Source organism: Thermobia domestica, chromosome 10 (genome assembly GCF_964235325.1).
Source record: "Thermobia domestica chromosome 10, izTheDome1.hap1.1, whole genome shotgun sequence".
Lineage (NCBI taxonomy): Eukaryota > Metazoa > Arthropoda > Insecta > Zygentoma > Lepismatidae > Thermobia > Thermobia domestica.
In genome coordinates, this window is record NC_137463.1 from 135480298 (window position 1) to 135768655 (window position 288358).

At 37.2% G+C, this 288358-nt stretch overlaps 2 protein-coding genes across 2 annotated transcripts in view; one reads left to right on the forward strand and one right to left on the reverse strand.

Moving 5' to 3' along the window:
* Positions 1 to 21952: 21952 nt before the first annotated feature.
* On the forward strand, positions 21953 to 163355 carry LOC145661616 (chitin deacetylase 7-like). Its single transcript, XM_081726938.1, has 6 exons — positions 21953 to 22120; positions 46560 to 46756; positions 62189 to 62444; positions 142233 to 142348; positions 148268 to 148408; positions 162811 to 163355. The coding sequence occupies exons 1-6, from the start codon at positions 21953 to 21955 to the stop codon at positions 163115 to 163117; spliced, it is 1185 nt and encodes a 394-aa protein (XP_081583064.1). The 3' UTR covers positions 163118 to 163355.
* A 27954-nt stretch (positions 163356 to 191309) lies between these two features.
* LOC145662726 (chitin deacetylase 8-like) overlaps positions 191310 to 288358 on the reverse strand; it is a 142147-nt gene continuing 45098 nt past the window's right edge. The window contains exons 2-6 of the mRNA XM_081728590.1: positions 269198 to 269394; positions 255054 to 255321; positions 226525 to 226643; positions 202645 to 202782; positions 191310 to 193697 (exon numbers count right to left, since the gene is read on the reverse strand). Coding sequence (XP_081584716.1) covers positions 193415 to 193697; positions 202645 to 202782; positions 226525 to 226643; positions 255054 to 255321; positions 269198 to 269394 — 1005 coding nt within the window. The 3' untranslated portion in view covers positions 191310 to 193414. The remainder of the gene's footprint in view (positions 193698 to 202644; positions 202783 to 226524; positions 226644 to 255053; positions 255322 to 269197; positions 269395 to 288358) is intronic.

The window sequence follows — 288358 nt, forward strand, 5'->3', positions numbered from 1 at the left end:
ATCGATATTTAACCTAAGACATACCTGGAAGATCAAAAATAGTCTCCTTCTGCCAACGTTTTGGAAGGCCATGTATTCCATCGCGGTAGAACTTGGTGGGCCGTGAATCGAAAAAGGTATCAAGTGCATTTTGCACCTCTACTAGGGATTTCAACTAGTGTCCTCTAAGCTGATTGTCCAAGGAATGGAACAGGTGGTAATAGGACGGTGCAATGTCCGGGGAGTATGGCGGATGCAATAGTGTTTCCCATCCAAAGTGTAGAATGGTGTCCCGGGTTATCCTAGCCACGTGGGGCTTAGCTTTGTCCTGTAAGAGGAGGACCCCTTTGCGATTCAGAAGTGCTGGCTCCAGAGTCTTTTTTTTTTTTTTTTTTTGAACACGGCTCAACTGTTGACAGTACAGAGTTGCATTGATGCTCTGACTAGCCTGTAGCAGTATTTTTTCTCAAAATACTGTTCAGAAAATTTGGACTTGAACTTAGTTAAATGAATAAATTTCATTAAAACGCGTTAATCTCATCCGATATTGGCCAAAGTTGATATGGTCATAGACTTTAACAAGTCTAGTACGTGTGCGAGCTCAGCATGAAATATTGTGATCCACAGACCCTTGGTTCTCGGTTCTTGAGGGATATAAATTAGAAATAATAATTCACAAAGGTAAACAGTAACAGGTAACAGGTAGGTTTACTATACGGATCCATAGTATAAGTAGGAGTAGCAGTAGTAGTAGGAGGAGGAGTAGGAGTAGGGGTAGTGATAGTAGTAGGAACGGATTAGAAGCCCCACAGGGGTTTGTTGGTTTCTGTTCTCGACATGAAATGGGAAAATTAAAGATTTGCTCAAATTTATCTATACATTTTACAATCTATGGATTCGTATAGTAAAACAAGTGTACCTCTCCGCGAAATAGTCCATCCGTCTCCACATACAGTGCCGCTTACAACATCAAAAACAACCAGCAAATGCAATCACTATCTGAGCTTTTGCTATTCCCCTTACCTGACTTTCAATCACTCTTCCTCATAAACTTAAATAAATTCTCCAATTGACCCGGTAAATTTCCTAAAATTAGTCCGGCGATACAGCAATTAGCCCGACATTATATTTTATAATGTAAAAAAAGACTAATAAATTACCAAATAGAAGGATGCTGTATAAACTGATCGTGATAGTATCAGGCAACTCTGTAATAAATTGACTTTTAACAATTGATTTTAACAAAATATGAAACATGAAGTGATTATATGTACTAATACTAAAGACTTCTCACTAAGATCCCCCATTCATTTATCTTATTTTCTATAACTAATTAAGTCAGTATCAAAAACAATTTGATTGCTTTCAAAAATAGGCAATTTAATACTAACAAAATACTATTGAATGGTTTATTTGTTCTAAAGATGTTTTATATACGGTAAGACAAAGAACTAAGTATCTGACTATAATAATCTCATCAAACGAGAATTCAAATTTTAAATAGGTGGGTCTTCGTTTTCGTATTAGTTTTTACTCCTACTAACTTCAGTAGAAGAATACTACTAAGATGAAATATTTTTTATTTGGTTGTTTGTTGAAGTTCAGCGTCCCTTTTCAGTATCGAGCAAGACTATACAATACGTGGACCTACATTATAAAGTGGAATCCGAACCACCATAACACGTTCAATGTTTTCCCACTCGGGACCCTGTGCATCAAAGGAGTACGCGCTAGCCACTCGACCAGTTGCAGGGTTTGAAATCTTTTCTTGGAATTATAAAATTATATATTGAAAAGAAACGTTTGTCGCTTCCTAGTACTTCTCTCGTTCTATGAGAAAGAAAGATTGTAACCAGAGATATAGTAAGTATTTATCACTTTCGGTTGCATTAAACTTAGAGATGGAAATTACCATTGTGGCATAGAATCCATATCAAAAACTGCTTCCGGTTATCGCCTTTTCTTTACTATGAAATCGGAAATGGTAGTTTCTCACTATTTTCGGTTTACATAGAGGGATAGCGATCGATATGACAATCTTCGAATCCTGGATTCATATATATAAACATATCTCATTATCTCTTATTAGTTTTGCTCTATGGTGATCACTATTGAAATTAGAAGTAGTAGTAAATCTCTACCACAGGATAAAACTTGGACATAGTCTATTGCGAAGGTACTGAATTCATGCTTCTCGCTTGCTCTATGATGATCAATACTGAAACCGGGAGTTGTGATCAGGGGCGGATCCAGGACGGACTTCTGGGGGGGGGGTTGTAATACTGCTACTTAGAGCTATTTTTACGAGCTCCAACTCTGGGATGGGTTTTATTTATATATAAAATAGGAGTGTTCTCTTCTGGGGGGCGATCGACCCCTGGACCCCCCCTGATTGTGATACATTTTTTCCTGTTTTTGTAGAGAAACAAATGAGATTCGTTTCACAGTGTAAAACTGAGGCAGACTTGCAATCCATGCGAATTGAATATTCAAAACTTCAGTACAACAAGTAGCACAACTAAAACTCTTGGTTGGAATAGGTTAATAAAATCAAAGATAGAATCTGTTCCTCGGATGCTGAATCCATATCAAAAAGCCATTATTAGCTATCACTTATCGTTTTTGTTCTATGGCGATAAAGATTGAAAGCAGGAATGGCTAATTTGAACCACTTCCGGCTTGAATAGAGGGTTAAGGGAGGAGACGGAATCTATTTTTAAAACGCTGAATCGATTTCAGAGAACTTCTCGATATCTTTTATAGTTATTGTTCTATGCATATAAGTATTGGAACCGAAAGTAGTAGTAAATATCAAGCATTTCCGTTTCAGAAGAGTGGTGCAGGTTATGAAGATATGTTCTCTTAAAACCCTGAATTGATTCCAGAAAATTGCTTGTCGCTATCTATTACAATTTTGTTTTATCGCGACAAGTGTTAACACCGGAAATGGTTAATTTGAACACTTTCGGTTCAAATAAAGTGTTAACGAAGAAGGTGGAATCTATTCTTGGGATGCTGGATTAATTTTAAAAAATGCATCTCGATATCTCTGACCGATTTTGCTCTATGGAAATTAGTATTACCTATAAAATCAAAAATAGTAATAACCTTCAACCATTTCTGCCTTTGTGGAGTGTTGTGGATTGTAATTGTATTTCCTCTTGAGAACCTGAATCGATTGTAGATGAACCACTTGTCGCTATTTATTACCAATTTTCTTCTGTGGCGATTAATGTTGAAACTTGTAATCGTTAATTTGAACCACTTCTGGTGTGAATAGAGATCAAGGGAGAAGGTAGAGTCTATTCTTAGAACGCTTAGTCGATCGCGAAAAACCGCATCACTATTTCTTCAATATTTTGCTTTATAAAAATCCGTATTGAATCCCTATTGAATATACTAGTAAATTCAGCCACTTTCAATTTCGATAGTATTGTGCGTTGAGATGATATATAGCTTATATACTCTTGAGACGCTGTATAGATTCGTTTTTTTAAAAAAAAAAAAAAAAACACTTGTGGCTATCTATTACCATTTTTGTTCTATATCGATCAATGTTAAACCGAAAATGATTATTTTAAACAACTTCCGATCTGAATAGAGGATTAATGGAAAAGGTACAGCTATTTCTAGGTAGTTGAATCGATTGCCAAAATCTACATCTCGATATCTCGTAATTCAGTATTAAAACCGGAAATAATAGTAAATATAAACAATTTCTGGTTTTGATTAAATGTTGTGGATAGTTGTATGTTGTCTAAGACGCTAAATTGTTTGCAACAAATCGCTTCTCGCTATCTATTACGATTTTCGTTCTATAGCGATACAAATTGAAACCAAAAATGGTATTAGAACCACTTACGGTTTTAAATGGAGGGTTAATTTAGGAGATCGAACCTATTTTAGGGGCTCTAAATCGACCGCAAGAAACGACTTCTCAATATTTGTTACTGTTTTGCTCTGACACCTCTCGACAGACAGACGGACAAAGCCATTCTCAAGATTTTCGACACTTATGCATAGCTTAAGCTGCAAGTGTAATAAGGGCGAACATTGAATATATTCTTGGGACACTGAATTGGTTCTGGAAAATCGCGTCTTTCTATATGTTACCGTTTGTGTTCTGTGTTGATCAACAATGTAGCAGAAAGCGATAGATCTCTACCACTTCTGGATTATTAAATAAAAGTCAAATGCATTAGATGAATCTATTCGTGTTGCAAACTTACATGTATGCTTCTCGCTATTTCTTGCCGCTCTTGCTCTGATACCAGCTGACAGACGAACGGATGGATAGGCAGACAGATGAACATAGCCCTTCTATAAGACCTCCTATACGTATGCATAGTATACTATAGTTTGGAAGTACTAACAAATGAAATAAACTCAGTTTGTTTTACAAAAACTATCCGTTTTCCGTTTTTCGGAAAAATTTCGTTTTCGTTTTTTCGAAAAAAAAAATCGTTTTTCGTTTCTCGAAAAAAATTTCGTATTTTCGAAAAAATTTTCGTTTTTGAAAAATTCATTTTTCGAAAAAGTATTTTTCGAAAAAATGTGGCCATCCCTAGTATTCATAGCCGAAAGCTCAACTAAAAAAAGATGAAGTGAAAGTGCTAAGCAAGCTACAAGAAGGATGTTGAGTTGAGTTGATTTTGAGTTTAACGTCCCGTTCAGCAACGAGGCTATATGAGACGTGGACCTACTGATTAACGTGGAATCCGAACCACATGAGCTCCCGCAAGAAGGATGTTGAAACAACGCTTCCACGCTAATAGAAAAAGGAAAACAAAAGTAGCTACAGGCTTTTGCCTTTTGAGTACTCATATGTTTTTGGGAATATATACTTGACACAGCATGCCTTTTAAATGTACGCCAGACGTGATCTGTACACATGAAGGTGAAAAATATTCGTGAAAAGTAAACAGATGAGACTAGTTATATGCTTCTGTTTTCTAACAGTCAACTTCGTGTTCAACTGCAGGAACTGACCTTGATACTACCTGACTCAACACCTTGTAACAAGAGGGCAACTATAGTTACCCATAGGTCTCTTGCAGGTACACACCGAGCTGTGTGTTCTGTGTGTGTCTCTCTCTCTGCCCCTGGCTGTGTTTGCTTTTCATGCTTTGGGGGAAGGGGTAAGACACCCATGCACACCTTCGAACATAAAATGATCGAAAGACGACCTATGTTAATGTAGACTTCATAGTTTCAAACAGTGGCGTATACTGGTTTGAAGGCATGGGCTACCACTGACCTTGCATATTATTATTAATAAAAATGGTAATAATAATAAAAGTAATATAATAATAATAATAATAATAATAATAATAATAATAATAATAATAATAATAATAATAATCACAATATGCATAACAATGAACAAAAAGTGATTGATGTGTTTTGTTTAGTGATGAGCAAATGCAAGGTCTTGATCTGAGCTCCTCCGTGGCTAAGCGGTTAGCGTACGCGCCTTTGGCGTGGGAGACCCGGGTTCGATTCCCGGCGGGAGCTCATGTGGTTCGGATTCCACGTTAATCAGTAGGTCCACGTCTCATATAGCCTCGCTGCTGAAAGGGACGCTAAACTAAAATCAACTCAACTCAACGCAAGGTCTTGGTCTTGGTCTTGCACATCGAGTCTTGGTCTTGCACTGGAACCCTTGGTCTTGGTCTTGGTCTTGCATGCAAGAGTCTTGCAAGTCTTGCATTTAAGAGTTGAGTTGAGTTGATTTTAGTTTAGCGTCCCTTTTAGCAGCGAGGCTATATGAGACGTGGACCTACTGATTAACGTGGAATCCGAACCGCATGAGCTCCCGCCGGGAATCGAACCCGGGCCTCCCACGCCAAAGGCGCGTACGCTAACCGCTTAGCCACGGAGGAGCTCTTTGCATTTAAGAAATCTCAAGCTTTTCATAGGTAAATTTTACTATGGATATAAGGGATAATAAACTCTACAAAGCACCAGTAGTAACGGAAATACAATGTATGTTTCTAAATGTAATATAATTTAACGTCGTGTAAGTATGATAGCGTACAACATAGGTTATGACCTTTATTTTTTTTAATGGGTGCCCATGCTTCACTACTTATAAGATATGCCTAAATCACAGGGTTTCGTAATCTGTTTATATATATATATTTTTTAACAGATCCAACATTCCACTGGTTCCCAAACTGAGGAGGCTACCCCTGTTTCGCATGAAAGAAAATCAGACGGCACAGATTATTGAAATACCATGAATTGCAAAATTATTTTTACACTCTAAAGGCGTCAGATTTTTCTTTCCAACCACGATTAGCTAATTCTTGTATTAAACAAACTTCCAATTAAATATTGAATTTTTGTTTTACTGATTCCAATATGTACTCCATGGGGCAGAGGGGGCCGCGGTGGCTCAGTGGTAGAGCGTTCACCTCTGGTGCTTGAGGTGCCGGGTTCGATCCCAGCCCCCGCCAAGTGAACTTTGTGGTGGACAAACACCATGTGCGTGGGTTTTCTCGGGGTTCTCCCGTTTCCTCCCACTTTCTTCATTCCACCATTTCATTCATCACTCATTATCACCGTCTCCTTTAGTCTAACCGGCATAACCGTGGGACGTAAAACTCAAAGATTTCATTTCATTTCCATGGGGCAGAGACATTCACATTACGCAAAAGCGATGAAAAAATTGCAGACTTTCGAAACATGGGCATGGAGAAAAAAGGAGAGAATTAGGCGTGTTGAACGAAAACGAATGTGTTAGAAATATAAGCAGTAGGAGAAAAAAAGAAGAATTTTAGATATTGTTAAGAGGGGGAAAGGGAACTGTTTAATATATTGGCTGACGAGGAACTGTATTACAAGGGACGTGCTAGAGAGTATTTTGGAAGGAAAAAGAGGGAGGGAGCGAAGCAGACTAGTTGAAGGAAGGTATTGAAACAGAAAATTGCCACGTCAAGACGAAGAGACCAGCTGAGGACCACCGAACGTCAAACCTTGTCTGTTGAAGCAAATAACCTGCCAATAATAGCAGAATAGCTATTATGATGATGATATGTTTAGCAATATTGACAAAAAAAAAAAAAGAGGGAAAGAAAATTAAAATAATAATTATTATAATCAAACCTCTTAATATTTTAGAATAATTTGAGGGAAAACTGAAAACAACTCAACTGTCTATGTCTTTTGTGTAGACTCAATTTATATAAATACTGTTGACCTGTATTAGAAATACAAAATAAGGGCATCAAACTCCAAGTTATTTGAAGTCTCACTTGTGAATATGGATTACTAGTATCAAGTATCTACTTTGTTGGGTTAAACTAAAATAATAATAATAATAATGATTATATATATATATATATATATATATATATATATATATATATATATATATATATATATATATCGTTAGTCAATCACTTTTTTTACTATTAGTAAAGCGCTCTCTAATATCGGTCATCTTCGATTATTTTTATGTTTCCCTCTCTTCCTCCTCCCCAAGTTGCCGGGCTGAATTTGGATTTAAACGGCATCACAAGTGTCACTGTTCGTGTCAGAGACCACGAAACTATGGATTCGGCACTAATATTTGGTCATTTTTAATCATTATTATGCATCTCCCTCTTCCTTAGGGAGATATACCTATATATACCCTTTATATACCCTATATATATATACCCTTTCGCTCTTCTCCCCCTAGGTTCTACCACCAAAGTGAACTGACATATAACATTCCAGGCTTGAACCTCCTCTATGTTAAAAATTTGATCGAGATTACTCGTTTGGTTGAAGTTGTTAAGTTTTATTTATTATTCTATAACTCCCCCTTCTCCCCTTTCCTAAGCTTACCGTCAAAGTGAAATGATGAAAACACTCCCAGGCTCAAACTCCATCTGTGTTGAAAATTTGATCGAGATCGGTTGGGTGGTTCAAGAGATTAGGAGTCACAAAAATAGTCACTTTCAATTTTATGACATAGATTGATTGTTGTAGGATAATGTTATATCGCTCAACCCTCGATGTGTTGTATACCTAAGGATGCTAAAAGTTATATTGATAAACAATTATTCAACGTATAAGCATCCGCCCATGAAATCAAACTTGCGGTTACATGTATTAAGTTTTTTCAATGTCATGAAAATGTTATTTCGATATTAATTTTATGAGCACACATTAAAAATTCCCAACGGATGCTTGAGTCTGGGAGCCAAGGCCATACCCATGTAGTCGACACCTATGGTGTACGGTATCACCAATGTTCAATACTACATTTCACTTTAGTTTTGGAAGAAAAACACCACTAATATGTTTTAAAACGAAACGAAATATCTAGTTTAACGTCCCACGATTATGCATTGGGGCTAAGGGAGACGGTATTCATGAGAAATGAATGAAATATTGGATTGAAGAAAGTAGGAGGGAACATCAAAACACCGAGAAATAGAGACCTGCACGGGCCGAAGTTTTTGGCCCGAGCCCAATCCAGCCCGAATGTATGTAGGCGCGGCCCAGCCCGGACCCGAAACGTTTTGGAGATTTTCGGCCCGAGCCCGGCCCGGCCCTATAAGTTTTTTAAAATTCTTGGCCCAAGCCCGGCCCGGGCCCGATAAATTTTCGAAGTTTCATTTTATAACATTTTTCACGGGCACACTTCTTCAACGTTTGCCTTTATTCTAATTATCGTTTAACGAATGTCAATAATTATTAACCCTCGAGTAGTCGCGCCGCGGTCAAAAGCACCACAGGGAATTTTTTTTTGATCGTGTGTCCATTCTGTTTGTCCGACAGACTTCTCCGTCTAGCTAATCTTGCCCCTCACCTTCCCGAACATTCCTGCTCAATCACTCCGTTATCCGTTGTTTAGTTTAAGTACTAGTGATTGTTTAGTGAATCTGCGGTGCTTTCCACCGCGCGCGACTAACCGTGTAATGTTTTTTCTCAGTGTTTCGCTCTGCACGTGACCTTTGCTTTGGAGGTGTTTAAGCTTTATAAACATAAATATTATTTTAATGGACGGAAGAGAGGTCGACAGAGTTAACAAACTGATACCAAGTATGAGAAAAGAGAAAATTAGAACTGAACAGCTTAAAACAACGGAGGGAAATGTTAGGGATTGACTATTTGGATAAATCAGCCGACATGATCTCGTGGAAGCTTTGTCTGAGGAAGATCATAACGAATATTTATATATGAGTGAACACGAAAGGTCAAGTGAGGAGTCTGCGAGCGAATCTGAAGACCTTAAACCCAGAAATGACCAGCGATTCCCCGAATGTAGTCAGAGCAAGAGGGGACGAAATAAGCGACGACGAAGTGTAGAACAGTGTAAATTTGAAGATAACTTAAAATAATTCAATGTAGTGCTGTATAGGTGAAGTTTCAAAATAACAGGACCTTAAAATAATTCAATGTAAATTTGATTTGATTTCAATTTAGCGCCCTTTTCAGCATCAAGGCTATGTAAGACGTGGACCTACTGCTTAACGAAGGATCCGAACCACATGAGGTCCCACCGGGAATCGAGCCGGCAGTCCCACGCCAAAGGCGTGTATGCTAACCGCTAAGCTACGACTGAGCTTTAATTCAATGTAAAATGCGCTGTGAAGCTTTGTTTTATTGTTATGTTTATATAGTATATTTTTAACTAATTTACTATTGCATTTCTAATTTTAGACGAACCAAAGTTGACAAAAACAAAAGATCATCATCAGGTTTAGAATTTTCAATAAAACCAGTGCGTAGCTATCTATCTAAAGAAATATGTAACGACAAAAACATTTTATTCCAAATGAGAAATAAAAAAATAACATGTCTAGTTGTAGGTTTCTCTAATAGTTATTACTGTAAAACTTATCATAATAATAAAAATGTTATTCCCTCTTAATCAGAAAATATACAAAATTACGTTTCTAATACAAGAAAACTGTTTAAAACGATTTTTGCAACACATTATGTTCGTTCGGTCCATTTGACCGCGCGCGACTACTCGCGTTACTTTTTCAGCGCGACTTCTCGAGGGTTAAAGAATTGCAATTAATCGGCCCAAACCCGGCCCGACTCAAAGAAATAATAGAATCGGCCCGCCCAAGCCCGGCCCGCGGGTAGGGCCGGGCTTCGGGTCTCGAGCAAGGCCCGGCCCATGCAGGTCTCTACCGAGAAAACCCACGCACACGGTGTTTGCCCACTAAAAAGTTTCCATGGCGCATGCTAGAATCCAACCAGGGACCCGTATAACCACATGTGACTGCTCTACCACCGAAACGGTACTTGTGCAAGACTCTTGCGCAAGAGTCTTGGTCTTGGTCTTGGTCTTGGTCTTGCAGGTGTGGTCTTGGTCTTGGTCTTGCACCCCTTGGTCTTGGTCTTGGTCTTGCATCGGGATTCCTGGTCTTGGTCTTGCATGCAAGACTCTTGCAAAAACTGCAAGACCAAGACTCTTGCGCTCATCACTAGTTTTGTTTGATCTTTTGTTTTGAGACCGTTAATGTTTTCCACCGTAAATGAAATTCCATCATACATTTGTGCAGTTAACTTCTTGTGGATTGCGTTCGTAAAATGTTAATTTTCACCAATGTCACTTCCCTCAAGAGTCGCCTCTGTTACTGACGTTGGTTGTCATTCCGTACCAGTATACACAAAAATTCTGCAGACATCATTATAATTGTTATGTTTATTATCGCTATCTAAATCTCAAATTTTTGCGTTGTGTTAACAAACGATTCTCAGGCCCTTTTGTTGCGGAGACATTCCGACCCGGGCCCTTTTGATGAGGGGCGTTTTGATTCGGGCCATCTGTCTCGGGCCCGTTTGTTGAGGAAATATTTCGACCGGGCCCTTTCGACGCGGGCCCGTTTGACTCCGGCTTTATTTGACCCGGGTCCATTTGACGCAGGGCCTTTTGACTCGGGTCCCTTTGTCGTGGAACACTTTTGACTTGGGTTTTTTTAATGAGGGGCGTTTTGAGTCGGCTCCTTTTGACTCCAGCCCTTTAAACCAGCACCCTTTTGACGCACGGCCGTTTGACTCGGCCACTTTAGTAGGGGGACCCCTTTGGACTCGGCTTCTTTTTATGAGGGGCATTATGATTCGGGCCCTTATGTTGTGGAGACCTTTTGAACAGGTCCCTTTTGATGTGCGGCAGATTTCACTCGGGCCCTTTTGTAGCGGGGCCCATTTCGACGCAAGCGCGTTTAATGCAGGTCCTTTTGACTCGGGTCTTTTGTCGGGAGACTCTTTTGACTATGGCCCTTTTGATGAGGGGCGTTTTGATTCGGGCCTTCTGGCTCGGGCCCTTTTGTTGAGGAGACCTTTCGACCCGGGCCCTTTAGACGCGGGGCCGTTTGACTCCGGCTTTATTTGACCCGGGTCCGTTTGACGCAGGGTCTTTTGACTCAGGTAACTTTGTCGTGGAACCCTTTTGACCCGGGCTCTTTTTGAGGTGCATTTTGATTTGGCCCCTTTTGACTAGGGACTTTTTAATGCGCGACCTTTTGACTTACGGCCGTTTGACTCGGGCCCTTTCGTAGCGGGGCCCCTTTTTATGACGGGCGTTTTGATTCGGGCCCTTTTGACTCGGGACTTATGTTGTGGAGACCTGTTGACCCGGGACCTTTTGATGTGGGGTCGTTTTCACACGGACCCTTTTGTGGCAGAGCCCCTTTTGACCCGGGCTCATTTGACGCAGGGCATTTGACTCGGATCCTTTTCTCGTGGGCTCCTTTTGACTATGACTCTTTTTATGAGGGGCGTTTTGATTCGGCCACTTTTGACTCGGTCCCTTTTGACGCAGGGTCGTTTGACTCTGGCTCTTTTGTAGCGGAGTCCCTTTTGACTCGGGCTTTTTTATGAGGGTCGTTTTGATTCGGGGCCTTTTGACTCGGGCCCTTTTGTTGCGGAGACCTTTCGACCCGGGTCCTTTTTATGAGGGGCGTTTTGATTCGGGTCCTTTTGATCCGAGCCCGTTTGACGCAGGGTCTTTTGACTCGTGCCCTGTTGTTGCGGAGATCTTTTGACTCGGGCCCTTTTGTAGCGAGGGGGCCATCTCGACCCGGGCCCATTTGACGCAGGGCTCTTTTGACTCGGGTCTTTCTGTCTTTGCCCTTTTGTTTGGCCCTTCTAACATGGAACCATATATATAACGCAGCAGCTGAAATACCTGTGGCAGAGGGCCTGGGGGAGTATGAGTAAATCGATGATTGATCGATCCAGGGCGCAGTAAAATTAGTTACACCACTGTTCATATCTATTTCTTTCTATTCTCTCGACATCATGTCTGGAGATGAATGTTCTGACTAATAAGCTACAGTGGCGAAAGACGATATACGCTATCAATGATAAATGTTATGACTGTTAATATATATAGGGAATAAAACGAAACATTCTATATCGGACTTCCTCTCCACCCGTTGAAAAAAATCCTGCGGGCGTTAGTGATTATGATGTTGCTTAGTTACTGTATTATATTGTTCTATACACGGAATAAATACTTATGTGTTTTATATAGTAATGAGAACCTTATTTACATTTATTACGGCCCTTGCATTACGAGAAACATTTTCACGTTCAGCGTAATCAGTTTCCATTCTAAAATAATTACAGTGAGGCGAACGAAATAATTCACGCACAGATTTAGGACTTAGAATAATGTTTTGCGAACATGTAGTAAATCCCTGAAGATTAAAAAGCGCTAGTAGCAGTAATTAGCTTAGTCGTTTCCTATAGTCCCTTAGTGAATTACATAAATCTTACAGATGTTGTATCTCTTTCTTTCTCCTCTCTATACATCATGTCTGGAGATTAATGTATGGACAAATAGGCTACAGAGGCAATTTTAAAAAGTAAGATGATCTACGCTATCAGTGACAGATGTTGTGTTTAACTTAACATATAAGGCAATAATACGAATCTTTTCAGAGATGACAGTGCACTGATGCTTCAAATCTGTGTCTTTACTCCCTATACCTACTTTATTTTCCTAGTCAAAATAAAAACTCTTCAAAATTAATCACAAACTCTTATGCAACCATCCCTTCTTTAATGTACTGCGCTGTCACATACCCGTCACGGCGATGTAAAGGCACTTTTGGCGACGAGGATACAAAGCAACACACGTATATCCACAGACAGATAGCAGTGACTCTCTAAATACTAATTTTGGTATCATGAGTTTACAACAAAGAACAACTCTACTTGATATGATATTCCTTTATAAAATATTTAATGGTAAAGTTGACTGTAACGAACTTATTTCATCTTTTCAAATTCATATTTCGCCTCGAAACACACAACCAGATAGCTTTGATACATTTTATTTCGGAAAACCAAGGACTAATATACTTCAGAAGTCGCCAACATGGAGAATGAGTGCAACCTATAATATTATAAGTAAAAAAGCTAAAGATATTGATTTATGACAAAAATAGAAACTTATAAGAAACATATAGTAAAAGGAATTTACAAAAACATATGATACATGTAAAAATAGTTTAAAGAATGTACGAATACTGTAAATGGCTTCTAATCTGATATGTTTCACCCTTTAAGCACTTGTTCAGGTTTGTATTCGCCTTCAGAATTTAACTTCAAACATTCATTTGGATATGCTACTGCTGTGGTGTCTCCAGATGCAGCTTCCCCAGCAATTTATTGTAGTATAATGACTATCACATTTGAATTTGTTAAACCAACCTTCTGATGTTTGAATCATAGAGTCGGATCTTGAGTGGCATGCTCTTTGAAATGTCTGTAAAAATGATTGATTTTCTCATGGAATTATACCCCTGAATGGCACAGACTTTTGATCTATCAATACCTAGTGTCAATGCGGCTTCTACCTTTTCCAATTGCTGGACCACGCACAGTTCTTGCTGATAGCGAAGTAGAAACTGTAGAATTCCTGATTTCCTATTTAGACTTCTTTCGATATCTCGCACAGTTAATTAGTTGTATTAAAAGTGCGTGATACGGATGAAAACGTCTCAACAATGCATAAAGGATCAAGAATTCCCATTTTAATCTTAAGCGGTAACGCTTTTTTCTTTCTTTTCTGGGTGTCCGTTACATATTTAGCTTGAAATATTCGGACCATTAAACTAGCTATTTTGAAAAGTTGAATAGTTTGAAATTGAAGGTACGACGTAGATAGTACATATGACTTTATTTAAGATGTTAACTGGTAAAAAAGGAGAATATCTAAGGTCACGTTTTCAATATCAGTACGAATCTCATCAACGTAACACAAGCAGTAACGAAACGTCACTACTTTCTCTGCCGAGGAATAAAACTTTTACTGTGTCAAACTCATTCACTGTCACAGTGAAATTGTGGAATGACCTTCCAGAAGACATTCGAAAGTCATCCTCGATAGTCATGTTTAAAAATCAGTTCAAAAATTACTTCTTCTCTCGGACTTAACAGCACGACTAACTAAATCAATATTTATTTCGGTGTGTATTCTATCTAGCACAAAGTCATTACTCTTATTTTTATTTTATATTTTAAATTGTATTTTCAACTGTTTTTAAATGTGTTTTTTTTTAATGTTCTTTCCATATTCGGTAAATTCCTTTTTTTTTCTTTTTGAACTCCCTCGTGGCTAAGGGGTTAGCTTACGCGCCTTTGGCGTGGGAGACCCCCGGTTCGATTCCAAACGGGAGCTCATGTGACTTGGATTCCACGTTAATCAGTAGTTCCACGTCTCATATAGCCTCGCTGCTGAACGGGACGTTAAACTCAAAATCAATTCAACTCTTTTTTTTCTTTTCTATTTTATTTTTTATTTGCTATTGATAACAATGTAATTTATTTGACGGAGTGTAAGATAAGGCACAAGCCTTAACTCAGTTTTTAATAAATTGAAATATTTCCTTAAGCTTTACTCGGTTCACTGTACTAAATCGTGGGGAAAAGAGCTGAGAAAGTAGATGCCAATCCTTTGAAAGTATTGTAACACCTGAATAATTTCCCGAAACTCAGATCTAAGTTTGCTCTTATCAAAAAATAAATAAATAAAATAAAATAAAATAAATAAAGAGGTGCATTAATCGCCGACAAACGTAACATCAACGGGAGGCTTTACTTTAAAGGATAATTGTGTTCTAATAACGTAGTGCATAGTAAGTAGATCATAAGCAATTGCTTTGTTTTTGTAAAATACGTACCTACGAGTTGATAACAATGCATAATTTGAAATAATTTTGACACGCGAATAATGAAATTCTTATCTGTGAGAGCAGAAATTGCTCGCAATATTTCCCGCGATTGCTGAAGCCGAAAATCCCAAAACCGTGAATAAGGATTGTCTATATCTACAACGTGGTATATGAAATTAAATAGTTTGTCATCACATCTTCTCGTTACCATGGTGATCATGATCACCATTTTATTTTCTAAACAATTCAGAATAAGAACTTAAATACAAAGAGAAAATAGTGACGTGTTAATTTTTGTAAACAAATACAAAGGACGTTCAGTAAGTTTTACACAATAGGCCATAACTTTTTTAATAGTAGCACTAGAACCAGGAAATTTTGTGTGCATGTACGTGTGTTCTTTATGCTGAAATTTTGTAGCATTTTCCCCTCTATTTACAGATACCCCCACAATGGAGAAGGCAGTAAACAGCCGCACCCGCCAACGGTTGGTCATTGAATTCATGTACAAGATCGACAATTACTTAGCAACATCCATTCAACACAAACTGCTTCATGTATATGGCGATTAGACATTGGACCGCAGGGTACAAAGGTTCCACAGTGGTTATTTCAGTCTGCTGGACCAATACGATACGGCAAACCATCAACTGCAGTGAAAAACGTTAACAAAGACCACATTGACAAATGTGTAACCATAAAACAGTTTGTTAAAGCAACTGGGTTATCTGTGGGTATTATTCTAGCATTAATACAGTCTTTAGAGTACAGAAAACTTCGTGCCCGTTGGGAGCTACGTTTGCTCAAAAGTGAACAGAAACAAATCCACTCTGTCAAGTACACCTAGCAGAAAATCAATTTATGGGATGGGAAGTGGTTTTTCAATTCCCTTAAGCCCCCGACTTGGTCCCATCCGATTTCTTTCTTTCTGTTTGGTCGTTTAAAAATCCAGTTTCATAGTAGGCAGTAAGCTAGTGACCAAGAACTCATAATGTGTGTGAAACATGGTGTAATAGTCAGCGTCTGGGGTTTACCAAAGTGCATTTACGGCATCGAAAGAACAGTGGGCTTAATGTGCCACAGCGGATGGAGGATACATTTAATAACACGTGTATGTACACAAAGGTCACAAGAACACGCACACAAAATTTCATGATCCTACTGCTACTAGGAATTGTTGATCATATCTGATCAAGTGATGATCAGGCGATTGAAACGAAAATAATTTTGAGTTTAGCATGAAAGGGAGTTAACTATACACTAGGGTGGAGCGAAAAAATCAAAGTTTCGAGTATCGACTTCTAATACGGCTCAAAAGCTGCGTATTCTGATGTTAATCAATGGAAAAATAACGAAAAAAGTCACACTTTGAATCTTTAGTTCGCTCAAACGGCCTAAAGTTTGAAAAAAAAAAATGACGAAAACACCAAAATTTACCTTTATGCAAGAAATATACAAATTACTTTTTTTTCATTTCTATAGCGTCAAAGTACTTTATTTTAGTTGTGTGAGGTCACTTTGTTAATTAAGTGATTTTATACATTTTATTTTCATAACGATTTTGCAGCTCTTCGCCCATTTCTCAACGTTTTTCCCCCTTGAAATGGCCCAGAATTCATCACAAGGAGGTGGCTTCAATTCGAGTTCTACCCACACCCTATCCAACCATCCTATTAATTAGGATGTGCTAAATTATGTTGATTTAGTCAAGGACGTTGTCTTGGATACAGATTGTTTTTTTAATCAAATTTTGGCATTGTGTCTTGAGAGCAAAGTTGCTCCTCGAACGTAGCCACTTCTGTTTCTTTGTCCGCACACTTTTCCTCCAGATTATGTAACAAGTTTGACACATCTTTCTACTTCCTGCGTATGGTATGGAAAATTTAAGAACTCAACTTAGGAGCAGATTTGTCATGCATTGGTGCTTTCGAGCACTGGAGGGGGACGACAGCTTACATTTTCTCCAAACTATCAGCTCACTGTAGTCCGTGGCATTAAAATTTATTGAAGGTGCATAAAAGTTCTAACAGAGCAATTCAGACAGGGCAGTACTCCAGATCTGGCTATAAGAGATCCTGGACCTCTCAGTTACTTTCGATGGCTGACATGTGCAAACCGGAAAGAAATGAAATGAAATGAAATTTTTGAGTTTTACGTCCCATGTTTATGCCGGGTAGACTAAAGGAGACGGTGATGATGAGCAATGAATGAAATGGTGGAATGAAGAAAGTGGGACAATTCCGAGAAAACCCACGCACACGGAGTTGGTAAACAGCAAAGTTCACTTAGCGGAAGCAGGGTTTGAGCCCAGAACCCCATGCACCAGAGGTGAACGCTCTACCACTGAGAAACGCAGCCATATGTGCAAACCGCGTCTTCGGTTGTACGTTTCTCAAAGAAATCTTACAAACGAACTCAAAGTGCTTATAAACTACATTATAAATACATAGGCTCCTATCTAGTTAGATATAAAGAGATGTTAGTCAGTGAAATATGGACCTAAACGTATTTTGAAGCTACTTCAAACAACGAGACATTTTCCAAACAACATTAAAAGAATAATTGACCCTGTGATTGAGAGAAATGAGTTCTTCTGTCGTCCAGAGAACATATTGTTGCTTATTACAGTGGATGAGAGTTGGGTTACAGAAGAGCGCTAGAGGCCAGAAATGAAGATCCAAAGGGGAAATCTGTTAAAACTTTAATATAGCACCTTCAATAAATTTTGATGCCACGGACTACAGTGAGCTGATAGATTGGAGAAAATGTAAGCTGTCGCCCCCTCCCCAGTGCTCAAATGCTTGACAACAGAAACTATCTTATCACTTATGTATGACAAATCTGCTTATAAGTTTGACTTCTTGAATTTTCCATGCCATACTAAGGAAGTTGAAAGATGTGTCGAACTTGTCATAGAATCTGCAGGAAAAGTGTGCGTACATGGAAACAGAATTGACTACACTAGAGCGAGCAACTTTGCTTTCAATAGTGACAATGCCAAAATTTGATTTTAAAAAATTGAATTTAAGACAACATCCTTGACTAAGTCAACATAATTTAAAAGACTCTAATTGATAGGACAGTTGGGTAGGGTGTGGGTGGAACTCGAATTGCAGCCACCTCCTCGTGGTGAGTTTTGGACCGTTTCATAAAAAAAAAAAAAAAAAAAAAAAAAAAAGTTGAGAAGTGGGCGAAGAGCTGCAAAATCATTATGAACATAAAATGTATAAGATCACTCACATTAATGAATTAATAACAAACATGACCTCACACAATTAAAATAAAGCACATAGACGGTATAGAAATGAAAAAAAGTAATCCGTATGTTTCTTGCGTAAAGGTAAATTTTGTTTTTTTGCCTTTTTGTTTTCAAACTTTAAGCCGTTTGCGCGAACTGAAGATCCAAAGTGTGATTATTTTCGTTATTTTTCACTGATTAGCATGCGAATACCCAACTTTTGAGCCCTATTAGAATTCGGTACTCAAAAATCTGATTCTTTTTTTTTTTTTTTTTTTTTTGCATAAAGGTAAATTTTTGTGTCTTGTCTTTTTTTTAAGCTTTAGGCCGTTTGCGTGAACTGAAAATCCAAAGTATGATTTTTGTCGTTATTTGTCCATTGATTAGCATGCGAATACGCAACTTTTGAGCCCTATTAGAATTCGATACTCGAAAATCTGACTTTTTCGCTCCACCCTACTGTTCACAGGACTAATTTTGCTAAAATTTTGAAATGTTGAGTCCTTTAAAAAAGCGAAAACTATTATCGTACAAATCCCATAACCCAAATGCAGATTTAATGAGTTAACAGTTCGGTTACTCTTCGAGCATTTTTTAATCTACCCTATGAATAGTCTCTACTTTGTTCTATGTCGCTTATTCTAATGTGTTCACCAAGCAAAAAGAAAATGAGTAATCTGGAAACTGAGATTTTTGTGCTGTTGTTTGAATATGACACTGACAAAGAATAACTCTTTTCCCATTTGTAACGAAAATTAAGCATAAGATTCCATCAATAGAGCGAATAAACTTTATTGTGATCAATATTTATTTATTTATTTATTTTAAATTTTAATAGTTTTCAGATTTTTGCTTAAACTGTACTTATTTCTTTTACTGGTTTCCATCATGACGGCAGGGAAATATTAGCATTCCACTGGAAAAGTGATTAGATTTTCTTCTTTCCCTTCGTTTTCTATACATCTCGATGGGAATGATACATCTCGAAGTCTGCACAGACCACAGCATTCCACGATTAAAAATAGTAAAATGCAGTCTTTGAAAATGAAGAAAAGAGAATGAAATAAATTGTGTTTTTCCTTTGGAGACTCTTCCGAATACCCCCAAGAAATGAAATGAAGAAATTAAATGTCGACTATAAGTAGGGAATTCGTGTTACTATTCAGTTCAAAATTTCTTGTCGTCGCGAATGCTGTCGAGGAATTTGAAGCTTAAAATATATAAAAAGATAATCATGTCTGTTCTGTATGGTTGCGAAACATAGTCGCTTACTCTGAGGGAAGAACATAGACTGAAAGTATTTGAGAACAAGATCCTGAGATGAATATTCGGACCCAAGAGGAACGGGAATGGGGAATGGCGGAAACTTCATAACGAGGAACTACATAATTTATACGGTTTACCCAACATTGTTAGGGTCGTCAAGTCTAGGAGGCTTAGGTGGGAAGGCCATGTAGCTAGAATGGAAGAAAGTAGAAAGGCTTTCAAAGTCTTAACTGGAAGACCAATCAGAAAACGACCATTAGGGAGACCTAAGTGCAGATGGGAAGACAATATTAAGATGGATCTCGCAGAAATAGGAATACAAAGTAGAAACTGGATTTAGTTGGCTAAGGATATATATCAGTGGAAAGCTTTTGGCGAACGCAGCGTTGATCCTCCGGGTGTCATAAGCCATATAGTTACTTAGTTGGTTAGTTAGAATACCCCCAAAGGAGAGGAAAGAGGTAAATTTGGGAAGAAAACGGGTATATAATTGGACTGAAATGACTTAATGTATGAGATGCTGACATAGCAGTATACTATAAACTAACGCAACACTGTGTTTATATCGGTTTACAACAGTTGATCGAAAATTAATTACATCTTGCTATCGCTTTTTCCATTTGGCTTTATGATGGTTTGTAAACGGTACATTTAGCTATAATTCTAATTCACCCAGCAACTAAGTCATTCTTGTCGAAACAACTTAAGGAGAAAGTTCTTCAATACAAATTAATGAGAATGAAGTCATTTATAAATGACAAGGGCAAAAGAAACAAACACTTTTGATAATTTTATTTGAAAGTATTTAGCATTTCTTTTTAGTACCTAGTGTTTATACTTGAACACAAACAAACTATTTGCTAAGCAAAACAATATATTCACATTTAAAAACTACATACGTGTTACAGTTTGGCCAACTAACACTTTGGCTTCATCAGACACTATCTATGATACAGTGTCTATGATAGTGTCTGATGAAGCCAAAGTATTAGTTGGCCAAACTGTAACACGTATGTAGCTTTTTAATGTGAATATATTGTTTTGCTTAGCAAATAGATTGTATTCAAGTATATACCAAGCAAAGCTTCTACTTATGGAAAATATTACAGCTAGTGTTTATGAAATATTTACTGTAATTCAATAACTTATCAAAGTAAGGAGTAGTTTCAACAGCCAAACTAGAATTCTTGAAATGAAAATACACAAATATTGTCAAATCAAATTTTAATATTGCTCTTGTATATAATTTTTCGAAATATCTGTGAGTATTATCCAGCAAATGGTTCATCTCGAACCTGAAATTTAACTGAAGATGCGAAATCTATTTGTAGTGTGGTGGAATACATGCATACAGGCGTGGACTCGAGGTTCTGTCACAACGATCAAGCGCTAGAAGCATTATTTTATCTGGTATAACTTCGGAGCTTAAAGAGACGATAGCCCCAGAAGTCCCTAGGTAGAGACAGTCCTTTACTAGAAATGAAATATCCCTTAAGCTATTTATTAGTCTCGGAACAAGTACAGTTTTGTTTGTGTGTGTGTGTGTGTTTTTCTAACAACATGGAGATTTATTTTCTACCTGGCATTATCAATGGAGGTTTAGGATAAATAGTATCAAAACATAAGGCTTAGTCATTTAGCCATAAATGCGAATACACGAAGTCGTCCACATCCTTCCCGTTATCTGGCGACTAGCGAGTGCCTTTAATAGCTACCCACCACTTTTATCGATAATGTATTCTTGTTTATTGTATGTAAATATATGTAAAAAAAAAGTACAGTTTGTTTATTTTATTTGTTTCTTACATCACACTTTTACGTGATAAGATGTAAGAACTGACTGGTATAAAACTCTTCTTAGTCTATTCACTTTTCATTTCATAGACATTAAAACACAAATTTCTTACGCAAATGCAAGTCTTTTAAGATATTTTTTATGAAAAAAAAGCTTGCTAATACTTACTAATCTTACTTAATTCTGAATTTCTCAACAGGAGTAAGATATAACCATAGACTTAATGAAATGTAAATTTTAGACCTGATTGATTATGGATTAAGTAATGGACTTCTGTACATTGTATCTGCAGAATTGCGTAAATCTTTAGAAGTTTACAACACAGAGATAAGGCACATTTCATTCCGTTTTTATTTTAAAATTTTACTGGCCGAAGATAATACGAACATTAATCCTCCTTTTTTGTAGTATAATATATCACGTCTATGTCTAATCTTAGAGCACTATATATATGAAAAATATATTAGGAAATATTAAAGCTTCACATTGGTTCATTGGAGTTAATTTTCGTGTAAAATTTAGTTAACGTTCTGTCTGAAAATGGTCCGAGTAAATTATTCTTTATTCATAGAATTTTGTGTAATATGTTTTGTGCAATTTGGATTCCTTACAGCTGAACAATGCAATCCTGAGTTATGTCAACTTCCAAATTGTAGGTGTTCCGGTACTGATATACCAGGAGGATTTCAACCGAGTGAAATACCACAGGTATTAATTAAGCCAATCATTCTATACTAACTATAGAGTTTTAAACTATTATAACATAAAAATTGTCTTACCCTCCTATACATCTATTTCTAGTAACTTCTATTACGGAAAAGATTTAATATCCATTCTTGGATGATAATCAGAAGATTGGAGTATTTTCCTGGTAATATTCTTTTGTAATGTATTCTATTCTATGGGATGCTGATTTGAAATTTCATTTCATTTCTCTTTTGTCTTCAAGTGGCCGAACAGTTAAAATACTTCTTTTGATGTCTGGTTACGCAATCAATTTTCCACACAATTTATTTATGTTGCCCTAGGGCACAATTCCTGGACTTTGAAACAATTACATACTGTATTTTTTTTATATGATTTAAATTAGCTTCGGTTTGTGCTAACGTATTACACCATCTAAAGATTTAGAGTCCCAAATAATCTTTATCTCTCATCCTATCTCTATTATCATCCTCTGTCAAAACGAGTGCTCATGCATATTAGCAACAAATTACCGTATCTTCCCACTTGATAAATTTAATTTCATTATTAGTATTGTAAGTAACAACATACTCTATTTTTCTCAGATACTAATGGAGGAATTTACAGAACCTCTCCACACAATACACAGTAAAAAATGGCCAAGCTAACTCAACTCAATGACACTGTGTCACCCAGGAGTTGTGTTATATGTTGACATAGAGGCCTATGTCTGGTGCTACTTCAACCCCATCGCACTTTGGAGTAAAGTGTTAAAATACTAGTCGTTAAATCAATCATCTGACATGATGATGAGTCATTTTAAACTAGCAATAAACACCATCGGTGTTATTTCAGAAGTTGTTGCTAAACTGTTACTTTCACAAAAACTTTTTTTTTTTCTTACTAAATAGGCATGACCCTTATGAGGGATAGTAAACTATGGTATAAAGTATTTGTAAGTGCTTACGAGGAACGAAATACAATCAGTGACGTGGAGGAACATAGTGAACATAGAGATAAAAAATAACAGCACCCAGTGTCGTAGCCAAGGGGACATCCAGTCACGTGTCCCCTCCTTGCGACGCAGGCTATATTTTTATTTGTCGAACACATGGCATCTTTTTAAAGCATTCATTACTTTTTCGAAACAATCATATATTAACATGTGGATAACTTTTATCTATAGGGTATTTCTATTGATTATTAATAAAATACTCTCTCCTCTTTATGGGGTCCCTGATTCGATCCCAGCTCGCGCCACGTGAACTTTATGGTGGACAAACACCGTGTGCGTGGGTTTCCTCGGGGTTCTCCCGTTTTCTCCCAATTTCCTCATTTTAACATTTCATTCATTTTTCACCATTACGGTCTCCTTACATGTAGTCGGTATAATCGTGGGACGTAAAACTCAAAGATTTCATTTCATTTTTCTATCGTCTTTAATTCTTAACTTTACGTAATTAAATCCTTTCTTTAGACTAAGCTGTAGGCAGTTGGGATTTGTTCTAGAATTGTCGTGTCCGAAGCTATTACTAGGTTCCACACTTGTCAAGAAAAGAAAAATAACATAGACATTAAATCATCACAGAAAGAGCTTATCGGACACTCATTGAATACTTTAGATTTGAACTTTTATGCTGTCATCTTCAAATTCATATTTTAACTTCTTTACTGCATTACCTTCAGCTTTGATTTTTTTTTTCTGGACGCATGTTCTCGGAACGACAGGTGCTATGACGGCGGAAAAAGAAACTCTGTCAAAGTTCGTGCATTAGATTATTAGGGTAGCAAAATTTGTTGCTCAATCTACATCTTTTTTCGTACCAACGCTTCTCCATTCCCCTGTCAATCTTTAGACATGTCTTCAGCACAATCCAAACGCGTAAGTGCAAGAATGCAAGAGACAGGAAGAAAAAACAAACCGCGGCACCGTAGCTATTCAATAACTGAGTTCACCTAACAGTCTACACTGGCATTATTGTTCTAATTTTAGTACAAGTCGCCAATAAGGGCAGACGAAAAATATCACAGTTGCTACATAAAATTTCTTCTGTAATTGTTATGGAAAATAGCTCTGGAAGTTGTGGTGAATGTGATCCTTTATGTTTCCCTAAATCCTAGGAACTGTGAAAAACTAAAATTTATTATTATTATTATTATTATTATTATTATTATTATTATTATTATTATTATTATTATTATTATTATTATTATTATTATTATTATTATTATTATTATTATTAAAATAACAAGTTTCTAAGCAGTTACTTTCTATCATTCTGGATTAGAATTCTTTAATTCTTTTTGTAAGTAGCTCTTAAATTGCCTAAGCACCGAAGATCTTGATTCTCTAACGAAAATCAAACTCGGAACCATGCGTACCAAATGACAAAAGCGTGTCAAGAAAATGGTTAAGAAGGGTCATATATATTTAAAACAGATAGAGAAAGAATTTATCTGTATCCCCCCTTAACAAAATACTGGCTAGGGCCTGACAGCACTTCTAGTTTTGTAAACGTTGTCAAAAAGTTCATACACTGACAAAACTATTTTTATCAAATATTACAGGAATTGTTCGTTGCTTGGTGTAAATGTCAAAATTATGGTGTAAAGCTTTCCTCATATCAAATTATAACACTAATATAAATTTTTAACATCAGCTCCTAAATATTTACTATATTCTTGGAAGACAACGTACACGCTTAAAACTACAGTGTACGTGCATCGGGTAAAATCTGTCTGTGTGGGACGCATTACTATCTCTATCATCTCCAAATACACTCTAAACAATTAATCAGATTTCTCGCTCAGGGAGTCACTATCGCACTTCACATCTCTCCTCAACTGGTGATTTACAGTTCAATGAGTTTTATCTGTTTCTTCACATCAGCATTGCAACCTTCTGTCTTAAGATTAAAAATATTATCCCACAGATTCGACGTTTGCAAGTATATTATGATTAAATGCAGTTATTTATTTCTAGTTTAGTTCCTGACTATAATTTCCATAAAAATTGTCAAGAAAACAATAATATTTAATAGCAAAATTTGTATTACATTATCGATAGGATACTATATTATCAAGAGTATTAACGTGAAATTATTGCTTAGTGGTATAAAGAAATATATTGTTTTAATCGGCAATAAAATAAATAATTTACACGTCTGGTGTGTATGAAGCAAACCAGGAACTAGAATTTAAAAAAGGAAAAATCACAACTACATAATTACTTGCAGAAACCTCAATTTCTCCAAGTAAACAGACTATAGTATACATTATACTTCTTCTCATATTATCTTTTTCTTTTTTCGTTTATATATTGTATTATAACGAGCAAAGGAGCGTCCACATTTCCAACTTTTAACATCTAACAATATTAGACCACCAAATATACTGTTAAAGTTCGTTAGTTGAGAACCAAATAAGGCGTTCTACAAATGCTCCAATTTCTTCGAAAGATGTCAATCTAGGAAACGCCAAGAAAAAAAAAAAAAAGAAAAATATCCATTACTCTCAACGAATAAGAATTCGGGTACAAGTTGCTGTTCAGTATCTACGAGTGATTGGCATCATGAGAAAGTTACAAAGAGATCAAAGAGGTCTTATTTAACCTTAGATATACAAAGGGAAATTCATTGATGGTCAAACATTCATTTTATTTCACAGGTTACAGTATTTTGTAAAATCTCTGAATATTTTACATTATTCGTTTCAACGTTGCCTTTACCTTTAGTTAGTTTTCAGTTTTAATATATCTACTGAAGCTTTATGAAGAAAAAATAGCATGTTGTGCGCAATGCTTTAACTCTCACTTTTGTTTTGTAAGAATTTCCTTTATCAGCAAAACCATTATATTTCTTTTTTTTTTAATATTAGTATTATGTCACACACATTAAAGCTAACAAGAATATTTTCTGGTTTTATATTGTTAGTTTCGAGTGTGATTAAAAAATGCAATCCAAAAAGAAACAAAAGAACATTCTAAGAAAGTAAAAACAGGATGTCCACTGTGTCATGTTTAATTTGTAAAAAGTATTGAATGAATAGAACACATGTCATATATTTTTGTAATGTGACAATTAGTAAAGTTGTATATCTTTGACATCCGTTGTTACTGTAAGTAATCGAGAACTGTAATTTCGTAAAGAACAATAAAAAATTAAGTAAGACAAAGATGAATATGAATGAATGTTCCTGATAATATTTCAATAAGATCTATTTCTCTCTCTCGGTTAATAAGCGCATGATTCTTGCATTTCATCTCTAGATTTAAGAAAAGTAATTTATCATTCAGCTTCTAAGAATAAATTCAACTTAAAGCTATTATTTTTAAGTAAAGTGCATTCGAACTGAAGATTTTAAGATTACTAGACCAGTGCCTGTAACACCTCGACTATTCTTCCATTACTGGGTCCTAACGCGATATTTGTCTTCATGAAATGAAGGCTAGACAGAGAAAGAACGGAGAAAAATTTAATTAAAAACACAGTAACTTCTGGGTTGCCGAAAGGAAGCTCAAGTAGCCAAGTCTCGGTTAGGAAAACCATTTTGAGAAAATCTTGTCGGGTACTAGTATCCGAGTAGTAGTCACTTAAATTATACTTTGCTCTTTTCTACTAATTGTTGGATAATAGTTACTAAGAAAATTTGCAAAAATGTTTTCACCAATTTACTTGGTTACTTTAGTAAAGAAGAATGAGACGTTAATTCATTTTTAAATGCACGGTTGAAATGTATTTTGTCATTATCCACACAGTGAAATTAGCAAAGTGAAAGTTCACTTTTTAAAAAGAAGATGATTTAAGATATAAGAAGGTAACTTATGGTAAGATATGCATCACTTACTGTAAAATGAAGAATTGTACTACTATCTTTGTGAAGAATTTCCATATCTTTCCACTTTTAGTGAATAGTCGTCTGATATGAATTTTTAAAATGTTTGGTAATTTGCTAATGAAAAGGGCTACCAAATTTCCACCAGTAAGATTAAATAGATCTCTGCTGTGGAGTAACATGTGAATGAAAAGTTTCACACAAACTTATCATCCGACATTTAGTCAGTAATTATTAGCTGCTGTCTTCTTGAAAAGAACAGCTGGGAGAAAAAAATCCAAGTCTTTTATGTTGAGATTCTCAACTTTCACTAACTTTTTGTTGAAGAGAGATAATGGAAATTGAAGAACTTAATAAAATTAAATGGGGTATATGTATTATTAAAACATTCTAATAAGCAACCTCACGGAATCGAAATGTTACTTTTCTGGGTTGGTTGTTGGTTATGTGTTAACAAATGGGGCAATAAATTTCACTTTTTCGTAAGTTGTAAATTTTGTAAGATATACTAGCCAGGCCATTCCGTTTTGAAATAGCTTGTTTTAGGGCAGGGTGAGAACTAATAGGGAAAATACATCCCACACAAAACGTGTCCTTTTGTTATTGTAAATGTAATTATCATCATTAATGAAATAGAAGATAAGTATTCACGCAAAAGTTATCACAACATATGTAATAAATACTAACTCCGGAAAAATGGCTATAAGAACGGGCTGAGTCTTCCATCCAGTGTTATAATGTAAAGCTGGACAGTCATACTTACATTAGTGTATTTTCACACTAATTTTTACTACAATTATAATTATATCTATTATAATAAGGTTCGAGGCGTAGATACGGAGAAGGATGGAAAAATCAGCTCGAAAGAGGAAATACGAAATAAAGAAGTTTTGAAAAGAGTAAATAAGGAAAGAAGAATACTGAAGTTGATAGCAAAAAAGAAAAGAAATTGTTAAGATACTGTCTAAGGATGAATTCGTTATAAGAGATACTTTGGAAGAAGTAGGAGGGGAACAGAAAGATGTCAGCTTCTGGAGAATATGAAGATCGAAAATTCTGATTCCTTAACAATGGAGAAAGGTTGATTTCCTGTAAAGACCTGTCAATGTGGCAGAACACTGATGATGATAATAGATATACTGATGACGATATCGTCATCCTCATAATAAAATACATAGGATTCGTTGTCTTCATCACGATACATAGTAAGGTCCTTCGGTTGAGTAAAAGAATTAGAATTATTTATTCATTATATTGATATTTTAACAAACTATGCATACGAATATAGTACAGAGTTGTTCGTATTTAGAAATTTTGGTTGAACGGATACATGAAACGTATTGACTATGACGAACGAAAATATTGATATATTTCTAGCAGTAGTAGTAGAAGTAGAAGAAGTAGAAAGTTAGGAACAAAGAATTGGTAGGAAACAATAACATTTGTTCTTGATCAGTCACATTTTTTACCCATACTAAGGATGTGCGTTATGTATTCATCAATTGTTTGTTAAACACGTTACGTCCCCAGACAATAAGAATCAAGCTTGATACCGCTGACGTGATTTTATAGACATGTTGGTATTTCCCCTGTGAAGAAAGTCATTTTAACTCTAAGACCGAGGGAAATTGAATATTTTTCATGTTATTATATATCAGAAGTATTAATATTATAAATGATAAAAAAAAATCCATAATTATCTCAGCGTGAATTGAACCCAGGACCTCAAACTTTTGAAACCAACTCTTAAGGCACTATAATAAAACATTTCGCTTGAGTAAGACGAAAAAAGATTTGATGTGCTTTGTATTAGTAAATTTCATACTTTTACGGTTCGAGTTTTGTAATAATGCCGAAGCACTCTGATTTCAGTCATGATAAAGTAGTAAAATATTATGCAGCGGAAAGATATGGAAATTCTTATGAAGCTGGGAGCACAACTCTTCGTTCTACAGAAAGTGATGGATATCTTTATTCGTGGTCATAAAGAAAACAAACTTATCTTTATTGCAGAGAGTGGTTTATCTAATGTGTATAAATAAATTTATGAATATTGTATGATACATTGGTTATCAAAAATGTTTGTTGTAGAAATATCTTTTATCATATATAAAAAAAGACTGGAGTATAAATTTTTAATTATATGCTTATTTGCGTTCATTTCAGTCTAACTTCACGCACATCCAACTATCACTGATTATTGTAGAGATCTTAAACTGAAAAGTTTTATAGGAATTTGTTTTGGAACTGATAGTTAAGAAAATGTGATATAGGCAATGAGCACCAATTTTAACACCAAGGCATGAAATTTGAAATCTACATGTTTAACAAATTTTACATTTTTAATTATTTCACCATATCTTCACGTTTAAAAAATAAATAAAAAGTCCGAAACAGTTTCTAACCCTCGGTCTTCACGTTTAACAATTCTTGTATGAAGATTCAGTGTCTCACCATGCTCGGCTACTTTAGCACAATTACTTCTTGCAGCTAGTGTCTATATCGGGGGGTGGGGGATGGGAGTGGAATGTAATTTCCTGTGTACAGATCTGTGGGAATTCTGGATCTTGGATTGCATTTTTGGATTAAGTCTCTAAAAGAGTTTCCAGCTTTTTCTGAACAGAAGTGTATTCCTTGTTCATCAATATCTTCTTATTACTAAATTTTAACCTTTTCCCTCTTCTTCAAAATGTCGTATCCGCAAATTTACAGTGTATCGTGAGACTCCCATCTTACTAGATATTTCCGATATAGTTTTACTACTTTTTTAGGCCTATTATCCTTGTAGCTACACCAATACTCCTTCTCTCAGCTATGGCGCGAACGATATGCTATAATAACAAACAAACACTACGTGCCAAAATTTAATTTGCTAATTTCACTGTGTGGATAATGACAAAATACCTTTCAACCGTGCTTTTAAAAGTGAATTAACGTCTCATTCTTCTTTACTAAAGTAACCAAGTAAATTGGTGAAACCATTTTTGCAAATTTTCCCAGTAACTCTTATCCCACAATTAGTTTAAAAGAGCAAAGTATGATTTCAGTGACTACTACTCTTATACTAGTACCCGACAAGATTTTCTCAAAATGGTTTTCCTAACTTATACTTGGTTACTTTAGCGTCCTTTCGACAATCCGGAAGTTTCTGTGTTTGTTTCTATTTTTTAATTTAATTTTTCCTCGTTCTTTCTCTTTCTAGCCTTCATTTCATGAAGACAAATATCATGTTAGGAGCCAGTAATGGAAAAATAGTCGAGGTGTTATAAGCGCTGGTCTAGTAATCTTAAGGTCTTCAGTTCGAATGCACTTTATTTAAAAATAATAGTTTTAAGTTGAATTTATCCTTAGAAGCTGAATGATAAATTAGTTTTCTTAAATCTAGAGATGAAATGCAAGAATCATGCGCTTATTAACCGAGAGAGGGAAATAATCTTATTGAAATATTATCGGAACACTCATTCATATCTTTGTTTATGTCTTACTTAATTTTTTTATTGTTCTTTACGAAATGACACTTCTCGATTACTTACAGTTTAACAAGAGATGTCAAAGATATACGATTTTAGTAATTGTCACATTTCAAACATACGACATGTTTTCTATTGATGCAGTATTTTTTACAAATTAAACTTCACACACTTCACACCAAGTATTACTTTCTTAGATTGTCTTTCCGTTTCTTTTTGGATTGCATTTTCCAAACACACTGGAAACCAATAATTTAACGCCAGAAAATATTCTTGTTAGCTTTAATATGTGTGACATAATACTAATATTTTTTTAAAAAAAATGGAAATATAATTAATGCTTTTGTTGATAAAGAAAATTCTTGCAAAACAAAGGCGAGAGTTAAAGCATTGCGCACAACATGTTATTTTTTCTTCATAGAGCTTCAGTAGATATATTAAAACTGAAAACTAATAAAAGGTAAGGGCAACGTTGAAACGAATATGTAAAACGTTCAGAGCTTTACAAAATACTATAAACTGTAAATGAAATTAATGTCTGACCATCATTGATTTTCCTTGGTATATCTAAAGTTAAATAAGATCTCTGTAACTTTCTCATGATATCAGTCTCTCTCTAGATACTAAAAGATGTCTTCTCTCCGATTTTTTTTCGTTGCAGTGTCATATATATATATATATATATATATATATATATATATATATATATATATAGATAGATAGATAGATAGATAGATAGATAGATAGATAGATAGATAGATACAGATATAGAGATAGATAGATAAACAGATATATAGATAGATATTGCCGTTTCCTATATTGACATCTTTCAACGAATTGGAGCATTTGTAGAACGCCTTTAACTGCATTGTCGGTTGTCTAACGTTGCAATATGTGAGTAATTTTAAGCGTGAATACTCGCTTTTGCTCGTGGTAATACAGGTGGGTCTATAAACTGAAAATTTTATTAAATTTCAAATATGTTTAACACTTATAACATAAAATGACTAAAACTTCGTTTTGAGACATGTTAACTATAAGAGTAGAACACTGCTTATATAAATCTTAGTAATTGAAAGCAAAATGTTAAAAGTGAATAATGGTACATGATGACAAATTCAATTTCTAACCAAGCAATGTCGATATCCAATGTCATTGAATTTTCAAATGTAAGTGCTTTATAACTGGTGAATGAATATATATATACAGTGAAATGGTTGATTCTCGGTGCCTGGTGGATTATTTGGTGTTAGACTTAAAATTGTAATGTAATTATGTAGTTATTATAACCGACTTACTATGCTGACCACGCATTACGCATTTATTTATTAAGTTCTTTTAATTTATTTATGCTAATTGAATTTTATTTAATTCAGCTAACAAATCTCCGGACTTTGATTTGTTATTTTACTTTGGAAGATTTTATTATATGTTAAAATAATAAGTTCGTGACATAGCTATGTCTAATACTTACTGTGTAACTGACACTTGATTCCGAAAAACTTGCTTGCTCTTCTAGAATTTTATTTATTGACCTTGAGAAACTTCAGTACAACGATATATAGCAAAGCATGTAGTGTTGTATTTATTGAAGGGAAGCAAGCGTTAATGATGTTTTAATCATTCGAGTGAATCGGCATTTGAGTAGATTGTGTTTTTCTAACTGCCCGTTCATCTATGACATGATAACTCTCATAAAATTTCTCTGATTTTAATGAAACCTGTAATGTGAATTCCTTTAATTAGCAGAAATAGCTTATTGTTTGGGAATTCAATCTACCGAGTTTAAGAGGTAAAAATCACCCCATGTTACACGTTGGAGCATATTCATACAATAACCCAACGAATAAATTATGTCATTTTGATAAGCAGAGACGCAAGAAGGGAGTTTATCTTGGAGTCCAGATCTCCCAACTTTTCTGTAAATTTGGTCTAATTGTAGGCATGATTTTACAAATCCTAATATGCTTTACATTACGTAAAGGTGACGAAAATCGACTGGAAGCCTTCGAAATGTGGATGTGGAGAAGAATGGAAAGAATTAGTTGGGTCGAGCGGAAAACGAATGAGAGAGTGTTAGAAATGGTGGGTGAGAAAAGAACACTTTTAGATATTATTAGGAAGAGGAAGAGAAACTGGTTGGGACATTGCCTAAGAAGAGATTGTATCATGAGGGACGTCCTAGAGGGTATGGTGGCGGGAAAGAGAGGGAGGGTGCGAAGGAGACTACAATTAATGGATGATATTAAAACAGAAAGATCATACGCGAAGATGAAAACGTTAGCGGAGGACCGTGGAGCATGGAAGCTTCTCAGCTGCGGCAAGTGACCTGTCAATAAAGGCAGAATACCTATGATGATGATGAATATGCTTTATTCTCATACTGAATTTAAAACCCCCTGAAAGCTTTAGCTCTTCCCGAAATAAATTCCTGCATACGTAACTCTTGATAAACATGATGCTTATATTCTCTACTTTAGTCGTATTCTGCCCATCCCCATTTGTTGCGGTAAAAATTGGTAGAGTATTAGGGGATAAAAAGAGGTGAGTACCCCTAAACTTTAGAGTTTCCATATTTAAAATAATTTTCTTGAACGAAGTTCACCAACATGATTCGATTTTGATACAGTATGGTCAGTGACGTAACTTTCACTATCAGAATTCGCGATGCGTGGGGTCACTGAAAATGTTTGGGGGTTACTGAAACTTCAGAAGCATTTCCAGTATATGCATTTAATTCAAGAACGAGAGGTTGACTTACCCTCCCTCCCACGATATTTATGAAAATAATTCTATGATAACTTTTGTGAAATTATTCGATTTTATTCAATGTGAAGTATCTTTTGACATTTTTCTGCTTGCGATTAAAATCAGTCAAAAATTGAGTGAATTACACCGTGTAACAAAAAAATACGTTCTCTGGTAAGTTTCGTAAAAATTATACATTTTGGTTAAGTATGTGTGAGTCGAATATTATTTATGAGGCTTCATAGTCATTACAATGGCTGGCACTTATAATCAATCAAAGATCAGAGAAGAACTATGCGATATCTTTCGTAGAAAATGTTAGAATTTTTGTAGTACGGTGTTGTGGCATTTTCGTTTCTACTTTATTGTTGTGCTTCAAATTAGTCAAAAGTAGGGATGAATTTGATCGAACGAAAACATATATCACCCGGTTTAAAAATAACTATTACGATTTTCTTTCGTAAAAATCAGTGGTCGAAGTGAAACGGTATGCGGTGGTATGGCATACCGCTTCTGGTTTTTCAGTGATCAAGACAAACCGTCACTGAAGAGTAGATACCTTTAATAAATCATTTTATACACAGTAATTGACGAATAGCTTTGCACGTAAAAATATTTTATTCTTATGTAGAAATAATTTCTAAGTTGCCAACACCGACATTTTTGTTTTTTTTCCTACTTTTTGTTTTTAAAATGAGGTGCCTTCAAAGACGTTCATCTAGTTTATATTTTGATGTCACTTATTGAAGTATTTCTTTCTTATATATGTGTATGTCTTCTTGCCTTAATGCATACAAATGTCTCGTTTTGAGCATGGTCGGATTTAGGGATTGTCTGCTAGGTGGGTGAATCTTCCAGGAGCATGAAATATCCCTCAGTTGAGTGGGGTTTCTGGGAGTTTTCCCGCAGGAAATTGTTAATATAAAAACTTGGTTTTTGAGCATTTTCATGTATAATTCTCTATATTACAACATAAGGGGATATTTTGGCCCCGCGTGGCGTAGTCGCTAACGCTCTCGCCTTAGGTGCGAGTGGTCCTGGATTCGATTTCCGCTAGGGGCACTCGGTTGAAAAAGTGTAAAAAGCTTTTTGAGGCCAGCCATCTTGAATAAGGTTTTCCTGTGTTTTTCTCATTCCCACCAAGCAAATGCCAGGATGTACCAGGGAGCTTCCTTCCTTTGCCAATCCTTTCTTCCTTTCGTTTCCTCGGATAGTGTGATCGCCGAGGGACGTCATCCCTCGTACGTGACGGGCTAACATGGCCATAGTTACCGAAAGCCCAAAAATCTAAATCCTAAACTCTAATAAGGAGGTATTTTATACTTTTTTCAGAAAGTTGTTACCAGGGGATCAAAGTCTCTCCATGCCCCTCCCTCCCGTAACTACAGAGAAGCTCTCCAGTGGTTTTCAGTCATTATATAAATAGAAACTCAATTTTTTAGGCAACATGCCCTCACTATATTTCAACAATTAGATAGTCGGTATGTCGAGTCAAAATCGTAATAAAACACATCGTCTCTGCTTTTTTTCAACTTCGAATACTGGTAAAAATTATTCGATTCAGACAATACGTTGTTTTTCTGAAGATGTCTCGGAGAATGCTCAATCGTCTGTACTCCTTGGAGTCGAAATGGGTCAATGATGAAGAAGTGAATCCTTCCTGATTTAAATAAAATATTTTTCACATAAATTAAAATCATCCAAATTTTTATAGGATATACTCCTGGATTCAACAATGCACAACAGCACTACTAGTTATACTATGATTTTGGAAATGGATAAGCACCATGTGAATGGGTCCTCACGATTGCCCCGTTTCTTCCATTTTCTTCTTTTCACCATAATCACCCATCTGATCATCACCTTTCCCTGTGCTCGAAACATAATCATAGGACTTCAAACTTGAAACACCGTTCCAGAATAAAATCAGTTATTATTATTATTATTATTATTATTATTATTATTATTATTATTATTATTATTATTATTATTATTATTATAATATTAGTAGTAATAGTACGAAAAGCACTTTCTGCCATCTACTAGATTACTTTTCGTGTATAATTTATCCCTTTAAGTGATAGTGGTTATATTTCTAACCATCCGGTTTTTCATAATTTCACGCAAAATTTACCACTCAGAGTTATTTTTTTTTTATTTATTATTTAAGTATTTATTTTTAAAAAATACGCAGGGTGCTGTTGTGACTATACCAGTCATCATGAATCGATTGCAGGTTTCAGTCAGTAACGTGGTGATGTTTTTTCATAGTGGTTATTAAAGTGACAACTATCCTATTGGCGTTCCCTCCCTTGTAAGTTTTCCCGCGCGCGGTTCAGGTATTTGCTATTTAAAGCGCAGGGAAATGGTATATTAGAAACATGTCACTGTAAAAAAGATTGTCAAGATACTGCGACAATAAGTTGAACATACTATTCTTCCGCTTGCAGAAAGAGAGCAATAAAGTGAAGTAAGGATTTTATATAATTTCTGGGACCTATGTTCTAATATTTACAATGGTGAACGTATGCTTGTCAAGATGTGTGATAGATGTGTTACCGCCAAGTAAGCGTTTTCGAAATATTTCAAAGGAAAACAGTTGAGTGAGACAGTAAAAGTTGTTTCATTGTTGAGATACAGTGGAAATGCAAGGAAATGATTTGCTTTCTCCCATATACTGAGTGTTATATGTAATATAATGCAATAATGTTTGGATTCCAAATGTCTTATAAAATTCATACTGTATTTACTGAATATGTTATTCGAATTGATGGTGACTCGTAGCCATTGGTAGGTAAAGGGAGAAACTTTCTTAGCCGCAAAGAAAATTTCAATTTCTTGAATGTTACTTGAATACAGGGCCGTCGCGTGGGTTGTAAGCGCCCGGGGCGAAAATTTCCCGGTGCCCCCTTCCCCAATGTGCTATGAAAAACAACCAGAGTTTATTCTGGTTGTTTTCAAGATTAAAATATGGAATGCAAGGGACATCCATTGGTATTATGACATTCTTTTAAAAGTTAATGACTGTTGAATTTAACTAGGGATGCACGCGAGACGAGACGAGACGAGAAATGGAAAAGTCTCGTCTCGTCTCGCAGCCTCAAATGTTGGTCTCGTCTCGCGTCTAGTCTCGTCTCGCAAATGTGAAGTCTCGTCTTGCGTCTCGCATAAAATTTTGAGTCTCGTCTCGCGTCTCGCGTGCATTCCTGAGACATCCCTAATTACCCTTGAGTCATGTTTCGCCCATCATTCTCTTCAGCTTAGAACTGCCTTTCAGGCGGTATGACTCACATGTCTCCATTATGTATCTAAGGCGGAAAAATCCCAAAAAAAGGGATTTTTTGGGTCTAAATATCCTTTTTTTCAACTTTTAGCCCCTCTGGACCCCCCTGTTTTAACGCAGAGATATGCACAATTCCAATTTTCCAGGTGCAAAAGTAAGCCCGCCAATATATATATACCGACAATGTCCCATATTCCCGTATACAGAGGGAAATTTTTAAATATTCCCTGAGACATTCCTAATTACCCTAGGATCATTGTTTGCACATCATTCTCTTCAGAATAGAACTGCCTTTCAGGCGGTACCATTCACTTGTCTCCATCATGTATCTAAGGCGAGAAAATCCTGTGAAAGGGATTTTTTGGTAAAAATTTCCCTTTTCAACGTTTAGCCCCTTTGTACCCCCATGTTTTAACACAGAAGTACTAAAAGGAATCTCGTAAATACTCCTCGGTGGACTGAATGTTTGTGCACAATTTCAATCTTCTAGGTGCAAAAATAAGCCCGCAAAAAATAATACCGAAAATGTCCAAAATTCCGTTATACAGAAGTATATTTTCATAAAAATTCCCTGACACTTCCCTAATTACCCTAGGGTCATGTGTCGCACATCATTCTCTTCAGAATAGAACTGCCTTTCAGGCGGTACCATTCACTTGTCTCCATCATGTATCTAAGGTGGGAAAATCGCGAAGAAATTGATTTTTTGGTAAAATATCCCTTTTTTCAACTTTTCGCCCCTTTGGATCCCCCCCCTGTTTTAACGCAGAAATCTGAAAAAATAATCTGGTAAATACTACTCGGTGGACTGAATGTTTGTGCAAAATTTCAATCTTGTAAAAATAAGCCCGCCAAAAAATAATGAACATAGACCGGCCCCGCAATATTAAAAGAAAATATATATTTTAGAATTATGACGTCATCACCTCCTATGTCTCGACGCAGGAAGGTGTGAAACCATACGTAAGGTCTTCTAGAATGCCTCTGGACATGAAAAAAAAAAACGGACGAAAAAGCTCAAATAGGAGAGTTATAACGCAATGTACCATGAAACATCCCGTATGGTACAGATTGTACCATGGGATCCCCAAAGGGTTAATAGCATAATTTACAGCAAAACCAGCATAAATTGTTGCTGGATCCAACATTGTTTTCCAGCTTAGTGGTCTCCAGCAATATTTGGCTCTTCTAAAATATCGTCGCCACTATCAACATTTACACGTTTTGGTCGTTTCCTTGAAGGGTGATTTTCCATTATAAAGATGTTTTTATACCGCCAAAAGCGCTTGTAGACAACAAAAGAACTCCTCACAACACAATACGACCCAATTCTTTTGGTTCGTTCGCGCTTGTAGCAATGTTGCATTATCGCATTTTATCAACTTTCGCTTTCAACTTATATAGTGTTGCCAGATCTAGAAAATAAAATTACTGACAGATATAGGGCCATTCCTACCATGTCGCATCAAACCTATAGGGCCATCCTACCAAACCAGTGTTTGAATTAAACTTCCAAACTAGAGGGGGATGTTTTTGATAAATATATAGAAAGAAAATACTTATTCCATGTAAAAAATATCATGTTATTTCTGCGAGACGGACCCGGGATAAATTTTGACGAGAGGGAATTTCCCCACCATCCCCTAACATAAATCGCTAGTAGTAATGTGAAAAAGACAGAAACAACAGAAATATCACATTTTGCAGCAATAGGGAGTCCTATTCGCTTTCCAGACCAAAAAACAGAAGTTCATGTATTCGTGCGCGCCCGCGTGTATGTGTTTGTGTCGCAAAATAAAGTCCTAAATCGATGTTGTAATAAATTTCCAATTTACAAAGCTTTTCTTTTTTAATGATGTTTAGAAACTAAAGAAGGCTTTAATTCTGAAAATGAACCTTGAATAATAATAAATCTCATAAAATGTCTATTGCCCCAATCACTTTTTTGTTCCTGGAGGCATTAACACTCAACTTAGAAAATTCAATAAATGTAAAATCACTAAATATATAAATACATGTAATTCATAAATGTTGCGAGACTGCGAGAAGTCTCGCGAGACTTCTCGTGCGAGTCTTAACTGAGTCTCGTCTCGCGTCTCGTCTCGCATGGTTTAGTCTCGTCTCGCGTCTCGCATAAAATTTTCAGTCTCGTCTCGTGTCTCGTCTCGCAAATGCGAGACGAGACGAGACTTCTCGCGTCTCGCGTGCATCCCTAAATTTAACACAAAAATTAATGAAAACATGATTTTAAATTAGTGAAATCAAGTGCTATTCTTCTTTATTTTGAACACATCAACGTAGTAATAGCATAGAATACACAAATAACGATACAAATGTTAAAGCCCAATGTGTAAGCGATAAAAGAAAAGAAACCAATCTTTTGACTTTCGCTAAAAACCAATGAATAAACTTTTCTTTCTTTGCGATTAATACATAAATTTTTCAGTAAATGTATCATAGTGTTGGAATACTAAAATATTTTTTTTTCAGGTGACATTTGTAATTATTTGTGTAAGTATTTGCTTCAGTTCAATCCTACAATTATAATTTATGTTCAAAATTGAAATGTACAGTTCATTAACGTTTGCTCTGCAGGACAATCTTAATGATATGTTCAGGGGCGAATTTCCCAATAGGCCCGGTAGGCCCGGGCCTATGGGCGCAAGCTCCCAGGGGGCGCACGGCCGAGAGAAAAAATAAAAAATAACTAGAAATAAAAATAAATAGCCATAACTTAACATATTTTTTGAATTGATTTTTAAAAATCAGGCTAATAAAACATTCTGATTTTGAAATTCATTGGAACAAATAATTGTTGGTAAAGTTCACCAATCTTTTGTTAATACATTAACAGTATTTTGTTAAGCCCAGAACCAAGTAAATTCTTCAAAAAACTTGCAATGATAAAATTGCATCGTGGAGTGGTGTTTAAGCAATTAACATATAGACCTGATATAATTTTTTAATAAAGGTTTTTAGGAAAGTAACTTTAAGCAGACTAGGGGGCGGAAAAATTATTGGGCCTAGGGGCGCCAAAATGCTAAATCCGGCCCTGGATATGTTATTCCAAAACATTTAGTGTAAAGATCATAACTTGAATTTTGTTGATTTGTCGTCCCGGCGCCTCCTTTGTTGCGGGGCCCGGTCGCCCCGCCCACCCGACGGCCCTGATAGAATAACACATCATGACCCATAATAATTCCTGGAAATCTTTTAAGCTCTTGGCGTAAGCATACGGGAGCTTATAGGTTCATACCAGGTGTATGTGTGCGTGTGTATCTGTTTCTCTATATATGGCGTTTTATTTCTCGGTAACTCCTGGTTGGATATGAAGGAAATTTGGTAAGCAAGTAGCCTATTGTCCACAAATATCACTTTATTTATCCCCCTAGGAATGATGCAGTCTGGCATGTGTATATGATACTCTATTTCTCGGTAACTACTGGTTGGATCTAAACCAAATTTGCTGTGCTAGTTTTACTAATATCTAAAAAATAAAGATCGTTTTATTTTATGCTTTCCTTCCTCTGATCGCCCTTAGGGTGGGGAGTTACAAGTAAACATTATCGGAAACTACTGATATTAGTGTCGAATTCATAGTTTTCGGGGTCTCTGGAGATTCCCATGCCATTTGAATTCAATTTTAGCTCCAAACGTCATGGAGGAGCAGACGCCAGGAGTTTGAGTTTGGTTCATCGACTGTCCCTCAGCTTGTTATTTACTGAATATTTTTCTTATTGATGCAGGGGTGTAGCAAGGGTGGGCTAAGAATGAAGGAACGTAAAAGTTCGTAGCCTCTATTAAAAATTGTTCTATGAATGTAAGTAGGGGCTAAAATACCATATTATGACCCGATAACCTATATTATAAAATATGTTTATTGAATTTATTACTTATGTTCAACAAGTCCGTAAAAAGAGATGGCCTAGAGGGCCAAATCATCCTAAACTTTCCTAAAATTTACGTTTAAATAGAAGATAAATCTTTTAACCTTCGTCTCTCTAAATTATCTTCTCTTTCTTCTTCTTGTTCTTATTTTCCTCTCACTTCATAATTATTCAACCTCTCATTTCTTACATAGTTAATAACTTGCACTTTGAAGAGGCTGCTTTTATTCACAACTAACTGAAGGAATGCTTATGTAGATTGAAAGATCATCGTATACCGAGTTAAAAGAATTTTAAAGAATGTCAATTTCTGTATTAAATTATATCCATGTTACTTGATAGAAAGAAGTACAACCGATTTAGATGAAGTGATTAGTTAAGTAACGCTACTGAATTATGAACAATATAATATAAAATGTATGTTTAAATGAATAGTGGTTTCTCAACCATCCGATTTTTTCTCACAGCCTTTTACTTATTACCCTGACAAAGTAACATGTTATAACATTTTGTTATGACACTAACAAACTAAATACAATGAGATACTTGTGTTGGAACTTAACAGGGAATTTTGTCACTTAAAGGGTTAATATTTGAAAGAATATAGAGATCATATTTTCTATTTTGCCTTTTGAGGTATAGACATCTTAAGTATAGAGTTTTCTTCAAGAGATAATTCAGCGTCTCTTGATATATATAAGATCATTGCGTCGAATATGCGCCCCTGAGGATAATGTGCACTTCATAAGAAAATGGACAGTATGTGGCAGAAGATGATATGTTAAGTTGTTGTTCTTAACTGGCAGGAGGATGTTCATACCGCTGCTATGTGTTGATGCACAGAAAGGACACTTTCGCTCACAACTACAGCTATGTTGCACACAATTTATTGAATGAATGTGTATGTGTGGCATCAATACTCGTGCAGGATACACGCCCTTATGACACTCTGTGGAGGTCCCATGTTCACTCTGTCCTTAGGCAAGTTCTCGATGTAACTAACTGCCACAACCAGGCAATATATTATATATACCCACACCAACAACGACCTTCGCATTATCTCCATTCGCATTCAACTCACAGTGTTAGGGCCAATTGAACACATACCTCCACAAAAAGACAACAGAACTTTCTTCGTTACGTTTATATCTCGAAAAGATAAACAAATTTGTAATGTCTTTAATGCATCATTTAGTCTTCTTCATCACTGTTCATTAACTGATTAAATTTTTATACTAACTCGGACAACTGCACATTGGAGTGCACAAGAAACCACGACTCTAACGTTTGCATTTCAAACTTACACACTCAAGTTTCTGACTAATACACATGGTGATCTCTAAAGAAGCCTTGGAAATATCTTCGAGTGTTTTCGAAACTGGCTTCAGAATTTGGTCCTCCAAATACCATCCGGAGTCTTCTGGCCTTGTTTGATCAATCTTACAGTTATCAGCATTCCCCAAATTGCTGTTTGTTAATGGAATCTCTTTATAAGTTGTTTCAGAGCATCACTAGTTCGAGGTAATTTCTCCAGGCTAAATTTTCCTCAAAGTAGGAGCCTAGCTTCATCACAGATCTTCGCAATATCCTTGAGGAGTTTTGTAAAAAACAGCTCTGCAGATTCAATAGCGCTTCCTGATAAAGAACTCTGTCCTAAGGAAAGTAAAAGGTCACAGTTTTCTGATACAAGTAAGAAGACAGTTCTTGATCTTTGATGACGTTCTGTCGCATCCAAGTGGAGCGTGATAAACCATTACCTCTCTTCCCATTCTCAGATAACTGGTGATAAAGGTGGTGAACTGGAATAAACCTTGTCTTTGAAACCCCACCATCATGTACAGTTCTTTACAAGAAATTCTGTCATAATGGTGTATCAACAGCAGGAATACATCGGTGTCTCTACCCATCTCAACAATTCTTCCGGAATTGTGATTCACTGTATGAAGTATCATTCTAGAATCCGCTTCTTCATGATTCCCTTCAAGATTTTGAACATTGATCTCGAAGTTTTCCGATCTTTAAAACTACCGGAAACAACAACAAAGAGTTCTGAAGGTTAACGGCACAGACTTTAGAAATTTATGTGGGTGCACGTCAACGGCGGGACGTGTTAGCCTATATGTTTCCAGGAAAGTTTCGATATTTGATTATTTTATTTTTAGTTAAAATATTTTATGAACACTATGGAGAGGGCTCTGCTGTGATAAAGTAAAATATGCCGGAACCATAAGGATAAATTGGGGCTACCCTAGCTCAATCGGTAACATGGCTGATTTAAATGCAAGAGGAATGGGTTCAAATCTGGGTTCAAACTAAAAATCTTGTAGCTGCGCCGCACCCAAAAGATTATTTGTGTGGGTGCCGGAACTCTGGAGTACCCACGTAGTCGGTGCGCATACTGAAGGTGATACTTCCAGCAATGCAGTATCTACTTATGGTCTACCTTCTCAGTGAACTGTGACACTTTATTTTTCCTAGGACAGATTTCTTTTTCAGTGAACACTACTGAATCTGCAGAACTGTTTTTCACAAACTCCTCAAGGTAATGTGAAGATCTGTGACAGAGCTAGGCTCCTACTTTCTGGAAAATTCAGCTAGGAGAGGTTACCTCCAACTGTGATGCTCTGAAACAACATATAAAGAGATCATATTACCAATTAGCAATTTGGGAACACTGATAAGTGTGAGTGTAAAAATTCAATATCAGGTTATGAACAGAGTGAAGAAGAAGACTGAATGATGCATTAAAGATATCACAAATTTCTTTATCTTTTTAGGATATAGGAGTGACATAACATTATTGAGAACTAATTCTAGAAATCAAATAACTTGTTCACTTGTGTAGAGATTTCGTAAGCATATGATTTCCTTCTATTACGTTTCTTATTATAGATTTATTGTATTACAGCAACTATACACAATCTCAATCATAGGCAAGTGCTCCTTCTGTAAATAAGATTTAACAGTTTAAAAACTGATCATTTATAAAATATGTTAGGCATATCTTATTTTATGCTTTTTTCATACCGTTATATTAAGTATTAAGAAGAAAAGGTGTTAATATATAAAAAGACGTGGATGGCAAATTGCTCATGATTCGCTCTTGAAGGTAATTTTGAAATATGGTTCCTGCTCTATTTAGCTAAGTACCACTGTAGTATATAAATCGAAAGATCTGTAACAAAAACAACCCATGTCGAAGCCCATTCAGAAAAATGAATGAAGGTATCGGAGATAAGGCGAAGGTCGTTGTTGGTGTGGGTATATCATATATATTTCCTGGTTGTGGCAGTTAGTTACACCTAGAACTGCCTAAGGACAGAGTGAACATGGGACCTCCACAGAGCGTCATAAGGGGCGTGTATCCTCCATGAGTTCAAACTGGGATCAAACGCTGCTGCAGCGGGGTGGAATATACGCCAGGCCTTTGGTGAGGGTGTCGTGACTACGTGGACAGTGCAGTAGTTTAACAAGTTCAAGGACGGTGACGAAACACTCGAAGCCGCACTACTTGTTGGAAGACAAACACATGTACAGAATCAAGATCTTTAGGCAGCAATTGAAATGTATTCACTGTATTCATTTGGTATTTTCAGTGTTACCTACCGCCTCGCATCTCTTATGTATCAGTCTTTGCATCAACAGTAAATCCCATGCATTTGCTTTTCATATTTCCTGAATTTGCCCAGCTGGGGGCTTCGGCCTCGCATCTCTTAAACCCACAATTCTACCGAATTTCAAATTTCTTTTTCTATTTCAATTATCTAAAAGATAAGATTTTGTATCCCAAGGAAACTCCTTTTTTTAAAAAAACATGGAAATTTCTTCATCATCCTTTAGATCCGTTAATAATTAAAAATATTCACTTCTGACAATTTTCCTCTCTGTTAGTCTCGGAAGGCTACAATCATGCCAAATTTGATCATTCTAATCTTGCCGGAAGTGCCTAAACATTTTGGGGTGTAGATGACGTCCTATATAAATAACATGGGAAGGATTTTTCCATAAAACTACTCTAAAGTTGGAAATTTTTGTTTTTACTGATTTACTTAGGTAACGATAACGATAACGTATAAGTATACCGAGTTTCAAGTTTCTATTCGATTTCCAAGTACCTAAATTATGAGATTATAGGTCCAAAAAAGGTCCATTTAAATAACATGGGGAATTTCTTCATCTCCGCTTTGAACCCCCTAAAAATTTAAAATATTCACTTCTGGCAATTTTTCTGTCTGTTAGTCCGAAAAGCTACAATTATGTCAAATGTAATAACAGTAGCCCTCCCTACAGGAAGTGACCAATAATTTTGGGGTGTAAAAGGTGTCCCATATAAATAACATGGGAAAGATTTTTCAGTTCACATGAAACCATTCTAAAGTTAGAAATTTTATTTTTACTGACTTAGTTACGTAATGCTAACGAAAACGTACAAGCATACCGAATTCCAAGTTTTTATTCTAATTCCAAGTGCCAAAAACATGAGATTATGAGTTCAAAAAAAATAACATGGGACCCATTTAAATAACATGAAGAAATTCTTCCTTTCCTCTTTAGATACACTAAAAATGAAAAATATTCACTTTTGCCAATTTTCCTGTCGGTTAGTCCCGGAAAGCTGCAATCATGCCAAATTTGAACTTTCCACGTCAACCGGAAGTACCCCTGATTATGTCAGTTCATGTAGTTTCATACATAGTTAGGATAGTTGCATTTTATAGATTAGTTTTTTGGTATTTGTTCCTTGTTTACATTTAGTTAATCTTCCCTTGTCTGCTCGAAGTTGTTCTACATTCTATTCCAGTTGGTTCTATCATTGCGGTTTATTTTGTATCTGCTACTTCCTTCATTTCGTAGAGTTTTTACTTTGAGATTCAATATTTTCTTTGTAAATCAATGTGATTGATGTCGCAGCACAGTATGTTATTGAATTTATTTCCTAGAGTTTTATAGTGCTCTTTAGCATTCATCTAACTGCTTTGTTGATTTCAGATAGTAGACCTATTCTTCATCTGTAGCTATTTTAGTTTTCGTAGCTGAAGTCCATGTGATAGATTCTGTTATTCATCTTATTTATTTAATTCGACATGTGTCAAACAAGATTACCCATAAGACCTCAATCCCATCTACCTCCTAAATGATCGATGCTACATAACTAGAAAATCTTATAGTCTAGGCATCAACTTGACAAAAGTGCTCTCCTTTTCGACTTTAAGAGTAAATCATGTAACAATTTATCATCCGATATTTTTTGAATATATATCCATCACTGATCATAAAAATGCCGGATGCCAGAAGAAACACCTCACGGGAGGGGAGGAAGAGGGGAAAGCCGAAATTTTAGCCGTTTCTATTATTCACTATATCTCCATAATCATTTCCGCTAGAACATGCAAATTCTTTGTATTGTGTTTGCTTAATTATTTTCTACAATTTAATTCTCGTGCATTTTTGAGCTAAATATAATGGTTTTCGTGTTATTTTCATTTTTTACGCAGTATTGGTTGCGCGTGAAGTCAGTTTTTTAGCCATAGATTCTTTACAAGATCGACTAATGTTTCTTCTTAAAGTTTTTCATCATTTTATGCTCTTTAAAAAATGTATACTTATATTAGTGTAGGACTAATAGTGCCTGAGTTATAAGCGACTTTATTCTGTCGTGTGCGATACTGATCACTGTGCGCCCCAAACGTTACCTTTCCACAAACGGTACATATTAGCTGCTCATCGTGATTAATATATATATGATCTTGTCTACCTGCAAGTACATAATCCAGATGATTATGTCTGTCTATAATCTAATTTAAAATATCCATTTTTAATATCAATTGAGGTTCTTTTCGGAAAATAACCCTTATCAAAACATAAAATTTCTCTGAAGAATGAAAAGTGAGCTTTCTCTAGTACACACTATGACAAACACTATAAATCTCATACGTGTTTCTTTATACGTGTCACTGATACAATCTAAAACATGCACAAACATGCAGCTTTGTATTCACTTTTCTGAAAAAAAATCTTGTTTTGACAAGGGCTGTTCTTGCTACAAGTCTTTCATTTTATGTACTAGAATGGTACTGAACAAAATAGAGCAGGAACCAGATATCAAAACGTCTTCAAGAGAGAAAGTTTTATGAGTCTGATCAATCGGGCTTTTGAAATAAATTTCTTTTGTATAGGTAAAGATAATGATTTTTTTTAAATAAAAGGATTAAGAATAGTTTCTTTTGTTTTGCTTCACACAGGTTGTGTTGCTGACGTACGATGATGCAGTCACAGCTCTTCTATATAATGATTACTACGAACCTGTTTTGACTGGGAGAAAGAATCCTAACGGCTGTCCTATCAGCGCTACATTCTTTACTTCTCATGACTATGCTGACTACTCAAAAATCCATGAGCTTCATCGTCTAGGCCACGAAATCGCTCTTCACTCAATCACGTAAGTGGTAGCACCACTTAAGTTTTTTTTTCTTTCAAATTGTGTGAGGTTGTGGTGGCAATGAACTCGGCGCCCTTGATGACCACTGTAAATACATTCGATATTATCGTCATACAGTAGCCATTTCCGCTCCTAGTACCTATCGTAGACTTTTACTAAAAATGTTACTTGAAAGATGCATTTACGAAAGGCTTCAACGAGACATTTTAATAGTAGCTTGATTGGTTGGTTGGCTTGTTGGATTTGTTTAACATTCCTTACGAGGCTATATGAAGTGTAGATTTACAGTTCACAAGATCCACCGTAATGTGTTCAAATTTCAAGGGTTTCCTCCTTGAAATCAACCTGAGACACAGCGATAGCTACTAGACTAGAGTGAGGGCTACTTGTAACTCTAAGGTAACAAGTTTACACTTCAAACTTTTGTAGAAAACAGTTTCGTTTACAGAACTTCTTCTAAGAGAATGGCATAAATATTTTGTGACTTCCAATTGTAATTACAACATTGTTCAGAAAAACTTGGTCACCCATCTCCTCTTTAAAACTAATAATAATAGTTAGGGTTGCCATAATTTTTTGATCCAAAATACAGACAAGCCTTAAAATGATGACCCATCAAAGGAACACAGAATAAATATGTTGAAATTTCTTACCTAAAACTCACCTTTTTAGGTTATCACACAACTGTCTACTGTAATTCTTAAAACACTATTGGAAACTGACGTGTTTTATAATTTTCTTTCATTAACACAAACATAATAAATCATGCCATTAAATTACGTATATTAAATCTAACCAAAAGAACCCTGGAATGAAAAAATGAGATATTTATTCAAAACATAATTTTCTTTATTAATAGTAACTAAAATATAAGGTATATAATGAAAATATTATTTTCACCCGAGATTTTAGTGATTCCCGACTCGGAAATTGTCGAGCAGCTCCAAAAGCTGTCAAATACGGACATTTCCCTATTTCATGCTTTGTACGATACGGACACAGACACCGCCCAAAAAATATAAACAGTCCGTACAAAATACGGACATATGGCAATTCTAATAATTAAGTTGAAACTTAGAAAAAATGAATGAATGAATGAATGAATAGGGGGTTTAATGGGGACGTCAGCATCAAGGCTATATGTCCCCGTCACGATTTACATGGTTGCTCTGGACTAAAACATGTAAAGAAAAAGGTTAAAATACTAGAGTGCAATAAACGAAAGTGCTGCTAAATAAAAACATAAAATGAAAAAGAAAATAAAAGAATAAATAGTCTAAAACAGATAACAAAAACAATATATAGAAAACAATAAAAGATAACAGAAATTAAAAGTTTAGCAGCAATAAAAATCGACAACACATTAAAAACGCTCAGAGAACGTGAGCAACCCCACAAGCTTTAACAAAGTCCAGTACCCGGCTAACTATATCATGTGAATCCCCCAAAGCGCGGGTAAGAACAGAAGGCAATCCGAAACGTTCTCTGAGAGCTGAGTATTCAGGACATTCAACAAGAATGTGCTGAATACTCAGCGGGACTATACACTCCTCACAGTACGGACGGTTCAATCTTTGCAGCAAGTAGCCATGCGTCAGATGAGAGTGTCCGATACGCAGACGCGCCAGGAGCACTTCATCTCGACGACGATGGCACGACGACGTACGCCATTCTCCTAGAAGTGGCTTCACTACATGTAACTTATTCTCAAGAGCCTGGTCCCAATCTGCTTGCCAGTGAGAGCGCAACAAAGAATAGAAATGACACTGAAGATCGGAGCAGGGAAGGCTATGCTCCAGTGCAACCCCGGCCAAGGCGGCGTTCTTGGCAGCTGTGTCAGCACGTTCATTTCCCCGGATGCCGACATGACCCGGCACCCAGCAGACAACGACGCCACAACCCTGTTGCTGCAATTCATGGCATCTCACAAGAATGTCCTGCACGACAGAGTGCATACTAAAGACATTCTGTAAACTCAAAATCACACTCTGAGAATCGGTGCAAATAAGCACACCACGGAGGGAAAGCGTGAGAGCGTGGTCTAAGGCAAGCTTAACTGCAGTCAATTCAGCAGTGAACACTGAACACAGGCGATGTAAAAGAAATTCGGAGCTGGCCCCGTCGGTGACAAAGGCACAGCCTACAGAATCCTCATTCTTAGAACCGTCCGTAAAGAACACACTAAAATCGGGGTACTGATCTAACAGTGCGGCAAACTCTTGCTGGTACACCTGGGGACTAGTATGCTGTTTCGAATGCATAGATAAACGTAAATCATGGCGAGGGAGACGAAGCAGCCATGGGGGAACAGCGCAAAAGTGAACCAATGAAAGAGAGGGCCACACGAAATCGTCGCCAAGGAAACTCTCACACGCACGGATGTACCATGGACGTGTAGAGCGAGGACGTGCAGCATAGCGCTCGTATATCCGACCACCACGGAGACATGGTCTACACGGGAGGTCTGGAATACAACGCACATGCGCAGAATAATTAAGAAGTAGTCTGCTGCGACGATATGATAACGAAGGTTCATTGGCCTCAGCATACAAGCTGGCGACGGGACTAGTTCGGTAGGCGCCAGTAGCAAGACGAATACCCAGGTGATGCACTGTGTCAAGTTGTCGTAACAGAGAAGCACGAGCAGAACCATAGACAATACAGCCATAGTCTAACTTGGACCGAATTAGACTACGGTATAAACGAAGTAGAACAGTACGATCAGCACCCCACGTGCGGTGGGAAAGGACACGAAGGAGATTCAGAGCTCGAAGACAAGAATATTTAAGAGTCCGTACATGTGGTTCCCACGACAAGCAACGGTCAAACACCAGACCCAAGAAACGGACTGTATCAACGAATGACAAACGGGTGCCATCGAGGTACAAGTCCGGGTCAACAACGCACGTACGCTGCCGGCAGAAGTGAACACATTGGGATTTCTCGGTGGAAAAGCGAAATCCAGTCTCATTCGACCAGCGAACGAGACGATTGAGAGTCAGTTGAAGCTGTCGAGTAATGCCGCGAAGGTGGCGGGAGCGACAGAAAATTACAAGATCGTCAACATAAAGCAGACCAGACACAGGAGCCTGGATCTGCGAAAAACGCTGTTGACTGCGACAGCAAACAACGTGACACTAAGGACACTGCCTTGTGGAACACCATTTTCTTGTATAAACCGCTCTGAAAGACTAGATCCCACACGCACTCGAAAGTGTCGCTCGTGAAGAAAATTCGTTATAAATTGGGCCATATGCCCACGAAGACCCCAGTCATATAATTGTTTTAAGATACCGTAACGCCAGGTGGTGTCATACGCCTTCTCTAAATCAAAAAATATAGCCACCAGATGTTCTCCGTTAAGGAAGGCGTCTTGAATTTGACCCTCAAGATAAGCAAGGTTGTCAATAGTTGAACGGAAGCGACGAAAGCCACTTTGATACTTGCTCAAAAGGGAATGCGATTCCAAATACCACACCAGGCGCTTATTGACCATTCGCTCCAGAAGCTTACAGACACAGCTCGTGAGAGCAATGGGTCTGTAGCTCGCGGGGCTAGTTGCGGCTTTCCCTGGCTTTAAGATAGGGAGAACCAGGGCCTCACACCAAGCAGGTGGAAAAAACTCCTCAACCCAGAGGCGATTATACAGCTGCAATAATGCAAGCTGAGTGTCGTGGGAGAGGTTGCGCAACATATCATACGAAATACGGTCAAGCCCGGGAGCGGTGTTGGACGATTCGCGGAGAGCAGATTCGAACTCAACGGTCGTAAAAGGAGCGTTATAATCCTCACTGTTGGCGGTACGGAAATTTAACGGGTTTCGCTCTAGCTGAGGACGTGAACGAGCAAAGGCTGGTGGGTAGTGATTCGACTCAGAGATACTGGCAAAGTGGTTTCCCAATATATTAGCGATCTCTGAGGAATTGGTTTCGAGAACACCAGTCACGTTTAAAGCTCGTACATTCAGTGAAGGAGAATAGCCGTTTAGGGAGCGAACCCGATGCCACACATTAGACATAGGCGTGCGATTACTGAATGACGAAACGTAATTCTTCCAGCTTTGGCGCTTTGAGAGCTTTACCAGACGTCGAGCACGAGCACGCAGAATGCGGAACTGCTGAAGATTTTCGTCTGTTGGATGACGATTAAAAGTGGCAAGAGCAAGCCGACGAGCCTGGATAGCCTCACGGAGTTCCGCAGACCACCAAGGAACACGCCGGCGGGAAACGTTGTCACCGCATTCTGGAATGGAACCATGAGCAGCATCAAGAACAGTCTGCTCAAAAGCCTCAGCCACAACAGCGACAGGGAGATCATTACGACAATGAAACTCACTGCGCTCACGGAACTTACGCCAGTCAGCACGCTTCAAATTGAAGCGGCGGAGAGGAAAAGGAGGGGTAACAGGGAGACCATCAACAAATAAGGGGAAGTGATCACTGCCACAAAGATCGGGATGCACTCTCCATGTCAATGAAGTCAAGAGACCAGCACTGCACATGGAGAGGTCGATACAAGAATATGTGCCATGGGCAGTGGAGAAATGAGTAGGACTGCCATCATTAAGGATAAGCAAGCCACTCTCCTCAAGAAATGCAGTGACCTCGCGGCCACGACCGTCAGTACGAACAGAACCCCACACACGGTGATAGGCATTAAGGTCTCCTACAAGCAAGACTGGCGGCTCAAGTTGATGGAAGAGCTGAAGCAGATCGGCGGTGGTAAAGGCTTCTGAGTGAGGAACGTACAAGGAACAAACTGTAAGCGGGCGGGAAAAGTGTACTCGCACCGCAACGGCTTGCAGTCGGGATACAATGTGAATTTGCTGAGAATGAACAGAATCGGAGGCACAGACTGCCACGCCGCCAGCAGCGTGGGCAGCATCTGGCTTATCACATCTGTACATAGTGTACCCAGAAAGAAGGAAGGACTGGGTAGGCTTAAAATGGGTTTCTTGCAAGCAGACAACAACTGGCGAGTGGTCGGAGACCAGTTGTAGCAATTCCTCACGGTGACTACTAAAGCCATTCAGGTTCCACTGAAGAAGCGCCATACTAGAATAAATCAACGTTTAAGGCGAACTTTACCACGCGGTCCAATCACAGCCCACTCTGTATCCATGAGTTCGTCCTCCACCATGTCAGACTTCAGAGAAGCTGCAGGTGGCTTACGAACTGGAGTGGATTTCGGTCTCTTCGGAGAGAGAACCGTGTCGTTCAACCTGCGGATATGCTGGCTAAGTTTCAGGCCAGCCATGTAAGGTGATCGGCGATGGGCTGGAGTACGCCGAAGACCACCACTAACAGTGACACGAGGAGTGTTCGGACGTTCGCGAGGCGTTACAACTGGAGACTTGGGATGTTCGCTCGTTGTTGCAACGGGAGACTTAAGAAGTTCGCTCATCTTTGTAACTGGGATCTTCGAGTCAGAACTCTGCTTTGGGGTCAAGTCCGTTTGGGTGGAAACGTCAACGGTTTGTGTAGCTACCGATTTCCGAGAACTAGCAGCGACAGTAGCGAAGGGAACAGAAAGCGAGGAAGGAAGGCTTTCTTTCAATCGGCGCTTCGCATCTGTAGCAGAAATCTTCTCGACAACCATGAGTTCTCGGATACGCTTCTCACGTTGAAAGGCTGGACAATCCCGAGACCAAGCAGAATGCTCTCCCTTACAGTTGACACAGAAGGGCTTGGTCGATGTACAGGGATCCGCACCATGACTAGCCTGGCCACAGTTGGCACAAAGAGCAGCACTCGCATTGCACGACGTGCTGGTGTGCCCAAAATGTTGACATTTATAGCAGCGCAAGGGACTAGGTATATAAGGCCGAACTTTAAGACGATAGAAACCAGCCTTGACATACTCAGGAAGCGTGGGCAAACTAAAAGTAAGAATCAGTGACTGAGTAGCAACAAGTTCACCTGTCTTCTTACTTTTGATGCGAGCTACATCTACAACGTGTTGGTCCGCCAACTCAGATTTAATTTCCTCCTCGGTGGCATTGAGGAGATCCCAACACGATATCACCCCGCGGGAAACGTTCAGTACACGATGCGGTTCTACGGACACGTGCACTGTGCCAATAGTAGATAACTTCATGAGCTTCGCTGTTTGCCGCTCGTCGATTGTTTCCACCAGTAAGGTGCCATTCCGCAATTTCTTAATATCCTTAACCTGTCCGGCGTTATATGTTATAACTTTATTAATAACAAAAGGGGACAAGCCCTTTAGAGCACTTGGACGGTTAGCTGTAGCATCGGCACCATCATTTTCCTTATCTTTAATTACAAGATATCGGACCACAGGTGTCGCGATACTTGTCTTTTCCACATTCTCTACAACAGAACGGTCAGTCTCGTTCTCAGTAAGTTTGGGCTTTTTACTAGAGGGCGAGCCCGGGCCCGTTTTTAATGTTTTTGTACCCATAAGAAAAGGAGTTTTTTGAACATTTAGAAAAGAAAAAAGGGTGTGAGGTCACACCGGGGCGTTAATAGGGGAACTAACGCTACCCCCTGGCCATCCTTTCAGCACGCCCGACACCTTAGGATCAGCGTGGGGCCGACGCGGTCAAAGGGAATGGAAGTGCAAAAACCATTCCCGTCGACAAAAACGCGTGGCCCCGGAAAAAGAAGGAGTAGAACTAAACAAAAGAGACCTGACCAACAAAAAGATAGACCCCCACCAGCCCAAAAGGAACAAAACAAAATAGGTGCGGATTTTTTTGTATTTTTATTTTTTATACTTTTTTTTGGCTTTTTTGTTTTTGGGATTTTTATTATTTTTTTTAATTTTCTCAAGGACTCAACACGCCGGACAACACAAACACTGGACAGACAACAGCAGGCCGGGTGGGTGCACGTCCTCCCCAAGTGGAGGAAGACGTCCACTAGACCTTCCTCTTCAAGACTCCCACCAACCACCCGCGAGTCCGGTAGCGGTATTCGCGGCTGAGAGGGCAGGCAATAAGATGAAGATGAGGGGTGATAAATGAATGACTTATGGAGCCGCCCTCTCAGCTCCACCCCCTCCCCGACGATGACGGTCCGCTACATGGAGGGGGAAACTTAGAAAAAAATCCAAAGTAGTAAGTAAGACTGCGTTACCTCTTGAGCAATAATTTCTTCAGTTCATAAATTACATAAATTTGTTAAAATAATCTTACTGCATATAATCTTCGTTATGTATGCAATATAAGCAAGCATAATGAATAAACAGCATATTGTTAACATGAATTTTTATCAGAATAAGTTAACGGATAAACGAGGGTTAAGTTTCTGTGTAAAAGGCATACGGAAACTCTTTTTCAAAGATTTTTCAAACTTTGTTCCATCTGCCTCAGGAGTGATAAAGCATTATTTATTATCAGGAGTAATGAAGTATATGTTCTTTAAAATATACTGCTGAACATTAAAATAAAACACCAAGGAGGAAATATCGGTTTGTTTGTTAGTTGAAGTTTAACCTTTCTTTCCAGCGCTGGTGCTACATGAGATGGTTTAAGTGGAATCTGAAGCATCGTAATACGTTCAGATTTTAATGCTCTACCGCCGGGAACTGAACCCGGAACCACGTGCATTAAAGGTACAAAGACTTGCCAATAGACCGCCAAGTCGAGTTAAGGCGATATCGGATGATAATACATTTTCAGAATGTGTAGAGGATAAGATGACAATAAAAGAATTAGCTATGTAGCCAGGGGCGTCATTTGAGGAGTTCGAAGGAAGCAATTGCTCCTGGAGTTTGAGAAAACACATCTTTGTAATCAATTGTATAATAATATATTAACAAAAAAACGTCAAGTTCTTATTTGAGTTAAGAATATTGCACCCTCTAGCAAAATCTGAAATGTCGCTGCTCAATGTAGCTCCACAATATATCACCTGCGCCGGTCCTGTGTTCTAGAAATGCACAGTAGTAACGTAAAGGAGGCTACGTAAACACGGTTTAGTAGGGGAAGAACATTGGTATGATATAAATATTTTTATATAGTCGAACAAGACTTTGTCGCCGAATACGTTAGCAATTCCAATAGAATTTTGCCTTTACTCACGAAGAATGTGGAGCATTGGTGCCCCTGTTGGACACAGTGCTGCCACAGTAATTCAAATACTGAATCAATGACACCGCGGAGGCACTACACAACGACATCCAGAAAACCAACGACCGCGTCATAATAGTGTAATTATCACATAGGGTCAGTATAATATATCACTGGCAGAATGAAAAAAAGACACTCTGTGCCATAAATTATCAGAATTGGCCAAAGTACTATTGTTTGGAAGAGGAATGTAATGATCACATAGAATCAGTAAATATATCACTGGCAGAATGAACAAATTATACGTAAAAACTTTAATTCCAAAATTAAACAACCTACAAGAAAACAATAAACTGTTGGAAAAGTTTCCGTATTAAGACACGGAACACAAGCTAAAAACAAACGTTCCAAGTAAAATTTAGTCACAGAAAGTAGCTCGTAACCTGAAAATCAAGAACAGCAAACAGTATTTAAAGTTTGAATTTTGAGGTCACAAGGGTCGTTCTCGAATGGTAGGCCAAGGTGCTGCAGGTTCTCCGACTAGTTCTTGGTTAACAGGCTCCGCAAATTGATTATTCATTCCAAGCCTTGAGATTTCGGAAGAGAGAGGTCCTGAGTTCAATCTTGTTCCATCCAGTTCCTTATAGCCACGCAAAGAGGTTTGCTGTGGGTCGTGACTGTTGCCTACCTCAGAGGTCCTGAGATCCATCCAGTTCTATATAGCCACGCAAAGAGGTTTGCTGTGGGCTACCACTGATGCTATCCTTAGAAGTCCTAAGTTCGGCTCTGTCTCCATAGCCACGTAAAGAGGTTTGCTGTGGGCTGCAACCTAATTCCTGTTCTCCCTATCAAGAGAAGTCTAGGCTTGGAAGTGGAAAACGTGATGTATCCAGTGAATTAATGCGCTATTAAAATCGTTATCGTGTGACATGAAAATGGGACGAGAAGCTGACTTCCCAGAAGAGGCCGAAACATATAAGTAGCCAGTAATGGAATTTAGTGCATAAAATAATAGATTCACTCTTAAGGCAGTTCTAAGCGATATAGCCCAAGGTTTATCGTATGCCTGGCGTATTATTTCAGATCACCTTGCTAATAGGATGACTTTCTTTGTAAGTCAGACAAAATCTTTATTATTTAATTAAACTCTGTTAAATTTACTTTTATGACACACAGAGTAGATTCACTGGTATTGACTCTCGTTCAACATTAAGGGTTTGACCCTGGTCTAGCACACTTACTAAATATGAAAATAAGCAGTAGTGACCAATAGATTTCCTTTTGTTGTGTGTATAGCTTATGCAAATAAAAAATCATCATCATTACATATTTTGTTTCTTATTCCATATTGCAATTCTTGAATAAGGTTAATGAAAGGTTGTAAGAACTAGTAGTGTTATTGTAACGAAAGTTTACCAAGTAATTTGTAAAATAATTATTTCCTTATTTATGAGTTGCAATGGCTTATCGCTCAGCCTTATTAAGAAGAAGAAGTATATACTGTTTATTGCATTGCAGAACTACAGGGGAACAAACCATAGGTCACACTCTATCCACTGTACTACCATGTTAGTATTCAAAACTTCATCCACTAACTCTATAATATAATAATATATTTTACTGTACTTAACACCCAAAGGCAATTACAAGTAAAATATATATATACAATTATCAAAGGATGTGCAACACCAAACATACATATAGTTAGTGTTTAATATGAAATTACAATAAATATACCATTTTTCCTTCTTCAGGTTATAACACAAAAAAACAACCTTCAATTTATCAATTAACATCTTAAAACACTTTCGCTCAAAAGTTTTAAATATATACTGAAATATATCTAAACCTATAGTTCCAATTCTATTATCCGCAGCACATAATTTATACAGTGGAGAATTTTATTAGTATTTATTCTATTATGAGGCATATAAAAAGTATGTCTTCCACTTAGATTTTGTCGAGGACAATAAAAAGGTAATCTGCCTAATAAAAGCATATTATCTTGCCTATTATTAATCATTTTTTTAAACAATATAACATTATTTGTATAACCCACCTATTTTGAAAAGAGAAAAAACGGGAAGTGGATGGATGTCGCTATACTTTTGAATTAAAATTGAAATCCCTTGTAATTTTGATAATTTAACGAAATATAAATTAAATAAATGAATTTTTAGAATTCTAAATTCAGATGCTTGTGTTATGGTTGACTAATTCATATCGGACTTCCGAAGAAACATTAAAACAATTTAATGATACAGTAGATCATCAATCATTATCAGAAAAAGTAAAAGATCTAAATTTGATCTTTGAGGTACACCTGAATATACTGAATATGGCTTAGATTTGGTATTATTAAAGATAACATATTGCATTCTTTCAGTTAAATATGAGTAAACCAATTTAATTAAATCTCCCGATATACCAAAGATTCTCAGCTTTCTAAGAAGTACACCATGGTCAACCAAGTTGAAAGCTCGTTTAAAGTCTATATATATTACATCTACTTGTGTCCCTTTATTAAAAGAGTCATTAATTACTTGATTCATAATCAATAAATTTGAAGTAATTGATCGATTGCATCTAAAACCATATTGAGAGTTAGACAAATATGTAGAAACATGATTGAATAGATGTTTATAAATAACTGCTTCAAATATTTTTGCAGGTGAAGGTATCAGATTAATTGGTCTATTATCTTTTATCAATCTTACTGGATTTACTTTAGGAACTGGGCATACCGCTGAAATTTTAAATTTTGCTGGAAATTTTTCTTGATGCAAAGACAAATTGAACAAATAAGTCAATGGTTTGAGGAAGAATTCTTTACAACCCTTTCAAATATTAAGAATAGTATACTATCATGACCAAATGAACTTTTATTTTTATTTTATTTATTACTTATTCAAATTCAAATTCATAAATCTTATCCAAAACCGTTATATCTGCAGATGAAGGTATTTTAATTGAGTATATTTCAGATAATTTATATTATGTCGTTCTGAACTATAAACGGATTGAAAATTTGTGGCAAAAGCTTCACATTTTAATTTATTATCGATAATTTTATTGTTGTTGTACTCAAGAACAGAATGTTTCTTAATTAAATTCGGACATCTACTATTTACATATTTCCAGAATACTTTAGGTTGTTTAATGATGTTCTCTTCTATTTTCTGATTATAATTTCTATAAGCCAGTTCAATACTAGGATTAATTTGTTTCTTAAAATCAATAAAACGTATATAATCAGAATAGCATTTAGATTTATTAAATGCACGTTTAAGACATCTTTCTTCTTTAAGTTTTTAATTATATCAACAGTAAACCAAGGCGGGTATAAATGTTTACTTTTTTACTTTTTTGTTGCACTTTCATAAAGTATTTTATATAATTCAGAACAAAAGTAATTAACACCTTCATCTACATCTTTAATTACATACAACGAATCCCATATTTTAATCTTCAAAAGCTGATATAACTTTAGAAAATCACATTTGTTAAAATCATAAACCTCATCACCAAGTTCCTTATAAATTTTGCAATGTTTTAAAAATTGAATACTAATATTTAAACACGGGTTATGTCTATCATGTTGAAAAAAATAAACGTCAGATTCAAACGCTTCAACGTTGGGTAAATTACTCAACAAAACATCCAGAATTGTGTCGTTTACGTTTCTAACAGTATTTAACTCTGAAAAATTTAAGAAGTTTAATTTATACAACACATTAATTTCTAAGGTACTTAATGTTACAGAATAATTTCCATTCATATATTCTGTTAGCAGTCAAGATTGAAATCCCCTGTTATCAAAACATTTTGGGATAGTGATAATTCTTTGAATCTTTCAAAATTCTTAAGAAATTCCAAATAATGTTTCTCTTTACTGTAGGGAGAAAAATATATTACACAAATGTATATAGTTTGATCCTGACAATTCAATCCTAACTCACAAATCTTTAGTCTGGTAACTCAAATTTACTTATTCTCTATGAAGTACACTTACTTTTAAGGGCTAAGAGCACACCGCCCCCATCACGCATTCCACAACGTTCAAAATTTCTATCCTTTATGAAAATTTGATATCCGTCATCAAATAATTCAGAACTAAATATTTCATTTTTCAGTCAGGACTCAGTAATAACCACACTGTCAAAATCATACGTAATTGAGCTCAAATAAAATTCATTAACTTTGGTTTTTAAACCGTTAACATTTTGATAAAAAATATGAAATGCGTATTAACTATTGACAATATTCTGAAACAATTTGTAACATAAATAATAAATATTACTAAAGCTATTTTCAAACTAGTTACTGAACTCAGTGTACCATTTTTTGATGATACAATTATATTTATCCTTTGAATACAAATGCGGCTGTCTTCATAGTTACATGTAAGTTATTTAATATCAATAATAACATTTAAATTATGAACCTATTTCTTATTCTGTACATGTAATTTTCCAATACATCCCACATCAAATATATAACGAAATATGTAGATGTAATATATATTTCAACAATTTTTCAGCAATATCCAAATTTACCAATTAATTAATAAGTAAGTCGGTGTTTCCATCATTGACAGAATTACGAAAATCTGGTATGTACTCCGCAGATTTTATAACCATTACCGGACTATTTTCATTTTTTCTAATTAAACTTTAACTCAGCAATACTTGTGATGAGTATTTCTCGCCGCATTTCGCGTTTCCCGGAAGAGTTGCCTATTTCTAGGGGATAAGTTAACATTTATAAAAATCTTTTGATTGTCACTTCCAGAAACCACGTTGTTACTAACTAATCCTGAATTTCTTTTAGCTAGAAAACTATCCCTCACAGATCGTGTCTTGAACTGTACAATTATTGCTTTTCTCTTATCTTTACCACTACTATTTGATATTTGATGTACAACATCAATATCTTGTTCCGCACAATTTAGTCGTAATTTCTCTGCCAAATCAATTACTATATCCTTTAAGTTCTCACCAACGCGTTCTTGAATTCCATGAATTTCAATGTTTCTGTTGCGCATGTATTGGTTAACATCATTCAACTCTATGGCCTGTTGTTCTATTTGATTTTTCAACATTACATTTTCCGCTTTTAGGTTTGTGATTTCTTTGTCCCGTTTAATATTTTCTGTCATCTCTACTTCAATTTTTTAAGTAATTCGTTTATTTATTGGACATGAACTGAACACTTGTCGTGCAATCTGATCACACAATTCATCAAGTTTTATTGTTATGTCTAATTTTATTAGGATTACTAGTTGATTGTGAAATAGAAGAAACTTTACCTTCAATTAAGGCTGCATTAATGACAGATGTAGCCTCAGTATTTTCGGTTACAGCATAATCTTTGCACTCATTACAAAGCCATTCTTTAATGATACCTGATTGTTTCAGGTCAGTATACATTTCCACCGATATATTATAGCAGTTTATTACAGTTTATTACAGTTTTTTTTTTTTGAGTGGTGTAGTACATCATCATAACGATTTATTTTCAAATTGCAGTTCGAATAGGATGACTGTAATTGTATACAAAGTAAATCTCAGGATTCAAAATGGCAGTTAATAACAGCACTAGCCAACTAAACCTCCAGGAACTGGCAAACTGCTCACCGGAACAAAACAGTCACAATATAATGTAAACAAAGCACTGATTCAAATAAGTTTTCTTAATTATCACGATATTATCGATATTCCTTTCAATGTTACGTGGTATTGTTACTAACTTGTTGATTATTTAGTACAATAGTATAGTTTGTTTATACGAATCTTATTCTTTACTTACGTATATACTCCACTTGCTTTACCACCCTTCTAGCACCAAGCAACCAGCCTCAATATTATGTTTGTTTACAGTCAGAAGTCACCAAATTTTCAGTTCTTGGTATTAATCTCACCTCTATACTATAATCATATACTATTGTTATAATCAGCAACACTTCATGTACACCTCACTGTCTTTACTAGTAAAAAAACAGGGTAATTCACTGAAACACAAAATAACACGGAGCTCACACTCTACACATCCTCTTACCAACCTCATCTCACCACAAACGCAATAGAGACAGGTAGGACAAAATTGTGAATATGGATGGCTATGGTAGATCGAACATCCACATTCTTAACATCTGTCCACGAATTTAAGATTGTTGCTCAGCAGCAGGAGCCCTCATGAAACACTCGATGTCTTTTGGTTGGACGAGGCAAACTTTACGGTACCCATTAATAAGGCTTATTTTGACTGCCAATTGTTTATCTCAGCCATCTTACCAACAAACCATTTAGCTCATTCATTTAGTAGCATGCCCTATTATTCGAAGAGCAAAAACTGAAAGTCACTGGAAGCCATGTGATTACGTGGATGGATGACCACTAATATAATCAAGATTTTTAAAAAATAATATCATCTGCCTTTAAGTAAGAAGCTAGGGACCTTCCATATATGAGTGTGTACTGGTATTTTTGTATCGAAATGAAATCTTTAAGTTTTACGTCCCACGATTATATTTCTGTATCGACTCCTGTATGGAGTGCTAAAATTTCTAAGTATTAAAGGAAGCAAATACAGTTCCATATTTACGAGTAGACTCGACCCTGAAATACACGGGAAGAACAAATTTATCTACATGAAAGAACTACAAAATTATGTACAGATACGGTAGTCACTGAATGGTAATCGTAACTACATGAAAAAATAACCTAAGATACGAGGGAAGTCAAAAAGTAAAGGGACAGAAAAGGTACATTTATTCTAGTAATAGAAAACTGAAACATACATTATTTTTCTACATAATCTCCCTGCACTTCAACGCACTTTTCCCAACGTTTCACAAGCTTTTTGATTCCATCAAAAAAAAAAAGGATTTTCGGTTGCATCTGTAAGCAATTTTGCACCGCATCAATGACTATCTGATGGTTGACGTTTAAATTTCTTAACTTCTGATGATGATGGGTATTTCCAAATCATCCTACAAACCATCCAAACCATCCTTGCATTCTACGAATAATTTCCACAGGTTTAACACCTTCCGCAAACAAAAAGCGAATCACTACCGTCATTTCCTCCTTGGCGCAGATCGATAATGGAGTTGTCATGTTCACAGTCTGCTATACTACAACGATAACGCGAGAATAACACGTTACATAGAAGAGTTGCAGACAATACTAATTCAGCGCTGGATACTAGCAGTGTTGCCTAACCTTAGTGCGAGAAATAGCAAAGATCCCTTTACTTTTTGACTTCTCCTCGTACATAGATGTAAAATAAAATTTTAAAGATTTACGGTTAGCTTTAAAAGACTGAGTACTTACTACTTTTAAATTCTCACATATTTGTTATATTGTATTGCATATTGGATTTTATTATGCTTTCAGCCATGAGTCAAGCACCGATGCGTGGAAGACTGCGTCTTATGACTTCCTAGTGAGTGAATTTGTTGACCAGAGAAAGATGCTATCTCATTTTGCACAAATTCCTATAGAAGACATTCGAGGCCTTCGTCTTCCGTTTCTCCAACTCTCTGGAAACAGTTCTTTCTCTGTCATGCATGACTACGGAATAACTTATGATTGCTCTTGGCCAACGCGAAGTGATCTCTGGCCGTATACTTTGGACTATGATAGTACACAGGTAATATCATTATTATATGTATGTTAGCGTTTATTCGAAAACTGTATAACTTCCGGATGTCCAAAGTAGAAAACTTGATTTTACTTAAGAACATTTCCATAGGATGATCCACAGTTGTACCTTTTAGGATAAGGAGACCGATGATTAATGGGAGTGATAATTATGAAAGAAAAATCAGTGGCATCAGATTGTAAGAGAAACAAGATAATCTCGAGGAAACTCACAAATACAATGTTATTAACCCCAATTCATACTATCTTGGATTGAATCGGGGACACATAGCACAGAAATTAGCTTAGTCACTGAGCCATCATACTCTCTACCTTTGCATAGGCTTTATTCGTTTCCAGCAAGTAGCGTTTAAGGTAAAGGGGCCTTCGACATGGGAGGTACCCAATTTCAAGATCCTATTCTACGTTTACGAACACAATGAAATGATTGTGCTTTCTTTTAATTCGTTATTATGATTACTAATAATTAGTGGAACATCGTGGCGATTAGTGTTAAAACCACTGAAAACCTATTCTGTTATGATTACGGAGCAATTTGTGCCAAAGATGTGTCTCCATTAAGTGTACCTTTTGGCCAAATTCTATCTTACAGTTATTACAGTTATTTTCATGAAAAAGTTTGGCATATGGGACTTAGAAAATCTCAAACAAGATATAGTAAGTATATTCGTACTGCCATAAAACAACTACTGAAAGTCAAATATTTTCTGACTAGAAGAACGTCGAAAATCGAATTTTCTCGCTTATGCTCAGCGATTTTTCCAGCAAAGAAGCACTATATATCAAGTTGTATCATCATTAACTATGACCAAGTACGTCTGATAGATTATAGGTATTATGAAAATTCTAGTATACAGAAATGCTATGAACCTTTGATTCACCCTCGTGTGTCACATTTAGATGCAGTAATATTTTTCAAATAATATAACAACTATGACTAGTATTGAACGACCTGTTCTATGATAAGAATTGAATAACTAGTTCTATAATTAGTATTTTACAGCCGGCTCTATAATCAGTATAATAAGTTGACTTATTAGTGTTGATATTATTATTACATTGTATGATTATATTATTATGTATTCCAATTATACCAATAGTAACAACTAGGATTAATTATTTTGTTTATTTATTATTCATCCATAACAGAACTATAACAGAGCTGTTCATCTATAATACCTTTTACAATAAGCATTAGAATAATTGCAATAAATATCAATACTTCTTACGAAAGTGAAAAGAAATAAGAGACAAAATTATACTACAATCAATCAATAAAGATTGATGGAGCAAAATGTATATGTTCACACGCATATATTCACATGTACTTACGTATATATATATATATATATATATATATATATATATATATATATATATATATATATATATATATATATATATATATGTATAATTGAAATTTTTAATATATTTTTAATTTAGATACAATCATATGTGACATCGAAAAACCTACATTTTTACCATCTCAAATGTTACTTAAGGTGTTGTGTCTCCTGTAACTTTCACCAGTGGTGAGTTTTGATGTACAATCGAACTTGATTTTTCAGGATAGAACATTTGTCGAATTCGTAACTTTGTCTTCCTAATATTAAATCTGAGCTGTTGTAAACATTTTTCGTTATCAAATATTCCATTTACCGCTTTGAACAATAAAATCTCGGCCTGCAGTTTGCCTTTCAACAGTTAAGTCATCATATTTAAATTCATTTATCAGACATTTATATGAAATATTTTCTGTATACGAGGATTTTATAGTACAGATGTCATAAGAACGTGTTTTGGTCTCTCTCGGTTTTCTGGCATAACATTGGTAAAAGGGATTCCACAAGTGACCTAACTACGTTCTATGGGCCCTCCCCCAAGAAAATACCCATGGTCTCCCGCCTGAATAACATTTTTGTGACATGATAGATAAGATAATAAATAACCATACTTCCCTATTATGTGAATAGTGAGTTAAATGCATGAAACTACTAGACCTAAAGATTAATAAATGAAAACCAGTTTGTTATACATATAATTTATTCAATAAGCTTCACAATGGAAGATTGACTTACTTCTTTGCAGTCAGTGACGTCAGTCTGCATGAAGAATAGCAGAAATTAATTGAATTGTTTACTTTTTACTTTCCTGTCAGCAAAATCCTTTACTATCTCCCGTACACCCATTTTTTCAGCTTCGTCTGCATTTATTGAGAGCAGTGCCATATTACTTAAGCTATTTTGACCCATTGTGCTTCTCACATAGTATTATACTAATTTCAAGTTTGAGAACGATCTCTCCGCAGCACTAACAGAGACAGGGAGCGTCAAAAACAACAAATACTCGGTACTAAGTTCTGAAAACCTAGACGCCAATGACTTATATTTCATAATTAAAAGCCTTGTAGGTCAAGCACAAAACACTGAACACTTATTTCAGATTTCAACAGTTTCACAAACCAAATTACTTCCATCAGAAACGAAGAACTAATATGACAGCTCTAAATTGTTTGTAGTATCTGTGCCCTTCTTAGAATATCATCATCAGTGAGATGAATTAAATTGGCAGGAAACAAAAAGGAAAATTTGGATACTGCATCAGATCCAAAGATGTAAAACGACAATGTAACTGTGAATTTAGTTTGTCAAATAGTTTAATATAGATGTTAGTAGGGAGGGGGCACGTTGGACTGTATTTTTTCCAACTGCGTATGCGCAAACAAGCCACACCCCCTTCACGCTGATTGGCAGGCGCCGGTCACGTGACCCCGCCCCGGCCACGCCTAATTGGCCCCGCCCCTGGAACCGCCCACTTGGCACCGGCCACGTGTGACCACGCCCCCTGGCCACGCCCACTGGACTCACGTATTCGTTCGCTTTTATCACCTACTCACGTACTCGGGTCTTATATATGACACTTAAAACCCATTCACTCAAAAACGGAGCCACGTATTGACGTTGTGTTTCCACACACCAACAACTACATGTTTCAAAAATACCGACAATCGAGGTCAAAGGTCAAACCTAATAACTCGAAAACGGAGCCACATATTGAGGTGCTGTAACTATCACATGTCCCAAAGGTGTTGACCATCGAGGCCAAAGGTCAAAATACTTAAAACCTAATATGTATCCGTGCGCGAACAATTGTCGATTATTTGAAATTTTGGCAAAAAAAATGGTCCACTCATGGTCGTAGAATGTCAACTTTGAAAACCATGTACCCAAGCGTTCTCGAGAAATTGGAGCAAAGAATGGTCCAACCCTGTCGTGGCAATGTTAAATTTGGCAACATTGAAATCCAGGGTGATGTTGTCTTATGTTGGCCACTTGCACAAGAGTTCCGATGCTATTAGCGCTGTTGGTAATTATAAATCAGCCCACCAGATGACAGTAAAATACAGACAGAAAATAATGATTGATAGTTTTGCTAATAAATGGCATCTCAATATGTGGCAGGCAGAAAAGAATGATTAATAATTCTGCTAATAGCTCTACTTAAATATCTTTCTATTCAGAGATTTTTTGCCTTTCCAATTGTGGTGAAATTGCTAAAGGCAGCAATCTAAAGAACGGAGATTTGGCCGATAATGTAGGTTCAAATCCTGTTCGGAGCCGTAATAATTTATAACTTTGGTCGGGTTATAAAGGATTACATCTCCATAGATTGTTGAATAAGAAAAACTCTATCTAACAATTGGGAGATGAAGAGCTCCAATGCCGTGCCATGGCAGGGGGTTTCAGTGCCATAATTGCAACCTGGCCCCAAGGCAATCATCTCCCAGTTATTAGAGATAGCGTTTCTCCGAGAGGAGTTTTGCAAAAATTTACAATAATTAATTATTATTATTATTATAAGTTATTAGGAAAAGAGATATTTTATTATAGTATAGTTAGAAATTCCATTAACAAAAAAGATAAGGAACAGAGAGAGCGGCTTTGATCCAGTAGAAATTCTATAAGCATTGCTTTCAATATAGCGTAAACGTTATTACAGAAGACACTATTTGGATTTCTTAGTGATCTACAGTGAATGATTGTTGATGGTTTAAAATAGTGAGCGTTAAGAATAATAGGTTATTAGAAAAAAACACTAATTGGCGTTCTATAGTTGGAAGACCCCAATTAAGATAAAAGAGCAAACCTTAACGCTAATACAATATTACAAAAAACATTACTTGGTGATCTACAGCGAATGATTGTTGATCGTTCTAAAACAGCGGGCGTTATTACGAAAACATTACTTGGTAATCTATAGTTGGAAGAGACCCCATTATAGTAAAAAAAACCGCAAACATTAACGATTTTACAATATTCTAAAAAAATTACTTGGTATTATATAGTTACAAAAACAGCAAATATTAACGATTTTACAAAAAAATGGAGAGATTTAGTATAGTGTCTGAACCACGTCCATATTATAGACAATTTAAGGATAATGGAAATTTACTGAACATTGAATTAACTTCTCCCCCAGAGGGACAAAACCCCCTTGAATGGGTAGAAAATGGTATACATGATTCGGTACAGTATGTAATGAGAGGTGTGCTCCATCATCATCATGTAGGGTTGACTCATAAATCAAAAGCATCTCGATAAACCATTTTATCTGTCTTTTCGGACTGCTAATAATATGACTGCTGAAAATGTGTGGGGGGCGTTAGAAAAAGTAATTCAATCAAATACATCATTTTTATATCAAGATAGTTTTATTCATTATTTTCACCTCGTCGAACTACCTATTGGTATGTGACGGGTGAAACAGAATTTCTCTGATATAAATGACTATATAAAACATAACAGAATTATTGTGGATATTAAAAACCCTGATTACTATTGTCTGGGTCAAGCTCTGGTAGTTGCTATAGGTCTTATTGAGCAGAAAGATAAAAAAAGAAAGAGATACATATCGCCATCAATACTCAACAAATATGTTTAAAAAGGTATCTGAATTAAGTGAAAAGGCTGGTGTTAGCTTAGAGAATGGCGGAGGAATACCGGAATAAAAAAATTTCAGGCGTATTTATCGGCATATACAATCACGGTGTATGACGGGTTATCGGGCGAAAAAATATTTTTTGAGGGTCACGATCATGGTAAACGAATTAATTTACTATATATTAACAATCATTATAACGCCATCACTAATCTAACAGCTGTATTTTCATGCGGTTACTATTGTGAAGAATGTCATAAAAAAATTCCAAACTAAAGAGAGGCATGCGGAGAAGTGTAAAGCTTTGTATAATAATGCCGGAATAGACCACCATGCGCCATTACAGAAAGTGTAATATATTGCAAGGAATGCAATAGATACTTTTATGGGGCTCAGTGCTACAAAAACCATAAGGCTTCATTATGTGATATTCTGAAAGTGTGTCCTCAATGTCGTAAAGCATACGCGGTGAAAAAAGGCGGAATCCACAAGTCTGTGGGGAAGTATTCTGCACGGGGTGTAATAATAGGATGCCGTCAGGTCATTTATGTTACATTTAACCGTGCCGAACGCGTACTCCACAGAAATGGTTATTGGTGTTTTACGATTTTGAGTGCCGCCAGGATAAAGAAGTAGCCGGTGGTATTTTTAAACATGAGCCCAACCTGTTAGTTAGCCAACAGATATGTTATTATTGTAGAAACAGTGCGAGTGAACGGTGTGGTGTATGCGGTATTAGAGAACGTGTATTTTATGAGGACAAATGCATTGTAGAGTTTCTAGATTATTTAGCACAAAGGAGTTCTGGAATAAACAATACAGTCGCTGTAGCTCATAACGCAAAGGCGTATGACGCCCATTTTGTTTTACGCGCGATGATGATTGATAAAGAGTGGACGCCGCGAATAATTATGCGTGGGTGCAAAATTTGAGCGATGGAATATTTATATTTAAAATTTATCGATAGTCTAAATTTCCTACCAATGCCTTTGTCCAAATTAAGCGACGCGTTCGATTTGCCCGTCTCGAAGGGTAATTTACCTCATTTATTCAACACAAAGGCTAATCAGGAGTATAAGGGTGCTTTACCCAGCTTTGAGTATTAGGATGTGGGGGGCTTAAAAAAGAAACAGAAAGAGAAGTTTTTGGGTTGGTATAATGAGGAAAAAGAAATACTTGGAGAGACGGGTTTCATTTTAAAAGAACAGCTCATTAAATACTGTGTAAACGATGTGAACGTGATGCGCAATACGTGCATAAAATTTATGAACGAATTTGAAGTTATATCGGGTGTCAACCCGTTCCTAGAAAGTATAAGCATTGCCAGCGCGTTCAATATAATGTATAGAAAAAAGCTCTTGCGAACAGATACCATTGGTATTATTCCACATAGTGGGTACAGGTAGCGTGATAACCAATCTGTCGGTGTCGTTCATGGCTCGTGTACGAGGCCGACCGATTAAAAACAAATTCTGGTAACGGCCGAGAGGTTGTGGTGTGTGGTGGGTATAAAGTGGATGGTTATGCGAACTATAATAACGCAGAGCATGTTTGCGAGTATCAGGGTTGTCTATTCCACGGGTGTCAGGCGTGTTACCCCACAGGTCATGATAACACCATATATAACGATGCATACACTATTTTTAATGTGCGTTATGAGAATACTGTAAACAAAATTAATAGATTAAAAGAACTGGGGTATATAGTGCATGAAATGTGGGAATGCCAGTGGCGCGAGTTTCTGAAAGATCACCCGACAGTGAATATATTTGCAAGAAACCATCGCATGGCTAAGAAATGCCCAATTCATCCGCGGGATGCTCTGTATGGTGACAGGGTCGACGCCATGAAACTCTACAAAAAGGTGAAAGAGGGAGAACGAATTATGTATACCGATATAATCTCCCTTTATCCTTATTGTTGTAAGGTGAAAAAATATCCTGTGGGTCATCCGAAAATTTATGTGGGAGATGACGAGTGTCCTTATATTTCTGAATTTGAGAGAATAATAAAGTGCACGGCATTAGCCCCGGACAATCTCTACCACCCAGTGCTGCCCGATCGGAATGGTGAAAAGTTATTATTCCCCTTATGCCGAACATGCGCGGACACTCTTAATGAAGAAGAATGCACGCATTCTGATGAGCAGAGAGCTTTGACTGGAGTATGGGTTGTAGACGAAGTGCGGGTAGCTGTTGAGAAAGGATACAGAGTGCTCAAAAAACATGAGATATGGAGCTATGTGGTTGTAATGTATGACGCTGAAAAGAAAGAGAGCGGTCTTTTCACGGACTACATTAACCTGTTTATGAAGATCAGGACTGAATGTAACGGTTGCCCTGCAGGATACGTCACTGAACAACTAAAAGACCAGTTCATACACGAGTATTATGAGAAAGAGGGTATCCAATTAGAGCGAGAAAAGGTTATGCGCAACAAACCTAAGAAACGAATTTCAAAGCTAGGGATAAACAGCCTGTGGGGTAAGTTCGCACAAAGAGGGAACATGGAGCAAATCGCTATCATTAAAACTTCCGAGGAGTATTTCGAGAATTTAACAAATCCGAATATTGAAGTTAAATCATGTATTTCAATCGGCGACAAAATCCGTGTGCTCAACTGGAGTGTTAATGAGAGCGTTATTGCTCCTGCTAAAAATATTAACGTGATAATCGCCGCATACCCACGACACACGCACGCCTCGAATTATTTCGTTATTTGGGTTTACTTAGCGAGCGTGTGATATATTATGATACCGACAGTATTATTTACACTCAATCACCTGGTGAGCCACAGTTAAAAATAGGAGTGAATTTAAGGGAATGGAAGAATGAGTTAGCAGAATATGGTCCGGATGCATATATCGAAGAATTTTGTGTTGGTGATCCCAGATGTTACAGCTATACCGTAGTAAATACTCTTAATGGTAAAACAAAGACAATATGTAAAATCAAGGGAATCACACTGAATAATAAAACATTAAAATATGTTAACTTTGAACAGACGAAAGATATGATTTTAAATAATTCACCATCTATTAGCGTTCCTCTCGGTCGACAAATTGTACGTACTAAAGATAAATTGATTACTAAGCAGGAGGCGCATAAAATCTATCAGGTTACTGCTAGTAAAAGAAAACAAATAGAAAATTTTGACACACTTCCATACGGGTATAAAAGAAAACAAAGAGAGTAAATACAGTATTAGGAGAAACGAAAGTTTTTAATTAAGTAGAATTAAGGAAAGAGTGGTGTGTAAAAAAATGGTTAATCAAATTTTAAATCAATATTATTATTTTAATGAAATCGAGGTATGTGTTGGTCTAGCATACGATGATGGGGGAGAATTTTCTGTTATTATCATTTTACATAATTACTATGATCGTATTCGTTTTTCACCTGATGAGTGGTATACTATTCTATCATAGTATTTATATATTGAAAACTACTTTAATGCTGTTACAAATTCCTCATTGCCTACACAATTTTCCGTTAGTGAAAATTATGAAATATTGTCAGATACTCTTAAAGGTATTCGTCAGTGTTTTATTCTCTCGTCAGATGACGATAGTAATGGTCAGGTAAATTTTTGTGTTTATACATGGAGAAAACTCCAGCTTTATTTGCCATGCATTCAACAATCCATAATTACTTCTTGTGAATTATGTACAGATGTAACAAAGTATGCTCAAACATGTCTGAAAGAGAGTACTAGTACTACTACTACTACCATTCCAGAATTTACTACTACTACTACCAATCTACCGTCTGAACGTATTGAACTAGAAGTATTCACATTTTTCAATCGTAATAATAATAATATGTTATTATATTCATAATTATTTAGTGGAGTATTAGAATATGGAGTTTCAACATCCATTTACTTGTATTATAGCTGGTCCCACTGGGTGTGGTAAATCATATTTTGTAAAAGAGTTTTTAAAACATTATGCCGAAAAATGGAAAAAATAGTATGGTGTTATGGTGATTCCCAACCTCTGTATGAAACTCTATCCTCAGGTTGTACATTTAAAGAAGGGGTCCCCAAAATAGATGATTTTTCAGCACAAGCTGGCCCACATCTTGTAATTACAGATGATTTAATGCGAGAGTGTGCACAATTTAATGCGAGAGTAACGTATTACAAGGAAATGTTCCGTTAAATAAAAAAGAGAAAAAAATTAAAAAGATATAAAAAGGAATTGAGGTATTTAGTGAAAAAGGTCCGTCATTAAAACAAAAGAAAAAACGAATAATTGTACAAAAAGGTGGGTTTCTTACTGCTTTGCTTCCACCTATTATTGGAGGTATACTATGTATTTTAATTAAATAATAATAATGCAGCATGTACAAAAACTTGTTTTAATTTCGCCGGAAAAATTGCACCAATATCAAACTATATTTAATTTAGATGATGAGATGAAAAATATTTTAAATAATAAAAATATGTGTTGAAGAAAAATGGATACGATATAAAGAGGTGTTACAAAAATATTTACACATTGTGCAAAAACCTACTGCAACAACATCAACTAGTGTTGGTACTAAGGAGGAGGAGGACGATAAAATACTATCTACTCTCCCCGAAAATTGTCTGCGTAAAGCAAGACCTTTATTACGTAAATTAAAACAAAATTCCAACATTCATTGGGATGACAATGGTAATGTTAATATTTATAATAAATTAATTCCTGGTGCTAATATATTAGATCTAATATCAGATTTTGTTAGGTGTCGCAAGAAAAATATTCCCCTTGCAGGTTGGGAACCCTTTGCTGTACTGTTAGCAAAATGCAATATACCTTTAGAGTATATAAGTAACCCACAGCGTATAGAATATATTCGTAAGCTGACATCATCTGCTGCTGCTGCTGCTGATCCAAAACAGGAAGAAGAAGAAGAAAAGGAGCAGCCACCACGTAAACGTAAAGTTATTAACAGATGGCGTGATTATAAAATATGAAGAAGCTGACCAATATTTATTATAACCCTTCATACACTGCCTCGTTTTCAACTGCTACGACATTATGGAGAGCTGTGAAAAAATCAATTCCTTTACACAAGATGCAACAATGGGTAAAAGAACAGCCGACTTATACACTGCATAAGCCAGTACGTAAAAAGTTTCCACGTAATCCCTATTTAGTGTTGAATATTGACGATTAGTGGCAAGCTGATTTAGACTATATGCAAAGTCTGCAGAAGTATAATGATGGTTACAGGTATATTTTAACAGTGATTGATTTGTTTAGTCGTTATGCATGGGCTGTGCCTGTACGTACAAAAACTGGTGAAAACATTATAAAAGCATTTAAGCAAATATTTGCATCTACCCTTACCCTTAGACCCTACCCTACCGTAGACCCTTACGTCTGCAAACAGATAAAGGTACAGAGTTTGTTAATAAACCATTTCAGTTATACTTTAAAAAGCAAAATATTAAATTCTTCACAACACAAAACTCCGATAATACGGCAAGTGTAGTGGAATGTTTTGATCGCACTCTTAAAGAACGAATGTGGAAATATTTTACAGCAAAGAAGACTTTCCGATACATAGATGTGCTATCGAAACTTGTTCAGGCATATAATTCTAGACCACATAGAGCTCATCAATTAACACCCGCCAGTGTGAACCAAGACACTTTTCAACAAGTATGGAATAAATTAATAAAACCGATGCCTCATACTAACATTGCAAAATATAAAAATGGTGATACTGTACGCATTACTAAAGCAAAACGGCATTTTGAAAAATTAATAAAACCGATGCCTCATACTAACATTGCAAAATATAAAAATGGTGATACTGTACGCATTACTAAAGCAAAACGGCATTTTGAAAAAGGACACAAAGAAAAGTGGACTGTAGAAATATTTAAAATAAAACAGGTGATACATAAGGAAAAGAAAGTGGTTTATGTGGAGGATTTAAATGGTGAAGTAATTGATGGTACATTTTACGAAGAGGAACTACAGGGAGTGCCTCTGTCTAAAATTTATGAAATATACGAACTTTCAGAAGTTAAGGGTAACCGTGTACTTGTTTGTTGGCGGGGATACCCCCTCCCTTTAATTCATGGATTCCTGTGTCACATTTAAAAAACATTTAGCCACAATACAATATTATAAATTAATGTTATATTTGTGTATATAGGAAAAAAATAATGAATGATCCATACTTTAAATACTATACGCATCAAGCAGGAGATGGTTATAACGTGTATAGGGGTGCGCCATACCAAGAAGACTATGGTGTTGGAAGTTTTTTGGGTCGTTTATTTCGAAGTGTGTTTCCATTAATTAAACAAGGTGCAAAAACTGTTGGTAAAGAATTGTTACATACAGGAATTAATGTAGCTGGAGATGTATTAGGTGATAATAGACCTATTGACGAAGCTTTAACATCACGTTGGCAAGAAACTAAAAATAATTTAAAAACTAAAGCTCAAAATAAATCAAGTATTGGAAGGATCAGGCAGGACAAGAAAAGTTCATTTTGCACAGACTGGTGGTAAAAATAATAAGATGAAGAAAAGGAAAAGGGAGAGTGATATTTGTGATTAATATGGAACAGAGTACTAGTTTTTATCTTACATTACCAAGTAACGGTTCTATGGAGTATTTTCCACAAAATACTTCGTCATGTTATACTACCAAACTATATCATCCACTTGTGCTAGAGAAAGGTGAGTGGGAGACAGCAGTTGTTGAAGTACATTATACAAATTCATTTCAGAATGTTTCCAAATATACTAATAATATTTATTACCGTCTCATGAATACAAAAAGCTGGAACATAAGTAAAATCTTACAGGACACTATTATAATGTTGATGATATTCTATCTCAAATTAACCATAAAAGTGATATATTAAATTTACAATTAAAAGTTAAAGTATCAGTAAAAGGAATTGAAGTCAGTAGAGTAAGAAAAGATCAGGAGAAGCTTATAGAAGTACGTCTATCTTCTGAACTAGCCAGAATACTAGGTTTTGATCATATACAACAAGAAGATATTGCAGTTGTGCATCATGCTCTTATCCACCTGATTTACAAAAATCACTACCTACGCTTATATATATTTATAGTGATATTGTAGAACCACAAATGGTAGGCGATACTATAGCTCCATTGTTACGTATTATAAATACAAATATTACAGAGTATGGTATTAATAATGTACATATTTTTGACAATCCTCATTATGTCACCGTGCAATGTAAACAATTTGATCAAATTATTATTGATTTAAGAGATAGTACAGGTAATCCACTTCCTTTCCAATATGGCAGTGTATGGGTAAAATTACATTTTCGCAAACGTAATACGGTATTGTAAATTTTAACTTGTGTGAATATTAATAGTAAGAAAAAGAGAAAAATGCAGTGTGAGTGTGTAAAATCAGAATTAGATTTATTTGCTGGTTTACCCACTTAAACTAGTATTATAGGTAATAAAATAGTTCCATATAAGCCTGTGGCTTCAATATCTGATAATGCACCAATAGAATTTGTCGTCCCCGGTCATGGGGATGAATATATAGACTTACCGCACACAATGTTATATATTAAAGGTAAAATTACTAAATCAGATGGTTCTATGTAACTTCTGTCGATAAGAAAATTGGTCCTGTAAATAATTTTCTCAATGCAATGTTCAGTGAATTGCAATTATATTTGAATAATCAACTTATTTCCTACTCTTCACATACATATCCATATCGATCGTATATTGAAAAACTACTAAATTATAATGTTAATGCTAAATCAACGCACCTTCAGACATCAATGTGGTTTAAACATACTGCAGGGCATATGGACAGTGTGTCCGATGGTAATGTAGGATTTAAACAACGTTTTCTTCTCACTACTTTAAGTCAGTCATTTGAATTATTGGGTTATATTCATGCTGATATATTTAATGGGAGACACAGATGCTGATGGAAAAGTTGTAATGACAGATGCAACATTGCTTGTGAAAAAGGTTGATGTATCACCAGCAGTTAAAATAGCACAAAATAAAGTATTACAAAATCCTAAATTTTGTGAAGACAGAAACTCTGCCACAAGGAATTATGGATAGTACACTTCCAGATCTGTTTTCCGGCATAGTGCCTAAACGTATTATTATTGAGTTTGTTACTAATACTGCTTTCAATGGTACTTATCACACAAATCCGTTCAAATTTCAACATTTTAGTATGTCATTTTTCACATTGTATGTTGATGGAACGCCTATACCATCCAAACCACTATAACCTGATTTTGATAATAAGCTATATATACAGGCATATTCCACGTTATTTACAGTTTCAGGTATTTATTATTCTAATCAAGGTAATAATATTTCACTTGCCGAATATCCTAATGGTTATACTCTACTGGTTTTTGATTTAACCCCCGATTCTAGTGCTAGTGCTGCATTTCATACTAGTCCAAAACGGCAAGGAAGTGTACGTTTAGAGGTTCATTTTAAAGAAGCACTGCCATCTCCTGTAACAGCAATTATTTATGGTGAATTCTCCTCAGAATTAGAAATTGATTTCCAGAGAAAAATATATATTAATTAATTAAAAAATGTTAAATACAATTGCACTTTATGAGGTACTACAACAAAATCTGCCTAAAAATCATTTTATTGGTGTATATGCTGCAGATGAGTTACCTCTGTTTATTCACACATTTTCAGCAGCCATAATTATAAATACACATTCTAGTGATAAGTCTGGTGAACATTGGGTTGCTGTTTATATATCTAATGTGCGTGTGGGAGAGTATTTCGATAGCTATGGTATACCTCTCTATATACAACATCATATAAGGTTTTTGAAACGAAACTGTCTGTATTATACATGGAATAATAGACGTATTCAAGGTGATTTATCTCAATTTTGTGGACATTATTGTTTTCTATATCTAGCATGTCGTGCGTCTGGTTGTTCACTACACGATTTCTTAAACAAATTCTCACTACACGATTTCTCACTCACCACTATTGATGCTAACGATATTATGCTTTATTCATTTATGAGAGTATGACGATGATGATGGTCACTGGCGCGAGATTAAGTTCTCCGTAAACCATGTATGTGTCTGTGGGTGTGAATAACCAGACTTGTTAAATGGTGTTATTTTTTAAAACTCTGCTAAAAAGGCTAATATTTAACTCCGCCATTGCCGAACCCAAGAGTGTTGGGGTAGCTACCACCGTCAAAAGAAAATAATCTCTATTGTCTGTGTATGTGTATTCTATGCTATGTTAAAATAGGAGTTGAAAAAGAGAACGACTCTTATGTAATCTGTGCTATGGTAAATAGTCCATACTATTTACTGAATGTGGAAACACCACCTCAATATGTGGCTCCGTTTGCGAGTGATTGGGTTTTAAGTATTTGTGTGGAAACAGCATCTCAATATGTTGCTTCATTTACGAGTGATTGGGTTTTAAGTATCATATATAAGACCCAGGTAAAATAAGTGTGGCATGTTCGAAAACCCCCATATCCCGAGTTTGACATAGGATGTAGATTTTCTTTGCGCAGTAGGTCATAAAAGGGAACGAGTACGTGATTCCAGTGGGCGTGGCCACACGTGGGCGGGGCCGGGGGCGGGGTCACGTGACCGGCGCCAGCCAATCATCGTGAAGGGGGCATGGCTTGTTTGCGCATGCGCAGTAGAAAAAAAGCCCAAGGTGTCCCCTTCCTACTGATGTTAATTATGAAGTTTGATTCAATATTTCCCGCCGAAGAAAAATATATAGCCTATAAAAGCCGACCGAGCCGACTTTCCTTCTTTTTTGTTTGCGGTGCTTGACCTATATGTCAAGCCTCCCAAAGATAGCCGAAAAAGGGAGGCTGGAACAACATTGCCGACTAATACAAAACTGGAAAGCATGTTATTCGACGTATTAGGAGGCTAGGATGAAAGACCCCCATGGAAGTGTCGGTTTCCCCTCCCCGCTCATTACGGTGTTTCGCCCTATAGTAGTTACGCCACTGGATTCCACACTACAGAAGAATACTCCCGCTTACTTCTAATAATATTGAATAATGTTATTAAAATTTTGTAGTATGTTACATCTTTTGAATTCTTCGGTAAAAAAAGACCACCACTGTTCTGAATGATTCATGAACATTTTTTCTATGTTTTGCAATTGAGTTCACTATCTATTAAAATACCTAAGTCTTCTATACCAGGTTTTCTGTTAACGAATGGATTATTAATTGTATATTCGAAATGTGATTACCAAACATTTGAATATATTTAAGTGTAGCTTATTTGTTAGAGACCATTCGTGACATTTATTTAAATCACCCTGTAACTTTAAACAATCAATATAACTCGTTATTTTCTTATACACAGTAAAAAATGAGGTGTTGAAAGAACACAAAATGACTACCACTTTAGCGTGTTGTGTGTCAATTCAACACCAAGCACATCGCCTTCAGAAGATTTCTGAAATACCACGTTACTAGCTGTGACTATTTGCATTGCTTTTTATTGTTTGGTATTAGCAAAGCTTTATTAAATATATTTCGCATTTATGGCAAGTAGCTAATAACATTTTATGTTTTCTGTAATCGGTCACAATAATATTGTTGTAAACTTGTGAATCATCAGACAACAGCTACACTGATAGCAGTGCTTCAATTTATTTTCTTTATCTGTTATTCTTATGTCTTAGCATGTATGAACAGAAGATGGCTGAACTGTTGCCTATGTAACTGTTGTCAGACGATTCACAGATTTACAACAATATTATTGTGACCGGTTACAGAAAACATAGAACATCATTCGTTACTTGGCATAAGTGCCAAATATATTTCGCAAAGCTTTGCTCATATTAAACTATAAATACCAATGCAAATTCTCTGAGGTAGTAACTAGTTATTTCTCATGTGCTCGGAAGGCGATGTGCTTGGTGCTGTATTAACACACAAGTAACACGCTAAAGTGGTGGTCATTTTGTTTGTTTGAACACCTCATTTTTTACAGTGTATAGTCGGGAGGCAGAACACGTGGTTATTAAGTTTCGTTCAATCCGAAAGAGAAAAAGCAACCGGTGGTCCTAAATCATCAATCCCACTCTGCTGATCGTTTCTAGACCACCAGTCGCTTGATGCGAGAGGAAGGTCCCCCTGCACATCCCCTCCCCCTCTACTGAAGCTAAAAAAAGAGCGTTTCAGAAAAATCCGTATCTCCGAAAGATGTTAAAGAATTTGCTTTTATGGTTTTATCTTTCCGGTGTGCTTTACGAGTTTGTCTATTCATGCTTTGGATAGACCCAACGCGGTTTCGGGAAATTTAACTTAAACATTAAGACATATTTTGTCCTTAGTATTAATATTTTTTTCTGTATCTCTCCAATGAGTTGAGATATGGAAAGAACATCCCTAATTAAATTTGTACAGCATTAAATTATCTTTCCAACGGTACCAATATTGTTAAGTTTACTTTCAAAAATAGCCGTACAGCGAGGTAAGTTTGAAGGAAGTGCACTTTGATTCGAATGCTGATGCTCCGAATGGCACCACTCAATTTCAGCTACTAAAGGTTTAGTTTCCTTTAGTCATTAAAGATAAAAGCTGATTTTCCCCCCAATATTTGAGGAACAGTTCTCACCCTTCTCCCTTGAGCCTTCCTGCACTGACATGATCATTTCTAGATCTCCGGTCACTTGATACGACCATGCGTTAAGGATCACAAAATTTTGAGACAAATAGAGATGTCTTTTATACTATTAAAATCCATTTATAGTTGATATTCAGGTTGATTCAGATTTTTCAACTCTATTTGTATGCAGTATTTCCATCGATTGTTGAAAATAATTCCTTATATCTTTAACAAAAATGTTTATCTTACGATAATGAAAAAAGCAGAAAATATAAATAAGGTAAGTACATATGTAAAGATGTCTTAAGTGAAGGCAAACAGTATTTACAAGTGATATATAGGGTGATTGATAACATCGTTGTACACCTGAAGGATATTTTTAAAATCAAGAATGGTCTGTATTTTCTTAATAATCACTTTAAAAAATGTTTATGCAGAAACCTCAATAACTCTGTATGTAATTTATGAGAACATTACATCGAAATTCATTAAATACTTACGAATTACTGGAAACAAGCAAAACTATAATAATATTTTACATTATTATACAAACATGAACATATTTCTTTAGACTTTTGAATCCTCATCAGATGAATCATTTTCTGGTATACACGACTCCAAAAGTGCATTACCACCTGCAATTTTCCTTTTCTTTCAATAGTAAGCAACCCAAAAATCTCGGACGTTGTGTTGGTTGAGAATTCGAAATGCGTTGGACCTAACCTCAATTATGTTACAAATATATCAGTGTGACAAACTGCAGAAAAAGAGAATAAAATAAAGTGTTAAGAATGACGGTTTTATTATTGTGAGGAAAATGGATGACAAAAAGTTTCAAAATGATCATACCTAAACAGTCGAAACAAGATGAATGGGAAGAAATAGATATAAGAGGAAAACAGTTTCTTTCCTTTCTGAAAAAAACAAAAAAATTAGAAAATGGGTTACATAATGTAAAGATTTAATATAAACGTTTAACACCACTGGAAACGGAAACAGAGACAAACACAGACTAAGGGACACCATTAGCGTAATAGATTTGAGGGCCTCCCATGCAAGATAAACAGACGGAACCCTACTTGTAAACTCAATTGCTATATTATTATTATTATTTTTATTATTATTATTATTATTATTATTATTATTATTATTATTATTATTATTATTATTATTATTATTATTATTATTATTATTATTATTATTGAAAACTCGTTTCCTTTCCCAATCTCTGAGTCTACCGAACAGTATGTCTGCATATGACGATCATGTGTGCAGTTTTTGTCACTGAGCGGACCCAAAGGCCAAATTTGATGGAGGTCTCCCATAGAAAGAAACAAAAACACTTCCTTATGATAAATTCTAGGTCAAAGTTCGAAGCACTTGTTTTTGACAGGTGCATTTTTCTTTCTTTCTTTTTCGGGAAAAGTTTTGGCGCCTAAGAAATTACAGTATATAATATTGCAAATCTGCAAGTGGGTTTATTTGCATTGCTGTTTGTGGTAATGAAATTATGATTATTGTAAAAATTAAGTTTTGTTTCGTCACCCATCGCAAGTTTTAGGGGTCCCCTATGCCTTGCTCTCCCAAAATCGAAATCGAAAATGGATATGGATATATCGATGTTGATATATTTGTGATATCGAATAATATGTGTCAATATCAATATCGATATATCGACATATCGCACAGGCCTAGATCCCAAAAATGATGCTTCAAATATACTGGAATCAATAATCAAAATCTAAATATGTTCTTGCATTCCGTATCCAACGTTGAGCGGGAAGGGGATGAACCCGAACAAACATTTTAAGCAAAAAAAAAAAATTAAAATAAAAGTAGATATATTTCCCCCTTAACAGAAAGTTATTACTGTAATTTTTATTTTAACCTCTGTTTCTGATTGTCTTCAGAAATCAGGAACGGTACACATACTTTACATAGTATAGCAATATACTCTATAATTTTTCACAAGTAAGCAAACCGGAAGATGAAATTCTTGTGATAATAAAATGGAATATTCTACTAAGTAATCATAATTCATTTTCCTTATTTCTGTCAGTAATTTTGACACAGACTGGGAAATACAAGATTAATAGAACTAGAAACGACAGATTTAATTCCTTTTTGCTCTTATACTAAAGGAAGTCTGCATTTCCTAAGATTGTAATTTTTTAATTACATAAGTCCCCTATCCGGGGTTAATTATATCTACCGGGATTTCGAGGTAATCGTTTCCGAAAAGTGTAAAGTTTGTTGACTCTCAGCTCTCGACAGTTTGTTAAAAGAGATTTGACAATTCATGTTGTTATTTCTTCGTTACAAAACACTTCTGATTGACTCTATTCATGGTGAATCGGTGAACTGATACACTCCGCATAAAAAAGCGACAGCTAACACCTTGCAGCAAGGCCACCCAATATATACCTTCTTATCCCGCAATCGTGTCTGGTAGAGAGACCCCCTCTCTCTCCTCCGTTTCTCTCTCCCATATTAAAATCAGCATCAACATGAGCACATTTCTAATTTCAAAATATACATGTATTAGTGTCAATAAAATGAAAGAATAAAAATTAGACGAAACGAGATTCATAAGTTGATGTAGAGAGAAACTTAAACATATCTCAAAGAAAAATTGAAACCAACAAATATTTGTTAGAATACGGAAGTGAGACAGAGAGAGAAAAGGAGATAGAAGAAGAAAACCAAAAGAAAAAATTAAATGAAATCTTTGAGTTTTACGTCCCACGTTATGCCGGTTTGGCTAAAGGAAACGGTGATGATGAGTTATGAATGAAATGGTGGAACGAAGAAAATGGGATGAAACGGGAGAACCCGAGAAAACCGACGCACACGGTGTTTGTCCAACACAAAGTTCACTTGGAATCGGGATCGAACCCGGGACTCCAACAACCACAGGTGAACACTCTACCACTGAAGAGAAAGAAAAGAGAGCACAGATAGAACGTAGTAAGAAAATAACCTAAGATTAGAAAGTTCCGTTTCCAGGAATCCAAGAGTAATATACAAATAATGTTTTTTTAGAAATTTTTGTCAGAACTATTCAAATAAATACGTAGAGGATGGTTGAAAAACTCATTAGGTCACTTTCAGAAAAAATACCAAATTGGTGATCAATTTATGTACTCAATTTCCATTGAAACTGAAAAGTTCCGAGACACATCTAGGACCATGTGAAAAGTTTAACACAAATCTTGTTCTTCCCCGTGTTTCGGTTGTAAATTCGGTAGTGTTCATTAAACGTACAGATCTGAAATACAACATACTTAGTAGGTAGCGTATGTCATATCTTCCATTCCAGACTATTAATTCAAACTGAACAAAAAAGAAAAAGAAAATATAGAAAAAAGACAAAAAGAAAATTGAATTTGTCCTATTTACTGCTACATTTCTATAAGCAAGAGCCTATATTAAAAGTCGAAATTGTATCATAATAAAAAAGTTACAAATGTTTAAAAAGAAAATTGTATGTTGGTTCGTTATAAACGTAGCAAATCATGTATATTTCACATTCATAATTGGAGAAAGCAAATTGAAGAATTATAGGATGGAAACGAATTTTGTGTGAAATTAATATAAAAGTCTCTCAAGAAATAACCCCATAGGGGCCATTTTCTAGTCATTTCTGAACATTTGTCTGTTACGAATATCCACTCTCGATTTCACCTATTTTTGATATAAGGTTGTAATTCGGATTGATAGAACGAATACGGCACAGCTGAGACAGGTCATTGCAGTGACACGCTGATTCGTTTGAGACTCGCGTTTAGCTTGATAGTTTCAGGTTCGATTCCTGGCTAAGGTGACTCGAATTCCACGTTTATCAGTAAGTCCACGTATTATATAGCCTCGCTGCTGAACGGGACCTTAGACTCAAAATACACTCAACAATTTATCTCGATTCGGACTCGGTAACCGACAGGAAAAAAGAGAGGCTTTATTTATTTTCTTGTCATATAGTGTGTATTTGTGTGTCAGAGAGAGAGAAGAGAAAGATGCAAGACATGATAAGGAAACGTCAAGAAAGATGGATAGAGAGAGGGAAAGAGAGACGAACCTAAATGTGAAAACTACTTATCATTACACTGTATGATGAAGACTGCGCACACTATTATTCGGATTCTCCTCTGCTAACTTCTCCAACCAACGTTGGTAGCGAAGATTTTTATGAGAAAAAATATAGTACTTTATGGGGACACGAGCCAAGATTTTCCGTTTGGAAGTCTAGGACGGTACCAATACACAAACGGTTACTCTACCCGACACATATTTAACAAAATGTATAGTGTTTCTTTCTAAGAACAATAACATGAAAAGTGTGTACTAGAGACCAATTAAGTGTTTCGGATTGTCCATAAAGCCCCCTAGTTATTTTTTGCCCTTTCCCAACCAACATTTTAAATCGTCGCTGTCGTGATACAGGTGTTTGCCTCCACATTTTTAAGGATTGCTACTTTAGTATTAGAAGTCACTTTTGATTCTTCACGATCACTTTGATCACTTTCTGAAATAAGTACCTTTGTCTTGATCAGGATTCGAACCTACGCTTTGAACCTATATTACTTGTGAGTCTAGGATGTTACTCCTACCTTACGCTTCCACCTGAAACTATAACTCAAATCATACTAAGTTCAGGTCTGCTCTTTGGAACGAACCAGCTTCTTTCTGTAAGTTTATTTACACCAAAGTGCACACCGAAATTCATTTATGCAGGGTCTGGAAAGAAATTAGTGCCAACTAATAAACGAAATAACATAAAATCTAGGAAAAATTACAGAAATAATAACATACTATGCAGTAATTACACCGGGAAGTTCAAACCCCATGCCGTAAACGTCGCCACAATCATTGGCCCACTTGCTAGTAAATGTCGATCGTCGCTATAGCGACGCGTCGAAGGATTGCCGCTAGTATGCCACTGGCGACAAGGTCAAAAGAGACATTTAGAGTCGGGTCAAAAGAGATATTTAGAGTCGGGATATTGAAGTTATCACCACGTAGCAGCAAAGACTTCATTTAGGTACGCGTTCCTACGATTCGTTTCGGAAAATCGCGAAGGGACCAACACGAACTATTGCCAGTCATGTGCATGTGGTTATTATTTTATATTACCTGAATATACCCATTCTTCGCATGGGGGCAGTATTTGGAAGTCAACGCCTGTGGGAGTGTCACCATTGATCTCAGCAAACGCGAAAATTATGGATTTTACACTTTCATATCGGTAATTTTGGATTACTTTTACGTGACTCGGTATCACCTCCCGTTGCCTCCGACCGGCATATAATAATAGGTGAATTTGCAAGTCATCGCAAATGGAAGTTTCTCCATTGATCTCAGCGAACGCGGAAATAATGGATTGAACATTTAATATCGGTCATTTTCTACTACTTTTCATGTCCCGTTAAACTTCTCCTCTCAGACCCCCTGGTTCGAATTTTAAGAAAAGTGCTTCGTCTTGATCTGGGGCCTGGACCAAGGTACCTGTGACCAAATTTTGGTAACTGTCTGTCCTCTGGTGTGGTTCAAAGGCCGCACACAGAAAAACACACAAACAAACTCTTTATTTTATTTATATTAGGTTATTTTTTTCTGACGAATTGTTCCTAAACTTAGCACCAGGGGTCAAGACTAACCTCTGCCTCTACATCATGAAGTGAAAAATCGTGAGATGAGTGCGTATAATTGAATTTAGATGGCAAGCGTCACCGATCACTTGAAAATGAATATGGGAGAACCATGAAATAAAGTAAATAGGCGCGCGTCATTTTGTTGTAAAATTAACGAGCACATTTTACCTGATTCAAAATGGTTATACACAGTTAAAGAAGCACTCTGATTAGCCAAATTGAAAAGCCCTCAACGATTTGTCCCTCTACAAGTGACGTTTTTTCATCGCCTCGGTGGCCAAGTCGACAGAGCGCTCGTCCAGCAATCAAAGGTTTTGTGGTTCCTTCCCACATCAGGATTCTTTTATTTATTAAAAGTGTTTTTTAAGACTTACCTTAATGTAAACAAATTACGCATTTAGGCGATTTAACATATTTTGGGAAGTAATTTTTGCCGTTCTTTGGCGTTTCGTCGCATTTCTGCATCCGGAGATATAATTTTCAAAACGCAAGTGGGTCCACCGCGGATTGTCCCTGCGGGGCCGCGAATTTTTGGCGAGATGTCGCTAGTTGCCCATCGGTGGTTTACCGACGCATTCGGCACGGCGTAATTACTGCATAGTATGTTATTATTTCTGTAATTTTTTGGATTGTATGTTATTTCGTTTGTTAGTGGGCACTAATTTTGTAACATTCGCTCCCACGAGCAATTATTCTTATGTATTTTTAACATATAACAATGCAAATTATTTTATGTTAGAACATTTATTTCTGGCAGAGGCAAAGCTTCTTTTTTTTTAAAGTAAACACCCCTTCTCCTAACCTCCGAGAACCGTTTGCCCTGCATCGACCACCCACTTTTACTGAAGAAGTGCCAGAAACGTTCCCTTCTACTTTGGCTATGGGGAAGCACACCACCCAAGTGGAAACACGTATTTTAAAAAAGAGGAGAAAACTGGACTATGGTCTCCAGAAACAATATGTAATCTAGTCTAAACTACACCAGCCTTCACAACGGATTTTCTTTTAAAGTAAACCAGCCACTAACACAGAATGGTTGTAATTTTTAAAATTTCAAAAAAAAATCATTTTGTTTGGAGCTAGTGGGAAAGCAACCGGAGAAGTGAGTTAGTGGAAGTTCGGTACTCACAGAGGACACAACACACATACGCACACAAACATTACTTTGACTTATATATATTCACACTATAAGTTGTGAGACGAGCACGATTATATTAGTGCCCTACAAAGAAACTCAGTGAAGGTGTGCGATGAAATTTAATTAAATAAAAAAGAAGGAAGACTAGATGATCAGACTAGATGGCCAGTAGGAGATTCAAATATTTCAAAACTTTCCAAGAAACCAAGTCTCGAGAGGAGGTAGTTGGACGATCGGAAGAGACCAGAGATGCAGCCGGCGGAATACGAAGGAAGGACTTCCATGATCCACGATGAAGTGAATTATAGGAACATCCCGTGCAGTGTAGTGCGATGTATTCGCATCAATGAGAACGTAAATACATCTATAACGGACGATCAACGATGCAAGGCAACAGCGAAAAAGTAGGAGAAGTTTCAAAAAATTTTCTCCCCTTTTTCAATCCAAATTCAATCCCAACCACTTATCTATAAACTGTTTATCATCAGGTCGGAACAATCATCATCATTTAAATTTTCTGTCGTTGGACGGAATGAACAACTTATGAACTTTATTTTCTCTTAACTTACGTATGATAGCCACCAATAGCCAGAATGAGTTTTCTTCTCATTTTTTATTATCATGACCATGCAGGATGTAAATGCAGTATGTGCTATTATTTATTAACGTAACATCATATATTTGGCAATGGAATTATCTGGTTAGCGTAAAGAAGTTACCAAATAACAAAGGTTTCATATCTCAGGTGAGCTTCGTTTTAATCATTCAGTGTTGCAAAAATATTAAATGTAAACTATTGAATGCGCATTTGTTGCAAACAGAAAAGTTCTCGCTTTTTCCGGAAGTGTGTAATTGTAGGCAAGATATTAAGCATCTTCAGGTTATATAAGCAATGAATAAGAGTAGTGTTGGATGCCTAACTCATGTTGTAATGACAAGAATATATAGTTTGAAGTTGCTATGGTCAACCGTAGTTTATATAGACCAAGTGATAAAGCATAAATAGGCAGAATAAAATATTAAGGCATCAAATTATTAATTACTATATGACACAAATTAATTTAGTTTAGATTAAGATTAGGCATACCCCTCTAGATAGAAATATTTAGAAACAAAAAGTTATCCAGCTTAATTATATTACTTCGAAAATGAATAATATATTTTTAAACGTATCTAAAAATTTAAATGTCGACATTCCATTTAGTATTTGGCCAAATACTCATTTAACTTCCCTAATTAGCAGCATGAATCTCTCTCTCTCTCTCTCTCTCTCTCTCTCTCTCTCTCTATATATATATATATATATATATATATATATATATATATATATATATATATATATATATATATATATATATATATATAGTGTAAATAACCTTACAGAAAGAAGCTGGTTCGTTCCAAAGAGCAGAACTGAACTTGGTAAGATTTGAGTTATAGTATCAGGTGGAAGCATAGAGCAGGGTAACGTCCTGGACTCACGAGTAATATCGGTTCAAACCTAGTCAAGGCAAAAGTATCTTTTTTCAAAAAGTGATAGTGAAGAATCGAATAGTGACTTCTGATACTAAACGAGCAATCCGTAAGAATGTGGAGGCAAACACCTGTATCATGATATAAACAATTTAAAAATTATGGTTGAGAAAGGGCAAATAATAACTAGCGAGCCTATTTGGACAATCGAAAACACTTAATTGATCTGTAATATACACTTTTCATGTTATTGTTCTTAGAAAGAAACACTATACCTTTTATTAAATATGTGTCGAGTAGAGTAACCTTTGGTATATTGGCAATGTCCTAGACTTTCAAACGGAAAATCTTGGTTCGAGTCCCCATGAGGTACTATATTTTTCTAATGAAACCTTTGCTACCAACGTTGGTTGGAGAAGTTAGCAGAGGAGAATCTAAATAATAGTGTGTGCAGTCTTCATCATACAGAGTAATGATAAATAGTTTTCACATTTAGGTTCGTCTTGACGTTTCCTTATTATATCTTGCTTCTCTATCTTTCCTCTCTCACACACACATAAATTACTTTTCTGTATATTTTCTTTTTTGTTTCCGTTTGTTAATATTCTGGAATGGGAAGTATGACACACGCTACCTATTAGGTTGATTAAAATGTATTTCAGATCTATACGTTTAATGAACACTACCGAATTTGCAACCGAACCACACGGAAGAAGAGGGTGTGTATTAAACTTTTCACATGGTCCTAGATGTGTCTTGGAATTTTTCAGTTTCAATGGAAATTGAGTATTTAATTTGATCACCAAGTTTGGTGTTCATTTTGTAAGTGACTAAATAAATTTTTCAAGCGTCCTCTACGTATTTATTTGAAGACTTCTGATAAAAATTAAAAAAAACGTTATTTCTATATTACTGGTGGATGTCTGGAAGCGGAACATTATAATGTTAGGTTTTTTTCTTACTACGTTTAAATCCCATATTTTTATCTGTGTTCTCTTTTCTTTTTCCCCTTCTGTCTCCTTTTCTCTCTCTCTCTGTCACATTTCTGTATCTCTAACAAATATTTGTTGGTTTCAATTTTTCTTTGAGATATGTTTAAGTTTCTCTCTACATCAACTTATGAATCTCGTTTCGTCAAATTTGTATTCTTTCACTTTATTGACACTAATACATGTATATTTTGAAATTAGAAATGTGCTCATGTTGATGCTGATTTTAATATGGGAGAGAGAAACGGAGGAGAGAGAGGGGGTCTCTCTACCAGACACGATTGCGGGATAAGAAGGTATATATTGGATGGCCTTGCTGCAAGGTGTTAGCTGTCGCTTTTGTATGCGGAGTGTATCAGTTCACCGATTCACCATGAATAGAGTCAATCAGAAGTGTTTTGTAACAATGAAATAACAACATGATTAGTTAAATCTCTTTTAACAAACTGTCGAGAGCTGAGAGTCAACAAACTTTACACTTTTCGGAACCGATTACCTCGAAATCCCGGTAGATAGAATTAACCCGGGATAGGGGACTTATATAATTAAAAAATGACAATCTCAGGAAATGCAGACTTCCTTTAGTGTGAGAGAAAAAAGGAATTAAATCTGTCGTTTCTAGTTCTATTAATCTTGTAGTTCTCAGTTTGTGTCAAAATTACTGACAGAAATAAGGAAAATGAATTATGATTACTTAGTAGAATATTCCATTTTATTATCACAAGAATTTCATCTTCCGGTTTGCTTACTTGTGAAAAATTATAGAGTATATTGCTATACTATGTAAAGTATATGTACCGTCCCTGATTTCTGATGACAAACAGAAAAAGAGGTAAAAAAGAAATTACAGTAATAACTTTCTATTAAGGGGGAAGAATAATGACTTTTAACATTTTTTGGCTTTGGTTTGTTCGGGTTCACCCTATTCCCTCTCAACGTTGGATACGGAATGCAAGAACATATTAAGATTTTGATTATTGATTCCAATATCTTTCAAGCATCATTTCTCAGATCTAAGCCTGTGAGATATGTCGATATATCGATATCGATATTGACACATATCATCATTCGATATCACAAATACATCAACATCGATATATCCATATAATATATTTTCGATAGCAATCTTGGATGGGGGAGCACAATGGCCCTCTAAAACTTGCGATGGGTGACGTAGCAAAACTTATTTTTTACAATAATGTCTTCCAATCATAATTTCTTTCTTACCGCATATTGTAATGTAAATAAATCCACTTGCAAATTTGCAATATTATATACTGTAATTTCTTAGGCGCCAGAAATTTTCCCGACAAAGAAAGAAAGAAAAAAGTACCTGTCAAAAACAAGTGCTTCGAACTTGGACCTAAAATTTATCATAAAGAAGTGCTTTTGTTGCCCTCTCTCGGGTATTTCCAATCCATTTGGCCTTTGAGACCGCTCATTGACCGCTACATGCAGACATGCCCTTAGTCAGAATCAGAGGTTGAGAATTAAACGAGTTTCGATAATAATAATAATAATAATAATAATAATAATAATAATAATAATAATAATAATATAACAATTGAGTTTACAAGTAGAGTTCCGTCTGTATATCTTGCCTGGTAGTCCCGCAAATCTACAGTATTACGCTAATGATGCCCCTCAGTCTGTGTTTGTGTCTGTTTCCGTTCCCTGTGGTGTGAGGCGTTTATATTAAACCTTTGCATTATGTAACCTATTTTCTTATTTCCGATTTTTTTTGAAAAGAAAATAAATTACTTTCCTCTGGTATCTATTTCTTACCATTCATTTTGTATCGACTGCTTAAGTAGGATCATTTTGTAATTTTTGTGTCATCCATTTCCCTCACAATAATAAAGCCACCATTCTTAACAATTTACTTTATTCTCTTTTTTGCAGCTTGCCACATTGATATATTTGTAACATAATTGAGGTTTGGTCCAACGTCTTTCAAATTCCCAACCAACACAACATCTGAGGTTTATGGGTTGCCTACTATTGCAGGAAAAGGAAAATTGCAGGTGGTAATGCACTTTTGGAATCGTGTAGTTTTCCGGAAACAGCGGATTCTTTTCAGGTTCAGGTATGGTGATGATACGAGCTTCCATCCACATCTTTAGACATTAGCATAATTGAAAAATGGCATTAAATAAATATGTTAAGAAGACCAATAATTTTCGAGTTGGATGTGTCACTAGCTCAGGTACAATCCCATCATGCCCAGATTCTGTGTTTGTCGGTAGACATTTAATGCGTTTTTCTATTTCCCGAGGTGTAAATAGGTTGGTGGCATGTGTAGGGTTTTGAGTTCGTATACTACATATTCTCTCTCTCTCTCTCTCTGGCTTATAGAACCAAGAGGTTCAATGCCGGTTCACAAAAGCTCTCCAATGACTTCTATGCTTAGTCAAATGGATCCAGTTACTACTTTGTATCGCTATTTCTGCGAGATCTATCTTATGATTGTCCTCCCATCTGCACCTAATGTATATGGTAGTTCTAATGTGCTGCTGGAGATAAAGTTCGAGTCGGTGTCTATTGGGCTAGAACTGTGCTTGCAGAGAGTCGGCGAAAACGCCACTTGCGACTGAGGGTTTTGAGTCAATCTTGTGGTCCTTGGAGGACTCTTGCTCTGGAAGCATTAGTAGCCCGTAGGAAGGATTTGAAGTACGACCAAATTTAGTGATCATTTACTGTAAGATTATGAAAAGTATCTTCCGAGTATTGTTGATTTTGTCGCTGTCAGCATCTTGAGTTTTGCACTCAGTTTATTTCACAATGTCTTGTATACTAGATGAAGTGTGTGCTGCCAGCGACGTCTAGCCTAACGTTTTAAATGAAGATAAGGTAATTTTTTCCAAGAATTTCATTCCCATCCGGGGATGGGCGGGCCATAGAAGGCAACACGTTCTCTGTGGCCAGAAATATTTAGTACTTTCATGCAGTGTTTAATTTGTTAGTATGGAAGCAGGCTTTGTAATACTATGGACTAGATGGAGGTTGCAGGTAAGCATTCAGGTTATGTACAATGGATATGAGGATTACGGTGGTAGATTTTGCGGTCTGGATTACAATGATCGTTGTCTGCAGTGCGTTCGTAGATGGTCCAATGATGGATACGCATAGCGTGGTAATGGCAGAATTTGATCTAGGAGCTCATGGATAATTGAATGCGCAAAATCGATGCGTGTCCGGATATAGCGTTAAACCAGCTGGTAAATATGATTGGAAAGCGCACATTACGATATATTGCAGCAGTTGGTGTATCGACAGCAACAGAGTAGGCCAGACGAAAGGCGTGTCTTCCAAGAACTTTAAGGCGTTCATAGAAGGTCGGGGGTGCTGACAACCAGGCGAGTTGTCCGTATGTGATTGCTGGGCGTACAAAAACTTTATACGTTAGTAAGAGAAGTTTCGTATTAGGACCCCATGTGGTGCCTTTTAAGCTGCGTAATAAGTTGAAGCGCCGGCGGATATTTGTTTCCAGTTGTTTGAAATGGGGCTTCCAAGTGAGATGTTTATCAAAGGTTACACCTAGATATTTTAAGCTGTTCTGAAGTGGAATTGGAGAGTCCAAGGAAGTTAAATGTAAAAGTTTTGGATTTCGACTGTTACAGTATTTATGACGCTTGAGCCCAAAGAGAGTTATTTGAGTCTTGGTTGGGTTTAGTTTGAGTTTCCATTTTAGACACCATGTAATAAGTTTGTCCAGTGCAGGTTGTAGGAGTAGATTAATGCGGCCAACAGAAGATCCCAATGCTAAGAAAGCAGTATCGTCAGCAAATTGAAGTGCGTACAGTGGAGGCTGTGGTACTGGCATACCAGCTACATGTAGAATATATAGTAGAGGAGAAAGAACTGGTCTTTGTGGCATACCGGCGTTGAGCTGAAAGGTGCGTGACTTGGCCATGTTGATTTGAACGAAAGCCTGGCGCTGATGGAGAAAATTGGCTATTAATCGGACATAGCAGTGAGGAAGCATATGTTTTAGTTTATAGACTAGGCACTCATACCAGAGAGTATCGAATGCTCGTTCAATATCAAAGGAAATCAGAACGGAAGGTAAACGCTTATTGAAATGATTAACCAAAAGTGTAGCAAGTTTGAGTAACTGATCAGCAGTGCTACAGGATGGGCGGAATCCAGCTTGAATAGTTGACAGTGAGTTCATCACTTGGAGGTAGGGATGAAGCCGTTTTACTAAAAGAAGTTCTAGAGTCTTGCTAAACACGTTAATAATGATGGTAATAGGTCAATAAGATGTCACATCGGTTGGATCTTTACGAGGTTTTAGAAATACCGCAATGTTAGCAAGCTTCCATTCAGTTGGAAAATAGCCTGTAGATAGAATTATAGTGTACAAGTAAGCAAGTAACGCGAGAAATGCATCAGGAGTCTTGAGAAGTTGACGATATGTAATAGAGTATGCTCCCGGTGCGGTGTTGCGATGGTGTTAAAGAACAGCTGTAATATCGTCTGATTGTGGGATCAAGCTGGTGGGTAAAATCTGGTTTAAATTATGGCTGTGCAAGAGAACCAATGTTTAAGATATGATTGTCTGTGGGGCAAGTGAACAACGGTGTAGTGTGTGGAGTGAACACTCCTTCAAGATAGGTAGCGAAAGCAGTTGCCTTTTCTGCATCCGAAGTTGGTACTTGGCCAGCACATACGTTGGGATATTGTGGGCTCTGTTTTGAAAAGTGACACGATTAAAGACATTCCAGAATTTAGTTGAATTTATTTCTTGGTGCAAAGCATTACCAGAAATACGCCAGTCAAGGCGCTTACGGACTACTACTTCTGAACCATACGCTTGAATTGGCGATGCAAAAGAAGAAATCGATGGTCATTTGTATTACGAAATTCGGTTAAGTACTCGTGTGAGCGTCGGAGAAGAACGAGAGCGCGTGCCGGTAAACCAGGTCTGGACAGTTGATTGACATATTTGGGAACTGCATAGTCGGTAGCTTGAGATACTATGTCAGTCAGAGTATGTGCGAGGTTTTAAATAGATGCAACTGTTGTAAGAATAGGAGGTGTAGCCGGTAGATGTTCGGTAATGTATGTGCTGTACTGATCTCAACGAGCTTTACTAAAATTATATCGTGGTGTGCCTGGTAATGAGTATACGTTGGATTTCCGGAGTGGAGTGATAGACAGTAGTGTCGGAAGATGGTCACTACCTATGGAGCCAAGGATATCTAGAATAGTAATTGGTAACAGATTGTTGGAGACAATTGCTACGTCAGAGCTAGTGTCGCTTTCCGGACGAGTAGGATGTGGTAACTGCACTAAGGAACTATGAGTAGTTTGAAGAAAATCTTGGAAGCGTTGTGCTGCTGTACGAGAATAGTAGTTGAAGAGTAATGTCATTTTTTAATGTTTACCCGTTTAAAGGGTTGCGCCCTTTCTTCGAAAAGAGTTAAAATAACACAGGAAGTCCAAGTTAAATCATTAGAGGGTCTAGGTGCTATTTTATTGATCAATTTATTTCAATCTTTATTCATTTACATGGGGAGGGTCTTCAATTAAGTGAGGACGAACCTCTGTTGCAGTGGGTACTGGTCCAGACTAGCTGACTGGCTGGCATACAATTTATGGTTTTGCTAGAGCTGCGGTGCCTGAAATGAGTAGAAACATCAAACATATGGTTAGTTGGATGCATGATGAGCTATGAAGGCATAATGTTTAAACAGCTGAATATACGGCTATCAATGAGGCGGAAATGATGGATGGTGTAAGGATGAAGTGCTACAACGCCACAACACGTGGGTGATATTAGTAAGGCAAATGCTGTTATCTTCTGTTCCTGGGGCGACGCAGGAACTGCTGGAGACGAAGGCAGCCCTGTTAGCAGGTGATTTACTGTGCATGAGAGGGATAGATCAGTGATGAAACTGTACCAGGACGATAAATAACAAAACCTTCTACATAAATGTTGGCATGGCCGAAGTTGAGATGATATAGGGTCATCAGATGCTGAAGAGTTGTAGGGTAATATACAGCGGGGGTGTCAAAGTCTCGGTCATTGCGAAGAATGCTCAGGAATACGGGATGAGTAGTTTTAATACGTTTCTGAATATATCTTGAGCGGAGGGCCTCAAGATGAGATAATAGTGGAGGAAAATTGATGCGCTCATAAAGAAGGCGTGTCGGATGCGGGAGGCGGATGCGAAAGGCTAAACGGAACGCATGACGTTCGAGGTTTGCTAACTTAAGATAATATTTAGGGGGAGCTGATAACCAGGATGTGTGGCCATAAGTGAGAACTGAGTGCATTAAAACCTTGTAAGTATCGAGAAGGAGATTATAATTTAGACCCAGGTACCCGTTAGGCGCTTTAGTAAATTGAGTCTGTGTTTGACTTTCTCGATGACTGTAAGAAGTTGTTGCATCCAAGTGAGCTTGGAGTCAAATACAACGCCAAGATATATAAGAGTTCTATGGATTGTAAACCGACTTTGGTCAACATGGATTCTTTGCAAGTGGGGATTTCATGGACCCGTGATCATAGTCCAGATGGTAAGAAACGATTGCTTGCGTTTTCGTAGCATTGATAGCCAATCCCCAGATGTTGCACAAGTCGACAAAAGCATCAATGGCCAGTTGAAGGCGATATTGAATAGAATTAATGGTTCGACCGACAGCCAGAAATGCTGTATCATCAGCAAATTGGAAAAGTTGTACGTTAGGAGTAGTGGATAATTCAGGTACGTATAGTAGATATAATAGGGGTGAGAGAGAAGATCCCTGTGGAACGCCAGAATTCAGAAAGACTGGAAAGGACAGGAGACGGAGATGGAGATGTAGGCAAGTCGGGCTGTAAGAAAGGAATGTATAGCTCTGATGTAGGAAGCGGGGAAGTTGAAATGAGTATAACTTGTATATAAGGCCCTGATGCCAAACCTTATCGAACGCCTTTTCTAGATCGAACGTAACCAGACTAGATGGATTGCCTCCATTGAATTGGTTACATATAGAAGTACTGAGGCTCAACAATGGATCTTCAATGCTAAAGTTAGGGCGAAACCCAGCCTGGTGGAGTGGAAGTAACTCGTTATTCTGCAAATGGTCTTGAAGTCAGCGAATTAATATACGTTCAATGATTTTGCTTAGTGTGGATGTTAGTTGTATCGGCCGATAAGACGTAACGTCAGAGGGAGGCTTATTAGGCTTTGGAAAAAGTAAGACTTTTGAGTACTTACAGATTATGGGGGGAAAACCAGTACGAAGTATGAATGTGTAAATGATACTTAATATTGCAAACACAACAGAAGGGACAGTCTTAATCAGAGTATAGGTAAGAGCGTCAAAGCCTGCAGCAGAGTTTCATTTGTTCAGAAGTGTAGCCCGGATGTCTATACGTTGAATCGGTACTGCAAGTGGACGGTCTAAATCCAGAACATGATTGTGATTGGGTTGTAAGTGTGTTAAGTTGGGGTCTGATCGTCTATCGACAGCTGCGTTTAGATGTAAGAGAGTATACCAGCCAGGTAGAGGAGTGAAGATAGTTCGAAAGTCTTCGGAAAATGTGTTCGCTCTGTCTTGATCAGAAGATTGTGCTTGCTGATTAACAACTAGTGGATAGGGCGTCCGTTGAAATTTTGCAATGAGCTGATTGAACTGTCGCCAATATTTGATAGGATGTGTATTTTCGTTGAGTTTGTTACAAGTTCTGGTCCATAGAAGGCGTTTGTATGCAACGAGATAATTATGAGTGATGCGCAGATACTGTCTGCGGAGGCGAAGTGCATCTAAGTTACGACTGCGTGTGTATTCTCTATAAGCACGCCGAGCTGCAGTAATGAGAGGTAGGCATCGTGGAGTAAGTTTAGTTTTATGCGGAGTAATATAGTAGTTGTAATATGCTGCTGTGCTGCTGCTTCTAAGTTTGAATGAGGCGAGTAACGGCGCTGTCAAGATCATCTTTTGATGTTAAGGCGAAACTAGCAGAGAGAGATTCTGTGATGGTCTCATGGTAGGCTGATGATAGAGATACATTTTCTTCTTGGGTATGATATTGTGCGGAGAAATATTGGTAGTTAATGACAGCTTGATTAACCAATTAATCTAAAACATCAATAGTTATGTGGGTGTTGATTGTTGTGAGTAATGTTTTTTTGTTTTGAAAGTTAGCTAGCTATGGTGTAGCTAGCAGCCATTGCGAGGGCCACACCCTCTATTAGGGAAAGAGATTTTACATTATTATGGGGGAATGGGAACTTATGTTGGGCAAAGAGACATTTATTAACTTTATTAAACATCCATTTTTTTCTTTTATTTTTTATACGTGAGAAGGACCTGTTAGTAACAAGTGGGTTTACTATGCATGATATGAAGGTGAGATATTGACCGGGACTTGTGACGTGCTGAGGATACTGATGATGTTATAGTGCGGATGATTTGGTGGTACGGTATATTTATATAATGCGAAAAGCAGTGAGAGAGGTGTAGGCGTGTGGCGATGGCTTGAGTGTAGGGAGCGTCGCTGTAAACGGTTTCAAAAAAGAGAGCGTGTTCGCTGTCATAGCGTTGAGTGATATATTTAATACGAAGAGCTTCGATATGATAAAGAAGGTGAGGACATGTGATGTGGTCGTACAGTTTACGGGTTGGACTCGGTAATTTAATGCTGTAGGCTAGGCGGAGAGAATGTCATTCCATTGTCGGCTTGGAAGAATTGTAATGATTAGTGATCATGTTCGTGAGACGAAGTAACTTATCGTTAATGCTATATCCTGGTCGGAAACCAGCATGATGTAAAGGTAGCAAATTTTTCGCTGTTGAGTGAGTGTGAAGTCTTTTGACATGGATGCGTTCCAATATTTCGCTGAATGTCGGAATTAATTGTATGGGCCTGTAAGATGATACGATATTCAGTGGTTTGTGTGTCTTAGCAAACATGAGTATTATGGAAGTGTTCCACTGTGGGGAAGATAGCCTGTGCGGAGAATAAACGTAAATATAGTTGACATAGGTGTAGTAAGACGTAAGGCGCTTCTTTGACATGCCAATAAGTGATTGAATCCAGATCAGGGGCAGTATTGCGTTTGCGAGCCGTAACGGAGTTGATATCTGTTACCGTGATAGCCGCAGCAAGAGGGTGGTGGGTAAAATATGAGACGTGCTGGGTTGAAGTTCTGATGAATTTATGTTAAAAGTATGGGAGGGATGCCTGCGAGGAATGGCAGGCGTCTGCTTTCTCTTTCTCCATCTGAAGATGATTTTCATTTTCTATGAGAGGAGTGTGGGTCTTGCGACCTGTAAGCATGTGAAAACGGTGCCAGTATCTGGATAGGTGTGCAGTGTCTGTCAAATTATTGCAAGGCTTTATCCATTGACGGAGTTTATATGCTTTAACATAATTGTGAACTGTGTGTTGAAATTGATTATGTAAGTGCAATGACTCCGGATTTGCTGTACGTTTGTAATCTCTCTAGAGTGCTCGTGAACGTCTGATAAATGGCAAAGAATGGAGTGGGAGTGTTATCTCCCAACGCTGGGGTGATAACTATAGGACGTACTAGTCGGTATAAAACGGCTGTTTGCGTCATGGAGTGCTGTAGTTATTCTATCCAAAGAATTATAAAGATCTTCCTCCGTTTCTGGTAAAGTTGACTTAGTAAAGGTGCTACTGAGGTAATTTCGATATCCTGACCAGCCAGCTTTATTGAAGCGCTGGTACGAGTGACAGGAGGTAAGTGTGATGCTGGACGGTGTAAAGACGTGAGTGATTATTTAACGGGGACATGATCACTGCCAAGAGGATCGAGTACTTTGAGACTACAGCGTGAAGAGAGAGTGGCTGAGGTAATGACAACGTCTGGAATGGTATCCGAGATCGGTCGGGTAGGATGAGGCAGGGTATTGAATATGCCGGATGTTTCGGTTGCAATGAAATCTAGAAATTATTCCTTTTGGGGGGGGGGGGTCGTTCGACTGTGAAAATTTGTATCTATCATGATGATGTAGGTGCGGAACCTGTCTGAGATATATTAAAAGAATTGGAGAGGTATTGCATGACCAGGGCGGATGTAAATGGTAGCCAAAGTGACATATATATATATATTTGTAGTATAGAGTGGTAATGATGTATTCCGGGATGTTTGGTATTGGCAGAAAATGTTTGCGATAGGCGATTGTAGGAGAAAACCCAAGGCCGACTCCGCCATTTGCACGGCACATAGGTATGGTTGTCATGTGTGAGCAATATGTATCGTGAAAGTTTGTAGCTTTGTTTAGCTTTCATATGAGTTTCGTTAAGGGGAAATGCATTGACTTGTTCTTCTAGTAGTAGTTGTTCAAACAGTGGTTTATGATATTGAAGAGACCGGATATTAAGAAACAGAAATATTAAAGCCATAATGATAGGTGTGCAGTGAGTATGGTTTTTAAGAGGTAAGTGGAACCGCAGTAGCATGGAAATATGCATATGGACCTGAATATGTAGCATTTAATGTGACGTTTAGAGGCGCCTGAGCTGCAAGTTGGATTTGTTAGAGTACATATTGTCTTTGAAATGGATGAATATTTTGCAGAGCTAGTGTGAAAAATGCAGAAGTTATTCGATCGTGATAGGTTGATACACAGAGGTGATAGGCGGAGATTCAGATTTAGTTTCAAGCGATCTGATAGGCACCACACGTTCAGGTTTAGTCTCCTCCACTGGTGGCCTGGCTTTGCATTTATAACTGAACTAGGATGTTGTTCAGGACATGTAGTGCATTTAGGCGGTTGGTGTGTATTTGGACAGACCTTAGTGAAGTGAGACCCGGAGCAAAAGCCACACGTTGGTTGATTTGGACATTTTGATGTTGGATGCGAATTATATTTTTGACACTTTTCACTTCGTAGCGGGAGAGGTTGTTGAGTGCGAGGTGCCTCGACCCGGTGTCGACGTTTGAAGAAGAATGCCCCTGAAGTTAGAAGTTCATCGATGATTTCTTGATGCTTGGAAAGAACATGCATCATATAAGTCGGGCCCTTATTATTCATAATGCGGATGCATTTCGTAATGACATGGCCTTCCTGTTTGAGCTCTTCTGCAACCTCTTCATCTGTGATCGACGGGTCCACACCACGTATAACTACAGACAAGGTAGATGATTTTCGTGGTGATGGTTGCTGCTTAGCTCTTTTGTCGGTTAATCGTGTCATAATAGCTGTTTTGCCAAAGACTTGATAGCTACAGTGGTTCAGAGTTTTATAGGCCAGCTTTCCATCTGTTGATTTGAAGATGATGCCATTGCAAGTAGGTATTAGCTCAAAAATTGATGTACGAGGTACGTACCTACAGAATCGCTGGAGCAGAATTTTGAGATTGGCAAATTTAGGAACAAACTATTGAAGTAGAAAGCTGTATAACGGTGGACGTTGTGGTGTTTGTAATGGGGGAAATTGCCGGTCGTCTTGTAGATCTATCTGAAGTTCAGATTCAGAATCGCTAATGGTGTGTGCTTTCTTTAATGGCAGAGACAGAGTTGATTGTGAAACAGCTGGTTTAGTCCTTGAGCCAGACCCCGAAAAATGGGGTGTCTGGTTTCATTTAGAGGGAGTAAATGCCACCTGCATTTCTGAGTAGCTAATATTCTGAACTTTCAGATTTGGCATGATACTTCTCTGAAAGCGGTAGCTTTCAGGGGGTAAACCCCCCCAATTTAGAATCTTACAGACATTTTTTACTTAGCTCAGTGGTCTTTTGAAATACCTATATATCTGTCCATTTTAGTCATAGAACAATGAGTTATGCCTCTTTTGATTTGGAATTAAATAGGCTTTAAAGTGATGTAACGCACTTACCTATAGTACTGACGAAAGGGAAGTAATGAGGGAAAAATTAAGAAAAATTCCCTAAGAATTCCCTTTTTACCATTTTCTTCTCTTATTACGTGGCAACACTGCATGAGGAGTAAAGGACACCTATATTTCAGAGTAGCGAATACTATAAGCTTTCATATATGGTATGATACTTCACTGTGGGTGGTAGCTTTCAGTTGCTAAAACCCCCTTTTTAGATTTCTAATGAAAATGGCAACGAAATCCCGTGGTCTTTCGAAATTCCTCTAACTATGTTCATTATGATCATAGAAGTAAAAATTACGTCTCTTTAGTTTTAGAATTATATAGGCTTTTAGATGATTAATACAGTTTTCAATGCTACTGACGAAAGGGAAGTAATAAGGGAAAATGTAAGAAAAATTCCCTAAAATTCCCTTTTTACAATTTTCTTCTCTTATTACGTGGCAACACTGCATGACGAGTGAAAAACTCCTATATTTCAGAGTAGCCAATACTGTAAGCTTTCAGATATGGTATGATACTTGCCTGTGGGCGGTAGCTTTCAAGGGATAAAACCCCCTTTTCAGATTCTTTAGTCCTTGAGAGGCAGAAAATTTAGTAATGATTTCGAGAAAAGTTGATGTAAAAAAAACTGTAATAAGTTTTCTTATCCTTGTTTTATATAATTGAATAACTGACCATGAAAGATCAGAAAATTCTAAAGTTTCTATAGGGAAAGAGAAGCGGAGGCATGAAGGGGAGGTATGTCTTTCAGTTTCAGTTTTTTTTTTACAGACCGTTCGTAAATTGCTTGATGTTTGAAGTGAACTGAATGGTGCAAGAGAGTAGATCTATATGCTTTATAAACATTTCGAAAACATAATATTTTAACTTTGAAAATATTTTGATTATAAAATATCATGGCGGTATGTAAGTTAAAGAGAAGTTCGTAACTCAGTATGGTAATGTTCACAGCATCATTAGAAATATTCTTCACATATCAAGATCTAAATAACATTTTATTTACATTACATTAGTTATGTTGATCATCATTCAAATATGCCATGTAAATAATAATCACATGGAAAAATAGGCGTGTCTTATGATATAGTTTGTAGCCAATTGCATATTCACAGTATTTGTTGAATACTTATATCCTTTATTTTGATTCATTCATCTTCATCTGAGTCTACAACTTCGTCTAACAATTCAGATATTTCTTCATCTTGATAATTGGCACATGTTTGGATTTTGCACATGTCAGGACACTTTAATTCATGTTTCATGCACTCACAATCGGATGGCACACAGTTCTTAGCACACGTACACGACCACAGCTCCATCACTTCTTCTGGTGCAGGCCGACAATCCATCCAATCGATATCAAGCTCACCCGATGCGTTAGTCCTCCAGCCATGAAGATTGGGACTTGGTATGTCAGGATTCGCTTCCAGTGCTTTCTTCCAAATTGTTGCTTGGTAGTTAGCTCTCTGGATATGTTTCTCAAGAGCCTTCTTGCATGGTGGTAGCAGATGGGATTCAACTAAACCTTTCTTTGCAGAGAACAGCGAGTATCTTAATTCATTTACAGAGTTCACATTGTGGCCATACAACCTACAAACGAACTTTTCTACTATATCCAACGTCTCTTTCTTGGGTTCAAAACTTTCTGACAGTTCCTTCAGTACCTGTACAAACTCTCCCTTTTTAAAAAGTGTAAAATCTTTACACTTTCCCTTACCAGCAAAAGCACTCACCGTATCACAGCCTGTGATAGCATGAAATCCTGCTAAAGCTGCACAAATGTTTTCCCCATTTGCGTGATATATCTTGTTCATATCGTGGTAACAAAGACGGTTAGATGTTCCACTCTTCAGGAAAATATGTCCTCCATGCTTTGTTAGTTCGTCAAAGGTGCTCAGTACTTTGACTGCAACATCTGTATCTTCACTGTTGATTATAATGGTAGAGCAGCCTGATCTAAGAGCATGAAACGCATGGAGCACAAGTCTTGTGTCTGCTTCCTCCTGTGAAGACCATAATTCTGGAATGTTTGTCACTGGTAATGTTGAAGACAGTTGACAGCACTCCTCACTCCTTCTCGCATGTTAAAAACACAATTTTGTTACCCAGTTTTTGAGTATACTTTGAAAGCTGCCATTCTTTCCACAGAAAGTGAATGAGCTCACTTCTGTTATTAGTGTTGCTCAAGAATTTTCTCCAGTTTCTGACTGGATGTCCAACCATGATGTTTTGAATATACATACTGTCCTCAGAAACCCTCCGCATTTTTTCTGCATTTTTTATAGACCTACTTTTATAGGTATCAAATATGATATCAACACGAGGGCAACGACCAGAATCAAGTAATATTTTTGAAAGTAACTTTTCTGCTAGGAGGCCAAATGTTTTAGGTACTTCCATTAATTTGTGGACCTGGCTCATTGCGTCAACAATGTATGCTGAAGTCTCTTCCGGTATTGTTTCTGACTCGCAGTTTCTACTTAACATATGCATCAGCTTTGACTTGACGGTTTTCCTAATGGTTCCCTCTGGCGTTGCCAGAGACCAAGGTAATGGTCCAAGAGGATAAATAAGCACTTCCCTCATGTTCAGATTCCTTTTTTGAGCTATTATAGCCATCTGGCCAAACATACCTCTGTCTGCTTTCAGAATAACGTCTCTCTCTTTAACTTTAATAGTTTTACTTTTCTTTGAATGGGCAAACGTCTTTAATCCTTGCTTACGCATTGGAGCGTGGAATGCCCCTGGCTGCACACCTTTCTGGAGGTGTTGCTCTTTAAAGTTCTTATATGCTTTCTCACCTTTCTCATAAGCATTAAGTAAGTCGTTTGTGATGTCTACAGAAGCTACCATGCCAGAAGATATATTTAGCAGATTGGATTCCTTGAAAGGATTTGTCCATTCCTTCGTCAATATCTCAACCATCGACGAAACATTTTTTTCGCCCTTCTTGATTCTCGATGGTGAAAGGTCATGATGAGTGATTTTACTTTTTAGCGAAGAATTTGTGGCTTCTCTAAGGATACGTAGAAATTCTGCCCTTACATCTGAAACTAAATAGTACCTTTCAACAGCAGCCTGCTGAGTGCTAAATTTGATTGTTCCAGCAGGCCCTTGGGTATCTTTGTTGACAGTCTCTTCAATTAGTTGGTCTGCAGGAATTTTCCCAAATGGATTGACTGTCCCCATTTGGACGGAGAACTCGCCTCTCTGAAATGCTTCATACACAGTTGGATGATTTATCTCAAGACAAAACATTTCATTGTAATATACCGAAAGATAGCGTGCATAATTTAGATGGTCATATGCAAAACACCACGGGATCATCTTTCGAATACTTGCCAGATAAAGCGGCCAGTTACCTTCTCTTGTTGCGCGAACTGTCATTAAAAGAACATCTACCATATCGACGTAGGATATCCAAAAGGAAGATAGGTCACCATTTTCGTGCCTTAGATGGTCCAGATACGCTTCAAACATTTTCCAAATTGTTACAAAAGACTGTTCTGACAAAATTTGAGATAACTGCTCAGTAGTGGCGTCTCCTATTTCCTCGAACAATTGAGATATGTTAGACTCAACTTCTTGCAGCACAGGAAAGATATCTATGTACTTGGACTGTAACCATAACCGGAATTCATTGAGGATTATTCTCATCAGTGACTCAAATGCTAGCTTGTGCATACGAATAGCACGGTTATAGTGCTTCCCTTGTAAACTTCGAATTATGGATCCCTTAGCAATAGTTCCTGATTCGGATAAGAGCTCCGGCAAACCAGAATCTTGAAATCGTCTACCGATGATGCCCATGAAGTTACAAATAGTATGGAATCCTCCAAGATTTAAAACTATTGTCCGGTACTTTTCAGGATTCTTCCATACAATTTCATTTGCTTTTGAGTAAATAGCTTGTTCTGCAGTTAGAACTAAAGACTGAAGTTGTAGTTGCTTCTTTATGATGAGTGATTAACATATTATGTTTTAGAAATGTTTATAAAACATATAGATCTACTCTCTTGCACCATTCAGTTCACTTCAAACATCAAGCAATTTACGAACGGTCTCTGGGAAAAAAAAAAAAAACTGAAAGACATAACCCCCCTTCCTGCCTCCGTTTCTCTTTCCCTACAGAAACTTTAGAATTTTCTGATCTTTCATGGTCAGTTATTCAATTATTTAAAACCAGGATCAGAAAACTTATTACAGTTTTTTTTACATCAACTTTTCTCGAAATCATTACTAAATTTTCTGCCTCTCAAGGACTAAAGAATCTGAAAAGGGGGTTTTATCCCTTGAAAGCTACCGCCCACAGGCAAGTATCATACCATATCTGAAAGCTTACAGTATTGGCTACTCTGAAATATAGGAGTTTTTCACTCGTCATGCAGTGTTGCCACGTAATAAGAGAAGAAAATTGTAAAAAGGGAATTTTAGGGAATTTTTCTTACATTTTCCCTTATTACTTCCCTTTCGTCAGTAGCATTGAAAACTGTATTAATCATCTAAAAGCCTATATAATTCTAAAACTAAAGAGACGTAATTTTTACTTCTATGATCATAATGAACATAGTTAGAGGAATTTCGAAAGACCACGGGATTTCGTTGCCATTTTCATTAGAAATCTAAAAAGGGGGTTTTAGCAACTGAAAGCTACCACCCACAGTGAAGTATCATACCATATATGAAAGCTTATAGTATTCGCTACTCTGAAATATAGGTGTCCTTTACTCCTCATGCAGTGTTGCCACGTAATAAGAGAAGAAAATGGTAAAAAGGGAATTCTTAGGGAATTTTTCTTAATTTTTCCCTCATTACTTCCCTTTCGTCAGTACTATAGGTAAGTGCGTTACATCACTTTAAAGCCTATTTAATTCCAAATCAAAAGAGGTATAACTCATTGTTCTATGACTAAAATGGACAGATATATAGGTATTTCAAAAGACCACTGAGCTAAGTAAAAAATGTCTGTAAGATTGTAAATTGGGGGGGTTTACCCCCTGAAAGCTACCGCTTTCAGAGAAGTATCATGCCAAATCTGAAAGTTCAGAATATTAGCTACTCAGAAATGCAGGTGGCATTTACTCCCTCGAGATGAAACCACACACCCCCTCTGGCTCAAGGACTAGTTAACGTGAGCGAGATCGATATCCAGATGGAGAGCGACTAGTGCCTTGAACACGTTTATGGCTCTCCCTGCGTTGCCTGTCAAGAGCAGCAGCGTCAGGTGGGCCTGGCATGATTTCCGGTAATTCACAATGCTGATATGAGGGTTTTGCCGAAGAAGCCATGGCCCTGTGTTATGAGTAAGCCCAGAAGGTATTCGTTAGCCGGTAGAGATGCCAAGGTCGTCAACTCATTTCGGGTATCACTGCCTCCGAAGAGGAGAATATCAAATAAATCGGGAAAGCAAAGAAATACGAAGAAGAATCGAGAAGCCAAGGTCGTCAACTGCTAGAATCAATAACGTCTGTCAGCTTCCGTGGAGGCTTATAATCAATCCGACCGTTGTTTCCTTGAACCTCAGGCAAAGGAGATTTTATTCACTTTATTATATCTTAACTTCAGTATCATTAGAGGACATTATGGCCTTTAACCATAATCATCAGGTCTGGAAAAGAGAAATGTACACTGGCGAACAATTCAACAGAAGGGGAGAGAGCAGAGCATCGGTGAAAATGAAAATGAAACTATGAGGTGCACTTGACATCACAACACAATACAGAGAAGAGGGTTAGAGAGACGAATGAGTGTTATCTTCTGTCCAGGGGTTGCTCTGGATGCGATGGAGACAAGGGGAGCCCTGTTAGTACGGTGAGGTCACTGTGCAACATGAGATGGAGTGATAAATGGTGGGGGATTGCAATGAGGAAGTCATTAAGAAGTTGAAAGTCGGGACTAGTTGGTGGGAGAACGTAGTGGTACAGAGTAAACAGCAGAGAGAGTGGAGAATGCTGGAGAATAATTGAAGGTTTGCGGAGAATGGTGCATAGCATCAAAGAGCAATGGATGGTGAGTCTGGAATCGCTTTGTAACGTACCTGAGTCTGAGGTCTTCTAGGTGATGAATATGTGGGAAAGATGTTCTGTCATATAAGTCCCGTGTAGGGCTTGGTAGTTTAATTCGGAAGGCAAGGCGCAGGGCGTGGCGCTCAAGAATTTGGAGTCGGCGATAGTATGCCTCGGGTGCGGAAAGCCAGGCTGTAAAGCCATAAGTGAAAACAGGGCGTAAAAATGCCTTGTAGGTATTAAGTAACATTTTAGGTTTCAGTCCCCAGGTAGTCCCAGTGAGGCGTCGAAATAAGTTCAGTCGGTTGGTCGCGTTTAGAGCAAGACTTTTCAGATGAGCAGACCATTTCAGATGTGAGTCGAAGATGATGCCCAGGTAGGTAACTAGCAGCAAGTGGTGTACCTGCAATCTCAATACTAAGGTTGGATGGATTGCGATGGACCCGACTGCATTTGCCTGATGGTAGAAAGATAATGGCTTGAGTTTTATTGCTGTTAAGCTTTAGTCGCCACGTACCACACCACTGAAGGAAAGCATCGATGGCAGTTTGAAGAATGTGGTTGATGTGTTGAATAGTATTTGCCGTTGCCAGAACAGCCATATCATCCGCATATTGAAAAAGACTGACATTTGGATGGAGAGTAGGGAAGTCAGTTACATATAGTAAGTAAAGAAGCGGGGACAGAGCAAAGCCTTGAGGTACACCAGAATGGATAAATACAGGGTGAGAGAGAATATTATTAATAGAAACATAGGTCAGGCGACTTGAAAGAAAATGGTAAATGAAGGGAATATAATAGATTGACAGTCGCAAAGAAAATACTTTATATAGAAGGATAAGATGCCAAACTTTATGGAAAACCTTTTCTAAATCGAAATGGACGAGACAGAAAGGCTTGGATTGATTAAACTATGCAGTAATGTAAGTGGTCAGGCGGAGTATTTGATTATTCATACTGTAACTCGGACGAAAACCAGCCTGATGAAAGGGAATTACGTTGTGATCAGCGAGATGTGTGTGTAGGCGAGAGACAAGTATCCGTTCGAGTATCTTGCTGGAAACAAGGGTGAGTTGAATTGGGCGATAGGAAGACACAGATGAAGCTGGTTAGTTCGGTTTCAGGAACATTAAACTTTTAGATGCTTTCCAATCGTTAGGTATGAAACCAGTACAGAGGGTGAACGTGAACATATTAAAGATAATGGAGAATGTATGGCCCATCTTTAATATGACGATACGTAATAGAATCAAGCCCTGGAGCGGTGGTGTATCTACGAGTGACGGTGGTAGTAATTTCAGTGACGGTAACAGGAGCTGTCAATGGTGAATTGTCGGGTAGAAGATGATCAACATGAGGTTGGAGTGATGGTGAGTTGAGATTGAGCCGGTCAGTAGGATGAGTGCGAGCTCAGAGGACAGATCCAAGAGGCGTGAAGACACCTTGAAGTTGGTCGGCGAAGGCATTGGCTTTGTCCACGTCAGTGTGTAATGGCGTATCATTGAGAATGAGTGGATATGAAGTGCGAGAGGTTTTACCAGTGAGCTGATGAAAGCGTTTCCAGCACTTAGTTGGATGTGCTGTATCAGAGAGGGTATTACAAGTTTTTATCCAGCTTCTGGTCTTGTATGCCACGAGATAATTTTGCACTGCCCGTTGGTATTAACGATGTTGCCGAAGCGATTCCAGATTGCCCGTGCGAGTGAAATCTCGATAAAGCTGACTTAAATAACGTATTAAAGGTAAGTATTCTGGCGACAATTTTGGTCTATAGGGATCAATTGTAGTCTCAGGGATATACTGCAAGGATGCCTGATGAATACTGGCAGTGATTGTATGGATAGTGTCGTATAGTTCAGGCTCTGTGGTTGGTGCTGATAAAGGTGTTAGCCTGTTAGAAAGATACTCCCTATAGGAGGCCATCGCGCAAGGTCGAAACGAGCCACTTGCGCGCCACTAAATTTATAACTAAATATTTTTCCTCATACCTACATCAGCTGCATAATTGCTTACAGACGCACTGCTGCTATCTAGGGAGTGCTTGATGAACTACAGATCAAACAGATACTATTAGGTTCGAGCGTAATTAATGAATTGCTAGTAATTCTAGAATGATAGGAAAAAACTAATGCCAGATTCTGAATGAGTGACTTCAAAAACATGAATCAATGTGAAATTTTCAAAACAATACCTATGCGGACCAGAGAAATGAAACTTTAATTAATTAACTTCTAGCACTCTGCAGCTCGATCCCGAATCAACAGATGTAATGTGATTCAGACACTTTCAATGTTTTCCATAAGTTTCCAACATTGCCTGTCTATTTGTTTACATTTGTTATTACTACATGCATCAGTGAATTTGCAATTAACTGGAGTAATTCTCTATATATATGTATGCATATAAATTAAACCATCATGATCCAGAGTACTTACAATTTATTATATATCAGTGAAACTCCGCCAACAACATAAGGGTCCAGTAAAGTGGTTGAATTGAGAGATACGTAATACCACACTATACTAGATACATGGTTGATCACTTGGTAAGTCATATAAAATCTGTATATTGCAGATTTTTTTGTCCGTCGTCCCGTTTAAAGGGTTTTGCACTTTCTTCGGGTAAGTGCTTCATATATAAAAAGTTGATTGCACTTTAATGTGGTTGGTCTAAGAGGTGTACATATTTAATATTTATTCATTTATTCATTTATTAAGTACACATACATACAGAGAGGTGATTGAAGGGTGAAACATATAATGAGAATCAAACATAATATGATGGGAGGCCAAGTTTGCCACAATAATATTGTAGAAAATAATACATTTATTAGTATGCCGTGCTGAATTATGGTGAAGCAAAACTGAATGATTGTAGTGAAGGATGCAGTGGGCAGAGAAGTAGATTAAGATGGAATGCAGTGCTCTGGACACCACATCACAGGGTTTTGTTAGTACTGACGAATGCAAGTTATCTTCTGTTCCTGGGGCGATTCATTAACTGATGAAGACAGAGGAAGCTCATGTTAATAGATAGTTACGGTGCATATGATGGGTAGATGAATGATGAAAGCTCACGTGGTTCATAGATGTGAAATATTTCGGGATCCACTGCAGCATCATCTAGTTGTAAATGATAGGTCATGAAAGGCTGGAGAGGAGTATCGACGTCAGTTGGAGGTGTATCGTGATCCCGATCATACCGTAGGATATCAAGTAACATGGGATGCTGCTGGTCAATTCGCTTGCAAACGTACCGAGTACGAAGCTGTTCGAGATGATGCAATTAAGGTGGAAAATCAATCAGCTCGTAAAGTAACCGTGTCGGATGCGCTAAGCTGATGTGATGTGCTAAGCGTAGAGCATGACGCTCTAGGATAGCCAATTTCTGATAGAATTTTGGCTGTGCGGATGTCCAGGCAGTGTGTCCATATGTTAATGTGCTGCTCATAAAGGCCCTGTAAGTATTAAGTACTGTTAATGTTTTTAGACCCCAGGTTGTACCGACTAAGCGCTTGAGTAGGTTGAGCCGATTTTGTGCGTGGCGTACGATCTTGGTGAGGTGTGGAGTCCAGATAAGTTTGAAGTCAAATATGACACCGAGATAAGTCAAAGTATTTGACGCCAGTACAGATGTATGGTCTACTTGAAGGTTTAATCGACTTGGATTTCTGTATATTCGTGAACGGCGTCTACGTGACAGGAAAACAATAGCCTGAGATTTCGTAGAATTAATATTTAACCGCCATGTATTACACCAGTGAACGAATGCGTCAATTGCCGTTTGTATGTTTTTACTGATTGATTGGAGCAGTGTGCGGTCCGCCGTGAAGAAGGCGGTGTCGTCACCGAACTGAAATATGCTTATGTTGGGTGGGACAACAAGGTCGGCAACATACAATAAGTATAATAGAGGAAGCAGTGACGAACCTTGAGGAACGCCAGATTGTAGGAAGATCGGATGATAGAGTGTTCAGTTAATAGAGATATACGGTAGCCTCCCTAATAAGAACGAATGTATGAACCTGATATGTGAAGATGGTAGTAGATAGTTATGGAGTTTGTAAAGTAAACCAGGGTGCCAGGCATTGTCGAAAGCTTTCTCTAGATCAAAGGCTACGAGTCAAGAAGTAAAACCTGTGTTATATTGATTATAAATAGTCGTGGATAGTCGTAATAGTTGATCCAGCATACTAAAATGAGGTCGAAAACCGGCTTGGTGAATAGGAAGTAGGTTATGAGTTGCAAGGTGATCGTGCATGTGGCGGACTAGAATTCGTTCCAAAATTTTACAGAGGCAACTAATGAGGTGAATAAGGCTATAAGACTGAACGTGAGACGGAGGTTTCTTAGGTTTCGGGAAGAGAATATCTTTTGAGTATTTCCAGTCGATTGAAAAAATCCAGTTCGGAGGATGAAAGGAAGTATATATGGTGCTGAGAAAAAGAAGAAAAGAAGGAGGAGCTTGCCTGATGAGAACATACGTAACAGAATCAAATCCTGGGGCAGTGTTGCGTTTACGGATAATGTTTGGTGAATATCGTCTGGTTGGATTGGAGTAGTAAGTTGATTATTGGGTTCCAAAGAGCGGTTGATAAATGGGCGCAGAAAAGCAGAGAGGGATCTGTAAGTCGGTTTATTGACTTTTGTAGGCGTTGCGGTATATGCCAACCTGGGAGAGGTGTAAAAATATCTTGAAAAATGAAGCAAACGTATTAGCTTTATCCAAATCAGTGATGACTGCCTGATTATTTTGAACAATGGGGTATGGTGTGCGCAAAACTGTCCCTGGAAGTTGATGGAATTTGCGCCAATATTTACTGGGGTGTGATTCACTTGCAAGTGTGTTACAAGTTTGAATCCAATGGCGTTTCTTGTATGCAACAATATAATTATGCGTAATCCTAAGGTATTGACGATGAAGCCGAAGCGCTTCAAGATTGCCTGTAGCGAGATACTCGCGATGTGCTCTACGAGAAGCGGATATGAAAGGTAAATAATGAGGAGGCAATTCTGGTTTATGCAATTGTATTTCTGTTGTTGGAATGGAACGTTGTGCTGCTTCTTGAATAGATTCAGTAAGATTACCAATTGTGTGATCAAGATCGTATTGTGTAGTAGGCATGAGCAATTTATTAACAGCAGTGTCCAGATCGGGGCGATATTCTTCCCAATTGGCTAGTTTGTAGCAGAATACTTTCTGAGGAGGTAGTTTAGGTTGAGAGCGTGGAGAACAGTGAACTGTAAGTTTGATAGGCACATGATCACGGCCAATTGAATCAAGCACATTGATATGAATACTCTGTGAGAGAGATGTTGATGTGATGACAACATCAGGAGTAGTATTGCTGAAGGGGCGTGTAGATTTCGGTAGAACATGGAACTCAGCAACTGTTTCAGTGTGCAGAAAGTCGAGAAAGTTATTTTTGTCACGCTGTGACCGGCTATGAATGTTTAGATCTGCCATAATAATATAGTGCCTAAAGGTAGAATCGATGTATCGAAAGAAGTTGTAGTTGAGTGCCTTACCTGGACGAAAATATATGGTGACAAAGATGACAGTTTGCCTCGAAAATAAATAGTCGTGGCATTATGCTCAGGTAGGTGGAGTGTGAGCGTTAATGAGACCGTGACTGCTCGATAAGGAAGGCGTTGGCTAGCACCTATAGATGTTCTTCCATAGAGCATTATGACGGAGCATTATGACGGAGTAAGTGATATTTCGGGAAGTAACAGTGGAGATGTGGTGCGAGGTACGTTTCCTTAAGTGCAAAGGCTGAAATTTCTTCTTGAAGAAGCTATGTAAAGAGCACGTGGTGTGTTAAGACTGATCGAATGTTAAGAAAAAGTAAGCTATAAGCAATAATTATATGCAGTATACAAGTGTATGTAGAAGTATCCATGTTAGATTTCTATTGGCTGAATTTGAAAGTGAACTGTAGGTTCGGAATAGGTAGCATGAAGTTGTGAGTTAAACAGTAATTTGGCTGCATATATGATCTGATTCAGGATGTGGTTGCGATCAAAAGGGTGAATGTTTTGTAAAGAAATAGTAAGGAGGCGTAATAGGTCTTAAAGGTTATTGGATGGCGTAACGAATTTGCTGGCGAGGTTGGAGTGTCAACGGAACGGATCGGTACAACAAGCTCTGACTTAGCTGGGTTGGGTTTAGGTTTAGCTTTACACGTATAGGATGTCTTTGAGGACATCGGTCACAATGTGCTGGTTCCTTAAGATTTGGACAGGTTTTTGTAGAATGTTCAAGTGAACAGTAGCCACATTTGATGGTATTTTGTAATGTACCATTACAGTTGAGAGTAATGGTAACTTTTTTACTCACCCTGTACCTAGTAATTTTTTTTTAAAATTCGATTTCGGTTTAATTACGCGATGTATTTATTCTCTTTCCTTCAAATTAAATGTAATGAATTGAAAGGTCTCATTATGAATCATATTTTCACTGAATAACATTTATTTCTATTTTGATTAATTGTAAATCTCATTTTCGCATATACAAGTTGAATAGGAAAAAGGTTTACCTTTCTGACGTCATACCGAAACATAGTTCCGCCATTGGATATAAATTTCTTGATTTCAGACCAATGTAGAATTTGACCAGGTAACTAAATCTTCCCTCACCCCCTCTCACTAGTCCATAGTCACTTTCAGATCCGGTTATATCTGGATTTCACCAATTTCTATTTGCTTTGTAATTTCCGCGGCTGAAAGATTTCGCCCTGATTGGAGGAACCCTCCTATCCCTGTCGTTTTCGGCGCAATGTTATCATTCCCAACACAGACGATTCTACAAGTACAGCCGGGGACATCAACTGCTCCATATATTTGCTGTAAAAGGACGGAAATTCTAACGATCTTAAGGTAATATCCAGTTAATTTCATTGATAAACGCTATATGATTATATAGGAGCCTGTAAACCTACATCCTCGTTGAGTGAACGGTAAAACCAAGGAGAAATAGGAACCAGTTCATCAGACGCCATATTGCTCGTCATCCGATCAAATTTGTAGATAGTTTAGTTTCAATACGAAATCGTTGAGAAGGCCAGTTCTGTAGTTATAAATTGGTTTGGTGACAGTAACAGCGAATTCAGTTTTAGTGGCAGTTAGGGATTAGGTGAAATACGACCTGGTTGAGTACATATACTATAGTGTATACTATGATGCGATTTTTTTCAGTAATTGCATGCATTAATACTGTAATACTAATCAGCAGAATGGCAGCTTAATCTAACTAAAAGGGCTCCTATTCCTTTTCCGAATTGAACCATTTCTAGTGGGGGGTATGGGTTAACATGTGTCTGTCTTTGATCACCTTAATATCAAATATTCACCCAACAGCTATTGGAAATAATCCCAATTCGATAATAATCCACTTTCCTTTACTATATTTCTCAAAAGTATCTAGTAACAGTTTCCCTATTTCCTCATCTCCTTACTTTCCCTTTTTTCTTTTCTTCTTCCTATCCCATCTTCCTCTTCTTTCCTTTACTTCTTCTTCTATTTTTAATAAAACTGAAAAGGGGGTCGTGACTGGTTATTCTATATATAATAGACACGGTCATGTATTTATTTTATTTTTCTTGAGAAGTCCGATATAAAAGTTTTCTCATTTCTGTTGAACCTTGTATGTTCAAAAGTAAGAAATGGATTATATATTCCTATTAAATTAGATATAAGCTGATAGCTTCATAAATATTTCCCCACCAGAGGTGAAGGGTTCCCACTCACGACTTACTCCATGCATCTCATTTGTACAATACAGGGTTTCCCCCTCTTTTGTCGTTTCTCTTTTGTTTGTTGGTCTCTCTTTTCCTCTTTTCTTTTCCCTTTTCAGTTTTAGATTGGCGACACGTGACAAGGATTGTTGCCATGGTAACGTTTGTTTCCATGGCAACGGACTTCAGTTTTAGAATGGCGACCATAAACAGGATTGGTTACCATGGCAAGCATGTTTGCTGTGGTAACGGATCTGAAAATGCTTATTGAACAATACAAGCTAACAAGCCCAACAGTTTTAAATTGGCGTACCACGATAAGGACGGTTGTCATGGCAACGTTTGTTCCCATGGCAATGGATCTCAGTTTAAATGGTGACCGGTAGATCTGAATTTTTTTTAAGAATGTCAAAGAGTGAGGTTGAAGGCATGTTGAATTGATTAGAACATTGAAATTAATAAGAGAAATTTTATAGTCAAGTGGGATAACTAGAGTCGTTGGCTACTCTGTCATTTTTGTTTCCTTTCCTAAGGGGAAAAATGGAAGGAGTGTCAACATTTTTTCTAAATTAGAACTAAACGCTAGAAGGGTATCAAGTAAGGAAAGAGAATGGAAGTCCTTTAATTCATGAATAATACCTGTCTTGATAGTGAATAAGTATTTCATAGTATATGTGTATTTGTGATATATATATCTTGTCTTTGTATAGTGTTTCAAAGATATGACAACAAATAAAAAGTTATTGTGTCACAGGACGAATATGAAGTCACGTGCACTCAATGCACGTTAGATGATAACGCTAAAAAATCTCGCGCCCCGCAGAGATTAATAAAATGCACCGGTTGTGGACTAAAATGGATCCACTTTGCTTGCACCAATCTGGATGATACTACTGAAAATGCAGAAAAAGTCCAAACCGGCGAAATAGTAAAATGCTGTGATGATTGTGAAAAGGACCGAGCCAAATATCTCCAGTGGAGATATCTGACCTCGATGATGAGGAAAAGAATGGAGATCACAGTGATTCTCGGGATCAGACGGTAAATCCGAAGGAAGGAATGTCATCTGGAGGGTCTGACACGTCTGCATTAATTCGCCAGATGATGCAAATGATGAACGAAAAATTTTCTAATATGGAAGAAAAATTTACTAATATGGATAAAAAGTTCGCTAACATGGAATAAAATAATATGGAAATGAGGCGTGAGATAAATGAAAAGTTTGACACCTCGAAGCGAGAAACCGAAGCTCGTCTCCAGGTACTAATCAACAAATTTGATCAGATCTGTTTAGACTTTCCTTCTTCAATTAGCAAATTGAAGGAGCAAACGTCCACTGAACTAGACTAGGTTAGATACCAGGCTCAACATTCTACCGAGCAGCTCTTAGAGGAAAAAATGGAAAATTACATGAAGTAGATGTAAGGTTTGAGAACACAAATACAAGATTCTGTGACATAGAACAAAAGGTTGAACAGCAACAGGCTGAAATAGATAAATTAAACGTTACAATATCCAACGTATCAATAGAAACCAAGCTAGAATCGGTTGATCAAAGAACTAGTCAAATTCAAACCGAAGTAGACAGTCTTAAGGGGAATATTACTAAATTGGAACTAGTCAAGTCTGATATCTCCTATACTTTTCCTGGTAGCAATTCCGCAGGGAAAATTTTCCCAGAAACGAGTAACATTCAACAGGTAAAGGGTAAAGTATTGCCTGATGCACGGGACACAGCAGTGTATTGTCCCCCGCACCAGCCAACCTCGAAATCATGGTTGAGCAATTTCAATGTACCGATGCAGTCAAGTGTTGTGACCACAACAGTGACTAGCGTAAATGCTCACTCTACCTTTGGAATGGTACAATCTTACAGCGTGCTGACAGGAAAGGGAGAGAGATGTGCCGGACCGTCGGTTACTGCCGTGGTGGGTCCTAAGTTCGAACCTCAGATGGTCGACACTAATTATAAAACCTCCTTTGGTCATATGGGAGCGTTCAGTTCGGTGACCACTCCGTCGGTGGCAAATCCGGTGACAGCCCCAACCGCTCAGGATAACGCGTTGATTCCAATAGATTCTTTTCCTGCCCCGTATAGTATGAGCTCTAAAGTTTCCCTCCGGGATATTGAACGTTTTCCCACTTTTGATGGGAATATTTCTAACGGGTTACCCCGAATTTTCCTGCGAAGATGGCAGCAATATCTTGACATGTATAAACTCACTGATGGGGAACGTTTACAAATAATCGAAAAGTGTTTAATCACCGCTTCAGGTGCATGGTTTGCCTCCGTCAAATATCAAATCCGAACATTTGGTGATTTTTTGATCCTTTTCAAAGAAGAGTATTGTAATGAGCACATCGAGCGGCTCCAAAAGAGAAACTTACAATCACTCCGATATGATCGCTCCAAGTATGGGCACCTCTTGGACTATGCTTGGAAGATAATTGAATTATACTATCAGATAGCTGAACACCCCTCTCATTCCGAACTGGTAGACATTATAGTTAACGCTCTTCCACCCGATGAGTCCCGGGCCATAGCGTCAAATTTGTGCCAAACGGTGCGAGAAGTCACCTCACGTTTGGCTGCCTTGTGCGGAAAGGAAGTTGGTGATCCACCAAAACGGTACTTCGCCCGACAGGCAAAGATTCTAAAAACCAACTAACACGAGGGTAACGGCAAGTGCCAGACAGATTTTCTGAGTTATACCCAAGCTGGATCTCGTTATCCTAGTGGGTATGGCTCAGAAAACAACAATAATGGCCAGCGACCATTCAGGAATCGGTCCATGTTCAACAATCGCCTGAGTTATCGTCTCTATGACCGTACTAACATGGAATCGAACCCGGATAGGGGCTATAACGCCCGGAGGAATTTTAACAGGACGTACGGAAGAATGGAGAACGGTAATAGTCAGGGTAATAATAATAATAATAGTAACAATAATGTAAATCGACCCCAGAATTCAGTTCCTTCGCAAGTGCGTGGTAACGGTGACCCTAGAGTAATATTAAATGGGAGTGACAGTCGCGAAACTGCGTTAAAGTCGACAAACTAACGCCGCAGTTACTTGATGAAATGGGGGAAGATAACTGCGGGAACATACACCCCATTACCTGCAAAATGCAAAATTCTAATGACCATTTCTGCATCTAATGATGATCTCCATGCATCTCATTTGTACAATACAGGGTTTCCCCCTCTTTTGTTGTTTCTCTTTTGTTTGTTGGTTTCTCTTTTCCTCTTTCCTTTTCCCTTTTCAGTTTTAATTTGGACACTCAGATGTCGGATGAGAATGATATTGTTGACATTTCTCGCATCTAACAGGTAGAGAATGCTGGTGTGCCTGATGGTTCAACCTTGTAACGACGCCGGTGTAGATTTGCACCGTTGAGAAGAAGTTCGTCGATCAACTGTTGTTGATCAGTAAGAACGCGGACTAAGTATGTTGGACCCTGGTTGTTCTTAATACGTATACAACGTTTGACAGGTAGTCCCTGATGCAATTCAGAGTAGATTTCCTCATCGGTGAAGTCGGGTTCTACGCCACGAACAACAACAGATAACATTGGAGGACGCCGTGGTGGAAGTGGTGTTTTCCATCCGCTCGAACTTAAAGTTGATAGTTTTGCTTTCAATTCAAAAAGTAAGTGCTTTCGTAAGTGGCTTTCTTCCGGACGTGTGTGGCGAAGTTTGGATTGGTCGATTTCAGAATGATGCCTCGACGTGTCTTGATGATTTCTCGTATTTCTGGACGAGAAACGTTCTATACTAGTTGTTGAAATATAGCACGTACTGACTCGTATTTTGTATCATAATTGGTTAACAAGAAGTTATAAACTGTGTCTTGGTGTGACATTGAATGACATTCAGCAGACGTGAATGTTCAATCCATATTAGTGCTGACAGTATTAGCAGCAATAGGATCTGGGATGGGTGTAAGGCGTTGTTTCTTCGGGTCTAATGTTTGCCCACCATCGGAAACAGATCTCGAACGAATTCGTTGTCCGTTAGTTACACATGATGCATAACTTGTAGGAACAGTTGTGGTAGCTTGTATTAGACGTATAGTACCGGTATCAATTCGCGGTTGCGTTTTTTTGCCGACCATGCGGGCCAATATTTAACGGAGATGTGTGAACAAGATTCGATTGTCCGTGAGCATTGCCTGAGTCCGCCATAAGGACGAGGAGTACTAGAGCCGAAGCCCAAACGAATACGAAAGAAGATGAAAAGATGATTAGATGAAATTCAAAAAACAAGGAACTCTTCGAAAGTGATAACTTCCGTCAATCCTCTAAGTGTAGTATTTGCGATTTACTCACAGCTACGTGTTGCAATACCTGGTCCTCGCTGACACAATAACAGACACAAGAGAGGCTAGGTTTCTTGGTAAGGTATGCGTATATTGCATTTTTTTAAATGCTAGCCAAAGCTAGCTACCTTTTACAGGGTTACGCCCTGTTTTATGGAAGTGCTGTGAGGAGACTGAGGTTTAAATGTCGGGAGGTGGTCTAAGTGCTTTATTACATCTTTATTCGTTGAAATGCTGGACGTAAGGAACTTTGCGTTCCTTAACATTTGGCTTGGAGAAAGAACGTTCACAGTTTGCATATATTGATACAGTGATGAATACATTCCAGGAATGAAAGACTTGCATACATTCATTAGTTGCTAGGAATTACAAAATAACAAATTATTAATTACAAACATTTATGATTGTTATTTTATAATAATAATAATAATAATGAAATGGAAAGTGAGATTGTCAGTACTGAGAAAGTGATGGAAATAGCATACATAATAAGAGAGAAATATAACATGGATGAAAAGAGGCTTATTGTGAAATTAGGAAATATAGAAACGATGTAGTGTAAGATACGATTCTATAGTTAGGTGATGATGGAGATGAAGGATGGAGTGAGGTGCAATGCACAAAACAACACAACGGTGAGATGTTAACAGACGCATGAGGTTATCGTCTTGCCTAGGGGGACTCTAGGCTATGATGTAAGACGGTGGGAATCCAAGTTAGTATACAAAGGAAATGACTGTGCGTGAAATGAGGGGAAAATGAGGGGAGGATGAGTGTGAATGGTGTAATCATCTACAAGCATAAGCATGGAATCATCGGGAGGAAGTGTGTAATGATATAACGTGAAAAGAAGGGATAATGGAGTGTGTACATGGCTTGAAGGCGTAGGATGTAGTGCAAAATAATGCATTGTGTCAAACAGAAGAGGATGGTGAGCTTGAAAACGACTACGGATGTAGGAGAGTCGGAGGGTTTCGAGGTGATATTGCAACGTTGGAAAAGAAATACGGCTATAAAGGTCACGTGTTGGGCTAGGCAATACGAAACCCTAGCGAGGCTATGCGGAAAGCGTGGCGTTCAAGGACAAGTAGCTTATGGTAGAATTTGTCGGAAGCGGCTATCCAAACTGTAAACCCATACGTTAAAGTAGGGAGAAGAAAGACCTTGTAAGTGTTTAGAATAGTGTGCGGTGATAGACCCCAAGTTGTACCGGCGAGACGTTTAAGTAAATTAAGTATATTATAAGCTTTTGTAGTAATTGCTATAAGATGTTGCATCCATGTAAGATGAGTATGCCTAAGTAAGTGATGCCTAAGTAAGTTACTGTCCTGGTAGCTTGCAACGGAACCTGATCCACAAGGAGAGAATGACAACGTCTATTTCTGCGTACTTTAGATGTTTTCCGCTTCGGGAGAAAGATGATGGCCTGTGTCTTGGTAGCATTTATTGTAAGTTTCGAGTGTTTACACCAGCGGCAGAAGTCGTCTATAGCGAGTTGCAAGATACGGTTGATATGTTGAATAGATGTGCCGAGAGCAAGAAAAGCAGTGTCGTCTGCGTACTGAAAGGCGTGAACGTGATCTGGGAGGCGTGGCATGTCAGCTACAAATAGAATGTATAGGAGAGGGGAAAGAGCGGAACCTTGCGGAACTCCTGATAAGAAAATCGGATGAGACAGGCTATTGTGAATGGCAACATATGTAAGGCGGCCGGAGAGAAAGTTAAAAATGAGACGTATGTATTCGGTAGGTAGCTGAAGTCTAATGAGTTTGTGAATTAGTCCGAGATGCCACACTTTGTCAAAGGATTTTACCAAATCAAAGAGAACCAAACATGATGGATTCACTGAATTTAATGCGTGCTGATTAGGCTGGTGAGGCGTAAAACCTGATCATTTATAGGAAACAAAGGGCGGAATCCTGCTTGGGTGAGAGGTAGAATGTTTCTGAGAGTGAGGTAGCTATGGAGGAGTTTTACGAGATACGTACAAGTATCTTGCTGAATGTTGCTGTTAGTTGAATCGGTCTGTAGGAAGAGAGTTCGTGAGGTGGTTTATGCGGTTTTGGGAACATAAGAGTTTTTGAAGTCTTCCAATACATAGAAAAGTATCCAGTATTCAGGATGAAGGTGAAAATATTTGCAAGAAGAAGTAGCAAGGTAGAAGGACACTCTCGGATTTGGAGATATGTGATGTTATCTAACCCTGGTGCTGTATTTCGTTTATACCGTATGGTATCGCTGACTCTGTTACTGTTATGGGTGCGGTGATGGGTTGATTTTGGTTGAGTACATGTAGATGACTAGGTTGTAAAATGGGGATAGATGGGTTTATTCGATCAGCTATGTGTGGCCTGGCCTCAGAGGGTGGGGGTGTGAAGATTGTCTGGAGGTGATCGGCAAAAGCATTTGCTGTATCTGTATTTGTGGGAGGAGAAGAGTTCCCAATCAGTATGGGGTATGGAGTGTTGCTGGACTTGCCGCATAAAGCGTTGAATCTTTTCCAGTATCTTGTTGGATGACTGGTGGTGGCTAGGTTGTTGCAAGTTTTGACCCAGCATCGTAATTTGTATGCTTTAATGTAATTGTGCACTGTGCGCTGTAATTGTTTATGATGATGTAAGGATTCGGGGTTTCTGGTGCAAAGGTAATCTCTGAAAAGTTGACGTGAACGGGTTATCATATTCAGATATTGTGGTGGTAGGCGTGGCTGATATGGAGTGCATTTACTAGTTGGAATATAAAGTTGACTGGCTTCCTGGATGGAAGTGGTAATAGAATCAATAGTAGAATTTAGTTCCTCTTTGGTAGTGGATGATGTGAGATGTGATGTATGTTGCGTCAAGTAACTGTGATAATGGGTCCAGTTTGCTTTATCAAAGCGATAACAAGTACGGGAAGGCATCTGCGATCGAGGTGATGCAGTAGGGTGTAGTTGAAGCGTAAACTGGACAGGAGCGTGATCGCTACCGATTGTATCAAGAACATTAAGGAGGCTATGGGTGGAGAGATTTGCAGAGGTGATGACAATGTCAGGCGTTGTGTTGGAGATGGGTCGAGTAGGCTTTGGGAGAGGATGTATGATTCCAGTTGTACTTGTGGTTATAAAAGCTTCAAAAGTGACACGATCCAGATGTGACGACTATGGAGATTGAAATCTCCCATTATGATATAGTGACGGTATGTGTTTGAGATATACTGAACAAACTGAGTCGGTAGAGGGTGACCAGGACGTACGTAAATGGTTGCAAACGTGATGTTGAGAGATTTGAAATATATAGTGGTGAGGAGATGTTAACAGATTAAAGGCACAATGATGCTGACGATATGGGAGATGCGGAGAGAAACCAATTGCCACGCCCCCATTTGCGCGTTGTGCTGGGATCTGATTGTCTGCCCTGAGTATAGTGTAGCCTGGTATGCGACATGGAGTTGCTTTTGTCAAGAATGTTTCATTTAGCAGGAAGACTGTGATACGTTCCTCCCGAAAGAGAGTCTCAAACAGGAGTTTGTTTGTGGTGAATGATCTGATATTCAAATACAGAAAGTTCAAAGCCATGATGTAAGAGTGATTAACTGATGTGAGTGGTTGGAGATGCATGGAAATGTGCTGTATTACCAGAATACGTAGCTGTGAAATTGATATGAAGTGTGGTTTTTGGCTGCCAGAGTAATTTGTTGTAAAATGTGTGGCCGTATGAAGGGGTGAATATTCTGGAGTGCCAGAGTGAAAAAGGTTAGCAATTGATTTAATGTGACAGGGGTATCAGTGGATGGCAGAGTGGAAGGGGCGACGGATGCCGTACGTAGTGGTACAACAAGTTCGGGACGGGCTGGTATTGGTTCCGGCTTGGCTTTACACTTGTAACTATAAGTGGGATGGTTGTCAGGACACGTCGAGCACTTCGCTGGTTGGTTTAAATTGGTGTAGAGCCGTGTTGAGTGGGGTCCGGCACAGTATCCGCACTTGTAGTTGTTTTTACATTCAGATTTGGTATGAATATTGTATTCCTGACAGCGCTTGCAGCGTATGTGCAATGGTGCTAGTTAACGCGATGGTTCAACTCTGTGTTCGCGATTATAAATATATGCCCCATGAGCGAGGAGATCGTCAATCGTCTCTTGATGGGGAGTAAGAATACGGACCATGTAGGTGGGCCCACGGTCGTTACGGATCCTAAGTACTTTAGTTATAGAGTAGCCATCGAGTTTTAATTCCTCATGGATTTCATCATCTGTGTATGATGAATCTACCCCGCGGATAACCACAGAGAGAAGTGAAGGCCGCCGTGGTGGAGGTGGTTGTTTGCGAAATGAATCTAACAGTCGAGTGATTTCGGCGTTTGCCCCGAAAGTATCTATTGGGACCTTGTTGCGAATTGTGGTATAAAGATCAGGGTCTGCTGCTTTGAGAATGTACCCATTTCGGGTATGAACTATTTCTTTGAGAGCAGCACGTGGTAGAAATTTGCGAAGTTGGAGTGAGACAAACTTCTCATTGGAAAACTTGCTGTCATAATTACGGAGTAATATAGAAAAAGTTGGAACACGTGAAGTTGGCGTTTCGGAAGCTCCTATTTCCATATTGTCAGTACCAGAGTCTTCGTGATGATGTTTTTTCTTTGGTGGGGAATCTTGCACCCTTGACGCATAGCTGTCTTTAGACTGAGGTGACCTCGATCGAACGGTGGTCGTGGGACTACAGATGCAACGGAAGTATGACAATCTCTGCGTGTGCGAGAAGTTGTGGCACTTGTCTGCGCTTTTGACGATCCCTTCCGTGGCCTCACCTTCGTGGGACACACAGGAGGTTCGTCTACGACAGATAGAAGAGTAGTATGCCGACTGCTCATGCGTTTGCCAGAGGTGGTGCGTGAATCCGCCATCTTTAAAGACCGTCCGTTGGGAGACTGCCCAGATGCAAAAAAAACTAGCGTGACTAATGTATATATGATGATAATGAGATGTGTGAATGATCTCAAGGCCGGACTACCCGTTTGGATAGTAGTCCAGGTAAGACAGTTCCCCTATTAATGCAGTGACACTGTACACCCTTGGCTGAGATAAGTCTGATGAACAGTGTCCTTTAAAAACGCGGAGAAAAGTCCAGGATCACGAGTAGGAAGGTTTCTACAAAAAAACGTCACCGTTTTAGATAGGTGGCGCTTCAGAGGCGAAACCTCTGGGAAAGTCTCCTTATATATTGCGGTCACGGTCACGGTCACGGTAATGTTGATTTTTTGTCAAGAGTATCGGGCCGAAGCCCCTGATTCCATAAGTATGATGGCAGAAAGAATATATACAGATGTGCAGGTGGCTTGTTGGGTATTACTATTGTTTTGTTATGTCTGTGAGACTACGTCTGCAACTGTCGCAGAGTAGCTGATGTTGAAGGCATTACGATCTAAGGAATGATATTAAAGGCGTGGCGTGCGATGAACGTTCCGGAGAGCGCATTTGGTTCCAATGGTAGCTATAGCTGGATTTATGTGTCTTGGTAAAGTATGCCAGAACTTATGGTGAAGATGCCGTAGAACTTCCTTAACAAAAGGCAGTTCTAAATCTTCCAGAATTTGGCTGTTGCGTGTATATCCATCGTGACCAGTGATGATACGACCGGCTCTCATTTGCACACTTTCAAGTGTTTGAAGATGACTGTTAGAAGCATGTTGCCAGGCAGGGCATGCATAAGAAAGTGTTGATAGGACTATCATCTTCAATATGTGCATGCGGACCTCATGAGAAATTGAACTGCAGCGAAATATGTGATACAATGCTGATATTTTCCGTAATGCTCGTTGCTTTATGTCGTTGATGTGTGAGGCGAACGTTAACCCATGATCCAAAGTCACACCCAGATATTTAGCGTGTATGGCGTGAGGAACGTGTACGTTCTCATACGTTAAATTTCGACGGGCGCGGATGCGTCGTCGACTGTGGATGACAGCACAGCTTTTGTCTGTATTGATTTTAATTCTCCAACGCCTTGCCCATTCCTGAAAGCCGTTGAGTTGACGTTGCATGTAGATATAACAATGTGCAAGTGAGCTGCTGGTCGTAAAAAAGGCAGTATCGTCAGCATACGTTGCGGAAAAGCAATGTGGTAAGGTCGGGAGATCTGCCGTGTACAGATTATATAAAAGCGGTGAAAGTATAGCGCCCTGTGGTACACATGCTTTGATATATCTAGACGTGGATTTGACACCGTCAACAGACACATGAAATTTTCTCTCAGTAAGGTATGAACGTAGTAAATGTATAAGACGATCTGGAAAACCTTGGGTGTATAGCTTATATAATAGTCCTGCTAAAAATACTTTATCAAAGGCTTTTGACACATCCAGGTATACTCCAAGTGTATGTTGTTTCCTGTTGAAAGCCGTTGTTAAATGATCCACTAATCGTACGAGTTGCGTTGTAGTGCTATGTTGAGCACGAAACCCAAACTGATGGGAAGGTAGAAGGTCTCTATTATCTACGTGATCTATTATTCAGCCTCCAGAGAAATACCCGTTCGAAGAGTTTGCTCAAGTGCGATAGAAGACTTATCGGCCTGTAGTTTTCCGGGAGCATTGGATTCTTGCAAGGTTTGGGGATTGTGATGACACGAGCTTCCTTCCAGGTCTTGGGAAAGTAGCATAATTGAAAGATGGCATTAAATAAGTAAGTTAAAAAGACCAGTAGTTTTCTAGTTGGATGTTTGAGAATCTCAGATCGAATCCCATCAGGCCCAGATGCTGTCTTTGCCGGCAGACATTTTATATGTCGTTCTATTTCCCGGGGTGTTACTAAAGTGATGCTATGTGTAGGGTTTTGTGTACTTATGCTATATAATGTGGTTCGGATGTGCTGTTTCAGATAGGGATCGAGGCGTGCTCTATTGGGCTGGAACTGTTCTTCCAGAGAGTCAGCGAAAATGTCCGCTTGCGACTGAGGATCTTGAGTCAGTCCTTGAGGTCCTTGTATGACTCTAGCTTTGGAAGCATTTGTGGTACGTTGGAATGATTTGGAGTACGTACAAATTTTATGGTCATTTAGTGTGAAATTTCGAAAAGTGTCTTCCCAGTATTGTTGATTCTGTCGCGTAGTGAGCATCTTGAGCTTCATACAAAGTTTGTTCCACAAAGTCTTATATGCGGGATGCAGTGTGTGCTGCCATCGACGTCTAGCCCAACGTTTCAGTTGAAGGTAAAGTTGTAAATGAAAACTGTCGCATCGACTGGTTTGCGTTGGAGAGATTATGGTAGTGGAGCTCGCTGCCTCTGCTGTTTGAAGTGCTAGCGTGATGTGAGAGACTGCTTGATCGATCTCCGCTATGGTGGCACGCCTATTTCGTAGATCGATCATGGTGTTTAGTCCTTGTTTAAATAGGTCCCAGTCAGTTTCTATTTGCTTGAAGATGGGGGCAGAATGGGTGATGCTGCGGTGGGAGACGTGAAAAATGACTGGATCATGATCTAAATCTGAAATGACATAAGGAGGGACGGTAAATGATACGTCTTTGCAAAGGGCTACCCCAAGCACATCGGGTTGTCCGCCGAATTTTGGATGATGAGTTGGGTCTGGTGGAGCACTGATGATGAAGTTGGACGTGAGTAGATATTGATGTAAAGTATCTCCAGCAGTGTTTGGGGTAATGGAGTTCCATTCTCCATGTTTAGCATTAAGATCTCCAGCTAAGATGACTTTGGGCCCTAAGTTAGCTATGACATCGAAGTCTGTGGGCTCTAGCTGTGTAGCCGGGGACCTGTACCCGGTGACTAATATTAATGGAACGCCTGGAGTTATATATTGCAGTTTTTATATAGTGCTAGTCGTAGTGACTAGCTACCTGTAAGAGGGTTACGCCCTCGTTGCGGTGGGTGGTGCGAAGGAAGAAAGGAGAGATATGGGAAAGAGATTGGTGAGCTAAGAGATTTTATTTTATTTTATTGCATTATCATATCGATTTCATAATCTTGTAATGGGTCGGACTTAAGGAACTTCGTTCCTTAACATGAGGTGTGGAAGGAAAGGAGAAGAAACATCTATATTTATACATAGTGAAAGCACATTACATAAAACATATTATATACATGCACAGTAAACAATGTAACATATTAATATAATAATACGCTCTAATAATAATAATAATAATAATAATAATAATAATAATAATAAGAAGAAGAAGAAGAAGAAGAAGAAGAAGAAGAATACTTAATAATCGCGAATATAACGAAATAACAAATGATGTTTGAACATGTAGAAAACGGGAGCCATTATGATGAGAGAGTTAAGGCATGGGAATTGTTAAAATGTAACATGAAAAATGGAGATGAGGTATGAAGCGAAGTGCATTACACAGGACAACACATAGGTTCTGTTAGTGAGACAAATGAAGTTATCTTCTGCCTAGGGGCAGCTCTAGACGATAATGAGAGACGAAGGGAGCCCAAGTTAGACACAAAGGGAATTACTGTGCAGGAAAAGATGGATGAATGAAAGGAAGATGTTCATGAAGAATGTAATCTCCAATGACTAATAATAAGGGATCTTCGGGCGGTAAAGTATAATGGTATAGGGTGAACAGTAACGATAATGGAGAATGAAGATGTCGGTGTGGCGTAGGGTGGAGTGCGAGATGATGCATTGCGTCTTGAAGTAAAGGATGCTGAGTGTGTAGGCGTTTACTGATATAGGTAAGGCGAAGTTTCTCGATGTGATATTGTAAAGTTGGGAATGAAATAAGGCGGTATAAATCCTGAGTTGGGCTAGGTAATCGGATGCGGAAGGCGATGCGAAAAGCGTGGCGTTCAAGGATTAGTAGCTTATTATAGAATTTAGGTGAAGCGGCTACCCAGGCGGTAAAGCCATATGTTAATACTGGGCGTAGGAACACTTTATAAGTATTTAGAATGGTGTTCGGTCGAATGCCCCATGTAGTACCTGTCAAGCGCTTTAACAAATTCAGCCTATTGTGTGCTTTAAGGGTGACATGTTCCAGGTGTTTAGTCCAAGTTAGATGTCTGTCGTATGTTATACCTAGATAGGTAACTGTGTGAAGGGGTTGGATAGGAACGTGATCAACGTGTAAAGTGAGCAGTCGTTGATTTCGATGAACTCTAGAGTAGCGTCCACGTGGTAAAAACACTATGGCTTGGGTTTTGGCCGCATTAATTGTAAGTCTCCATCTAGTACACCAGGATGTAAAGCGATTTATTGCGGTTTGAAGGAGAAGGTTGATCTGTTGAATGGTTGTAGCAAGAGTGAGGAATGCCGTATCGTCGGCGTACTGAAATAAATGAGTATGTTCGGGCAGTCGAGGCATATCTGAGACATAAAGAAGGTACAATAAGGGTGACAAAGCTGTACCCTGTGGTACACCGGAAAGAAGAAAAATGGGATGAGATAAACAGTCATGAATTGAAATGTATGCCAGTCGATTAGTAATGAAATTATAGATGAGTCGAATGTATACTATGGGTAATCGAAGTTGTAGTAGCTTATAGGTAAGTCCAGTATGCCACACTTTATCAAAAGCTTTTTCTAAATCAAAGAGGATTAAACAAGAAGGTTGGTTTGAATTGTAGTGTTCCGTGATAATAGTTGTGAGTCGGAGAAGTTAATCGTTTATGGAGAAGGACGGTCTAAAGCCAGCTTGTGTGAAAGGAATGATATTGTGGTCGTTCAGATAACCATGTAAGCGGTTGACTAGAATACATTCAAAGATCTTACTAAGTGTAGAGGTTAGTTGTATAGGTCGATATGACGTAATATCCTGAGGAGACTTGTTAGGCTTTGGAAACATTAAAGTTTTGGATGTTTTCCAGGGCAAAGGATAGTATCCAGTGCGTAGGATAAAGGTATAGATAGTAGCTAGTAATACTAGTAATGGGAGAAGACATTCTTTAATATGACGGTAAGTGATAGTGTCGAAGCCGGGGGCTGTGTTGCGTTTATTTTGAGTGACTTGAGTTATGTCCTGTACAGTGATAGGGGCCAGGATAGGTGTATTTTGTGATAAGACATGGTGAAGGTTCGGTTGAAGGAGTGGTGATGATAGGTTGACAGTATCAGCAGCGTGTGGGGCGTGACCTAGCGCAGTTGGAGTGAAAATCTGTTGTAAGTGGTCAGCAAAGGCGTCAGCTTTGTCTTTGTTTGTCGAGAGAGCATTGTTGGCAGTTAAGACTGGATACGGAGTTTCGGAGAATTTGCCACATAACGCATTGAAGCGAGTTCAATATTTACTAGGGTGTGATACGTCGGAAAGAGAGTTACATGTTTTCACCCAACATCGTAGTTTATAGGCTTTGACATAATTTTTGACCGTGCGTTGGAGTTGCCTGTGGTGTCTCAGTGCATCTGGATTACGGGTGCGTAGAAATTCTTTATAAAACTGTCGTGATCGACGAATCAACGTAAGGTATTGGGGTGGTAGGGTAGGATGGTAGGCTTAGCTGTGGTAGTGGGTATATATAATGTGCTGGCTTCCTGTATGGTAGTTGTAATAGTATCAATAGTGGCGTATAACGTCTCTTCAGAGGTGGGCTCGGTGAGGTGAATGGTGCATTGAGTAATGTGTTTAAGGTACTCTTCCCAGTTAGCTTTGTCGTACCTAAAGCGGTACAAGAGAGTGTGAGTTGCGGACTGCTAATGGTTTGTAAATGACTTTAATTGGAGCATGGTCACTGCCTAGAGTATCTAGAATTTCAACTGTACAATGTGAAATGATATTAGAAGATGCAATGACAATGTCCGGTGTTGTATTCGAAATTGGGCGAGTGGCTTTTGGCAGATTTAGTACGATACCTGTAGTGTTGGTCGTGATGAAATTGTGAAAGGTAGTTTTGTCTTGAAGTGTGCGACTGTGCATATTGAAGTCTGCCATGATAAGATATGTTTTGTAAGTATTTGATATATATTGTAGAAATTGATACGGAAGTGGATGACCTGGTCGTATATAGATAGTGGCTAGGGTAATGATCACGTTTTTAAAGTAAATTGTGGTAAGCAAATACTCCGGCAAAGGTGCCGTCAGATAGTGATGTTGACGGTATGGTAGGTTGGGAGAAAATCCAACACCCCCGTTGGCACGAAGAGCCGGAGTGGGATTTTCGGCATGAAGCATGGTATAGCGCGGTATACGACAACAGCGAGACTGCGTTAAAAAGGTTTCATTTAGTAAGAAAGCCGTTTCGTGTTCTTCAAGAAGAAGTTGTTCAAATAGAAGTTTGTTTTTCGGAAAAGAACGAATATTTAGAAACAGAAAAACCAAAGCCATGATGAGGTTATGAGTTCGATATATTTTGTGATTTATGAAAGTGAACGGTGTTGCCAGAGTACGTAGCTGTGAAGGTGATATGAAACGTCGTTTTGGCTGCATGGATGATTTGTTGTAGTATGTGTGGTCGGATGAATGGATGTATGTTCTGTAGTGAAAGTGTTATGAAAGTGAGAAGTTGATCAAGGGTAACTGGTGATTCAAGGGGATGAGGTGTATCAGGAGCCTGTGACGGAGGTCGCAGAGGAACTATGAGTTCAGGATGTTCTTGAGCTGGTTCCGGTTTTGCCTTGCACTTGTAGCTATACGTCGGGTGTTGTTCGTTACAGGTGGCGCATTTCGGTGGCTGTTGTAGATTGGTGCAAGTGCGCGTGTTATGATGACCAGCACAGTAACCACATTTAATTGGATTCTTACAATCACTGGTGAGATGAGAGTTATAGGTCTGGCAACGTTCGTATCGAATCAGCATAGGAACTGAAGATCGAGAAGGCTCTACTCGATGGATGTGATTGTAGATAGAGGCACCGTGTCCTAACAGCTCATCAATGGCTTGATGCGGAGAAAGTACTCGAACCATATATGTGGGACCTCGATCGTTTCGAATCCTTAGCACCTTGTGGATGGTGTGTCCTTCGTACTTGAGCTTGTCTTCAATTTCTTCATCTGTGTAGGAAGGGTCAACCCCTCGGATGACGACGGAGAGCATCGGTGGACGTCTTGGTGGTGGAGGTTGCTTGCGCCTTGAAGAGGTAAGAAACTGAAGCTGGGCCTTCTTCCCAAAGATGTCAATTGGCACTTTGTTCTTGATGGTGCTGAGGAGTGTAGCATCTGAAGTCTTGAGGATAATTCCATTCCTGGTGTGCACTATTTGTGAGATTGTAGCACGTGGCAGATATTTGCGCAACTGGATCGCTACCATCTTAGCATTGCTGAACTTCGGATCGAAGTTGGTAAGCAGCATGGAGTGAATTGGAGGTGAGAGATCATCAGTGTTGGAGGTTCCTACGTCCATCTGGGCAGATTCGGAAGCCGTAGTGGAATTCAGGTGATGCTTCTTGGACGGTGGAGAGTGCTGTACTCTGTCGGCATAGGTGGTATTTTTGTCGGACGCTGGAGGCGATCTGGAGCGGATGGAAGCGTTAGAAACGGCTGAGGCAATAGACTCTGCAGAATCATGGCGTTTTTGACCCTTGGTTTTGCTGGAGCTGGCGGATGGTTGGTCCTTCCGTGGTCGCACTTTCGTACTATTCCCTGATGGGCCGGTTACCAGTGGAGGGAGACCTTCATGTGTACCTTTCCCTATGTAACCAGAGACTGTGCGCGGGTCCGCCATTGAAAATCTGTCCGCGGGCTACTGCCCAAAGTATGTTTGCGTCAATGTCTGCTAATGGTTTGATGAAACGTGATGTTTGATGAAAGGTAAGACTACCCGTTTGGATAGTAGTCTAGGTGCAGCTAGCTTCCAGTCAGACCTGTAGTACCGTTCGCCCTTGGCTTGATTAGTCTGACGAACGGAACTCGACAGAATGACGAGGAAAGAAAGCCGAGGATGAGGAGCAGGAAGGTATTTCAAAAAAAGCAGCTGTTCTGACGTCTGGTACGTCACAGCCGATGATCCGATGATCGATTAAGCAATCGATCGGAAGTCTATATATTGCATTTTTTTTAGGTGAGGAAGTAAAGGTATAAAATATGTATCTTTATTCATCATTTTTGAGCATCCATTTTGAGGAAGAGATGTTGCACTCCCAGCCAGTAGAGGGTTACGCCCTCTCTTTGGCACAGATGTTAAGTCAAGTTAATGGAATTTAAACTATTGTAGTAGGTCTAAGTGCGACTATGAGTAGATTAATATTTAACACAAAATATAAATACATTAATTTTGATGAGAAAAAATCTATATAATAACAATAATAATAATAATAATAATAATAACAAGAATAATAATAAGAATAATAAGAATAAGAATACTGAGAAAACATAAGTGCAGGAAATACATTCAAGGTACTAAGGTGCTGGATATGAAAAATAATACATTTAAAAGTGTAAATAAATATAATGTGGATATGAATAGATGAAATGAAGTGCATTCACGCCACAATCACAATGGGTAAGTTAGTTTAAACAAATGAGGGTTATATCTTCTGTCTCGGGGCGACTCGAGACTGATGTAGACAGGATGAAAGCCCAATGTTAATTATGAATGAAAAACAAGTGCTAAGATGGTAGAATGTGAGGTAAATGTTCGTGAATCATGTAAATGGCAAAGATATCTCTTTCAGCTGCGTCCAGATTCGATGTTTGAATATATAGCGTTGTTAGAATGTTGAGTGGCGAGTGTAGAAATCTGTACGGTGCGTCGGTAAGGGCATCAACTCGTAATGTATCGAGATATAAGGGATGAGAGGTAGTGATGCGAGACTGTATATATCGTGCCCTAAGAGTAGAGAGATGATCAATGATGTTGGCAAAATCAATGTGTTCATACGTGAGGTAATTTGGATATGGTAATTTAATACAATATGCAAGGCGAATAACATGGCGTTCGAGAATTGCAAGCTTTTCGTATAGCGTAGGTGAGGCATGGCACCAGGCAATGTTACCAAATGTTAATATAGGCCGTAAAAATGCTTTATAGGTATTGAGAAGTAACTTTGCATTTAGCCCCCAAGCTGTGCCAGTGAGACGACGGAGGAGATTTAATCTGCGCTTTGCTTGCAACGCCAGTTTTTGGAAGTGAGGTTTCCAAGAGAGTTTCGAATCAAAGACCACTCCTAAGTATGTTGCAGAAACTGCTGGTCTAAGGAAATGACCATTTACTGACACACGAAGATTTCCAGGATTTCTGTGTACTTTACTGCGTCGTTTTGAAGGGAGGAAAACAAGGGCTTGTGTTTTCGCAGTGTTAACAGTTAATTTCCATTTACTGCACAAATTAAGAAAGTTGTTTAAGGTTATTTGTAGGTTTCTGCTGACCTGAAGGATTGTTTTCCCAAGCGATAAAAAGGCAGTATCATCTGCGTATTGAAAGATGTACACATTAGGCGGTGGGCTCGGCATGTCGGAAGCGTGTATATACAATAATGGACTAAGGGCGGAACCTTGTGGTACACCTGTATGTGGGAAAATGGGCCTTGATAGTACATTTCCTATTGAAACATATGCGATACGGTTACTTATAAAAGAGTATATGAGTCGAAGGTAACAAGTGGGCAAGCGGAGTGACTGTAGTTTACGTAGTAAGCCATAATGCCACACTTTATCGAATGCCTTTTCTAAGTCCATGAGACTAGACAGGATGGAAGTCCCTTATTGTACTGATTTGTGATGACTGTAGTTAAACGAAGCAGTTGATCACTGATAGAGAAGTTAGGTATATATTGCAGATATCGCCTTCAGAGCATATCAAAAATACTTCGTTACTGACTGTGAGTATTTGCATCGTTTTTTACTGTTTGGTATAAGTAAAGCTTTGCGAAATACATTTCGCATTTAGGTAAGTGACTAATAACATTCTATGTTTTCTATAATCGGTCACAATAATATTGTTGTAAACCAGTGAATCATCTGACAACAGTTACACAGATAGCAGTGCTTCCATCTATTTTCTTTATTTGTTATTCTTGTGTATTAGCACGTATGAATAGAAGATGGCAGAACTGTTGCTTATGTAACTGTTGTCAGACGATTCACAGGTTTACAACAAAATTATTGTGATCGATAACAGGAAACATAGAACATTTTCGTTACTTGGCACAAGTGCCAAATATATTTCGCAAAGCTTTGCTCATATTAAATGATAAAAATCAATGCCAATTCTCTGATGTAGTAACTAGTTATTTCTTATATGCTCAGAAGGCGATGTGCTTGATGCTGAATTAACACACAAGTAACACGCTAAAGTGGTAGTCATTTTTTGTTGTTTCAACTGCTCATTTTTTACAGTGTAGTCCTAGACAAGTACTGAATATTTTCGTATGTGCTGGATCAAGAGATGAGAAGATACTTTTAACAACCGGTCCGGGAACTTGAGAAATTTTAACAACCGGTTCGGGCGTACCGGCTGAATGACGCTACTGGTTTGATGTAATCCGTCATTTATATTATGACATGAATTCCTTTGTGTACGAGTAATTTTGACAATTGATAGTCATTTAGAAAATTGGTTTCTTACAAGGCTGTTTATATTCTTTATTATAAATTAACGAGAATTGTTACAGTTTCGGAAGTATATCACTTCCTTCTTCAGACTACTGCTCCAACTGAACTCATAGATAACATAACATAATTTATCTCTACCAATCAAGAATCATTTTTTCATTTTTCATTAAAATTCAAAATATATGCCCATTGTTGTGACAATTTTAAACTCTTAACAGAAATAATACATTGTTAACTAATCTTTATATTTCTTTTAATATGTATTAACTAAATTAAATACCAATTAACTATCTAAATATAGAATTTTTCTACCTAATATTGAGTACTAACTTGTAAGAAACTTATATTTAATTTGTGTTTAAGATGGACACAAGGCCTTTTTATAAAAATATAGAAAATTGGTATCAAACACATCAAACATTAAAAATGTTTACATCATATGTATCGAAAGAAATTAGGGAGGTTTATATATGTATTAAAACTAGGCATTTAAGAAGCCTAATTTATAACTCCTAAAATAGTGCCCCAATGAATAATGAATAATTTTTACCACTTCCAGCGAATATATTTCCTGCTAAGAGATTCGGTTACTGAGGTGGGAAGGCAATTTTATATTCTAATTTCAAAATAAATTACGATAAATAATTAAGGTAAAATCAGGAGAGATGGTGGGATAGGGAAGTTCGCGCGGAACCCAAATGGGAAAGGAAAGAGGGTTTCGAGTTTTAAGAAACGGAGAATTGGCAGTTTTCAAATAGGGTCAGCAGGTAAATTCATGTGCCAATAGATGTTTGCTGAAATATATGTTCCACATTTTGCGTGAATGGTGCAAAGTACATGTGTACATTTTCCCAAACGTTCGGTATAAATAAATAAGAAGTTTGTGGTGTCAAACAATCAAAAGGTATACGTGTTTGAGTTAGTTCATTGTCGAAACAAGCGTTGTACGTAGTTTACTGCTAGTCTTCAAAATTCCCCCAATATTTTGCAGGTTCGGTACCGCCTACACAAATAGAAAGTTTGCACAAGCATGAAGGTAGGAGAGATCGTGTAGAGATTTGCTGAACGCAGTAATAACGCGTTGAACGGAGAGATCACGTATATGAAAGCAACATATTGTTCGTAAACGTCATACCAAAGAGAGTAACAAGAAAATGTGCAATAGCTCCAGTCGTTCTCTACAGGCCCGTACCTACGGTGTGGCCAATAGGCTGACCCTCCCTGCGACCACCTTCAGATCTTGAAACTTTCAGTTATTTGTTGAAAAAAGACTGAAATTATCTCCTTAGTTTAACGTCCCATAGTTATGCCATTTAGGCTAGAGGAGACGGATAATTAATTAAAGTGAATTATATGAAATTAAATTTCTTTACTATCCCACAGGGAATCGAATCCAGGAGCATGTGCAATAAAGGCAAGTTGTATGTTGGAATATAACCAGATGAACTGAAGTCAGTTCCCTCCCGCCCCGCCCCCCCAAAAAAAATATGATTTCTTCTCTCCGTCAGAGTGCTCTGGCTACGGGACTCAGGTAAATGTTTCAATGAGGTTCATCAACGATTGTGGATGTGGTACTGTTAATAAGGTACTCAATTACACGCTGCGTCATTCTTAACAAATTGCTTGAATAGCGGTTATTATGCAAGTTTGTTGAAGTGCACACGAACTATTCTTAACGTACTTTATTGCATTAATCAAAACTGATCTTTTTTCATTGGCATTTTCAACTGATAATTTCATTGGCATCATAATTCAACTGATAATTTCAGAATTATCTGTTCCACAAATCTTAAAAAAATAACTTAGAGAATAGGAATTTTTTTATTATCTTTTCTAATAAACATCGCAGAACTAGCAGTATCACAAATGGAATGAAATCACTATCCGTAATTTTAATCATGCGCAGAAATGTTTATGTAAATTTAAATCTCAGACTTCTTTTATATTAACCCTCAACTGGTGTAGTGAATTTTTAGTGCATAGTTAGTGACGTGAGGTCCCTGGGACCCCTTATTATTTATTAAATATTAAAAGGAGCACAATTACTTTTGAAAGACAAATTTCTCTTAAATATACTTTGTAGCTATATGACATAATGCACCATAAATATAATAAAGAAATATAGAAATATGCATGTATAAAACATGCTTAAACCAGTGTGGTGTAAGTCTTCTAATGTGAATATAGATAGCTTCATATATAGCTACACTGACACTGATATGCAAATTATAATAAACGAACTCCTCAAAATTATTGTCAATGGAAGGCAAGACATTTACAAATTTGTGAATTTTTTTAAGTATATATTAGTTTCGCAAATTTTGCAAAGGTCTGTCCTACCTTACTTCTGACTGCATCACTGTCACTTTCTGACATGAAATATGTAACATGTAATTAACTTTTCCCCCCGTAAATTCAGTATCATACACATTCACACCAGATGTTCCAGGTTTGTCAAATATATTGAACGAGAAAAAGTGATTATAAAGTTTTCAAAATGCATAAAATATGAACACTGGCAAGATCCTTCATGGCTAAGCGGTTAGTGTACGCGCCTTTGGCGTGGGAGACCCGGGTTCGATTCCCGGCGGAAGATCATATATGATTCGGATTCCACGTTGATCAGTAGGTCTCGTCTTATATAGCCTCGCTGCTGAAAGGGACGTTAAAATTCAAAATCAACTCAACACATGAGCACTGCCCTGGAACAAAATAGTAACACAATTAGTGACGTGCGGTCCCTAGGACTCCACTAACTACAAGGAAACGTAAAATTGACGCTTAGACATCCGAACTCTACAGCTACTTGTAGCCAATTGCGAGCGAGAAAGGTACTGGGAGTGGCTAGTGATGGGCAGTGGAAATATTCCCGGTGGGAAGGAATTTAAAAAGTGGGAATATTCCCGGGTTTTTTCCCTGGCATATAAATTCCCGGGAAAGAATTTATTTCCATTTCTTTACTTTACTTTCCAAATTATAAGAACGATATGACAAATTACTTTATTTTCATTTATTATCATTTACTTCTACCTTTTAAATAATTTGGAGGTTTAAAAAATGTAATTAGTTGACTACCTTATATAACTAATGATATGTTTTGTTTTTTTAAATTTTCATTTCCATTAACACTAGAAAGTAGCCAAAGAGTAATTTATAATTGAAGGTGAACCAGTTAGTAAAACAATCTAGAAATTCTGTAGAGATAGTGGTGAAGTACTATCAATACACCCCGAACCACCGTTAGTAGTAGACATTGTCTGTCTGCTATCTCTGACTTGCAGTTTCTGAATAGGTACTCAGGCTTCTCTTACATGTGAATTAACGCACGAAATTCCGAGAAATGGGTAGGAAGAAAGGTCGTGTGTGGCAATGTTACGTGCTAAATTCTAAAGATAAGTCAGTATCTTGCAAATATTGTGGACATAAATATGTATGCGCAAATGCTGATAAAATGGTGAGACATGTCTCAAAATGTTTAAGATGCCCATCGAAAATGAGGAAAGCTATTTCGTATGGAGATTCTGGAGAAATAACTACTGGTACTATTAAAGGAGCAGGAACAAGTAGTACTTGCCTGAGTACGGAAATTATAGGAATAGAGGAAAGTGATATTTTCCTTGAAAGTCCTGTAACAGGGGAACGTCATTCACTTCCCATTAGACCTTCAACTTCCTTATCATTGCCAGTAGAGGAGAAGAGAGATAATGGGGCGTTTACATTTGGTCGATTTAGTCGCACGGCTAAATCGACTCGTTGCATTTGCGACTAAATCAAAGCAACTAGGCCGAATCAGATCGATGGATGTGTTCAATTGTTTCAACCGAAATTGAATGCTGCTTGTCGACTCGCTCTCCTCTGGTCAATTCGAAATGGACTGGCAATTTTAAAGATGTCCAAGCAAGCAGTAATTGGTACAATTTGCGGTGTTATAGCAGAAGAAAATAGAACGTCTTTCAATTCAGTTGCCAGTCGATTAGTCGCCTTCGATCACCAAGCGATTAAATTGAAGTCCCGTTTACACGGTCGATTAAGTTGAAAGTGACGTCAATTCAACTGAATCGAACGCAAATCGACTAAGTGTAAACGCCCCATAAGGCTTCCAAAATACGTTCTCTAGAATCCTTTATCGACGCTATGGATTCAAACGAAAACGTAAGTATCTTCTCTCAGGCACGTTATCTTCTGTAGGCGATAGGCCCATATTATATCCTCACTCTCGGTCAGGATTCCTGAGTTCTGACATGATTGTGTTATGAGTTGAAAATATTCAAGACAGGGGAATAGATAAATTACCCACGCAATGATTTAGATAAGGGGTTAAATTCAGAGTCACCCCTTCAGCTACGGCATGATTCACTTACCTTGTAGATGAATTTCCCACACCAGAATGGCGTCCCTTTTGTTGATTTCCATAGCAGTGAAGTTAATTCTTAAGGCTGTATCTATGTTCACAGATGACTCTGCCTCTATAAGTAAGTTTTGCTAAACATTATTCGTTCTATCTGAATTAATGCTTGTACCTGTAAATATAAATAAAAAGTGACCTCGCTTTCCTAATGTGCCCCCATTTCCGGTTTTAGCTGTGATCGTCATACAGAAGGAAGTAAGAATCAGTTTTCTACAATCGATTAAGCATCCCAAGAACATATTTCATTCCTATCCTCAACTTTCTAATGAAACCTAAAATGGTAGAAATTTACATTTTCCTGGCTCAACATTCGTGCACATAGAACAAAAAGGAAAAATATAAAAGGAAACTATTTTCTGCAATCAATTAACCGTTTCATGAATAGTCGAATCAATAAAACGTGAGTTAATTATCTCAGTTTTCGGGGTTTCATAAATAATTCATATTCCATCGTAGTTAGTAAACAGTTTCTCAGAAGTATTTTGACAAGGAATACTTCATAAATTATTTGCCATGATTTTTTTCAAGCTAAATTTAGCTGTTTTGTTGATTCGTGGTACGAAAAACGGTATTGTAACAAAAAGAATATGAAAAGTATATTCACGATATATTCCGCTCGATCTTTTACAAAATGACTTAACCGCATTTCTTCCTTTATAGGAAAATCTGAACAACATGCTGGCTAAAGCGATATATGTTAGTGGAGCACCGCTCTCCATAGTTGAACATCCATTATGTATCGATTTCTTCAAGAAAATTAGACTATCGTATATACTACCAACAAGAAGAGCAGTGGCTAACACTTACCTTAATGGTGAATATGAAGACATGCAGTCACAATTACATTTGCAACTTCAAGAAGCAAGAAACCTAAATCTGCAGTTGGATGGATGGAGCAATGTGCGAAACGAAGATATTGTTAATTTTATTGTCACGAAACCCGAACCTGTCTTTGTGGACTTTGTGAACACTGAAGGCCATACGCAGACATCTGAGTTCTTAAAATAATATCGGTTCTTCAAAAGTATGAACCCTCAAAATTTTTTGTAATAATTACTGATAATGCTTCAAATATGCAGAAAGCACTGAAATTGGCACAAACAAGTTACCCACATATTGTTCCGCTAGGGTGTTTTGCTCACTCCTTGCACTTACTCTGTAGTGATGTTCTGAAACCTCATACGGCAGCGCAACTAATGGAAAATGTAACAAAAATTGTAAAGAAAATACGTTCTGTGCATCTTCTTAACGCAACATTAGTTCAGATAAACAAAGACAAAAAACGTAATGTTTCTCTGAAACTACCAAGTAAAAGTCATTGGGGCAGTTGCCTTTCATGTCTTGAAAGCATGATTACTTGTAAATGCAGCCTACAAACGTTGGCTGTTGAAGAACAAGCAACCAAAGTCTTACCTAAAGAAATGAGAGGAATGTTACTCGATGATACATCATTTTGGAGTAAGATCGAAAGTTTAATTACAATTTTGAAACCTATTGTGACCTGGATCTTTAAATTAGAATCGAATGATTCATGTATACATTCTGTCTACACTGGATTCTACGAGATTGAAAGCAAGATCTCTGAGGCACTTTCGTCATCGTTGTCGACCAGTGAGCAGTCTGAAGTACTTAACAAAACGAAGCTCAGAAAGGAACATGCTTTGAAGCCAATACATCTCGCAGCTTCACTCCTAGATCCGTCATCACAGGGACACAATTTATCTCCAGGAGAAACGATCGATGGCATGGAATGTATCCATCATGTTGCTTCAAACATGCAATTAGATACAATTTCAGTCATGAAGGATGTAGCACGTTTCAGATCAAAACAAGGATTGTTTAATAAAATTTTATGTGGACAACAGCTGAAACAATAAGTCCGTTGTTATGGTGGAAAGGGTTATACGGTACTTCAGAATTATCAAAAGTGGATGTGCGCATTCTTTCCGCTCCTTGCACGTCTGAAGCAACAGAAAGAACTTTCAGGGTGTTTGCCTGGATTCACTCTAAGAAAAGAAACCGTTTAACCACTGAAAGAGCAGGCAAAATTACTTACTTGGCATATAACTGGAAACTGCTTAATAAATCAGACACGTCCAAAAAGGAACATGTAGAGAAATCATGTGAAGAGGTGGAAATGATTCACAGTACATCTACGAAAAAGGATGAAGAATCTATCGAATTGGGCACCAGTGAAAGTGATCTGGATTCAGATATCCCATACGAAGAATCAGATTTTGACCTGCACTTATCGCTCTCTGAGGAAGAATCTGATATTGAATAAAGAAATCTATGTAGTTGCAAATATTTATACTTTTAAACTGTAATGTTTACATATCAAAATAATGATTCCTTCTCAGGATCCTTCATTAGTACCAATGTTTCCGGACCTGTGTTAATTAGAATTTGTGTGCTTCTTTTTACGTGTATATTCATGTACCAAGCATTGTTGGCGAATATTTGTAACAGCGTGTATATTGTTCGAAATGGCTCATCTTCTTAAATTAGAGATTTAATAACACAGTAAGAACACACTAAGAAAGTACAGTGTACCTCAATTCAACATTTTGTATGTATGTCATCCATATACTGGCAACCTTACGAATTTTTCGACAGACTAGGTATGCATTCTGGCAGTTACCCAGTTAATTTGTTTATAACATTTAAAAATTTAATACCTTTATAATATCAGTAGTGGCAGAGTCGTTTTTGCAGAATCCACTTACAAATAAATTTGAACTGTTTAGCGGTGTAAAAGTATGTTTTTATATCAAATGTTGTCCATACGAAATGTTTTTCCTATGTATTTACTAGCATAAAGCATATTGTAAATATATTTACATTTATGCGTACTCTCTAAATTTAATCAAATAATAAATACCGTTCAAAATATACATTTTAGAGAACCGTCTGGAGACAACAGTAATAAATATACTGTGTTTATACAATGAATTACCTTTGAAATCATAATATAGTAATAGAATGCAATTTTCTTTGTAATTGTACATAAATTCCCGGAAAAATTCCCACTTTGGGAATCTTCCCAGGGAATATTCCCGAAAAATATCTTCCCGGGAATTTACCCATCACTAGGAGTGGCACGTATTCAAGGTCAATCCTCTGCTAGAGGGAGAAGAAAAAAAGGTATTCGCTGTTCGTGGGACCTTACGTCACCAATTAAGGGTTAAATAACACTATCAACGATGATACAATAACTCAAATTACGTCGTTATTAACTTCTTAAATACTTAAAGAAAATCGAGTGACTGTTGTCAGTTACAAAGGAAGTAAGCATAAAGAGAGTTATATATCTAGATTGGTAAGTTTGCGAAATCTAGAATCAAGAAATAGAGCTTCTTCGTGGTCGATTTCTGGAGAGTCTCACTTAATTCGGATCCCACATTAAACTGTAGGTCCCCCTCTCATATATAGTCGCACTGTAAAACGGACGTTAAATCTAATATAATCTTAATCTGCCTTATGCAGAATCGTTTTGACGTATGATTAGAGTCATACTAAAGGTCTGACTACTGCAGGAAACAGATGTTAATCGACGTCTTTAGTATGGGACTAATCACGCTTCAGAACGACTCTGCATAAGGCACAATAAATCTAACACTAGTCATATTGTTTAATTTAACAAATCCAATTCATAATTCCCCTAAGGTTCAGAATACTTAAATGCACGGTGTATCATTTCCTACCACTTTCAAAGTACTTTCTACTACACACAATATTTCTCAATATACAATTGTAAATATGGAATAATGTGTTTAAATTAGGCGATTTTGGATAAATAAATCATTGATAATATTCCGAATTTTAAGCCGATGTCACTTACAAAATCAAAAGCACAATGGACTTCATAAAATCCAAATAAGGATCATAATATCCAATACTACTAAGGAAAGGCATTTCTTCAAGGTGAGTTACGAACAATATAAGAATTTTTCTCCATGTGTTTTATTTAGGAATACTTGAAATGAAAATTCATTGAGAAGTAACCAAGATACACTGATTATAAATCGCGAAGGCATAACAAAGATCACAACTTAACAAACGACTTTCTCTTAATTCCATCTTTACAAAACAAGAGAAAATACATTCGATTTCATTAGTTCTGTCAATGAAAGTGGTAAGGAGAATACAGAATAGTACGGAAAATAAGAGTTCTGTTTTCTTATTTTTGCTTCAAAAAAATGAAAGTTTTTTCTGATATATATATATATATATATATATATATATATATATATATATATATATATATATATATATATTTCTTATAGGACTGCCCTATTCAGCCCTGCCCTACAGCTTCTTTTCCTGGAACATGGGAAGTTCCTATGATCTTCTGGGAGGGAGGAGACGGAGCTGTTTGCAGTATGGTTGATGGATGTATTTTGTAAGTGTGCATATATAATTCTTAATTTTTTGTACTTCTAAATCGAAGCATGTAGAGCAATTCTTAACGAATAATGTAGTGTTAACACTCTCAGATACCTATTTCTGTTATCGGGTTTATTCTCGTATACAAAATAAAAATGACGTTCGTATGTAAAGAGCGAAAAGTGCATTTTGTTATAACGTTAGACCCTCTAGACATGAGACAGAAAATCACTTGAAGCAAGCATATAGGTTCTAGTATGATAGTTGGTTATACGTGGCGGGGCATAGCGTTTTTCCCAAAGAATGTAAAAGGGTTAGTAAGAAATTAAGCTATATAGAATGGAAGTGATAAATCATAACTTACATGGATATTACAAACGGCATCTCTTTGTATGTCGCTTGTATTGTGGTTCTGAAACATCTCTAGCGATTGTGTAACAATAATCAGCAAGTATAGACTTGCTTCAGTGGTCCTGATATTGTTTCTCCATCGTAGATATAACTTGATGGAAATGTTCTCCATGTTCATCGCTGACTGCTCCGCAGTTTTTTGGGAAGAAATGTATGTGGAAGTGCAACATGTGCGTTTTCTTTAGTGACATATTACACCCCATTGCTTGGTAGGAAGATATTATGTGCTCCACTAGTTCCTTATAGCTTTGGGACCGCTCTCCAGTGAACTGCATATCCGATTGGCATTGATGGTAACACATTTCCATTATCCACTAGCACATTTTCAGACTTAGTTTTGATCAGGGTTGGAAAAAATACAGATTTTTTTGAAAAAGAACAAAACATGTGTTTAAAACATGAAAAAGATGTTCAAAATGTTTTAAACAGTTTAAAACATATTTCAAAATCGTGTAATAACCCGATTTTGTTAAGACTTTTTACTCTTTACTTGCAACCAGTATTACAGATTCATCCTGTATATACTGATTAGTGCAACATTGATAACAGAAATGAAATCGTTTAACTAAAAATGGCTATTATATAAGTTTTTAATGAATTTTTATTGGCCACTTGTTGTTCAAGATGATTTTCGAAAAAAAAAATATATATATATATATATTCGTAGTACACTGGTGATAATGCACCTTAATATATCAAATTTCGTTTCTGTAGCATCAGCGGTTTTGTAAATGACTTTCGAGTGTTCGTATCGGATTCAAAATGCTGACTTTGTATTTCCGTAAGCTGTCACTGATAATGCACTTTTTTTTTAACCTAATTTAATTTGTGTACCACCAGTGGTTTGCAAAGTGACTTTCGAAAGACCATTGGATTTAGTATGGCATTTTTTACGGTATTTGGCTCAAATAATTGTATTATTATTAGAATTTTGCACATATGTACATAATTTTTACTCAATTGATCACCTGGAGCTGAGAGAAATTGTAGTTGCAAAAATTTGATTGCTATTTCGGAATACTGATGCTAATAAAATTATTTTAAAATAATACATTTTCGAGAAGTGATATTTCAAGCACACTTCATGTTGTGCTAACTTTAGAATATTTTCTGCAAGCCTGTGTATTGGTTGTTCTTTAAATCAATAATTGAATTGAAGAGAATATTTTGGACATTCAGAGCACATTGGATCCAAGTCTATTTTCAATAAGGTTCAGTTTTGCTCATGCAAATGAACGCTACTTCAAAACGTAATATCTTAGCAGTCAACAGTACGAAATAAATGAAACTCAAACCACGTGAAAGGACATGGGCTAGTTTCATATGATGGCTGCTGGACAGGGGCGTCAATGGGGACAGGAGGGCAGCCGCGCCCACTCCCACTCTGAATTTCAGAGTTTGGGTGCAGTAAGGCAGATTTAGAAACTTATTGATAAGTAAAGTCCAACAGAACAAGTTCGAAGTCCTTACACCGAATAAATACGGAGAAAATATAGACCATCAAAACTGGAAAGTTGCTTAGGCGCAATTTCCAGAATTTTAAGCAGGCCCGAAACTCGAAAGTAGAGCCACCTTTGGAATCCTTGGGTCAAAAAGAAAAAAAACAAAAACAAAAGAGCAATATAAGCCTATACTTCCTTGCGGCCAATGGAAATGGATTTTAACTGATAAAACTCCGTATTTAATCGGCGTAAGGACTTCAATTTTGAAATCTGCATTACTGTCCCAAAATTTGAAATTCAGGGTAGGCACTAGGAGGACGGGTGACCTCTAAACAGACACTCCTCTCTAGCGGTAATCATATAAAAGCTCTAGATTGCACCTTATCACGTAGTTTTCTTTCTTTCTTTTCGGATTCGTGATTGCAAATATATGATGTTTTCCGTCGGTGTATTCTTTTTGACACACCCTGCATTTATGCATCATTGACTATGACATTTGGAACTTGACTTATTAACCTTTCTCACGCTGCAGCGTACACAACATCTTAAATTTATGAGCAGGGAGGAAGAAATTAGCCCTCCTGTTTCCCCGTTCTAGAAACGCCCTTGTCTAGCGGTTGTTCTATGAAACTCTAGCCCACACTACAGCTCTTCACTTGGTTTTTGGTTCATTTATTTCGGACTCTTCGCTACGAAGATACCACGTTTGCTGAGCAAGAATGAACCTTTTTGAACATGGACTTGGATCCTTGTGCTCTGAATGACCCATATCTAAAAATATTTTTTTAAAAGCTCTAAGTTGGAGCTAAATTTACCCTGCAACCCAAGTTTGTACGAAACGTATAAAATTAGTTTCTTCGATTTAGGCCCACTCGAAATGATGTCCTCTTTTCTTCCCGTAAAACTCATGTTAAACGATTCCAAATTGTACGAAGACTGAGAACCAACATGTACGGTATGTATTAACGAATGCCTGCGATATTTTAATTTCAGAACCGCAATTTAGCAAAGAGCCCTTTGTTTTCTGAATAGAACACAAAAACTAGTTTCAATGATAATTCTTTTACAGTATTTAATATCATTTCTACAAGTAGCCCAATGAAAAAAAGTACCAAATTAAAACAAAAAGGGCTGAATTCATTAATTTATCACAGTATAATAATTACATGGCTCTATAACACGAAACTAAAAGAAGTAAAGGTCTAGAACACTCCGACCCCTTTTTCCAAGAGTCGAAATCAAAAAATTGCTCTTTTAAAAAAATAATTTTTAAAAACATCCAAATGGGAAGACCCCGAACAATTGTGAAAGGATGAAACTTTTCTCGCACGCAGGAAGTATAATAGAGGCCGCAAATTAAAAGAGAAAACAGTTATCATCTTCGGTATGTGTTGTAAAGAAATCAAACGCTCCTTTATTTCAAAGTGACCAATAGAGACCAAAACGGTATTATGACCACATATCAGAAAAATACATAAAACGAGGAAAAAATGAATCAATCATGAGATGTAGGAAAAGTCTTACTGACACTTTTGAAAATATGACAAGCATCTGTTACATGGTGCTGAATTGGATAGAACTTTACCAACTTTTTTCACAAAAGGGGCTGAAAATGCCAGCGTGGTACCAATGGGCCGATGAATGACAAAAAGGGCTGAATTTGGTAATTGTACCAAGTGTGGCAATACTATGCGCGAAGAAAATAGCCTTCTGAACGGGATCACTTTTTGTAATTTTCTTTCTCCGGCAGATTTTTTTACAAAAAATAAATAAAATAAAAATAAAGATATCTTTAAAACAAGACAAAAAATACACATGTTTAAAACAAAATGTTTAAAACGTATATAAAATTTGTTTCAAACAAAATCAATTGTTTAAAACCAGTTTTAATCATTTGTTTTAAACATTTTCTTTTAAACAAAACAACCATGGTTTTGATGCGTCTATGAACAGCCGACATTCCAGATTATGTTCCATGTTGAACTATTCATAAGATCAATTAAACTTTTCAACACACTGTCATTTTCCATTGAAAAATACTCTTCCAGGGCTTCTGACGTGCTCCATACCCAGATACTTTACCACCTCCAGAAAGAGCTCCCTACTGCTTGAGTCTGGATGCCAGCATTTCTGTGCTACTTTTCGACAACCCCAGATCCGTTACAAAGTCTTTTAATTCATGTTGAGTGATCATATGGCGAATAGATGATGATATGTTGGTTGTGAAGTCAGGATTGTTGGATGATGAGGAATGTTCAACAGGATTTGACATACCTGGGTCGATAGTGTCCGCCTCTTGCTCTTGGTCGGATAAAATAGTGGAGTAAGATACGGAAAGTTGTGGAACCTTTAGTTCTTCAGAATATGGCACAGGACGAATAGCAGAAGAAATATTAGAATAAATAATAGTCCACTTTTTCTATTTGGATAGACCTTTAATTGGAGGAACCATGCAAAAATAACAGTTTGAAGTATGATCTGGCGGCTCTCTCCATATCATTTGAACTGCAAACGGCATGCATGATGTTTTCCATATAGCCGGTCCTGCAAGTTTTAAGGACAAGTATTACAACAAATGTGTGGTGCCCATTTCTTGTCCATATCACCCACTTTACAGCCAAAGTACAAACGGCTTTCTTTATGATATGTGTGAAATTTCGTTTTTAATTGACAATGTTACTTCGCCGTCAACGTAAAAAAAAAAGACGGCACTGTTAACACATTTACGCGTAACGGATGGCAAATTGAATCTAGAAAAGAACCTTAAACAACACGTTTTCTCTGGCAAACTCTGCAATACAGACTAAACCATGATGTGGTTCATGTTTCTTTGTCTGAGATGAAGTATGAGCGAAAAGGATAGTAATAAAGCTAATCGTCAAACAATGGAAATTTATTGAAATAAACAGAGATGATCTGTTGCCACAAACCCTTAATTTGCACTCCGAAGCACATTTAGTGATAACGTATTTCTTTAAAACCCGAACCAATCTTCAAAAACTAACTTCATATTCGTTATCAGCACCCTAAAATTAGTAAGTATTGGTTACTTTTATCTCCGAAGAATTTTCAGTGTTGACCAGTGTTATAGTTACACGTTTGCTGTACGTTAAGTCCAAAAACTACAGGATTTACACATGTAACCTACCTTTTTACGTACCCACATACGTTTTTTTCTCAGTATATGATACAGGTCAGTACAGTACAAAAATTTCCTTTCTCTGATAAATAGACACGTATTTCTGATGGCACAGTTTATTGACAAATAAATCCGATTTTTGAAAAATTTACCTTTTTTTATGAAGCTTTCATTACGCTTCTACGAAGTCAGTAAAGATAAATACGGAGTTTCTGTTTTAAAATAACCTGCACATAAAAAACTGTCATAACTTATTATTACATTAAAGTAAGTTATTTTATGTAATTCATATGTAACTACAAAATATGTGATAATAATAATAGTTTTAGTTATTAATACATCTGTTACAGTTGTAATGAATTGCGTTCATGATAGCATTTGGCATCTACTACACTGTAAGAGATCTGTGTGATGGAAGCGAATTTCAGAACTAAAGTAACTGAACGACATATGTACATAAGTCTTAAGCAGTAGTCCTAAAAATCTACTAGGTGTAGAGGTTCTAAACTGTATGAATGAAGTTTATAAATTGCACATATAAAATTGGAACGTCCTAAAAATCATCTAGGTCCTAAAGTGTAAGAAAACTGAAATTTAGGACCTTAGACTTGCGCTCATATTTTTAGGACATACACAGTTTAGAGCTTACGAATGTTATCCGTTTGTTTGCCTTTATGTTTGATTAGTGTTTATGAAACAATACATATAACGCGCTTTCACCTGTGGAGTCAATTCCTTCGGATTTTTAAAATTTTGATTAACAATTTTACATACTATATTTTAAACTATTTCTGGCCCCTTATTTTCCAAACATTTCTTATATTCTCAATTCTTCTTTCGAGCTCTAGTCCTGTATTACATCAGAAATAAAAGTTAATTTTATTGGTACCATTAGCGTTATTTTCATACTTCTTTATTTTAACATTGTTATTTTTATCTCTAGGCCAAATGATGCAGATGGAATTTTAGATGTATTTAAGAAAAATTTCCTGGGGAATTACAATGGTAACCGAGCACCTTTTGGTGTGTATCTTCATGCTGCCTGGTTTATTACAAATGAAAATAACTTTGAAGCCTACCTACGGTACGTAATATAGCGTTTTACTTATGTAATTCTTATTCTTGTCTGAGTATTCTGCCCAAAGACAAATTTTAGCCCATACTTCAAACAGCTAGGCCGGACCATTAACCAAATAGAACAAGAGTAAATTGTGATTTGCTTTCTCCTCTAGGTTAATAAGAGTAGAGAAACCTGTAAATTAAAAGATATGCTGGAAAGAAAATGAGAATCAGGATTATTAATATAATGTACAAAAGAACAGGCTAGTTGTGGATTTATTTCGATTTCTTATATATATATATAATGGAAACATTAGTGTCATAGCCGAATTGAAATCATCACAGCACATTACGAATTCCGAACACTGAAAAAAGTTCAAATAGTCATATTCAAAAATTTATAGTTTATATCTTCATGAAACATAGTCTTCTATGCTGGGAACTTAAACATAATCACGTGTATAAACACTTATTTAGTAAAAAAGGGAAAGGCCACAACGAAATCCCTGTCAATAACTGGGGTTAATATCGAATTGCGAGATTTGAAATGATCAGAAGAGCTGCAACGAACATATTTGATTTCAAATAACTCCAAACACATACTTAGGCATTTAAAAAAAAAGGCCTACTGGAAGAAACCTAAGCACTGGTGTGATTGGCAGACTTTCAAGTGATTAGGAAAATCAATATAATTAGTGATTTTTAAAATGGCTGGTCTAAACTCAATAATTCTCCTCAGGAAAAGTCAAACTCATAGTATAACGAACTCAAAGATAGTGAGTCAGCAAATGGCAGTACAGTATGTATTAGATTGCTTTGCTTATTCACGTGTATCACCGAGTCCTATTTCATAGACTAGACTAAAATAAGCAAACAAAGACACCAAATTCGCTTAGTACTGTCATAATTAAAATTGCAAGGCCCTCAGTTAGAATCCCTGTTGCACTCAAAAGTCCGGAGAATTAGGCATCCGTATACCTAATGGCTGAAGCGGATTAACCGATTCTTCTTTGAAGACTGGTACCGAGTTGTGGTGTACATATATAAAAATAAACTTAATAACTCTTGAACCACCCAACCAATCTCGGTCAAATTTTCAACATAGATGACGTTCCGGCTTGGGATATTTTTTATCATTTAACTTTAACGGTGTAACGTAGGGGTGGGGGTGGGGGAGATATATGTAGAAAAATAAAAATGAAAGTGACTGTCTATGTGACTTCACTCTTGCACTACCTGACCGATCTTGATCAAATTTTCGACCTATAGGAAGTTCCAATATAAGATGATTTTTGTCATATCACTTTGACGATGTAACTTAAAGGAGGGGAAAGACCAGGCCCGCAACTAGAGCTAAACTTTTCGTGGTCCCTTCAGACCTCAACACAAAAAACACAATTTAGATATGGCAAAAGAATTTTTAATGACTTAGCCCCCCTAACATATCCATGTTCCCCCCAAACCCTGTGGCTGGTTGCGGGCCTGGGAAAGACATTTACATATGGTCGAAAATGACCGATATTAGTGTCGCATCTATAGTTTTTGATGTCGCTGAGATGAACAGTGACACTTCTGATGCCATTTAAATCCAAATTCAGGCCCGCAAAAATTGTGGGCTGGGAGGGAGATATATATAGGGTCTATATATGATCAAAATGACCAATATCAGTTTCGAATTCATAGTTTTCGGGATTGCTGAGATGAACAATGACACTTCCGATGCCGTGTCCCGCAACAAGAGGGAAAGAGGAGATCTATAAAAATCTTCGAAAATGGCTAATATCAAGGAGCGCGTTAGTAATTGTAAAAAGTGACTGACTAACGAAACGAAACATATATTTTTTAAAAATTTAATCCAGCGAAGCGGGTAATTGATGGTAGTATAATATATGCATATACCTAAAATAATAATAAAAATATGTTAAGTATTAACTTTATATATATCAAACCTCAATGCTGAAATTGTTAATATTCTGAAAATTAGTCATGGAAAGAAGACTACCCACAAGTATGAATATAATGGTTTAGTCTCTGCTTGTTGTCGTGAAATAAAAGTTTCCCGACACGACGTGCAGATAAAAGTATTTAAAACATATCTATTAATAGGAATCGAAATATCTTAACTGCAGCAATTCCTATTAGATATAGAACATATTGAAGAGATCTCAGCGAGTAAATAACGTTCATTGTTTACTAGTCGGTCAAGGACAAGAGCACCAGTGTGTGGTGAAGGGGGAAGAAAGCGATAATTTCACTTCCTTGTTCTTTCAGTTTTCGTATCTTTTGTATGATTAAACTCACATATTATGTAAACAAAGAATCTTAAAGTGCTGCTGTAAAGAAAAGAAAATAGTGCACTGTATTTCTACTGTAAACTACTTGCCTGTAGTCAGGCCCTTCGAGAGCCAACTCGGGCTCCGGGGTTTAGTTATAACCGGGCCCAGCGTAATACCCGGCAAACTATATCTACTAGTTACATTTAATACATATACTAATTACATTATTAGAGTTACAATTCGTAATTTACAACACAGCCTTTCTTGCTTTCCTGCTGGCAAATGTATTTATGATATCACTTTAGCTGCCGGGCTGAGGCTGAAATAGACTCCATTATAAGAGTTCCTAAGTCGGATAATCTTTGTTAAATCATCGATGACCGAAGGACATTCTTTACTTTTATAAGTGCAGTAAACGATCTTTCAGCCTCCGCCACAGACACTGGTAGAGTACAAAAAATACGAAGAGCAATAGTAACATTCGGGAAAAGGGTGACAAGATTTTGATCATGAATTGGGTTGAGCAACTGAAATGGTGTCAGAGCAGCACTGAAGTTGCCAGATTGAATCGCTTGTAGATGAACCATTTCATTAATACATTTCTAATAAATCATTGCTTTATTTCTAACCACGTTCTTACTTTTCCCTCAAGTTCATCATTGCTCAATGTTGGAAACTTTCACAAGAAATCGAATTTCGTGTTTAAATCATGTATTGCCTTACAGAAGTATTTAAGGTTGACTGAACACAATCGAGTATAACAACAACAACAACAAAATGTGACTGTTTGAAAAATTTTCGAGGTTCTTTGTTTCTTGTTATTGAACAGTTCCGTCTGCTAAACGTTTCTTGAGTATGGGCTTTTCTGGAAAATCAGAAGTCCTTCCTAGATTTCTGCTCACAAGTTAACATTCCTGCAAAATGTGTTCGCATTTACTGCGTAGTAGTATTAGACCTTCTATCAAACTTGTGGTATTGTGAACTTTGACATCCAAAGTAATTTCCCTTGCTTGTAAGACAACGTTCCTGTAGTTGATGGTTGTCAAACGGAAAATACGGAAAATATTTGAAGCAATTTTCTCTCTAGCACAAAGGTTATAACACTTTCTGTATTCGCCGGGTCCTTCAGTAGTCCGGACCTCGGTAGAAAAGCCCCGCCCCCACCCTCTCGTCGGACCTGCCTGTAACAGCTTGGTTGACGTTCAACTAAATAATAAAACGGTTTGAGCCTTAGATGAAATTGCTTTGGCTGTTAAACAGCTCAATCCCGATTTCACAGCTAACGTTTGTGTTCGTTAATGTCCTCGGTCGAGTTCGAAGCTACTGAGCAAGAAATGCCTCAGAGGTATGCATTTAATCCAATACAAAATGCTCACTCCGTGTTAAAGTTACGTTCTCTGGAGATTGAATAAACGCCGGGCACTGTAGATAAAACTGTAAGCTCTTGCATGATCCTTTATGGAGCACAAATTCTATGTATATGTAATATGATAGCAGATTTGCGTATGTAGAATACATTCCAACCAGGAGAACCAATCTACGGTATGAGCGATACGTTGAAACCAGTCGTTCGATCAATAGCACATGTGACATGAAGGTTGGATCTATCATACATTCGTGAACGAGATTACCAGGAAAGATGGGTACTGGTACGCATTATAATTACAATTTAGGAAATGAATTGGGACGTGGTGGAGCGCTTATCTTTCGTGTGTTGGGTCCCTGGTTCTATCCCTGGCAAGAAAGTTTGAGGTGGACAAGATTGTGTTCTTGGGTTTTCTCGTGGTATTTCAATTTTCTCCCATATTATCATTTCACCAACCTTTCCATCAGGCCCGTGCTGGCCCACCGGGACACCGGGACATGTCCCGGTGCGCCCTCCGAAACATCACATTATATATAAAGGTACATTTTTTAATAATAAATTCTTACGGTTATTATTGGTAAAGATCCCATGATAAGTACAGTGCGATCTTTACATAAGACGCCCTTGCGAAAACACATCAAAGATAAACGGTTTCATTATTCTTCTGTATGGTACAGTTCTGTACCATGAACACATACTGTTGGTAAAGAACTCATGAAGGATACAGTGCGCCGTTTGTAAAGGCGCCCTAGCGAAACCACGTCAAAGATAAAAGGTTTTATTTTTCTGTATGGCACAGTTCTGTACAATGAATACATACTGTTGGTGAAGAACCCGTGAAGGGTACAGTGCGCCCTTTACGTGAGGCGCCCTTGTCATGTGATTATTCCTGTGTGTTTTAGAGCAGTATTGGAATAATCAGTGCCTATTGTATTTGATTTATTAGTATATATTTAGCTTCATTTTGTTTGACAAAAAAAATCTTACAAGAACAAGAAAATGTTTCTCTAGTAAAGACATGAAATGAAAGTGAAATGAGATCTTTAAGTTTTACGTCCCACGGTTATGCCAGTTAGGCTAAAGGAGACGGTGATGATGAGATATGAGTGAAATGGTGGAATGAAGAAAGTGGGAGGAAACGGGAGAACCCCGAGAAAACCCACAAGCACGGTGTTTGTCTCTAGTAAGAAGTTTTCACAGTTTAGCTATTTACGTTATTAAACATACTTTGGGTCTTAATACATATAATGGCGCCCATATATATACAGGATGTAACTTAATTAACATAAACTTCAGGAGGTGACTCCTGACACGGATATGAAACGAAAAGTATGCACCAACCTGGGTGTAAAAATGCCTCCTTTTGGCGCCTTGATCACTCGAAAATTTGTCGGAAAAATGTAAGAACAGCCATAACTCAAGAATAAAACATATTATCGAAGTCGGGTAAAAATGAATGTCCATTATTTTTAGTCGTAGATCCCATTAGTGTACAGTGGCGACGCAAGAGTGCCTCCCAAAGAAACTGGAGTATTCCATCGACTATGAATGAGGGCAATGAACAACAATCAAGTACAAGATTTCAACAATCAAAAGTAGATCTAATAGTACATCGTTCAAATTAGAACACTTAGAATTCGAAAGATAGAGATATACAGATGTGTGATTGATCTATTTCGTCTCAGCACAAAATAAACTCTCGGGACAATAATATAAACGAAAAGAATTCTTTAACGTATCACAGTTACAGATGGTGATCAAAAAAATGGAAACACCTGAACGAAATTGCAACTTAACAGATTAATATGGTGTCGGGACACCTTTCGCCTTCAGAACAGCCTTGATGCGATGTGGGATGGAGGAATTGAGATCGTGAATGGTAGCAAGTGGAATTTTACACCATTCCTCGTGCAGGGCATCGACCAGTTCTGTGAGAGAGGATGGAGGTGGAAATCGTCGCCAGAGCCGTGTTTCCAAGGAGGACCACAGATGTTCAATTATGTTGAGATCTGGGAATTGGGCGGGCCAGAGGAGGTGTTGAACTTCATCCCGATGTTCCTCAAACCACGCTGCAACAACGTCAGCTGTGTGAATGAGTGCATTATCATCCTGGAAGATGGCGTCATTGTCCGGGAACAACATCCGGACCATAGGATGCAAGTGGTCTCCTAAAATTGCGTCATAATCGTTGGCAGTGATTCGTCCGCTATGTGTGACCACAGGACCCAATGAAAACCATGATATGGCGGCCCACAGCATCATCGAGCCGCCTCCATGTTTCACAGTTGGGCGGAGACACTGCAGATCATAAGCTTCTTTGGGCGTTCTCCACACATAAACACGGCCCGTGGTTGGGAATAGGGTGAAGGATGATTCATCCGACCATATCACACGTTTCAGTCCTCAACGGTCCAAGTTGCATGGTCGCGGCACGATTTGCGGCGTGCGAAAGCGTTATGGTCCCTGATGAGCGGTTTGGCCCGTGCAACACGACCCCGTAAGTTCATGTCATGTAATTCGCGGCGGACTGTGATTGTCGAAACAGGGTGGGGGAAGTGATGATTGAGTTCCTCCGTCACTTGCTCCGCAGTGGCACGACGGTTCTTCGTGACAATGCGCTTTAATACCCGGCGTGATCTGTCACTAATGGTTTTCTTCCGTCCACTGTTCCACTTCTCCGATGTGGTTTACCCGTGTGTTGTGTAGGCCGTCATCACCTTCGACACTGTCCCACATGACAGATCTAACACAATAGCCACTGCCGTCACACTCACTCCACCTAACCGCGCACCAACAATTTGCCCTCTTTGAAAATCTGAGAGGTCTCCCATTTTACACTACCTGCGTTTGCTGTAGCCACTGGACACTGCTGTTCCACTGCGCCTGACGTAGTATGGAGACCGACCTAACACACCACCACCAGCGGTCCGGCGCTGCGGGCGCCATGACACCACTGCCAACCCATACATCTGACGTGTTGCCAACTACAGGTGTTTCCATTTTTCTGATCACCATCTGTATATCTTCTAGGCTATTGATAAGGGGATGATAAATGAACGGCTTTCTGTCCAAGTTACAAGTGTGTGAAAATGGAAAAAAGAACTTTGATCCAGATTAGGTTTAAAAAGATCGTGGATAGGACAGTCAGGCGGTATGTAAAGAAACACAACATGTAGGCTATTCAAAAATGCAAAGATCACATGTGGTCAACGAGTGTACAAGTAATTTTCCAGATACATATTGGGCGAAAGTAAGCTGCATTAAAGGATTGCCTCTTCGTAATATGTAATTCCGTGGAATATGATACTTCTGTGCACAGAAGCAACAAAAATTGATGAAACACGAGATGTTGTACACGTTGCATAATGATACTAAGAAATGCGCTGGAACAGGATACTTAATTTATCCGTTAGGTAAACTTTCTTCCAGGGATACTTTCGAGGGGCTTTTCCCCTCTCTTGGAGTTGGAAAAATGCCCTTTAATCCTGACCTACGAAAAACTAAGTTACATTCCTGTTGTAAATATACCAAAATAGTGTCGTAGTGTAGCCCACTTATATTTTGATTTTGTCACTGGTGTAACAATTTTTTAGAAGAAAATTATTTCTAGAAGAAAACACATGCAACAAATGGTGGAAAATATTCTTTTGACGTTCTCTATGTACTTTGGAGGTGGATGAAATACCAACACGGAGGAAGGAGAATGTGGCACTTTTGCTTAGACGTAGCAGCACTTACAGAATTATCGTCCCTTGTATGCCACTTGCAAGTGGCTCGCGGAAGGCTGTATTGCAGTTTTGATGTGGCTGGCATAAATTAGCGTGGCTGTGTTATAGTAGGCATCTGGCGCAACTTCTGAGTAATATACAGTGTCCGATGCTCTGATGTAACGTGTAGAATTGCTGTATAACAGGATAGGGAGTGTTGCGTAAGACGGTAGAGTGTAGTGTCCAGGTATTCACGTCGTATAAAACTGTAGACGTTGGTGTTTAAGTAATGTGCCTGCGCAATGGCAGATTACCCTGTTCAGAGCTGGCAGATATATGCACCTCATTTATGGAAAGATAAGGGGAAATATCCCAGAGGCAAGGCGTTTATATCGTAACCGTCGCCCGCATAGGAGAGTAACTTTCCCTGTATTTTTTCCACGCCTCCATATTCGCCTTCGGAAGATAGAGTCTCTTCAATTTCCCCTACATGAAATCGGAGGAAATATGCACCATGTGAACAGTTGAATTTAAACACAGCGTACTGGGAATTATCAAAGATCGTATTGAAACTAGCAGTAGCCATGTGTAGGGCGTAAAAATCCACATGCAACTCTAGTGAACGATCAGCACAGAGATTTAGAGTGAGCGCGCGGGGCAGTATGGTGAATAATTTTGTGGTAGGATCTTATTTATTACCGCCTGCCTGTGTGGGAGTATATATAATTTATTTTTATGTAATGTTCTCCCAAAATTGTTAGATCATGTGTACTTGAACATAAGACAGTAGATGTGATTCCAGCATGACAGTGCACCTGCACATTTTGACATGTATATGCAGACCTACTTAAATGAAACATTCCCAGATAGTTGGATTGGGAGAGATTGACCTGTGTTATGACCACCTCTTTCACCCTACCTCACGCCCCTTGATGTGTTATTTGGGGCGTTATGAAACGCCTTTTGTATACAACACTAGCCACGACAGCCGAAGAACTTGTTGCTCCACTTAACATAGCTGCGACATTCACCTCCGAAATTTCAGATGTTTTTGACCGCACGCGGAAAAATTTGCTTCGGCAATGTCATATTTGCAATGCAGTCAACGGTTGTTATTATTCTTGTTATTCTTCACAGCTGTTTCGTGTACACATACGTTTGATAAAATACTCCAAGGAATACTCCAGTTTTTTTGGGAGTCGCCCTTGCACCGCCACTGCACTACATCCGATTGTACACTAATGGAATCTGCGACTAAAAATAATGGACATTCCCTTTTGCACGATTTCGATCCGACATTTTGTTCTCAAGTATGGCTGCTGTTGCATTTTCTCGAAAATTTTCGGGTGATCATAGCTCAGAGGCATTTCTACACCCAGGTTGGTCTATACTTTTCGTTTTATCTCCGGTGACAGGAATCACCTCCCGACGTTCAGTATATTAATTAAGTTAATTATTAATATATATATACATATTCACGTTTGTATGGGCGCCCTTTTGATAGACTTGTCCACCGCCCTCGTTAGTGACCCAGCATGGGCCTGCTTTCCATCATCATTCATTTGCCTTAATCATCCGTCTCGCTTAGCATAAGGGTCATAATCGTGGGACATTAGACTAAAAGGTAGAAAATAATTTTAGGGCCAACAGGGAACTAAAAAGAAGCTTAACTCATTCAATTCATTCGATACTAACGTAAACAAACTCAAAAGTGTCTTAAAGGAAAACCATGAAAACAGGTGTCTCAATACGAAACATCGATATGTCGTAACGTTGATTGATATTAGGTAACTATGTCTAAAGCAGCCTGAGAACGTTAGATGGTAACTGGAGATAGCTGGAAAGAGAAACACTAGTAGAATTAACTAAGATGTTAGATCGAGGCAGTGTTAATAAACACATTGTGTAATTAATGTTATTAATGAATGCTCTAATAAGATGCAATTGGGAATGTTAAAAGTATTTTCTTTTGCTTGAACTTGCTTTTGAATTATAGTGTATTTCAAAAGAAGAGAGATAATTTATAAATAAATTATCCTTGCGGAAATTAGGGAAAAGTTCTCGATGGTGTAAAATTTTGAAATGGGAGTGTGGAGAAAATGAGAGAACTTGATATAGTCTCTTAGAATGGAGTCAAAAAGTTGAATGTTTGCCAGAGGTTTGGAAGGGTGCTAAATGTCATTATCAGCCTTCTAACTTATTGATAGCTGAAACGTGCTGTGTCGATCAGAAGATGGTTCGTGTGCTACTATGGCTATATTGTATACCACGACGATATCCTGCACGAAATAGTTAAACCTAGCCGACAGGGTAGATCAAAAGGAAAAAAAATATTACGTTTATCTATGAGGGATACGGTGCTTTGGCATAGATAAAACAAGGAATGGCGAAAGAAGTTCATAACTGGTCATACTGATGGGGGATAAGCTACATCCTGTAAATAGGAATGGGCCGAACCTGTAGGAATTGGGAACGACACCTGACTTCTGAAAAGTTACCGTGTCTTCTGGAAGCTTCACAGACGCGCTAAGAGGGTTATCCAACTACAGGATGGATGGATGTTTTGGTAACAGTATACCAACAGCTTTTCCAAGCTGGGAAGACTAGGTGGCTGGGAACTTAGCCTATCAACCAATAGCCATTTTCCAAATGGACCTCATTGGTGTAAAATAAGACATTGTTAGAACTACTAAGGGAGTTACTGGACCACCTAAAATAAGTCAGCAAGGAGATGCTGGTAAGGTTACTAAATAACGAAGATAACATTTTTTTTAAATATCCCAATTTCCACATAAAGTTTAAAAAAATCAGAGGGAAAATTTGGAAAACAGAGTATTCAAATTCAAATCAATAACATTAATTCTGAGTGTCATTTTCTGGAGCATTTTTCGGGGATGCGGCATATTATACCCATTCATAAGGTGTATCTACGTTAAAAGCTTGTATACAATAAAATATATAAGCCACAAGTCCAGCCAATATGGTGAGCATAACAAAGATTATGAAAGTCGTAGGTTATAGGTAACACGTGGAATTGGAGCAGGTCAGTGACTATGAGTCAATTACGGTATAGTATGAAAACTTTCGTAGAGAAACAAGTAAGCAGTGCGAACTATAGTTAATTGGTTTTGATATAAAGGTCTCCCATTTATGCGTTTAATGATATGAACTTCTCGTAACTATGAAAACATCAACCCTGAAAACTGGTATTTACAAACGAATCGAAAGAATTAAACTCACATGACTTCGTCGTGTTATACTTAAGTAAATAGTAAATGAAAATTAAGGTTTATTGGACGATACGCGATTCAAATGACAAAGGAAAGGCGTGATTTCCAAACGCAATCTGTAGATCTTGCAAGATAAAATTGAACATTGTGTAAATACCATTTGGGGTAACTGAAGATGTATGATCTCTTGAGGGTGTAAAACGCCTAAACTGGAAATCTGATGTAGCGGAGCTATATCAGTGAAATATATTAAGGATATTTCCAAAAGTACCGTAACAACATCATTTGCTAAGTTGTATTGAATCAATGATGAGCAGACTCTAAAGTAGAAGAGACCTATATTCAAGATAAATGAGGTATTACGCAAAAGAACAGATGGACTTTAGTGAACATCTGAGCCTGTTGAGAGGATAATATGCACATTGCCAAATTGCTCTTGTGATTGTGTTTAAATGTGTGCATAATTTCCTCTCGGGTCATTTCATGCGTAAAAGTAGCTATCATTAACCCTTGTGTGTTCAGAGTATTGCAGCCTAATGTTCGGAGATTGCGCTTGACTTTGTCAAGAACCAAATGAATCGTTAAAACAACTGGTGCATAATTTATATCTAGTTATGCATGATTTGTTTTAACGAAACAAATTCCGTGTCTAATATGGCGTCGTGTTTCTGCAAATTGTCCACAACACCTGTCAATTTGTGGATATTATATTAAGAATGGGAGGATAAGTTAAGAAACGAAATATTCATCAAAATTGAAAGAAATGCTTGTTTTCCATGCGAGCGCAACATGATCTTATTTAGTTCCTGCGAGTAGCTGAAGTGGCATGGGGTACGATCACACAAAAATCAATACGAACAGTACGATGGTATGGTACGTGTAAGTTAGAAATGTCACAACCATTTGATTTTGCTCTGTTACATCAAAGTCAAAGAGTGCCAGTAGAATGAAAAGCGCATCAGTATGTAAGAGCGACAATGAGATCTCATGGAATACAATTCCAAGGAATGAGGCGGATAGTTGAGGGTGAGAACCACAACGTCGTGATCCAAACGGAATAAGATCAAGAGCATAGGGTTGCCAGATTTGTAAAAACAGAAAGGAGGACACTTTGACTAAAAAATCACTAAAAAATGCTTTTACTGAAACTTAAGTTTGCTTCCAGATTATATCAAACAGCACATTTGAAAGAAAAAACATAGAAATGAATAATTAATAAAATTAATACAAAAAAATACAACTACAAAATGATGACTCACTAGCAGGCAGCAATACTAATGATACTTTTTGTCCGTTTGAGCTGCTTCTATAAATGATTTATCACTTAAGAACCTATTATACATTGTGGCACACAAACATGTTTCAGAATCACCATCACTGTTTTAATTCATACAGATTTGAAGTTCAGCCATCACAGTATCAACACTAAGTCTATTTTTAACATCCGTCCGAAGTAACTTCATTCTTGAGAATATTCTTTCATATTCTGCATTACACAAGTTTGAAATCCCACGCCATGAGTTTGAAATTCCAAAAATTTGTATATTGGGTTCATCAAATACTATACTGTAGTGTCCCGCGATCAAGTATTTGATAAAGTCGTGGTACTAATAACTTATCTATCTTATCTCTATTCTGGCAATATTTTATGCATCTTGAAACTTTGGTGACTTGTTTTATTAATTAGTCTCCAAACTCAAAAAGGAGGACAAAAGCGCGTTTGGCTTGAGTGCAAAGCCGGGCATCAATTTTTATAGCCAAAAGCGGGACGGTCAAGCTAAAAGCCGGACGTCTGGCAACCCTGCGAGAGCACAAATCCTGAAAGCAGGCGTATGTAAGCCATCGTGAATGTAAGTTAATCTAATTTAAATACAAAATGACAAAGGTAAATCGCCTTATGGAAAATAAGGTGCAATCACTCCTTGACTTTAGTTGTTTGTAAATGTGCAAAAATAAACTCGAAGTTCATTTCTTAACTGTACAAGCTAAAATTTCAATTATATTGAAGCTCCTAATGAAATTCAAGCTGTTATGTCTATGACTCAGGTTCGATTTCCGTTGTGAGCTGTACAAATTAAAAATATATTGATTTGCCCAATACTAAACTTTTACTCATAAGAAAACATTCCTTAGTTTAGAAAAATAAACCTTTTAATCTGCTTAAACAAAAAAATCCTGTGTTCCCAAAACAAATGCGTCCATTCATCTTCAATTTATTTCGCCAATCGGGTGGTAATGCATTAATATTTTATATATCTCTTTCCATATAGTTGTATATGAAATCTAATTTCAATCCTTCCCGACAAACAAAAAAATCGATATTTTATCACAACCAAAAAACGGATTTCTCTCTCTCTATCTATCCCCAAGATTCCTCACTACCGCTAATAACAACTGTCGTATTCTACGTTTTTCTCTGCAATGGTCATCCAATAAAAATCATGTGCTCTGCTTTCGTAAAGAAACAAATCTTTCTGACGACTAATGTTTTCCGATAACAAATAAGTTTATTTATTTACACAGTACCTTGTACAAGGTGTGTTAGAAAACAATTCAGTTTCTTTCTCAAATGTGCGATTCAATAAACATCTGTCGTATTTTAATTCCCAGGTTTCGCGTCCATTTTATTTTAACAACGAGTAATTAAGTTTTGAAGACGATGAAGTCCCATAATGAGTCATATGCGTAAAACTACAATCTGACATTCAATACTGTCATCATCATTAATCGCAGACACATGCTATAATAATGCCCTTTCCTTTTCTCCTATTTTGACACAACTTCCAGTAATTTTGGTAAATATGTTCTATTTCATGTAACGCTAAGATATATTTCGTAAAAATATTCCCATGTTAATCTGTCTTCAGGTAAATCATTGTTGAAGACAGCATACTCTTGACTGGGATCCTCCCAATATCCGCGAGAGCGTTGCCGTAGGAGAACCTTGCAATGATGGTTGAGGCAAAGGCGGGAGGGAAAACTCTGTTCTCAATGCTGAAATTGTGTGCTTAACATTGGCGGCTACTGAAAAATTATACAACAATTATACAGTACATCTCCGTTTTCCTTAAGTCAAACCCATCTTGTCAACACTACAATTTTCCATAACAATCTAAAACAAACGAAAGCAGATAATATACATTAGTTGTTCTCATGTTTCCAAAAGGTACATTTCATATTTTGCATACATCTGCATTAATTATTCTCCCTACATCAAAGAGCGATATTTTAATCAAGAGTTCATTACTCAAAATAAACGACTACTAATTTATTTTATTCCATCAAATGTTACAAACGAATAATTTATTTCCTTCGATTGAAAATATTTTGTATTGTTATGAAAAAGAAACTAGTTAACTACTTCCTCTTTTTTCACTTTTCTATTTAATATTTACATAACAACGAATTAATTATTTCCTGTCAGGTATCATTTGTGTCATATTATTATATACATCATTCTGTTCTTTACTATCTTGTATCGATTAAATTCATATAACTTTCGGTAATGACGTCACTTTCAGAGGGAAAAGGTATTCTGACACACAGGTAGACGCTTGTGCACCTCAATTACTTTAGTCAAGGAGCTAGAACTTTTATAATTGGTATCTCACATGTAGGGATCGTGAAAAGTAGTGTAAATGAATTAAAATGTAGATTTCGGTTTCAAAGAGCGATATTTTAATAAAGTTCTCGTAGTTAGTTGTTTTTAATATTTTTATAGTCACTGCAAAGTAGTTTTAGTCAAGAATACAATATTCTTACGTGAAGCGAAGGAAATTAGTAATATGTATAATATGTAATATAACAAAGTGAGTTTAGTAGAAGCATCATTATTATCAATTTTGCAGGTTTCTGGACTACTTGGGCACTCTTCCGGACGTTTACATCGTGTCAGTAAATCAAGCTCTTGAATGGGTGAAGAATCCAGTTGCTTTGAGTAATCCAACAGAATTGTTCTCTTGCTCAGCTCCTGAAGAAAGCAAATGTATTCCCACTGTCTGCGTTTACACTGAACAGGAGACTCTCCCGGAAGATCTTTGGCCTGGACAACGTTATATGACACAATGCTTGAGTAATCAATGCCCGCCTGTATATCCGTGGCGAGGAAATCCCCTTGGCCAAAACAATTCAAGTACTAGCGACCAGTTTATTTAACAAATAACAGTCCTCACAATCACCATAAACATAAAGTTAGACGTTATTCATCACCTTCATGACTTGTATGTATATCACTTATCATTTCGATTTGAAAAAATCTATTGTATGTAATAAAAATAGTAATTCTCATGTAACCATCATGTTGTTCTGCTTTACAACTAATAATATCGAGAATTCATCAAATGTGTTAAACTATGTATTTCTGTTTTACTTAAAGATAGTAAGCACATTAACAACGAATAGTAGTACGATACTAACATTCAACGACTTAAAAGAATAAAGGAACTCTACACTTTTGTATCAACATTGTTTCATTTTTTGACAAGTATATCACTTAAGACATGAGAATTGTAATCAATATTTATTTTTGGAGTTAACGATGAACTGATATGGTAATATTATCTGGTATGCTTAAACTCATGATTTATCGTGCAATATAAAAGAAACGAGAAACAAATTCTGTTATATTGGTTCAACGGGCACGATACTGCGGTGCAGTACACAGAGGCTGATTACTTTTTCTTCCTCTACGTCAATTCCTTTTTGTTAAAAAAAAAAAAAAAAAAAAAAAAAACCTGACTACAGAGAGGTAAGTTGTTAACAGTTTCTTCAAATTACATTATTTCATTTTACCTAAAATCTTTAAAGTTTAAAAGGAAAAACATGTAAATACACAGGGGAACTATTTATTCTAGGTCAAGCCTCGTCAACTGTAATTGCTCTGTCATAGATCACTTTAATGTTAGGAGCAAATGTTTGACGTCACACTTACAAACTCATGAGTAAGCAAAACACATAAACATATCACAAACTTCTGTATGCGTTATATGAGTAAGTGCAATTACCCTTTGCATTCTTTCACTCGTAGAAAAGCATAGTAAGAGAGTCCAAACACGCCAGTTCCAAGCCGGTTGACTTATTCTGGCTGCCTGAGTCTCTAATTCAATGATTTCCAACTTTTCCTGACTGACAGCACACTATACTGAACACTCACAATATTACGACACTTCAGTGGCGTAACTGAGGGGCCCGAGAGTTTGGGACCCACCACGAAGAAAATGTCAAAAACTATAAGCAACAAAAAAGTGTCCTTAATACTTAATATCCATTTCCCTGAATAATATTATTTACTTTAGAAAAGGAAATGTATACTCTGCATTAAAATTTATCCATTCTAGTAATATCAGTTTTGAAAAATCATCTTAGCACTCGAGGATTAAGGGAAAATAATTTTCTTGCCGACTGTACTGCTGAGAATATATTGTTTTTGACATATCCCTATTACTATATTCAGTTCAGAAACTTTATAATTTACATTGTTGCGATTTCAAATTGGTATTAGGTCTACACAGTGAAATGAAGTTGTAAACAACAATTCGGGAACTAGCATATCTCCTATTAATAGAAAACTATACTTGTCCGTCAAGCTGGCCCGCACAAATTTCAAATTCAAACCAAAACGGTACCAAAAAATGTTTCCCAATATGTACCAATTTGTACCACCAAAATTAGAATTTGTACCCGTACCAATTTCGAAAAAAAAAATTGAAGTTTTGATGGCGGGCCAGCTTGACGTCAAGCTGGCCCGCACAGTTTATTTTTCTTTCCAATTTTAACCAGTGCGGTCCCAAAAAATTGTACCAATTATGCACCAATTTGTACCACCAAAATTAGAATTTGTACCCCCATGAATTTCAGAAAATTATAACTTTTGATGTCAGGCAGCTTGACGTCAAGCTAGCCGGCACAATTTCTTTTTCTTTTCAATTCGAACCAAAACAGTGCTAAAAATTTGTACCCAATATGTACCAATTTGTACCACGAAAATTAGAATTTGTAAACCCACCAATTTCGAGGAATTTGAATCTTTGATGGGAGAACAAATGACGTTAAGGTAGTCCCTACAACTTATTATTCTTTCCATTACGAATCAAAAGGGTACCAAAAGTTGCATCCAGTATATACGAATTTTTACCACAAGATTAGAATTTCTACCCAAACAATTTCGAGAAATTTGTATTTTTGTGGGAGGTCAAGCTGAAGTACACAGCTTATTATTGTTTCCAGTTCGAATCAAAACGGTATCAAAATATTGTACGCAATATGTACCAATTTGTAGGGATGGGCACGACCGAGTTCGAGCAAATTTTCTTTGAAACTCAACTCGACTCGAAACTTACATCTTTGAGCTCGACTCGAGAACTCGGCTCGAAAAATTTCCTCCAACTCGACTCGAATTTGGATCGAGTTTCGAGTCGAGTCGAGCCGAAACGAGCCAAATCAAGCCATACCCTGTGTGGAGTTTCAAATACTCTCTTCAAGTGTCCTACATATACAACATAATTATTATCAATAATACTATTACTACTACTACTACTATTACTACTGATGATGATGATGATGATGATTATTATTATTATTATTATTATTATTATTATTATTATTAAGCAAATCGTCAAAGAAAACTTTCCATCTATTTAAGATGCTATCCGTGTCAGTGAGAACTGTACCATCAGATTTCTTTAATATATGAGCACGAGGTTGATAGTCTTTCTTAAATACGTTGATTCCCTTATACATGTCCCGGATGTTTTTATTTTTACTATTATCTTCAAATTCCTTAATTTTAGCTTTCAGAAAATCACGTTTCTTTGTTATTATTATTATTATTATTATTATTATTATTATTATTATTATTATTATTATTATTATTATTATTATTATTACCGACCTCGGCATTCGTGAAGACTAGGAGGCAAGGACATCGTTCAGGAGGTTCCGGGTTGTACCGGATTTATATTTCGGAGGAGCATCAGACCCGTTGTCAGACGGGGTCAAGAGGTGAACCCTCTTTCAAGGTTAATTGACCTCCTGGAACTGTGAGTGGTGATAACCTGTGTTTGAGAATTTAATTAAAGCATGAATTTGCTATAGAGAAACTAATTTTGCTCTCAGGATTACTTTACGTCATATATCTAAAACTAAGCAAATCCTTGAGTTGCCTTTAAGTTTAACGTCCCTTTCAGCGGTGATGCTATATGAGATACTGATTAACGTGGAATCCGAACCACATGAGCTCCCGCCGGGAATCGAACCTGCGTCTCCCACGCCAAAGGCGCGTACCCTAACCGCTTAGCCACGAAGGAGCTCCGAAGCAAACTTGTATGCAGTTTTAGTTACTATACAGAGAATAGTAGAAAGAACATATAAAGGAATAACGATCACACGCAAATTCAATGTCCACCCTCCACAGAGCTGACGTCATCTTCAAGAGCGAGGTGACAGGTACAAAACGGAATTGAATTAAATTTAATTATAGCAAACTGGCATTTTGGTTTATCCTGTTGGAAAGAGATGAGGGAAGTTAGCTGCCAGGTCAGGGCTATTTCAATATAGGTACCATCCCGATATCGCCTCGTAGATGGAAACAGTGTACCGTCATTTTCCTATGTCAAATGAATAGTGTCCGGAGAAAGTACTGCAACGCTCAGAAAAAGATAAACTCATATTTTACTCGTCCATCCTTTCTCTCACATTTTTCAACAACTTGCTTTAAAAAAATATAGGGCATGACTTCAACGGTCAGTTGTGACAACAAAATACATTAATGTTGATAGTGCAATTTTCCAACAATTTTATAATAGACTTTTATTTTTGAAACACAAATAAAAATATCGTACAATACACCTTGCTGTTTTGTCTTTTGTCGGTTCACCTACAAAATCAAATTTAAGCTTGCGATAGCAACTAAAACTGTTGAAAGTTATATTAAAGTAATGTACAGTAGGAATATTGGTGAAGGCTACAAGCATATTATTTGAAGTACGGGGATTCAAGAGGTCCCAATCCTTTCACGGACCCCCGTGCAGAGTCAAGGAGATTTCGAAGTCTGTTCTTGTTGAATATTAACTTATTACATAATGTAACGTTTGTCATGTCGTTAATTCTAGGAGACTTAGTAGTGGCTAAAATTCCACTCAAGTTGTTTTTCCTCAGATGCAAGTAGATGTGGGATGGTACCTTTACAGCAGGGAAAACGGTTGTTTCTAATTCATTTTATACTATTGAGTGTAACGAATGTAATCTCTCTCTAGACTTCAGATAGTATATTTAGAGTCTATCACGCAAATAGAAATAGGGAAATAATTGACAAAAATGAAAGTGGATTATGCTGCAAATTATTTTAGAAATTATTGTAAATAAATCATAAATACAATCATATATGTACTACGTATTAAAATAAAGATGAAAACGACGTCTTTTTAAATTAGCCCTAATGCGAAATGAATTTCTCTACCCTCTTCACGTATTAAATCTATGTCATATACAAAATATTAAGTTAATCAAACATCAGAACTCGATACATTCCACGTAGATATAATAAACTTTGACAAAATTATTGATACACATGCATATATCCCATAGCATAGTGGAATAGATCAATGATACGAACATATGAAAAGTGTTGTTACTATCAACATTTTCTATTGTCTGACGAAACCATGAATTCAGGGTTCTTAAGGTAGAAAATAAATAAATAAACATTTTCTAGCTTTACATACCATAATTATGAAGTTTGGACTAAAAGGAACGACTGAATGAAGAAAGTGAATTATTATGAAGAGTGCTGGGATGAGAGTGTAGGAGCGCCTTGGGTAAACCCATGGACACCGTGTTGTCCGCCAAAAATTCACATGGCCTGGGCTCGAACCAGGCTCCTTTCGCACCAGAGGTGAATACTTTACCACAGAGCCACCTTATCCCATCCCTCAGAAATCAATATGAATCATTATATGATATGTATATAATATGGTAAGTACAGAAGAGGTGTTTACACCACTTACGCAAAACTAATCGTGGGTACGCTATTGATAATAAAGCATTGCAAGCAAATGAAAATATTTTTAACAGTAACAAGAAAATTAATCGTTCTGAGGGAAATTTTCAGGCCACTTGTGCCGCCAAACAGCAGAATACACGTATTTCGTTTTTCGTTTGCCTTGACCTCATATACAGTCATTTATTTATATTTCTGTTTGAATCAGTTTACGGAAGCGATGGACGGTTTTTCTCTCAATGAAGGGCGGGAACGATCGAGTCGGAGGTCAATGGTCTTTGGGGATGTTCGTTTATTACACATGTCTACCGCCCGCTCCTAAATGAACTCGTACAATTGTAGATGCCCACAATACCGACTATTCAAAGAGAACGAAAAATGAAAAAAGTATTTACCTGAATTGTCATAAATATGTCGGAGTACTTTTAGGATACTTCTGATACCAGCCATACACTAACGTATTTTTCAGCCGTAGCCATAAAATTTCTTGCGCTAGTCTTGTTAGCAGCTGTCAATACGTTAGTGTATGGGACCTGGCGTACGTTTACGTACCGAATTTTCATACGCTGGAAAAGTCTGTGTGCTTTTAACTTCGAGCGTAAATACGGCGCGTAAAAACGGCTCAGATGAAAGGGTTTTCGAGCAGCAGGTGGTCTCTTGCCCTTTCCACGGCCTTCTCCCCGGTCTGGTCTTATTGTTTTCAGAAGAGAAAACCTGTTCTTGTGTTGTCCTCGCGAATCGTTGATAAGGTTTGCTGGTAGACTCACCAGAAATCATCATTCCAATCTAATTTCAGTCTTTCCATACAATATACGATTTCTGCTAAACTAATATTTCCTATTGCACAAAACGAGACATTATTTCCAAATTAAAATTCATAATTAATTTTGAGTGCACAGAGAAAAAGGTATTTAAATCCAATACTTCCTAATCTGAATTCGCAAATTATGAGAGCTCCTCCGTGGCTATATAGTCAGCGTACGCGTCCTCTGTGCGGGTCGCCCTGTTCGATTCTAGGCGGGAGCTCATGCAGTTCGGGTTCTACTTCCCATATAGACTCGCTAAACTTATCGAACCTGATGCCTTTCGACTAGGAATTTAAGATTTAATTTAATATTTGGACATTATTATTATTATTATTATTATTATTATTATTATTATTATTATTATTATTATTATTATTATTATTATTATTTTTACACAGGTAAAGGCGCATATAAAGATGAAGTCACACCTTCAGAGTTATCCATGTTGTGATACTGAAATGAAATCTTTGAGTTTAACTTCCCACGATTATGCCATTTAGACTAAAGAATACAATAATTAAGGCAAGTGAATGATGACGAGAGAATTGGTGGAATGAAATTTGGGAGGAAACGAGAGTACTCTGCGAAAACCAACGGACATGATGTTGCACACACAAACTTATTTGCACGGGAATTGAACCAGGGACCCCACGCACAAGAGATAAGTGCTTTAGCACTGAGCCGCTGTGGCCCTCAGTGGCTAACACCGGGCGACGGTAATTTTGTCACCGGAAAATTCGTCACGGTAATTTCGTCACCGGTAATTTTGTCACCAAAATATTACCATATAGGTAATTTCGTCACCGAAAATAATGTCACGATAATTTCATCACCAGTGTCTTTTAGAACATAATACAAGTACAGTGAATGAACTCGAAAAAGTTTTTGAAATTGTTTTCTTTAATCTTCAACTGCCAAAACTGTGCAGCATAATCAAAATATATTATTTTTATTAAATAAAGAGTTACATATTTTAGATATTGTATTTGAGACAAGAGATAAAAGTTTCCAGTAATTCTATCACAGAAATATTGTCATATAGGAAATTTTGTCACGGTTATTTCTTCACCTTTGTTGAATTAAATAGAGACAAAGCAAACGATCAAACAGATTACGTTATTTTAATAAAACTTAGAAAACAATTCAGTTGGTGTTGAACTCTGCAAAATTGAAGTTTCTGGTACTCGACGCAAGAACAAGCACCAGTAGGAGAAAATAATGTCTGCTTGAGCAAATGTTAAAAACACAGGCAACATGGGGCACTAATGGGTTCATTATTCACTATTTACAAATATTAAATTTCGCGAATATAAAAATTTCAGAACAGAAAATAATAAACAAATATGGGAAGATACGCCAATGTGTTAATTTTCCCGCAGAATAGACGAAAATTTTCTTCGTTCTAGTACCGTTCTCTGAGTTCAAACTCTTGGACCTTCCAAGTTAACAGAGTCATTTGAAAAGAGTGGCCTTTTTAAAGAGCTATTAAAAGAATTATATTATATTTGAACTCTGAGTAAACATTGGCAAATTGTTATTGGATATATGTGGAGACCAAATTTCTATAAAGGAAGAAAAACGTATAAATATTTCTGGATGTTTCCTTTAAATATAGCCTTATCAACCTATTAAAAAGTGAAACATGGATTGTGAACGCAACTTTTCAATGGCTCAAAAAAAAAAAAAAAAATGTTGTTTGAGGTGAGACTTCCTTTACTAGGTATACGCCCTAATGTAGACCAAGACACAAAATTCATATGAAGAACTGTTTCGTGTGGTGGTGCATCAGTGCAGTGAATTTAGTGAATATCCGGACCTGTAACTATGCTAATGAATTTTGTTATAGTGTAAATGCAACTTTTGGAGATTCAACTCGTTTATAGCGTTACTTTTTTCACCTGACTCAGTCAACATGGAGGAAGGTCCAAGAGCTTGGACTCTTAGAACGGTACAAGAGCAATTAAAATTTTCGTTTATTTTGCGAGAAAATAAACAGATTTGCATTTCTTCCAATAGCAGATGTGCATCGATTAATACAAGTGACTTCGGAGGAAGAGCTGGAACTTCTGGACTGTTTTGATAGCACGTGTCAAACACATATCGCCGTGTTAAAGCTCGATCTGGGAATTTTGTTTGCGTAATGTGCCCCGTCTATATCCCCCAGACAATTGGAATGTTCACCAATCGACCTTTAACAGCAATTCTAGGATAAATAATATTTGTGAATTATGGAACTAGAAGTTTCATCATCTAGTAGGAATGTCCCACGCAACTATTTGGAAGCTTATTCATGAAATTCAACAAGTTGAAGCAACGGTTTCAGGTGTGCTTCATCAAGATGCTGTGGGGCAACCACCCAAACAGCAAACTAGAAGAGTGTTTCAGATTTTTCAGAAACGGCTCTAATCTTTGTGCTTAACGTATAACACTGGAACTAAATGTTTGAAAAGAATTGCTTGTTGTTTCCTATCATGTTATGAATAGTAGAAAATGAACATGTAAACCATTTATTGCATTACTACAAGTTATATTTTGTTTGCTAATTTTTTGTTCTGAAATTTTAATATTGCCAAAACTTAATTTTTGTAAATAGTGATATATAAATCCATTACTGGCCCATTTTGCCTGTGCTTTTAACATTTGCTTGTGTTATTTTACTGTTGTTTGTTCTTGCTTCGAGGATCCGAAACTTTGATTTTCCAGAGTCGAACACCAACTAAATTGTTTTCCAACTTTGATTAAGATAAGGTCAGCTGTTTCGGTCGTTTACTTTGTCTCTACTTAGTTCAACAAAGGTGAAAAAATGACCATGAAAAAATTTCCTGCATGCTAATATTTTGGTAACAAAGTTACAAGTAACGAAATTACTATGTCGAAATTTCCGGTGAGCGAAATAACCTACATGCTAATATTTTGGTGACAAAATCACCGGTGATGAAATTATCTAAATCCGCTAACACCCAACCTTTCAATAAATAAATATTTAAATTATTTTTAACAATTTGATAAAAACTAAATGGCAAGATAAACTTTAAAATAAAAAAAGGTAGGTGGAAGCAACGGGGAGGATTCCTTCAACTTACAAAAGCCGAGGTAACAAGGATCAAACTATTTATAAAGAATGGGGCTGGAGGTAGTTGTATAAGTCTTGTTTTCTCTTTCTGGTCTATTTTTGAGCTGTGGATAAGGTAGTAAAAATTGGTATTCCGTGAGGGGATAATTTATTCTATTTGTTACTACTATGGGGGCGCGGTGGCTCAGTGGTAGAGCGTTCACCTCTGGTGCTTGGGCTCCCGGGTTCGATCCCAGCCTCCGCCAAGTGAACTTTGTGGTGGACAAACACCGTGCTCGTGGGTTTTCTCGGGGTTCTCCCGTTTCCTCCCACTTTCTTCATTCCACCATTTCACTCATCTCTGATAATTACCGTCTCCTTTAGCCTAACCGGCATAAGCGTGGGAGGTAAAACTTAAAGATTTCATTTCATTTTTTGTTACTACTATATTCTTCGTTAATATTGTAAGAAAGAAAAAAAAAACGAAAGCTGCAACCATTAATAAATCATATTTTCTTTAAATTGAATTTATCATTCAGTAACCCACTTTTTAACGACCAAAGTCAACAGTCTAAAACATTGTATAACAAAAAAATTAATCAATTATTCAACTATCGGAACACTCCTTTACTCCCTTATTTTTTGTAAACTGCAGTTCCAAACAATAGGCTTATTTCGGAAGGTAAGAGGAAATCACACATCAAGCTCGTTCAGATTGTATTAAATCATCATTGTGTCTGTTTAGAAATTTAAATGTTTCCAATCTACATCGTAAAAAATTGAAAATGAAATGAAATGAAATTTTTAAGTTTTACGTCCCACGGTTATGCCGGTTAGGTTAAAGGAGACGGTGATAATGAGTAATGAATGAAATGGTGGAATGAAGAAAGTGGGAGGAAACGGGAGAACCCCGAGAAAACCCACGCACACGGTATTTGTCCACCACAAAGTTCACTTGGAGGGGGCTGTGATCGAACCCAGGAACCCAAGCACCAGAGGTGAACGCTCTACCACTGAGCCACCGCGGCCCTTCGTAAAAAATTCAATATAACTTTTTCCCTGTCCTGTGTCCTCCTCCTCCGAAGTATGATTTATATAAATATTTAGTGATCTCAGATCACTAAGTACAATGATCTAAGATTGTACAATCCGCGGCAAAAAACCTGCAACATGAGCATATAAGTTTATTGTGAAATGACGAAGTCTTTTGCTCCAAAAGAAGTGTGCACGGGAGGAGGCCGAAGTTTATTCTGGCGTGATTCGTTCCACATAGACGTTATATTCATTCCCTGTGCTGTTAGGCGTAGTTTCACAATCAACTTACATCCTCATGTTGCAGGTTTTTTGCCGCGGATTGTACCAAAAATAGGCCAAATGGATTGAGTTGCTTGGACGTAATATAGATAAATGTGAATTTTTAATCCTCTTCGGCGTGGCTCCCAGTCTGTCATAGGCGCCCGAAGGGGAGGGCAGGATGGTTCACGAATATGTATACTTAATATAGCAAACCATGTATATTAAATACGAGACATAATATAGCAACCATGGAGATGGGTCCCGCTCTAGAAAATTTTCTTCGGGCGCCCCTGCAGTCTGTTTATTTCATATTGTGACGTACCACTTTGACAAAGCTTTGCTGCAACAGTGTATTTCAGATCATGTTTAATGGAAATAGTATATTGAGAACAACGTGCTCTCTACTATGAGCAGTGAAAAAAAAAAAAAAAACACCCTTGCAATTGTTTGACATGCTGTTGTGTGTATAATATGTTCGTATAGTTATCTACAAAACTTGTCGGTGTTATTCATCCAGCTGATTATTTGTTAGTGTAATTATCAGTAATCATTAGTATATTATTTATTGCATTATCTATCTATTAACATGCTACAATACCAACTAAAATCCATTTCCTGGTCCAAATCTTTCTGTTTCTTCTATGCTTTCTTTTTATTCTTTTACTTTACAACACAATGTTTATAGCACCTGCACTTAAAACCATGGCCTCAGACAGATCCATCTTGTTCAAGCAACTTGAGTAAACTGGAAAACTACCATGTGCTCAAACAACAGGCAAGAGGAAGAGCGAAAAATGTCCGCTTCTTTTTCTTCTTCTTTTACGCGCCTATTTTTACGCTAGGTGTATGGGCCAACTTACGGACCGAAATTTACGACATCATTTTACGGACCGAAAATGCGCGCTGAAAATACGCTAGTGTATGTTGGCCTTGACTGTGCAAAAAAGGCGCCTAGATGAATTTGATACATCAACTCTATGGGTGAACACTCGTTTGTCCTCTTGGTTAAGAAAGGAAATATTTGTTTCTCTCTTTTCCACCTACACGCTATGAAACTTTTTTTTTTTTTTTTTTAGTTTTTCTCTACATAATGTCATTACTATCGATGATACAAATAAAAATAATATTAGAACATGTGTAAACATATGTGAATACCAAAAAAATATATTATTTGTTTACTAGTTAGCTGCCGGTTTCGGTCCTCGAGAAGTCTAGGAGGCAAGGAAGTACATCGTTCACGAGGTTCTGCGTTTGAGTTCCGGAGGAGCAACTATTCGAGCTCGAGCCAAAAATTGTTATAAGTTATAAGGTGTCAGCCAAACAAGTTCAAAACTGATCGTCCCAGGTTTAGGGTCAATGACTCGTGCGGTTCGGCTCACTATCTAGCCGGACCGAGAAGTGAGCCAAACTAACAGCTCACCCAACCGAGTCTGTTCGAGCCCTCAGAAGCTGATCTCAAAAGTTTTTAATGTTCTTTTTATATTAATGTACACAGCACTACAGGCAAAATAATTATTTTATGATTTTAGTCTTTAAATCCTTAGATAGTGCCTTGATTTGTTAACATTTTCATTGGAGAAAATATATACCAATGACAATTAACCCACATTTTCTTTACTCTTACTGAACTCTGCTTGTCTGTTGGATTTATCAGTAAAAGCGTTTAATCAGTATCAATTTGAGAAACGACGCACTGAGGTTCTCTTAGACTTCACAGCGTAAGCGTGAACATTCATATATGATCATAAATATAATTGACTAGAAATTGGCTTATTTTGAATAATATGGGCACATTAAAAGCAAAATGATAAAATATTTCATTGATATCAAAACATAATTTGACAGAAACATGAAATATCTTGTCTAGAATCAGTTTATTAAGTTACTTTTAAAATGTAACGCGTTACTTTGTCATCAACTTTTTCTTATATACAGTATATGACGCAAATTACACAAGTTGATAGTTGTTACTAATATCATTCACACTCAAGTAATGCTGCCTCTTCGCTGCCAAATGGCAAATATACTTGCCTTCTATATGTGCGCTTCCGGGTTTATTCTCGGCGAGTTTGCTTGCCTCAGTTTTAACAAGCAGTAGGACCAAATTTATTATTCGTTTAGTCGATTTTCTGTATGTATAGAAATCTTTTAAAGTCAAGGAGACGATTTAGTGTACCAGGGTCATACCCAAAGGAGCGGCAAGGGACCTATCGCCCCACCCACCCGAACCAATGAAAACTGCAAAACACTGGTTCAATCCGTTTATTTTTCAAGATAGTTATACAAGAAATTTTTCGAGTTGGAAATTTACACCTAACAGACAAACCAAGGATTTCTTTAAACGAGAATCCAGATACAAGGAACCCACTGAGCCGGATATACAGTAATTTCCTAAGACCGATATCTGACCTCTAGCGAACAAAATTCGGTCCATTTGATCGTGTTGTATGATCTGTGCCGACTCTAATGGCACAATTGGTTTAAATGGATCGGCTCACGGATTGTTCACCACAGAGCTGAGATCAGAATGACCGCTCACATGTCACGCCTACCGAGCCAATGCTTCACCTCAAGCGAGCCGGCTCGAGCCGATGGCTCACCTGAGCCGAACCGAACCCAGCTCGTTGCTCACCCAAACCGAGCCGGCTCGAGTCGATGGCTCATTCAACCGAGCCGGCTCGAGCTGTTCACTCAGTTGAACTGGATCGAGCCAGTTGATATCACTACTCGAGTTGGGCTTCTTTTTGGGCTCAAAAATTTGACTATGCAAGTCTCAGCCCTGTTGGTAAGAATTACAGTCAGAGTGAACCAAAAGTAGGCATACAAACCAGCATCGATCAGGTATGACATTTTAATTTATTAAGATAATGCATTTATTTACTTAATCTGTTGTCTCGTTATCGAGACGAGACGAGATGCGAGCAGTGTCCCCTCTCATGAGCAACACTAAAGATATTCCACATTACTGCTTACATTTCTCATGGCTTTCGCTTTCCAGTCTAATCAGGCCATGATTTCAAAACGAGTTAAAACGAGCTAAACGAGCGAGCAATTTATCAAACTCGACTCGACTCGAAATTCAACCTCAAAAACAGTGACTCGACTCGGAACTCAACTCGAGAAAATTACCTCTGACTCGACTCGTAACTCGACTCGAATTCGAGTCGAGTTTTAGGTCGACTCGTGCCCATCCCTACCAATTTGCACCATCAAAATTAGAACTTGGAACCCCACCAGCTTCGAGAAATTTGAATTTTTGAAGGCGGGCTAGATTGACGTTAACGCCCCCACAATTTGACGCTGGCTCCCACAATTTATTATTATTTCCAGTTCGTAGCAAAGCAGCACCAAAAATCTGTACGCAATATATACCAATTCCCAGACAGCACAATGCACGTATAGTATCCGTATAGTACATGTACAATTGCACGGATGCAACATGTGCATCATCTGTATAAATGCACGCCTGTACATGTGATGCACATATACATGCCAGGTCCTATTCAACATCTTCACGTGCACAGAACATGTGCAATGCACACGTACACGTCCTGCACAAGTGATTTACACCTACCGCGCAGGTGATTTACAAGTAGCACGTATTTGATTTAAATGTAGTTCACAGATGATTTACATATAGGACAGTGGTGATTTACACGTAGCACACAGGTGATTTACAAGTAGCACACAGGTGATTTACACGCAGTAACCAGGTGATTTACATGTAGGACAGAGATGATTTACACGTAACACACAGGTGATTTACATGTAGGACAGAGATGATTTAGACGTAACACACAGGTGATTTACACGCAGTACTCAGGTGATTTACATGTAGGACAGAGGTGATTTACACGTAGCACATAGGTGATTTACACGCAGTACCCAGATGATTTACACGTAAACACAGGTGATTTACATGTAGGACAGAGGTGATTTACACGCCGTACCCAGATGATTTACATGTACGATAGAGGTGATTTGAAGCAGTACCCAGATGACTTACATGTAGTGCACAGGTGATTTCCTCGTAGTACAGAGGTGATGTAAAAGCAAATTCGAGATGCAACGAAAAAAAGGAGTTTATATATTTAGTGTCTTACGCAGTAACACCATCTATAACTGCAAATTTATTTTTTATTTTTTTAAGGGTTACGGGAATAGGGTAACATAGTGAAATCTTTATTCATCAATTAAGTTTCATCATGCAGAAAATAAGTTCCTACTCCCAGCCATTAGAGGGTTACGCCCTCTCTCTGGCATGGAGTTTAGAGCATCACTATTGAGTTCAAGGTAATGATATATGGGCAAAGTGCAGTAATCATGAACACAAATATTATTAAATGCATAATAAATTAATAAATTGTTTCTGAAAAAATATATAACAGAAAAGTGCAGATATATTATTGAGGTGCTAAGATACTAATAGAAATCACAATCTTATATATAAAAGAGAACGTACAAATCCTTTGTTCCCTCATCACGCTAATACGGCTGAACCAATTTCTTTCATTTTTGGGGGGTTATTAGGATTTGGACCCTAGATGGTTTTTATCATATCACTTTATTTTTTAATTACTAGTGTCTTGAGATAATTGACCATTCAAGTGTCCATAACGTACAAATCCTTTGTTAGTTCATCATAGGTAAAAATAAACGTATTTATATGCAACCCGCATGACCGTGTCACTCGGCGGGTTAACATAAATGACAGGCGATATAATGTTAACATTAGTGCAATCTACTATGGTTTTTATCATATCACTTGAAAGCGAAAAAGTAAAAATTATCTAAGTAACAAAGTTTATTGCGTTCCGGGGTGACCGCAGCGAAGCGGGGCGGGTTAACATAAATGACAGGCGATATAATGTTAACATTTACTGCAATCTTCTATGGTTTTTATCATATCACTTGAAAGCGAAAAAGTAAAAATTATCTAAGTAACAAAGTTTATTGCGTTCCGGGGTGACCGCAGCGAAGCGGGGTGAACGCTGCTAGTACATAATAAATATAATATATAGAATAAAGAATAATGATGATTATGAAAAATGAGGTGAAGTGCTTACACATCACAAACAGATTAATATTAGTAAGACAGATGCAGGGTTAAATCTTCTGTCCCGGGGCGGCTCGGGACTAATGAACACATTTGGAAGCCCTTGTTAGTGATGAGGATCTCTGTGCTAAGATGGAAAGAGATGAGGAAGATGATGATCAATGACATATACTTCATATATTTCCCTTTCAGCCGCAGGAAGATGTTCGTGTTTCACATACATAGACATGAATATATTTAAAGGTGAGTGTTTGTATCGATATGCTGCGTCGGTAAGTGAGTCGGTGTGAAGTATATCCAAGAATAGCGGATGGCCTGTTTGGATGCGGGAGGTTATGTACCTAAGGCGGAGTTGTGCGAGATGCTCGGTGATCTTAGGAAAGTCTATATATTCATACGTGAGCCACGTTGGATATGGAAGTTTAATTCGATACGCCAGTCGAATAGCATGTCGTTCCAGTATGCTAAGCTTTTCATAAAAAGAAACAGAAGCATTGCACCAAGCGGTATGCCCAAAAGTAAGGATCGGACGCAAGAATGCTTTGTAAGTATGAAGCAAAATATCGGCTTTAAGTCCCCAAGTTGTTCCTGTGAGGCGTCGCAAAAGATTTAATCTAAGATTGGCCTTGTCCGTTAGTTTTTTCAAGTGAGCATTCCAGCTGAGCTTTGAATCGAAAACCACGCCTAGATAGGTAGCAGTGGTGGAAGGGCGTACAGGATACCCATCAACAGTTATGCTTAAGAGAGTTGGGTTTCTATGGACTTTGGAACGACATTTAGGCGGTAGAAATACTAGAGCTTGTGTTTTCTCGGAGTTGATCATTAAGTGCCATTTCTTACACCACTTGACGAAATTATCGAGTGTTGTTTGTAAAGCAATGTTAAGCTGATGTACAGTTTTTCCGAGTGCAAGAAAAGCTGTGTCGTCAGCATATTGAAAATAAAGACGTTGCGTGGTACAGAAGGAATATCGGACGCCTAAAGGATATATAATAAGGGACTGAGAGCTGATCCTTGTGGTACACCAGTTAGAGGAAAAATCGGCCTGGAGAGTGCTGTACCAACTGTAACATAAGCTATGCGATTTGAAATGAAAGAATATATTAACCTGAGATAGCACACGGGAAGTTTAAACGACTGCAGTTTTTTAATGAGGCCATAATGCCAAACCTTATCGAACGCCTTCTCTAAATCCATAAGAATAAGACATGATGGTAAAGCTTTGTTATATTGATTAGTAATTATTGTGCTGAGACGAAGTAGCTGGTCATTTATGGAAAATCCAGGACGAAAGCCCGCCTGATGGATAGGTAACCGACAAGTTGTGTCAAGGTACTTAAGGAGTCGGCAAACGAGAATTTTTTCCAGTAATTTACTGAATACTGAAGTGAGCTGAATGGGTCTGTAAGAGGATACTGAATGTATAGGTTTATTAGGTTTGTGAAACATGCAAACTTTGGAGACTTTCCAATCTGAAGGGTAGAAACCGGATTTAAGGATGAAATTGTATATTGTTACTAGGAGTAGCAGGAGTGATGGCGGGGCTTCTTTGATGTGTCTGTAAGATATCGAATCGATCCCAGGTGCTGTATTTCTTTTCCGTGCTAGTGCCGTATGGAGTTCATTGACTGTGATGGGTGAAGTAAGAGGATGATTTGGGTCAATGACGTGCTCCGTGGAAGGTTGTAAGGCAGGAAGACAAGATATATCTGTCCGTTCACGTTTGGAAGCAGCTGATGGTGTGAAAACGGCCTGTAACTGGGCAGCAAATGCATTTGCCTTTTCTGCGTCAGAATTGAGAGGAGTACCGTCAGCTATGAGAGGATAGGTTATTGTAGTGCTTTTGCCAACAAGCTGATGAAACCGCTTCCAATAGCGAGAAGGATGAGCTTCCTCGGATAAGTTGTTACAAGTTCTTATCCAGTTTCTACGTTTATAAGCAACAAGATAGTTATGAACCGCTCTTTGCCATTGATGATGTAGGCGTAAATATGCATCATTTCCGGTTCTATAATATTCTCGAAGATGTTTTCGAGCTTGCTGTATAAGTGGAATGTAGGTTGGCGGTAATTTGGGCCTGTGTGGATGCACTTGTTCTGTTGGAATATGGTCCTGAGCACTAATTTGTATGGCTTTAGTGATAGTTGAAACACATGAAAGCAACTCAGTTTCATTAGTTGGAGGCGTTTCACAATGAAGAATGCGTTCAAGATCCTGCCGGAAAAGAGACCAGTTAGCCTTATCATATCTCGGAACATGACGAGGGGCGATTTCTTGGCGTGGACGTTGTCCTCGACTTAGTGTGAGTTTTACTGGATGGTGATCGCTCCCAATCGAGTCCAAAACTTCTAGCTGACAGTCTGAAAGAAGATTTAGAGAAGTAATGACAACGTCAGGCGTGGTCTGGCTGATAGGTCTAGTGTGCGAAGGAAGGACATGAAGATGAAGATGGAGATTATTAGTTAGATATTGTTGAAGGTCTGTTTTTTCACGATCACTGCGACTATGTATATTAATGTCTGCCATGATGATAATATTTCGATAGTTATGGGCGATGTATCGGAAATATTCTAGCGGGATAGGTTGACGTGGTCGAATATAAATCGTACTAAAGTTGATGATTATAGAAGGAAAGTATATAGAGTACAGAAGATATTCCGGTAAAGTACTAAAAGCTGGCGGATTATATGACCTAACTGGATATTTTGGAGAAAAGCCTATTACAACTCCTCCTTGCGCACGAGCCAGGTGATCATGATAGTCATGACGTTGTAGTTGATAGCCGGGAATTCGGGCTGGCATGTTCGGTTTTAAAGCGGTTTCGTTAAGTGCAAATACATTGATATGTTCCTCCAACAACAGTGTTTCTAATAATAGTTTATGCTGTGAAAAAGACCGAATATTAACAAATAAGAAAGTAATACCCATGAGGAATAATACTATGCAGATTGTATTAAACAGCAGTTTCCAGAGTTCCAATGTGGAAATGAACATAATTGTTAGAATATGTTGCATGTAGATTGATGTGAAAAATGGATTTTGCGGCTGAGATAATGTGGTGAAGGATATTGGCTCGCTGAAAGGGAAATATATTTTGGAGCACCAAACTAATGTAGCGGAGAAGATCTTCGACTGTTAACGGTGGTAAGATGGATTGGTTAACTTGAGTTGTCGTGTCGGTCGTTTTTAGGGGTACTGTTAGCTCCGGGTGTTCTGGTTTTGGTACTGGTTTCGCTTTGCAACGATAGCTATAGGTAGGATGATCCCCACTGCCACAGGTGTTACATTTAGGGGGTCCTCGTAAGTTGGGACATGCTTTGGTATCATGTAGCCCCGAACAATATCCGCACTTAGATGGATTGGAACAAGCTGCTGTAGTATGGTCATTGTATAGCTGACATTTTTCACAGCGGATAGGTAATGGTCCTTGTGTTTTAGATGGTTCTACACGATGTATTTTCTTGTAAATAGGTGCACCAAAACGTAACAGGTAATCAATAGTATCTTGTTGCTTAGAAAGTACACGAACCATGTACGTCGGACCATTATTATTTCTAATTCGAATGCATTTATCCACTGAAATTCCTTCTTGTTTCAGTTCCTCTTGGATTTCTGCATCGGTGAGCTCTGGAGAGACTCCTCTAATAACGACCGATAGAAATGGCGGTTTTCGAGGTGGTGGAGGTTGTTTTTGCCGTTTATCGGTTAATTTTGTTAGTTTAGCGCTCTTACCGAAGATTTCGTAGGAGGCTTTGTTACGAATAGTAACTCCAAAATTTGGATCTTTAGATTTTAGAATGTAACCGTTTCTAGTTGGAACAATCTGAACCAGAGTATCCCGTACACGTGGAACATATTTCATGATTTGAAGAAAAATCATTTTGGGATTGGTGTACTTCGTGTCGTAATCAGTAAGAATGAAATGATAAAGAGGATCAACATTTGACTGTATTGAGGATGTACCTTGAACCTCAGTAGCAATATTGGTATGTTGCGGATTGAGTTCTACATCCATTGATACCGTTGGGGACCGTGACCGTATGCGTTTCGCTGACTGTGTAGAATCACTAGAAGGATGTCTATCTCTACATACAGATGATACTGGTTGACTTCCCCAAGAAAAGTGCCGAGTTCGGTTAGAAGGTGCAATGGGTGCCGTTTGTTCAGACCTTGTGCCTAGGTTGGTAGAAACTATAGCGGGTAAGCCGAAATGTTTGCCGAGATTCGATTGTCCGTTAGTGTTGCTAGAGTCCGCCATCTTAATGAAACTACCCAGGGCCGAAGCCCAAACGAGGATGAAAAAGATGAACAAGATGATGAGATGAAGTTCAAAAAGCAAGTTTGCCCTTCGAAAGTGAAAACTTCCGTCAACCCTCTAAGTGTTGTATGTGTGCTTTGCTCCCAAATGCGTATTGCAACACTTGTTCCTCGCTGGCACACTAACTAGCACAAGAGAGGTTAGGCTCCTTGATTCAGTACGTAACTGCAAAGACATCATCTTCAAAGTATATAACAAGTAACTAATAATTGTCAGTGAGAATTTTAGTTTTGGAGTTTATTATTTGCAACAAGCAAAGCTTTAGGTAGTATCTTTGACATGTTTGCCAAGTAACAAATAACGCAACATATTTTGCTGTAATAGGTCACGAAAATAATTTTGTAAACCTATGAACTGTCTGACTGTAGTTACATCAGTACAATGCTGCCACCTGTTGAAATTGTATCCTAGCTCAATGGACGTTATGGAGCTTTTACAATCATTCAGCTGTTATTCGTCGAAAAATCTCTATAACGCCGCCTGGAGGATAAACGACACCTACCAAAAATGGAGGTTACTTTCTGTTGATGAGAATGAGAGTAAAAGAATGAAAGTAAAATTATACACTTGCACGGTAATATGGACGTCTCATATACACGTGCAATAGCCGTGCAAATACCCATGTGCACACAAGGGCTTAAGCAACGGTAATTTAAATGTGCTTCATCCACGCAAATGCACATGTGCACATGCACGGCTCAAGCTTGGGTTATGTACATGCGCTGCATCCACGCAAAAGCACATGTGTACATATCGGCTACAGCACGGGTTATATAAATGTGTGGTTCATCCATGCAAATGCACATGTGCACATAACGGCTTAAGCACGGGTTACGTACGTGCGCTGTATCCGTGCAAATGCACATGCGTACATAACGGGTTAAGCACGGGTTATATAAATATATGCTTCATCCATGCAAATGCATATGTGCACATAACGGCTTAAGCACGGGTTCTGTACGTGCGCTGCATCCACGCAAATGCACATGTGTACATAACGGCTTAAGCACGGGTTACGTGCGTGCACTGCATCCTCACAAATGCACATGTGTATATAACGGCTACAGCACGAGTTACATAAATGTGTACTTCATCCATGCAAATGCACATGTGCACATAGCGGCTTTAAGCACGGGTTCTGTACTTGTGCTTCATCCACGCAAATGCACATGTGAGTGTAACGGCTTAGGCACGGGTTATGTAAATGTGTACTTTATCCATGCAAATGCACATGTGCACATGCACGACTTAGTCACTGGTTATGTACGTGTGCATAACCCACGTAAATGCACATGTGCACGTACACGGGTTATGTATATGTGCTTCATCCACGCAAATTCACGTGTACGGGTTATGTATGTGTTCATCATCCACACAAATGCACATCTGCAAATGTACGGCTTATATATGGATAGTGCACATGTGTCGTACACGTACGTGTTGTCTGGGTTCATACCACGAAATTTGAATTTGTACCCCTACCAATTTCGAGAAATTTGAAATTTGGGCGGCACGCAAAACCTTTTTCTTTCTTTCTTTTTTTTTGGGGGGGAGGGGGCATTCGAATTGAATGAGCACGCGTAACCCGATTTCCCTTGAATTCGTAAAAACGGCACGAAAAATTTGCATATAACTTGCATCAGGAAAATCACTTACGAATAAAGATTAGAGATTGTTATTCAACGAACAGGCAATTTGTCGCCAAGTCAAATCCTCCAGCGCAAGGGCTTCTTTAGAATTCAAATGAAAAATGTCTAAAAAAAAAAATTAGACAATTTGTTACATAAAGCTGGAAATTGTACCTGCACCAATTCAATAAATTTGAATTGTTTACTCAAATATAATAATATTTTTTAACTTCGACGTCAGCACTTTCCAACGAATTTTTGACTGGTTCCATTCAATATTTTTACTCTGGTGCTTATTATTGATGATGACTCAGTTTGTACCAATTTCTATCAGCAGGGTGCCCATTCCATACCAGGAAAATGCACCCCACACCATGACTGATACCCCACCGGCCTGGACTACGTCCTCTTGGCATGCGGAATCCATCGCGTCATGCGGTCTGCGCCACACACGGTGCCTCCCATCGGCTTGGTACAGTTAATAACGTGACTCGTCAGACCATATGACGTTACGCCAATGTTGCAGTGTCAATCCGTGGTGATTGGTGGCAAATGCACGCCGGAGTGTCCGATGACGCTGGGTTAGCAGTGGCATACTTGTAGGGCGACGGCTTCCATACCCGAGGACACGCATGTTCCGATGAATTGTACACTGGGAGACGTTTCTAGCACGGCCAGTACTGAATTGGGTCGTGATTTGTTGCACAGTTGCTGACCTGTCTCTGTTGACCACTCGTCCCAGATATCGCTTGTCTCGGTCATTGACGGCCCCTGGACGCCCGGTATAGTGTTTGTTGTGGACAGTGACACCTTCATTCACCCACTCTCGGTACACCCTGGGCACGGTTGAACGTGGGAAGCCGAATTCCTGCACCACCTCCAAAATCGAATATCCCAAGCGTCGGGCACCTAAAACCATGCCACGTTCGAATGCCGTCAACTCACAACGACGTTGCATTTTACTGGATCACTCACACAGCCAGTTCCCACAACGTCTTACACACAACTGAAGCTGTCGCGGCGGCCTGTAGATGGCGTTGAGCACAAGTGATGTCCATTCGCGAATCAGAGACCTGCTATCCCATGAGTTTTGCTCAGTCAGTGTATGTTCCCATTATTATTATTATTATTATTATTATTATTATTATTATTATTAGTAGTAGTAGTAGTAGTAGTAGTAGTAGTAGTAGTAGTAGTAGTAGTAGTAGTAGCAAAAAGCAATTGAGTACTGATACCTCACCTCGTTTTAATATGATCATAAAGTCGTTTAATTGGTGTGTATGGGTAAGAGATTTCTGCAGTCCTTAATTCTTTCTTCATCGAGAGTCTTCTGCACAAGAAAATGATCTGCAGCACATAAGTGGGGTTTGGTAACAGTAACGTCAGTAAACTCTTTTGTTTTTTGTTTCGATATCTCTGGCAGAGCACGTTCCCGTTTGATGCTTCAAATAAAAATACTATCTAAAAATTTTCCTGTGTTCCCTATCACCAAATACAGGTACACTTTTATTACAACATATTAATCCAAAACACTTACATTTTGGAACCTATTCTATTATCCACACGTAAATATTACAGACAATGGTTAATAAATCCATGGAATATAATAAAATTACAATTAAAATTAATACTCACCGAAAAAGGCAAGACTTATTTTCCCTTAACCTTCAAGTGGTAAGATGATTTTTAAAACTGATGTTGCTAGAATGGATGATTTTTGACCAGAACATATTTTTCTTTTCTAAAGTACGAATTCTGACCGAAATTCAGTGTTGATGTTTTCGTGGGTAGATGCGCAGGATATTCCATTTTGAATTCGTAAAATCACTCGCAATCATGGTCTTCATGGGGTACTTTTAAACAACTCTACCCAACAACACATTGTCTCCTGGCGGACTAGCCTGTGTTTGAATATTCACTGAGCCTGTGATTTCATATGCATAATCATGCTTGTGTTAGAAAGATGGTTTGTGCCAGATGTAAAAGCGGACATTAATTGCACCAAACCAATACATCTCACTGAAAACACTTACTGTGTTGGTTTCATGTTTTTGTAGGTACTGTAGTGTATGGTGAAGAAACGTTACGCGAGTTTTCCCTCACCTTTTATAATTATACAAGTTTCTATACACTTTATACACTGGATTACAAATAAGTAATGTCTCTCATAACCTTTCCTGTATAAACTGCACCTCCTGCCAATAGCAGCGCGGAGATTTTAGAACTGTTATGTTTAGGAACCCTTTGCCCGTAACAATAACTAAGGAAGGATCAACACTTGCTATCATTTCTATCAAAGATGAGGGTATGTTGGCACTGGCGTTATTTAGTAAACATAGACCAGTTCGCCAATAGTAGATTTGTGAGAAAATGCCGTTTCTACAACGGCGTTTGGTTGTTGTTCTGGTATTGTTCTCTTAAGGAGCAGTGAAAGGGTATAGCCGTATAAGGGGGTGAAAAGTGCCCTTACACGAGTTGCTGTGATATTTATACCAAAGGTACCTGATATCCAAAGATAACTTTGACGAGAAAATCAACTTCAAATTCCTTCGAATTTCGAAGTTATTGTTGAAAATTCGAAAATCAAAAATCAGAAAATGAAGATTGATGTTATCTTCATCATTTCATGAGTTGAGTTTATTTTAAGTTTAACGTTATTTGAGCAGAGAGGCTATATAAGACTTGGGCCTACTAATTAACCCCTTACCGCATGCCATGTCATATGCCCTTTTTTCACTTTAGCTTTGTTGTGATTCATCAAAGGCACCAAATAACTGTTTTGTCTGCTGTGTGAGATATTGTCGTATATGAATAAGAGATTTTGGTGTCATCTGACATGTTCTTTGTGAGTTGTAAGTGTGTCATATATTGCACTTATATGACACTTATATGACACTTTTTTTTACTTATTTCTCGTCGGAATTAAGTGAAAAATCTAAAATTCAAGTTTTAATTCATTTTTCAAGTTCCCATATGAGCATTTCCAATACTGATTATTTTTTCCGCTAAAAGAAAAAAATTCATGCAGAAAGGGGTTAACTTGCAATCCGAACCACATGAATTCCCGCCGAAGCCAAAGGTGCGTACGCTAACCGCTTAGCTACGAAGGTAGCTCTTGCTCATCATGTCAGCAGAATAGGAAACTACCTGAGACAACTGATAGGAACATGTAAAAAGAACTTTTAGGTCTCTTTTTGTCAATTTCGGGAAGTACGTCTGCAGATGTGACTTTTGCGTGTGCACCTGCCCAACCGTGCTCTTCTATTTCTGATCCTGATGTTCTCTGCGATAAACTGTCGTTCCATTTGTTTAACTTCCTCCTCGAGACCATCATCCGAATTAAGACGATTACCAAAAATATGTAAGAAAGAAGCTATCCGGCATTACAATCCAACTTGAAGAAGCAACTTGTTATCTAACTGGTGATGTAGAAGACGATACTTTGTCCATAAATACCATCAACGGACTTAACAACCTAGAGAAGTTTGTAACATAGCGGGAAAAGTTCGCCTCAACCATAGTCGACTCCCTGCGCTTACCTTTCAGTGTAGACATTAAGTCTGTAAATCCTCTTTCTTCCAAATGTTCAGTTGTATCCCGAAAGCCACGAATCACACAATAAATACCATATGTTATGAGAAAAGCTATTTCGTTTAGAGCTTGAAAACCACAATTTACTACCGCTGCGTCATTTGTGACTTTTGCCAAAGGTACGATTTTTGTTTATACTTATTATTCGACCTCTTGCTGTATCGAATATATCTCCCATCAAAGATTAGTACCAAATGGTTAACACTACTGTGAAGTTTCGTTGCCACAATAGCTTTTCAATTGCTGTGATCTCTTCTCGTAAATAGACCGTGACTCCGAAATTACAGGGTTAATTTTTTTTCGAAGGACGTCATGACAGTTGCACACATATCCGAAACTTGCTGTTTCCTTTCCAGAGCTAGAATTGCAGCACTAAAACTATTCGAATTGCTAGTGCGTAGTTACACAAAGTGGTTAAATGACAGTTCGATTATCAGTAGCACTAGGCTCTCATGAGGTTTCTGGAAGATCTATTGTTATGAGAGTTATATTGCCACGTAGAAGCATTCATGACTAGTAAGAAACTCAGACTCGACCATCTTTGACTTCTGACAGTATTCGTGTAGGAAAATATTTATGACGAACGCGGATTGCATATCTTCCAGGTGTGTCCGACTTTGGTTTTCTAATTTTACACCACGTTGCTCCGCGGGTATCAAACCATTATAAAATATATTATTGGTAGGTTGGTGCTGTTACTATGGTGGAAAATAGAAGGTGGTCCCTCAGCATGAAGCAAAAATATTTGAATTCGAATATTTTCGTCGTGCTCTTAATTAGGAATTTGAATGGTGAAATTCGATGAGGCCATTCAAACAAAGTATATTCATATTTTGTTTCACCCTCGTAACTTAAGTCGTTTCCGAGATATGAACAATTTTCAATTTTCGAATTTCGACAATAACTTCGAAATTCGAGGGAATTTGAAATTATTTTCTGGCCAAAGTTATCTGAGGTACCCTTGGCATAAATATCACAGCAATCCATGTACTTTACAGCCAGTTATCCGGCTATACCCTTTCCGTTTTGTGACTAGTTGTGGTGGTGTATGGGAAGGTTGGCCCTAAAAGGAATATATAGCTTGTGAAAGTTCCATAAAATCTCATTTCCTCATTAAGTCTTGTGTACTCTAAAGATTGGAGATGAGTTTAAGGCCTTGAACTGTATATAATGACTCTAAGGCAATTTTCTCAACTTCTTTGAAGGGGAGTCCATTTATGAATCAGGCATATATAAATAAGAAGACTAATAACAATACTAGCCACAACAGTAGAAGGTATCAGGTGTAGAATCATCATATAAAAAATTGAAAATTACTGTTATACGAGTATTTATGCATTGCGCATGAGGCGTTTGTGGAGGAAATAAAGTGAAATGCCAATGATAATAGGAAGTAAAATTATTAAAGGGTCGGTGGTTACGATAGGCAGGGGAAAGCGCTATGAAATTGAAATTCGTAGAAATGATCTTTTAAGTTTATTTTGTTCTCGTTGTAAGAGCGCCTGCATCGAGGTTATATATTGTTGAACGTTCTGGAGATTGAGAGTAAAGTTGAGGTCGAAATTATTATGAAAAGTCCTTTGCTCTATTGTAAAGTTGGTCTGGCTGGTAGGTTTAAAGTATCCGTCGTAATAAATTCAAATTGCTCATAAAAGATTAAATATGTCAATGAGAAACCGATGGTGTCACGTTGTCTAGATATTCTGACAGGTTATCTTGTCGTGAATAATATTCCGGTAAGTGTACATAAATAAAACTCTTCTGTTTTTTGGTAGTTAAGGTTTAACATAACAACTGGAGGAGTTGAGTTCTTGAGATCAAATCCTAAAATCAATCTGTATATTGAGATCTCGCCTGTGGCAGGAATTTACAGATTTCAAACATTTGATGTTTTTCACAAAAAGATAAGTCCAGTTCAGATACCAGAGGTTGTCCAGATTGCAAACTTTGGAGTTAGATTTCTTAGATATGCAATTTAAGTAGGAAAACCGTTGTTATATATTTTCTATAGAAGAAGATAATTTTTATTTTGCATAACTGTTATCTGCATAATTATGTCCAAGTTTGCGTTGGTCGGGTCGAAGGCCAACAAATATGGTCGATATCTGGATTTATTACTTTGCTCAGCAGAAAGTTGGTGATCAATACCAAGGTGTTCAAAGAAAGATATTTAATCTCTATACCGTCGAACTACTGCAAAAGTACCATTTTCCTCGAACCATTCACTTATTCCGCTAATATCATATTCAAAATCATTGCGGAACATATGTGTATTATTATAACGAGCATCTGACAAATAAGACCCTAAAATTCCAAGTATGAATTCATTCGCTTTCACAATCAGTGCAGGTTTCAAAATGTGATTATCCTTATGCACACAATAGGACTGCTGCAATATTCTAGTTACTGCTTTTTTCAATTCGACTATACGTTCCGTAAAGTAAACAATAGCTTTTCGATTATTAGGGTCTGGATTATACTATGCATTTTCGAAGTCAGTCATATGTCGTTCCATGTATTGATGCCTTGTTATTGCATTAAATCCGGTAAATAATAGAACTAATCGTGTCATTAATGCTTTCCTAACTGCCGAAATTATCCGACTTGTATTTTGTCTCGAAGAGTAATTAAATATAACGGTTAAAGATCATCGAAAAATCATTGATGCAGTTTACAAAGGAAAGTAAGAAGACACTTTATCGTTATATATCTTTTACCTACAAGATCCGAATTAGGTTACAAAACATGAACAAACCACGAAACTGTTCCTTTGTTATGTAAGTTAAGCACTTAAATTCATAATCGCTGAAAATATTTTTGTCACTGAACTTAAACTCACAATGATTGCTGACAGCACCGTGAAAACTTTGCAAAAACGACATTAACTCCGCTCCTTTCAATACATACAGTTTTCGAACAAATCGCAACCCGCAGCAAATCCCCAATAGAAGTCCATTGTCATATATATATATATATATATATATATATATATATATATATATATATATATATATATATATATAAAGTGTGGAAACTTCCTCCACACTAAAAAATATCTTAGAATGTATTGCCTGAGGAGTATGCAACCTGAAATAAAGATTTAATTTTTCAGGGCCTCGGGCAGAAAGTTTTGAATTTCGTACATACGAATATGTTTGGTGAGGATGGCTTAGCCATTCGATGACTACTGTGAAAGTGGTTAATATTTGTTGTGTTGTAGTCAACTGTAACATAATTACATATCACAATTGTCAGGATTAGTGCGTTTAACAGTTTCGCCAATGGAGAGAAGTGTATATAATTTCAAAAGCATTGTTATATAATTGCATAAAAGTGTTAATTTTGTTTATGATATTGTGCAGTTGAAATATTGTGGTGCTGGGTAAAATAATTAAATTGCAGGTGAATAATGTTATATACCGGTGTTTGGCGGTAGGTGAGTTTCTGAATTTGTACGTTATTTTCTCTGATTTAATATGTAAATCTATTGAGGAGTAAATATATATAAATTTAAATTATTTTGCAAAACCCTATCAGAAAGTTCTTAAATATAAATATAAATTTATGAGAAGTAAAATCAAATTAGTGCATTGTATTAGGGTATATTTTGCATATGGGTTAAACTTCACAATTAGACTTACTTTAAGAACGGGTTTTAATTATATGTATTTCACGATATCAATTCACAGATTATTATAAAATACTATTCTTGTTCAAATCAATTTCCAGTTTATATTTCTCTATTGCATTATTGTTATAAAGTTATTCATTAGATAGATAGATCTGCTTTTATTTCTATAGCTTTATATTACCTATTTGATTATTAAAATATAGGTTTCTCTTTTTTTCTATTCAAAAATACCCCTTGATACGATAGAACAGGAATTATTCAAGAGAAGGTATCTAAAATTTTGCTATAGAATGAACTTCAATTATTTGCGCTCATTTAAGAATTATAATTGTAAGGCTTGTCTCCCTGTTTATAGCTATACTTGTCCTGGTCGTTAAAGACCGGTGTCCCACGACGGAGCAATAATAAGGCATGTTACTATATATATATATACGTGTGTGTGTGTGTGATATCTGACGTATTCAGGAAGATAAACATCCCCAATAATGAAAAGTTTCACTCGAGATTGAATTGGCAGCTTGTGTTGGTTAGCTCGGTTACATATGAAAGAAGTGACACTATTCGTTTGAGTTAACATTGCACATCTGGAATCGTTTTTTAATCCCTAATTTCAGTATTGATTAAACGATTACAGTTAAGACACATGCACACCACTCCTCACATCAACTTTCTACCAATTCTTCGCATCTTGTACTAGCTATAAGTCGTTTCATTAGATTATCATCACCGTCTAACCTAGCTAAATGATTTAGAGGAAACACTCGATTATAAACTACACATGCCATTTGATTTCTGTTAGCAATGCTTGTGTCCAGTATCAAGTCACCGATCATTTACAAAAAACAAACAGCAAGATAGTTCACAATACCACATTGGCCGTCATTAAACTGTCTCCTATCTGTTACTCCAGCAGTCTGCGAATATACCCCTACACTTACAGGCTATTTGCAAAAAATCTTCTTCATCGCCTGAGGCGTAGTGCACTAATTAGTCGGAAGTGATCCAGCACGATGTCCACTTTTCACCTTGTGTTTGCTTTAATAGAAATAAAATACGAAAAAAAAAAACTTTATAAACAACGAGTACGTGCAAATACATAGAGAAAACATACGAACGGCGGCAGCTCATTTGGTCGAACTTTGGTGTCCAACAGGGAGGGTCGAATTCGAATTCCAGTCTGGGCATGGGCATCCTGAGTGGGGTTTTCCAGAATTTTCCTCAGTGTCGTCAGGCAAATGCCAGCGTTCTACCTATACTAAAATGACCCTTGCTGCTACCTTCCTCATCCCTCTGATCGTTTCCAAGGCATAGGCAATCCCTAGTAGCTCATGTACCTCGATGGACATGGGACAAATATCTTACAATATCGTTTGCCATTTCGATATTTTTGCCCGACGTCGGCCGACAGCATAGATGTCAGTTTGCCTTAATGTCAACAACGGAAGCATATACACAGTATGTGTATATTTCACTAACAAAGGATCTTATTCATTGACAGTAAGTATGATAATTACACTGACATTTCGTTGGTATTTCGTTGGTGACTGTGATGGATGCGCTTGTCAAGTCAAGGATATAATAATCCTAGACCAACACTGATTCGAATACCGAGACAGGCACGTTAATGGCTAGGTCTATCGTTCAAGAGTATTCATCTAGCTATTTCTATAAAGCAAAATATAAAGAGTGTTCCTTTATTGAGTAACTTCCATATCACCTTCTAAGAAATTATATTGCAACACTATTTTCTTTAAAGGTACGTCTAAAATATATGTATTTTACAAAGAAATGGTGTTATGACAAATGATCTTTTCCAAACAATTCGTAATTTTACCATAATTAAATTCAATGACAAAGTAATTTTGTTTCATGTGTATCTCATTTAGATAAACAAAACATTAAACTACTTTAAAATTAATACTGAACGTATTTGGATGAATGACACATGAATCATTGAACCCAAGTACCTAGTACAATTTAAAAGTTGTTCATTATCTATTTGAACACAAAACCTATACACATTTGATTTGTTCATTCCTTTATTTGAATTGTCTGTAGAAGTAACACTTATTCAACTGCTTATGCATCTGAAGTGGATGTTGCGTTTCCATATGGGTCTCCTACCCATGGGTAGCCAGGTGGACATCTGACACATGACGGCATTGTTCTCTCTGAACCTGCTGGCGTTTCTGCATATCGGCAGTTGTATGTCGATTGGCAATTGTTCGGTGGATTCTCCGAGCATGACCACGGGGAGAAATCAGATATGGCGCTACTTTCAGTTGGATTTTTTATCCATTCGATCGCCTGGCTCATGGTCACAACATATACGTCGTCCAGATTGGCAATATAATCGAAAAACCTAATATAATAATTAGAAAATCAAAATAAACATTAGATCAGACAGTCTATCATTTCAATCCTTATAAAGAAAGAAGTAGTATAGTCTATAGTGAAAGCGATAAACTATTTCTTTTCAACAAACAATTACAATGCCATGCTACACAAACTAATTTTCCTAATTTGGATAAGAAGGAAGCCACAAACGTGGAAGGAAACAATCCTTGTCCCAATTTACAAGAAAGGCCACATAACTGATTGTAATATGAGAGGCACCTATCTTGCCAATATTCTATAAAATCCGCCCAAACATTCTGTTAGCAAGATTGATGAAATAATCGGTATCAATGCGGATTTAGGCTAAAACTATCGACCAGATGAACCATTCGTCAAATACTCGAAAAGAAATGGGATTACGATAACCTGGTACATCATCTATGACCCGGCTAGGAGAGCAACATTGTACAAGATTCTTAAATAAATTTGGTACACCGAAAGAAGTAGTTAGAATTATTAGGATGTGTTTAAATGAACCCGAGTAAAAAATACTTCTCTACGATCTTTCATATCGAGAATGTACTGAAACAAGGATATGCGTTGTTATTATTATTCAGTTTCGTCCTGGAGCACGCTATAAGAAAAGTCACAGATAGCAACCAGGGCCTAGAGCTGAATGGTACTTACAAGGTTATGGCTTCTACTGAAGACGTAAATCTGATAGGGATGATATAAGAAAATTACACAGAAATGCGAAGATTTTATTAAATGTTCGTAAGGACATGGGTTTAGAAGTGAATGTAGAGAAAACGAAATTATACACGAAAACTCGCCTGATCCTAATACTGCAAATTATAGTTATGCTTAACTATCAAATAATACTTTCGACAAAGTGTACACTTTCGGATATCTAGGATCAGTGCTAACAGATCAAAACTGTATTCACGAAGAAATTAAATAGCCTGTGAAAGCAACGAATTCGTATTAAATTCAATCCACAATCTTCTGTCTTCGCGAATTCTGTCCAAGCATTTGAAACTTAAAATATATAAAACGTTAATTATGCCTCTTGTGCTGTATGTTACGGAACATGGTAGTTTACTTTCAGGGGAGAATGCAGGCTGAAAGTATTTAAGAATAAGGTCATGAGGCGATTACTCGAACCGAAGAGCGGTGAGAATGGGGAATAAGGAATGGAGAACGAGTAACTGCATAATTTATACCGTTCACCAAAAATTGTTAGGGTCATCAAATCTAGGAGACTCAGGTCGGCAGGTCATGTAGTCAGAATTGAAGAAAGTAGGAACTTTCAAAATTTTAACTGTAAACTCAATCCAGAAAACAACATTAAGAAGACCTAGGTACAGATTGGAGGACAATATTAAGATGCATCTCGCAGAAAAAGAACACAAAAACCGGAAAGTAGAAACTGGATTCAGGTGTCAAAAGACGGATGTCAATGGAGAGTTTTTGTGAATGCGACACTGAACCTAAAGGTTTTATAGGCCATGCAGTTTGATAGCTAGTTATCACCTTTAAAGTTTCAGAACGGGTTAGTAGCATCTGATCTGTGTGCGCCATATGAGCCATGTGTAATTATATATATATATATATATATATATATATATATATATATATATATATATATATATATATATATATATATAGGCTATAGGGTGGTCTTTATTTATATGGGAAAAATAAATTTAGGAATTTTTTTGGATGAACCTCTTAAAATGGTTTCATATGGGACCAAATTAAGCCAGGAGAAAAATTAAATCCCTTGAATAATTTTAAATGGTTCCTCAAGTGACCTAAAATTTTGAATCAAATTACAATACATTATATGGGGAAAATCCGGAATAAACCCTTGGAATCCAGAAACGGCTTAAGGGAATGGGAAGATATCTTGGATAATGGAACTAGAAAAAGAGATCAACCTAATCTTGTATAGCATTATCATGGTGGCCATCCTAAAGTCCGCCATCTTGCAATCAGGTCAAAATTTTCAAATAGGAAGAGGGTCATGTGACATACCATTTTGAAGTAGCATTTTACCAGAAGCACAAATCTGTCATTATTTTCAAGTTACCTATAATCATGTAAGAGTTATTACGTATGTTATTTTATTGTAGTTATGAACCACAGATTTTTAAGAATTTTGGAAGTCTTTTACATAAACTGAAACAAACTGCTAGAGAAAGTTAAATCTTTGTTTCGGTATGAAATACAAATAAGTTTTTCCATCAAGATGATTCGTAGACCATTATGAGGAAAAAGAAAAAAATATAGCTTGGAAGAAATTGAAATATCCCTTATTTATGTAGTAGCTTTATGGTAAATTTTCAACCTTATTTGCTACACAATTCATTTTTGTCACATGTAGAAAAGATTATCTGTGGGCCTTCACTATCTGCAAAAGAAACTGGTTCTGCTCCTCATTTTTCGTAAGAACGTTGTAATCTTCTCTTAGTTTCCCTCCCCTTTCTGCTGCATCGTTTGTTACGTGGATGAATTTAACTATTGTCTTTCCTTGACGATAGTCATTGCTATTTGACCATGAAATCGAATCACACTCATCTCTCGAGAAAAAATGTGTATGTTTGTTGTAACAAAATCACTGATTTCTCTTTTCACAAGAATTTTTATGGTATTACATCTTGCTTCAAGCCTCTTCGCTGCTTCACGGTTTCCCCTTACAGATTTAATTCTTTCAACGATTTTTTTTATTTTATTTTTGTTTTTCCATTATGCTAATTTCATAATCAAAAAACCCCAATGCTATGTGTTCCTCCAAGTGCCAGAGATGGCGAGAAAATTTAGAAAGAGTCACTTCAGATAATTCAGCATTTATTTGTCTATAACTATAACTATAACTTTCAAAAATTGCAGGTCTTGTAATGGTGAATGGGATGCTTGATCACATTTAAACCAAGATTGAACATATAGTCGTATCAGAAAAATGCATACTTTCCGAAGAACTGTTTCTATTTGCTTCGTTAAACGAAACTGCTGCCGAGAGAGAAATATTTTAAAACAGTAGATTGCTTTTCCCATCCACCTTGCATAGTTAATTGCTCCAGGCAAACGAAAAGAAAATTCCTCGAGGAGGTATGCCACCTAAGAATATGATGGTCAGTTGTAAAAATTCCCTGTAATCTTCTCTGCGGTATAATGCTTCTACAAGTTTGATAGCAAAATTCAACACTTCTTTTCTTACATCGGAAATATTTTTCCTTACATCATCATCATCAATTCCTGAAATAGTTAGTGCAATCTATTTTGGACCACTCGTTCTGAAAACACTTCAATAGGGGAACGTCCGGTCCAGATGCAAACGAAATACATCTATTAATTACACATTTTAAAATCAATTCATAAATGTGGTGTCTACAAGGAAGGTATAGAAGGTAATTTTGGAGCTTCTGCTCTAGCAGAATGCAAGCACCTGTATTGCAGGGAGTAGTGTCATAGCAAACTGCCAACACGAACTTTACAAAGTTTCATTCTTCAAGCGAATAAACTATAATAGAAGCAATATGTTTTCTTGATAATGACAAAATGGGAACACCAATTAGCTTCTCATGACCATCTCCTGTAATAATTATTGATAATCTGTCGACAGTCTCTCTGCCAGTCAAATTCGGCAGTAGTTTTCCGTTCCAATGCACAACTAATGCACTTGATGCAGTCTAAAATTGTTTTTGTGGTCCTGTGCAACTTCGCTGTACCGATTTTCTCGCAGCATTGGTGAATAGAAGACCTATTTATTATTAGTTTCTCTACATATGGCCTAATCCTTCTGCCATTGCTGTCAGCATAGAATAAAACTGTCGTAACTCTGAAATGTCAATTTTAAAAGTAAGCTAAAGAAATTTGTTATATCTAAAGGAACTTAACTATATCGTCTCTTTTTGAAAATTGTAACGTTATTTCAATATGTATAGTAATAATTATTGCAGACAAAGTCTTTCTTAAATACATACACATTGCAATTATTACATGTTAAAAATTGATAACAATTAAAAATCTATTTTGAGTTACGACAGTCTTATTCTGGGGGTGCGAAACCAGTTTCGGAGTAATAAAATTAGTTTTTTCCCTTTTACATATCTTGGATGGTCAAGGCACACACGCATCCATATTTACATTTTTTCTAACATTCTCAACTGGGTTTTCTCTTCATTACTTGAACTGCTTACTTTCATGTCTTCTGGTGTATAAAGTCCAAACAAATCATTTCCAGAAATGCATTTTCTTTTGCGATCCTCTTTCTTTTGAAGCCGTGCATATTCCTTTTATTCTTTTCGCACCAAACACATGTCTTTACTTTTAGTCGTGTAAGAATTATTACCTGTGAAAAAGAGGAATCTTTTCACAAGTAATAATTCTTACACGACTAAAGCTATCTTTAAAATAGATTTGTGCTTCTGGTGAAACGATATCTCAAAACGATATGTCACATGGCCCTCCTATTTGAAAATTTTGACCTGAATCCAAGATGGCGGACTTCAAGATGGCCGTTAAGACAATATATACAAAATTAAGTATGTTTCTTCTTCTAGTACCATTATCCAGGGTATCATCGCATTCCCTTAAATCATTTCTAAATTACAAGGGCCTTATGCAGAGTCATTTTGACGCGTGATTAGTGCAGTACTAAAGCGTTCGACTAACATATGTTGCCTGCAGTAGTCAGGCATCTAGTATGACTCTAATTATACGTCAAAATGACTCTGCATAAGGCCCCAAGAGTTTATTCCAGATTTTTCCCATATACTATCTATTAGAGTTGTTTTGTTTAAAACAAATGATTAAAACTTGTTTTTAAATAACTGATTTTGTTTAAAACAAATTTTGTATACGTTTTAAACATTTTGGTTTAACACAAGTATTTTTTAAGACTTGTTTTAAACATATGTTTATTTGTATTTTATTTTTGTAAAAAAAAATCTGCCAGAGAAAGAAAAATGCTCCCCATTTAGAAGACTATTTTCTTCCCATGTGAATGTTTTGATTTCTCGTGGTTACAGCAGGTCAATCTGGTGATCTAATATTTATTTTGTCTCTGATGTTGCTTCTGATATTTCTATCGTCAGTGTGTGGTTGAGATGCAACTGGAAGCTTCAGACAAGAATTAATTTTGTATCAACAGTATCTTTTTCATTATGTCTTATTTTGACAATTTTATTTCATCCCTCTTCCCCACTTCAGTTCTAAATTTTCTTATCTTTACACCTTGGCATAACTTCTATGAAACTACCAGGCGAGAAAGCGCAAGGTATGGCAGTTGCCGCGTAACTACCCATTAAAGAGTGATACTTGTTGTAACATCACTGCCGAACGTCAGTGGCTGGGTCAATTTGATCTCAGTTGGTTCGTCTGTCTTTAATTTTTGGTCTTTAAACATTAAATTTTGAGGGTAGAGGCGCAAGACGTCGAAATTTGCTGTATAGATTTTAACTGCGATCCGACGTAAAATTTCAAAATTAGTGGTTCGGATCCCACTTTAAACAAAAAGTCCTGTCTCATATAGCCTTGCTACTGATGCAAGACTGTAATCAATCAAACTAAACAAACAAATTTTATACGTTTCGAACAAACATGGTTGCAGGATAAAATTAGCTCCAACTCAGTTTTTATAAAATATTTTTAGATATGTAGCGTTCAGAGCACAAGGGATCCCAGTCCATTTTCAGAAAGGTTCACTTTTGCTCAACAAAAATAATACCTTCGTAGCCAAGGGTACGAAATAAATGAAACAAATACCACGTGAAAAGATGTGGACTAGACTTTCATAGAACAACCGCTAGACAAGGGCGTTGATGGAATAGGGAAGGAGGGCTAATTTCCCCCTCCTTTCTCATACATTTAAGATATTAACATTATATTGTGTACGTTGCAGCATGGGAATGATTAACAAGTCAAGCTCCGAATGTCATAGTCAATGATGCATAATTACGTTAAATAAATGCAGGGTAGGGTGTCTTCGAAAGAACACACCGACGGTAAACGTTATAATTTCACAACCACGAATCCGAGATGAAAGAAAGAAAAACTACGTGACAAGATGCAATCTAGAATTTTATATAATAACCGTTAGAAAGGGACATTTGTTTAGAGGTCATCCACCGCTTACCCTGAATTTCAGATTTTGGGGACAGTAATGTAGATTTAGAAACCTTTTGCTGAGCGAAGTCCAACATAAAAAAATTGAAGTCCTTACACCGAATAAACACGGATTTTGATCAGTTATAATCTATTTCCATTGGCCGTAAGGAGCTATAGGCCTATATTGCTCTCTCGTATATTTTTTGTTCCAAGGATTCGAAAGGTGGCTCTACTTTCGAGTTTCGGGCCTGCTTAAAATTCTGGATTTTGGGTCTTTCCAGTTTTAATCATCTGTATGTTCCCCGTATTTATTCGGTATAAGGACCTCAAGCTTGTTCTGTTGGACTTTGCTTATCAAAATATTTCTAAAACGGCCTTACTGTCCCCAAAATCTGAAATCCAGACTGGGGATATGGGCGGTTGCCCTTCTGCCCCACTGACGCCACTGTCTAGCGGCTGTCATATGAAACTATCCCAAGCCTTTTCGCATGGTTTTAGTTTCATTTGTTTCGGACTCTTGACTGCAAAGATAGTACGTTTCGAAATAGAATTCATTTGCTGAAAACGTTGTCCAGGAGAGGGCTTCAATCCCAGGTAGGTCGTGCTTTTGATCACCAATCGAAGATGATATCTCCTACACTCCAGAGCGAGCTGCTGAATTGCTGTTCCATAAAAGATAGTCCTTTGTAGTTTATGTAGTCTCCAAACGAGCCCTCGTATCGCAGGTTGCAACTGTGGTTTTTAACGTTCCAAACGGAATCCGAATATCCTCGAAAGGCATAATCTGGCAAGGCGGATGCACTTCCATGCACAGACACTGTTGCAGTTACTTGTCGCGTACAATTGTCGTGGGGTCTTGCCCTATTATTCTGTCCATCGAATACACGTTTGTTTTGCTCGAGTCTTCCACACTTCGTCCCGTCCACACCATTACACATATGTTTTTCGCGGTTGCATCTTTAGTTTTCCTTTTGCATTTTACCTTACATTGATATATCACACACCCCGCTTCTCATTTCAATAGCTTACGGTATATCCATGATCGCGGCTTTCAAGATGGCCGCCAAGTCAGTGTTATGGCATATCGAATATCTTGATATCATCCTGGTTCTGCCCATTCTTTTCGTTTTCAACATAAATGGGTATCTTGCGACGTTTACCTTATATCATATTGTCCCGTGGTGCGTTATGTTGCGGACCATATCTCTGGTGTTTCTGGATGGGGGCAGCTCCAATTTGGCATTTTTCTTCTTTTCTATTATGTGTCCTTTGGGCGAAGTTTGAGTGGGATCTGATCCTGCCTTGCTCTGTACGTTGCTTGTGAGCAAAATCACATATGCCTAAGCCTAAGGGTAAATTCTGGACAATATTAAAAAATCCTGTAAATATGTGTGCACCATTAGCTTCGAAGTACCACATCACAGAATGATATACGTGCAGTTATTCAAAATCTAATGTAGAAAGAGATCTAAACGTTAATCTATAATTAAGGAGAAAAGCAATACAACATAGCAAATAAATAAACTGTGCTAAAACTGGCAAGGATTACGAGAAACGTACATTTATTTCTATTTCTAGACATTTCAAACTCATCTAGTATATGGCAACCACTGAAGGATGTTTGCTGGTACCTAGTGGAGTGATGTGTAACTTCTGTTATTCTATAATTATGTGTCTTTGTTTTAATATTGGAGATGGGATATGGATAACCGCCATTAATGTCAAAGTTACCTAATAAAGGAATCAATTAACTATCAATAGTTGCTATCAATAAATCTTAGGATGCAAAGAAGCCAAGCAAGTTGAAATTTCTCGACAGTGATGTGAATGTACGGATCATGTAAAATAAGAACCTGTGCATAGGTACGGAAACTTTGTGTGTGTTCCAATTAGCGTAAAATAGACACTTTGGGAATTGTGACATACAACTTGAAGACAGGCCACTGTTTAAAAATCACAATCTTCAGATGTTCACCATACTTTGGAATGACCTTTACATTCACAGATAGAAAGTTGTCGCGTTACGCGTTGTATAATGCCTAGGGTTGCCATTCGTCCCGGAAAATCTCGGGCCGTTACGGAATCAAAATCTGCGTCCCGGAAGAAGAAAGAAAGGTGATATTATAGTTTCCTTTTTTCACATGATTAGGTATATAATTATTCTCTTCAACTTCTGAGTATGGCAATTCAAAAGCTGAAAGAAAAACTTGTTACATAAAACATAGATTTAATTAAGTTTACAATTTAACTGCTTTGACATTGAACGAAGCATTCGTTTCATTGGGCTAGTGACAAAAGGTTTAAAATAAAATAAAAATTCAAAGACATAAGCTCTTTAAAGATAACAAACGCCGCCAGAACACATTGCCAATGAATTAACCGTCCCCCCCCCAAAAAAAAACGTTGAATGTCCTAAAACAGACTCTGAAAACCACGGAACATAACATCCTGTGAAATTTTAAAAAATATTATTTACCAGAGAGGAGAGGGGTAAATCATCTGTTTACGTTTGCTTAACTAGGGAGGAGATCTACTAAAATGACTAAAAAATGTGATTATGTAATACTTGAACAATAGCTAATGGAAGAAAGTAAATAAGTACAGTACAAGTAACACTTCTTTTCATTTGAAGCATTTCAAAGATTCTCGAATTTAGTAGCGTCCTGGATTTTCATTTTTGAAATATGGCAACCCTAATAATGCCATTTTTGTCTCCTGGATGTTTTGTTTGGGTCCTTCCACATTTGTTGGGTTGGTTTTAAACCCTACTCCTACTTTAGTTATCCTAACGAAAAATGTCTACGTGTTTTGTAAACGGACATTTCAAATACACTAGTGCGAAACTACCTGATGAGCCTCACCTGATTGAAGCATTAGTATGTTCTGGTGTAAAAAGCCAAGCTGGATCAATAAACAAGCCAAAGGGAGCTCTATTCCCATTGTATTGTGCATTGAAGTTGTCCAAGATAAGCTGATAATAGTTGTCTTCAGTCGGATCTCTGAAAGAAGAAGGATTTATTAACCTATTAAAAACGGGTAGTCATGGCTGTAGTTCGTATACCCTCTGCTTAATCCTAGTCATTAGAGAGTATCTTCTGCTTCAAAGCGTATTTTTTTTCTACATTCGTTTCATTTATATTTATTTAATCGGGCCATGACTCTAATGATAAAGTGATTGTATCACCTTTCGAACGAACTTAAAAAGTAAATTACTTAATTCTCTCTCTCTCTCTCTCTCTCTCTCTCTCTCTCTCTCTCTCTGTGTGTGTGTGTGTGTGTGTCTGTTATTTGCATTTTTTTCAATTTAGAGACCTTTTGTCGATAGATTATCAGAAACTCTCTGAGAAAGTGAAGGAATTTTTCGCGTCACTCTTACCGTTCCTGAGATATTGGCCAAAAAATGCCGCTTTCGGGAGATTTAAGGAGCCATAATATCTCGGGAACCGTAAGTCATAGAGAGATTATATTGGTGTTGATTAATACCCAAGATGATAGTAATCATTTTCGTACAAAATAGTAACCGCTGGTCACTGGCAAGTAGCTTCCGAAGAAGACTTTATCAAGGTTAATGTCACGTCTTATATTTTATTGAACGTTTTCACTGTTACTGTTGTTACTAACTACTATTATTTGGATGTTATTATATAGGAAGGAATTAAAACACAAAATTATTAGATTTAGGATCAGCTGGATACAGCGATGCAAAATGGCGCATTTTTGTTCTGTGAGGATATCCTAGCGGTTTTGAAGGTCGATGGCTGTGATATTTCTATTGCTTAAAACTTTGTTCTCTGCTGAAGAGAACCAAGTTTACTCGATATTTTAAAACTAATGTATGAATATTTTCAATATCGCTCCAATGTTAATATGCAACTTTGAACAATACAGAACCTATTAATTGAAAAAAAAATGTCTTAATGATTTATTGAGTTAAAGATGGCACTTTTTTTTTAACTTCTAGTACATCGGGCGCGATTTTTCTGTTCCTTCTCGGGGTGAGTTGGTTCCTTCTCCATACTTACACCCATTTATGTTATTAATGGTGTGATTTAAGTAAGGAGTGTCATCAAGAAAATAGCATGAAATGGTTTTAGAGTATAAAACAATAATCACAAACCAGCGTATACCCTCTGAAAATTTCAGGACTACAGCAGTGCGGTTAGTTGCTTTAAATACCTACAAAAGTAGTAAACTTTCATGTTGGATTTAAATACTCATGCTAGCCAGTACCTACTGCTAATGTGTATCTCTTTTATACTTCTCACGAACCTTAGAATTTCCATAAATGTATCTGATAAATATTCATAATTAGGCCTACTTGTTAGCATATTATATTCTTATATGTCGTTTGTGTACCTTCATAAAGGTTGATTTTTCTACTAATATTTTCAAAATGACAGTTGTTTTTACAAGGTAATGTAATCAAGGACCTGACGATACCTTATAGCCGTAGTTGATATTAATATTTAATTTAGATCCCGTTGTTGAGTTGATTTTGAGTTTAACGTTCCGTTCAGCAGCGAGGCTATATGAGATGTGGACCTACTGATTAAAGTGCAATCCGAACCACATGATTTCCGTCGGGAATCGAAGCCAGGTCTCCCACGCCACGGAGGAGCCACGCTTAGCCACGGAGGAGCTCAGATCCCGTAGTAGTGGATCATAGTAATTGTATGTTAATCAAGTCCGCTTGCTCTGACTACACTTGTGTGATCTGCAGCCAGCTTTCAGACTTTTGTCACAACCAGAAGTCGATTATCACATCTAGCAATGTGGCATATACTGATTTTTACCTCAAATAACGAAATTCAATACTGATGTGGTAAAGAAGGATGTTATCTTAAGGGCGCCTAATTATATCAATTCAGCAATGATTCTCACTGGAAACCACATTTACCTCAATTGCTCAAAATATAGGTTTAGAGTTTGGGCTTTTTTAACACTACATAAGGACGCCATACTTCTAGTTAATAGAAGAGAAAACTTATTCCCATAAGAGTAAAAGTGTTTTATTGAATATATTTTAGAAACATATTATATATCTTTTAAAAACTATATTAAAATCTCCAGAACGAACAGAGTCGACAAGCAGACTTCAGATTCAGGAACACCATTCTTTTTATCCATTCTAATGTTGTGGCAATTCTAATCTTATGGCATGAATGCATGTCAGTTCGTACTAATGATACAAAACAGCGGTGTTCTCAGTAAATTAATGTGCTGGATATTGATTGGTGATATTTGTACTACGTTACAGGTGTACCCACGGGGAGGCAAATGGGGGATGACCCTCCAAATGAATTCCTGCCCCCCAAATGGAGTTCGTTTCTTAGGTGTTTATTTGAACATGTTTACTTAAGCAAATGACGAATGCTTACAATAAAACAAATAGAAGTGTCTATTCTTCACACAGAAAAAGCACTGCTTAATGAATATACTACAATTTTGAATATTGAAAAAAAATGTCCCTCTTTTCCCTTTTAGAAGTGGAATCGTAGAGAACGTTGCAACACATGTATACTCATATTTGATTTTGAGTTCATATCGAATTTATAGGGAATATGCTGTCCAAATTTTGTTTATGGCTATAGAAGTCTTTATGTTGATTAGTGAGTCACTTTTATATAATACTATAGATATGAAAGAAAGAAAATATAAACCACGTCAACACGTTATAATAATTACGAACTTCCCAAATGCAGCAATTAGTGCAGTATTAATTAGTGACATAGCCAGAAGTATATTATAGAGTGCACTAATAATATTGTCGTAACGAAGAAATGCACTTACACACACACACAAGGCAATATGTGGCATCATCTACTGAAATGTGGGTGGTCCAGGGCTCTTGTGACAGAAGTTTATTATTTTATTTAAGTACACAGAAATCAGGTTAGTTGCAGATGAGACAGATAAGAACAAATTAAATTCTTTTACGTTTTCTTTAGTTACACTGTTTTGAAATACAGATTAAATTTGCTAGGAAGCGCTAAATTAGACTTCCTGAAGCTACATCCACAAAGACTATGGCCTACCAGATGGCTCACGTTCAACTGGGTAAACATCGTTTCCTTGGTGTAATTATTTCTGGCTTTCTGGATCAGAGTTCGCTCCCTCTTAATTCAAGTATTTCCGCAATTACATCATGATGCTAGGTCATACCAGAAAATTTTACTACATTAGCGAGAATAGAACTAGAAACCATGGTCATTAAGGTCACGCACACTAACAATGGTTAAACCAGAGCTAAATAATAATAATATTAAGAAGAAGAAGAAGAAGAAACATTTACTTTCCTTTCTAATACTCTATTTGCACCCGCACACAGTAAATGTTGATACAATATGTGATCAAAAGTATCCGGACACCTGCCTGAAAATGACTTACAAGTTCGTGGCGCCCTCCATCGGTACTGCTCGAATTCAATATCGTGTTGGCAGACCCTTAGCCTTGATGACAGCTTCCACTCTTGCAGGCATACTTTCAATCAAGTGCTGGAAGGTTTCTTGGGGAATGGCAGCCCATTCTTCACGGAGTGCTGAACTGAGGAGAGGTATCGATGTAGGTTGGTGAGACCTGGCACAAAGTCGGCGTTCCAAAACGTAGCAAAGATGTTCTATAGGATTCAAGTCAGGACTCGGTGCAGACCAGTCCATTACAGGGATATTATGGTCGTGTAACCACTCCACCACAGGCCGTGCAGTATGAACAGGTGCTCGATCATGTTGAAAGATGCAATCGCCATCCCCGGATAGCTTTCCAACAGTGGGAAGCAAGAAGGTGCTTAAAACATCAATGTAGGCGTGCGCCGTAAGACTGTCACGCAAAACAACAAGGGATGCAAGCCCTCTCCAAGAAAAACACGACCACACCATAACACCACCACCTCCGAACTTTACTGCTGGCAATACACACGCTAACAGATGACGTTTACCGGGCACATTGTGTACCGTGATGCGTCACTCCACACAACGGTTTTCCACTCTTCAATCGTCCAATGTTTATGCTCCTTACACCAAGCGATGCGTCGTTTGGCGTTTACCAGTGTGATGTGTGGTTTATGAGCAGCACCTCGATCATGAAATCCAAGTTCTCTCACCTCACGCCTAACTGTCATAGTACTTGTAGTGGATCGTGATGCAGGTTGGAATTCCTGTGTGATGGCCTGGTTAGATGTCTGCCTATATTACACTTTACGACCCTCTTTAACTGTCGGCGGTTTCTGTCAGTCAAGAGACGAGGTTGGCCTGTACGCTTTTGAGCTGTACGTGTCTCTTCACGTTTCCACTTCACTATCACTTCAGACAAAGTGGATCTAGCGATGTTTAGGAGTGTGAAAATCTCCCGTACAGACGTTCGAAGTCCGTGAGTTCCGCAGAGCGCCCCATTCTGCTTTCTCACGATGTCTAATGACTACTGAGGTAGCTGATAATGAGTACCTGGCAGTAGATGGCAGCATAATGCACCTAATATGTAAAATGTATGTTTTGGGGGGTGTCCGAAAGGTAATTTTTTCTTTAAATCTCTCTGTGTAAACTTTGTTCTTCCTGACAAATTATCTGTATAATTGTGTCGTAACGTGTCTATATAAAAGTAACAAAAGGAACATACTACATTTAAGCAAAATCCATTTCGGTATTGTACAGCCAGCCACAAAAGTAATTCCCCCCTAAGCGCTAAATTCCATTACTTGGGGTCCACGTCATTTGCGGTTGTGAGAACGCCTTAGACAAATACAAGCCAACTTACACGTATCTTTTCTCGGCACTGACAACAGTTGGTAGCACTGAGTCAAGTCTGTATGGAACTAAAATGGTGAGTAGATGACGCATGAAACATTTCTCCATTCTGAGATTAATCTCTCTGGTTCAGAGCGTGTTGTCCAATTAACATCATATGTTAATCTCACTATTGCTGTGTATGTATTGTATTTTTTCATTATATACTATATAATCAAAGAAATAAAAACACTGATCACATATGAATCAGAAAATGCTTGAAATTTCGCTGAAGATATCAAATCTAGAACAACTGCTGGAAATAACTTTGTAAACAATTGCCTCCATTGAGAGACCTTCTCCAATTTTCCTCATTCCAACATCTTCTTCTTTCTGAGGAGAGAAGATATTGCTTATCATACTGAGTATGCATTGAAATTGAAATTGAAACAAGAAAACTTGAAAAAGCTTCAACCTGGCCGGGACTCGAACCCGGGTACACCAAATAACAGTTCAATGCGCAAACCACTCACCCACCGCGTCAGTTAAACTTCCACCCAAACTTATACCTACTTAAAATCGTTTCATGGAAAAGTATAAACAAGATACTCAAATATTACAAAAACAAACAAATATAAACAAAACATAAAAACAAACAAATATAAACAAAACATAAATAAAAATATAAATAAGAAAATATAAGCAACTTGTGTGAGTGTCTTAATGACTTACTCGATATTTCCTTGTTTAATTCAAAAACAAGTTATATAGACTTTCCTCAATGAGAAAAATATCACGAAACGTTCTTCAAGTTCAGGCTACGCCATTGGTAGAGCCATAACTTGTGGGGGCAGGGGGCAACTGCTTCCCCAGAGAAGCTACCCGCCGTTCGAGGGGGCCCATTTTGAGACAAAATTTTCTTACTCCATATACGATAGGAACATGAAATCAGAAATGAAGCATCAAATAGGGTCGCTACATTACATAAGCAAAACAGCACACAAAAGGTAAATAGAACAAAAATGAATCTTGGACCCATTTCAGTAAAAAACGTCTACTACTAGGGGCTCTAGAAATAATATTTATTCGTATGGCTTTGAGATTTATCAATATTGTGCCCTTAATAATTTTGTCATGTATGGAATGGGCCCAGAGAGTAACTAACGGAACCGCAGACCTTGCCGTGCGGGAGGGCCCATAGGCTCCGGGGAGCCCATAAAGATTAAGAGAAAGTTGGAAAGAGGGGACCCAAGAATCAGAAAAACAACTTTTTCTAGAAGGCCAAAATAAGCTTATTAATGCTTGCACCTCAGAAAAAATCTAAGTTACGGCGTTGGTCATCGGTTGCAGGGATTGTGCCGATTTACATTACATTTCGTATTTTACATAATTTCCAAAGAAGAAAAGACGAAAAAATTATTTTCACATTCTTTAAATTGCATCAACAGGTATAGAAATAGACAGTTCTATGTTTATGTTACATAACTACTAGTTTATCTTCTTATGTTCATATGAGGAATTTGTGGCAAATTGAGGCCACATGATCATGAGGCTGCTTATCATGAGGCACAATCCACTAGGGGTTCGAATTCCTCTGAAGAACAAGGTCGGAATTTTAACTGTCCTCAGTATTTCTGTGTTCGTGTTCTTGTAGTGTTTGGAATACGTCAAAAGGACATAAGGTGCAAGTGGCGAACAATACTCCGGTTAGGGCGATTTCTTTAAAAGAAATTGTGAAAGCAGGAAACTCTCATTGGAGCTACCTGGGTTCAAATCCCGTCTTAGCAATTATTAATTTTTCTGAATTGGAAAATAATGTTTATGTAATTGATGTTGTAATTATGCCATTCTATTATTATTATTATTATTATTATTATTATTATTATTATTATTATCACAAAAGGAAAGAAAAAGTAACATAGTCGAAGGTATTCATACCAACAGAAAAGATATAAAGTATGTCAGATGTTTGTTAGGTTAACACATGATATTATTATTACATTTATGGATTTACAGATAGAATTATCATTTGATGACAAGAAATGGAATATAAAGATTTATTAGCTGATAACAGTAATGCATTTTGTTTCCCCCTTATTCTAGGTAGAAAGGTGATGTGACATCTTAAATAGGATCATTCCCGTGACTAGCGTTGTAAGTTCGATCAGAATTTGTAATTTGTGCACAGCTACGAACAATTCCTTGGAACTCATTGTTGGCCCATACTACAGCCGTAAGGACGTGTTTAGCCCTTATGTGTTCATCAATTCTTGTCCAAACACGTTACTTGCCAGACGGTTCCGAATGAAGTTCATACGGATGATATAATTTTGTGTTGTTGGATTTTCACCTGTGAAGGAGGTCGTCTCAACTCTTAGACACAGAGAAATTGAATAATTTTCATGTTAGTATACATCAGAAGTATCAGTTTTGTAGATTGTAAAAACTTACTGAATTGCCAAACCCGGAATCAAACTCGCGTCCCCAACATTACGAAACTAGCGCTTAAGCCACTACTCTAAGACATCGCTGTTCTGGGAGAAGGAAAAAATGGAGCTGTTGTGAATTGAGTAATTACACACTTTTACGATTCCAGTGTAATAATGCTGAAACTTTCTGATTTCAGTCATGATAAAATAGTAAAGTATTATGCAGAAAGAATAGTCCAGAGAAGTCAACTTTAAATTGACAACTCATACGTACGAAGGCGCTTTCATATGCCCTCGCCTCGGGCCCTGATTTTTCACGGCACGGCATTGGGCAGATACTTATATTGATTGGAATCTGGTGTTTCAGGGCACTGGATTATTTTTTAAGTTAATTAATTTAACGAACCTTCCTCAGTACCTTGTTTCCTATTTTTACGCGTTTAATTTATTGTCACGGTTTTTCCACTAACTCTTTACGAAGAGAGACAAAAACACAGAAACATTGAGGAGAGTAAAAATCTCAAACACTATTCGCGCGTTCTTCCCTTGCCTGAAGTAGAACAATAAAACATGGTGAACGTGCAATTTTTGCTCTTCCATCTTCTAGGTGTTGTCAAATCTGTAAAACCAAACCAAAGAAAGAGCAATACTACTACACAAAACGCTCAACATGTTAGCTATTCCTGACATAACTTGCATGATCCGAATAGCTCCAGTATATCCGCAAATCATCATTTGTCATTCATCTGAAATACTTGCAATCTCCCGCACACCAAGGTCTGCAGGGTTGTTAGTTACGCCTCTGGGCCCGTTCCATACACGACAAATTAATTAAGGGAACCATATTGACAAATCTGACAATAATATACGAATACATATTATCTCTAGTGCTCCTAATAGTAGACATTTTTTTACTGAAATGGGCCCACGACTCATTATTGTTTTATTTACCTTTAGTGTGCTGCTCTGTTTATGTAATGTACTGAACCTGTTTGATGCTTCACTTATAATTTCATTTTCGTATCGTATATGGAGAAAGACAATTTTGTCTTAAAATGGGAACCCCTTGAACGGCGTGGAGTTTCCCTGGGGGTGGGGGCAGTGGCCTCCCTGCCCCCACAAGTTACGGCCCGTCGTCGTGGCAATCATTTTTTCTAAATTGGAAGATATTTTTTACGTAATTGATTTTGTAATTCTGTTATTACTTTATTATTATTATTATTATTATTATTATTTTATATTTTATGAATTTTCTGATTGGATTTCAAGTCTTTTTGTTGAATAATCAACACACTCCACTTTAGGGGGTTTGGAGAAGGGAAATATTGTCCTGTTGCTTTTCATTGGTTTACTTGCACGCTACACCAAGCCTGGATACTACATTTCACCTTTCTATATCTACAGGAAGTACCCTAAAGGTTGTGATGATCATAAGAGAATAAGTGAATAAGTGATTAGATCAATGAACTTTGCGTATTAACAACATTTCAAATATCTGGTTGTCAGAAAAGTCATAACGTATTTCGGTAAAATACGATTCGGATCATGCAGTAGTTTGTCATGAATTGCTAAGATTTTGAACGTTTTGTGTAGTAGTATTGCTCTTTGTTTGGTTTGGTTTTACAGATTTGATCAGAGATGGCGTGAGTCAATGAAAACTTCGGGCCTAAGATGGTATTTATCTATTTACTTTGACGATAAAACTTAGAGTTGAGGAGAGGGAGGATTTAAAATAAATAAATAAAACTTGATAACTCGTGAAACAAAGGATCAATCTCGATCAAATTTTTAACATAGGTGAAGTTCGGACCTGAAATTATTTTTATCATTTCACTTTCACGGGAGAACTTGGGGAGGGAAATGGGAGAGGGATATATATATATAAATGAAACTTAATGACTCTTGAATCACCAAACAAATCTCGATCATATCTTCAAGCTAGATGAAGTTCGAACCTGAGATGGTTTCTGTCATATCACTTTGACGGTGTAATTTAAGAGATGTGGAAGGGAAGCGACACTTAAAAAACAACGAAAAATGACCGGTATTAGTGGAGAATCTGAAATTTTGGAGTCGCTGAGATTAACAGTGACACTTCTGATGCTGTTTAAATCCAAATTCAGTCCCGCAACTTAGAGGAGGGGGAGACATATAAAAATGATCGAAATAACCAATATCAGTGTTGAATTCATAGTTTTCCGGCTCGCTGAGATGAACAATGACACTGCAGATGCGGTGTCACACAACATAGGATGGGGAGGGGATATATAAAACTCATCGAAAATGACCGATATCAAAGAGTGCTTTAGTAATACTAAACAGTGACTGAGAAACGGAACATATTACTATTTTGTCTCAATTTAACACAACGAAGCGGGTAATTAATAATAATAATAATAATAATAATAATAATAATAATAATAATAATAATAATAATAATAATAATAATAACAATAACAATAATAATAATAATAATAATAAGAAGAAGAAGAAGAAGAAGAATATACAACTACTCTGAGTGTGAACATTTATTATTATTATTATTATTATTATTATTATTATTATTATTATTATTATTATTATTATTATTATTATTAAACGTACTTTTGAACTTGCATGGCGAAATTACTGCAAAATATGTTTTATTTCTGTAATTTTTTCTGGATTGTATGTTTTTCCTTTATTAGTGGGCATTAATTTCTCTCTAGACCGTCGAATAAATGAATTTCGTTGTGCACTTTGGTTCGTTCCAAAGATCAGGGCTAAAATAAGTAATATTTGGCTTGTAATTTCAGGTGACCCGATAGCGTAGGGGTAAAGTAATGACCTTTTAAATAATACGGCTATCTAACATAGGTTCAAATTCTGTTCAACCCAAAGTCATTTTTTTTACAAAGTGATTGTGAAGAATCGGCTTATCATACTGGACAAGCAGTAGATAAGAATGGGGAATCAAACACCTGTATCATGATAGAAACGCTTTACGAATGTTGGTTGGGAAAGGGCAAGGGAATTACCAGGACATTCCAAAGACAACATTGATCTGTAGTATACACTTTTCGTGTTATCGTTCTTAGAAAGAAACACTACACCATTTGTTAAAGAAAGATTGGCTGCAGCAATCAGTGGTGTAGTGGTAGCGTGCTAGACTTCCAAATGGGAAATTTTGGTTCGATTCTCCATCAGGTAGTATATTTTTTTTGCATAAAACAATGGCTGCAAACAGAGGTTTATCTTCTGATGGAAAACTTACAAAGCATCACTGGCGATAATTTTCGTAAACAGTGTGTATGTTCTACATTATACACTGCAATGATAAGCATGTTTCATATTTATATTCGTCCCCTCTCTCTCTTTCTTGATGTTTCCCTATCCTGTCTTTGCATCTTTCACTTCTCCCCCCCCCCTCACTCTCACTCTCACTCTCAAGTACACAAGCACTTCATGTTCCAAAGTTAAAACGGAGCGAGAGCTCCATATACCTGGTCTGGAGAATCTAATTAACTGGGAACTTTGGCGTCGTGTTTTTCGTGCTTTGGGGATAACGTCCCCAGTCCTGGTCACCTCTGACAGAAATGTTGTTTAAACGCAAGGGAATAAGTAAAATCTCTTTTTTATTCTCTGGGTTACCGAGTCTCAGTCGAATTACCGGGTCACTACGGATTTGAATCCTGGACCCAGTGGTAGTCTACATCATCCGACTGACACGATGGTCCGTTTGAGATCTTAATGTGTTCATTCTATCTGTGCAAATTACGTTATAACCGGAAGAGATTAAATGCAGGATGTTCGGAACAGATAAATCTTCGGAAAAGACTAGAAAATGGTAATCTCATTGGTTATTTGAAAACAGAATTTTATTTATACTTTCGACGCAAAATTTGTTTCCATCCTATAATTCAACGTGTTTTATTCAGGATGAAATTTGAAACATGCTACATTTATGAGGAACAAACTTTTGCTTTCGAACATTTGTAACTTTTCATTAGGATACAGTTTGGACTTTTAATATAGGGTATTTCTGATAGAAATTTCGCAGTAAAATAGCACTCTTCAATTTTCCCTTCTTTCTTTTTTCTTTTCTTTTTTTTTGGGGGGGGGGGGGTCAGATTGCATTAATAGTCTGAAATGGAGGATATGACCAACTCTATCTACTGGGTATATTAGAATGTGTTTTTGGATCAGTACGTCCAGTGAACACTACCGGATTTGCAATCGAACCACGCGGAAACAAAGCATGTGTGTTAAACTTTTAACATTATCCTAGATGTGTCTCGGAGTTATACAGTTCTACTGGAAATTGAGTTTGCTATTCATTATGAAAGTGACATAATGAATGTTTAAACCACCCTCTATATATTAGAATAGTTCTGAAAAAATATGTGAAAACAAATGTTATTTCCGTATTACTGTTGAATTTCTGGAAACGGAACTTTATAATGTTAAGTTCTTTTGTTACAACTTTGAATTCCACAGTTTTATCTGTTCTTCCTTTTCTTTTCCTTCTTCTCTCTCTCTCTCTCTCTCTCTCTCTCTCTCTCTCTGTCTGCCTCATTTTTCAATCTCTGTGTAATAAACATCCATTCTGCCGTCCTAAGCGAAAAGACCTTAACTCCACATTTTTCGAAAATTGAGATATTGGTATGGGAATGTTCGCAGTACAATTCTGCATCTATCTAAAGTGAAATTGACGTGGTTTGACCAATAGGTAGGGGGTAATGACGTCATGAGTGTTTACCTTATGTTCAAAACTGTAACTGAAAGTAAGCAAAAAGAGCTTAAGTAGCAATTCATAAGCAAAAATATTTAACTGTATTACCACACAAATTTTAGATCGTGAAAATATATTTAATAAAGTTTTACTGAAATACAACAAATTTGAACGTACAGCCTAAGCCAAAACGCGTTTTGCTTATTTTCTGGAAAGTATGTGAAATGGAATTAAGGCCTCTTCGCTTAGCACGGTAGCATTGGTTTCAACTTTTCATTGTATGTGTTTCAGTTTCTCCCTACATCAACTTATGAATCGTGTTTCGTCTCGGTTTTGTTATTTCATTTTATCGAAGCTAATATATGTGTAGTTTGAAATTAGAATTGCGCTCATATTGTTAGCTAATTTTAGTATGGGAGAGAAGAAAGGGAAAGAGAGAGAGAGAGTCTATTTACCTAACACGATTATGGTATAAGAAGGTGTATATTGGGTGGCCTAGCTGCACGGCGTTCGCTGTCGCAATTTTTTTGATGCGGAGTATACGAAATTTCAGCATTTATTGTCCATTAGTTTAAAAGATACAAGAGTATATCAAGATAAATCATCCATCCTGTGTATATAGACGTTAATGAACTCTACCGACAAACTTTATGAGATGATTCTTCACATCAGAATAAAAGTTCATATGGTCATGTGAGGTAAAATCAAAGTTTCAGATCTAGATCTGTTCAAAATCGTGGAAAATCTAAATTTCAACACTCACAATTGTCAGTATTTCAAATCTGACAAACTGTGTAGTAGCAGGCTATATCAGCGTAAATGAAGTGATAGATACGCAATCCAAAAACCCATATTTCTTCAATGTGAAATGGGTTTGCAAATTGTCCCGCACAAGGTGTAATACTCAGACTTGCTTTCAACAGAATTCTCAGATATACTCTGAATCGAAGGTGGGTTTCAGGGAGGCAAAAGGTAAATCTTGAGAACAGTAGACACGGAATAATTCGACGGGAAGTCGGAAGTGTTACAGACCACCAGCGTAGAGGTTCATCGTGTTCGGACTAAGGTGTACTGCGATGTATCTTGTTATGGTATATTTCACGTTTCTTTCACGCGTAAGTGTGAAACAAAATATTGCAGCAAGTCTTATTCCGAACCGAGAGACCTGGCGGTCTCTGATACTTCCAACTTCCCGCCAAAGCATTCCATGTCCACTTTTGCCAAGATCTTTTGCTTACTTTTTACTAGGAATGGTCAAATTCGAATTTCGGAAGTATTCTAGAATTCGGAAAAAATCCGGATTTCGGAAAATCTGGATTTCGGAAAAATTCCGGATTTTTTCCGAATTCCGGAATTTTTCTGAATTCGGAAATTTTTCAAAATGCGGAAAGTGAAATTACCAATTCAATCCGGATTTCGCAAAATTGTGGCTATGGCTGTTTTATACTCACTTTGAAATCACAACATATCTGAGAATTTCAATCTTTCTTATATTGATTATAGTAATAAATTAAATATCTAAAATGCACTATGTGTTCAGAGTACGGTTATAATGTATTAAATTGCAAGATGTACATTTAAATCATATTTATAATTGGAGTATATTTGTACTGATTTACGTATCCTTAAATCTCGATAAATGCTCTTTCACTGTATTTATTCAATTGTTTGTGTTGTCCATCGGTTTTCTCGGGACATTTCTGTTTCCTCCCATATTCTCATTCCATCAATTCTTTCATCACCATTCACTTGCCTTGATCACCCTCTCTCTTAATTTAAAGGACATTTACGTTGGACGTTAAACTGAAAGATTTAATTTCATTTCATGAGAAGAATCGATAAAATTACATGGGTCTAACAGAAAACAAATGAGAAGGTATTAGAATTAGTGAGGGAGAAAAGAACAGTTTTAGATTTACATGAAAAGGGGGAGAAAAACTGTTTGGGACATTGAATCAGAAGGAACGTGCTAGACGTGCTGGAGCGTAAGGCGGCAGGAAAAATAGGAAGGAGCAAAAGAGTCTATAGTTTATGGATGATATTAAGACAGAAAATTCCTACTTCAGGACGAAAAGGTTAGCTGAATAGCGTGCTACATGGAAGCTTCTCAACTGCGGCAAGTTATGTGCCGAGTAAGTTATGACAGAATATCTATGATGACCACGATGATTGCATTAATAATCGTTTTATAAATGTATAGTTTCTGTATTATGGATCTTTGATCCCGAATGAATGTATAGTGTCCGAAAAACAAGATGGGAATTTATCTTTTGTCGTGGGGAACATTTGTGAATAGCGCGCGGGATATCGGTATACGTGGTCAAATCTCGGTTAAATTCTTTGAAAAATAGTAATATGTTCCGTTAGTCAATCACTTTTCACTATTACTAAAGCGCTCTTTGATATATTTTTGATGATTTTATATATTTTATATACATTTTTATGATGTTTGAATACTATGAGAAATAATAGGTTTATGAGTGAACTTAAAAACTAATCACCACTTGAAAATATATTGTGGGAATACAGTGCCTGTAAGTTACCGTAACATGTGGAAATTGGTTGTGTGTTGATGTTTCTTTCTTTATTCAATGGCGTAACTTAATATTTACAAAGTGGAATCATTGCTGCTGATGCGTGATGTATCCTCTTCCTATTTCAAAAACATGCTGACGTTTTAATTCTTGTGGTCTTACGGAAGTTTCCAAGTTCGTATCAAAGTGCTTACGTTTCGTAATTAGTAAACACGTTGTTGAGAAACTATGCATTTCTTACAACAATAAGAAGAAAAACATGTTTCATCATTTCATTTTTATTTTTCCGTTTTTAAAATGGTTTGCATTTACTAACTATGATATTAAATAATGGAGGATTCAGTAGTTTCTATTCTCGTGCTAAGAATGCCAACGTAGATCGAAGATTGCATCATGTGTCAATCTGGTGAGACAGCACTGCGTGCATGAGTTTGCTTCGTTTTCAAAGCGTATCTCTTGCAAATTGTTTCATTACAGTTCATTTACCTCTGTTTCTCACCGTGGTCATTCCTTTACAGATCAAAAATTAAGGATAATATGAATTTATTCGGCGTCAATCTGCGTATACTGTGAACTTCCTTCCGTTGATGCTCAGTTGCAGTTACCTCCCTTCCTTCCTAGTAGTATTGCAAAATTTAAAAATTTGCTTTCAGAATTCAATAATCGAAATTTTACCTTTGACGAACTTCATTATGTTTGCTGACATATATTTTGCCGTTGATTTGACATTTTCCTTCAATGATCGAGTGATGTGTAATACAATGTCTATCCCTTTTTTCCAAACTAAAAGTGTCACAATTGAATAAACGGGAACAAATACCTCATTGGATTTTGAAAAGGACGGTGTCCATTTCGCATTTACGGAAAAAATATAATAATAATAATAATAATAATAATAATAATAATAATAATAATAATAATAATAATAATAATAATAATAATAATAATAATAATGGCCCGCAGCATGCAATTCCCCCCTTGTTTTTCGAAAAGTGTTTAATTTTTCGAAGTATATGTCAAAACATAATAATGTGCTTACTCACAGTACTTAATATATTTACATTAAATAATGTATTACTATAATAGAAAAAATATATTTACTGTAGTAAAGATACAGGCGTAAATAGTTGTAAAACGAAATCTTTGAATGTTACGTCCCATGGTCACGCCGGCTAGGCTAAAGGAGATGGTGATTATGAGAAATAAATGCAATGCTGGAATGAATAAAGTGAGAGGAAACTGGAGAATCCCGAGAAAACCCACGGACACCCGAGAACCCCGAAAAAATTTGTCCACCACAAAATCCACTTGGTGAGAGCATGGATCGAACCAGGAACCCCATCTACCAGAGGTGAACGCTCTACCATGAGCCACCGCGCCCACATAAGTAGTTGTTGTTTTGTACAATGTACGTGTATACCCGAACACGTGCCTTAAAGTGTGTGACCTTGCGACTGCGCTTGTTTGTAGGTTTCTTGCCTCTATCCCTTGCAACCAATCTCTTTTCCTGTTCGAGAAACTTCTGCGGGCGCCCTAGCAATAATAATAATCGTGTAAAAATATTAAAATCATTACATTCTTAAATTTTATAAATAACAAATATTATTAAGCAATTACGTACATACTACATTAATTTATCAAACGTACAAAGATGTGGTAACGATTTGAAATTGATCATGAATCCATTTGTTGTCAAAGAAAAAAAACATAAATGAACTATAGGAATAGTAGGACACATCTGATCCACTTGCTGAAAATGCAACTGTTTAAGGGGAGGTGCAGAAAACGACGGTTTATTGTGTCATTTCTAGCGTGTATGAAAAATTAAGATTTACTACCAATATCTATTGTACCTACGAGTTATTCAAGAATGTAACTATGGGAGCCAAATGAGGGCCCAGTCCACCAAATGATCTCCGGCTCTCTGTCAGTGGGATTCGTTTGTTATACACAGTGTATGTTTACTAGTTAAGATACCCGTTCTTCCCATGGTGAGGATAAGCTTATGGAAAATATTTGAACTAACTTCCTCCTATTAGAATACGCATTTGAAAGAAAGTGAAATTGTAAAAGCCCATAAGAAACTATATTTTTGGCATAAATTTTCAGCACTCCTATCACTTTAGGATACCCCCATTAATCAATGTGATAGACTAATGAAATCTTTGAGGCAGGAACTATGTTCCAATATTTATTTCAGATGGGTAACCCGTTTTCCTTGATGTGATCACAAACCAATGGCCAACGTCTATTCTAATGTAGCGAAAAATATAGAAAATTCGTCTCCCAACTTTAAACCGGAATTTTGAGAAATGCTGTGTCACATGTCCAATTATTTGTAATGAGGATGTTATATACTGATTTTCACCTTCCTAACTTCAGGAGCTCATGAGATACTCAACTTGTTTTTGTTTCAGTATATAAAAATGACTACAGAGTTACGCGTTTCATTATCATGGGAAAACAGGGGGTGAACGATTTGAAATGAATTTTTGAACACGGTTAGCACTTGGGACGACATGGGTTTTTTTTATCATTTCACTTTGAAATGCGTATTCTAATAAGAGAGAAAGAGGTTTAAATTTTTAGCAAGAAATGCCATAAATGTATTCTAGCATATGAAGAACGGACGCAAAAACTAAAATATGAGATGTGAAGCCAAAGGCTGAGCAAATTTGGCGATCTGGGGGCGAAGTCCCTAGCAAGCCGAAGGCTGATAGTATAACTATAAATAAATGTTATCAAACAAATGGAATTCCAGAAACAGGTTTCATTTCCATATGAACAGTGTATTAGTACATTACCCGCAGCTTCTGATTCTAACTTTACGCACTTTGAAGATTCATGTTTCAAAAGGTACCATACTACTACTACTACTACTACTACTACTACTACTACTACTACTACTACTACTACTACTACTAATAATAATAATAATAATAATAATAATAATAATAATAATAATAATAATAATTTATAGTGCTAGAAACAGCGATCGGTCAAATACAGTAATTTGTAAGCATCACATGCATAAAGACTTAATGAAATAAAATAAAATACACAAATTGTTCGTTACTTGTTACAGCTTTGAATGGATTATAATTTATATATTGCGTTATTCCTTTAAATATATGACAGTAGGACCGCATCTACGCATGGGCCAGCATAGGCATCTCGAATTATTAGTTTAACATGTTCATCAAACAAATGCTTTTCCTCAAATATTGCCTACCCCTAAATCGTATATAGCTATTTCTAACTGTTTCTAAGTTTACCCCCTCTATACAGCATCTGATCAACCATATAGCTTGTTTTTCACGTATATGGCATTGTTTTAGACACATCAATAGGCATGCTTTTTCGTTAGCATAACTCTCTATGATATCTGCTATAAGTACAATGTAGGAGATACTCTGTCAATGTAATCTCTGTGTATGTGTATAATATATATGTATGTATGTTTTGTGAGTTTTGAGACTTTTATATTTAGAAAGATTTCTATTGGCATGTAACAATCCTACCTTCCGAAAAAGTCATGCCCCTTAAAAATTTGTGCTCTTTTTTAGGGATGCGCACGAGACAAGATTTATGGCTGTCTCGACTCGAAAATGTGCTGTAAAAGTGATGTCTCGACTCGAAAAATATATATTTTTCTATTGGAAGAGCCGTGTCTCGACTCGTCTCGTGCGCATCCCTACTCCCCTTTAGAACAACCTGCTGGCTATACTACTGTTTATCTACTGAAATCAACTTTAAACTATTTTTCGCTTTATTTTGACTGAAAACCTGATTTTCAAAATATATATATATATATATATATATATATATATATATATATATATATATATATATATATATATATATATATATATATATATATATATATATATATATATATATATATATATATATGGTGTTCAGAAAGTGACTAGGCAGTTCATAATTTGCCAACTGAAATTAACTCGAAGCTAAACTTTAATGTCATGGAAGTTATAAGAGATGCTCGAAGCGATCCCCATGCACTTGAAGACACAGTTGCACACGTTTCTGCATGTTCTTGAAGACGTTGTACAGAACATTGAGAGTGATGTTCCGAATGTGACATGTCAGTGCAGTTTGGAGTTCTTGTATGGTGTGTGGATTGATTTCATAGGCCTTTCCCTTCAACGTATCTCATAGAAAGTAATCCGGTGGAGTCAAATCGGGTGAACGCGGAGGCCAGAGTCCTCGAGAAATGATGCGGTCACCGAAGATATCCTGTAAAAGCTCATCGGCCTGTGGGTGGTATGTGCAGTCGCCCCCATCCTGTTGGAACCAGGCATTCTCTATTTCGTCCTCATTCAGCTCACCTAAGAAGGGCTCCAGAATGCAGGTGCAGTACCATTCTGCATTTATGGTGTCCTGAAAGAAGATGGGCCCAATGATACGTCTACGAATCACGACGCACCAAACACCGCCCTTTTGATCATGCAGGTGGGACACATGAAATTCATGCGGATTCTCCGTACTCCACACACTACTATTTTGGCTACTCACGTAACCGGAGAGGTGAAACCATGCCTCATCCGTGAAAAATGTTTTGTCAAGAATCGCCTCACCATTGTCCTGCAGGAAGAACAGGAACCAGTTGCAAAAGTTCACAGGCGCCATGCGATCGGTGTCTCTCAGTTCATGCACGACCGAAATTTTGTACGTATACATGGACAGTGACTTCCGGAGAATTGTGTGAGCGGAACCCATGGACACGTGGGCTTGCTGATCTAGTCGTCTAACCGATTTCTTTAGACTGTGCAGCATCACGTCTTGCACCTCCACCACCTTCTCTGCGGGTGTGACTGTGGATTGCGTACCTGATTTCGGAGCATTATGAACACTTCCGGTCTTTCGAAACTTGGTGCTCAAGTTCCGTACAGCATTGCGGTTAGGCATCTTCACTCCTGGGAAATTTGCTGCAAATGCAGTTTCTACTGTTGAGGTAAACTTGTCTCCATTGCGGAACACATGCTCCAGAAGAAACAATCATTGTTCAATCGTCAGCATAATGACCTGGATCACAATCATGTCACACAAGACATCGGTCTTCAATCAAAACGGACCTGTGAACAAATACAAATACTTGATCAAATATGGTTCAAATATTTTAAACAATGGAAAATGTATTACTAATTGACAATCATATCAGTCATCACTTAGCACACCACAACATGGCACTGCATAGTTACTTTCTGAACACCCGGTATATGTGTGTGTGTGTGTGTGTGTGTGTGTGTTATATACTATTTTGACTCAGTTTCCTGACCAAAGTTACGTTACATCTTAGAAATCTACAATTGCGTCACTTTTGAACAAGGAGACGTTTATCCTTGTTTTCCCTGCGTAGTTCATAACATTTCATAATTTTAGGCGAAAATACCTGGCAATGTGTACCACTTCTACTCTCCTGATTCATTTAACCATTTCACTACTGAATAAATTCTACATATCTGAAAAAGTATTTTGTAGTTTAGTTTGACTTGGACAAACATAAACAAGGAGATAATATTTTTTTTTTTTTTTTTTTTTTTTTACTTTCTCAATTTTGGCGAGAAAATACAGCGTGTCCCTTGTGAAGAACATTGGTAGCAAGATGTAAATTTGGCACTAAATAGAAAAAAGAGCATGAAAATTAGAAGCAGAAGTATCTTTGTGATAAAGTTGGCACATTTATTTGCTTTAAGATACTGTACGTACAACATTATGATGACATAACAGAGTATATATTACTATGGAAAATTAATTTATACCTTGATAATAGCGAAACCTTAACAGCTATTATGAAATTATATTTTATAACTATGATTCAGCACACAGCAAACGCTACTTATTTTTCAATAAAGATTCGTATTGTATTTATAAACATTACGAAAACAAACTTTGTGTTCTTTTGCTAACATAATATGTATATGAAATAAATGTTCGTAATTTTTATATACTTATGGTCATTTGAACTCACATTTAGGTGTAAAACAATTTACGACTGTGTGGCGCGATTTCGGAAGTGACTGAAGCACCCGGAGTTTCTAAGGCAACTGTGTCAAGGGTGTATCTTGAGTACCAGGCTTCTACTAAAACCTCACCTGAACGGGCAAACTGCCACGGCCAGCGGTGTGTCGATGATAGGGGTAGGCGCCGACAGGCCGCATCGCAACAGCTGATAGACGGGCCACAGTGCGCCAAATCGCGGAGAAGTTCAATGCAGGGCAACAACGCCGTGTTATCTGCCACCCAATCCCTCCATGTGGTACATAAGCCATAGGTCCACGCGAGTATCCCTTCTAACCGCACAACATAGGAAACAACGTCTAGCATGGGCAAAGGAAAGTGGACAGTGGAAATACCAAAAATGTTTACCTGGACAGATAAGTCACGTTTCACATTTGTACATGTCGATGGATGGGTATGGGTGCGTAGCCAACCGCAGGAGGCAATGGATCTCTGGGCCATGTTTACGTGGACTTAAATGGGTAACCTGACACATGTGACACGGTCGCTCACAGGTGAACGCTACCTCGATCTTCTGGATGGCCTGTCATTTGCTCGACTGCAACATCGGATGATGACTTCCTCTCTCAGCAGGACAATGCGCCGGCCCACCGCTCTAGGATTGCAGCAGACTGGTTTCATAAGCACTCGTCTGATCTGGTAACACTTCCGTTGCCATCATGGTCACTGGATCTCAATCCCATCGAACACATCTGGGACGCCACGAAACGACACCCTTGGGCTGAGGAACCCGCTTCCGACCGACTTGTAGGCTCTGTGGAAGACTGCAGCGGATATGGACTGAGATGCCACAACAATACTTCAGGTGCCTCGTGGAGTTCATGCTGCGGCGAGTAGCCGCCGTTATCAGAACGAAAAGAGGCGCTACACAGTATTAGGTACGTGCCTCCAATTTAACAAGTGATCAGTGTATATCTGTCCATTTCCCAGACATGTATTCAGAAAAATGCATGTATTGCGCAGTATCATCTGTAACAACCTTTTGTTGCCTATGTCCTCTCTAGGGGACATAATACTTCATTCCATGAAACGAAAAAGCAAACGATATTTTAACTAGATATTTTATACTCTGAAGCAAAGAAAGAATCTTTATTTTCAAGTCCTGAACAATTTATTACAATTTTTATTATGCATAATTTCAGTAACTTATAATTACAGGCAATTTACCTGTCTTTTACTTCTGACCCTCCCATCTTGAGTTCAATATAACGCTGCCAGATTATGGTGGTCTCTTAGATGCTTATATCGCGTCAAAATGTTTCTAACATGTCCACCTGAAGGCACATTTTACGGAAAGGGTGTATATACAAGCAACAGTTATAAAGATGAACGTAAAATATTGTGTCCCCTCCCGGGGACACTAGTAGTGAAAGGGTTAAAGAACCAATTACTGATTGGTCACAAACTTGAATTATTATTTTAGGCTGAGAAACCTTATCAAACTCTCAATCAAATTTAGCCGATACATGAACAGTAATGAACTTGTCGCAAATTGGAATGATCACAAATCGCATGGCTATATTAGTGTATATATCCAAATTCGTGCATACTTCTATTTTGTAGTTGACCACTCATCACAATAGAGTAATACTTGATCTGTTGATGATTTGCAGGTCAAATATCACAACCAAAATCTCACGGCCCACAATCTCGCCTAGTGAAAACCTCGCGGACAAAACCTTGCAGTAGCGATTTCTACTGTATAGAATGTTTAAAATATATTTAAAATATTCACTGTACACTTGGAAAATAATGATTATTATGAATATTATGGATAATTTTTAAAAGAGGAAAAGAAAGAGAGTAAGCAGTTAGTTCCGGCTTATTAATATTAGAATTAACTAATTGCTTAATAATTGCTTATTAACAATTAGTTCATGGGCTAAAATGTGCCGTATTGGCCTATGTTCTTATTTTAGGGGGATGTTTTGTCCCGTTCATTCCCTACGTTTGGCGATATATATATATAACACATATGTCTTGCTTTTGATTACTTTCTTCACAGCCCGACACTTGGAAAACCTTGCTTGTTAGAAGGGATCAAACATTTGTCGGAAAGAAAAAGAGGTGGAGTTTTCAATTATTATAATAAGATGTTCATATCTCGGGATCCCTTAGTTTGGCACGTTCGTAGCCTCCCGAAGCTAACTCACAGAAAGGTGCGAGAAATGAATATTTTAATTATTTTTTTTTTAATGGCTAAGGGAAAGAAGAAAATATCTCATTATTTAGATAGACTTTTTTTTGTAAATAAAATTTAACATTTTAGGTTATTGAAATTGGAATAAATAGTTGATATGCGGTATGTTTGTAGGTTTATGAGTTGCAAGACCGTAGACCGAAAAAAACGCAAGAATCTGTCGCATGAAGACCCAGCTAGTGTAAGACTAGTTAGAAATATATCGAAGCGAGAGCACTCTTACAATTTTGATAAGCGGAAGATCAAAACATTACACATTTTCTTAAGATCCTATGGACGCACATGTTTTTAGAAAATACTTTCATTGAATTCACTGTCCTCAAATTAATATAAAAAGCGCAATTATTAAATTTATCCAAGCGGGGACACATTTTACTAGGGGTATGAGCTTTAATTCATTATACAGTGGCCGCGGTGGTTCAGTGATAGAACGTTCACCTCTCGTGATTGAGGTCCTTGGTTCTATCCCAGCTCGTATATTACTGTTTTGCAGTTCGCTATCCATCGCAACAGAGAAGACGAACACTTCCCTCACTTAAAAGCAACATAGACAGGTTTTCTGAAACTTTCGTACGTCGTTTGTTTCAATATGCCTCTACATGTAAGTATTCTCGAAGATGTTTACGTAGAATCAATGAAATCTTTACGATCTATGAAGAGAGAGGAAACATACTTTGCTCTTATCTGCTGTCAATCTGCATTCCATCGGTTTCTTCGTCTCCGGGGACAACCCTAAGTTCACGCACGTGACCTAGCGGGGAGCAAAAAATGAAAGAAACCCACCTGGTTAGCCTCCTATCTGATGTTCTGCGCTGCTCCAAATGTAGTACATAATTTAAACAGCTTTCAAAAGGAAGAAAATTAATTTTTAATTAGGGCGCTCTAATATTACCTTAGCAAGAAAAAGTAAAACTAAACATGCAATATTAATAATAACAAACTTTTGGACAAATTTCGATATGTATAAAACAAATAGATTTAATAATATGTTGGAAAGAAATATGCCATGTTAATATATAGGGAAATTCCATCGAATTCCGAGTGTTGGACACAGTGTTAATTACATTGAGTAACAAGAAAACAATTCTTACGATATAGTTTACTTACTCTATAATGCACCCAAGTATAGTAGAGCAAGGGACTCCCGACGGAGTATCCCAGTTTACCAAAGGCACTTCCCAAAGGCCGGGGAAAGGATCAGTAGGACAAATTCCAATTGGACACTCCTTTTAAAAAATAGGAAGAAAAAATTATAAACCCAAAGTAATTGTTCAATTGCAGTTACTATTCTTCATAATAAACAAAGTCCATGGTTCTAGAGGTTTAGAAAGAGGAAAAAGAAAGGTTATTAGGAAGTGGAAGGAAGCGAGAAGAATAAAGAAAGAACAAGAGGAGAACTTAATGAACTGGACAAGTGGTATAAATATACATGAGCAATGGAAGAAATTATTAGAAGTTATAAAAAAGTAAAAAGAAATGTACATAAAGGATATTAGTGCAATTTGAATAATTCCAAATTTTTGTTATATTATTTTATATAAAGATCAATATAATTATAAAATTGCATTGACAATTAACATGTATTAACAATGTATTTATATGATATTGTTACATATTACAAATTTAAATTTATATATAAAAACAAGTCATTCAAGTGTAAATGATATAATATTAAGAGCATTAATATCAGCAGGGATCCCAGCAGTGAGGGAACCGATTGGATGCAGCCGATCTGACGGAAAAAGACCCGATGGTATGACATTAGTATCTTGGAAGAAAGGAAAGGCATTGATTTGGGACTTCACATGTTCAGACACCTATGCCCCCTCCAACCTACAATATGCCTCAGTACAAGCTGGACTCGTAGCTGCTCGAAGAGCGAAAGAAAAAAGGAATATAGCAATCTACTCGATAACTATTGCTTTGTCGCAATAGCAATTGAGTCTAGCGGTTCTTGGGAAGAAGGAGGCCTCAAATTTATAAAAGAAATCGGCCACCGTCTATCAATTAAATCAGGAGATAATCGAGCAAAAAGTTTCCTGATTCAACGCATAAGCATAGCCATTCAACGTGGAAACGTGTCGGCTAAAATGGGAACGTTACCCACTAGTAAAGAGCTAGAAGAAGTCTTTCTTCTGTAATTGCGGAGAAGGGAGGTTAGGAGAAAAAACAAACATCATTGGTGCATCAATTTATGTAGCAACCGAGCAAGGAGTATGAAGAGACAGCTCACAGTCCATAAGTTTATATATATAAAAAAAACAGCATGAATGCTGTACCGTACGTCAAGACAGTGACATAACATGACAGGATGGAGCCTTTGAAAGCAGAAGATTTAGTAGTACCTGCCGAACATCATGGGAACAAAGTACCGAAGAATAGATATTTACTGTTTCATTTGAAATTTTCATTATAACAGTTTTTTTTTAATAATCATTGTTATTTTACAATTCTTATGTAATTACTTATGGTTGTATCTAATTGCTTTCAAATCTCGATTATTGGATTAACTTATTTACATGAATGTAAACAGATGTTTTTAAACATTAAACAATTAACATTGAACAAATAAATAATAATATAATAGATAAAACAACAATATAAATGAATATGCTAACTAACGGCTGAGGAAGATATAAGATTTGCTGTCATCTGTCTTTTCTAAATGTCTGATGAAGAGGACGTTAGGTCCTTGAAACTGTAACAAAAAAAAAACGTATAGTTATTAATATAATTCATTTTGTTCTGGTCAGAAGTGTGTTTTAAATGTTATTCTTCGTAAATACAAAGATATCAAAATTAATAGAAGTATTATTCTTAATAAATGTATATTTGAAGAAATATTAAACCTAACATTAGGAACTAGCAGATATGAATAGGTCTAATGAGAAACTGATAATTAAAAAATACTAATGTTTATCGCTGCTTTATGTACACCAATAAGCATAATCACAATACTTCCTTATACTACGACGCACACTCAAACTTAATGTAGTATCGTCCTCGTAGAGTCCGACAAATTTATCTCTTGCTTAGGTTGTGAAGGCCTAGAAACAAACCGAAAATTTTGGGCAAAAAAAAAAAAAAAAAAACAGTTTTTTACCGTTTTTTCCCGAGCTTGCAAAACAAACGGAAAAATTGCGAAAAATTGAAATTTTCGAAAGTTTACTTCGTTATGCTTTTAAAATGAAAAATATATTATATTTACTAGTTTACAGTTAAGATCATTGAGTGTTTATGTTTCTTGTATTAGAATAGGGAAAATTTGTGTCAACAAATGTATGTGCACCTCTCTTTTAATGTTAACACCATGATAGAATGGAGTTATGGCTACAAAAGATACTAAAATAAAATCAATTAAGATAGATGCATTTAAATTATCTTAAATAATCTTATGAAGTTCCCCCTTTATGAGAGGGAAGAGTTAAAATAACGGAGTCAGAATCATTAATACCGGTATGATAAAATGAAATATATATTAATATATTTTATGGAGATACGTATCTTACTTGTGCTGTGTAAAATTTGCGGAAACTTTGAACCCATTAAAAAAAAACTTTCGGAAATACCGGGAAAAACCGCAAATACAATTTAAAAATTATTTCTTCGCCTCATGTTAATCTTATTTCCTGTAACGTATCTGCAGCATATATACAATGTATTTAGCTAGCAGGGAAAGTAATTAAACCAACAGGTTTTAAGTTTTCTTTTTAGTTTTCTCATTTCTGGTAAAAATCCCTCTATTCAGAACTGAGCGTTCCTCTCAATAAAAACTAACGCCAGTAAGTAAGTGGTTAGGCAGGAACATAAAAACTAATACTTTTTCTCCCCAGCAGTGGTGAGTGTGTGTGTGTGTGTGTAAAACATGACACCAAGAAAGCATCGGTAGCTATGTGCGTTGTGTTAATATCGCATTAATTCACATATAATAATGTTCATCTACTGAGTTTGTTTGTATTTGTTGAATTCATATAATCTTGTGTGTTAAGAAATGCAAATATATTGAACAGTCTCAAAGCAATGTCGAAGAATTATTAAGAAACCAGCGCCTACACAAGGATTACATCGACCACCCTCTATATTATTTGTATATTTTTAGAACAACTCAGAAGGAGAGATTATCTTATTTACACATACATATACACCGCATAAGTGTAAATTTGAGCAGCGAGAAATATATTAAAAATTTAACATGTAAAACTTCCGTTCGTTATTAATAAATAAAGCGTTCTTCGCACGGGGAGAATACGTTTCGTGTTGATCATAAAGGGCACCAAAACTGTCAATAATGTGCTGGTACCCCAAAAACTATAAATTTGACACTAGTATCAGTCATTTTCAATTACTTTTACGTTACCCTCCTCCTTTAGGAGTATTGATGTTGGCTGAATTTGGATTTAAATGGCGTCAGAAGTGTCACTGTTGATCTCAGCGACCTCGAAATCTATGGATTTGACACTAATATCGGTCATTTTCGGGGCACTCGGTCGAAAAAGTTTATAACGCATTTTCAGACCAGCCACCCTGAATGAGTTTTCCTGGGCTTTCCTCATTCACAAAAGGCAAATGCCTGGGTGGTACCTAACTTTTAGGTCCCAGGCCGCTTCCTTTCTTCCCCCATCCTTTCTTCCCTTTCCCAGGATTGATTGTGTGCTCACCGAGGGACGTCATCCCTCAAAAAACGTGAAGGGCTAAATGGCCTTAGATGCCGAAAGCCCAGAAATCTAAATCCTAAATAGGCTATTTTCGATCATTTTTCCCTTCTCCCTCCCGAAAGCTGCAGCGTTGAATTTGGATTTAAACGGCATCGGAAGTGTTGCTGCTCATCTCAGCGACTCTAAAAACTATGAATTCGACAATAATAACGGTCATTTTTTATTTTTTTATATATATATATCAATCCTTCACCCTCAATGACGTTACGACGCTGAGTTTGGATTTAAACGGCACCGGGTGTGTCAATGTTCATCTCAGCGACCCCAAACACAATGGATTCAATATCGGTCATTTTCGATCATTTATATATATATATATATATATATATATATATATATATATATATATATATATATATATATATATATATATATATATATATATATATATATATATATATATATATATATATACATCTCCAATTTACGGGGATGAATTTGGATTTAGACAGCATCGAACCCACGCCCCCAATTTACGGCGCCGAATTTGTATTTAAACGGCATCAGAAGTTATTCTTCATCTCAGCGACCCCAAAAACTATGGATTGGATACTAATATCAGTCATTTTCCATCATTTATATATATACATCTACCCTTCCCCCAATTTGCGGGGATGAATTTGGATTTAAACAGCATTAAAAGAGTCACTGTTCATCTCAGTGGCCCCGAAAACTAAGGATTCGACACTAATATCGATCATTTTACATCATATATATATATATATATATATATATATCATTCCCACAATTTGCAGTGTTGAATTTGGATTTAAGCGGCATCGGAAGTGTCAGTGTTGATCTTAGCAACCTCGAAAACTATGGATTCGACACTAATGTCTATCATTTTCAATACGTATTCCCCCTTCCTTCCTCCAAGTTGCACCTTCAAAGTGAAATGATAAAAACCATACTAGGCCCAAACTCCATATATGTTGAACATTTTTTCGAGATCGGTCCGGTGGTTCAAAAGCTGTTAAGTTACAAATATAATCACTTTCATTTTTATATAATTTGTCACACTAGAAAACAGGTATTTCTTTACATACAAAATATTATGCATAAAGTTTATGCAAAAGTCCATATTAGAATATTAAATAATAGTAATTATATGTTTTAGTGCATGAGTATTAGTGAAATTTGCATACTGGTGTCTCTTTTAAGAAGTAATTTGGTTAAAATTAACAAAATTTCACTAGATCAAAGAGCATATTAAGAACTTAGTTTCATTCAAGAACTCTATTTGCTGCAACAGAAACGCTTCATGATGGTAGATGTATATGCAGCTGTCAAAGTCCTGTAAGTAATGCACAGCCACGAATAAACGACTAAAGCATATAAAGGAAATGAGTGCAGACTAATAATTTTCAAAAGAATAATTACAACAGTTTTATTTTACATTACTTCTTTTCTAAATAGTGGCAATATTGAAGTTTCTCAGCTAATAACTTTCACGAAATTGAGGAAAAACGATTCCATTACTAGTAAAATTAATCTGATACAAAAATTTTTGTTATTTTCCCAATTTTTCCGGAAAGAAACCGGAAAAAACGATTTTTCCTACCAGCGAGTTCAAAATTTCCGGAAATTTTACAACACTACTCTTGCTGCAATTCTCGCACGCTCAGTTTCTAACGCAGTCCTACTACAAAAATAGAAAAGTAACTTCTAATCAACTCTGGATTAATTTGGGTGGAAAGGTAGAGTTGAGTGTGAATGTGTCACCCTTGGTTCAACATGAAGATTTTAAATAATTTAAATTTCTAATAATCAATATAAACCTATTATTATCATTACGTCAGTATTTAAGAATACGCATGAACAACACCAGGTAAGGGAAAGAGTGGGTAAACGTCTATGTTACAAAGCTCGCCCATTTATTCACACCACTCCCCTACACCAACAAAATTAAGGTGCAGTAACTTCAATGCTGTTTTATAAAACCCTTTCATTTATATAAAGGTAACCAAGAAAGTTGTGTCGCTTTTTCATCCACCACCTTCGAACATCAATATGTCACTTAAGACGTACCTAGAAGATCAAAAGTAGTCCTCGTCAGTATCGGCGATCTTCTGCCAATGTTTTGGAAGGCCATGGATTGCATCGCCATAGAACTTGGTGGGTTGTGTTGTCAAGAAGGTATCAAGCAAATTTGGCATCTCTACTAGGGATTTGAACGGGAGTCCCCTAAGGCGATTGTTCAAGGAATGGAACAGTAATAATCGGACAGTGCAATGTCCGGGGAGTATGGCGAATGCAATATTGTTTACCATCCAAGGTGTAGAATGCTGTACGGAGTCATCTTAGCCACATGGGGCTTAACATTGTCTTGTAACAGGAGGACCCTTTGCGATTCAGACATGCTGACTCCAGAGTTTTGAGTTTTCCTTGTACACTACTCAACTGCTGACAGTACATAGCTGCATTGATGCTCTGACCAGCCGATAGCAATTCCCGATGCACGATGCTGCCAGCAATCCACCAAACACACTGGAGCACCTTCTTCTGGTGTAGTGCTGGTTTTGGCTGTTTTGGAACCGGATGACGACACCGTGGAGCTTCGTACAGGACCCACTTCTCATCACATGTCAACACCCTGTCCAGAAATGGCTTCTTCCTCAGACGAGACAGCAAAGACCCACAAGTGTCTGCTCGCGTTGCCTTCTGGCCCGGAGTCAAATCATGAGGGACACATCGACCCAACTTGTAGTGCTTCTCAAGTTGATGAAGGTGCTGCCGAATGCTTTCTCCACTCACACTGAATTGCAGTCCAGTTCCTCACATTTCTGGCCACTGTTCGCCTCAATTTCTGCCTGAAGATGTTCATTGTGTTTCTCTTCCGGCCCGTGGTGCGTCTTCGAGAGTTTCGTCACCGTTCTTAAACTTGTTAAACTACCGCTGCACTGTCCGCGTAGTCACGACACCCTCACCCAAAGCCTGGCATATCTTCCGCCTCGCTGCAGCGGCGTTTGACCACAACCATAACCAGGTTTAACTGAACTGCCACAACCAGGTTGTACGTTGGATATACTCACACCAACCACAGATCTTCGCCTTGGCTCACAATCACACTTAATCAACTCGCTCGCACTCATACTCACTCGCTCTCACGTTGAAATATTCTTGATGCTCTCACCCTCACTCACGCTCACCCCAATCGACTCCCTTACACTCACACGAACTAACATTCAATCAACTCGTTCCCAGTCACACTCACTCGCCCTCACACTCAAATATTGTTGATGCCCTGACGCTCACTCACACGCACTCTCAATCGACTTCCTCACAAACTCAATCAACTCGCTCACACTCATTCGCCCACACACTCAATTGCCTTTACACTCAATTATTGTTGATGCTCTTACCCTCAGCCACACTCATCCTCAATCAATTCCCCACACACCCTCTCACCCTCACAGTCAAACATTATTGATACCCGCACACATTATTGATACCCGCCTGCTTCATACTCATCCTCAATCAACTTCCTCACTCTCACAGTCATCTACCAAAATGAGGGTGAGTGAAGGTGGGAGTGTCCAACTTCAGGGCAAAAATGAGTAAGGATGTCCATCTCAGGTCAAGAACAACACCAAACCATGCCGCATTCTATGCGAGAGACGATGTTGAAGTCCGTTATAAGACGTCGACGTGAGTGAATGTGTATTTTTTTTCTTGTGTTATCAAATCATTTGCAAGATGAGACATTGGTTCATTTTTCTTTATGTTGTGAAGCAGGCAATATAGATCATATGCTGCAAGTAGAGACTGGTGCAGAAAATTATGGATGTATTTACATAGTTTACATTTTTCGTAGAAAGGCCAATTAGATTGGACACATCTTGCGAAAAAATTGTGTTTTTCACACCGCCATAGAAGGAAAGATGGAAGGGAAGTGACGAAAAGGAAGAAGAAGAACACAGCTGATCAATGATTTGAAAGACAGGACAAAATATTGGGAGTTAAAAGAGGAAGCTGAAGATCGAGAAAAGTGGAAGAAACATTTCCAGGTCAAAATCTAAAAATTTAAAAAAAAATAGAAAATAAAAGTAAAAAATCCTCATCAGTCCCAGGACCTGCCGAAAGGCAGAATACTTAATAATAATTAATACACAATAAAATTTCGAAGGTCAGCTTAGGAACGCTTTTCGAAAACATGGAGCAGTAGTGATATGGGAGTTGAAGAAATTAATTATTTCTATATTACAATTTACTTTTCGTCGTTGATTGTGGTTACCTCAAAGATACCCAGAAACAAGATAGGACCGACAGCGACCGATTTCTTAAGGAAAATCTTGGAATGAGGGTGCTATGTATGAAGAGGCAGTAATTGCCGTTAAGGAAAAGAAAATAACGAAAGCATATAAACATTTCAAAGTGTCGAAATGGACGTTCTTTACTCTTGTATCTACAATGAATAAAAACCCTGGCGAGTGGTCTCTACAAAATTGGGAAGGCCCCCAATTCTGTGAATTGGAGCAACAATTGGTCGATGTAGAGTATGTGTTTTGATTAATTAGGAAGGATGTACGAAGATTGGCCTATCACTTTAACATAACGAAAAACATATCGAAAATCCATTCAAGAACAATATGGAAGGCCATGGCTGGTTTGGCCACTTTATGAACTGTTAAGAAAAATATTATTAGACCTACTTGAATCGGAAGCCCTAGCAAGATGTTCCAACAAGGAATATGTCAATTCTCAACACTGGAATTGGAATTCGAAAAGCAGATATTCTGGCTATAGATTGTGCCTAAACGAACATAGTATCTAACCAGAAGAGGATTTTGGGGGTGGCCAATAGGCAACCGCCCCATGCCTCGCGCTTATGGAGGCCCCGCGTTCTGAGCATGTTTCGTCCAAGAAGTGGATTTAAAAGTACACCGCACGCACACAACGGAATCTTTTTTTAGTAATATCAACTAAGCTGAAGTTAGAGAAGTAAAGATCATTTAGTACTGTCTTATATTTTTAATTGTTGTAAAGATTTCTTTATTTAACCATTGACTTACTTGTTTGACTTTAAAGAAAATTTTTCTAGCACGATCTAAAATATCAGCGGTATTCCCGGTTCCCGAAGTTTATTCAGTAAAATTAGCGAAAACCATAGACCAATTGATCTGATACCTTCTCCTGCCAAAATATTTACAGCACTTATGTATGAACATTTGTTTAATCATGTTTCTACACATTTATCAAACTCCTAATATAGTATCAGACCACTGGTGTTGTTAGCTTTTTTAAATCTGGGGGTTCGGAGGAATCAAAATCAAAATCCTCTTTCCGACAGAAGTTACATACAAAGTAGGATAGTTTCTTTGAATATATTTGACTGAAATTTGGAGAGGACGCGTCCCCCGGCCCCCCGCTAACGACGCCCGTGATCAGACGCAATAGATCAAATATTTCGAACTTGCTAATTATAAACCAACTAATAATGATTTTTTCAATAAAAGATCTCAGTAAGGTGCAATATATATACAGTTCCTAAACGAATTTCTGATTTGGTTGATCATGGGGTGCTTCTCCGGAAGCTGAGAACATTTAGCATATCGCAGAAACTAATCGAATTGTTTCACACATATTTAGCTGAAAGAACTCAATATGCTATTTTTGATCACTTTTAACCTAAGAAATATAGGGTGGGTGCGGACAGATGGCGCATCACGTGACTAACATAGAAGGAATAGTCCGTTGGTGCCAGTCTTTCAAAGTGAGAGAGAAGACATTATAGTAGGAAGAGTGAGAAGATTTCGTCCCAGTAGATCAGAAACTGAAGATACAGCACACCTTTAAAGTTGAAAATACGTGTCAGGTACTTGAAATATTTTTGTCACTACTATTTTCTGTACGTTCTGAGTCTTATTTACTCAGTAATTAAGACACTTCCGAGTATATATTCAGGAAGCTATTATAGACTACTATTTTGTAGTTTCTACGTAAGATCAAGTAGATGCTGCCAACTGGCGAGCTATCTGGAAGAAACTTTCATTGTCACGTAGTGGGGTAAGATGACGCAGTTTAGAGCGGGAAAGATGACGCACATTTCTGTTATTTTTTTATCTTCGTAAATTCGCGTAAATCTTACCACACTCTGGTATTCCTTATTTCAGTTCTCTAACTAAATTCTCTAACTACTCTACGCTCTTATCACCCACAAAATTATGTATTCAAAAATATATTAGGGCTATGTGAATACATGTGAATCGTGTGTAAAAAAATAGGTGTAAAAGTAAAGGTAAGGTAAAAGTATGTATTGGCAAAACAGTAACTATCTGTCTTGTTCTTTAATCCTAGAAAGCCTGAGCTATTTTACAACCAGCACTTAATAAGGTCAGGTCAGGTCTGTTTGGGTTGAAAGTCGGCTCCAACACTGTTGTTTTTCTGCAAATGTCTAACATTGGCAATGTTTTAAATTGAATTTCTAGAAACTGAAAATCAATTTCGAAAACTTTCTGGTGGTGATTTCTTTGTAAGTGTTTATCTTCGTACTTGGTGTACTTTAGTCGATGAATGAAATATTCATATGCACTTACATTTGTAAATTGAGGGGAGCATACATGCGTTTAAACGAATAAATGAAAAAATGCATTGGAAAGATAGCTAATGTAAGACAGACATTATTATAGAAACAAAATCTCCTGTTAAAGAGAGTAGTCATATGAGTTCCTTTGAAATGTTGGACTTTGCCATGAACAATGATATTATCATCCTTTGTATTCCAAGTCATAGAACCCATTACCTTCAGCCTTTGGACCATTTTCTTTAAGCCTTTGAAGACTTATTTCTATCAGGCTTGTCAATCTTGGATGTTAACAAATCCTAACCGAAAATATTACACGTCATCAGTTTGATGGACTACTTTGCCGTGAATGGGAATGTGCAGCAACTACAGCGAATGGACTTACCGGTTTTAAAGATACTGGAACACTCCCCTAAGTAGGTCCGCTATTCCCGTCCATGGGTTTTCAATTTCCGACATATTATAAGTCGAGACTCAACAGATACAACATCCAAGCCATGTTCCAACATCACATGCTAACGCACCTCCAGTTACTACAGAGTTTACACGCCACTCTCCAACACCACAACTGAGCACATCCCGTGATACTACTGAAGCCCTTAATCATCCTTCAATACACCAGCAATATCGCAAGGTAAAACAACATCGTTCCAATGACTCCGAACGAAGTGATTAAGTTAATTTCTCCAATTCCTAGTCTTCCCAGACCGAAGACATCGAAAAGAAAGCAAACAGCTGATGTTCTCACCCAAGATAATTTCGCTGCTAAGAAGATGTATGATGCTCTAAAGAAAAACCTAAAACGTCCCAAGCAGACGACCGGCACAAGACGCCGAATAATCTCTTCCATTTCTTTTTCTTCATTGTACGCATCTTCGCTTGTCATGTATGACAATGACAGTTCTATTGATGACAACGAAAGTGAATGTCTTGAATACCTAGAACTGTATGCAGAAACAACATCCACCACAGACTGGATACAATGCGTTATGTGAGCAAGGTGGCTATAAGAAACATGCTCAATGTACTCAGATAGGTGTTCTGCTCGTGGACGAATACTAAACAAGAAAATACGGGCTGCCAGAAAGAATGTGTAAAGTAATAAACTTCTTCTTTGTTTGACATTCTCTCTGTGCCATCTTACCGACGAAAATGTGCCACCTGTCCCAAATGGGTGGGACAGATGACTAAAATCTTCACTTCTTTTGGATGCATAACCCTTTTGGGATCCTATGGTACAATTTGTACCATACGCGTTTTTCATGGTACATTGCGTTATTTCTCTTCTATTTGAGCTTTTTCATCCGTTTTTTTTTTTCCAAGTCCAGAGGCCTTGTAGAAGACGTTACGTATGGTTTTAGACCGTCCTGCGTCCAGACATAGGAGGTGATGACGTCATAAGTCAAAAATTTATTTTCTCATTTTCTAAGCCTATGTTCAATATTTTTTGGCGGGCTTATTATTCTACGTAGAAGATAGAAATTTTGCACAAACATTCAGTCCACCGAGTAGTATTTACCAGATTTTTTGTTCCGATGTCAGTGCTAAAACAGGGGGGGGGGACCAGAGGGGCAAAGGGGTAAAAAAAGGGGTAAAAAAAGGGATTTTTTACCCCAAAATCCCGTTTTTCGTATTTTTCGCGCCTTACATACATGATAGGACCACGTGAGTCATACCGTCTGAAAGGCAGTTCCATTCTGAAGAGAACGACGGTCGAATTATTATTCTAGGGTAATTATGGCCTTCTCAGTGAATTTTTATACAAATATACTTCAGTATAGGGTAAAAGTGGGGCATGGTAGGGAAATTTTTTCTGGCGGGCCTATTTTTTCACGTAGAAGATTGAAATTTTGCACAAACATTCAGTCCACCGAATAGTATTTACCAGAAGTTTTTTCCGATTTCTGCGTAAAAACAGGGGGGGGGTCCAGAGGGGCAAAAGTTGAAAAAAGGGAAATTTTGCCCCAAAAATCCCTTTTTCAGGAATTTCCCGCCTTAGATACATGATGGAGACATGTGAATGGTACCGCCTGAAAGACAGTTCTATTCTGAAGAGAATGATTGGCGAATTATAGTGCTAGGGTAATTAGGGATGCCTCAGGAATTTTTTTCCCTGAGATCATAGTGTTTTATGGTAATTTGGGGCATTGTGGGAATTTTTGGTACAAATTCTCTCGCCCTTACTATTCAAGGTAGAAACTTGAAATTTGGCACACACATTCAGTATACCAAGTACTATTTATCAGATTTTTTAGATGGTTACGATCACACAGGGGGGGGGGCCAAAGTTCGAGAAAAAATTTTCCCTCCGAAATTTTCACTTTGACATTTTTTCCCGCTTGTGGTATATGGTATGGGCATGCAAGTGATACCATTTGAAAGCCAGCTCTATTCTGAAGAGAACGAGGTATGGACCATGATCCTAGGATAAATAGTGACGATGCAGTAGCTTGTGTAAGGCACATATAGCTAGGTTATTTGCATATCAATATTTAAATTAGTATATCATATTATATGCTTTGCATATTTAGGGATTAGTGGTGTATTAAGTTTTTCGATTTAATTTTCAATTTATATCCTATTTTTTTATTAACATAAGAAGATGACTGTTCAAAATTATGTAGTATTGTATTTAGGTATGTGAATATATTGTGTTTGTTTGGATTCAATAATATTCTTGCATCGAAATAATGAAATACAGAGGAAATATCTACAACGCAGAAGAAGCAGAGTATAGTTTAAAAAAAAAAAAGTTTCTGCACTCAAGTCGAAGGAGCGCAGATGTTTGTGCAGCAGTATTGCCACCCGAAAGATATTGGTATCTGGTGAAAAAAGGAAGCTTTTTCTTATTTCTTCTTTAGAAACAATGAAGAAAATGAAAATAAGTATAAATTTTCAAGTTGACAACGATGTCATCTGAGTCTGTACTGACGACACCCAGACTAGAGTTTCTTTGTGGTAAAAGCAATATAATTTTTCATACCCCCGTGCAAAAATATCAGTAACAATAGGTGTGAACCACGAAGTTTCTGGACAGATTTAATGATAACTGCTGACAGCGCGTCCGAGACATCTCAAGTAAAAACGAGCCTATAATTTTTCATTCAACTTCCTTGTATTTTCAAAATGCTGGAGCTAAGGACATTCCCTCCACCGACCTTCACCCCTTGTAAATAAACTAAAGAAAACAGTCATCTTCTTCTTAAGTTATTATGCATTCTTGAATGAGTAGAATATTCTAGTATTCTTTCGCCTTGCTTTTCCGTGTCTCAGTTTATTTACAAAACATAAATACAAAGCTTATTTTGGTTTTATTTGTATCCTCACGTGATGTTGTGAAGGGGGAAACATGGTATGTAACAGCAGCAGCCAGGTGATTCCTCTCAAGCAGTAGAAAACAGGAAAAGAGTGTTTTTGTGTATATATTGATATGACATGCAATGACAATCACATATATATGCTTCAAATCAATAAGAAAGATGTATTTTAAGTGATATCAGTTCTAAATCTAATTATTTGTATTGTTATTTGTAAAAATTTCACAACTAGCACGGACACAGGCTGAGTAGTGTTTTGAGAGTGGTTTGGATGTTCCGCCACCAGAGGTCAGTGACTCTCAGACCACTATGCGCCCTGTAAACATGTCTGCTAGAAGGTATATCTGTAAATAGTTAGCATGTTCAAATTAAAATTTAACATAGATCGAAGTAAGGAAACTCAGTATGATAGGCATCAATTTGAAGGTACAAGTTTACCATATTAGATTACAATGTTAAAACAGAACATTAATCAAAAGTAAATTATTTATTAGCAAAAGAAAAGGACAAGGTGTAGTCACTAGACTTGATGGCACCAAGATGTTTCCACCCTTCCGCACCATCCCCTTCATAAGAAAGAAGTGTGTTTAGAAGCGAGTCTCAGGGAAATAAAGAAATGGATAGTTTTATATATACGAAAAAGGGCGAAAGAGAGTTAGTTGGTGTTTAGTTCGTTGACCGTGCGGATGAAATTTCGTTTAGAGTTCAGTTCGTGAAAGTTGACTCTCTTTACAAGAGAGTAGATAGAATATTCCAATATATAGTAAAAGTGATTCTCAGGATCGGAGATGAACTTGTTTTGAATTGTACTCGTAATAGTTACTCGAGTGATTTTTTTTTTTCTCGTTTCAACTGATAGTTGAAAAATGCTGATACTGGCTATATAGTTTTATACAAATTATATATATCAACAGACTTCCTTGAAGCTAGTGAAGGTCCATCATATTCTTTCAGAACTGTGCTACGTGAAAGACTTCCATTGTAAATAATGCGTCGTGTCAGATTGCATGTATATAAACAGTGTTAGATTCGTGTGCATGAAGTTAATTTTATGCTAAAAATCTAATCAGATCGTGGTAGACATGATCTACAGACGGTGCGACTGAAATACTTATACATCGTTCAGATAGTTGTAAATACAGTGAAATCGAGACACGATTCAAATTTCTCGAAGTACACCTAGTCATTCTCTACGAGAAGGACTTGTACATAGTAGGGATGACATACTAAGGTGTTTTGGGATCATCCACATGGACATAAGAAGAGCTCCAGCAAGTATTGCCGGAACGGAAGAGGCGATACCATCGGTGAAGGAGTAACAAGACAGTCCCGTAAACGGAAGAACGGGATCAGCGCTGAATTGGAAGGAACAATAACGCGTGTGCACAAACTGATAATTATCACAAATCTAATCAATATTACTCGGATACGTATTATCTACTCTTTCAGTGTTCATTGGTGATTTTTTTTTTATTATTATTATTAAAAGTTTGTCATCTGAAAACGTATGGAATCTCTCTTCTACCTACACCTTGGGAGACATCACAGGTATGTGTTGGATTATTTGTTTTATGTTCTTTTCTTTACAGCATTGCCAGAGGAGCAGATAATCAGCGAATTATAGCTTCTGTCTGTAAGCCTATGATAGTTATATGTGACATTATTGGTATTTGCTTCAATGAAGTTAAAACCAAGGAAAGACCCTGAGAAAAGCACTTCATTTTGTTTAGGATAATGAGATTTATCACTCGTAAATTCGGAGTATCCTTCTTTCAAAATTTAAATGTTTTCATTTTGTTTTAATTAAATAATAATTTATTTATGCTCTACCGACATTTCAAAATTTATTAAGATTATTGCATATTAACTAACTTTAATTATTAAAATTACCATAATCTTTCTCTCAACCTTTTAATGTTTAGGGCATCTCACTCCATGTCCTACACAAAACTTGGCCACCTAGCGTGGGGCATGATCACTTCATATTTATAAAGTTTGATTCCCTCAAAATTTTGCTGCTTGGTTGTGGGGCACGTTTTTGTTTATTACTTAAGTTAATTAAAAGCTCAGGGCATAGTATATTCTCACTGTGACCCCACAAGATTCAATACCAATATGTCACATACAGAAGTTGTGTTCTGCGAACTGAAATAAGCTTTGTTGCGGGTCGTGTGTCTGATTTTTTTTCTTTCTCTCTTTGCAAATCATTCAAGGAAGGATTTAATTATGTGTTTAGTATTTAGTGTGTGCATTTCTTATGTTTATTTAAAGTCTGGCTATAATTTGTGTGCCTAGAGCATTTAAAAATTGAGGGGGAGAATTAAATTTGCCTATTGTATTGATAGATAAATACTTAGAATTCATAGCTTATTTGATGGTATTAACGAGAAGTCGAAGTAGGAAGAAAATGGAGGAAGAGTTTTTACATTTCAAAATGAATCAGTTAGAAGATATTGAAGAGGAAGTTGAAAATCAGGTCGGAGGTATTTCAGATAACGCTAATTATGAAGAAGTAGTTAGGGATGGTGTAGAAAGAGTAGGAACTTCACGAAATAGTAATGAACAAAACAAGACAGATAATAGTTTAGTAGTAACTCCCAGTACTTCTTCGGGTACCACTACAACCGTAATTGATGCGAGTATGACTCCATTATTAGCGATGATGCGAGAATTATTGGAGAAGCAACAGGAACAGGACAGGAAACAGGATGAATTTAAGAGGGAACTATTAGAAAAGCAGAATACTGTACAGAAAGAGATTGCAGATAGACAAGAGAAAGCTCATAGAGAATTAGTTAATAGTGTACGACAAGAGCTGAATGCCAGCATTATAGAATTAGGCACTAGGCTGGATTCAACTTCTGAAATATTAAATGAAAGAATCAATATCGCGTGTCAGGAATTACAGGCATCTCTTAGGGAAGCGGACGAGAGAGTGCAGCAATTAGAGAATAGTACTAAAAATAAGTTGGATGTAATCACAGATAGTCTGGGTGCTGAAATTCAAAAAGTGGATCAGGATGTTACAAATTTAAGATCGTGTGTGGCAGAAGTAAGCAATAACATAACCGATGTAAGCGAGCATGTTGAGAATGTGAAAGGTAGCGTTACCGAGGTCGCGTCTCGTCTCGATCATGTAGAAACTAGTATGGTTAATCTGGAACAAAACCTGAGACAGGCAGAAGTAGTATGGAAAGAACAATTAATTAGAGTTAGAGGGGAGATAGGACAAGAGACTCAAATAGAAGAAGTTAGAAGCGAATGTAGGGATAGTATCTTGGAGATGCAAGACAACGTAAATACTGTATGCTCCAAGCTAGAAAAGGAGTTGGCAACATTGCGAGACACAGTAAGAGACCGATCAGCTGAGGTGAGCATACCAGTACAGGCCTCTGAACGCAATGTATGTTCTCCGGATATCCATCCCGATAATTCCCGTCAAGTCTCGAATTCCCTACCGCGAGACGAGAATGATCTTCATTCTCGTTCTCAATCTCATAGTTCCATGCAACCATGCCAGCTTACTACAGCATTTGGTTTCATACCGCGTGATCTCACATTGCCAATCTTTACTGGGCTTCAGAATGAAGTTGAGACGCACAATTTTCTTGTTGAACTTGAAAATTTCTTTGAACTGACAGGTGTCCCAATGGAAAGGAGGTTAGCGTTTGTAGGAAAATGCTTTAGAAATGCATCATTAAATTGGTATCAAGTTACGGCTAGGAAATGTAGAACGTACTCAGAGTTTGTGTCGCATTTTAGAGCCACGTATTTAAGTGAGGAGAAACTTGCAAATCTGCGCGCAAGTATCTTAACATCAAGATTCGAAGCACGTTCGAACAAACAGCCCATGGAGTATCTTTTAGATCTCTTACATAAGAATAGTATTTTAACACCACCGTTAGAAAATCAGGTACTGCTTCGTATACTCCCGAGACAATTACCGGCATGGATTTATAGATCAGTAATTAGTGCAAGACCACGTACTATTGATGAGTTTTTGTCTCTCGTTAATGAACTGCAGCTTACATATCAAAATTCTGCCAATAGTGGGAATAGTAGCAATAATGTCAGAAGGGGGATCAATATGGTGTCATTAGATGATAGTGAAGAAAATAATTCTCCATCTACATCATATCAGAGAGATAGGCCATACAGTCCACGAAAATATAGGCGAAGAGGACAACAGGATCGCGGTTCCTACCAGCAAAGGAATAATAATAATAGGGGTAGATCTGGCAACAATAGTAGTTGGCAACAGCGACCTGCTGACCAAAGAGAGAGAGGGGATGAAACGTCTCGTGTACAATCAGGACAGAGGGTGTCTCGACGTGGCAGGAGTCACATAAATAGCCCGCGGGAAAACTACAACCAAAGCGAGCAGGTCAATGTTCTTGAATCATATGACCGTAGTACCGCCCTTTCGACACGAGACCATAACCAACAGGCAAGAACGTCATCCCAGTTTTCGAGACTCGAAAACTCAAGTAACGGGACACGTGACTGAGAAATATCAGCGCACGGACAGAAAGACGGTAGGAAGGAATTTCTTTTGAATATTCCGTCTGAGTCTACGGAAATGACTTCTGAATGTGTGCGAATTAGTAACAATGTTAGTTCTTGCTCTGATCACGATAGCTCTTGTAATACTGTAGTAAAAGAAATTGAGAGTTTAGAGAATAATAAAGTTTCACTGGACTGTGGAAAATGTAAAGCCATTATGGACAAGCAGTATTTTTCTTTAAATAATAAAACCGATGTTCGTAAGAATGAGATTAGTTTATTATTAAGAAATGGTAGAGAAGTTAAGTTAAACAGAGAATTATATGATGAAACGAACGCGATATTCAAAAATTTATTAGATACGAGTCCAGATGAAATTCCAACAAATAATTTAATTGTATTACCTGAAGTGGAGATTATATTGTTTGAAAGACCAGTGTGTGCTCTACTCGATAGTGGCGCCTCCATTTCAGCTTTGAGCGCTGAGTTTTGGAATGAAATAAAGGACTGTAAGCCAAGTCCTGCATTTCTCAAGGCGAACAATATGCGAGTAACTTCGGCGTTTGGTAGATCAGTTGCTAAAATTTTTGGTCAAGTTATGCTTGAACTGATTTTTAATGAAAAAACCTTCTATACTGTGGGTATAATTGTACAAGGGCTTAATAGACCACTCATAATCGGGTCACAGTTTTTCAGCGAGAGTAAGGCAGTTTTGAATTATAGTAAGGGCGTATTACAGCTTAATTCTCCTTACGAAATTGAAGTTTCCTTCCGTGACGTGGAATTAGACGTGAATGAATTAGTTGTAAGAAAATTAACCTGTGAAATCGAAAATGATTCTAATTATAGGAGTGAAAATTATTTTTTTAATGCAAGTAGTATGAGCGTTTCCAGTCTTGGACCCACTACTTTAGTTCAGTTATATTCTTTTGTTGGGAGAGAGTGTAATAACAAGGAGATTACCCCCCCACGTTTGCATTTGGATGACGGTGTTTATCCAAACTTAACTGAACTTTCAAATGTAGTTTATTCTCCTGATGATTGGAGAAAGGTTCGAACACAGGCTACACCGGAAGAAATAAAGAATCATGTCGGAAGGTATACAGATTTAAGTAAGGATGAGCAACATAAGTTGTTTACTGTCCTTAATAAGCATAGAAGTGTGTTTGATCTTAGGCCTGGGTGCATAAAAAATTATGAGCACAGTATAGAACTTGTTGACGAAACACCTATCAAGGCTCGTATGTATCCATATGCTCTTAAACATAGGGTGCAAGTAACCAACATCATACATCGATGGCTTGCTTGGAATATTATTCGAAAGGCAGAAACGAGCTATACAAGTCCTTTAGTTGTGGTTCCTAAGAAAGATGGGAAATTAAGAGCTTGCCTGGATGGCAGAAAATTGGGAGAGGTTACTTTAAGCCAACATGACAGACCAATGCCAGCACTGAACACATTACAAGACCTGTGTGATAAGCGTTTCTTCTCTACCGTGGATTGTATTGAATCTTTCCTTCAAGTGAAAGTAGAAGAAAACAGCCAAAAATATTTAGGATTTCTGCACGAAGGAATTTCTTATGTTTTTGTGAAACTACCTTTTGGAACCAAACAGAGCTTAGCGTCGTGTGTCAGAGCAATAGATTCTATTTTAGGTTCTGAATGTAGAGACTTCTGTGGCTATTATGTAGACGACATAGTGATTGCAAGTAGCACGCTAGATGAGCACTTGCATCATCTTGATGTAGTTTTAAGAAAATTGCACGCTGGCGGTATGACGCTACGATTGAAGAAATGCGAGTTTGCTAGACAGAAAATTAGCATTCTTGGGTATGAACTTTCTCCAGAAGGCATAGGAAAGTGCCCAGAGAAAGTTAAAAAAGTAATGACATTCAGAAGACCACGCAATGTAAGGGAACTTAGAAGTTTCATAGGGTACTGCCAATTTTATCGAATTTTCAGTACGGAATATTCAGAAGTCCTTTTTCCCCTTTTTCAACTTTTGAAAAAAAATGTGAAATTCCAGTGGCTTCCAGCCCATCAAGAGGCCTTTGAGAAAATTAGAAATATTTTTCAGGAGAAAGTAGTGTTAAAGAAACCGTTGCCAGACAGACAATTCATTTTGGAATGTGATGCATCCGATGTGAGTTGTTCTTCTCACCTATACCAAATAGATGATGATGGTAACATTCGTATCATAGGAATGACATCACGAATTTTTAACGCTGCGGAAAAGAATTATGGAATCACTGAGAAGGAGTTCGCTGGACTGATAGATGGAGTGAATAAATTCAAGCATTATCTTGTGGGTAATCGCTTTAAGATTAGATCCGATCATCAATCTCTAAAATTCATTCTTCTTTGCAGAATCACGAATCAGCGCTTAGCGAGGTGGATATTAGCTTTAAGCACATTAGAATTCCAGTTCGAGTATATTAGGTCTAAAGATAATCTCAGTGATCATCTTTCTCGTTATCCTCCTAACACGGGAAAACAGTTTGACGAGAATAGGAAGTTAGTAATAAACGAGTCCCTCATGACAATACTAACTGAGATTCCGTGCGAGTTACGGAAACTAATTGCTATACTGCCTGAAATGCAGTCATCAGATCCGGTTTACGGTGAGATAAAAAGGAAATTAGAGAACTGTGAAAAGTCAGGAAAATTAGAGAGCAACAAACATAAATTTGTAATTTCAAACGGGAAACTTTGTAAACAAGATTGCGAAGGACTCCGCATATGTATCCCGGAAGTTTTGATAAAACCACTATTAGAGTACTATCATGATGAGCGAGGACACCTCTCTGCTAGTAAGTTAATTCCTCTTCTCTCCGAACATTTTATATGGCCAAAGATGCGTGGCATAATTAGGAAATACACAGCATCATGTGAGTTGTGTCAGAAAGCTCAACCACCCAGTTGTTACATGCCTGGACCGCTGAATCCAGTAATAGTTAAACGGGCAAATTACATGGTGTGTTGTGACTGGCTAGGACCGTTAACAAAAGGAATTGGTAATGTACAGTATATTTTCGTATGCATAGACGCATTCTCAAAATTAATTGGGTTATTTGCTTGTAGAAAAGCTACGACCAATGCTGCACTTAGGAAAGTGAAATGATTCCTTAAATTGTGTCCAAACGTAGAGTATATCTTAACCGACAATGCGTCACAGTTTACGGCGGATAGATGGAAAAGAGAACTGAAAGACTTAGGAATAAAACACATTACAAGTACACCATATTTTCCTCAAGGAAATATGGCTGAGGTTGGTGTAAAATCTACAGTTCGAATGTTGAGGAAATTGTGTCACGATAATCAACGACAGTGGCCTAAATAGCTCAATAAAGTAGAAAGATGCTTGAACTCCGCTAAGCATCTGTCCACAAACCTAAGTCCCTATGAAGTTCACCTAGGGCAATCTTCGTCTAAAGATGTGGCGAAAATCTTTGAAATTCCGGAGCTAGAAAAACATAAAGACATTCAATATTACGTTGAGATTGCAGCGAAAAATCTAAAGAAAAACGCGCTTGCAAGAAAAAGGAATTTTGATAAGCATCATCGTACTATACAATATGATATAGATGATCTAGTATTGGTACGTACTTTTCCAAAGTCAGATGCATTTGCAGGTATCTCGAAGAAAATCTTACTAATCTATTCCGGTCCATATACTATACTGGACAAAACAGACAAGAATGTCTACTCCTTAGGGGATCCTGTGACAAGAGAGCCAAAAATGAAAAGGAACGCATACTTACTGAAACGGTATGTTCAGCGAGAGGCCCTCACAGCAGGAGGTGAAGAACAGGAAGGAAAGAAGTAAAAAAAAAACGAAAACACAGGCTCTTTGTGGTAACTCAGGAGGCCATGTACAGTTACAGGAACATACTTGTTTATGACTTGTTTGCTTATTCTGTATTTTTAGTTTATTCGATTAGTTATGCTGTGGCAGGATATTATTTAGTTTATCTGTACTTTGATTAATTTATATAAATGTAAATTTCAGTGTTCTTGTTATAATTATGTAATGCTTGGAATGTTCAATGTACCTCCCGATTACATTGAACACACCAAGGAGGGGGAAATATGTGTAAGGCACATATAGCTAGGTTATTTGCATATCAATATTTAAATTAGTATATCATATTATATGCTTTGCATATTTAGGGATTAGTGGTGTATTAAGTTTTTCGATTTAATTTTCAATTTATATCCTATTTTTTTATTAACATAAGAAGATGACTGTTCAAAATTATGTAGTATTGTATTTAGGTATGTGAATATATTGTGTTTGTTTGGATTCAATAATATTCTTGCATCGAAATAATGAAATACAGAGGAAATATCTACAACGCAGAAGAAGCAGAGTATAGTTTAAAAAAAAAAAAGTTTCTGCACTCAAGTCGAAGGAGCGCAGATGTTTGTGCAGCAGTATTGCCACCCGAAAGATATTGGTATCTGGTGAAAAAAGGAAGCTTTTTCTTATTTCTTCTTTAGAAACAATGAAGAAAATGAAAATAAGTATAAATTTTCAAGTTGACAACGATGTCATCTGAGTCTGTACTGACGACACCCAGACTAGAGTTTCTTTGTGGTAAAAGCAATATAATTTTTCATACCCCCGTGCAAAAATATCAGTAACAATAGGTGTGAACCACGAAGTTTCTGGACAGATTTAATGATAACTGCTGACAGCGCGTCCGAGACATCTCAAGTAAAAACGAGCCTATAATTTTTCATTCAACTTCCTTGTATTTTCAAAATGCTGGAGCTAAGGACATTCCCTCCACCGACCTTCACCCCTTGTAAATAAACTAAAGAAAACAGTCATCTTCTTCTTAAGTTATTATGCATTCTTGAATGAGTAGAATATTCTAGTATTCTTTCGCCTTGCTTTTCCGTGTCTCAGTTTATTTACAAAACATAAATACAAAGCTTATTTTGGTTTTATTTGTATCCTCACGTGATGTTGTGAAGGGGGAAACATGGTATGTAACAGCAGCAGCCAGGTGATTCCTCTCAAGCAGTAGAAAACAGGAAAAGAGTGTTTTTGTGTATATATTGATATGACATGCAATGACAATCACATATATATGCTTCAAATCAATAAGAAAGATGTATTTTAAGTGATATCAGTTCTAAATCTAATTATTTGTATTGTTGTTTGTAAAAATTTCACAACTAGCACGGACACAGGCTGAGTAGTGTTTTGAGAGTGGTTTGGATGTTCCGCCACCAGAGGTCAGTGACTCTCAGACCACTATGCGCCCTGTAAACATGTCTGCTAGAAGGTATATCTGTAAATAGTTAGCATGTTCAAATTAAAATTTAACATAGATCGAAGTAAGGAAACTCAGTATGATAGGCATCAATTTGAAGGTACAAGTTTACCATATTAGATTACAATGTTAAAACAGAACATTAATCAAAAGTAAATTATTTATTAGCAAAAGAAAAGGACAAGGTGTAGTCACTAGACTTGATGGCACCAAGATGTTTCCACCCTTCCGCACCATCCCCTTCATAAGAAAGAAGTGTGTTTAGAAGCGAGTCTCAGGGAAATAAAGAAATGGATAGTTTTATATATACGAAAAAGGGCGAAAGAGAGTTAGTTGGTGTTTAGTTCGTTGACCGTGCGGATGAAATTTCGTTTAGAGTTCAGTTCGTGAAAGTTGACTCTCTTTACAAGAGAGTAGATAGAATATTCCAATATATAGTAAAAGTGATTCTCAGGATCGGAGATGAACTTGTTTTGAATTGTACTCGTAATAGTTACTCGAGTGATTTTTTTTTTCTCGTTTCAACTGATAGTTGAAAAATGCTGATACTGGCTATATAGTTTTATACAAATTATATATATCAACAGACTTCCTTGAAGCTAGTGAAGGTCCATCATATTCTTTCAGAACTGTGCTACGTGAAAGACTTCCATTGTAAATAATGCGTCGTGTCAGATTGCATGTATATAAACAGTGTTAGATTCGTGTGCATGAAGTTAATTTTATGCTAAAAATCTAATCAGATCGTGGTAGACATGATCTACAGACGGTGCGACTGAAATACTTATACATCGTTCAGATAGTTGTAAATACAGTGAAATCGAGACACGATTCAAATTTCTCGAAGTACACCTAGTCATTCTCTACGAGAAGGACTTGTACATAGTAGGGATGACATACTAAGGTGTTTTGGGATCATCCACATGGACATAAGAAGAGCTCCAGCAAGTATTGCCGGAACGGAAGAGGCGATACCATCGGTGAAGGAGTAACAAGACAGTCCCGTAAACGGAAGAACGGGATCAGCGCTGAATTGGAAGGAACAATAACGCGTGTGCACAAACTGATAATTATCACAAATCTAATCAATATTACTCGGATACGTATTATCTACTCTTTCAGTGTTCATTGGTGATTTTTTTTTATTATTATTATTAAAAGTTTGTCATCTGAAAACGTATGGAATCTCTCTTCTACCTACACCTTGGGAGACATCACAGGTATGTGTTGGATTATTTGTTTTATGTTCTTTTCTTTACAGCATTGCCAGAGGAGCAGATAATCAGCGAATTATAGCTTCTGTCTGTAAGCCTATGATAGTTATATGTGACATTATTGGTATTTGCTTCAATGAAGTTAAAACCAAGGAAAGACCCTGAGAAAAGCACTTCATTTTGTTTAGGATAATGAGATTTATCACTCGTAAATTCGGAGTATCCTTCTTTCAAAATTTAAATGTTTTCATTTTGTTTTAATTAAATAATAATTTATTTATGCTCTACCGACATTTCAAAATTTATTTAGATTATTGCATATTAACTAACTTTAATTATTAAAATTACCATAATCTTTCTCTCAACCTTTTAATGTTTAGGGCATCTCACTCCATGTCCTACACAAGCTGCTTGACTGAAAGTCTAAAAAATAGCCCAAAATGCCAGGATCCTAAAGGGGTGTGTTAAGTGCCTGTCAAGAACCTAGTTAATGTGCATTTCCATTGTTCATTAATGATTGAAATTACATGTAATTTGTTTTCGAAGTACATAAAAACATAAATATTTAATTTTTCCCCTTTGCTTTACAAAGTGCGCCAACTGTCCCACCCTTACCCTACAGTACATTCTGAAGTACCTCAAGGATCAAATTTGGGTCCTTTGCTTTTTCTTATAATGATAAATGATCTACCTGAAATTTTAAACTATGTTTTACGATTAGTATTTGCGAATGACATCAAATTATAAGAAGAAATCTAAAAAAAGAAGTAATTGTAGGAAATTTTCTCTTTTTCCTACAATTTGTTTTCAAGTTTGTTGTCAAGCTTGTTAAGTAGGAAATAGTTTGTTGTCAAGCTGTCCGATGTTTATTTTGGAACAAATATGATGGCTACAGATAATCTATGTATTCTTAGATGTGCTTATAAGGAAGAAATAATGTCCGTATTCTTAAACCTAATATATTTCTAAGATGAAAGGTGTATGCATATAGAACGGAGGTGCCTATAACTCGATAGAACTTTCAAATTAATGTTATATTTGTTCTGTGTTTCTTCTTTCAAAGTAATAATCAGTATTGTATGCGGATACCCGTGGATGTCCGCATTCGCACGAACCTCTACTAATAGGTGTCAGTATATGTACTACCTGCCTGCCAATAGATTTCGCTAGCATACAGGTAATTACCAGTTTTAAAACTATTGTGACGATTTAATATGCACCTTAAAACTGTATTTTTCCATTTAATTGTAGGAAATTATAATTGGATATTAATAGACTTAAGAGTGATGATGGAGGAATATATTTCAGCTTAATATTTGCAAATGTTTATGTAATAACTCTTAATTTTAAGAAAAGAGTTGGAATATATTATAGGAAATTTCATATTAAAGAAAAAAGAAATTATAAAACAACTAGAAATTTGGTTTGGTATTAATATGAAGTTTAAATATCATATAAATATAATATAAATAACTAGAGACCGGATATTAGGCAAAATGCCTATTCTTTAGCATTAAAGATATAATAAAAAAATAACATTTTAAAGTTTATATGGTGGGTTATTGTTTCATTCGAAACCAATTTTATTGCGCCTATTTTGCCTATTTCGCACCTTAGTGCCTAAATGTTTTAGTGCCTAATGTTGCCTATTCCATGCATTTTCATCAAAACAAGGCTTCCTTAGGAAAAAAATATAATTCCGTACTTCAAGAAAGGATGCTGCCTCTTCGAGAAATATAAGATTAAGAGAAACTAACTTACGGGCATATCAAGAGCAAGCTTCACCCCTAGCGGAGCGATTTAGCGATTGTTCGTGAAACGATTTAGCTTTCATTGATAGAAACTATTTAATTTTGCCAGACGCGATTACGTTTCTGGAAGAGAGAAATAAAACGTCTTGCAACTCCCTGGAACATTTTCACTCTGTAGTGAACAAAATTTGTTGTGTGCCAGGTGTCGAGGGACAGGCGGTCCGTGAGAAATGTGAGAGTATTATTGCAGCCAAAAAGAACTTAGACAAACTAAAAACAACGTGATGAAACGCGAAAGTGTGCCCAATGAATTTGATCCACATGTTCGTGCGTGCTTCAAATATGCCCCGATTACATCTGTGGAAGTAGAACGATCTTTCTCAATTTTTAAACATACGCTATCCGGTCGAAAACATACTGTATCAGCTGAAAACCTCAAAAAAATATCGTGTAATCATGTGCAATCAGGATGAATGATTCCTCGTGTCGACAAACCATCAGAATGTATTGAATTAAATGATAGGAACGATTTATCTTTTTGTTTGCAATCTACCAATATTTCATATTCTGGCTGTTGCGTATTGTGGTATGAACTCCTGTGTATACAAATCAAATGTAAATTACGAACTGCTGTTTGAAGTGATAAAACGTCCTAAAACTTTGGTCTGCTATGGGTACTGATAAAGTGCAGTAAAACGGGACTATTGTGTGTACTGATAAAGTGTATAAAATTTGGACTGTTATGTGTAGTGATAAAGTGCTGCATAGAATGTATTTCCCCAAATATACAGTACATGGAATGCATGTCAAGGTTCATTTTTATATATACAGTAAAAGAAGATATTAACAAACAGGTATATTTCTATATTTTTTGAACATTATCTATGATTTGAATTTATTTTCTTATTGTATTGAGTATTTATCTTCATTATTTCGAGTTACATTTTCGAGCCTATTTTACTGCCTATTTTATAAATTTTAAGTGCCTATTTGCCTGCCTATTTTCGACGTTTTTAATGCCTAAACATCCGGTCTCTAATAATAACTAACGAAGCTTTTAAAATGTTTGGTCTTATTAAGAGGTCAATTCATTATTTTAAAAATGATTATTTTATTTCAAAAATCTATATTATCGCTATATAATAGATTTGTTCGATGGAAGCTGGAATATGCATTTATAATGTGAGATTATTTTTATCAGTGTCGAAAGCATCAAATAGAGAAAGTTTAAAATAAGCAATTAAGATGTAGGTTTATAAAATACATAAAGCACATTATGTTTCTTATTATGTACTTGTAAAGATATAATTTGTTATCAGTTTAAAATAAGAAATTTATACAGTGAGTTCTATATCTCGCACATTCTTATTAAAAAGGTTACCTTTTTATTGTTCTCCGCAAAACTTTAGAGTTAGACATGATTTTATATATCTGATGACAGGATAATTGTATATAAACATTCTCCACTCTATGAAGTATGAAATTCGGGTAATAGAATGGAGTCTATTGGCTTGGATATAGTTCGTTTTGAATTTAAGATTCCTAAGCAATGTGTCTTCAGTTACTGCTTGATAAATTATAAACATGTTTGTACGTTATAGGTAAAAGGTAAAAATATTTATTGTAATTTCATGTTACTAGTACTAGTTATATAAATAGTGTTGCACATGCTTTCATGATTATGCATAAATTTTTATGTTTTATGATTGCTTTTGGTAGTAAGTACAAATAATTTTTTATTATTATTACAATATCCTCAATTCTAATTCTCGACGTATTCCTGGATTCCAATTAATTGATATCCATTTTACCTATCTTCTATACCATAAGGGAAACAAATTGGTGATTAAACTTCTGCTCTACTCGCTTAGTGACATAAGTTGCTACATTAACCAAGAATGGATAGAATCTGTCTATGGATTGAACACTTGGATAGCATGCATTACGAAAAGTTAATTTTGTTCAAATAAACAAACACAAGCAGAATTAAAAACTAAGTTATAATATTTGTCAATCCATCCACCTCTCCTTTCCTACTTAAATTCTGTGTCCAAATAATCATAAATTGCAACAGCTCTTTTCAGCGAAAGTGAAAGACTTCATAAAGCAAATAAGAAGAAACTTTTACATTTTAAAAAGCTTTGATTCTTGTATAGGATTGCAGCAATTTAAGACCATATGCTGGATCATTTCGCAACTTTTGTAAGCTAAGGAATTAGAACAAACTATCTACGGAGAGTTCTTCAAAGAGTTCTTGAAAGGAATATGAATGGCCCATGTTATTGTTGTTTTAATTCAATTGATGCTTTGAGTAGTTGTTATTTACATTACCTGTATAGAACTGTAATCGAGTGTGTATGGCCACATTCCAGGACTCATAAATTTTCGTGTAGGCCATGATGAGTCATATTCGAACATGTCACTCGACATCACCTGGAAGTAGGAGTTTCCTGGCAACTGCAAAATGGGTACTCTGGCTCCTTTAATGTCATCAGGTGGTATATTAGCATAAGTAGAAATTATTGTTCGTGCTCCAACAAATTCATTCTCTAGTTCTTCATATTGCAATCCCATCCAATAGGCTACTGTATTGTTGTTGCTTTAATAATAAAATAGTAATATTAGAAAAATATATTATGTACATTTAAATACATAAAAATTAATAGAGTATGTAATGTAAGCAAAGGCTACACTTCATTCTAAGAAGGCTACACTTCATTCCATAGAAAATCTCGAACTCGTGCGAGTAGCTAACATACGAAATAATAACAGTATATTATATTAACATTGTTAAACGATTATCCCAGGTTCATTCTCATAATAAAGGGTTGCTAATTTAACTTTACATACATTTCGAATAAGTAACCAATTGCATTTGGTTCCTTATTGCACTGGTAAAAATACATTGCGAGATTCGAAGACAACTGCACTACTGAATGTAAACCTATACAGTGAATGCAGTTCTTAGTTTGAAGATACCTACTACACTGGTCATCATGGAGGGAAGAGGTCGTAGTACCTATTGAGGGCATGCTGCTATTAGTTTGAAGGTAATCAGACTGTATAGGTCGAGTGTAGTTCAGTATCTATATCCACGGTATATGAGTTCAGTCTTTGTCTGCAGTTCTAGGAAGACGCCAGCAAACACTCGTTATGCAATTACGTAACTTTGAGCGTGACGCATAGTGTAGATGCGAGAGGTTGGGTATTGTTCCGAAGAATTGTAGATAGAATGGTTTGTGGCTCGTCAGTGGTTCTTCGGTAGTATGCATGATGGAAGGCAGAGGATTCACATAACGGACATGCCCTCTTGTCTCCGTTTGATGCAATGGAAAGGCGCCTGGATAGAAAGATCATTCGAAGAGAAGACAAAGCTGACAGAATGGCAGCCACCGGAGCAGAGTAATTGTGAGCATTATGCGACACTAAAAAGTCGATTGTTAGAGAGAGATCTGCGTTTTTCCGTTCCCCTCGCGCGATTACATCTGACACCTAATGTCGTGAGAAATTACAGTGTCCAGGCGATTGAAGGGCAGTAGTATTCAGTGATGAGAGTCGTTTCTGTATCCGACTAATGATGGCAGTGAGTGCATAGAGATATGCAGGTGGATAGGAATATGTGATCGCACCTGTCACACAAGAACCATCCATGGCAGTCTGGTATGGGAGATAGCATGCTACAGTTAGTCACAATTTTGTTCGTACGGATGACATTTTTGTGTTTAGAACATTAACCCGTCTATCTATTTTTGTAAAATGACTAAAATATTATACTATTCGTAAAATGTATATAAAAGCAAGCTAATGGCAGGATTGCAAAGCTTTTATGTATGTAAGAAAGAAATAAAATAATTATTCTTCCAGAACCTCCTGTTATTTACGCCACTTTTTTGTTCGTACACTACACCTGCACCCCCAACACTGATTATACAAATCGCGTCGATGCGAAGAATAAGGCAGTAGATAGGAATGTTAGCAGCTCACTTGCGCTGTGATAGTGTGATCAAGGTCGTACTCCCACCCATATCGTCTATCAATTGTGATCAAAATGGGTAAGAGAAGAGAGCTTAGTTGTGAGTTGAAGGACGTAATCATAAATTTGGCATTAAAGGGGTATTCGATGAGAAAGATTGGTACGTTGGTAAAGAAATCACATTCCACAGTTCAGTATATAATTAATAAGTGTAAACATAATGGGTCCACAAAGAATGTGCCGAGAAGGAAGAAAGAAAGGAAACTAAGTGAACGCGAGAACGCTTTGTGATGAATAAGATTAGAGGTAATCCGAAATTAAGTGTCCCAAAGCTCCGCCCAATGGTTGAAAGTATGTGTAACAAACGTATGTGTAATGAAACTGTACGAAGAGTATTGCACAAGTATGGATTTCATGGTAGAATGTGTCGTAAGAAACCGTTCGTTAGCAGAAAGAATCGTGCTGCGAGAAAGAAGTTCGCTAAAGAGCACCTTGACAAGGACCGAGAGTCCTGGAACAGCGTGATTTGATCCGATGAAACAAAAGTGAGCGTATGTGGGTCAGATGGGGCAAGCAGGGTGTGGAGAAATGTGAACACATCTGATAGGGTTGAGAATACAACACCCACAGTAAAGTATGGGGGTGGTTCTGTCATGATATGGGAGTGCATGTCATCCAAGGGAGTAGGAACATTAGAGTTCATAGATGGTATAATGGGCAAGCACGTGTACCGTAATGTTTTGAAGCGAAATGTAAAGCAAAGTCCACAAAAATGCAGATGGGAGCCAACTATATATTTCAGCAAGTTAATGACAGCAAACATACGACTGAAATTAATAGAATGTGGTTAGTATGGAATGTACCAAAGTTGCTGAAAACACCTCCTCAGTCCCCCGACTTCAACCCCATCGAACACTTATGGGCTACTTTAAAGCGTAATGTGGGTAAACACGGGGTTTCTTCGAAAGACGAGCTTAAGAGGGTAGTGATGCAAGAATGGGCGGCAATCAGTGCTCAAACATGTAAAGACCTTGTTAACTCTATGCGTGCAAGATGTCAAATGGTCATCAAAGCAAGAGGATATGCCACAAAATATTAAATTTTCAGTTGTTGGAGTTTAGTTTTATACCTTTTGATACCATATTTTCAAGTGTACGAACAAAAATGTGACATAAAATGGACGAAGTATTTGTTTCGTGCACAATATTAGCACGAAGGACAACATATTTTGTTTTTTGTTCACTATTAGTTAATATCGATATGTGCTTTTTGTCAAAATACAAGTCGTTTTGAACAAATAATTAAATTTAACGTGAAATTTCTTGCTGACATTTGAAAATTTTCGCCTGTACGAACAAAAATGTGACACACTGTATATATTCCGTTTCCCTCTCATATTCATCTCAAGCGGTACAATTAGCGCCCAATCACATCCTCTGATATTTGGACACTGCTATTATCCATCGCAGTGTTTCGAGCCAAGATCGCAGTGTTTCGAGCCAACAATCATGGCGGAAACGAGAGTAGCCAATCAGACGAGCCGGCTCAGACGATGCTCGTTTGTTTTGTGGCTTCATCAAGTTCCTATGAGGAAGATACGCATGGGCAGATCCTCTATTTTATAACATCCTTGACTAAATGTAGGTAATTTGTATGCATGTTTGCTTTGTTCAAAAGATTCAGTGTAAATTTAAAATTTCAAGTTACGAAATAGTCTGCAACAATAAAGAAGCAATAATGGTCATAACAGTGACAATAAATACTTTTTTAACAATACAAATGTACAGAAAAGTAATACGGTATGAAACTTAAAATTGTAGGTTCATAGTAGAGGTTAATAGTAATGTGAAATACAAATATACATGTTCGCTATGTCTTGCAATTTGATTGCTATAGAATTAATAATTTTGTTTCGATTTCCTCACGGCACACCAGCGGCTCATTCATGGCCCACCAGTGTGTCGCGGCACACCGGTTGGGAAACGCTGCTCTAAAGTATGTATGTATGAAGACAGAGAACCAACATGTACTATATCAATGAATGTCTGGGATATTTCAGAAGCACAATTTAGCAAAGAACTATTTGTTTTCTGAGTACAACACAAAAATTTGTTTCCATGATAATTCTTTTATTTTTTTAACAGTTCTATAAAAATTGCAACCTTCGACTACGACACTTTCTCGCAAGCTAACTGATAAGCATTCAAACAGTACAATAAATGTTAAAAACAAGGGGAAAAAAGACAAAAGAAATTGTCGATCACCACACTGACCTGCTGTAGCCAAGAGAAATCAAAACATTCACATGGGAAGAAGTCTTTTGAAAGAGAATCACTTTTTGATGATTTTCTTTTTCTGGCAGATTATTTTTACAAAAATGAAATTAAATAAAAATAAACAAGTTTAAAACAAGTCTTCAAAAATACACGTGTTTAAAACAAAATATTTAAAATGTATATAAAATTTGTTTAAAACAAAATCAATTGTTTAAAACAAGTTTTAATCATTTTAAAACATTTTGTTTTAAGCAAAACAACCCTGCTACAACCCGAAGAACATCATTGAAAGGGACCAATTTGGTGGTGGGGGTGTGATGGTTTGGGTGGGCATCATGCTGAATGGCCGTACTGAACTACACGTCTTTCAGGGCGGGACTTTGACTGGCCAGAGGTACCGTGATGAGGTGCTGGAACCGTATGTAAGACTGTTTCGGAGTGCAGTTGGACCATCATTTATATTCATGAATGACAACGCACGTTGTCATTGCGTATGTGTGGTGGATGATTTTTGGGGAGAAGAAGATATTCGACGCATGCCGTGGTCTGCACGGTCTCCAGACATGAATCCAATTGAACATGTCTGGGATGCATTGGGAAGGCGGATTGCAGCCCGACTGCCCACACACCGAACGATTCCGGACCTGTGTACTGCCCTTCGGGCGGAGTGGCCAGGGATAGCGATGGACCTCATCAACGAAGTGATCGGAAGCATGGAACAACGTTGTGCAGCCTGTGTAGCCACGCGGGGTGACCACACGCCTTACTGATGCTCTTGATTTACCACAAACTCGTTTGTCTTCTCGCCACACACATTGGGTCATTTTCACTATGGTGAACTTTGTCAAATAAAGGTGTTGGAACTGTTAGCCCAGTAAATAAAGGGTTGTGAGCTCAAATAATTTATAAAAAGCTGAAAATTTCAGGATCTGTTTTTCATGTTATGTGAAGTAACATACTAAAAATCGCGGAAAATCACGTGTGCGTCATCCTCAAAATAGCGAACAAAGATGGCGGCCAGTCGATATGATTGTAGTTCGCATTTTTGGGCGTAGTTCAGAAACGAAAAGGCAGATCATTTGTGTAAAATTATTTGAACTCTAAAAAGACCTAATTTCAATTCTAAGTGTAAAACTTTGAATCCAAGAACTTTTAAAGAATTTGCATCCATTTAAAGTTCAAAAATTTGGGTATTTTAGCCCTTATTCTGGTAGTTTATGTAAAACTACTTTTACGGGTACAGAAATATACGTTAAAGATTTTAATATTTTTAATAAGGTATTCATTATCTATAATTTAAAGAAAAGCTCGTTCAGATCGTACAAAAATGAACTGAAATTTTTAATTTTGAAACAGATTAGAAAAGATGAAGTTATAAGAGTTCATTAATTACCTTACCTATTGCATCAGCAAATAAGCCAGACATTCGTCATCATCTAAATCAGAGTCGTCTTTCGATTGGCCGTTGGCACAGGAACTTGCTTGGCAGAATGCACAAAACTTTGAACACTTGAGATCAGCTTTTGTCTGTGGCCTTAACAGAAACAGCGACTGCTCAGAAATCTTTCAGCAAGATCGTTAAAAGGTCTGAATCAGATCCGACAACAGCTACAGATGTCCAGTTTATACTTTCTTCCATTGTTGTTGAACAGATTAATGTATTGACATCTCCTTCTGCTTCATATACGGCTATCTTTGCTTCTTTCAAGATTGTTTTCATCATTTGAACCAGTCTAGCATTGTTCTCTGAGTTTCTCAAGAACTGTGACTTCCATGATAGAATCAAATACGATCGTTGCAGATATATTTTTCAAAGCTATTTGCTGTCTTTCGTCATTTTTCGTATCTAATTGTAATTTGTATCCATCAAATACAACGGCACTACAAAGTGAAAAATGTCGCTTGACATAACTCACATACTTAACACAGATTTGCTGGTATGTGTCATTTTTAGCCAACACCATTGTGTGAGGAATGAATCTTCCATCTACAACATACATAATATCTTCTGGTGTTTAAACACAAGACATCAGTGACTCGACGATATTTACCGTAGTTGATTTGGCATTCTTGCTCATGGAGATGTTATCATACAAGGAAAGTGGCATTGTTGCTAATTCATATTTCAGATACGAAGATTTTCACTTCACTAAATTACAGCTGCGATTCTGCAGAAGAGCTGCAACGAGTTTATAACAATCGGCTCTTCTTTGCTTTTGACGATACTGTAGGTGGCCGAGATAGGGATGACTATTTTCTTTCTTTTTAGCATTACAGATCCATAGAATCCTCCAATCATTCTCTGAACTAATATTTTCCCAACACTCCTCGCTTGGTCGCAATGTGTTTTGTTGTCTGCAACTAGGCCTGTAGCAACGTTCTTGAAGTTCTAGCAACGAGCTGAGTTTTCGAAAATGTCGTGAACAGACAACCATTCTGAGAATTTCTTCAAGTCTTTATCATCACGAGATGAGCGGGAGGACCTTAGCTCAACGTGCCGCTCAGATAACACGAACTGTTTCCCACAAAAGTCCTCTAGAACTTCTGTTACGGTAACAGTACTTGGGAATGAAGGATCCATCTAGCTAACGTAGAGTCTGATAATCCCCGACTTTGAGTTAATCCAACAGAAATTTTCATGGACTTCATTAAGAATTGTTCGATAATCATATCAGTTGGAACTCCGCTCCAGAAGGCTTTTTTTTTTTCTTTCTTTTTTTTTTTTTTTTTTTTGAATTGTGAAGTATCCTTAGGTTGTTAATTTATTGTAATCCTCTGGTTCCATAGTTGCATCCAAGGCTTCCATCTGCTGAATATAGCGATGGGTACATTTCGCATAGGAATGATCTTAGATTTTGCATAGATCTTATATTTTGTCATCTCCTCAGTGGCTTGTAAATCTTTCTAACTGTATGTAAAGAGCAAGCAGAGTCAAGAAGTGAACTCTCAATGATCTTGAGTAGGCATGATCATTCAGCATTTTCATTACTGTTGTCTTGGCGTACAGGATACCCAAAAGTTCCTCTATACACTTCCTGACGTAATGTATCCAATAGTGCCTAGAAATGACATAAGTAAGTGGAAACCTTCTAAGCGCACTACAACTTAGGACAATTCAGAAATTTCTTCAGCTGCAAGTACGATTTCAACAGCTTTCCAGTATAATGGCTGATCAAGTGTCACAATACATGTGCTCCGTCCAATTTTCTTGCACTCTTTTACTGCATACAGAAGAGTAGAATAGATACTACTGATAGTTGATGCTAAATTATTGAAGAAAGGCAGAGGCACTACACTGCTTATATCCAAAAGAGAATTTTGACCCTTCTAAATGGCGTGCATTTCACCATTCCACAATGGTTATGGCGTAGCTTTTATAAGATACATTTCTGTTTAAAGGTTGTGTGACAATTCTGCTAATTTGAGCCCAGGAATTAGCGTCCAATCCGGAGGATAGACTTGATTTCGATTCTCTTCAAGCTGGTTATTGTATTCTCTTGGTAAGGAACTAATTTTTGTTTGCCGAAAGAAGACCATTTCTGCTGCTGGAGTTCGCAGATGAGGGACGAAGACCAGTCCTTATCTCAAAATAAGTAATGTTGTTTGAAATCGAAAGTCGAAGTACATGGTTTCCTAATTTCTCTCGAAGTACTTTCTACGTTAGCTTCTTCATTACTTGTAGATTTCTCTTTGGAGTATTCGATTAACTGGTTCTCATTAATATAATTTTTTTCGGAAAGTGACATCTAAACGATTTTTTTCCAGCACTACGAAAATAAGTTTCTAGTCCATCATTGCGAGTCACATTAGCTTTGATAGTATTTGAGAGACCTCTAGCAATGATCACAACTTCTCCTTCGCTGAGTGGTGTATTGCAGATTACACATTCTCTGGATTATTAGCCTTTCCGCCTAATGACCCCATTAGGATCTTTGTAATGACTGGGAGACAAGACGAAGCCCAAGAAAACTGAACTTGATCGCGGAAAAATATTCACATTCACGGAAAAATAAATTTCAACACAACGAAACACACACACACACACACACACAATATAATACTCTATTGATACACTTTTCTCTACCACTATACAGTTATGACATTATATAAGTTTTAAAGTCAAAGAAACAATGACTGTGAGAGTTGCACACTTGAAAATAAAGCACATACATAGTTTAAGCTCAGAATCTGAGGCGAAAGGTAGTAATTGCAACTAAAAAAATAACAGAAAAGTCCTTATTTATATTTGTATAAAATTTGTGACATAAAAATCTATCGACCACTAGAGCTTCATAATATTGTTTAAACGACACCTGCTTCAAAACTAAATATCTCAGTTAATTTTTATCCGGTTTGAACGAGCTTTTATATTGTATGTAGTAAATAGCTCACTAAAATAACTGAAACGTATAAAATCTATTTTTCAAACGATTATGAAATTTTTGCACGACTTGACAGGGTAAGGGCAAAAAATTCCTACATTTTTGAAGATTATGTGGATGTAAATCTTTCAAAAGTGGTTGTATTCAAATCTTTTACACTTATAATTGAAGTTAGATGCTTTTGGAGTTCAAATAATTTTACACAAATGATCTACGACTTTTTGTTTCTGAACTACGTTCAAAATTCCGAACTATAATTATATCGACTGGCCGCCATCTTTGTCCGCCATTTTGAGGATGACGCACACATGCGATTTTCCGCGAGTTTTAGTATGTTATTCTATAAAACTTGAAAAACCATTCCTGAAATTTTCAGCTTTTTATAAATTATTTGAGCTCAGCCTCATTTTTGGCCCTTTATTTACTGGGCTATGTGTTGTGTGTTTTTTTCTTCCCTTGCACACTTTTCTCACGCAGATGTGCACATTTTGGATGCCTAGAATCAGTCAGGTATGTTTGGTCCGTGTGGATTAGGATTATGCTATCTTTTTGGAGACCAGTATATATACATATACACACATGTAGGCTATATATATATATATATATATATATATAAGTGGTGCGGGGCCCGATTGGGAACATCTTGCGCGGCCCCAGGTTTACAATTGACTTGAACCAAGGTCCGTAGAACCATAAAAATTGTTGCGTGAGTACCTTAGGATTCTAAAACATGTATTTTTGGATCGATCTGATCGAATCGACCCCAGAACGTCTTTCAATTCAGTTGCAAGTCCATCAGTCGCTTTCGACCAGCAAGCAATTCAGTCGACTGAGTAGAAAGTGACGTCAGTTCAACTGAATCGACCACAAATCGACTAAGTGTAAAGGCCCCATAACGTTATATATTGTGTTCTATATTTTCACCTCCCAGTTGGTTCGTTCCTGTGTTAGTCAAAAGTTTCATAATATGTCAAAATTCGTGTGATTTTGCTTCATTCAACTCAAACATATATTGGGAAAGCAGCCCTTATAATTTATAAAGTAATAAATAAAATACACTCAAATTTCGTACGATGTAAATGTCAATAGGGATAAATTGTTTGATGTACTCTACAAAATACTATCAGATTAACGGGGTTACCAACTCAACATAGTGTTTCTTTAATAAATCAACTTTTTACTATGTATGGTTATTGAATATTTCAGCTCTCCATGTTAAACGAAAACTTGCAATATACATTTATTATTTAATGTTACAAACTAAATACCACTATAGTGTCACAAACATCCAAATTTTGAAGGCCTCTACATCAGTAATAAACGCAATCAAGTCGCACAGAGCAAAAACCGTTTAAAAGACCTAAGTAGGGAATACTATGATAATAGCATGACGCATTCGAATAAATAGGAACAAAGGAACATTAACTGGAAATTTTGACTTTCCCGAAAGGTTCATTTCGAAAATGTAATTTGATAAGTATCACATCTAATCATATAAATGCTTTCGAAAAGACACAAAGATCATAATGTCTTTTATAACAATTTCAAATCTTTCCACTAACATTACAATAACTTCAGAGTAATTTCATCAATGCATGTACAATATTATATATCTATACCATAAAACTTTTTTTGTCATTATAAGTCGTACTTTAGGAACATTCTTCATACCTAGCAATATTACCAACATCTGCGAACACCTAAATTTCTAAAGCAAAAGTAATCTTTGTTATAGTCCGGAGGATAAATGCATGATTTCAAGACAATTGTGCACTTTGGTGTACCAACATGAAACTTGGCACACAGGTTCTATGTGTCAATTTGTTCATTTTAAGATCTGGAGGCATTTCGAGAATCGCCTATATTGGAAATGGGGACCAATTTTCAAAATAACCGAAAGTAAATTCAGGAGAACTAAGTGGAAATAATAATTTTCGAAGTAACTAGCTGAAATTTGATACAGAAAGGTTTTTATACTTCTTGTCATTTATATGTATATATAGGACCTTCTAGGAGTGCCCTCCATCGAAAATTGCTGCTAATTTTCAAAATGGCGGACATCTGTTTCAAGAAAGTTTTCATTTTTTCACTTACGGATTATCTCAAATTTGGTTGTTACAAAGTAAATACCTTTTAAATGTTTCAATAAACGTAAAACGTAAATAAACTATTATAGAAATATAATATACTGGGTGTTCCAAAAGTAATGGTGAAAAATGCAATCACAGATTCCTGGCACCAAAACAAGGACAAGAAAAAATGTTTAATGTTTATATAGTCCAGAAGTGGACAGGGGCGGAGCTAGACAGCTTCGAATGTGGGGGAAAGAACTTCACACTTAGGGAAGAAACTTGTCAATTAACAAAACCACATTGAAGATACGTGGGAACAGTTACGCAACACAACGGGAGTGAAGGAATGCATTCGAAACTCACGATTAGCACGTTGCGTAGATGTGAGAGAACAGGACTTCGAACATCTTTTGTAGGTACCTTTATTGTTTGCACGTATGATCTAGTAGTTGCTAGCTACTCTGTGTAAGATACTACGTTACAAATGCAGTAGGTCGTTGTGGATTCTGCCTGTTATTTCATTACATGACACGACTAGTTACACTTGTTCTTATTTCTACCCTCTCTCTGCAAGTTTCTATCTGGTATACCACTTTCCATTGCCCCCTGAGATTATGCAACCATGCTCAGTGATCTATTCTTGGACTCCCAAATATCTGACGCAGTTATGTAACATGCGTTTAACATGTCGATATAATTTTTATGTCTTTCTGAACCCTCTTCCTAGCTCCTCTCATTATCCCGCTGGCAGGTGTGAAGTTCCTTTCCCCCGCATTCGAAGCTGTCTAGCTCCGCCCCAGTCCATTTTCGGACTATATGTCATATAAACATTTTTTCTTGTTTTGGTACTAGGAATTTGTGGTTTCATTTTTCGCCATTACTTTTGGGACACCTTGTATATATTTTTATCTATTCATTTGTTTGTTTCATAAAATAGTTGACACTAAATTCATTAAACATGTTTGAGTGTTTTGAAGATTTCAACTTCCAAAGCAATACACATTTCTAACATATCTAGAAATAAAACTAAAAGTATATACACGTTTAAGAAAGGAAAATTCACGTGGATCATATCTTTCATTTAAAAATAAAAATTGCAACAGAAGGAAATGCATCTGTTTAAAACACGTCCATCACAGTTAACACTTAAAATGTATAATAAGATTTCATGGTGATCTGTTTTCATTTTAGTCATTTGTAGAAATAGCTGCGCAGTGGCCGAGTGTTGTCCATGCTAAATCAGCCTTTACACATTTGCAAAGGACCCCACATCACTTTACACAAGCGCATATGAGGATCTGTCTCCAAGCTTCTGCAGCTGCAAGCAATGTTGTCTATGAAAGAAACAATCGCACGAATAAACAATAGCATAGAAGTAAGATTCAGATTTCAACGTAAAAAGACATAAAAAGTATAACAGAGATTAATCTTGATATCTAAGCCTTTGAATCTGCGCATCGCATCCATCCAAGATTACTGGGAGAATGAAGGTGTTGTTTTGGTTGAAGAGTTTGTCCCAATCGATATCCTGCTTGGTAGGCCACACGAAGAACGTGCTTTTGCAAAGAATCCTGCGTTGGCGGAAAGTTTTCAGTGCCTCTATATTTTTGACAAACAATTTTTGTCTTGCGCTGTTGACGTGTTGTTCTTGACTGCATCTATCATAAAGCACAACCACAAATCTTTCCAAAACAGGAAATATTTTGACAATGTCTTCCTTGCTTGGTAAACGAGAAAGTGTTGCTACTGCTGGAGTCACGGCTTCGAGTGAATACCATGCCGACCATGCAGATACTTTCCCTTTGCCTACGAATCTACATGTGGTGTCACAACCTGTTAGGGAGCGAAACGCAGGTAAGTCCTTACAATGTTCGCTGGCTAAAGATGCAGCAATGCCGCTCACTTCGATGATTCTAAAATGCGTACTGGTTCCGAAAGATACAGATAGTTGTTCAAACTGAAGTTTAGAAGCGATACAAATACCAAGAACTACAACATCCGTATCAATAATTCATACCAAGACACGGCGACATCCACTGGAAAGACCATGCGCAGCGTACGGTTGCAGGGCATAAATTCACTTACGTTGATCGAATTCAAGCTGAAAGCAGATTTTCCTGAAGTTACAACAACTGTGCCATGAAAGAAAGCTTTTGATATTCTGTCTGCCAGAAGTAAGAAGAGCTCTTCTTTGTTTGCTTCTACGCGAAGAAGTTCGTCCCATTTGCTTGGAACTTTCTTCCAAGGTTGTACTTCACGCGTCTCTGCTTTTAAGCTGTCAGTCCTATGTACGTCAAAAATCACATCAATTCTGAGAATATTTGGACATCTGACTTTTTGGATCAAGTAAATGATCAATTTATCTGCATAGTCTTCGAAAGTGTCTGCCAAAGTTGGCTTCATCGTGTTGACTAAAGCTGCGCCATCAATGATTAACGTATTTGCAGACTGATCGATCTTTTCTTCTATGGTTTGCTCGTCCTTTCTTAGGTAATCTTCTAAACATTTCAGCAGATCAGACTTTTCACCGGATCGCATCAAACCATTTTTTTCTGTCAACGCTGTAGGAAACCGTTGATTTTCATGTCGGAAGAATTCTGAAAGATTTCCATCACAAGCTTGACAAGAGATGGAGAGAAAGATTACGGTCTTGCTTCAGTTGCTGTTTCGGCTCTCGGAAAATTTTCTCGTATTAGTACGATTACTAAAACATATTAAATGTTCGATGGTCTCCTTCTGGCAGAAGATGCACTTGCCCCAATCAGTATCACTACTTGATTCACTGTATGGTGTATCTATTAACTGGAAAGTTTTTTTATTATCAAAGATTCACACACTACTAATTCACAGATATTTATTTCAGTCACTCGCAACATAAGTTCACACACATGCACAAAAACGACTTCTTTAGACACTCTTTCAAGAAGTAACCCATTTCCGGCAGCGATAAGAACAAGAGATAGTCTATGACTCATATTACAGAACTCTTGAGCATAAATACGTAAACAAGATCAGCAAATTAAATGATAATGGAAAAATATCTTGAAAGTACTAACGGTGATATTGAGATGATATGGAAGCTGTTTCCAAATATCTTCATATTGGGAGATTGCAAATGAAACATGTAGAACATGTTTCGAAACGAAAAGCTCAATATTTCCGTTAGTTTCTTCAAATTACAGTCCACCATTTTGAAAATTGGCCGCCATTTTAGATCGCCGTGGTTTGAAAATAGTTTATTCTTTATACTGACCACCAACATTCACGGAATACCGTAATCATCTAAATTTCAAGATACCAATTTTTCTGTCTACTTCATGTAATTACCATCTGCCATTTTGAAAATCGACCTCCATTTTTTATAAGGAGCTTTAAAACTAATTATTCTTTCACATGTAAAAGTTACATGTGGAACACAAAGGACACATATAGTAAATCTCACTGTATTAGTATTAACAAAAACATGACTTCTGTGTTCTTTCATAATAATTACATTCAGCCATTTTGGAAATTGGCCGCCATTTTTAATTAACGTGATTTTGAAAATACCTTCATATCTTAGAATAAGCAAATGATCACAAAGAACGTTTGTACCAAATTTCATGTTGGTATACCAAAATGCACGATTTTTCCGTTATCCTCCAGGCTATTATTATTATTATTATTATTATTATTATTATTATTATTATTATTATTATTATTATTATTATTATTATTATTATTATTATTATTATTATTATACTCAACTGATAAAATAGATACTTAGACTTACCTAACTGATCGTACTGCTATCTCATGTCCCTGCCTATAAACTTCGTTCACTAGAGAATAGTTACTGTAGTCGTGTGTGACAAAGAACGTTGCTCGGAAGGGGCAGCCATTTGGATTCTGACGGTCCGAGATAAGTTCCCTATAATAACTATTCCAATAAAGCGATGTCAAGGCGCCATCAAAACTCAAAATGATTATCTGTAATTTAAAAAGAAAAGATATTTAAATAATTAGTAAATATTGTTATTAATGTGTATGTTAACCGTTATTTGGTGATACAGCACTCAAATTATATGCATAAAGTATCAAGTATTTACTGCTTCGTGGGTCTTCCTTCAGGCCTATTAGAATGCTAATTAGTGAGATTTCAGTCAATCCTTACTTCTAACATGGCATTAGATAAATATAATTAAAAAGTAAAAGTTGTTGATGGGTCAATCCATACGAAGTGGTCCAGAGGTGATTTCTCGACCATATCCGAAAATTATAAAAATTTGAGTGCGATGAACCTTGTGTATGAGAAGGTCAATAGCATCATTCACGTTTTCCTATGTGCAAGTATTCCTGAATGGCGGTCATCTTTGTTGTCGGTGGAGTGCCAATTTTTGCATTTGCAAGCGTTTACGAAAATTAAGTTGCTCAGGACGTACGAATCAGACGAACACCAAACAAAAACGTAGAAGAGACTGAGGTACACGGAGAATATAAACTTTTGCGTCTAAATAAATATGCAGGGTTGCAGACCAATACATGAAATCACCAGAAAAATTACAGAAAATTACACTTTTGAAGGGGCTGTATAAAGTAGGGGCTTCATAAGTTTCGTGCTGAATACTATTGCATGTAAAGAGTCTACAGAAATATTCACGGCTATGATACTACTGGCACCGTAGATTTATGGGGATCCGAAAGTTGAAGATCGTGATTTTGATGCCATTCTTGGAGCCTAATATCTCAGGAGGGCAAAGTGCTAAAAATTGCTGCTTAGGCCACAAAGTAATTCTGTATGTGAATAAACTATTGCAAAAAAAATCATGACTGATATTACATGGAGAAAATAGTGAGGACATGGTAAAAACGCGAAGGAAGTACGTGCGTGACGATGGTTGTAGCCCGGAAAAAATTAAATGTTTGGATATGTTTCATGCTAGAACTTAAAAGCTATATATAGTGCAGCAATTAGGCCCGCTTTTGTTTGTGTTCAATTGTGTAAAAGCTTGCGAGTGGCGTTTGTTTCATCTTTCTAGCTCCATGGTCGTACGTCTGATTCGTACGTCCTGAGCAACTTAATTTTCGTAAACGCTTGCAAATGCAAAAATTGGCACTCCACCGACAACAAAGATGACCGCCATTCAGGAATACTTGCACATAGGAAAATGTGAATGATGCTATTGATCTTCTCATATATACCGTTCGTTACACTCAAATTTTTATAATTTTCGGAGATGGTCGAGCAACCCTTCTCACCATTTTTGGACCACTTCAGATAGATTGACCCTGATACGATAATGATTAGTAACAAGCAAAGAACGGATATATATAAAATTTTATATTCTGTACATTTAATCTTATGTGAAAAAAGTCTTTAAATGTTCAATTCCGAACGGCGTAAAATCTAATTTCATGCATTTTTTAATATTTCATTATATTTAGAAAATCCTTCGTTTTTTCACATTTCACACTACCTTAGCCTACTCTAGCACGCCATTTTTTAAAACAAAATGGGCGTTATGCAGAGTCGTTTTGAAGCGCGATTAGTGCCATACTAAAGAGTTCGACTAACATATGTTACCTGAAGTAGCCGGGCCTTTAGTATGACACTAATCATACGTCAAAATGACTCTGCATAAGGCGGAATATATTTAATCTAACTTGTTTCGCACATGCTGGTTCATTGAATGGCAGCAGAATAATTCGACTGTAATTGCCAAGTGTACAAATAGTTTATAAGCCAGACCAGACAAACCATCCTTAATACTCCATCGAACATTTAATAAATACAGAAATACACAACTACAACCCGCACCAGAATAGCAGAGCTCTCTCTTGGCTATATGGTAAATGTACTTGTTATATCAGGGGAGAATCGGGTTGATGCCTGGAAGAGTTCGTATAGTTCGAATGCCACTTAAAGTTCACATCTCACATAGTCTCAATGCTGGAAACAACCTTAAGCTCTAAAGCAGACGTTCCAAGAATTTTTGCTCGTCAGCTAAAGTGGCTGAGAGAATTTGCTCTCTCAACATGACAGAAATTAAATAAGAGAAGATCATCGGGTCAATGTTTCTATAAAGGTAACCAAGAAAGTTCTGCCGCTTTCTGCGGAGGTCTGTGTATCATTGGCCCTTACACCGTGAGTTGAATGCAAATGGAGAAAAGGCGAACGTCAGTTGTTGATGTGGGTATATCCAGCATACTACCTGGTTGTGCCAGTTCGTTACACCGTAAACTTGTGTGAGGAGAGAGAACATGGGACCTCCACAGAGCGTCATAAGGGCGTGTATGCTGTACGAGTTCAAACTGGGATCAAACGTTGCTGTAGCAGGGTGAAGATACGACAGGCCTTTGGTGAGGATGTCATAGCTACGCGGACAGTGCAGTGGTGGTTAAACAAGTTTAAGGACGGTAACAAAACACTCGAAGACGTACCACATGTACCACATGTACTGAAGACCAACACATGTACAAAATGAACATTTTCAGGCAGAAATTGAGGCGAACAGTGGCCAGACATGTGAGGAACTGGAACTACAATTCAATGTGAGTGGACAAACTATTCGACAGCCCTTCATCAATTTGGGAAGCACTTCAAGTTGGGTCGATGAGTCTCACATGATTTGACTCCGGGCCAGAAGGCAACGCGAGCAGACACATGTGTTTCTTTGCTGTTTCTTCTGAGGAAGGAGCCATTTCTAGACAGGGTATTGACATGTGATGAGAAGTGGGTCCTGTACGAAGCTCCACAGTGTCGTCATCATTGGTTAGCATCCCATAAACCGGTTCCAAAACAGTCGGAAACAGCACTTCATCAGAAGACCCTCCAGTGTGTTTGGTAGACTGCTCGCAGCATCGTGCATCGGGGACTGCTACCAACTGGTCATAACATCAATACAACTGTGTACTGTCAGCAGTTGAGCCGTATTCAAGAAAAACTCAAAACTCTGGAGCCAGCATTTCTGAATCTCAAAGAGGTCCTCCTGTTCCAGGACAACACTAAGCCCCATGTGGCTAGGATGACCTTGGACACCACTCTACACCTTGGACGGGAAACACTATTGCATCCGCCGGACATTGCACCGTTTGATTATCACCTGTTCCATTCCTTGGACAATGACCAATGGCCAATTCAAATCCCTAGTAGATAGTGTTGTAAATAGAAAAAAAACGGTTCGTATTTTTTCAGAAATGTACGTTTTTTTTTAGAAAAAAAACATTGCCTCTCGTTTTTTTTCTAAATTTCGTTTTTTTTCAAATAGTAATTTGTAACGCATCTTACGTCTATTTAAGTATGAAATATTTTTATGTAGGTGTAATCACCGTAAAATGCAACATAAATTAAACGCTAGATACTGATACGCTACAAATATTTTACAATTTACATGAATACCATACCTATTAACAATTCGGGTTTCAGCAGTTTTCATCAATATCAACTAAGAAATAAAAGTAGAAATGAAATTTTGTTTTTTCGTGAAAGCAGGCCTTTAATAAGTACGAAAATAATGTCACGAACAGTATAAAATTCCAATAACTTGTCTAAAGGTAAAAACTAATACTAATTTGCCTAATAGTATTTTTCTAAATGTCATATATAAATAATTTGTCGACTAGATATATATGATATGCAGAGCCGGCTCTACCATATATGCAGTGGCGTATTTACGATTTTGTTTCGGGAGGGGCTTTGCTAACTTTCGGGTGGGTGGGGGCTTTGCCTGAAAATGTGAAAATTCTGCAAGATATTTCATATACTTTACTATAGTAAGTACGATTTCGGGGAGGGGGCTTAAGCCCGGAAGCCCTCCTAAATACGCCACTGTATATATGCAACACGTGCATTTGCGTGGAACGGCAAGCTTGGATGGTCCGGCAAAATCTGTCATAAGTATATTATTTAAATTCAATATTTCTTGTTGGAAACAGACTTCATGATGATGGTAGTTACATTTACTAAGTTGACCTTCTATTTGAATACTACATTCATAAATTATGTTTAGGTTGCATTAGTTTAAGGCCACATGGACAATGCTAAAGCAAATGGTCGAATAAGTCCGAGCACAAATTGCTTGATTGTTGTCAAATGCAAGAATTCAATTCTCGAATAGTAGTGAATATCTGTTCCATTTAGTAAGTTATCACAGTTTTGATATGAAAGTAGTCTTGTTTTTGTCAGAAGCAAGTTCCTTATCATTGAAGATAGAAATAAGTTTTTTTAAAAAAAAATGTTAGAAGATGTAGAAGAAAAATCAAGAAATAAAGATAAAAGAGCTAGTTGCACTGGAATTGCAAACTGATACATTGAGATTGAAGCTCGATAGTGAATTCTATAAAAAGGATTACCATCTTTCCTCAGCAGGTGTGTTTGCTTTATCTTTCATTATCATAATAGATTAACATTTCAAGAAAAAAAAAACAGACAACGGAATTGCATTTTTAGTAAGTATTTAAGCCTTTCTGAGTGCGCCTGTACTTACCCTCACCTTTGTTGTTCATGCTGGAGTAGCATACTTAAAATCATGACTTCTAAGATTTGTTCTTTCTGGAGAAAGGGGAAGGCGGCAAATTATGCCATTGCACGAGGCGACAAATTGACTAGGACCTGAATATAGGATGACTCAATTTGAAGTAATGCAGGGTATTTCAAAATTAATATTAGGGTTTTGAAACTTTGTAGTATCTATTACAATTAACTTACAATTATAAATATTATATCAGATGAAAGAGCAACTCAGACAGTTTTGTACGCACGCATGTACATGCATTGTTTCTTCTGTCATCCGTTAGAAAGAGCAAGTAGCAAAGATGGAGACTAGAGAGCAGAAAGCTTTTTGTGTTTTAGTAAAGACTGAACCTGTACAGTGCAACCGTCTGTGTGAAGAATATTAAGGAGACGCTTGCAACTACGTCTTTATTGTTTGCAGTTGCTACAGGACTAAAACCTACAGACTACGGTTTACGTGCCAATTTCGCAAGTGAAATATTCCTGCATAACAATGAAGATTTTCTGGATCGTGTCGTCTACAGTGATAAATCGACTTTTCACCTAAGAGCTAATGTGAACACTCATAATGTTTGCATCTGGCCGTCAGCAAATCCTCAGGAGATGATACAATTGAAACGAAACTCCCCTAAATTGAATGTGTTTTGGGCCATTCCACGCGAAAGTGAGCCTGAACCCAAATTTTCGAAAACTGTCAAAACCAATGCATTTTTACGTATATATGAAGTAAATAGAACGAAATTTACTTTTTCACAAAGAAAAACTTATTTATACTTAGAATTCACGTAAAATTTTAAGTCTAAGTTGTGAATTTGTAACATGTCAGCTGCGAGGAAATTTTTTATTCTTGTAATCGGCAACATTTTACGGTATATTGTGCATGTTTGGCTGAAGTAACTCCGAGCTATTCAAGATGCTTCTTTTTGCTACAAGCTGCAGTTGAAAAAGTGTTTACAGGATAAAAATTGTTTATAATATCATTAAAGATATAAACGTCAACTTGAGTGTCCTGCCCGTGACAGAAAACTACCAAAAGTTAATGTACTGAATTACTAAATTTGAGAATGTGGTTCGTACTTAGTAGAAGTAACAATTTGCACGTGTACTTCACACGTACCAAATTTTGGACTAATGCTATAAATATATTTCGATTTATTTCAATTTGAAAACTTGTCCTGCCCGTGACAGTGGGCATGCCACTGGTGGGATAGTTTGTGTACATTGGTTATTTATGATAGAAAATGATTCCATGTGCACTAAAATAAAGTTTTCTAAGCATGAACATTTTTTACTTAAATAGAGGATTATCTATTACTGTCAGTATGATGTTTTAACTTAAAATAAGTTTCATATAAATATTATCATTAGCGTCACCTTTTTGTTCGTTTCAAGGGAGAAGTGGATGGGATTGGAGTACGTACAAAAAGGCCAGTATGGAACTTTGTGAAACAAAATAAAGTAATTGTAGAATGTGCTGCTGATTTCGTAGTAGCTTTAAGCTCTTCGTTTCAAAATATATCGGTTTTACTACTAAAGTACGGGACAAGAATAAACGACCAAAAATGCCATTAGTTTTAATGGTATTTTTGGTCGTTTATTCTTGTCCCGTACTTTATCATCAACAGAAATTGAAAGGAAAAAGACGCTTTGAATAAAAGACGGGAAAATGCTCTAGTCAATTGAATGTCTCCAATCAAAACAGTTTTTCCCTGCAATTTGACAATTTGGTAGTTCGTCGAACTTTTAAATCAAAGCTTCATCCGTGTAAAATCTTTAAATTTCTAACAGACTTTTATTCAGATTCTGAAAATGATGATTTCGAAAGCCATGAAGCTATCCTGAGGGACGACTTAGGTGTGCATGTTAACAAGGCTTGTGTTAGGCCAGCTGTTGAAGATATAACACAAGGAACATTTTTGTTGATTGAATTTTTCTCTAGTGGACAGAAGAAGAGAACATAAACATGCAACCAACGCACAAAGCCCAGTGGAAGAGGACGAAAAAGTCAACGAAATTCGTATGAAGACCGTAAGCGATTTCGGTAAAAATTTTCAAGACTGTTGAAGATGTGTCTTACGTGCATTTCGATCAAATAATACATGTGATACCAGCAGTGCCGTGCCGTGAGGGGAAGGGGCGAGCGGGGTGATGGCCCCGGGCGTCAAAGTAAGGGGGCGCAAAATTCAGGAAGAAAAAATAAAAGATATATATAAAATGGAAGGAGAAAAGTATTAAAAAGTGCTCAAAATCAAGGAAAAGCAGGGTTTATTTTTGAAAATTTTCTTACGCGTCGCGCCAACCATGGTGACGCTTTGGTCTGTCTTTGGTCTGGTCTGTCGACCTCACTCATATTTACGGGGCGCCGTCGCGACGCGTCGTATACTCTCGCCCCGGGCGCTGATTTTCCACGGCACGGGCACTTATTTTATATACTGTTAGACAGTGTTTGGTACGAATTTCCCTACAAGGTTGGTGTAAATGGGCAAATAAAGCCATTTCCTAAAGTGTAGGTGGTGAGAATTAAGTGTACGACATATTATTATTTTTATGTGATAAAAGCGAGCCTCAAGTAAAGTAAATAGAATTAGTTGTGTACAATATTATAACAAAACAGCAGAAATTGACTTATTTTCTATTTTATTTCATTTTTGAAATCATTCTTATTGAGATTTTGTGTGTTGATTCACACGGTGTCCTGCCCGTGACAATCATGTGTCCTGCCCGTGACACAGTAAAGTTTAGTTTATTTATCAATATAAATGTTTGGCAAATTTCTCTTATGTGAAGTTTGTTTTAAAATTTCATCATTTATACATTTCCGTTTAAATAAAAACATTTTGAGCTAAGAATTCACAGAGTTTTGTAACATTCACTTGGTGTGTGGAAAGTCACTTCTCTTTTTTGTCCCCGCCCGTGACAGACGTTCAGGGATTAATATTTTTTACTCCAAATGGAAAAAAATACTGAAAATATCAGCTACATATACTCCTAAGTCTGTACTGCTCATATATCATACAATTAGCAGAATTTATGTTGTACTTTTAGAAATATACAACTTTAAAGCATCAAAAATGTAGTGTAAATGTCCTGCCCGTGACGATGGAATGGCCCTTTTGTGCCATATGGCGGAAAGTTTATGAGCCTTTCTCGCCTATCGGCTAGATGTGTGCCGTGTGATGAATGAATACCACATTGAACACTTGTAGCAAAGACTGTTTGAGGTGCTCTTTTACTTCATGCATTGCTTATAATTGTACGTAAAATGTAATAAGTACTACGAAGACTTAAAACCCCAAAATTTATTTTGAAACACCCTACATTTCTCACCAACAATGTTGGAACTAAGATGTAAAAAGGAGAGAAAATTTTCCTTATAAAGTTATTGTTTACAACGATATTATTATTAGTCGAGACTATAACTACAACAACAACACTAGTTAGTAGTCAAAAAAAATGTAATCAAATGTGTACTCGGTGGCCCAGGTGGCCAAAGTGGCACACACAGGTGTGTCACTTGTTTAGGACACTAATTAAGATATCGGGATATTATTCTTGCAAAATGTGGTTGGACTATAGTTTGTCATATTAATTTCTTTTTCTTCTGGTGTCGAATTTTCTTCTCAAATTTCACCCCAGTAAAAAATTCGATAATTTTCTAATTTCGAATTTCCTTTACTTTTTTTCCCTGTAGCTTCCTTCGTTGTAGAAAGAATTCCTTAAGACTTGCCAGGTAGATACCTCGGATGGATACCTAACTGTTGGCATTAATTGGACAGGCCTGCGCGCAGTGTTGCCAATTAGGGAAATTAAAATTCTATATTTGGGCAAAAAATTAGAAATTTTTGTTTATAAATCCGTAGCTATACGTCCGAGTGCAAGTCAACTTACGCCAATCGAACATTTGTCCTTACTTAACAAACGAAAGTACAGATCGTTACAATGGGGTAATTAGGGGACGCACGTAAAATTCGTATTTATGTTCTAGCCCTTGATTTTTCTAGTTTTTCCTTATTTTTCTGTTTACCGTAATATATTTTTGGTAATTAGAAGCTTTGTTCCTTAAATATCGCCACAATACTTGTAAGATATATTAGTGGTGTACCAATGTTTAATTTAAAATAGTTTGCGTCTGTCTGATTGCAGTATTGCCAGCTACAGAATATTTTAATTCCAGATTTTAAGGGGAAATTTTGGAAAAATTATATGTTTTGTCTCTATTATTTCCCTCTTGTTATCTATATCGGAACAAACGTACCAGTATCTTGAAGTCTCGCCTTTGCCCTACACAACGCACTATAGAAAGTTTCAATATGATAATTAGGGGAAGTACAGTTGAGGTTTACAGTGGACCTTGTTTTCTAATTGGAAAGATAACTAATTTTTTTTAAAGGTAGAATGAGATATTTTTTATTGACATGCTTACTTTATTAGATATCGTCACAAAACTTGTAGGATATATTAGAGGGATACCAAAGCTTATTTTAAGATAGTTTGTGTATGTCTGATAGTAGTGTTGCTAGCTACAAAAAATTTTAATTCCAGATTTTAGGGGCAAATTTTGGGAAAAATTCCCTTTTTATTTCTATTATTTCCTTCTTATTGGCTACATTCGAACAAATGTACCAGTGTCTAACAGCCTCATCCTTAGCCTACACAGTGCATCATAAAAAGTTTCACTAGAATAATTAGGGGAAGTACAGTTGAGGTTTATAATAAACCATGTTCTGGAAATGGTAAGAAAATGGTGAATTTCTGAGGTAGAATGAGATTTTTTTTAATTTCATGCTTACTTTGTTATATATCGCCATGATACTTGTAGGATATATTCTTCGAGTACTACGGTTTATTTTTAAATAGCTTTTGTCTGTCTGATGGCAGCGTTTCCAGCCAAAACAATTAATTCCCGCTATTAGGTGAAAAATTCGGAAAATTTCCCTTTTCCCTTCTATTATTGCCCTCTTACTGGCTACATTGAGACGAACGTACCACTACCTGAAAGCTTCCTCTTTGCCCTACAGAACGCACCGTAAAAAGTTTCAATAGGATAATTAGAGAAGCTGTATCCGGCATATTTGATTTTTGCCTCTGAGGCGTAAAAAGTGTCAAAATTTCATGTGTATGACAGAATTTTTTTTCTTTCCCTCTTTGAATGGAAGCCAGCGACTTCAGGATTTCACTGTACCTTGTCAACACACCAAAGATTTGTTTAGGTGACTTGAACCCATATAACAGCAGTGGTGCTAGATACAAAAAATTTATGAAATTCGGTTAGGGAATTTTTTAAAAATTTTCACCCCTACATTTCCCTCAATAATTTCCCACTCGTTGGTAACACTCCAATGCAACTTACACCAAAAAATAGCCACATCCGTTTTCTTTAAAAAAAGGCCTTAACCATATCAATCGAATGAATAGTTTTTGAGCAATAAGTCACTAACTGGAAATGTAGAAAAACGCCAAAAATGACCTGGGACCGAAAGGAATAATCACACAATTTTGCTCGTATAGGTTCAAAGAAACAAACGATTTGTAAGTTACGAGGGCTTCGACTCAAGTTCTGTTGATTGTTTCAATAATCTGCAACATAAATCAATAAATAATAGTTGCCAGAAAAAAAACAGAGTTTTGAAAAAAAACATGAGAAAGAACGATGTTTTTTATTGAAAAAAAACTTCACAGAAAAAAACCGTTTTTTTACAACACTACTAGTAGAGGTGGAAAATGCACTTGATACTTTCTTCGCTTCATGGCCCACCAAGTTCTATGGCGATGTAATCCATGGCCTTCCAGAAGTTGACAGAAGGTCGTCGATGCTGATGGGGACAACCTTTTATCTTCCAGATACGTCTCAGGTGACATATCGATGTTCGAAGTTGGTGGGTGAAAAAGCTACACAACTTTCTTGGTTACCTTTATAGCTCGATACTAATGACAACATTGTGAGTAGTTACAGTAGAGCGCAACAGTAAAGCAGTTAAAGTAAAATTAATAAGCATATAGAACAAGCAGTGGCGAAGTGTAATTCCACAAGTAGGGTACACGGGAAAAAAGTTACTAGTAAACAAGAAAAAAGTGGAAAGTAACTAAGTTAGTTTGTCAATATATGGACAACAAAGCCGTGTGTCCCAGCAGCTAAGCCAAAAAGGTTAAGAGATAAGGTGATTGCTAACTTGCGTTACAGGTTAATATTGCTAGGTTAGAGTGTAATAACTCACAGGGGTAGGTTAACCGATCACGTGGTTACCACTGTCGATCATAGTCTGTAACCGGTAACCTAGTTAGGATGTTAGAACAACTGACGGCTCAGTTAGCGAAACAGGGTGCGAGAACTTTCTAGCCGCGTACATAACATATTTAGTTAATGCCAGAAATTCGTATTATTCTTTCAATCACATCTCTGATGGTGTGAGAACATCGAAAAATTCAATATTAAAATAGGTAACAACTACCTTCTTTTTTTGTCCGTCGTCCCGTTAAAGGGTTGTGCCCTTTCTTCGGTTAAGTGCTTCAATTTGATTTATTGAGTTAAAGAAAATATAGGTGGTCTATGAGGTTTCATATTTATTATTTATTTATTCATTCATTTTATTAATATTAATCATGGATTAAGTGGTTATTCAAAAAGAGAAACACACATACATTCACAGTAATATTTGAAGTGCTACAAGTGAACATGTTAATATTACCAGGTGGACTCAAAAAATAAAGGTGTAAATATAGTTGATGGAATAGATTAAATGAAATGCTCTGGACGTCACATCACTAGGTTATGTTAGTTGAGACGAATGAAGTTATCTTCTGTTCCTGGGGCGATTCAGGAACTGATGATGACAGAGGACGCCCTTGTTAATAGGTACTTACGGTGCGTGTGATGGATAGATATGAGATGAAAGTTCATGCGGGCGATAAGCTGCAAAGATTTCGGGGTCCAGCATATCGTTATCTAACTGTAAATGACATAGTGCCATGAAGTGCTGAAGGGGAGTATCAACGTAATTGGGCGGTGCATCGTTATCACGGTCGTAGCGGAGGATTTCAAGCATCAGCAGATGGTGCTGAGCAAATCGTTTGCAGATATAACGTATACGAAGTTGTTCTAGATGATTTAGTAATGGCGGAAAGTCGATCATCTCATAAAGTAATTTCGTTGGATGCGGCAGCCTTATATGATATGATAGGTGTATAGCATGGTGCTCGAGGATAGCGAGTTCTTGGTTGAATTTTAACGGTGCAGATATCCAAGCTGTATGCCCATATGTTAACGTACTCCACATGAATGTTTTATATAGGCCTATATTGATTACGGTACGTGCTCGTAGCCCCTAGGTTGTGCCAACTAGTCGTTTCAGAAGATTAAGTCGGTTTTGTGCTTGGCCTATGAGTTTGGTAAGATGTGGAGTCCATGTAAGATGAGTATCAAAAATGACACCGAGATACGTAATAGTGGTTGACATGGGAACAGGCGTAATATCAACCTGAAGACAAAGTAGATTCGGATTTCGATGTATTCGAGAGCGGCGTCTACGTGGCAAGAAAACTATGGCTTGTGTTTTTGAAGAGTTAATGTTCAATTTCCATATATGACACCAATGCACGAATGCGTCAATAGCTGCTTGCATGGTTTTATTAAGAGATCGAACAGTACCGGCAGTTGTGAAAATGCAGTGTCGTCCGCAAACTGGAATATTGTGGTGGGTCGTCCGCAAACTAGAATATTAGGAACGAGTAGGTCCGCGGCGTACAATAAGTGTAATAAAGGAGACAAAGATGAGCCTTGCGGTACCCCAGATTGTAAGAAGATGAGATGAGATAGCGTTCCATTGATCGAGATATAAGCTAGTCGCCCTATTAAGAAGGAATGCAGGAGGTTGGTAGAAGGTAGTTACGAAGTTTGTATAGTAAACCAGAGTGCCAAACCTTGCCGAAAGCTTTTTCTAGATCAAACGTTACAAGGCAAGAAGGAAATCCTGTATTAAACTGATTATAAATGGCTGTAGTGAGACGGAATAATTGATCTAGAGTGTAAAATTGGGTCTAAATCCAGCTTGATGAATTGAAATAAGGTTATGTGAGTTGAGATTGTCGTGCATGAGACGTACAAGAATGCGTTCCAAGATTTTGCAGAGACAACTGCGAGGTGTATAGGACGGTACGATGTGACTTCTGATTGAGGTTTCTTTGGTTTAGGGAAAGAAGAACTTTGGAGTACTTCCAGTCGAGCGAAAACAATCCAGTTCGTAGAATAAAGTTAAAAATGCTGCTAAGAAAGAGGAGGAAAGAATGAGACGCCTGTCTGACGAGAACATATGTAACAGAGTCAAAGCCTGGTGCAGTATTCCGTTTGCCTATAAGTGCATTACTAATAGTTTCGGGGTGAATTGCCATGGTTAGAGGATTATTTGGTTCTAAAGTATGATCAGCAGATGGTCGAAAGGAAGCAAAAGGTATGTCGGTTGATGGCTGGTTGTAGGCGGTCTGGTGTATACCAACCGGGTAGTGGTGTGAAATGCCTTGAAAATAGGAAGCAAATATATTGGCCTTGTCCGTATCCGCAAGGACTGCTTGATGGTTATGAACAATGGAGTATGGAGTACGAGAAACTCTACCAGTTAGCTGATGAAATTTGCGCCAATATTTCGCAGGATGTGCTTCGTTAGCAAGTATGTTGCAAGTTTCGATCCAGTGACGTTTCTTAAACGCAACGATATAGTTATGAGTGATCCTTGTAACGGATCATTCTGAATCCGTGACATTGATTCTTAGTTACCGATCGTGTGTTTTGTTAGTATTCCACGATGTAAAAAAAATATTTGCGTTTGTCTGGATATGTTACCAGAATTTATTATTATTCTATACTTACAACCGTATTCTAAAGCTGTACCGGCTAATCACCAAACAATTTGATTTATAAATAAGAGAAATTAAAGGTAAATTTAAATTATATATATGCTCATCAACGACTACACTTGACTAGACATATTTTTAAGTTCCAATATTTATAAAATTTTATTCAGAATTTAGCTACAGTAACAAATGTGCATGCTAAAATTTCTTTATCAGTATACTGCATTCTGATTATATGTAATTATTTATATTTTAAACTTATTCAATTTTCCACACAAAGAAATGGATATAGTATACATAAGACCGTCTGAGTTCCAGAAGAAGCTGGACGCTCATACTTTTAGGGATTATTCATTGAGTATCTACGAACTTAGAAAGGGGGTAACAAACCCACTTTCATTTACTTATCCACTCATACGAAAATAAAAAAGAACGTACCTGTTTGCCCTTGTACTTTATATGCTATAGCGCATTACATTATTTGCAACAAGGATTTTGGTCTGCATTATGATATAAATTTAAAAATATTTAACATTTTTCGAATCGAAATCAACAAAATTTATTCTAGAAAGTAAAAATAGAATGTTAAGCACATATAATGAAGACAATGCAGTGATTTAATTTGGTAACGTATAAATATATAATATGAAGTATCCTCGCGCACGGAAGACAGGGGGTTCTTATGTATACTATTACCAAAGAAATTAATTATTACGAATATTAAACTATTAATATTGCAAATGGTGTCGAACAGTGCATGAACGTTAATGGCTTTAATTGCTTCTTTTAATCGCTGCTTGCCGTTTATAAATATGGGCAGCTGAAATTAATATTTTATTTTTAGTTATAATGTAAAAATTTAAAATGAAACTGTAAATTATGACAATAGCTTATTGTTTTTTGTCTTGCAAATTATATAATTAGGGTTTTATATACGTACATACATAAATATTTTCAAATTCACATAACGTAAATATATAGAAAAGTTTAGTGTTTGAGATGCTTACGTGAACATTCTGTGGTAAGAGCTACATGATATTTAAAAAGGAGAACAATGACAATAACACTATTAAACTACTTTCAAAATCAATTAAACTGTTGATAGCAACTCCAATTTCCTCGGAACGTCCTTTGCCTTCAAGATCACCAAAACCATGCTAGTTTCCTCTAGGACATTGCACTTGACCTGCTGTACTATCTGCTGAGAATTTAAAAACAGAATTGGTTTTCTTCAAGTTCAATTGAATTGTTTAACGCTTTGACTCCTAGCGGATTTGGGGCGCAAATGTATTCTAGATCTCTTAACTTTCTTTCCAAAATTTAATGCTGTTAGTGTACTAGACGCCGTCAGAAATTATAAAAGAAAAATTTCTTCTAGTTCTTTACCAGTGGGTAACGTACCCATAATAGCGGCTGCGTTCCCTCGTTGAATGACCATGCTAATGCATTGAATTAGGAAAGATTTGGCTCGAGTGTCTCCTGATTTAATGGATATACGTTTGCCGATTTCGTTAATAAATTTAGCACCCTCATGACCCCAGGAACCACTAGACACAATTGCTATTGCAACAAACCAATACTTGTCTAGGAGATTAATATTTTATTTCTCTTTTCTTTTGCTCTTCGTGCAGCGACAAGTCCTGCTTTTGTTGATGAAAATTGAAGATTCGAGGGGGCATAAGTTTCTGAGCAAGTGAAATCCCAAATCATCGCCATTCCTTGCTTCCATGGCACTAATGTCATACCATCCGGCCTTTTTCCGTCTGAACGGTTGCAACCAATTGGTTCTCTCACAGCTGACACCCCTGCGGATGTTAAGGCTCTCAAAATTGTCATTTACATTCCAATGGCGTGAATGTCTGCCGGCACTACTTTTGCATGGAAGATCGTATAAATCTTTTTTATCCACGAGATCGCTGCAACTTGGACAATGGTGTGGCTCGCATATATTTGCTACTAAACGAAGAGCGATGGATACTCGGAACCTTTCGTTCTCTAGGTATAGTCCGAGAGAAAGTGATGGTAGAGCTTGAAGAAATGCAGCGTTTTCAGGGGACATGGCAGCAAGAAGCCTGGCCTTATCTTCGATGTTATTAGAAGTTTGCAATAATGAAGCTAAATGGTAATTCACGCTGGGCTTGTCCCAGACCAACTGTTTATTTCGACTTTCAGGAGCCGGGGGTCTGACCCATCTAAATTTGACCATTTAGCTATAAAGTCCAGTACATCAGGGTTGGTGCCTTCTTCATCCTCTCTCTGAAGGAGGGTTCCGATCAGTCTTCTTGAACTATAGAAAGAGGCTAGAAAAGACGGGATAGCCAAGTCTGTGGCGCGACGGATTCCTAGACCTCCGTTCTTGACTGGTAATGATGCTTGTAGAAATGCTTCGTCACTGAGAGTACAATTTAGAAAATTCTCCAATCCTGTTTTAAGAACGTTGTCGAATTTCTCCAGTAGATTATCGTCTCTCCAGGATGGAGAACACCGTAGAAAATACAAAAATCTTGGGATCGAGAAAGATGTTCTAAGGAGATAAAATGCTGAATGTGCAGAAAGTTTGGAAAGGCGCGAAAATTTATGATCTAAAGATGAAATCTTTTCCAGTAATATCTTGCTCCTTGTGTCTGGTGTAAGAGCCGCTCCTAGCAGTTCGGCGTTAGAAGATGTTAATAACTTAATTCCAGGCACCGCCTTGTTGAATCTATCATATAGACTTTGAGTTTCTGCATTTGTTACTCCTAGAAAGCCGATTTCGCATTTTGAGTAATTGAGAGACAATCCGATTGATGTTGCTTGTGTGCGATTATGATCTAAAGTATGTAATACTGACCCAGTTTCTCCAGCTACAGTGCGATCCTCTAAATACTAAATGTTGAGCTCTGTATTAATATCCCTAATGATTGACTGAAGAGTTAATGCAAATAGAGCAGGACCTAGTGGATCACCCTGTTGAACTCCTCGTTGCGAAAGGATAATATTATCTCGTATAAAGAGGTAGCTAGGTTGTGAGTAGCTCTGGTATATATATGGAAAGAAAGAAGGGAAGTGGCTTTTAATTGAAGACAACATTGAATCTCGGTTCATTTCGTTGAAGGCGTTTTTGAAATATACTTTAAGTAGAACTGTAGGTTGAGGATATTGAGAGGAATAATACATTTGTGCTGCATGGACTGCAATTTCAGCTTCGTAGGGCACACAGACTCCTAGCTGGTGTGGGGATAATATATCAATTAATGATTCTCGCATTCTCGAGCGTATAACTTTAGCTGTGAGTCGTCTCCATACATTCCCTACTGCTACTGGTCGAATGTCACTACTTTTCTTCTTGAGCGCAATGAGTGATGCACCGAAAAAAATCGGATTTATCAAGGGTGGTAATTTTCTTGAAATTATCAGATTTAATAATTCGCAGATTGAGTTGATTAAGCGCTCTTTCGTCTCGGAATCTTGAATCATAATAAGATCTTTTAGAATCACTGGACGGAGATTATCCATTCCACCTGCTGCACCCACCGGAAAAGATTTAACTGCTTTGATGAATTCTGATGCTAATACTTTAATAACAGTAATGAATGTCTCGGGAGGTTCAGGAAAATTCAATAAATGAGAGAGAGCAGAATGTTTTTTTTTTCTCTAAGGGATTCCATCACTGATATATTCGAAGTAGTTAAAACATCTTCGGAAGATAACAATCTCACTATTCCTCGTATGTCTCCCTCTGCCAATTTGTGTTCGATGGTCTTGATATTAAATGAGTTAGATGTTGACGGTTAACGAGGTTTGTATGTGTGCATAAAGTGGGTTGATAAAGCATTCCTATGAGATTCTGACCAAGTCCTGACTCTGTGTTTTACCCACGATGTGAGGTTGGTGACTTTTTCGGAGTGTGGTGGGAAACACGGTACTGCATATGGGTATAGGAAAAGGTCTGTCCAAGATTCAAAATTGTTAGTTTTCAGTATTTTTTGTAGTACGTCTTGAAGTGATTCTGCTACGGCCAATCTAGCTCCTCGAGGAACTCAGCGAAGAACTGGGATGTTGGCTTTTAAATAAGCGAGAACATCACAAACATTAGCTATAGAATCTTCAGAATTGAAATCCATGCCTGCGAAAGCTTTTTTTTACTGGATTATGGTTTGTTATTAGAAAGTTTATGGTGGCATCTGCCTTTGTTTATAGCTAGACCTCTCTGGCTGAAAAAATGTCTGTTGCAGCAAGGACATGATATACCACTGGATACTTCTGAGCTAACGTCTGTATTTGAATTTTGGATTAGGTTGGGAGCATCATGCTGTGTAGTGTTGATAGAGTCATCGTTTGTGTTATTGATCGGACTTTCATTATATAATGCTGCATTACATAGCGTTATTAGTGGGTTGTTATTTTTATGAGGCTCGTCCATATTATTTTGGCCAATTATATGTGTTTATTTAAATTGTGTTCATTGTTGATATCTTTGAATAATAACTGCAGATATCTCCTTGAACTATCGATCATTGTTTGAAGAACTTGAATTTATAAAGAGCACCAACCGTCATTTCTGTTTTCAACTTGTAGCACTGTTATCACTGAACCGATTTGTAAACGGTTTTCACTAAAATAGTCTTCAAAAGATCGTGAACACATTTGTATCAAGTTCATTCATCAAGATGAACCACTCCACCCATAAAGACAACTCTCACAGGAGAAAATGTTTTCATGTATTCAATATTTGACAACAATTGAAACTATTGTCAAATATTGAATACATGAAACTGACAAGCAAACTTCAAACAGGAAACAAAGAAATAGTACTATATAAAATATATATTTTATAAATTTTGGGATGAAATAATTTAGTATCAATATTTATTTAGGAATTGCGGGAGTAAATATTGAATGTTAAATATGATTCAAAGGAATAATACTCTTACAGAGATGAAAATTCTAGTTTGTTGATAGCTTGGCATTAGTTGTTCGGTGTGACGTATAAAAAATAATTTTAAATAAAACGTAATCGGTTTATGCTTCGGGACGAGTTCTGCTATTATTCGATTTAAGTTAAAATTACATATTGGGCCATTTAACCTATGCAAAATTAACCTGAGTGGGACTTCATACGTGAATTTCAGTGTAGACTATGGACTTTACAGCAAGATTATGATTCGTTTGTAATACTGTAATGTGGTGTTCTGACACCGTCAGATAATTTCTATCAGTCATGGGAATTTAGTGCAGGCACAACGAGGAAGTTTATTTGGGACTCGAACGGTGCTGGATGGTATAGCTGTATTATAAGGTAATCCCTAGTCAATTATTTACTTCACAGGAGTTCGGATAGCTGCAGTGCGAATCCCAGGATGACTGATTAATACGATAAATTTTGCAATAGGTTTAAATACAAAGTTTTCTGTCTAGTTCTTAGTGGTGGCAATTGCGGCAGTGAAAAACAAAACTAATCCTTCATAAAGAAATTTCGATAAGTTTTAAAATTTTGTGTGTACATTTGAATAGTATGATGATGATGATGATGATTAGTAGCTAATTACTGGTAGCGTCGTGCACTTCAGGTTCATAGTGGGAACGTCTTATAGCTGTAATCGTATGACAAATACAAAT

What these genes read in the sequence shown, in the direction of transcription:
- LOC145661616 (XM_081726938.1), top strand. Translation starts at nt 21,953, where the DNA reads ATGGTCCGAGTAAATTATTCTTTATTCATAGAATTTTGTGTAATATGT. An exon ending in AACCGAGTGAAATACCACAG is followed by an intron (nt 22,121 to 46,559) that starts GTATTAATTAAG and finishes TGCTTCACACAG; the next exon opens with GTTGTGTTGCTGACGTACGA. An exon ending in ATCGCTCTTCACTCAATCAC is followed by an intron (nt 46,757 to 62,188) that starts GTAAGTGGTAGC and finishes TTATGCTTTCAG; the next exon opens with CCATGAGTCAAGCACCGATG.